This window comes from Crinia signifera, chromosome 2, assembly GCF_055691185.1.
Source record: "Crinia signifera chromosome 2, ASM5569118v1, whole genome shotgun sequence".
NCBI lineage: Eukaryota > Metazoa > Chordata > Amphibia > Anura > Myobatrachidae > Crinia > Crinia signifera.
The window spans coordinates 243,361,899-243,650,256 of NC_139218.1; the positions used below are offsets into that span (position 1 = coordinate 243,361,899).

The 288,358-nt window shown below is 44.1% G+C and overlaps 1 protein-coding gene across 2 annotated transcripts; it reads left to right on the top strand.

Annotated features, from left to right (window-relative positions):
- The first annotated feature begins 87,043 nt into the window (after positions 1-87,043).
- On the top strand, positions 87,044-215,800 carry ATP2A3 (ATPase sarcoplasmic/endoplasmic reticulum Ca2+ transporting 3). Of its 2 annotated transcripts, none has more exons than XM_083174137.1 (22): positions 87,044-87,695; positions 136,427-136,444; positions 138,535-138,617; positions 147,766-147,870; positions 150,672-150,810; positions 154,003-154,083; positions 156,642-156,727; positions 158,742-159,206; positions 182,118-182,206; positions 185,748-185,850; positions 187,374-187,505; positions 188,762-188,887; positions 190,559-190,777; positions 190,865-191,200; positions 191,289-191,509; positions 200,092-200,294; positions 200,861-200,946; positions 202,184-202,317; positions 207,981-208,098; positions 208,944-209,061; positions 212,238-212,313; positions 215,624-215,800. In XM_083174137.1, the coding sequence occupies exons 1-22, from the start codon at positions 87,578-87,580 to the stop codon at positions 215,667-215,669; spliced, it is 3,102 nt and encodes a 1,033-aa protein (XP_083030263.1). In that variant the 5' UTR covers positions 87,044-87,577; the 3' UTR covers positions 215,670-215,800. The 2 variants fall into 2 exon arrangements, with proteins under 2 accessions (XP_083030263.1, XP_083030264.1); XM_083174138.1 differs by lacking the exon at positions 87,044-87,695 and adding an exon at positions 87,939-87,972.
- Positions 215,801-288,358: the final 72,558 nt, after the last annotated feature.

Here is a 288,358-nt window from a genome sequence, read left to right on the forward strand (position 1 = left end):
AAAAGAATGCACCCATTCCAAAAAAAGTGTGTGGCTTCGCCCATTCCAAAAAAAGTGTGTGGCTTCGCTTCAAGGAGTAATACTCCTTACAAATTATGCGACACACCGCAAAGCCCCTCACACATTAATGCAGCACACCACAAAGCTCATTAGCCGACACACCGCAATGCCCATTACACATTATGGGACACACCGCAATGCCCATTACACATTATGGGACACACCGCAATGCCCTTTACACATTATGTGACACACCGCAAAGCCCATTACACATTATGTGACAGACCGCAAAGCCCATTACACATTATGCGACACACCGCAAAGCCCATTACACATTATGCAACACACCGCAATGCCCATTACACATTATCCGACACACCACAATGCCCTTTACACATTATGCAGCACACCGCATTGCCCATTACACATTATCCGACACACCACAATGCCTATTACACATTATGGTACACACCGCAATGCCCATTACACATTATTCGACACACCGCAAAACCCATTACACATTATCCAACACACCGCAATGCCCATTACATATTATTCGACACACCACAAAACCCATTACACATTATCCGACACACCGCAATGCCCGTTACACATTATTCGACACACCACAAAGCCCATTACACTTTATCCGACACACCGAAATGCCCATTACACATTATCCGACACATCGCAATGTCCGTTACACATTATGCGGCACACCGCATTGCCCATTACACATTATCCGACACACCGCAATGCCCATTACACATTATGAGGCACACCGCATTGCACATTACACATTATGCGGCACACCGAATTGCACATTACACATTATGCGGCACACCGCAATGCCCACTACACATTATGCGGCACACCGCATTGCACATTACACATTATGCGGCACACCGCAATGCCCATTACACATTATGCGGCACACCGCAATGCCCATTACACATTATGCTGCACACCGCAATGCCCATTACACATTATGCGGCACACCGCATTGCACATTACATATTATGCGGCACACTGCAATGCCCACAGGTCAGTCACACAAATCAGTGGATCTTTTATATTGATATTGCTATATAATAGAAATAATGTAAATGTAATCCAGGAGGGACAAAATGCTCTATTCCTGTACTTTCCTCTTCATTTATAATTGCCATCACCTGTTTAGAACAGGTTAATTGATCAGAAAGCTGTCTCAGCACAGGTGATGGCAGTCATAAATGAAGAGGCAAGTCCATGAACAGAGCATTATGTCCCTCCTGGAGAGGGACATGTTGGGAGGTATGTGCAGACATACAGAAATGTATTTTGCTGAGCTGAACTCACCAGAAATTAGAAGGAGCTGCAGGAGTCCTCCCTCAGCTGCCCTCACTGCCTGTCCCACTGCCAAAGCCAGTCCCTCTTAGCAGCATTCGTCCGGTCCGATTCAGGTGGGTGGGGCTGCCTGGACTTCCAGAGTCTCTCTTCACGGGCGGGCCCAGCACAACGCGGCGCGACCCCCACTCCATCCATACTGTCCAGCTCTGTCCTTACACTACCGCAAGCAGGGAGCAAACCTCCGACGCTCCCCACCCGGCTACTTTCTCTTCCCTGAACACAGCGCACGGCGCAGCCCCCCTCCCCTCTGCCTGGCTCCTTACTGTGACGCGTGCATAGCGCACAGCGCAGACCCCCTCCCCTCTGCCTGGCTCCTTACTGTAACGCGCGCACGGCGCAACCCCCCCATCCCCTACGCCAGGCTCCTTCCTTATTTTACCCTTCCTTAGAGCAGCTCAGGCAGGTAGCGGCTCTCTGAAAAAAATAATAAAAACGGTGCAGGGGAGTGCTTGCTGTCTCTCGGGCCCCCCCAGCCGCCGGGCCCCATAGCAGCTGCACCCCCTGCACCCTCGGTAGTTCCGCCACTGGGTGGGGGGGATTGTGCAATTTGGAGTCTCGTTATACAGCTAACAAGGATTAGTTAATGCTTTCAATATTTAATGCATAGGATCTTCATTACCTAAAAGAACTGCACAAAGACTTTCTGTAGAACTGTCCAATTTTGTCATGAGTCCTGGGGATGTTCAGCGCTGCACTTATTGGTTCTGATGTCTCCTTTGCATGTCATACATGCTGCACTGCCATTAGTTCCGTCCCTGCTTGAAACTATGGGGCAGATTTATTAAACCTGGTGAAATGATAAAGTGGCCGGTGATAACGTACCAGCTATGCAGCTCCTAACTGTCATCTTTCAAACCCAGCCTGTAACTTGACTGTTAGGATCTGATTGTCTGCTGTGTTATCATCGTCTATTTTATCACTTCACCAGGCCTTAATAAATCTACCGCTCTGTTCTCTGTCATGAGTTAAATTAAAAGGGATGCATATGGGAGATGGGTGGTTAGGATGTGGGTGAGAAGACCATGAATAACATCCCGATGATTAGAATCCAGACAGACTGATTGAGTGTACTCACTCTCTCCTGATAACCCCAACCATCCAAGTTAGTGCCTAACCTTAACCCTCACTCCTCACAGCCTAGCCTAACCCAGCAATCCCACCCCCCAACCTTAACCCCTGCCTAGTGCCTAAACCTAAGCCGGAATCCTGATCGTCAGCATGCTGTCAGCATCACATATAAAACAGAGGCTAAACTAAGCATTAAAGTAGAAGAGTGGAAACTTCAAATCAATTTAAGTTGTAGATCGATTACATAGGCAAACACAGGGGGGAAGGGGGGGTGGGGGGTTTCTGGTTGTCCGGATACCGGATACCCCCCTCCTCTTGGCCTCTAAATTCTGACAAAATAACACTGGAATATAATATGATCAATAGAGCTGCCACCACATCATGCAGTTTAAGGGACAGAGCAGAGCTACTGCAAATGCCCAGTGTACCAGCTTCTTCTACCACATTTACTGTATGTGTGGATCTGAGCCCACGAACATCACAATCGACCAGAGAGTAGCTGCCAGAAGTAAGAGACAGGAGCCTTACCATGAAGTGGGAGATTGTGAGTTTAGAAAGTGCAGTACTGGTTCTATTATGTTTGTGTATTTATTTATTATGATATGTTTAACCTTTTCCTGACCACTTATCCTATTTAAATATTCGAAACAGCCCATCTGTAATGTTGAATATTAATTCTGTATTCCATACAGTATCCAATGTATAAAAAGACCAATAATATTCAGGGCTGTTACTCTCTCCCAGACTCCCCTACTTACTCCAATGCACTGTAGAGTGCAAGATTTTGGATTACATTTGGAAACCTCCCTCGAAAAATCCTGCGTTTGCCACTAGATTATAAGGGTAATCATTTCTTGTAGGTGACATTTTAAGTTTTCAGACCAAATTTATGCTGTGCAAAGGAATGACAGCATCATTTGGGATACCCCAATACATTCACTCTGCATAACATTTGGGCACATCCACATTTCCCCCTCCTTAATGGCCTCTTGTAATACTTCCATGAAAGATAGGCTCAGTTGTAGAATATGGGTGGCTCATTAAAACAAACTGAGGGTTGTTCATCAACACTGCAAGATAATTCTGAATTGCAAATAATAGTAATCCAGTTATGTGTCCGTGAAACAAAGAGTTTTTGTAGTTATATTTCCTTATAATAAAGTATTATACAGACAAGAAATGTGGAGCCTTTTGGTTCATGCAAAAAAATTGTTCCAAAGACTCTGTGCAGCTCTTTTAAAATGATCCCAAGAATGACCTTTTGGTACTAACAGAGAGGGAAAAAAATCCTGGCTACGTCAATATTATAAAAATACTCTTTCCAGAGTAGGAGTTTGAATATAACTCACAATAGAGCAAATCTGGCAGTTCCAGCTGCTATTGTACAGCAACATTTTATTAGAAACACTCTCATAGAACTTCCTATCATCTGATCTTATCAAGACTCAACATGGACTTGGCACTTGTGAATGGCAAACTCGATTCAGAAAAACTGCTGCCCACAAGTAATATTTTCCAACAAATGTAGATTCATATCATAAAGTTACAGCTATTTTATTCCATACATCATTGCGAAAAACACTTATGTATTGTAAGTGAATGGAACATAAGGGAGGACAGTAATCTCTTAGATTTTGCACTGATATCCCAAACTGGCTTTAACAGAAAAGGGAGAGGGGATGTCTGTAAATAAACACAAGATTTGCACAGACTTCCCGGCTCCTGAAGAGCTCAGCTGCAGCCTAATGTCCTGCGTGCTGGGCCTGCATATGGCATAATGTTGCATGTGGTGGGGATCTCCTGAAACTGATCACAAGATGTATGACTTTAATGCAATATCGATCCCAAGCCCACACACCAACCTCCATATTACTTTGCCTACAAACAGAATCAATTCAAATGCAAAAACATGCCCCTTGACCTCCATACTGGAACACGCAAGAAAGGAAATGACAATCTTTCTGTAGATCACATTATATTATTGTACACACCTAGGGATACACACCCTGCAGTTTACTGAGATTTTATATGTGTATTTCAGTTGTTTTATTGTGTTATTCCTCAATGAATCGGAACACAGGGCACGTGTCATGATGTTGTGACATTCAGTTGTGTAGTGGAATCACATACTGTACATGCACTGTGATTATAGGTATCAATGCTAAAGTGTTCCTTTTTATTGTGGTGTCTTATACCACGTTTACACTGCTTCAGGGTTGCCTACCCTTCCGGAAGGGCCGGGAGGGTCCCGGAAATCGGGTCCCCCTCCCGGCCCCCCGGAAAGGGGGGCAACCCTCCCGCATTAACCCCAAATCCCCTGCGATCCGCCCCTCGGCGGGGGGGTCCGTGAGTAAAATGATGCTATCGTGTCATTTTAACCCCGCCCCGCGCCGTGCAATGCCTGAAATACCGGCATTGCACGGCGGGGGGCTTGGCTAAAATGGCGCGATCACTGTAGGCACGCCCCCAACAGGAAAGCCCGTCTGTGGTTCCGCCCCCAATCTCCCTCTTTTCGCTCCCGGCGATAGCCCCGCCCCCCTGTATAACAGAGCTGGCTGCCCTCTCCCGGAAGGCAGCCAGCAAAAGTCGGCAAGTATGCACTGCTTTGCTGGGTTGCACCTGGGATTTTGTACCCAGCATCAACACTGTGTCAAGACTGGGAGTTTGTGGACTCAGTTATGACCTCGATGGTCCGGTGGAAGATCACGTGATGTAACCAATGTAACTGGAGCGGATGGCACGGAGTCACAGGAGAAGTTGCTGCGGAGTAACAGGACTGGATGGCAAGGAGTCGCTGGACCGGATGAGTAAAAGGAGTAGTTGGTACAGCGTAACCGGACTGGATGGCACAAAGTACCATGAACTAAACACGTCTACTTGGCTGATTAAACCAGAGCTATGTACAGAAGAAGCAGGAGACTTGATCTGTAGGATTTACCAAGCTGACTGGACCAGGTGGTGTGGACTGAGGAAATAGGGGACTTGAACAGGGTGATTTACCAGGCTGACTGGACTGACTCGGAGTTGTGAGGCACTACAGAAATACTTTATCTGGAGAATAATCAGGGAACGGTAACAGAGCTGAAGAGCTGAAGAAATACTTTATCCAGTGGATAACCAGAAAACTGGAATGGATAGTGGCTAGGTCAGATGGTATTAGCTGGGTTCAGATCAGGAGCCAGGAAACAGAATGTGGAAGGTGACAAATACTGGATCAATAGGAAGGATATTGTTACAGTCAGGGTACAAAACTGGTCCAGGGAAACAGTTTCTTATATAGCGCACACATATTCCACAGCGCTTTACAGAGTATAGTTTAACATTCACATCAGTCCCTGCCCCAGTGGAGCTTACAATCTATATTCCCTACCACATGTACACACACACACAGACATTTTAGGGTTCATTTTTGTTGGAAGCCAATTAGTATATTTTTGGATTGTGGAAGGAAACCGGAGTATCCGGAGTAGACCCACGCAAGCACGGGGAGAATATACAAACTCCACACAGTTAGGGCCATGGTGGGTATTAAACCCATGACCTCAGCGTTTTGAGGCAGTAATGCTAACAATTACACCATCCGTGATGCCCATAAACATCCATTTGCAGTCTAGCGTGCGGGAACAAAATCATTCGATGGTCACCAACCATCGAATGATTTCCACACAGCTCACAAATCTAAATCAGTCTTGGTGGGTATGCCCAGGAATCGCCTCCATCACCCCCCCCCCCCCCATGCGAGTGCCACAGAGACTATACTTTTCCAAAAAATAGACCCACTAATTAATGGTAACTGTTGGAATATGTACAACATCTGGGCTCTTTGGTGGTCAATCCAATTATCTGTAATAAAGGGGGAAATTTACTAAAGGACAGTTGTAAAAAATAGGTGTATTTGTATCCAGAAATACACTTAATTTTGACATTTACTATCCCGAAAATACGACAATTCGTATTCGTATTGATAGCACATCAATACGAATACGAATTGCCGTATTTTTGGGATAGTAAATGTCAAAAATAAGTGTATTTCTGGATACAAATACACCTATTTTTTACAAATTTCCTTTAGTAAATTTCCCCCAATATAGCAGGGGCGAGCCATTGCCAAAGTGGATACGCTTTACGCCAGCCTGAACATACAGAAAGGCGCTCGCCACCTTAATTCTGTGCAAATAAAAATCGCCACATCGCACCCTTCACACTTAATTGGATTGACCCCTGAAACTGATACAAGAAACTTACAAGGTAGAGAGAGCAATAGAGTAAATTTTAAATCAAAGCTCCTATCATTTTTCTATTACCTTTCCTATTAAATACACTCTTCTATTATTCCCCTGAAATACTGCTTGGCTTAGCTTTATTTGTAGCTTCTATCATGATCATGTTATTCAATCTGTCACTTTTGTATTTGTTAAGTAAAGATAAAAGTTTCAAAACTGTTCCGTGAAATATTTGCCTTGTTCTTTCTTTGGCTGCAAAATTGTTCACATTCTGCCTGCAGAATTTGGCGTTGTTTTCTATTTGGAATTCCCCCTATAAATTTTGTACCACCGGGAATTCACCTTTAATTTTTGTTCCACAGGGACAAATCACTTTCTATGTCTTTTTTTTATTTATTTGTCTATTGTGGTCCAAATGAACACCCTCCCAGAATTAAAAAAAAACACAAAAAATCCCATAGGAAAAAACCCCCACATATAATCCATGGACCTTATTCAGGTCTATGTTTCAGGTTTCCATGCAAATTTGCACAGGAGCGCAATGTTTCCTAACTGCGCATATGCATGCACTGTGTGCGAGCAGCCACGGCAAACAGAGTGTTCGCCAGGCACTCGCACACATCAGTGCGGGCGGGGGGCATGGGGCAGCAAACCAGGGGATGCTCCCATGGGAACGCCCAGCGTTTCATGGTCGTTCCCCTGAAAATGTTGGGCATTCTCATGCTAATGGCCCAGTGATGCAGGGCAGCTGACATCACCTAATCAAAGTTGCCAGCCTTTAGCTGGTCATATACCAGACCAACTTTCCTTCAACCATTCACTTGTCCAACCATCTTACTTGTCTGACCAATGGAAATGCTGCCCCACACACTTAGGGCGGGATGTATTAAAATACATTGCCGCCCCTCGTTGCCAGACCGCGGTGATGCTAGTGCATATGTATTAACATATGCGGCTAGCATCGCAGTGCGCCTACTCCTCCCCTCATGCTGGGAAGCCTAAGCAGGCTGTCCCCGGTGCCTCCTCCTCCCCCGACAGCTGGAAGGACGTCCGGCTGCATTGCTAGGGGGAGGAGGAGTTTACCTTCCGGGTCCAGGAGAACCTGGAGGAAGGTAAGCCAGGGGGAGGGGAGTCGGTATCTGTGGTGGGGGTCTGCGGAGGCGGCGGGTTGTAGCGGGTGGCGATAGAAGCCCATGGGCTTCTATAGCGTATTGACACCCAAAGGTGGCAATACCCTGCCCGGCGAAAACGGGGCATTAACAATCTGTGAAATGTGGTGGTGGGCCTATTTTGCTGCATCTGTCTCAGGATGACTTCATTTGTACAGATGAATGTGGTAAAATTCCTCCAAGCCGATGCTCAGGACTAATTAACAAATACCGTAATCATTTAGATGCAGTTATTGCTGCACAAAGTGGTATGGCAGAGGCAGATACTAAAAGAAAAGGTTCACATACTTACACCCACTCACAAATAGACTACAGTATATGGACAAAAGTATTCAGACGCCTGACCATTTCACCAGCAGGGACTGTAATGACATTGTATTCGAATACATACAGTATACTTAAATAATGAGTTGGACCCTCTTTTGCAGCTAGACTAGCTATCATTCTTCTTGGAAGGCTTTCCACAATATTTGGAAGTGTTTCTGTGGAAATTTGTGCCCATTCATTCTGTAGAGCATTTATGAGGTCAGGCACTGATGTTGGACAAGAAGTCTCTCAATCTACATTCTATTTCATTCCATTCTTGATGGGTTGAAGTCAAGGGCTCTGTGCAGGCCAGTCAAGTTGTTCCACACCAATCTCATCAATCAATTATTTAGCATTACTGGAGCACAGTCATGTTGGAATAGAAAAGAGCTGAAGCATTAGAATTGCCCTTCACTGGAGATAAGGGTCATAGCCCAAACCCTGAAAAACAGCCCCACACCATTATCCCTCCTCTACCAAAATTCACAGTTGACATAATGCAAAAGCAAACTCCTTCTTTATTGGACAAAACCATGTGCATTGCAGGTAGAGCTGATGTTACCTGTGCAGAGAGAATTACATTTGGGTGGGGTATGTTCAACCTGAAATCTAAATTGCAGTATAAAAACAAAGCAGCCAGTATTTACCCTGCACAGAAACAAAATAACCCACCCAAATCTAACATCTGCCCCACCTGCAGTGCACATGGTTTTTCCCATTTTGATAACAAACTTGTACTGCGATCAGATCTGAATAAGGGCCAAGATGCCACCTTTGCCATAAGACATTTTGAATAAGGGCCCTTATCACAGTACCACGCTTGAAGTTCCTGAGCTCTTCAGAACTACCCATTTTGTATTGCAAATGTTTGCAAATGGAAACCTAATATCTAGGTACTTTTGTTTTAACACACCTGTGGCAACGGGTCTGACTGAAACACTTGAATACAATAATTAATAGGTTTGGCCAGATAATATAGGTGTGGCCACTACTCTTTATCTACTTTTAGGACTTGTATGAAAAGCTGAGGTAGTTTTAGGCCAAATTTCAGCTGAGATATAGGAAATTCGGTACTCTTTACCTAGAATGCACTAAAAAAATCGGGTGCGATGCGACCGACGCGATGCCCACGATTTCCCATAGGGAACAATGTTAAATGACCCAATTGACCCGATTTTCCTGTTCATTGTCTCAATTGACCAGATTTTTCCATAGGAAATGGGCCACAGAGGCCAAATAGGCACCCTGAAGTGTGAAATGGCCCCCACAATTGTTAATGCCACCCCACGATCAATGTGAACCCGAAGCGTAGCGAGCGCAAGGGGCGGCGGTACGCGTCCTATGACCTTTTCATACCCCCACTATCCACGTCGGCGTGGAGTTGAGAATAGAAAGTGTGGCGAGCGCAGCGAGCCACCGAGCACGAAGCGTGGCGAGCGCAGCGAGCCCCGCGAGGGAACGCGGATACCTTCACAGGTATCCGCGTCCCCTCGCGGGCTTCACAGCTGTCCGCATCCCCTCGCGGGTAGTGGGGGTATGAAAAGGTCGTAGGACGCTTACCGCCGCCCCTCGCGCTCGCCACGCTTCGGGTTCACGTTGATCGTGGGGTGGCGTTAACAATTGTGGGGCCATTTCACACTTCAGGGTGCCTATTTGGCCTCTGTGGGCCATTTAACATTGTTTCCTATGGAAAAATCGGGTCAATTGAGATATTGAACAGGAAAATCGGGTCAATTGGGACATTTAACATTGTTCCCTATGGGAAATCGCGGGCATCGCGTCGGTCGCATCGCACCCGATTTTTTAGTGCATTCAATGCCCGCGATGGCCGCGATTTTTTACTAACGATGCCCACGATCAAAATCCTGGGCGCCCTTCTAGGTAAAGAGTACCGAAAATTCTGAAGGGGTTCACAAACTTTCAAGCACTACTGTATGTTCTAACTGTCATGATGCAGGCCATGTTCGTTTGTTACTAAGGAGTCTATGTACAAAGCCTTGGAGAAAGATGACCTAGCTGGAGATAACGTACCAAACAACCAGCTCTTATTTTTTTAAATCTCCACTTTATCTTTATATCTCTCCAAAGGGACCACACACACTGGGAGATTTGCTGAGCTTTCTGAGCAATGCTAGATTGTTGTGTGCTGAGCTATCTGTAAGGACCAGTGTTCTCCGCACATCACTATTACTATGGTCCCTACACATGGAGCGATGTACTGTAGAGGCAATTTTGTTAGATCGCTTAGAAAATGCCCTGAAATTGCCCTGTGTGTAGGCCCCACAAGGCTTAGTACATACCCGTATGACTGCTATCCCTCCTAAGATATCATTCTGACAGTGTCAGTCTTAAAATGTTAAACATAATATAAAAGCATCATGTTCCAAGTTCTAAAGCTGAAATGATTGTAATGCTTTCAAAAGCTGTGTTAAACATAAGTGACCAAAATGTCAAAATCATAACTGTATCCCTTTGCTTGTAGTGTCTGCTAATAATCTTACTGTCTAACTGTCTAACTGTCTTACTGTCTAACTTTGAATATGCCTTGAACCAATTTACTCCTATTGTTGTCATTTACCAAATGGCAGAAACAAGCTTAGAGATCATTGGAAATATTTCTAAAATAATAAGTCAACGTCATGCTACTTTTGTTATTCCCTTATCATTTCCTTATCCTGTTACTCCCTATTTATTGCAGTTTAGTCCCTTAACACAGGCGTAGGAGGTGGGGGACCTGAATACATGTGCCTTACATATTTCATTACTATGTTATAGTTGACTAGTTATCATTGTTATCTAAACAGGGTCTGTTCACGGAGGAAGAAAATTGTGTAACAATACTATACTTAGAACTATGCAAGCAGTGCATAAATTTTAGCTAAAGTACAGTATATATATAACTAATGCATTGTATTCTGCGGCCCTCTCCTAAACCATATTTTCAGCTTTCTACTCCTCCAGGTTGTCCTGAAGATTTGTTGATAGCTCTCTCCTAGGGGTAAATTTATTAAATTGGGAGTTCTATTAAAAATAGGATGTTGCCCATAGCAACCAATTAGATTATATCAATTATCTTTAGAAGGTGCTACATAAATAAGATGTAGAATCTGATTGGTTGCTATGGCAAAATGGTTAAATACAATTGAAACATTATCTAAAGTATGTCATTGGCGTGAATTACTTGCCATTGCGTGTTGGAGATTCTAGATACCTGTAAATGGTTGGTATATATTAGGCAGAAAGTGAACACTTATTCTTAAAGTTTAAGATTGGGAAATTGCTGAATTCAGTGTGGAGAGTGCTGAATTCAGTGTGGAGAGTGCTAAATTCAGTGTGGGGAGGTATCCAGGGGTTACCCAGCTGCTCGGGAGCGCTTGGCACTCCTGCCGGATTGACCCAAATGGGGGTCTCGGGGTCTACTCAAGGCCCCGTCCCATCCAACTGCTGTCTCACCTCTATTTTGCTGCGACCACGCCTCTGACGCGGCAAGTCCTGCTCATGGGGATTTAAAAGTTGTGAGGTATGCAATTGTCAAATGTTTTTATTATGACTCATGGTTAATATCTGAATGTTGCATATTCCAGATACACAACAATTAATGTTTGTAATGATAACACGTATGGAGAGGTTTATTCCCATTATAGAATTAGCTCTGTGATTAATAGTTGCCAGTAACATTGCCTCGGTACAGCCACAATATGTGTCATGTTAGAGAACTACTGTACGCCTCATTGTATCAATGAATATGTCAGAACACAAGCAGTGTAACAATAAAATAAAACACACAAATGCTAAGCCTAAAGACTAAACTGCTTAGGCCGGTTGACTGACATGAGCAAGGCCAGAACCTATTTATCACAAAATGAAATGTTTTGGGATGAACTGAACTGTTTTTTTAAGCTATTACATTCCAAATTAGTAGTGGTATCAGGGGTATTACTCTTCACTTGCTAGCTTATAGAGTCACTTTAAAGCAGGGGTGATCAACACCGTCCTCACATTCTACCAACAGTTCATGTTCCCAGGCAACCTGTGGATCTGTAGAATGTGTCTGGAATTAATGAACCCTGTGTTGGAAAATGTGAGCTAGTAATGACTACACCAGAGCACCAGTTAGATGGTCTGAAAAATGTTGGTAGATCTTGAGGACCAGTTTGGACAGCCCTAATCTAAAGGGTCATTACCAATCTGTAAAGGCAGCTATACACTAGTACGATTTGACACTTTTCTACCGTATTGCGACATACTGTATGCAATCTAGCTGCTGGGCAATCCGGTGGCCCCTGGTCTATGCAACCATTACAACGATATTAAATATTATCCTAAACATATAATCACATGCACATATAAACAAAAAAAGGTACTCTTTACCTAGAAGGGCGCCCGCGATTGGAATTGCGGGCGTCGGGGGTAAAAAATCGCGGCCATCGCGGGTAAATCGCGGGTACATTAAAAACGGGTGCCCGCGATGACCGCGATTTTCCCATAGGGATCAATGTTAAAAACGGTGATTGACCGCGATTTTAATGTTAAATGCCTCAATGCCCGCGATTTGGCCATAGGAATCAATGTTAAATGGGCCACAGAGCCCTAATAGTCACCGTGAACTCTGAAATGGCCCCCACAATTGTTAACGCCACCCCACGATCAATGTGAACCCGAAGCGTGGCGAGCGCAGCGAGCCCGCGAGGGGCGGCGGTACGCGTCCTCCGACCTTTTCATGCCCTACTATCCACGTCGGCGTGGAGTTGAGAATAGAATAGTGTGGCGAGCGCAGCGAGCCACCGAGGCCCGAAGCGTGGCGAGCGTAGCGAGCCCCGCGAGGGGACGCGGATACCTTCACAGGTAAACGCGTCCCCTCACGGGCTTCACAGGTGTTCGCTTTTTGCCACGGACACCTGTGAAGAAAGAGCTCTCGCGCTCTCAGTCAGACGCTCATGCTGAGCATGCTGTGTGCTGCCCAGGAGGGATGGAGGGGGGGTCGGACCAGGGTTCCCGCCGGGCCCCTCCAGCAAGCCCGGGTAATTAGTACCCACCTCCTCCCTCTCGGCGGCCTTGGGGATTCTATTCCCATCTGCCCCTTTGCTAAACTGGCCCTGGTCATATAAACAACCAGCCTCACTTAATATAAATATGAGGACTGAGATTCCTAAGCATTTGTTGAACATGAGGCTGAAAGATGCTCTGAGTTGCAAACATATTGTTTCCCTCATTTTAAGAAGTCACTGCTCATTGATAGACATGGCAATCCATAAGAATTAGGGCCCCCTTCAAATTTTGATCCTGGGCCCCCCTCATAAGAGATACGGGGCCAGATTCTCTAAGCTTCAAAAGTGATAAAATGGAGAGTGATAAAAAGCCAGCCAATCAGCTCCTACCTGCCATGTTGCAGACTGTGTTTGAAAAATGTCAGACAGGAGCTGATTGGCTGGCTGTTTATCACTCTGCATTTTATCACTTTTGAAGCTTAGAGAATCTGGCCCACAGTATGTTTGAAAATGTTGCACCAAACAATCTAACTTTACATTGATATGCAGTGAAAAATGTGGTTATTGAATAAATAGTAATTAGGTCTACATGAGTGGCCTTCTGGTCCCCCAGACATGTGTGTCCACTGTCCCCCTGCCAACCCCATGGATAAGGTCTGTATTCCAGCTATTGCTGATGATCTCTGTGGCCTTTTGACAGCTATTGCTAATGATGTCTTTCTCCTGGCTGTCAGAGCATTATAGAAGATGCACAGTACTCCAGTAAAGGCTTAGACACAGTGAAAGAAACTGTATACCATTCATCTTAAATTGTCAAACAATTTATTTATAGTCTAAGCCAAGCCTCCAAGTCATACAGTGTAACCCGGATACTTCTGTTTGGTTAAGGTGAGGTACAACAAAGTTTAACAAATAAGTGTACATAAATGCATAGTTGCAAATACCAATGGCTTACTCTGAAATTACCCACAAACAAATACTGACAATATAATAGAATAAACTCTTACCCAGTCTGATGCTATGTACAGTATATAGAAGTTAGCAATCCACACAGTTACTACATTGATTACTTCCACACCCCACATTGCTGAGGCCTGTTATAAACAGAGTAAATTACACTATGCGGACTGCCGAATGTTAAACTCTGAATTAACTCCTAAAAGAATAGATACAACACACACACACACACACACACACACACACACACACACACACATACACATGTATATATACTGCTGACAATATACTAAATATTGAAACATTGATGAACTAACCTTAAGCTCCCGCCTGCTTCACTTCACATTTACTGTAGCCTTAAGTGCTGCACCTCAGACGAGTTTGGTAAAACTGGTGTAATCAAATATTGGAGTGATAAAGTACCAACTATCAGCTTCTGTCATATTTCTAGCACAGCCTGTAATAAGCTGATTAGGTGGTACTTATCTCTCTCCACTTATCACTTACCAAGATTTGTCTCCCTAAAGTCAGAGCTATAAGAATTAGCAGAATTGTGGAGGTGGAAGTGTTAAGGTGCGTACACACTAGACAATATACAGTATTAAACGATATGCACTATAATGACTATTGTTAACGATATTTTTGTATACATTGTTTAGAGTGTACGCACTATATTGTTAATGATGCACATTTCCATGGGTCGTTATTGATCTCCATCGTCTGGAGATGCTACCCCCATGCCGTCACTTGTTGATCATGGGTGGGAGGTTTGCTATCACTCGCACTGGATACACATTGTCTATTGTGTACCCAGCTTTAAAGACTTAAGAATTAGTGCACCCACAGGCAACTATGGTCTGGTCATAACAAACATCATTATCCTCTTACTCGTGAATGGTACTAACCATCATTATCCTCTACAGGTATAATAATACCTCTTACTATCTTCATTCACAGTACTGGTTCTATCCCCCATTACTGGATGTCCTATTGGGACTAATTCATATTTTGCAAGGCCCATTTTCTCTCAAATGGACAAAACCATGTTGCACTGCAGATGGGGCAAATGAAACATGTGCAGAGAGAGATTTGGGTGGGTTTCTGTGCACGGTAAATACTGGCTGCTTTATTTTTACACTACAATCTAGATTTCAGTTTGAACACTCCCCACACAAATCTAACTCTTTCTGCACATTTTTTCACGCAGGTCAAGGTTTGTGGATCTGGATCTGGCTCTGGCTCTGGCTTAGAACCAGGTGATGCATTAATGGTAGTTGAATGGAAAGTAGCTGTTGTATATACTGCCTACTCATAAATTGAGCTACAGTAATGTCTGTAGTTGGCAAGGATCCTGGAACAGGGAGGCAGATTCTAACTCGCAAGCAGTTTTCCCCCACCGTCCCCCACAAGGAGGTTTAGATTTTGCGGCATCTGGCAAGCAGGTCACGGCCCCCTGTTTGGGACACCCTTGACTAGCAGGGAATATGATGACACAGATTAGAACTGAATTTACTGAAGAAAATTGTGGAACGAGAACTTGTACCAGGGATGCTGGTAACTAACTAAAGACTCGATTTGGGTATCTCGGGAACAGCAAAGGACTTAACCTGGATACTCTGGTGACTAACTGAGGAATAGAGCCTGATATTCCAGAAGTAACTAAGAGCTTGATCCGGGAACTCCAGTGAATAGCAAAGAGCATGAACCAGGTACTCCAGGGAGTAACTGAGGATGTGATCCACGGATTCCTGAAAGAATTAAGGCTTGATCGGGAACTAGGCGGAATAACGAAGAGATTTAACCAGGGAATTACTGAGTAGTTGATCTGGGAACTCCGGAAAAAACTGAGGCTTGATCTGGGTATTCCGGTAAATAATGAAGAGCTTGAACCAGGGAGTAACTGATGACTTGATCTGGGGTTTCTAGAAAGAACTACGGCTTGATCCAGGAACTCTGGTGAATAACAATAACTTGTCCAGAAGCTTCAATGAGTACCTGTAGACTTATTCTGGGAATACTGTCTGCAACGTAACCAAAGCTTGTTCTGGTGAAAAAGAAAGATCTAAACTGTGAACTCCATTGAATTACAAAGGGAAAAAGCAAGGAACTCCAGTAAATGTCAAAGGACTTTTCAAGGGATGCAGATGAACAACAAAGGACTATTCCGAGGATTCTGGAACTAACTAAAGGCTAGAGCTGGGAATTTCACTGAGGAATGCCGATCTAAAGGTGATGCAACACCACTTAGAAAGTTTTCGGTTCTTGTGTAGTTTCACGGCGCCAGCATGGCTCCGTGCTACTTCCGGGTTGTACGCTCGCCAAACTATCTAAAATAAAGTAACTTAACTCCATGCCAACGTGGATAGTTCATGCCCCCACTATCCACGTTGGCATGGAGTTGATTTTAGATAGCCCGAAGCGTGGGCGAGCGAAGCAAGCCCCGCAAGGGGACTCAGACGCACGGCGCCATGCTGGCGCCGTGAAACTACACAAGTACTAAGTTTTCAAACTGTAAAGGAAGTTGTTCCAGCAGCAAGCAAATCCGGCAGTTCACTTTTAAACCTAAGGGGAAGCAGCCATTGGCTGAAGGAGTCAGATGAGTCAGTGTGGATCCAATTAGATGCCAGCTGGTCAGGTGACTGAAGCAAGACTGCAGCGTTCATCTCCATTGCCCCACTGAGAGAGGGACAGTCTTCAATTAGTGGAGACTGTCTCCAATTAGTGTGTGATAACTGGAACATTATTGGTTCTGCGCCCAACAGTATTTAAAAGCACAATGAAGACTCAAAGAGTTACATGATGCAGAGGTATCCATTCCTATTAAAGAATTGCAATAGTACTGTATTACTGATAGTATGAGTAGAGTATAGTAAATACCATAGCTATAAAGTATGTATTATATTAACTCCCAATATAACACATTCCTATAAAAGAAAGAAAAAAGAAAAAATGCAAATAGGAGATGATAATGTGAAAAAGTTCTAGTTGCATGTATTTAAAGGACTGGATTTTTTTTTTATTATCAAGAGTTACTTATTATTGCTATCTTATCTATCACTTGTAGATGTCACTTTGTATAACCGTTTGCATAGGATGTTTCCATGTACACATTTTTTTTTGCAACACTAGATGACCTTTAAATGACATTTTTTGCTGATATCTTCCCAAACAACCATCAGAAATAAGACCATACCCAGTTTTAAGTTGCAATAGGCACCAGTTACAAATAAAATAAGAAAAACTATAGAATTAAAGAACCTGTAAAAACATTAAGTAAATAGTGAAAAACAGAAGATAATGTGTAATTAATCACAATCATGTATTGTATTATAAAATTTATCAGTAAAATATAAAAGAATATGGAATATACAAAAAATGTAAGAAAAAAACAAAAAACATATTTAACTTAACATTTATGATCAGATATTGTGTGTCACTTTTCTGCACAAGTTGTCCACATGTCTACAAAGTTTGATACTTGACACAGACTCAAACTGTACAATATTGCTACCTGAGAAAAACGGTCATACCCCTTTTACACATGCCCTAATTACCCGGGTTTTTGCATAGGAGCATGCAAATCCCCAGGTTTGTAGGCAGTGTTAACGTCTCACCTGGGTCGTAAGACCTGAAATTTCAACACAGGCTCAACACGGATGGTGCAGTGTAAATGGGTAAACCCAGGTCGATGTGACCCAAGACCCATTCCTTGCAATGGAAAAGCCATCGCTGGGAGATGCTCACATCTCTCAGCACCGGCTCAGGCCCCGTCTTCAGTGACGTCACCCACCCGGCATTGTGGTGATGTGGGTGTAAGAGGGGGTCAAAAGCCGTGTCCCACCGGGTTTGGAACTGGGTCCAAAAACCTGGATGCGACTCTGCTTTTAGGTGTTAAAGGGGTATTATTTAGACCAGGGGTGGGGAACCTCAGGCCCTGGGGCCATATGCGGCCCCCGTAGCCGGTGTGAGTGGCCCTTCCACCCATTGCCAGGAGTCAAGTACAGGGGAATTCTCGCAAGAAGTAGGTAGTTCTTGCGAGATTCCTCTTAATTAACAGCAGCCGGAGACTGTCAGTCCTATTCAGTGGCAGCCGCCAGAGCGTCAAATGGCTGCAGCAGGACAATTTGTAAGAGAAATTTTTACATATGGCCCCCAAAGGATTTTTTCCCCATACAAACGGCCCTTGGCACAAAAAAGGTTCCTCACCCCTGATTTAGACCCTCCTACCCCACCTGGCACTGCAGATTTACTAACTGGTGTATTTAAAACCAGCCATGACCAATTTGGTGAACTAGGACAGATATTATCTGGTCATATCCCTATTTGTATGAGTGGCCTCATTGTGTTGTGCTCCCCACCCATGAAGCCTCAGCCCCTTTGTGTTTCTCCAGACCACAAAAGTGTCTCTCCAGCCTCAGCTCCACAAAACTGTAAAAATAATGCACACTAATATATATATAAATATTTCAAACAACATGAATAAATCCCTGCAGACTCCAGTCCCAACCCATACAAGTGTCTCTCCAGCCACCCCACCTATTTTCTTTGATTTTGATCTTCTGGAAGCCAGAAGCCAGTGGCGAGTGACCAGGAGATTAATTTATTGGTCCATTAAAGGTGCATGTATTTGAACAAATAAACAGGTTTTCCAAGTACACTGCAAATAGGCAAGCAAAAGAGAAATACATCCTATAATAATGGTTTCCAAACTGTGTGCCGTGGCTCCCTGGGGTGCCTCGGGACACATGCAGGGGTGCCCTGGGTTGGTGGTTAAGGACCAACTCAAATTATTTATGGTTAATTATTTATGAGCTAAACCAGTGCTGGTGGCTGCCAATCATAAAATGTGTACAAACAGAAGCAAATCCTGCCCTTTACCACATAGCTGACCCTAAGAATCACATATAAACCCAATTTAATTCATTTTTGGGGGGCCTAGGGGTGCCGTGAAAAAATTCTGATACTCTAGGGTGCCGTGATTCAAAAAAGATTGGGAACCCCTGTCCTATATGATAATAGTAATGCAGAGATCAGCAGCCACTAAAAACAACAAACATGAACAAATTTAGTCGTCCATTGTTCATTTATCATATCTACGTATGGGTCATAAACAGGGTAAAAAAAAGGAGTTGATATATTGTATTCTTGGGGGGAAATTTACTAAGATGGGATACTATCTATTATTTTCTAGAAGGTGCTAAATAAATAAGAAGTAGATTGGTTGCCCATAGCAACATCTCATGTGAAATAGATCTCCCATCTTAGTAAATAACTTGCTTGGTATTGATCGGCTAATAATTTTAGATAATTAAAACATATGTATTTGTCAGAGTAATCTAACCTGAAATGTAAGGTGACATTTAGGGCCTTATTCTGGTTGGTGCGGCCGGGCCGTACGCGTACGTTCCGGGGTTTTTCATGATCTGCGCATGCGTACAATCGCCAATGCGCAGGCGCGAACACTCCACAACGCTTACGGACGGGTCTCTACGTGCAAAAAAACCTGTACGCGAGAGTACGGGCATTGGGGGCGGCATAGGGGCGTGTTGAGGGGAGCGGCGGAAATAATGAGGGAAAATGGGCGTAAATATGGGCGTACACTGGGGTGTGCACCAAAAATGAACGGTGCTACTACCGCACGATCGCCTAAAGCACCGTTCATTTCGGACACAAAACAAGCGGCCGCCAACCGCCACCTCAGACCACCCCTACAGATACCGCATGCCAGCGTGCGCCTGGGTTTGCTCATTTACGCTGATTACTACTCAAACACATACACCTGAATGTAATAAGCAATGCTGCAGTCTAATAAGTCAAAACCATGATTTCACTACCTGCAAGCCACACACAGCACTCAAACACATTGGAAGCTTATCTTTCTATACTTCTCTACATTTAAAGGTTTGTTTAATTTAAGGTAAGAATCTTTTTAAGACCTGCTTATATATGCTAAGGTAGGTATTTGTTAAACAGTTATACACATTCACTACGTGCTTTCATAGACTTTACACAGTAGCACACTCAATCTACACAAGTCGACATGTGTCAACGTGTTCACTCTAATACAAACATAGGTTTTGTATTTATGATACAATAACATAAACCACATCTAACACCTACAAAGTATGTTTCAGCAATGTTTTAAGCCCATGCCCACTATTTTGCACACAATCTTTGTATAGTACCCAAAATACAGAACTGTACCACTATCTGATCTGCTATGAATTGGATTTTACTACACTCTGGATGTAAGATGCCACCAATCACATTATTGCACTCACATCTCTCTAACAAAGGATTCCTACATCTGCTTATGACACTGTAAAATCATATATATTTAAAAAGTTATACATGTTTGTTCACAAGCAATTTTCTCATGTTTGGCCGATTCACACATCTTTTTTTAGGGAGGACACATATGCATTCCTACACAAATGTACCTTTTGACCCTTGTTTGTCTGCCTCACCCACTCCATGAGGAAAGCATTGTTCTGGACCTGCTTTTACCTACTACTGTAGGAGCTACCTCACCTGCACACAAACTGCTTTCTCACCTATTAAGTTGCTCTGCACATGTGCTGACACAAACTAATTAGCAGGGAAAAGTTGGATAGGAACATGGGAATGGCCATGGAGAGGGTTACACATGGGAAACTTCTACCACACTTCAACAAATGTTCAAAAATACCCTGGTCAGTAAGTACACATAAATGTAGTATTTGTTTCACACAAGAAATTACACATACAACAATTTTGTTTTAATTGGTAAAATAAATTTATTTGCTGTTCAGCATCACAGCTTATTTGACACTTTAATGTCATAAATCAAATAAACAAATAAAATAGACACAAAAATAAAAAAAGAGCCAGAACAAGAGGTTGCATATCTCCAAACATGTGTTACCCTGCAAATGCAATGGTGAAAGAAATGGGGACACCAGAATACGTACTGCAACAACCAGGGTGAATACTAAGCAAGATACACACCACCAAAAATTTATCCTGCGTTTGTAGAGGTCAAAATAAGAACTTTAATGCCCATGGCACGAAAATGGATCGATGGCCAACTCAGGAAGTGGATGTCCAGTGCAATTTAAACATTTGGGGTCCAACCACAGAGGAAGTGAACCAGGTCTCATTATTTGGGCCCTTTTTTCCCCTTTTTAGATGGGGCCTTGGGGACAGGGGCCTTTGGCTCAGATGGCTTGCGGCGTCTTCCCCTAGTGGACACAGGAGGGTCAGCAGAGGTGGAAGGTTGGGGAGCAGCTTGGGGTGGGCCAGCAGATGGGGGATTGTCCCTTAGGGACCTGGCGGTGGTCAGCAGCTCCGCAAGAATTTCATTCTGGCGGCTGAGGTGTTGGCCAATGCTTTGCATGCCAGCCGCCAGAGTGTCATTCATGCGGTTGAAGGCCTCACACTGCTGCCTGTTTGTGGCCTTCCAATCCGCCAGAAATTCCCCAACCTGCTGCTGACGGACCGCAGCATCCACCCCTTGCTTCTCGATCCTCTCCAGCATCACCATCACGCTGGCATCCCATGTCTCCTGTGGCTGGGGGTGTCGTCTTGGTGGAGGCTGGACCACTTGCTCCACCTGTGGCTCTGCAGAGGAAGATGCTGCCGGTTCATCCTGGGTTTCTGCTTCTTCTAGGATAATAATTGAAAACAATGTCACCATCACATACGCACAAAAAAATATCTTTCAAAATACAATGCATTACTGTGACTTACCATCAAAAGCAGCAGCAAAGACCTCCGCCGGGAGCTCACTATCCATATTGGATATCCCCCTGACCTCGGCCACATCAATGACATCCAAGGCGTCCTGCTCCAGGGGGGTATACTCCAAATTATCTGGCATAGGCCCCCTCCCGGTGGACATGCTGTGGTTGTACCGGTCAGTCATCTTCCTCTTCAGTGTCGTTTTGAAGTCTGTCCACCTACAAGTTTAAAAATACAAATATCACCATGAGATATGTGCACCACTGTGCTAGTGAACATCATGACTACGTTACATTTCCTAGTGTGGGTGATCTTATGTTTTTTTAGCCATATGTGTCCCACACACACATTAATGTCTCCATTAGGAGGCATTTCAGTGTCTCATCTCATTCATTAGGCCACTAAATGCACATACATAGATCACTATGCAGAAATGACATCATCCATGGCCAAATTATGCATCTCCACCTGTTGTGAAACTACACATTCCACCATAGTGTCATGCGACCCCTAGGTGCCAGGCCTGGCTCCGTCTACTCACCCGGTCGTGTCCTCCGGTCTTGGCGTCACGGTGGCGCCGGGCCGCGTGCGTCTGACGGGCAGGTAGGCGCAGGTGCGTCCAGGACGCCGGCGGGTTCGGCAGCGTCTCGCTCGCCGACTCACGGCGCTCGGCGCGCTGGTGCAGGGCTCCGGGGGGTCCACGGGCAGGTGGGCGCAAGTGCGTCTAGGACACAGGCGGGTCCGGTGGGGTCATTCACACCGGCTCCCGGCGTTCGGCGCCGCCATCTTGGTCGGGTCACATGACCGGCTGGGCCACCTCCTATTTGTGCCTTCTCCTAAGGAAGGGGCTGACCTTTGCACCGGGTAAGGTATAAGACCCAGCAGCTCCTTCAGTTCAGTGCTGGTACAACGTCAGTGGCAACAACAGCCTCCAGTGTTACTTCCATGGTACTGCGGTTCCTGCTTTCCTCAGATCCATCTCTCCTGTTCCTGATTCTCGTCCCTCCTCGCTCCCGAGTCCTTGTGTGTCCATCGTTCAGTCCGGGTCCTTTCGTCCATCCAGCTCGCCAAGTCGGCTATTTCTGTTACAGTTGTTATCCTCTGCAAATTGCCAGTTTCTTCAGTTTTGCCAAGTCGGCAGGTTTTCGTTTAAGTTATTTCTTCGCCAAGTGAGCTATCTTCAGTTACAGTTATTATCCTGGGCTATTCGTCATCTGCATCCGTCAGCTTCCTCCGGTTATCTGTCATCCAGTATCCAGGTTATCCTCTTCATCTCCGGTCCCCGTCCTGTCTGGTTATTCCCTCTGTTATCCTGTGTTCTGCCATCCCGGATCCTGTGGGTACTTCGGGTGAGGGGCCGCGACCTGCTGTCCAGACGCAGCGAAAACCAAATCCCCTTGCGGGGGTCCCTGGAGAAGACCGCTGGGCAGTTAGACTCCGCGCCTTCATTCGAAGTCTCAGCCAAACCCGCTAGTCCGGCTATATGCGCAAGACCTATATTCAACCGGCCAAGTTTCAAGGACATATTGCCCAGCCTCCTCTGACCTCTGAAACTGAGGTGGGTTCTCCTAGTCCGGCCGCGGTGACAGTTTGTACCAGACACATGGATGCCACCTCAGCGCCTGGTATTGGAGTTGACTTACTCCAACAGATCGCGGCTCGGATGGAGAGTCTTGAAGAGACCCAAAGACAATTGGCGCAGGGGTTACGGGATATCGCTCATCGTCAGGATCTCCTTCAGACCTCTTTTCCAAAGGCTCTGATTCCTGCTCAAGCTCCCACAGAACCGATTCGTCCACCCGTACCTTCTCCTGCATCCGGTCATCTACATCTGCCTCCTCCAAGCAAGTTTGACGGCAACCCCAAGGTATGTCGCGGGTTCTTGAACCAATGCGACGTACATTTTACTTTACAGCCTGGTCTCTTCCCGTCTGACAAGACTCGTGTGGCATATATCGTGTCTCTGCTCTCCGGTACCGCTCTGGATTGGGTGTCCCCACTGTGGGAGAGAGATGATCCACTCCTGTCCAACTACCATGACTTCATCACCCAGTTCCGCAGAATCTTTGACGAACCGGGTCGCTCATCTTCTTCTGGCATGGAGATTCTGCGGTTACGTCAGGGAAATCGCACTGTGGCGCAGTACGTGGTCCAATTCCAAACCTTGGCATCCGAAGTAAGTTGGAACAACGAAGCCCTCTTCTCCGCCTTCTGGAACGGGCTTTCTGAGCGCATTAAAGATGACCTGGCGACTCGAGACCTGCCCGACACCTTAGAGGAACTGATCTCGTTATGCAACAAAGTTGATCTTCGTTATCGAGAAAGGCAAGTCGAGAGATCTAGAGGAGATCGCTCCCGCACTCTTCCAATTCCTCGCACACCCTCGACGCCAGCCCTACCACCCGAAGAACCTATGCAAGTGAATCGGGCCCAGTTAACCCCAGAGGAGAGGCAACGTCGGCGTCGTGAGAACCTTTGCCTTTACTGTGGTGAGGCTGGCCACCTGATTGCCCGATGCCCCAAGCGTTCGGGAAACTCTCGGTCCTAATGAGCTCTGGAGAGGCTCGATTAGGACAGATAAAGACATCTCCAACCAGCCCTGAATCTCTACTCCCTGTTCATCTCCTGCTAGCTCAAACTGTAGAGGTCTCCGCGTTATTGGATTCCGGTGCCGCCGCGAACCTCATTTCCTTAGAGTTCGTTCAGCAACAACACATTCACTCGAGAGACCTAGAGGTGCCAGTACGTCTGACGGCAGTGGATGGCAGTCCTATTCCGCATGGCCTAATCACTCAAGTGACAGCGCCATTGGAGCTCGGCGTAGGGGCGCTTCATCGTGAATATATAGAATTCTTGATTATTCCACGAGCCTCCTTCGTGATGATACTGGGCCTCCCTTGGTTGCATTTACATAGTCCGCATATCGAATGGACGACTATGCGGATTCTCTCCTGGGGTCCTCGCTGCTCCAGCTCCTGTCTGTCCAAAGTCGTGCCGGTGCGAAGCTCTGATGCCAAGCTATCTGTCCCCGTTCCGTATCAGGCCTTCGAGGATGTCTTCTGCAAAAAGGCAGCAAACTCTCTGCCGCCCCATCGGAGTTGGGACTGTCCTATTGAATTAGTCCCAGATTCCAACCCTCCCCGGGGTCGTATATACCCGCTTTCACTGGTTGAGACTCAAGCCATGTCCGAATACATTTCAGAAAATTTGAAAAAAGGGTTTATCCGTCCTTCCTCCTCTCCAGCTGGGGCGGGTTTTTTCTTCGTGAAAAAGAAGGACGGTACTCTCCGCCCCTGCATCGACTACCGAGGGCTCAACGAAATTACCGTCAAGAATCGCTATCCTCTCCCGCTCATTCCCGAGTTGTTTGATAGGATCAAGGGTGCCACAATCTTCTCGAAATTAGACCTCCGAGGCGCCTATAACCTCATTCGAATCCGAGCCGGAGACGAGTGGAAGACGGCATTCAACACCAGGGACGGCCACTACGAATATCTAGTTATGCCTTTTGGCCTCTGCAACGCCCCGGCCGTCTTCCAAGACTTCGTTAATGAAATCTTTCGGGACCTGCTTTATCACTCAGTAGTCGTCTACCTCGACGATATTCTCATTTTTTCCCGTGACCTGAACTCCCATCGCAACCAAGTCAGAGAGGTACTACGGCGACTCCGACAAAATCAATTATATTGTAAATTAGAGAAGTGCATCTTTGAGAAAACCGCAGTTCCCTTTCTCGGGTACATTGTCTCTGACCAGGGATTGCAAATGGATCCTGAGAAGGTTTCTGCTATCTTGAATTGGTCTCAACCCACGACGCTCCGGGCTATCCAGCGATTCCTGGGGTTTGCGAACTACTATCGCAAATTCATTCAGGGGTTCTCCACAATTGTAGCCCCCATCACAGCCCTTACCCGTAAAGGAGCCAACCCTTCCCGATGGTCACCTGACGCCAACGAAGCATTTCTCACCCTTAAACGTGCCTTCACCTCCGCTCCAGTACTTCGGCAACCAGACGTTACCAAAACCTTTTCCCTCGAGGTGGACGCTTCTTCCGAGGCAGTCGGGGCAGTCCTCTCTCAATACGGTGAAGATGGGAAACTCCATCCATGTAGTTTCTTCTCCAAGAAGTTTTCTCCGGCAGAACGCAACTACCCCATTGGAGAACAAGAGATTCTCGCCATCAAACTAGCGCTAGAGGAGTGGAGATACCTTCTGGAAGGGGCGCAACATCCTTTTATCGTGTACACAGACCACAAGAACCTACTCTATCTTCAGTCAGCCCAGTGTCTAAACCCTCGCCTGGCCCGCTGGTCTCTCTTCTTTACTCGGTTTCAGTTTAAATTATCTTTTCGTCCAGGATCTAAAAATACCAAAGCTGATGCCCTATCTAGATCCTTTTCTCCCTCAGAAGTGGATACCCCGATGTCCCCCGTACTAGACTCCAAGGTCTTTGCCGCTACTCAGGTCATTACCCTCCCAGCGGGAAAAACTTTCGTCCCCTCCGAGTTACGTCAGAAGATAATGCAGTGGGCCCTTCAATCTCGATTTGCCGGCCACACCGGCTCCCAGAAGACCTTGGAGTTTCTGCAGCGATCATATTGGTGGCCATCCATTCGAAAAGACGTTTTGGCCTTTACTTCTTCCTGTCCCACATGTGCTCAGCACAAGACCCCTCGACAGAGACCTGTAGGGAAATTGCTTCCACTATCCATTCCCTCTCGTCCTTGGTCCCATCTCACGATGGACTTCGTCACAGACTTGCCATCTTCCGGAGGATTCACCACCATCTGGGTCATTATTGACCGTTTCTCCAAAATGGCTCATTTTGTACCTCTCAAAGGATTACCTAGCGCTCCTTCTCTGGCCAACCTCTTTATCACCCATGTCTTCCGTCTCCACGGCCTTCCCGAGGAGATCATCTCCGACCGGGGGGTACAATTCGTAGCCAGGTTCTGGAGGGCGCTTTGTGCTGCGTTCCGCATCCAGCTCAAGTTTTCCACGGCATACCATCCCCAAACCAACGGGCAAACGGAGCGTGTAAATCAGGACCTCGAAACTTTCCTCCGTTTGTACCTTTCCTCTTCCCAGGATAATTGGGCTGAGCTCTTACCCTGGGCCGAGTTCGCCCACAACAATGCTTATCACAGTTCCAGTCTGGCCACGCCCTTTTCCATAGTCTACGGCACACACCCTCGGGTACCAGAGTTCTCTCCCTTGCCCGCAGCCGAAGTCCCAGCAGTAAGAACCTCCCTTCGCTTCTTCCTCAATGTTTGGAACAATGTTCACGCTGCTCTCCGGAGGGCTTCCATTAGGTACAAGAAGTTCGCAGATCGCCGACGGTCTGCCACTCCCATTTATCACATCGGAGATCGGGTATGGTTGTCTACCAGAAATCTCAGACTTCGGGTTCCAACCATGAAAATGGCCCCACGATATATAGGCCCATACGCTATCACCCATGTGATCAACCCAGTAGCGGTTCGGTTGAAGCTCCCGTCTTCCCTTAAAGTCTCCAACACGTTTCACGTTTCCCTACTCAAACCACTCGTTCTGAATCGGTTTCGGAGGTTGTCACCCAAGGCAACACCTGTGAAGACCCAGGGAGGGATTGAATTCGAGGTTAAGAAAATCCTGGATACTCGCCGAGTTAGAGGAGGGTTACAGTTTCTGGTAGACTGGAAGGGCTACGGTCCTGAGGAGAGATCGTGGATACCAGCAGAGGATGTCCATGCTCCAACTCTGGTAAAAAAATTCTTCCTCCAAAACCCAGCAAAGTGTCCAGCGGCCACTCCTAAAAGGGGGGGTACTGTCATGCGACCCCTAGGTGCCAGGCCTGGCTCCGTCTACTCACCCGGTCGTGTCCTCCGGTCTTGGCGTCATGGTGGCGCCGGGCCACGTGCGTCTGACGGGCAGGTAGGCGCAGGTGCGTCCAGGACGCCGGCGGGTTCGGCAGCGTCTCGCTCGCCGACTCACGGCGCTCGGCGCGCTGGTGCAGGGCTCCGGGGGGTCCACGGGCAGGTGGGCGCAAGTGCGTCTAGGACACAGGCGGGTCCGGTGGGGTCATTCACACCGGCTCCCGGCGTTCGGCGCCGCCATCTTGGTCGGGTCACATGACCGGCTGGGCCACCTCCTATTTGTGCCTTCTCCTAAGGAAGGGGCTGACCTTTGCACCGGGTAAGGTATAAGACCCAGCAGCTCCTTCAGTTCAGTGCTGGTACAACGTCAGTGGCAACAACAGCCTCCAGTGTTACTTCCATGGTACTGCAGTTCCTGCTTTCCTCAGATCCAGCTCTCCTGTTCCTGATTCTCGTCCCTCCTCACTCCCGAGTCCTTGTGTGTCCATCGTTCAGTCCGGGTCCTTTCGTCCATCCAGCTCGCCAAGTCGGCTATTTCTGTTACAGTTGTTATCCTCTGCAAATTGCCAGTTTCTTCAGTTTTGCCAAGTCGGCAGGTTTTCGTTTAAGTTATTTCTTCGCCAAGTGAGCTATCTTCAGTTACAGTTATTATCCTGGGCTATTCGTCATCTGCATCCGTCAGCTTCCTCCGGTTATCTGTCATCCAGTATCCAGGTTATCCTCTTCATCTCCGGTCCCCGTCCTGTCTGGTTATTCCCTCTGTTATCCTGTGTTCTGCCATCCCGGATCCTGTGGGTACTTCGGGTGAGGGGCCGCGACCTGCTGTCCAGACGCAGCGAAAACCAAATCCCCTTGCGGGGGTCCCTGGAGAAGACCGCTGGGCAGTTAGACTCCGCGCCTTCATTCGAAGTCTCAGCCAAACCCGCTAGTCCGGCTATATGCGCAAGACCTATATTCAACCGGCCAAGTTTCAAGGACATATTGCCCAGCCTCCTCTGACCTCTGAAACTGAGGTGGGTTCTCCTAGTCCGGCCGCGGTGACACATAGCTTGACAGTGTGGTTATTATGGAGTAATTTAACTATGGGATGGCATACTGGGATGTGTAGTTTCTCACCAGCTACATGTGCACAGTTTGGTCATTCTTGTTTCAGTAGCATCATATGGAACATGTTACAACAACTCTTTCAAAAACACACTTTCTCTTGTCCCATCACATACTTCACATACTTCACATTAACAGAACTGTGCCCATAACCTCACATCACACCAATGGTGCATGTTTCATATATCAATGTGGGTTATTAGACATGGTTGTGTTCACATGTGACATTGAAGTGTAGCACTATCTACAAACACACCTTTCTATTATTCTCAAAACATACATGTAACATATGTACACACATATGACATTATCAGGGGGACAAACACACTTGCCTTTTCTTCACCGCTTGCCAATCTCTGACCACTGGTGACACCTGGTTCACTTCCTCTGTGATCTTGTCCCAAAGGTTTCTCCTTGCAATGGCACCCGGCTTCATGGTTGGCAATTCGATCCATTCGCGTGCTCTGGGCACTAAAATTCTTAATTCTGCCTCTACAAATGCAGGGTTTCTCTTTTTGGTGGTGGTATCCTGCTCAGTCCTCACCCTAGATGTTGCAGCTCGTTTTCTGGTGGCCCCAGTTCTCTCACCATGCACCTGCTGGGTCACACCTGTTTGGAGAGATGCAACCTCTTGTTCTGGCTGGTTGCTTGGCCCTTGTGGAGCTGGTGGAGGTTGAACAGGGCCTGTTAGTGAGGGGCCCGCTTGGTCTTGCAGGCTACTTCTCTCTTGGGCCCTCCTTCTCCGCTCCTGTTCCCTCTTCTGCAAAGCTTCAAGCAGGGATTCTGCTGTAGCTCTCTGTAGAGCGTCCTCAGCTGCGGAATCGTCTGAGCTAGACATGTTTGCAGCAATTCTGGCCTGCATCTGACTGAATATTTATATGGTAATCTCCCGCCATGAACAAGGGGGCGTATATTTTTCCCCGCAATGTAGTTGCTAATTTACGCCGATATTTCCCGCCGATAATTCCCGCTTAAATTATGCAGGTCTCAACGCACCTGATCAATCACCTGTATATGCACATACACAGGTTGTGGAGCTTTGTGTGCTACATGGTGAAATGTGTGCACCTGTCATTCCAATGATGAGTGTTGTCAGCTGGTATCTGTTGGAGTTCGTGTATGCTTTCTGAGTCACATTTCAAAACATCACGTTATAATGCTTTCCTTACATATGTAATGAGTATGAAATTGTCATACACCAACATGTTGCATTGTGCCTTTTTTATCAGCGTATTTATTATTAGACGGTTGCGTGTATTATTTTCAGCACACTGTATATACAGTACGTCTCTCCATGAAAATCGGTGTATTGTGCCCTTTTATCAGCGTATTTATTAGTAGACGGTTGCGTGTATTATTTTCCGCACACTGTATATACAGTTCGTCTCTCTATACATTGAAAGCATGCTGTTGGTTATGGTGTGTGTATATCGGAACGGTCCGCGTAAGTTTCTATTCGCATCCAGTTTGTTAATGTAAGAAGGATTAATAAAGTTAATACTAAACAAACAATTTTTTAGACTAATCAGCAAGCACCAAAAGTGATATATGTACCTGCAATTAATAACTGCGCCATTGCCAAGATGACTTCAACCAGGGCTAGCGCGTTTTCTACCCAGGAGCTGGTAGCCTTGGTTGAGGTCATGGACCGGCGCCTGGGGCCCAGGGGCCCATATGTGTCCAACATGGACAAGCGGCGGGCATATAATGCTGCCTGCCGCCTAATCTACGCCCGGACTGGCGTCCGCAGAAACCTGGCACAGGTTGAGCGCCGCTGGTCTGACCTGCGCCGGCGGCAGCCAGTAATGCTTTCTTCAATTCGCCGCCATATTGCCCGATGTAAGTTTTTATTTACTAGTATGTCTGCGTTTTTTTGCAATGTTTTCTGTACTTTTTATAAATATGTTCATGAGTATGTGGGTGTATATGGGGTGTATAGGGGGTGTATAGGGGGTGTATAGGGGGTGTATAAGGGGTGTATATGGGTGTATAGGGGGTGTATATGGGTGTATAGGGGGTGTATATGGGTGTATAGGGGGTGTATATGGGGTGTATAGGGGGTGTATAGGGGGTGTATAGGGGGTGTATAGGGGGTGTATATGGGTGTATAGGGGGAGCATAGGGGGTGTATAAGGGGTGTATAGGGGGTGTATATGGGTGTATAGGGGGTGTATAAGGGGTGTATAGGGGGTGTATATGGGGTGTATATGGGGTGTATGGGGGTTTATATGGGTGTATAGGGGGTGTATAGGGGGGTTTAAGTAGTTGCTCAGTTTTTGGGTGTAGCATATCAATTAGTTCGCATGATAAATGTCTGAAATATAACAGCAATGATAATTTGTAAGGTTATGAGCATGACTAATGTGAATTTTTCTTTCCCCCATTTTTATGAAACCCAACCTTCGATTTCGATGCCATCAACATGAACATTTCAGCACGGGCAATGGCACGCATAGAAGCCCGGGAGCAGGCAGCCCGGGAGCAGGCAGCCCAGGAGCAGGCAGCCCAGGAGCAGCCAGACGAGGAGGAGGAAGAGGAGGAGGAAGAGGAGGAGGAAGAGGAGGAGACAATGGGTCCAGCTGGGGACCACCAAATATCCACATCCCCTTCCACCAGCCACTCCCCTACCCCCACCCACACCCCTACCCCCACCCCCTCCCCAACCCCCACCCCCTCCCCAACCCACACCCCTACCCCCTCCCCAACCCCCACCCCCTCCCCAACCCCCACCCACACCCCTACCCCCACCCCCTTCCCCAAAACAAAACTACCAATTGGGATACAGAAAACATTCATCCAAGAAGGAGTAATTTAATTAATGTTATTTACTATGTACAGTATGTGTGTAGTTTTTAGTACTGTGTTTACATCAGACCCATCTTCAATGTAGTTAAAAAAATTATGTGGCCTTCACACTTAACTCACAACTTCTTATTATGTACAAATACAACAAACATTTGTGTATATGATATATTAAATATAATGTTTTTTTTCCCTTCACTACAGACACTGAACAGCACCAGGAGGAGGTGGCCCATATACTCCAAGAAATGTTCCTGACCATCCTGTACCTGCATATTCTTTTCGCCCAACTGCAGGCCCTTGTTTAATTTTTTATAATATTTAAATTTTATATTATTAATAAAAAAAGTTGATGCTCAGTTAGAAGTTGCCTGTGATTTTCATCATAAATATGCGAGAGGGTTTGTAAGGGCAGTTACATACAGATGTGTAATGTAAGTTATATTTGTAATTTGAGGTGAGGGGTAACGATTGCTGTGTGAATGTGTTTGTTTTTGAGTTAAATAACACATAGTGAAAATGCATGAATGTTTAATGTTGTTCGATTAAAACATCACACATAACATCAGGGTAGGTATACATGTTACACATTTTGGACAAACTAATTATGGACATAATTTAGTACATACACACAAACACCAACATAAATTTATGCACAAGTAAAAGCAATGTGGGGACACATAGATAGTGATTAAAATGCCACATTAGAACATAACAAATATACATGTAATGAGGGTTAAAATGTTGTTTTATTAGGGTCTTTATTAAGGTAGACAATTGAGTTAATAGAAAACAATAATTGAATAACAATTAGAATAATTAATTAATTGTCAGAATTGTAGTTGAAAGGCAAGATTTGCAGGTCCATATATGTGAAGGGTATGCCAGCGTGCACGGACGTACGCTCACTCTCACGAGCGGTGACATAAGCTGAGTTTTCTATTGAAAACAATAGGGACCCGTCCGTGCAAGCTGGCGTACGCTCAGATAGCCGCAAGAAGTCGGTGGGAAGACGGACGAGAGACGTCCGTAAACGGTGGCGTACGCTCTGTTGTACGCCAGTTGTCGGAGTGTAAGGGCTGGTCCGTCCGTGTACGTTGGCGTACGCTCAATTGTACGCCACTCCCCTTCGACGTTGTTTCTGGCCGTACGTATGCGGCTGTTTTGTGGGTGGACTTAACCCCAACGGCCGCGTACGGAGAGCGTACGTTAATAGTGAACGTACGCACGTTTGGCCGCTCCGATCAGAATAACCTCCTTAATGAGATGCGAAAATGTGATTTGTGCGATTTTTTTCATCAAAAATGGCCGAAATCGCACGTTTTTCTGAAATCGCATTTTTTAATGAGATGGCAAAAATCGTGGATTTTGCAGCGAAATCGCACATTCTGAAGGTGCGATTTTTAGTAACGCCAAACACAAACTTTTAATGAGTTGCGAAAACGGGAAAACGTTGCTAAAAATCGGCACACATGCAGACCAGGTTCTGACAGATGAATTTGCCAGAACCATGCACAGATCATTTAGATTTGTGCATGGTCCTGTTTTAAAAATTGTGTAAAAGTAGGGGTCCCCATATTTCTGAAACCAGCCCCGGACTCTTGGACCGGTCCTGGTTCCAAAAATACAGGGGATAAAAAATTTGGGTATCCCCCGTATTTTGAAACCAGCGCTGGGCTCCAACAGCCCGCTTTGTCATGCCACAGCTGGGGGACACTTTTTACATAGGGTCCCCCGGCTGTACCATGAGCACCGTGGCTGGTCAGCCTTGGTCAGCCTTGGACGGGGTACCTGGGGGAGTGGGAACCCCCCCCCAATAAAGGGGTCCCTGGACGGGTGAAGCCTGGGGCTGTCACCGGCATCCCTGGCCATTGGACGCCAGCCTGATAGGGTTAGCTCATTCATACATCACATTGCTTTATACAGGTTAACTACAAGTGCCAGCAGGCCTCCCCGCATGCTGGGACTTGGCGAACCACAAGTCCCAGCATGCGGGGCATTAAAAAGAAAAGTAAAAAGAATATTACAATAAAACACACACACAGAAAGGTAGAACTTTATTACACAGTCACACACACCTCAATTTTACACCAATATACTTACCAACCCAGGGTCCAGCACTGCCCTACCTCCTCCAGAGCCAGCTCACCCCACACTGACAGCGGGGTGAGCCGGCTTCCTCTGGCGCTGATCACAGCTTCTATAGAGCTGTCCCAGCGCTATAGAGGCTGCTAGCGTCCTTGGCTCTATGCTTCTCTATGGAGACGCATTGACCACCCACGCTAGCAGTTCACCTGTATAAAGCAATGTGATGTATGAATGAGTTAATCCTATCAAGCCAGCATCCAATGGCCAGGGACGCCGGTGACAGCCTCGTGCTTCAGCCCTGGATGGGTGAAGCCTGGGGGACACACACACTCCCCCAGGTACCCCGTCCAAGGCTGATCAGCCACGGTGCTCATGGTATGGCCGGGACCCCACCCCGACCTGAACCCCACCAAGACAGTTGCAATGGTGGTAGACTTCAGAAGGAAACTGAACATCGTGGCCCCACTAGTCATCTCCAACAGTGAGGTACCACAAGTCAAGACCTTCAAGTTCCTAGGAACAAAAATATCCTGCAAGCTGAAATGGGGCCCCAACGTAAACACTACCGTCAAGAAGGCCCAGCAGCGGCTATTAATCCTGAGACAACCCACAAGGGCAAATGTGCATCTTCTACACGGCAATCGTGGAATCAGTCCTTTGCTCCTCGATCACAATTTGGTACGGAGGGGCCCACGAGTCCAACAAACGCAGACTGAAAAGGGTGGTGAGGACGGCAGAGAAGATCATTGGGGCTTGCCTCCCCCCCGTACAGGAACTGCACTCATCTAGGGTAAAGAAGCGTGCGGTGAAGATCGCGACAGACAAACTTCACCCTGGCCACAACCTATTTGACATGCTCCCATCGGGCAGACCCTTCAGGTTGATCCCTGCCAAATCAGCAAGAAGCTTCTTTCCGACAGCTATCCGCCAATTAAACAATCTATGACAACCTAATGCAAATAGTAATGTTCAACTGTGCTTGCCTTCCACTGAAATTTAAAAGTCACTGTATGTATGCGAAAAAGTTAAAATGTCTTGTATGTCCCATCCCCCTCTTGTGTTCCCCTTGCTTGTAGCTGCACCGCAATCCGAAAAAAATCCTAGTATAAGCGAGTATACATGGCCAACAAAAGTTGATTTGATTTCATTGATTGACTAATGTGGTATACACACGATTATATTTAAGCTATTTTACTCTTCCATTTTGCTTATACTGTAGAAGCAAAATCAAATCGAAAAGAAATTGAACGCATTAAATTTCAATGCGATCCCAATGCATGGCCCTGCGGCATTGAAATCTAATAGAAAAATAGACTGTGCAGGCAAGACTATATAGTACAGATCTGTACTATGTAGTCTAAATTAGTGGTCAGGGAACAGGGGTAAATTACCCAAAATGAGGTAAAAATTTAATACCTGGGTGTAATGGACGGTCGTGCTGCCGAGACACAGTTGGACATGCACAGGGCTGTAACTAGGGGAGCCGCCTGATGTCACGCAGACCCGGAGCCGCAGAGTGTCTTCTCCAGTTCAGATATTATATATATATTATATATATAAAGAGTATTTTACCCATTTTTAAAACCCAGGGACTCCTTTTAATTTTATGGTGACTGGGACACACTACGCCAGGATTGACATGCCCGCCCTTTAATTATGTACCAGGGGATCTGTGTGGCCACAGTACCCCACAGTTATGCTGCTGCAGAGGAGTCTGAGGAGCGGCACAATGGAGTCCCATCACATCTCTTTCTGGGCACCGGGGTGGACTGATGACGTGCAAAGGAGGTCGAAGGACACGGACTGTGGACACTAACGCTAACTAATGCTAACCAGAAACTTCAAATTGCCTATATTAGTCATGGAGGTGTACAAGGGGTTCTAAAGAAAGTCCTGACATATTTAACTTAGAATAGGGATTTTCACTGACATTGCACGTTAGCCATGTTATTTCCTATTGAACGATTAAAGCCCTCCCCCAGCAACTGAATAGGATAAACGTTGTAGCTGAGGGAAAAACCCTTCATCGCAGGTGAATATGCTCCATTCTATTACATTAATCCCAAACGCTTTGTTGAAGGTTTCACATGCACCTCCTGAATATATATTGTCAATGTCTTATTTCTCTTTCTGTTACCTATAGAAATGTCGTACCTCACCGGTCTTTGCAGATATTTATAGGTTTTTCACATGTGAGCCTCATTATTTAATTTGGTTATATAGCATAGAAACTTTCCACTATATGAACATGTGATGGTTTTCCCAAGATAGGATTGATAATATGATGAGGTTTAGTACATTATACTCTGCCATTAACACTCAACAAAAAAAAATCTTCCAGGTCAGTGAATGTAACCCATTTAAATTATCAGGCAAAGCTAGGCACATTCGGTGTACAGAAAAGCTGGGTCCATGTTGCTTGGGATATCAGGAGGACCCTGACATGGTAAATTGTCATGGTCCAGCAACATCGTCTATTACTGCAATATGCACCAATGTTAAAAAGACCCTACAGACACTGGAGGGAGGTAGTCGGGAGCAGGGAACCCCCTGGATGGAGGTGAGTGGCTGCTTCTCACTCCCCCCTACCCCCAGCAACCTCGATCCAGGAACCCCCCTGGATGCAGGTGAGCGGCTTTCCCCAGCAACCTCGGTAGCTGCCGCCGCATTGCCTCCCCCCCCCCCCCAAGGAATGACTTGGTGCCAGTGGCATCGGCAACACCCCTGCCCACCACCCCCGATGTGGAGAGACACAGAGGCCGCTTCCCACACGGCAACCCAACCCACCACCACCCCTGTGGAGCAACCGCGGCGACCGCATCATCATCCCCCACCCCTGTAGATGCTAGGCGGCCGCATCCCAAAGGCCCCCCCCCCCCCCCGGTGAAGCCCCGCCTGGGACGCTCCGGTGCCTACCACCGGCCCTGCCAACAGAGAATGAACTTTTAATGTCACTAAGATGTTAAACACACCCTAATAGCTTTCATGGTGAGTGTTAAAACACAGTGAAATACCTTTACAAAACCTGAATACAGAAGATATTAAATTTTACTGTTTGCCTCATGGAAAGTAAACTATTGCAAACAACATCTATTATGTGCACACTGTAATGCGGCATACACATGGATGATTACAGCCTCATTTCTAAGCAATCTGACTGGATCACTTAGAAATGTAACACTGATCGTTCTGTGTGTATGTCCCCCAGCGATGCATGGTCCCGCGCAGAGCTATCGTCTGACTAGGTTTATACGCATACAGTATAAATCTAGTCACCCCCCAGTGTTCTCTCAAATGAGAACACAGGCCATGACAGATCGCTCAGCACACATCGCAGGTGCAGAGTTGTGTGCTGAGCGATCTGTGCTGAGCGATCTGAGCGATACTAGATTGATCAGCACAGAGGCTCAGCTCACTCCATGGGTACAGATCATAACTTGAGAAATGCTCTGTAGTTATTTTGATACTTCTTTATAAGCAAAATAAGTGTTTATCATATGCAGCAAAATGGTACATTTTTAAATAAGATTTAATTACAAGTGAGAGCACAGAGGAGAATGTCCAACATTATCACTAGGTAGGTGTAAACATCTCCAGTAGGTTAGCACAAAAACGAATAGTCTCACTTGCGTTGAAAGTAATGTCCCAATAAAATATTGATCCACGTGATTTCCACCTTTCTCTCCAATTCAGATGTTTGAATATGTGGGAAAAAAACCAAAGAATATACAATAGTGTAGTATTGTAGGGATATCAAAGAGTCCTCTTTTTGAGTGCTGGGATTCTATGGAAAAATGTGCTCCCAAAGTTCCCAAACGATCCAGGTGTAATAAAGGGTCACCAGTACCAGTCTTATATCTACTACCGAAGATTTTAAGACATTGAAAAGCCATCAGGTAGGCCGATAGTGGCAGCTACCAATTCGATTGCGGCCAATCTGTCGGCCTACATTGATCATCAATTACAACCTTTGGTGACTTTGGAGAGATCACATCTCAAGGATACCAAGGACATCCTTATACAATGGGGACAGAATTTCTTTATTGTAACTGCGGATGTATCATCCCTTTACACTATTATTTTACATCATCTAGGGATAGAGGCTATCAAAAAAACCTACTAATGAGTAACATTGAGGAGAATATGTGTGGTCTCATTGTAGAACGTATCACATTTATTTTAGAATATAATTATTTAAATTTTGATGGGTATTTTTTATAAACAACTAGTTGGTACCACCATGGGCACCAGGTTCACGCCCAGTTATGCTAATTTGTTCATGTCCAGGTGGGAGGAGTCTCACGTATGGACAGGGCATGGCTGGAGGGGCATGGCTGGAGCGCAGACCTGGTGCACTGGTGGCGGTATATCAATGATATTATTTTAATTTGGCGGGGAAGTGAAGACGACCTCCAAAAGTTTTGCACCTATCTTAACAATAATGATGCCAACATTGTTTTGAGCCAAAGGGCAGTACATTTTGGGGATTTTGTCTGATAGAAATCCAAATTCAGAGAAAAAGCTAAATAATTATACTATTGCTTTTAATACTGTATAATACTGTAAAAAGGCTTAAACAAGTGGAGGGGGTGTTCAGAAAATATTGGAACATCCTCCTTAAAGATGAAATACTTAAAAAGGCATTGCCTGAAAAACCTGTTTTCATATATAGGAGAGCACCTACTATTAAAGATCGTCTGGTGTCAAGTGCTCTACATATGGATGGAAAAAGGTTTTTACCCAGAAATAAAGATTTCTATCATTGTGGAGAGTGCAGTATGTGTAGATCTTGCAAAAGTCCAGTTACCAAATTTGTCAAGTTTGATATAAATGGAACTTCTATTGAAATTAGGGATTTTATCACATGCCACACTAGCTATGTTATATATGTTATAGTTTGCACTTGTGATCTTGCCTATATAGGCAAAACAAAACATCAAGTTAAGGTTAGGTGGGCCGAGCATGTACGTAACATCATCAGTGGTAACCCTAGCCATCCCTTTTCCATGCATTTCAAAGAAAAACATCTATGCAAAACGGAAGGGATCAAAATGTTTTGGGCTATTGCATGGGTACGGGACAACTGGCAAACCAAAAATAGGGATATACCTTTACTTCAAACTGATACACTTGCCCCTGCTGGGTTAAATTGTGATTTTGTGTTGAGATGGTTTTTGTGATATTATTTTCTAATCATCATGCCTATTTTTATTGCTTTTGGTGTCTTCCCTGTTTTTTATATTCTTGCATTTTTTATATTCTTGCATTTATATTTTTTTTATATGTATTGTTTATATGTATTATGTATTTTTGATGTTTAGATTATGTCTATAGATTGTGCTAGGTGTTACCTGGGTATTAGTTTTGTTAATACACATCTATATAGAATTAGATGCTGGAGGCACATTTAAAATTCTTAAAAAGATCCCAAAAGTTATGGCCAATTCCATAATTATTAACAGTACCATTTTTAGATGGTTTAGCATATCGTATTAAGAATTGGGCATGTTTACCCATAAGTAAGATGGCCGCCTCAACAACCTTTAGATGAGCATAGGAGATCCGTTTTGCTGGATTCCCTGGTGCACGTGGAGGGAGCTGTACATGTCAATCCCCCATGCTGTGTGATACCAAGTATCCTGTTTAGGTAAGCACTAGTGTACTTTATGTATATATACATGAAATAAAATGTTTTATGCATTTAACATTGGATGATTATTTGGATTACATGGAGTATTTTTATTCTTGTTATATTATAGACACACTTCTTGAAAAAGGCATCGCAGTATGCCGAAACGCGTTGAATGAATTAAGTGTCTTTTTAACAAAATCGGCAGTGATTTGATCAGATTTCTTACAGCAGTGTGTGGCCATTACTGATACCCGGGTTACAACTAGTGTGGTATATATACTGTCGGATGTTCTGGTCTTATACTGTCTTTTATCACAATAAAATCATTTTGGATTGAATGGTGAGATTATTTATTGAAAGATACCTTTATATGAGGTTCCACAGCCGTCGCATGTAAGCATACATGTAAGTGTCGTATGTTTGCACAAGTGAGGTGACCCTTTATTACTCCTGGATTGTTTGGGAACTTTGGGAGCACCTTTTTCTATAGAATCCCAGCACTCAAAAAGAGGACTCTTTGATATTGAATTGACACTATTGTATATTCTTTTGTATTTTTTCCACATATTCAAACATCTGAATTGGAGAGAAAGGTGGAAATCACGTGGATCAATATTTTATTGGGGCATTACTTTCAGCGCAAGTGAGACTATTCCTTTTTGTGCTATTGTGTTTGATTGTGGTCCGGTGATCACATATATAGTCTACTGCAGCTTTAGTATTTGCAGCGCCAGAGGTGAATTATTTTTTGTATATCTCCAGTAGGTTACCTGGATGTTTATAACCTGAACTGCATTTGGCTATGATGCTGAACATGGACTAGCTGCCATTATATACTGTCATCATTAGGGGAAAAAATTGTAACTTTAACTATTATTCCTATATATGGAACAACACAGTATAATGCATTCTGCAAATATCTACTTTCTGCTGAAGGGACTCTGTATAGTCTTCTTTCTCTGGGGTTATCTGGGAATCTTAATCTTGGCCAGCGTGTAGACTACGCAATGATCTATGTAATCAGAACTGGCAGCATTCCTAGCCCATGATGTAATGGAAAATTGGGATAACCGCCTCTCTGCTAAAAGTAGTAAAATATAAATTCAGGAATGGATAAGAATACACCATTTTGAAGATAGAATGATGTACTCAGAGTGGATTAGGCACATTTTGGAAAATCCCTGCAGTATGAATTGTAATGCTTTAGGAAGATTAATACTATTAGATGTTTTAATTCTATCAGCATCAGCACACCTATAAATGCTGATTAAGGGAAACATCTGTTTAAAAAAAGTAACAATAGTAATAAAATACACTATCTTCCATGTATCAGATATGAATAAAGTGCAGGTGAAATTTTGACATGTCCTTTACTTGGTAAACACTGTACAGCAGCCCCCCTGCGCCCAATCCTCCTTTCTCCTCCTCATGTTACTGTATAGAAAGCATTTTTACGGGTATATTATCTGAGCCAGATGAAAATTCAATAAAGAACTGTGGGGTAGATGTATGAAGCAGTGATAAGGGAGAAGAAGTGATAATGTGCCTGGTACTTTATCACCTGGCCAATCAGCTCCTAACTGTCCCTTTTTAAACCCAGCCTATAACTTAACAGTCAGGAGTTGATTGGCTGGTGATAACATACCAGGCACTTTATCAATGCTTCATACATCTGCCCCTCTGTTACTACCATGTCCTGCCACTCGCCAATTTGCTGGGTTCTTGAAGATTTCATGTTTCATTTCTAAACTAGGGTGGGTACCTCAATAATAAATAATTTTATGGTAAAAATGTTCCATTATATACTAGTTAAATTAATGTATTCCAATTTGCAGTACATCTAAAAATGATATTGCTAGTGCACACAGCATGATAAATCCATGTCGACAATTGCATTTGGAAGGAATATCCTGTATTAATTTAAATATAATGGGGAAAATTTACTAAAATACGATTGGCTGTATTCGTAGCCATTCGTAACCGTATACGGCCGTAAGTTTGTATTTCAGAATTTACAAAGGCCAGTATACGGGTACTCATATTCTTTTTCCCAGGCGTATTCATAATCGGGAATGCAAATGCATATTCGAAAGAATACGACCATGAATCACCATTCGTTCAAATGGTGTTTCCAAATTTATGTAAAATACGGCCGGTACTTGATCCGTAAATACTCGTGGAAAATACTTCTCATTTTCCAGGCATATTTGGCTGAAGCAAGCACGGATCAGTCAGATCCATGCAGGCTTCTCTGTGTAAAAATAAAAAATAAATAATTAAAAAAAAATCCGAGTGAGTATGAAGTGAGGAGAATACAAGGTGACACCACTGTATTGGTTTCTTAGTACTGGGATTGGACTGTGGCCCCCTTAGGGCTCTGGACTCTCAACTGCATTTATGACTGAATGAGATCGTCAATTAAGGTTCACACCATGTACAAATGTTACTTTCCATACTGTATTTTATTTTTATTCTGTTTACGGCTATGATTACAAACTTATATCTTGAATGTACAGTATACAAATCTCTTGTTCCTTCTGTAATTCATGCCTGATAACATTGTACATCTTTATTTTAATGTACCGAACAAACAATTGTGACTGTAACTTTGCAATGTGATGCAAAGTCCCCTCCCCTCCCCCCCCCCCCCCCCCATATAACCAGCCATGGGCTCAAAGAGCCGGGATTTGTAAATTAGTAAATTTGCCTATTCCCGTATTTATATTTTCCATGGAATAAGGCCAATGCCGGTCGTATCACTTTGTACCCAGGACTGGCCATATCCCAGGACATTACATTTCCCCCAATGAATTACTTATATAGATAACAATAAAAACTTCAAAAAAGAATTGCATTAGATCCCATGAGAGAAAATAAAGAAAGGACCAAAAAGGTCCTGAATTTGTATATTTCAATGTGTATCTATTAGAATAAATGGCTAATGCTGCTCCTCACCTCCGTGGAGTGTATACTAGATCCTGCCCGGCAGACCAAATTACTCATTAGGGTGCTGCAAGTCCATCATGTTGACGGGCACTAGTGCTTTTATAACACTTTTATTGAATAAACAAAACATAATATTGTGACATCTAAAATAACATCCGTGAAAGTACACCATATAAGACGTGTCTACAATTAAAAAAAAAAAAAAAAGAAAGAACTTATTGGTATTTCAGGGCCATGGTATAAAGTCACAATTGAACAACTGCATAAACGTCCAAAGACCCTCAATGTCTTGTCTATAACCATCTGTCCATTATATCTTATGTAGTCTTATTCTTGTGCCTACCCTGCATATGGGATGTGTAGTGCAACTGCAGCTGCCAGAGGTTGCCTACTCCTGACCTATAGAATCCCTCTTTGTAGAGTTAAGTGGTCATTGCCATCAGGACATATGCACATTTTAGTAGGAAAGGTAATTTTCATGAACCTCACTTAAGCACTTCATCGTCATGGTCGCATGGACTTTTGCTGATGCAGTCAGATCCCTGCATATGTTGCCATATCTCCCGGCAATTAGTTTGGCACCTGTGACCATCGACTGCCTATTTCGCAATCCTGGATGCAATGCAAACGGGAATCTGGGATGCATGCATGGAATATTAAAAGTGCATAGAGAGGATTTTAGTCCCAGCTTGATAATAAATATAAGCACTGTGGGTCAGTATGGATCACAATCAGTCATAGAGCAGGAGCAACAACCAATTGCTGCTGCCAGTCACAAAGAGCATGATATTAGTATGTAGTACTTTAACGTCAACTAAAGCTTTGCTCAAAAGCACAGGGATTTAAAAAAGGGAACCTGAAATCAAACCTATACTTGCTAAAGAAATAAAAAAAATCACATCTAAGAAAGGGAAAGTTTACTGCTGAAAAATATAAAAATTGCCAAATACTAGAATCCACCATTACAACAATCTCTGCACTTTAAAGATGCGGGGGTGACTAGCGCTCTGGCTTTAACCTGTAATAAGGAGTGATGTGGTTTGTGTGAGGCTGGGTTTATAATGATTATAATCTCTGCACTTTGGTGCATTGGGTGGCAGATTTCTTCCTCACAGAATTTGTAGTTTATTTTTATGAGTCTTTTTCCACATTTTATTAGTTGCTACTTTAAATGATTTCAATAACTTGCATAAAATGGAGCATTCTCCGGTGTTCTGGATTAAGATATATTCCCCCCTCCTCTTCCTATGTTGTAATTTCCTGTGCACTTTTTGATGGCTTGTTTGTGTTTTCTATATGCTGAAGCATATAAGTGGTGCAATTCCACCTGGCCTCTAGCTCTTGCTTCAATTGGTAGCATTGCAAATAGAACGATTCTTGCAGCTGCTGCAATCTTATACACATGGTTGTAGAAATAATAATGAAAATATAATTTTGGGGGGCAACAGGCAACATTTCCTGCTGAATTCAAAATAAAATTCAGAACTACCAAGTTTAATGTATAGGCAACAGGGCCGGCGCCACCACTAGGCAGCTTTAGGCATTTGCCTAGGGCGCCGGCCACTTGAGGGCGGAACTGAGCCGCCGAGGAGAGTAGGCCCCGAGTAGAGCCGTACGCCCCCACCCCAGCCTGGATCCCGCCCGTGGATCTGGATTAAACCCGCTGCCCCCCCCTACCTGTGCTGGTCGTCTGCATCAGCAGAAATCTTTGGCGGGGACCCCCCCCCCCCTGGAGCCCGCCCATTGAGCTAGTGGAAATCTTCGCGGATGCCCCCCCCCTAAAGTGCGGTAATCCACAGGTTGCGCCCGCTGCCCCCCCATGTGGAACGTGTAGGAGCTGGTGAGCTAAGGGGAGAGGGGGGGTCGCTGACAGGGCTTGCACCTGCCCTGGATGCTACATTGCTGCTATTGGGGACCATCTCTACGAGCGATTACCGCAGCCGCCAGTCGGTCCCGCTGTTATGACAGTGAGGACCCGGGAGCTAGAGCGTCTGAGGTGGGGGCATGATGCTGGGCGCAGGGCAGAGCCAGGTGTGCTGCTGAGAGTCCGGGAACAGCCCAGGGAGGGAGAGCTGCTGCTGCCGGGGCTTCTATGAGTGCCTGTGTGGGGAACTGCATCATGCCCGTGTGACTGCGTGTGGTGACTAAGAGACAGCCGGAGCCATGTCCCGGGACCCCGAATCCGTGGCCAAGATCACTGAGAAAACCTACAAGGTGAGGTGGACGCTGGGCGGGCACACGGTCGCTGTATATGGGGACAGTCCCAGGAGATGCTTGTGGCTTGGCTGGTCAACCTGTGGCTCCCAAGAGGCTGGTGGGACTATAGTTGCCAGCATGTCCTGCCACATCATGTCTGTGTTTGTATTTCCATGGTCTCACATGTTGGTGGACGGGGGGGGGGGGGGGGTCGCCTGGGGCGCCGACAGGGCTTGCACCGGCCCTGATAGGCAAAACTATGCCCATTCTCTCCCATAAATATTCTTAGTCAAACAAAAAAATGAAATACTTTAACTAATTGATCCTTCTCTCTTTCTTTTACAGCAAGTGAGCCCTTTTATTCACTTTTCTGTGGGGTAGTTTATTAAACTGCCATTCTGTCTGCCACTGTTTCCTAGATGTGCCATAATCAAAGTTGAACTGCCACGCATTTGTGCCATCCACTGTTGTCGCTTAGTTTCTTCAGCCAGTTAACTCACTGCAATCATATGCCCTAATCTGGATGAAAACAATATTGGGGGTATTGAATATTTAAACTTTATTTATTAATAAAGGTGATGCACATGGGTGTTCTATATAATAGTTACTTTTCTGACACTAATGCCTTCTTTTAAAAAACGGTTTTCAATGAAACTCGAAAAGGAAAATGTTTCCATGGTAACTGACACAAGATTGTAGTTATGTTTAGAAATGTGCGGGTGTTTAAATAGTTGCTAACCTCTTCTAACTGGATTTTTTCCAAAAAAACTCAGGTGGTTGTTTAACCCCTGTAGTGTCTAGAAGGATGCTTACTTGGGGACACAGCAGTAATACATGCCATACTTACATACTTCTGTCACTGATTTATTTATTTATTTACAGTTTCTTATATAGCGCAGCAGATTCCTTTGCGCTTTACAATAGTAGACAGTGATAAAACAAACTGGGTAACAACAGACAGACTTGGAGGTAGGAGAGCCCTGCTGCAAGCTTACAATCAATAGGGATATAGGGGGGAAACACAAGGACAGGCACCAGTAATAGCATAGCAGTCCCACCAAGTTACAAATCCAGAAAGGAAGCTATATAATACATAAGTGCCTCAGAGGGTCCTGCATGTAGAACTTAAATATGATAGGCTTGCCTGAAGAGGTGAGTTTTCAGGGAACGCTTGAAAGTTTGGAGGCTAGTGGAGAGTCTTATTGTGCGTGGAAGGGCATTCCATAGGATGGGAGCAGCCCAATGAAAGTCCTGTAATAGTGAATGGGAGGTAGTGATCCGTACAGAAGAGAGACGCAAATCTTGTGCAGAGCGGAGTGGTCGAGATGGGAAATATTTTGTGATAAGTAGAGAGATATATGCTGGTGCAGTATGGTTAATAGCTTTATATACGAGTAGAAGTGTTTTATATTGAATACGGTAAGATACAGGCAACTGGCAGTGCGGATCAGCAGACGATGAGCGTCTTGCAAGGAAGATCAGCCTAGCAGCAGCATTTAAAATGGATTGTAGTGGTGAGAGTCTGTTCTTGGGAAGACCAGTTAGGAGACTATTGCAATAATCAATGTGGGATATAATGAGTGCATGGATAAGAGATTTAGTAGTGTCTTGTGTGAGATACGGTCATATTCTGGATATGTTTTTTAGATGCATGTAACATGATTTGGAGACAGATTGAATGTGGGGAAGAAATGACAAGTCAGAGTCAAGGATGACCCCTAAGCAACGAGCTTGTGGGGTAGGGTAGATTGTCGAGTTGTCAACAGTGATGGAGATATCGGGATGGTAACTTTTCTTAGTTGGCGGGAATATAAGTAATTCTGTTTTGGAAATATTGAGTTTGAGTTGGCGAGAAGACATCCAAAATGAGATGGCAGAGAGACATTTAGAGACTCGGCCCAAAACCACTGGTGACAACTCTGGGGTTGATAGATAGATTTAAGTATCATCTGCATATAAGTGATACTGAAATCCGAAAGAGCTGATTAGTTTGCCAAGCGAGGAGGTATAGATTGAGAAAAGCAGAGGACCTAAGACTAAGCCTTGCGGAACTTCGACTGACAGAGGTAGTGAAGAGGAAGTAGAGTCAGAGAAGCGAACAGTGAAAGAGCGATCAGATAGGTAAGATGAGAACCAGGAAATGGCTGTATCATTAAGACCTAGGGAGTGTAGTATTTGTAAGAGGAGAGTGTGATCCACAGTGTCAAATGCAGCAGAAAGATCTAGAAGAATAAGCAGTGAGTAGTGGCCTTTAGGCTTAGCAGTTACCAGATCATTCACCACTTTAGTCAGTGCTGTCTCAGTGGAGTGTTGAGAGTGAAAGCCTGACTGAAGCGGGTCTAATAGGGTGTTAGAGGCTGATTGAAGAATCATGCACTGACTAACTGCAGGAAAACTATTTCCCAAGTCTATTGGTCCGCATTCATACTTTCCACCATTCATACTGCCCGAATGTAATGTAGTGATATATATTTGGGAGAACATTATAGTTTCATAGGCCTATATTTCAAAGCATATTTGTATGACATTTTTGGGAAGAACCACCTGATTGTATCTATGGCAGACCACAGCATGCTACAATCACAAACTTTTTATATTAATTTAAAAATGGAAGCACTCCGGAGTATGGCCCTGGAAGCTAATGCACTATTCAGGTGGCATTAACTGTTGTAGCCTCTAGGCCAGGGGTGGCCAAACCTGGCAAGTATCATTGTGTGGTGTAATGTGAATTGGTACTATTATGTGACTACATCCTTTCCCCATGCCCCTACATTTTTACACATGCCTCAGGGCTCCAAAATGACTAGTTATGGTACTAGTCCTGTTTAACCTGATGACAGAATTCAGGACTGGAGAGAGACTCCAGCCTGTTACATGCCAGAACATTGTGAGCCCTATATCAACATTTTGAAGAGATTGCTGTCATAATGCTTCTGGAGATACACATCTACACAGCAAATGATAATGGTATGACCTACAATAGTGCCCTAGCTCATTTTCTGAACATTATTAGTACTCTAGTTAATGTTATGCCTCATACTAGTATCCAAATTTATTTTTTATTAACCATAGTTGAGCCTTAGTTCACATTACAGTATATCATATTTTATTCCACAAAGTAACCCCAATTCACATTATGATATACAGGGTTCCCATTTAATATTGTGCTTGATTACAGTGACTACTGCCCATATTATTACACACTGTAGTTGTCTGACTTATGAGAAACACTGTCTTACTATCTAGGTGTTCTTTAAGCTTGCTCTGTGATGGGAATCCAAGAAATCCCAGCGTGGTTTGCATCCAGCGGGTGTCCTGGCACATGGCCTGCGCGGCCCGCAGTCATCCTGCAGTGCTCATCCCAACATGCTGATGCATACCACTCAGCTTGCGGCAGCATCCGCTAACACAGCTTCACAAAGATGGGACTCTGTGAAAAATCAGGACAGACCCACCCAGGGCAGTCAGTGTCCAGCAGTGGGGGAGGGACAGTTGGGAGTTTCCTGTCAGTGCAGTTAATTCAGGAAGTCAGAGGGGACAGGGGCCAGGCCAGCAACTTTCACAGGGGAAACGGGGCAGTGCTGGGCTGTAGAGGAGGCAGAGGTCCAGTGGCTATGGCAGGCTCCAGTGCAGTAGTGATGAAAGCAGTGGATTCCTGGCCTGGAGAAACCTGTGTCCAGGAGGATACATGTTCCTCCAAAGAGACTGTGGGTTTTTGAATAGTGGGCTCATCAAGAGCCAATTAGGGCTTGCGGCTGGGCGTCAAATCAGGAGATGCCTCGGCAAGCCACTCAGGCTCATACCCAGGCCTCACACAGGCCTGTGCCTTCATTTAGTAATGGGGATAATTTGCACAAACCCCCATAACGTCCTGAAACCAGGAACAATGGGCTTTTAAGGCAGCTCTTCCTGGGTCAAGGTCAGTTGGATAAAAGGAAATGGCTGGTTCCTCATTGAGCTCACCCCTGTGGATTCCTGGGCTGTGTCCACCCCACATGCCCACACCAACTTCTCTCACTGGCATAGATGGCTGGGTACTTGTGTATTAGCCGGGCGCCCAATTAGCATACGTACACAGACATAGGGTAAGCTACGCTGTTTGCGTAGTCCAACGGCTGCCTAGCGTAGTTAGCGTAGAGTACAATTCAGTTTGTTTCTGAGTGCCGGTCTGGTGGTTCTCACAAGGACGTTTGAGAACATCATTAAATACACCTCCATGCGTGAGTGCGAATAGGTGACAATTGGGTGGCTGAGGCTTTGAGCCTGTGATGACTTTCACCTAACCTAGTCTACAGCTACCTACGAGTGGCAAGGGTACTCAGCCATCCATTAGCGCAAAGGCAGTCTACGGTTTACAATTTGCATTTCCTTCCCTATGGTCGCGATTCTCCGCTCTGTTGTAGTCTTCCAAAAAAGGGGATTAGGCCTCATCATTTCAGCTCACGCGGACCGGTGAGTACCGCCCAAGAGTGTAATATTTCTTACACACCTTTTACACCCCCACAGCCGCGAAATGGGGCATGGCCTCTTTCCAGGAGCACGTAGCTAGGCCACGTTCAGGTGTCCTGAACCCAGCCCTCCAAAAGTTGGGAGGTATGCCCTGAGTCTGAATCAGATGCATCTGTGTATGAGTATTTTGCAGGTTGCAAGTCTTGGATTTCATGTAATTGCAGCTACAAAACCCATCCCTAGTATAAGCCATGCATACGAATGTGCAAGGACTGAGACATGCAATTTCAGCGTCCATGTATGCTGACTTACAGCTTGGTGCATCTTTAGACATGCCATCTGTCGCACCATGAACACTGGCACCTACTTGAAAGCAGATGTAATATCTCCTTCTGAGTATGGCCTTCTATGTGAGAGACTGAGCATGTGTGTATGCTACTGATTTCATTGACTTGCTCACAACTCTGTTATAACACCCAAAACACATACTCCATGTGTCCACTAAGCCTCCTCCATGACACCACCATGAAGCATCCATACATTTTCAAAGCATTTTCAATGCATTTAGGGCCCAATTCAGACCTAAATGCTGGACTCTGAGATTTCGGAACCAAACGAATAGGTAAACGCCGCCCCGCCGCCGCAGTATACGCATTTCCCCTGCCCACGTGCAGGGCTGCAAATGCATTTTGAGGGGAAAACCATTCAAAATTACTTACCATCAAATGGTTTTCTCCTCTTGGCTGGGGAATGCCTGCATTTTCCAGAATACTCCCGGAAAACACTGTGTTACCACCCCCGACGCACAATGGGCTTGTGCATTTGTACTGAGTGACATATCCATGCCCGGTTGCTCGATAATCACCCATGCTGCGAAAATGCAGATGAGTAATCGGGTCTGCATGGCACCTTAGTCTCCTGTGCACCTCAATGGGGCAGTACGGATGGTATAATGGTTAGCATTACTGCCTCACAGCACTGAGGTCATGGGTTCTATTACCACCATGGCCCTATGTGCGTAGTTTGTATATTCTCCCCGTACTTACGTGGGTTTCCTCCGGGTACTCCTGTTTCCTCCAACAATCCAAAAATAACCCTAGAATGTCTGTCTGTGTGTGTGTGTGTGTGTGTGTGTGTGTGTACATGTGGTAGGGAATATAGATTGTAAGCTCCACTGGGGCAGGGACTGATGTGAATGTTCAAAATATACTCTGTAAAAGCGCTGCAGAATATGTGTGCGCTATATAAGAAACTGTTAATTTTAATATAATACACAGTATCTGGATGCATGCACAGTGTGACAGACACATGTGCAGAAGACAAATATCACTCTACTACATCTGACACACATACAGGTGTGTGTACAGAATAGTGTTAAATGTTATAATTACTTTGGGAGTAAATACATAGAAATACAGCAGTCCTTCATTTGCCCCTGGTAAAGGTGTGATTACACATTGTGAGACAATTAGACGTGGTTGCTTAAACAGATACGCCTGTCAGGAAGCGTATTGTTTGTGGCTATTTAGGGCTTTTCCAGATTTAAGAATCTGTAACAGTGATTAGGCACTATTAAGCCACTTCTGATTGATTGTTTGCACACTGAACTGATACTTAAATCATTAGCATTATTGATATATTATCACATTAAATTAATTAACATCAGTGTATTAGTTATACTTTGCTCTCATTTAAATGCAAACTGCAACAGAAAAGACAAAAAACACTTAATTTTTAAGGGTATATATATATATATATATATATATAGAGAGAGAGAGAGAGAGAGAGAGAGAGAGAGAGAGAGAGAGAGAGAGAGAGAGAGAGAGAGAGATCACAAGAATCCGCGTCACTCCAAGGGTCTTTTCAATTTGTAGAAAGTTTTATTGCATTACAGCAATATAAGTGTAATCAAAATACATGCAGTAAATGGCCAGACTGGGCGGCATTATATTGCTGTAATGTGATCTCTACCTAACTCACTGAAGGCACCCAGGATTAACAGAAAGTTTGAGTGACGATTCTACTCTGCATCTATATATATAGATCCGCACACACATCCAGGGGTGAATTCAATAGTGGGGTGCACCATTAGAGAATATATTAGGGATATCCAAATTTAGTAGCAAAGTCCAGTATTCAAGAGAAACACTGAGGAGGGCACTCACCAATCAATGCAAAAGATGATTTATTCAAATAGAATCCATATCACGTGGTCTCTATAGACTCAAAGCAACTAGCCCCGGTGCCCAAATGTAAGTATACACACAGTCCAGAAATGAATGGCACTCGAGAGGCAAAATACAACGTGATAATCAAGAGGTTTGTATTGAGTTGGGGTATGACCCCCGTCTTCAGGACAAAACCTACAGCCTGTACCATATATAAATATATATATATAGGTAAATATGGATTTTCCTTTAGCAATAGGACATTATTTTCTTTTATATACTGTATCTGACTACATTACCCTATTTGTACACAAAATAATAATCAATTACAACTGATTTTGTTGCATTAATAGGCTGTGTAATGTCCATTTACCATAATGCCACTTCTGCACTGTGTGTACTTACGTATATTTGTAATACTTGCATATACGTGCTTCTACCAGGCGTACATATAAAATGGTATTGCCCTTTATTGTTTTTTTTTTTTTTATCACAAGGTGTTTATGATTCAACATATAGATGCGCTGTCACAAAATGCTGAACCACTGCTCTCTCTTTCCAGGGCCAGCTAGTCTCAACTTGTAGCCAGGTACATTGGCTCTCTCTTCTGGGTTCTGGGCAGCAATGGTCACTGTGGCCTCTCACCTTGACAGGGCCAGTTTATCAGTTTGCTGGCCAATCACTGCTCTTAGTCAGCAGAGTGTTTCTGTCTACTGACATTATCATATTATAAGCACTTATTTGGAGGGCTATACTAACTATATCTAGGCACTTCCTCGTTGTCTGATATTTCAGCTGTTCCTGGTCATCCTTTTGGTAATCTTCTAACATAATTTTACCTTTGTTTATTTGTTCTCTATTGCATTCTGATTTACTGCCAGATCAAAGCAGGTAGACCACTGCTTTCCCTCAAGACCATTAGACTGCGCATATATATCAGTCATTGGGGAAAATTTACTAAGATGGGAGTTCTGTTTCACATGGGATGTTGCTATGGGTAACCAATCAAAATGCACTTCTTATTTATTTAGCACCTTCTAGAAGATAGGTATCTGATTAAGTGCCCATAGCAACATCCCATGTGAAACTCCCATCTTAGTAAATTTCCCCCATACTGTCCCATCAGTTTTAAGATAGAGGGGCTGATGGAAACATGGTCAAACATTAAGTGTGCTCAGATTTCTGCATCTAAAGGGCATAGAAGAAGCTGAAATTCATCATCAACTTGGCAACGACAATGCTTCTGTCCTCCTGAAACAAACCTTCAATAGGACACAAATTGTCAACTGTGGTGGACGTGCTTGGCCAGCCAGAAACCTCGACAAGTAAGTGATGAATTGCAGATGCTGACGTGACCTTTAAATGCAGAAATCTGATCAGTCTATGAACCCTTTTTGCTTGACCATGTTTCCACTGGGCATACCACCGAAGTGGTTATAGGAAAATGTTCCAGACATAAAAACAAAGTATTTAAACAAATGTAAAGTGACTATTTTTCTAACTCAATACCAATCTCTTTTAATTCTCCAATAACCAGACCATGCAAAAATGTAGTTAAGATTCAATTTAGCAAACTTACTAGGTAAAAGATCAGAAGTATCTGAGACACACCAGAAGTTGACCATACTCCCTTTTCTAGGGATGATTTTTATTGAATGGCCCAATTACAATTACATTAAATGCCCTAATATTAGAAAATATATACAAAGCCAACTACAAGAAAGCAAGCAGGAATCAAGACATAGAAAAAAGAGAGGCCTAACTCTAATAATTAAAATATATTTAATTTATTACAGTATACATTGATAGAGTCTGAATAATGTTTTTTTTTAAATAAAGTTTTCTAACATCATAGCCTGGTTAAATCATTCATTATTCATTTAGTACAGTTTTAGAAATTTGACATCAAATCAAAGAGACTTTTTTTTTAATAATTTTTATTAGTATGCAAAGTTAAAATATATTTTACATATTGTGCATAGACAAGGTAATAACATATTATACATATACATAGTAATACCAATAAATAATATATAAATTCATATATTCAAATAATATTTCATTAATAGTGTACAGTGTGTCTTCTTGTGCCTATTTTTGTCCTCAAGCTTTTTTTTTTCCTTTACTACAAAGAATTACAGTTCTTTTATGTAATAGATATATTCTAAAATGGTGTAGTTCCACTAATATGAAGTTCATTATTATACCATGTAGTTCTTCCTACAGTTTTACGTATTTGATCTTTAGTTGCTGTCTGCAGCGTTTTTATATATGGCAACCATATTGCAAAAACTTTCTAGCTCTGGTTTCCATATCTAGAATACATTCTACCCAGTCCATCTGATAGAGGAATTGAAGTCTAGATAACATCAGTGTTATGGGTATTGGGTCACCGTGGATCCATTGGGACATTTTTAAGAATAAAATAAAATAGGAGTAATTGTGATACCCTACTTATACATCAAGATTAAACAAAAGAGTGCACATTAAAACAAATTTTGAAACATTGCTCTATGGAATCCAAGGCTAATCATATGTATAGTATTATGACCTAGTAAATAAGCAATTATCTATCTTAATTCACAAATAATTCAAATATGTAACCCTATGATAAATTAGTCTGAATAGAGGTACAACATAACAGTCATCCAAAATGCTGACAAAGGATTACTGTTTTTTATGTTCCTTATAGTGGCTGTATTTTGCAAAATACTTTACATCTGTCCATAAGCTTATTTTAGTGCTGACTGATATGTTTGCCATTTTACCTTCAGGGGATTTAGGGGGGTATTCAATCTTCGGGTCACGGCAGTCGAGCTTGCTCGCCCCCGCCGTGACCCAGTCCCGTTCTCGGTCAGCTCGACCGAGAACATGCAGGCGGGATTCAATGTCCCGCCTGCAGCGGGACGAGAAGGGGGCGTGGCCGCGAGTTGCGGCCGGGAAGTGACGAGATGCAGCCGGCAGCTCGTCACTTCCCGGCTGTTCTCGGCAGAACGAGCCCGACAGCTAGAGATGTCGGGCTCGTTCTGCCAGGAAACCCTGTTCAATGCTGTCGGGGAAGACAGCATTGAATAGGGCCCGTCGAGCATCTCCCCCACGGGAGATGCTTGACGGCGATTGAATATCCCCCTTAGTATCTGAAGAAATATAGTTAATAAGTTATTAAATGTTCTTTTATTTACAATTGTGTTTGTGAAACATTGTAATTTTTGTGTGCGATATGTGTAGTTCTATAATAAAAATATTTTGAAAATAAAATGTTATTTTGGATTTTTTTCCTCTTACAGTTGAACTCTTTATTTAATGTAAAGTAATTCTCCACTTGTAGAACCTTCATATTTTTCCTGTCAATAATTATCCTTTCAATTTGATCTATTTCCTTATAGTACATTCCATAAACATATGCTCTTGCAGTCTGTCAATTTGTATCCAGATTATATCCCATATTTGATTAATTTTGACTTACTCAGTAATTTGTAATACTTATTTAAAAAGGTACAAAATAATTTAGTTTGTTTTCACCACTCTATTTAATCATTTTCTTTATTATATTATAGGAAGATAGTTTAAAATCAAAGGTTTTCTTTTCTATTAATGTTCTTTCTTTTAGTAGTATAAGTTTCCAGTTGCTTTCTGATATCCACATTAGTACTTGAGCCTGATCTATGAAATTTATAATATATTCCGTACCATATAGATGACCTTTCACCGAAAGAAAGCGCTGAACTATTTGGAGATTTTGAGACTTTTTTTTCATGATAATGCTTTTAAACTTGATATCACATTGAAAATTTATTTATTTTTGATTATACAAAAGCTTTTAAGACATGATGTGGTAGACTCCAACAGCTTTTACATTAATGCAGTTGTCCATCTTGAGAAATGGTAAAATAATAATCCTTTATCCAGTTGACAAATTTTAAAGGACATTTTAGTTGAATAAATAGATAGATAGGTAGATAGATAGATAGATAGATAGATAGATAGATAGATAGATAGATAGATAGATCGATAGATAGATAGATAGATAGAAGTGGCATTTGTTTTAGAACTCCTTATTGAAAAAGTTTTTATTCAGACAAATACATAGAAAGAAAAAATTACACATTTTGATGGTTTAGTTTGCCACAAAAAGTTGATAAAACATATCATTCACATCAGTCCCTGCCCCAGTGGAGTTTACAATCTATATTCCCTACAAAATATATATGCACACAGCCATTCTAGAGTTCATTTTGTTGGACGCCAATCGACCTACAGTACTAGTATATTTTTGGGGATTGTAGGAGGAAACCGGAGTACACAGAGAAAACCCACGCAAACACGGATAGAATATACAATGTATAAGGAGATATTATAAGAGGTTCTGTTCAAATCCTATTTGATTTTTAAAAAGACTCAAATAACTTAATTTGTTTTTAAATATTAACATCTAATACTAGAAACTGGCTAGAATATACAGTACATCTAATATGTGTACTTATCATTGCATTGCACTTACATTTTGCAGTATTTATTGTGGTTATTTATTTATTGCAATGCCCATATGACCTTACAGTACATACATTGAAAAAAAGAAAACAATAATTATATATACACTTTCATCAATTCATTTAAAAAAATTGGTACTCTAATAGTGTGTACAGACGGTAAGAGTTGGCTTCTGATGTTCCCGATATAGGTAACATCGGAAGCCATATCGCATGCAAATCGCATGCTTTTTTAGGGCTTGCGAGCCCGATGCACTGCCGATGCGCTCTCCCGCGTGAGCGCATATCGGCAGCCAGATAGAGAGGGCAGGCAAGACTATATAGTGCAGATCTGCACTATATAGTGTAAATTGGGACCCTCTAGCATGCCGTGAGATGCAAGTCCCGATGCGATCTGATCGCTTTGGGACTCGCATCTCAGGGCAGGATCTGCCATGTGTACACACCATTAGGTTGATTTGAAGTTGCTTACAAGTCAATTATACAGTATAGACAGATCTTGCAACTTTTGGTAATGCTCATGATCTATAGCAGTGATGGCTAACCTTGAAACTCCAGCTGTTGTTGAACTACACATCCCAGCATGCCCTGCTACAGTTTTACTATTTGGCCATGCTGAAACTAATGCAGGGTATGCTAGGATGTGTAGTTCAACAACAGCTGGAGTGTCAAGGTTAGCCATCACTGATCTATAGCCAAGTGTATCAATCTACAGGTGATTCCCATTTACACATGTCTCGTTTGTGACTAAATGAGTATAAACAAGTCTAATAAACATGACTAAATGTGTGTAAACAAGTGGTATGGGGGCATTTGCATAAACAGGATAAGGTTTCATGATAGAATATCAATGTTGTGTAGGTGGAACTGGAGGCTGAGTTCAGGGCAACAGAAATCTTGGAACCCCATACACTGATATCACTGAGGGACCCCACCCTCTTAAACGCTACAAACTCCCTCCCATGCTTGAACCTAAACTGGATGAGCTCCCTTACCCTGCGGCCTCTCTCTATCACACGGATGCCCACCCTCACACCGCAAACTGGACTCTATCACATTGACACACTCCCTCACCCTGTGACCAGTGCTCTATTACACTGATGCACTCCCTCACCCTGCAGCTTGTGCTCTATCACACTGACGCACTCCTCACCCTGCAGCCTGTGCTCTATCACACTGACTCCCTCCTTCACCCTGCGGCCTGTGCTCTATCACACTGATGCTCTCCCTTACCCTGAAACCTGCACTCTATCACACTGACACAATCCCTCACCCTGTGGCATGCAGTCTATCACACTGAAACAATCCCTCACCCTGCGGCATGCGTTCTATCACACTGACACAATCCCTCACACTGCAACCTGCTCTCTATCACACTGACACAATCCCTCACCCTGCAGCCTGCACTATGTCACACTAACGCAATCCCTCACCCTGCGGCATGCGCTCTATCACACTGATGCAATCCCTTACCCTGCAACCTGCGCTCTATCACACTGACACAATCCATCACCCTGCAGCCTGCATTATGTCACACTAACGCAATCCCTCACCCTGCGGCATGCGCTCTATCACACTGATGCAATCCCTTACCCTGCAACCTGCACTCTATCACACTGACGTAATTCCTCACCCTGTGCATGCGCTCTATCACACTGACACAATCCATTACCCAGCAATTCTGCACTCTATCACACTGACACAATCCCTCACCCTGCAGCCTGCATTATCTCACACTGACGCAATCCCTCACCCTGCGGCATGTGCTCTATCACACTGATGCATTCCCTCCCCCTGCAGCCTGTGCTCTAATACACTGACGTCCTCCCTCACAATGCAGCCTGTGATCTATCACAATAATGGGCTCGCTTACCCTGCCACCTGCACTCTATCACACTGCCGTGATGCCTCACCCTACGCTCTATCACACTGATGCACTCCTGTACCCTGAGGCCTGTCCTCTATCACACTGACACACTCCCTCACCATGTGGCCTGCGCTCTATCACGCTGACGTGATCCCTCAGCCTGCGGCCTGCATTATGTCACATTGACACACTCCCTCATCCTATGGCCAGCACTCTATCACAATGATGTGCTCCCTTATCCTGTACTGCCCTCTATCATCCGGACGTGTTCCACCCACTCCCCCCCCCCAAGCTAATACTGACACTCCCGGTCCCTGGTAGTGCTTAACCCTCACACCCTGCGGCCTAATGCCCCCCCCCCCCATCAGCCTAACACCCCACATATATACAAATATGCTACTCACTCTTACCTTTAAACCAACTACAGAGTGCAGTCTCACTGCCTGTATGGACCTGGATGGAACTCCAGCAGCCTCTCCTCTGTGTCCCCTCCCTAGAAAATTCAATAGCAGGGAGCACTGAACTGAAGCAGGGGCTACAGTAGCTCCACCCAGCCCCAGCTCCATGTAGCTCCACCCAGCCCAGCTCCATGGATGCCGGACGTCTGAGGGTGAGAATCCTTGGACACGTGACAGCCTCCTGTCCTGCTGCTGCTCCTGGAGGCTGTCACATATTCTCACCCCACACAATGCTGACACAGTGAGTCTCCTCGGGAGCAGCAATATCCGGGTACAGTATGTCTCATGACCCAGCCCGCCACTGATGGGGGGCCTCTGAGATCGTCGGGCCCGGGTCGGCTGTCCCCCTTGACCCTCCCTGTTGCCGGGCTTGGCTGAGTTGCATAGAATTTAACAGCTTGGTAAATGATCTATTCATTCAACTGTAGCTTCATGGACTTTCTAAATAAGAAGAGACCCTGGTCTCTAATATAAATACCTTGCAAAAACTATAAATATTGGATCCTGAAACCCTCCCAAAACTCGGCTGGTAACTTTCTACTGCTCAGAATACTAAGGGATAACATGCTGTAATAAAGTAGTATCTGTGTTTGGCGTTCCTCCTAAAGCCGGTGATGCATGGTCGCGGAAGTGCACACCTAATTACACATATAGCAGGTCCTGTATATAGCATTGGCCTCTCAAGCTTCAAAAATCACAGAAAATACACTAGATTACATTTATTTAATCCAAAAAGTATTTCCAAAGCTTAATTATCATACACTTAATAAAAATGACATACAGGTTTATAATAATATCATTTAAGAAATAAAGTAAAAAAAAGGAATGACTTTCAGAAATCCAGAACCCGAGAAACTTCTGTTGTAGAGGGACTCACGAGGATAAAAGGAATAGTGCATTCCCAACACATAGTTCGCGCATTGATAAACAGGTAGAAAAAGTTATACATCTAGAACATTACAATTTGGTTACATACTTTAGTCTATATGTGTGGAAATACCATGAAATGATGATGGACAGCCAAACTATTGCTACATGTTGACAAAAACTGACGAATTCTCCCACCTGTCTCCATTACCTGTAATTAATGTGTCATCAAACAAAAATAAGTGTGTCAAAATAAAAGAAAAAACATCACCGTTAAATCATTTCTGTCTTATTAATTTCCATTATCATGGAGAACTTTCTTATAGCCTCCAGGCCTAATTTTTAAGGAATGCTTGTATAAAGGGACTCCACCTCGAGAGCCAGAAAGCCATTATTATCTTTCAACTGTATATGCTGCATAAGATTGAATAACTGTATGGAGAGTTTGATATCAGATTTCAGTGAGATAATTAAGGGATGAAAAAAGACTGAACATAAATAGATAACTGTGAGGCAAGAAAACTAATAACATACAATATAAATCACCCGCACAGCTTATAAATAGGAATTATGTGAAATAAAACAAAAGGAAACTTCATCTCTATCCTGGAAATAACACCATTGGCCATGACCCCTTCTAAGAGATCTTTAAATCGTATATGCTGTAGAAAAACTCTTTTCAGGACAATTGTTATTTTGAGATAAAGAAAGAAACAAAGAAGCATCAGCACTACCCAAACTTCAAATATTCTGGAGTTGTCAGGCACCAGGCCCGGTGCATGCGTAGTATAGATACACATATCTACCATGCCTCATTACATCCCATTCATGAAACCTAAACCATCTCTAGCTGTCGGGCTCGTTCTGCCGAGAACGGCTGGGAAGGGACGAGCTGCCGGCTGCAGCTCGCCTCTTCCGGGCCGCAACTCGCGGCCACGCCCCCTTCTCATTCCCCGGCAGGCGGGACATTGAATCCTGCCTGCATGTTCATGGTCGAGCTGACCGAGAACGGGACTGGGTTACGGCGTTCGAGCAAGCTCGACTGCCGTGACCCTCAGATTGAATACCCCCTTAAAGATAGAATATTCTATTAATCACATGGTAATATATATATATATATATATATATATATATATATATATATATATATATATATAGGGCGTAGAGAGGAAACGCACACTCAAAGTAGGGATACCAATCTGGGTGCAGGGACAATCATCCAATGCTACTGCCACAGATATGCTGAGTATAATGAATTCTTATACATTGCTTCATTAAACCGTTTTTATTGCATGATACATGCTATGGTGTGCTGGACCTGTCTGTCCCAGGATTGGATATTATCTGTCTGGGGACTAATATATATATATATATATATATATATATATACACAACACTGATCCCATCAACTATAAGCATCCAGGAATGAGAGACCAGCACACCACCAGTTAAATTTCATCCAATTGTATTGAAAAAGAGTTAGAATTCAATCCATTAACCAAAGCATTTCAATGCAAAAACAGAAGAGACATTGCTGTACTTATCATTCTCTTCAAACAAGGGGCAGCCCTGTAGTAATGAGCCCCATTCGGCCCGACAGCTGTTTCGGTGTGGGTACACCTTCCTCATGGGCACATGAGGAAGGTGTACCCACACCGAAACAGCTGTCGGGCCGAATGGGGCTCATTACTACAGGGCTGCCCCTTGTTTGAAGAGAATGATAAGTACAGCAATGTCTCTTCTGTTTTTGCATTGAAATGCTTTGGTTACTGGATTGAATTCTAACTCTTTTTCAATACAATTGGATGAAATTTAACTGGTGGTGTGCTGGTCTCTCATTCCTGGATGCTTATAGTTGATGGGATCAGTGTTGTATTACTTTGTGTATGGGACACAGCACCCATAAATTGACTTGTCCTGAAAGTGTGCGGCTCTTCTGGAAATGAACATATATATATATATATATATATATATATATATATATATATATATATATGGTTTCCTAGGCCCCAACAGTTGTGATGCTTAACCCTTTCAGTGCCAACATGCTGTGAGAGATCCTCAAAATATCCGCAAAAAATTAAAAATTCCAGCGTCGCTCACAGTGACTGTTCTTTTAGTATAAATAAAAATAAATACAGACAAGTCAATGAATTTAGGTTTAGTTAAATATTGCACCCACAAAAAGATCAGTTGCTGTGAGCGACACTGGCATTTTTAGCGGCTATTTTGAGGACCTCTCACAGCAATGTTGGCACTCAAAGGGTAAAACCGTATCTGTACATTGTATTTTTCAGTACTGTAGGGAGTAGCGGGGGAAATGGGGAAATGTATGCACCTCCACTCATTCAGACCTGTTCACTAGGCTCTGTATAATTGCAGCCTAGTCAACACAAACACTCACCACCCCCCCCCCCCCCCCACGCGCCCTAATGTACGCAAACACATCCCTTTGCATGTGGCCGAACGGGAGAGAAATCATTTGATGGTCGCTGATTTTTCTCCCTTTCCCTTTCCATAAAATGCTGGGCCTCCGCTGCTGTCACCCCTGCCGCCCCCTTACCTCCCCTTACAGCAGGCATGTCCAAACTGTGGCCCTCCAGCTGTTGTGAAACTACACATCCCAGCATGCCTTGCCATAGTTCTAACATTCTCTATTAGCAAAACTGTGGCAAGGCATGATGGGATTTGTAGTTTCACAACAGCTGGAGGGCCACAGTTTCGACATGCCTGCCTTACAGTGAATGTGATACTTGCTGAAGGCATTCGCACAGGGGTTTGCACATAATCAAAACCAAAATTACATTCTCCAAGTCAAACAAGATAACACAGCTCCTTCTTTTCTGTTGCTATTGTTATTATATTTTATTTTGGCAACACATAAAGCTACAGTGGTATACAATGGGGAGAAGTGCACATATAACATTTATCACTTAAACACAGGGTGAGATTTTGGCTATGTAATTTCCCTTCAACTCCCCAGAGCCCAGAAACCACTGATATTGACTATACACATGGACCTTATTCTAGTCCACACGCAACGATTTTGCAGCATTGTGTGTAGATTAAACGCCATCAGACACTCACACACCCGCCCCCCCTCGCTTGGCAAGTTCCTCGCACTGCTGCGTAATTTTTATTATTAATGGTTTATTTATCATTTAAAATTGAAAGATTGGAAAACCACAAGCAACCAGATAAGATTGGATGGGCATTGTAGTAACAAATGTACATCTAGAGCAGGGGTGTCAAACTCAAATTCATCGGGGGCCGCATCAGCAGTTTGGTCACCCTCAAAGGGCCGGTTGTATCTGTAGGTCCCCCTGTATAATTATAATGCCATGACACCACAGGCTGCTCCCCCTGTATAATATAAAATGAATGCCATGACACCACAGGCTGCTCCCCCTGTATAATTATAATGCCATGACACCACAGGCTGCTCCCCCTGTATAATATAAAATGAATGCCATGACACCACAGGCTGCTCCCCCTGTATAATATAATAAAAGTAATGCCATGACACATAAATGATTATACAGGAGGAGCAGCCTGTGGTGTCATGGCATTATTATTATTATACACGGGGACACCTCAGGAAACAGCAGATATATATATATTTTTTATTGTGAGTTTGATCCTCATCCTCACTTACTGTTTCTCCGTCTGTCCTGCAGCTGCTGCGGCTTCCAGCTTTTCTTCACTGCTTGCTGCGGCCACACTGTCCCCGACTCCCAGTCCAGCTTCCCTGCCTGCTCCTACTTCTCTACAGACGCATGGGCGGGCGGCGTCATCGTCATGACGTCCCCACCCAGTGTCTGTCACTGCCGGGCATCAGAGGGAACAGGCGGCCGGGCCCTCCTCCACGTAGCCGTGGAGGCCGGCGGCTATGTTTCTGTAGCCGCATACATATGTGCCTACAGGAACATGGCCGCTGACAGTGGAGGAACAGGTAAGGCGGCCCGCAGCTCTCCTGTTTTAGACACACTGCCCCTGCGTGCTATCTCCTCGTGCGGGTCACATCACGAGGTCTGGTGGGCCGGATTTGGCCCGCGGGCCTTGTGTTTGACACCCGTGATCTAGAGCATTCAAAGGCAACAGGGTCAAAGTTTTGAGAGCTTGCCACCTAACATAATATATAATTGTATCCAAAAGCTGTTGTTAGAATTAGTTACAATGAGGACATGCTATCTACTACTTTGTTGATCTGCACATTTACCACTAATGTAGACAATTAGCATTTAATTACATTTTGGAGATTTTAAATATTCCTTCACAATACCATGTGCCTGTATTTACCTTGTTCACTGTTCCTATTGCATCCAACTGAGAATGCCTTACAGTACTCCTTCATATTTTCCTTTATTAAGCAATAATACACATGGCATATTTGCTTGTCACCATCAAACATGCATTGCCAATTTGTATTGGCTGAGACAGGTCACCTGTTTTAGACCAGTCCCTGAAAAGAGAGGTATCCATCTGTCACCAATTCCAATCTTGTGGGATCCAGGTGAGGACTCTGAAAAAGAGAAAATAATTGTGTATGGATATTTTATATATTCCTGAATTTCTATCTCAAATATTAGCTTTTGAGACTGACCCATCTCCATATGTGACATTGTTTCATGTTTCAGTGACAGACAGAAGAACCATAACAGATGACCATGTTGTATAATTATAGCAGAAGGAAACATTTTACATTTTGAAAACAATGAAGATAATTAACATGAATTTGGTCTAACTAGTCCGGCAGGTTTGAAACCTGTTTTTCTGTATTTTTGTCTTTTTCTGACAGCTGGAGATAAATGACCCTGCATCCATTCTTTTGGGTAGGAATAATGGTAACATTGACTAGATATCATTTTAAAGTCTACATCCCAGGAGGCATGTATATTTAATTAATGCTTAAATTCTATGTGAACTTGCTTGGAATACCTTTAGCCTGCAAGGCTTTTTCATAATGTTGTAGTTTATAGGAAACTTTGGAGAAAGCCGTCTATGGGAATGACAGAAGATATGTACTCTGAAGTGCGGGTAATACAAAAAGGAAGGAAATATGATTTAGACTCCAAGGCTTTAAGGAAAGTTGGCTGAACAAGACATGTTTTAACACAATTCTAAATGAGCTGGAAAATGTTAAGCTATTGGCATGGAGGCTGGTAGAGCAGAGGTATATGTAAATCATGGCATTAAGTGTAATGCCATATGACTGATTAAAATACTGACAGCATGGTACTTAATACATAAATCATACAGCAAAGAATGGAGCGTCTGAACCAGCATTTGTACACTATGGAAGTGGTTGTAACCTGGTAGCTTTCGTGGGTTGTGCTTGTGGCCATATAACCTTCAATACAGTCACATATACAGAAATAAATTGAAACAAGGAAACACACCAATCCAAAATAACATAATTTTATATACATAAGTGTTACAAGTAGGGCCTGATGAAAAGTTCCAGCTCTAGACTAATACACATGTAGCACCCCTTGTAATGCTGCTAAACACATGGATATGGGTGCTCAGGGACTTGCCAGTCATTTGCTCATGTTCATATAACGAAGGTTATACAGGTGGCATGTAGGATCTAATGCTTGTGGTGTGTGAAGGAGACTGGATTTAGGCTGCCCGGCTGTAGTGCATTGCACATAAAGTAATGGTTCTGTCAGTGAATTACATTTGCACAGCCATCTGCCAGTCACCTTAACAACTTTAACTCCCACGGTACATTAGGAATGGTGACAAGCTTAAATGTATTCCTTGGCTGTCACCTGCAAGGTGCTATCCCCTCCTCCTCCTCCTGAAGTTATCCCCCCCCCCCCCCTATAGTTTAAAATATACATTTTAAACTATAGTTTCTTTGATCTTCACATTCCAATCTTTCTTACAATAATAATTTTGGAGACATTTATAGAAATAAAGATTAAATTAGTTGTTCCCTTGAAATGCTGTTTACTTAACATTTTAATAATATTATTTTGCTAACCTTTCTGGTACTGTGCATGCAAGTTTACATTTCATTCAGACCTTATTGAGTAACTTTTAACTGTTCAAGGAATGTTCCAGACTCGTGAGCAGTGTAATAAGCCTAACAATGATCCAGCAGTTGCTTAGAAATGATTGTACATACTGTTAGCTCTGAATTACACAGATCAATGGCATACAGCAGCTGCGAATCACTTTTGCGCTGATCCAGAATTGCACATAAGTCCATTTTGAGGAAACATCTTAAGATTGTTCTAATTGTGCATGGATGTGTCTTAGTCAAGCATGCACAACTATGAGCAACTACAGGAGAATCTCCATTTATAGCAGAATGGGTGTAATGCAATGTGGCCAATTCACGTGCAAATTAGAATACGTTGATTTTTATTTCAAAAGCTGTAAATTGACAAAATAATCATAATTAGGATAAAATAGACCTTACCACAACTTTCCCCCTAGTTACTTTTAAGCAGAGCCAGGAATGTACCCCAACATACAGTATTATATGCTAGTTCTCTCAGGGTACAGAGGCATTTAAATATGCGTACTTTATGCAGAGCTAGACATAGCCATTATTGCTATAAAGAAAAGTTTTTATAGTTTAAACATCATCACAGAAATGCACTCACTGTAGCAATGCACCTAGAAGTAATGGTTGGCTCATGCTAGTTGTCATACATTAGAACCCTACCTATGAATTGGCCTACCTATGATCTCACCCATGATTTCAGAAAATGAACACAGAAAACCTGTAATAAATCATCTCACTTTTTTCCATAAAAAGGGTTTGTTATGTCGCATACCTTCTAATGATCCACTAAACCGTTCAACCAAACCGACCAATGTGGGTTGGTAGAAGAAGCATTGTATTTTACCACAGCTAGTACAACTATTAAGAGCTTGGCCATATACAGTAACTAGTACAGCTAATATAACTCAGGTTAAACAATGGCCCACAAGAGAGGAGGTTAATTAACAGGTTGAACTTGGTGGACATACATCTTTATTCAACCTTACTTACTTTGTTACTATGTGAATTGGCCTTATATAAATTATCAAGTGACTTAAATGGTCACTGAGTCCTTCCACCACATAAAAGTAATGTAGTCAAAGAAGATCCTTAGCTGATTTTGGTATATGTAGAGGCAGGACTTCCAATTTGTCATGGTTGACCTTATAGACTGATTGTTGTCCATGAAGGGGCAAGTCTCAGAAGATGGTTTGGAGGTGATCAGTGATTTGGTCAAAGTAAGGAGGGCATAGTTGGCAAAAAGAAAAATGAGTGGTGAGAGTGTTCACACTTGCTAGATTCCATTTGAGTTAGAGAGGAAGCTTCCTGACAGGTGGAGGGATTATAACAGAGGGCCCTAATGGCCTGTACACTGTAGCAATTTACAGTTGAGGATGGTGTTGAACATGATTGGCCATGGTACTCTTTCAAAGTTTTTTCTGCATCTAAGAGTAGAAAAATGGAGGAAAGTTTGAGTACATTAACATTAACATCAGGCCAATATTAAGCCGACGTTGAATGTGAAAGTGACAACAATCAACAACCCAGTGTTCTACACATGTTTGAGCAATGGCCTCATAAAAAGAGCATGAAAGCCCCTCTTAACTTAGATACATTCAATTGCCCAACATATGTGGTTACAAGCTGTATGTGGACCCTGGATCATTGGCACCCTTAGGTTGTAAAATTCTGCTTTAATGCACTACAGGCGTCTGCAGTAGGGCTGGATTATAGAGGGTAGTGAGGGGGGGGCGCAGCCAAAAGCATTAAGCTGGGTACACAATAGACAAAATTGTGAATGATTTTTCCGATTCCAACTTGTCGGGACAAAAAGATGTTCGTATTATCAAGTGTGTATGTCCTGTTGCTGACAATTCCCACTCCCTTGCATAATCAGCTGCATACCCTGACATCTGTACAGATCACGTCACAAACAAGGCGCATGCTGCAGAATGCAGCATGACCCACGCTCCATCACTGCCTGTATGCACTTGCTTATGTTGGCTCCCTCAAGGTTTCACTGCAATGTCGCTGAATACATACATTGCGTATCCAAATTCAATCCGGCCCTAATTGGCAGTGCAAATCTAAACATAATGCTAAGTATTGCCAACACACAGAAAATGCATTAACATGTGAAACTGGTCATCCTAATGATGCCAGGGTTCCGGTTGTTTGTAAAGACCAATGTAAAACATTTTTGTCCTCAATTTTAAAACATAAAGTTTGGTGCAAAAACAAACCTACGTTAGCACAAATGCTTGTCTTTTTGTAAAAGTGTGCGTGGAAATAAGAAACAGGCAGGGGATTTTGTTTACAGTGTATTGGTAATTATTTACACGAAAATACAAGCTTAAATAAAGTGTTTAGTTTATCAGCATGTCAAAACATGTCAGTTTAATCCACAAGGAGACTGACCAAAGGTAACGTCGCCTTGCTGGCCATGACTAATGAGAACTGGTATATTTACCATGCTGTTGATCATTAGGAGTTCATGAGTTTTCATACTGTACTTGAAATTGCTATATTGTCCAAAGTGAATAATCTATCCACTAAAACATGACATCATTGATATCATTTATAATATTGACATACTTACATTATACAATTAACCTTTTGCAGTCCAACTTTTTTTTTGCAATTCAGTCTGGTTTAAATGTTTAAATTGTCATTGTTTTTGTTATTAAAAAATGGTCTACATTGAATGTTGTACAATATTAATGTTCTTATTTTAAAGTGACCCATCATTGGATCTGCTACTAGCACTAGGGCTGTTGAGCATACCTCCCAATTGTCCCGCTACATACTTCCCAACTGTCGCGTGTCCCACCCGCGGCCGGCAGTGTCCTGCTGCGGGGGGGGGGGGGGGGGTTACGAGTCCCCCCTATCTGACAGAATAGAAGCTGTGCAGCGTCTATTCGCAACCGAAAATGGGGTGTGACATAATTAGCATAAGTCACACCCTAATTTACATATGCCACACCCCTATTCTGGCATTGATAAAGTTGGGAGGTATGGTTGAGCTTGACTAGAGGTTGGACTGCAAAGTGTTAGCAAAAAGAAAAAAAGCTCTTTTTCAAACCACAAAAAACTCCTAATGTGAACTACACCCATAAAAACAAGGAGCTAGACCATTTTGTTTTTGTAAGTGCAAACGTCACCAAAAATACAACTGTCCCAAACGAATGACCCTGTAGGGACCTCCCTGGCATTCTGTCATATGTTTAAACTTTTTTTCCCATTTGCATACTGTTCTGTATAATTATTTAATTTAAATAATATTGAGGACGGTAAGTCATTGGTACCCTACTAATTACATGAAGGCTTGCATTAAAGGGACTGGTCTACACTTGGACAGACATTGAGAATATGTTGCTTCTGAACTGTGTCCACATAAAAAAAGAAACAAAAATACAAAATGTATAAAATTTGTGGTGCTATGCCCGTAATTAGACATTTGTTTGTATCTGTTAGGTAAAGCTGATTGGGATAATCACACACAAGTAACATTTATATATGTATGGGGGGGGGGGGGGGGGCGCAACAAAGCATCGTATTGCTAATTACCCTTGGAGTGGTGGGAATTTTTTTTGTGTCTTTGTAGTCTAGAACTCAAAGGACAGATTTTGTGTTAAAAGCTGTCCTTTGTGATGTGGCTACAACTCTGGTCTTCAGGTAGGGATTCCCGGATTTCCAGGATCCTGGGATTGGCTACGCTAAAAAAAAAAAATGCCCTGGGCGCACCGCATATTTACTCACCATATGCCAGTGCGGCTGGGAGCCGGGCGGGTGTGGTAGCTGAGCGGGTGGGAGCCAGGGGGTCGGTGCGGAGGGCGAGCAGTGCAGGCAGTACAGGCAGTGCAGCTGGGAGCCAGGTGGGCGGGGCATCTGAGCATGTGCAGTCTAATCCCAAAATCCCGGGATTGGAAACGCCAATCCCGGGATTGAAATCCCAGCGTTTTTGTGGCCACCCTACATTCTGGGTTTGAGACCCGGAAGTCCCTCTGTGCATGCACAGTGTGACGGCACTGGGAGGGTTCCTTGATGGATTCCTCACACAGAGCTGTGAAGAGAAGTCCATAGAGTTCTATATGGTACTGACCATACCCCCCGCAGTGTGCAGATTTTAGTGCATTCGAAAATGCCATAAAAACTTGTTTCGCTTTAGTGCAGCCCTCCACAAAGTCTTTTACAATAAAATAAAAGCTCTTACTGCATATCGGTAACATCCGTTCCCTCCATTCTTAAAAATGAATAACTCAAATCTAGCATGTTCTTCTCCTTAACACATTCTGACCCCAGTTCTACCTCTGTATCTCTCTTTAAAAAATGTACCCCAATATGCAAACATAGGAAATTATGGCCATCATTCTGGTTGACTCAGTAAGTTGTGAAGATCGCAGCTTACCGAGTCCCAGAGGGCCTACCCCGCCAAATTGCTGCCCTTCTCTTGCAGTCATATCCCCTTGCAACCATGTCTCTGCTGCATGGGAATCATTTGACCATCAAATAATTTCTCTAGGGCTTGCAAATATAAGTCAGTGGAGACTTATATTTGCGGGCGTCCAGCTGAAGACAGGGCAGATAGCTGATGTCATGTGACCCCCAGTGGCGTAACTACAAAAATAGCACCCCCCCTGATGGGAATTTTTGGCTGCTGCATCTGTAACTGGGACCCACAGATCCAACCATCGGCCCACCTTGCGAATGCACGGGACCGAATTGATTGGAATGAGAGCCTATGCTTCATAATCCCTTGTCTCTTAGAACTGCCTGCCTGCATGTGAAAACAGCCCTGCATTTTGATTGGTAGATAGTGAGATCCATCCACCAAACAGCATTGTGTAGCCTTTAACGCACTAACTGCCTCTGCATGCATACAATCCATGTACCTTAGGGGCCTGAAAATGGAAATTTCCAAGGGCCTATTATGAGAAGTTGAGGATGTGATTCCAATGCCATGTACACACTATAAGCCCCAATATCTGCCTAAATGTATAAAAGTACAACAATTGCATAATTTTGTGTGGAAAATGATGTGGCCAGCTGGTGATCATCATGATGTCATGATGATGGGCCTATTTTTATGTGGAGGTCAAGAGCTGCAGCTCCATCGCCCTTTTGTTAAACTGGCCCTGCACGTACCTGACTGTCAGCCAGGCGAGTGGGAGACACAGACAGACAGTGGCTCCATCAGGTTACTCTGTGACAGTGAATACTGGTCCAAGAGTGTACAAAAGGGGAACAACCTGGACGACAGGCTCAGGAGTCCCCAGGTACAGTTTTATAGAAACCATTATACCAGAGGTTCCTAATCGCGGTCCTCAAGGCACCCCAACGGTCCAGGTATTAAGTATATCCATGCTTGGCCACAGGTGACTTAATTAGTAACTCAGTCAGTCTGATTTAACCATCTGTGCTGAGCCATGGATATACCTAAAACCTGGACCATTGGGGTGCCTTGAGGACCGCGTTTGGGAACCTCTGGATTACACAGAACATCAAGAGACATAATAGAGTATTCTATGGCTAAGTAAAAATATAAGTGAGATAACATAAAATGTACTTCTAAAAATTTCAAACCTGTTCAGCCGTTTACAGTTTCAAGCAAATCAAACTAAATTTTAATCTGTGTGACTGGAGCGTTACACCTGTCAAACTGTAACACATGTATCCTAAGGCAAACTCAGGGAGGACAGAACCCTTATGTGAAACAGAAGGACAGAAACACTGCAGGCTTTCACATGTAGCACAGAATCACTGAACAGCTTAGTATATACAGAACTACACAAAGCCTTCTGGTTTGGGAAGGGATGCACCCTCTCCTACTGTAATTCTACATCTGTCTATAGATTTTATATTTGCTCCTCTGCAGTTCAACATGGTTTTGACAAGGTGCAATTTCAGCTGGATAATGGGGCGCATTTATCATTCATGTGCGATGCCGGCGTGGTGACATCGCCGGGCATCGCATTGCGGTTGCTTTTAATACCTCCGGGATGTATCATTATGGGGACGCAGGGACAGGGCTCCGAAAGGAGCCCGTCGCTGCGATACCCAGAGCCGGAAGCCGGGGGGTCTGCACATGCGCGGTTATGCGCTGACCCCCGCCGACCCCTGTGACCGCACTGCCCCGCTCGGCAGTGCGATCCCGCAGCCATAGGCTGCAATGGGCTATCGCCATATCAGAATGGCGATAGCCCAGACATGCGAAGCCGGGCTGCCCGATGTTAATACATTGGGCAGCTTCGCATCCCCCATAGAAACCTATGGGGGATGCGGCCGGCGGTGGTACAGGGGGTATCGCAGCAGGGATCAGAGATCCCTGCTGCGGTCCCCCTTTGATACATTTAGGAGATACTTAATATTTGCAGCCAAACCCCGAAAACGGGTGTTTTCGGGGATTTAGCCGCAAATATGGTTTGATAAATGGGCCCCTTAATCTTAACCACAAATGAGGTCCTATAGGTATACATTATATCAGTGAAACTATAGTTAAAATAAGTAATCTATTTACTTAATCTGTTTGCTGCTTAGCTAAATAATAAAATGACTCGTATATTCTCTGTGTTGAGTGAAAATTTATGTCTTATTCACTTTCAGGAACAATGGGTGAAATTTAATAGAATGAGAGATTCAGAAACAGAGATTTGGTAAGAAATCTCTAATTTTTTTAAAGCGGCAATCATTTACACTTCAAAGGCAAACTGGTTTTGCTGTGTAAATGATTGCTGCTTTTTTAAAAAAACTGGAGATTTCTTACCAAAACTCTCACTTTCTGAATCTCTCATCCTATTACATTTCACCAGTGGCGGAACTACCGAGGGTGCAGGGGGTGCAGCTGCTATGGGGCCTGGCGGCTGGGGGGGCCCGAGAGGCAGCAAGCACTCCCCTGCACCGTTTTTAGTTTTTTTTTTTCAGAGACCCACCACCTGTCTGAGCTGCTCGAGGGAGAGTAGTATAAGGAGCCTGGCAGGGAGGGGGGGGGGGGGGTTTGCGCCATGCACTGTGGTCGCGTCACAGTAAGGAGCCGGGCAGAGTTGAGGGGGGCTGCGCCGTTCGCTGTGCTCATGGAAGAGAATGGAGCCAGGTGGGGAGGTTCGGAGGTATGCACCCTGCTTGCGGGAGTGTGAGGACGGAGCTGGACAGGAGGGATGGATGGAGGGCGGGTCGTGCCGCGATGTGCCGGGCCCGCCCATGAGTTCTGAAGAGAGACTCTGGAAGTACAGGAAGCCCTACTCACCTGCCACGAGGGACAGGCTTTCACTGTGGGACAGGCAGTGAGGGCAGCTGAGGGAGGACTCCTGCAGCTGCTTCTAATTTCTGGTGAGCTAAGCTCAGCAAAATACATTACTGTACTGTATGTCTGTATGTCTGTGTTACATTTACATTATTTCTCCTACAGGATATAGCAATATCAATATAAAAGATCCACTGATTTGTGTGACTGACCTGTGGGCATTGCAGCGTGCCGCATATTATGTAATGGGCAATGCGGTGTGCTGCATAATGTGTAATGGGCATTGCGGTGTGCCGCATAATGTGTAATGGGCATTGCGGTGTGCCGCATAATGTATAATGGGCATTGTGTTGTGCCGCATAACGTGTAATGGGCATTGCGGTGTGCCGCATAATGTGTAATGGGCATTGCGGTGTGCCGCATAATGTATAATGGGCATTGTGGTGTGCTGCATAATGTGTAATGGGCATTGCGGTGTGTTGCATAATGTGTAATGGGCATTGCGGTGTGTTCCATCATGTGTAATGGGCATTGCGGTGTGTTCCATAATGTGTAATGGGCATTGCGGTGTGTTGCATAATGTGTAATGGGCATTGCGGTGTGCCGCATAATGTGTAATGGGCTTTGCGGTGTGTCCCATAATGTGTAATGGGCATTGCGGTGTGTTGCATAATGTGTAATGGGCATTGCGATGTGCTGCATAATGTTTAATGGGCATTGCGGTGTGCCGCATAATATATAATGGGCATTGTGGTGTGTCACATAATGTGTAATGGGCATTGCGGTGTGTTGCATAATGTGTAATGGGCATTGCGGTGTGTTGCATAATGTGAAATGGGCATTGCGGTGTGCCGCATAATGTGTAATGGGCTTTGCGGTGTGTCACATAATGTGTAATAGGCATTGCGGTGTGTTGCATAATGTGTAATGGGCATTGCGGTGTGTTGCCTAATGTGTAATGGGCATTGCAGTGTGTTGCATAATGTTTAATGGGCATTGCAGTGTGTTGCATAATGTGTAATGGGCATTGCGGTGTGTCGGATAATGTGCAACAGGCTTTGCGGTGTGTCATGTAATGGGCTTTGTGGTGTTCTGCATTAATGTGTGAGGGGCTTTGCTGTGTGTCGCATAATTTGTAAGGGGTATTACTCCTTGAAGCAAAGCCACACACTTCTTTTAGAATGGGTGCATTCTGTTTTTAAAAAATATCTATCGGAGGGGCACATTTTTACTGTTAACACTAATGGCGGTCACACATGTTGCGATGCGCTCTGGTAGAGACCTGAATGTTGGGGGGGCCCATTATAAATTTTGCTATGGGGCCCTCAAAGTTCTAGCTACGCCTCTGCATTTCACCCAATGTCTCTAATGGGGAGATCAGACCACCAGGTGGTCAGTCTTATAGTCAGTTACAGGGGTGCGGCTAGTGAAGGTCGGATCCCTCACACAGCGCTGCGGTAAGAATCCCATAGGCTTCTGCAGGGAATAACCAGCTTTTGCTGGCGATTCCCTCCGCAGCAGTGACACTGTGGAGGGGGGACAGAACAACTGGGTTTTTACCACATTTCTGTGTTGGAGAATCGTCCCCCCAGCCTGTAACATGGCAGTTAGGAGCTCATTGGCTGCTGCGTTATCCCTTTCAATTTTATCTCTTCTCCAGGCTCATTATATCTGTCCAATTATAGAAAGAAATCATTCACAGATTGGAAAAAGAAATGTGGGGCAGATGTATGACTGGGCGTTATGGGGGAGAAGGGGTATCAGCGCATGTTATGTGCACTGATACCACTTCTCCCCCATGTATGTTGGAGCCAGCGTGCGGTAAAGGACAGGGGCATCGCTGACCATTCCGCCCCCTGCTGATTTTGGATTCGCCAGCATCAGGCTGGTGACGCCAGATCTAAACAGCAGGGACAGCGCTGTCCCTGCTGTTAGCTCTGGGCTGCGCTGGGGATCTCGGGTGAGTAGTGAGATCCCGCCCTTGCCCAGTCCAGCCGGCTGGGGGAAAGGAGACAGCGCATCAGTGTAAACTGATGAGCTATCTCCAGGAGGGGACATCGCCAGAGGGGGGAGTTAGCGTTCCCCCGCTTTGGCAGACAAGATGTTAATACATCTTGTCGATGTCCCTTCCTGCTTCGCCTCGCTAATGAGGCGAAGCAGGAAGTATTATAGTTCCGCTATAATACATAATACATCTGCCCCTATGTATGATAAGAATACAGGCCTAGCCAACAGTTTTGGGGGAAGCTGTGTCCAGAACAGTCTGTTAAAAAAAAAAAAAAAGTTCTCCCATAGCTAAATAAAATAAATACTATAAAAAATGTATATAGTGTACTTTATACAAGCAGTAAATTATATACTTGTATCCTGCAATGTTGTGTTTAGATTTTCTTTACACCAAAAAGAAAAGAGTTCAGAGGAATTATAACTCTTGCATTCCATAATGGTCTTATAATGTTTGATTGCTAGTGACAATCGCTGGATAGTGTAAGTTGTATGTAAATAAATGACACAGTGAAATTGTAAAAAAAAAATACCATGCATGAGCCTAATCCCTAATAAAGTCAACCACGCTGGACCATTTAATATATTTAAGGTTCTATCAGTGGCGTAAGTTCTTTCCAGATGCCTGGAGGCAAGATATATATTGGTCCCCCCCCCCCCCCCCCACCCCAACACACACACACACACACACACACACACACACACACAACCCTATATAACCTTATATGAAATATATTTTTATGTTCAGAAAGATAGATAGATAGAGAACACATACAGTATATATTTCAGAACTCAGCCACAGACCAATATCCTTGGCTTTTAAAAAACTGATTTAAGCTTCCAGGGGAGGATGGGTGCCCCCATGGGAGCAGGAGCCCGGCGGCAGATGACTCCATTGCCTCCCAAAATTCTGCCTCTGGGTTCTATCTATTTGTGTTGGCTGGCTTGCAATTATTTTTGTCTCATTAGATTGGATTCTTTGTGCACAAGATATAATTAATTGATAAGTGAAAAAAAAATATATATATATATATATATATATATATTTAAGAAAGGCAGTATACAGGCATTATTTACAGTTTCTTATATAGCGCAGCAGATTCCGTTGCGCTTTACAATAGTAAATAAGGATTGACCACTGTAACGAGATTTCTGGAATGGGAAAAATGTAGACAAGCCAGAAAAAAGAAATAGAGTGGGAGAACGGCTTGTTAGATTGTTGTGGACCTACAGATTTCTGATGGTGGCAAAATATATTATGTGTCACAGGTTAACCTTGCCTATGCTGCTTGGAGCAAATTATAAAAAATAGTGTCTCTTTCAAATCTGCAGACCTCACCTTTCTCCCCACTCACCCTATGGCAATTAGCTACTAAAAAAATAAATAAAAAGAAGACTTCTGTAATATACATCGAGGCATTGTGCACAATTTTTAACATTATGTCATGCATGAGCCACCAGTAATTCATACAAGCAGGTCTGCAATGCCATCACCCTGTCTGCTCCAGGGCATCCATACAGTAAATGATGGCAAGGCAAATGACTACTACAGGTTGAGTATCCCAAATCCCAAATGCTCGGGACCAGAAGCAATTGCATAACCCTTGCACCAGAGTACAATGTCTGCGGTCCGACCCAGCAGAAAGGGAGATAGGTAGAGACAGACACACAGATGTGCCCGACTGAATTGCACACAAACGTAATGCCTGTATGTGGCCACGGGCCTAGTTCCCAACTAAATTCCACATGGGCCTAATGCTTGGCTAATCGTGCCCACGGGCCTAGCGCCATCTAATAATCCCCAAGGGCCTAGCACCTGCTTATGGAGCCCTCGGGCTTAATGCCTGGGTAAGAGGACCTCGGGCCTAACACCCACATAAGGGCCTCTGGCCTAGTGCACAGCAAAAGGGGCAATGGGCCAAGAGGGCTTGACTTCTGTGGAGGGCCCGATTATGACCACAGGCCAAGAGGGACGATTAAATACTATGGCACGAGGGGGGCTGACTACTGTGCCCCACACCAAGAGGCCTGACTTGCCCAACAGCTTAATGCCTGATTACCTGTTGGTCTAGAAAGGGGGTAGGTAATAGGTGCCCCTCACAGAGGGAGAGGCTGCGGGGGGAGAGATTTGTTAGCTCTTTTGCATGCCACCCCCGTAATCCTCATGAAGTCACTTGTTCTCCTCCACCAGCTGGCACTATGGATATTCTTTGTGGATCCCGGTATCTTCAGGCCTCTTTGGCTTTTCTCTCGACCACTGTCTTCCAGAGCTGCTGCTGACACCCTCAGCATCTTCTCTGCTCTTCTAGAGATATTCAAAGCTTTGCCATCGCACCTTCTTCAGCGCATTCCTGGCATGAGTACAGCATTTTTGTTTGCCCGCCAGTTGATTGGCTCTCGAATGGCACCAGTTAGAAAATGTTAGAAATGCCACTGGCGGCATTTCTTATTGGCGGCCGTATGGCACCAAGTTTGGAATGCCGCCCCGTATATTGCAGCTGCGTCGTTGCCCGCCACCACCTACTCGCCACCACACTTCCAGCGCTGGGATTGGACATTTGATCCCAGCTCTGACTAAAGCTGGGTCCTGCTGGGGACACATCTCCTTTCCCTACTGCTGCTTCTATGCTGGGAGCAGAGAAGCTGTCCCAGCATCCGGGCACACTCCTATAGCAGCATTCGTTACTTGCCTCCCAGCCTTCAGCCAGTCAGTGAAAGGTTGTCAGCATGTTGATTGGTGGATGGCTGGAGTAATACACCAATCAGAGTTCAGAATTCTCTACCTGCCTCCTATCCTTAAGCCAGAAAGTGAAAGGCTGTCAACAACTGCTTGGTGGATGGCTGGAACTATACATCAATCAGAGTGGCCCTGCTCCTTGTCTGTGTCTGACCAAGTCTAGATGCCAAGTATAAACCTGGGTCACCTTGTCTGCTCCATGTCAGAATTTTGTACTTCTTATAAATACATAACATGTGTCAGGGCCACCAAGGTGGCTGCCTACTATTGGTGATGCACAGGAAAGGTGGTGCAGTACAGGAAACAAGTTGTGGTCTCTTTCCAGACCACAGTTTCTTCAACTACCATATGCTTTATTTAGAAAAGATTTTAGTATCAGCATATTGTCAACATCACGCATCTTTGGAGACACCAATCTGTATTATAGCATGCATGGCATTCAGCTGATGCATAAGGAAACAGAACATTAGCACAGGAGTTTGTAGTCATATTTGTCTTTGTGAATCGGGTCCTATATTGTCCCTCATGACAAATGAGGGATTAAAGGGGTTAACCGGGAGGACACAAGATCTCGGGTATTAATTTTGAATGGCCACACCTGTATCCAATTTGGTTAAATTCAAGCTTATCTAGATCATGCAGGCACCACACACATATAGATTGTAGTTTTTTCTTTCTAAAATTATAAATTACATAACTACAACATATACAATATAACACAGTTTTTTTTTGTAGAGAGCCTGATTCAGTAAAGATCGCATATGCTAAGCTGCATGCAGCATTTTAGCATATGCGATTGTCAGAAATGCAAATATAGTACATGCATACCACCTTCTGCCAGAACTTATTATCGCATTAAACTGCAATGCCATTGCAGTTTGAGAGGAACATTGCAACCGCCTCTCTGCGACTGCAAACTGAGTTACTCCAAACTTATTTGGGCTGCCTGCCACACTGTGACTTACGACGGCAAGATAACTATGACTCGTGGGCAGTCCTTGGTCTGGCCATTCCTAGAAAATGATGGCGACATGCCCTCATATCCAGAAACACCAGCTGCATCCACCCCTACTCCTCCCAAACTCATTTGCCTGTCAATCAGGAAAAGTCGATCGTATTTTTGATATGCAATACCATGACCCGTCTTGCATATACACGGGACGTGTCCGGGATGAGGTGGTGGTGCGGCTGGGAGTCAAGGAGGCCAGGAATGCATCTGGAGTTGGCAGTACCCCATAATGTTTATCTGCCACGGATGACTGCTTCAAGGACCCTCGCTGTTTACAGTATTTCCTCATAAAGTGATATGAAGTGCTGACATGCATATATCCCCTTACTAATAATAGTACCGTGATTGATGAGATGCTGCAATTGGACAGCTAGTAGATATATGCCATTGGGTGCTATTTTGGCCAAATCACATTATTGTATAACAGTAAATGGTTACACCATAACATATATAATATTTAGCATAATTTATTCATGCATTTATCAAAATAATAATGAATACAGAAGTGTGTAGCACTTGCTAACAGGGCCATATGTAGGCGTCCAGGTGTCTCTGGCACAGTGAAGGACTTGACTCCCCCTTTGCCCCATCCATTTAATATTTACTGCTTATAACTTTATTGTTTGTACTCTATAGCACTTCAGCATAGGCTGAAAGCTTTACCCGTAAAACTTAAAATGTAGAAGAAGGGTAAAGTCCTTTCGGGGAGTTCGGACAATGGGCCCTATAAAGACCTGATTGCACAGGTGTGAATTCGCATAGCCAGCATTAATTTACCTTGCCACCCCGCTAGAGTAAAAAAACTCATCTTGCAAATGATTGTGATCGCTGTGTGAATGGTTGTGTATGGATAAACATCCATTCGCAGTCATGTGAAATGTCCAAAACCCATATTAACAGGCTCACCATAGACTTACTTGGTAGTATGATGGAAAAGGGCATATCCAGCCTGGAGCTGACATCACACACCCTCCCCTCAAACGCTCAGGCACGTCTTGTGTTTCCCCGGACACTCCCAGCATTTCTTTCTGGCACAATTGCATTTTTCTTAGCATTCCCACTAAACGGCTGGTTTCCACCCTCAGACACCTACTTAATACTTATACCCCATTCACACCAGCCTAAATTCCCGGGTTGAGTCCGGGAACGGGATGCGGTCAATTTGCCGGCGGTCGGGATCCCAGCGTTCAGAATCCCGACACTGGAATCCCGACCGCCGAAATCCCGAAACTTTCTCCCTCCATGGGTGTCCACGACACCCATAGAGGGAGAATAAAATAGCGTGGCGAGCGCAGCAAGCCCGCAAGGGGGGCGATCCACGTCCCCCCCCATGTCGGGATTTCGGCGGTCAGGATTCCAGTGTCGGGATTCCGACCGCCGGGATCCCGACCGCCGGGATTACGTATCGGATCCCCGGGAACAACCCGGTACTAGCGCTGGTGTGAAAGGTTCCCGGGACAAAATCCCAGGCAAATTTCAACCCGGCTAGGTACCAGGGTTGTTCCTGGGTTCAACCCGGGGACCTGGCTGGTGTGAAAGGTACAGGGTATACTTACCCGGGTTGCCGTGTCCTCCGTGTCCTGTCCGACGGGAATTAATGCAGGCAGCGGGCGCAAATGATGGGACAGCCGGTGGATGATGATGACGCAGCTCTCCGGCGGCAGTGAGGACGCAGCCTGTTCCGTCATTTGCGCCGCCGCCTGTGTGGATCCCTGGCCTGCACGGAGGACCAGCAACCGGGGTGAGTATTCTCCCCACCTCCACCGCCATCCCACCTCCCGCCTGCCCGCCTCCTCCCCACCTCCTGCCGGCCTCCTTCCAGCCCCCTTCTCACACCAGAAAATGCAGGGACATTTCTGGTGTGAATGGGTCCAAACCCGGGAATGTCCCTGCTTGTCCCGGGAACTGAATTACCGGGTTTGTCCCTGCATTTCTGGTGTGAATGGGGTATTACTGTCAAGCATTATTAAAATGGCGTGCAAAAAGAAAACATAGCAGGATTTCATCACAGCATAGCCTAATGCAGCTGTATTTAAAACCGTGCACATGCGCAGTGTATCGATAATCGGCCACCGTGCAAATACGCAGCCGTGTGATCAGGTCTGAATTGGGCCCAAAGAACATAGTGGTCCTTAGGGGAAACTATGGAAGATGAGACTATGCAGTAACAGTGGAAGAGGTGTAGTAGTGTTGGATAGGATATATGGGAAAGAGGGGGACAGGAGAGGTGAAGTAAGATAGGGAGGGAGAAGTGAGGGGGTACAAGATGTGAGGCATTGTAGGATATATGCAAACACTGGGCAAATCACCTTCAAGCATCATGAAGGCAGTGCAGCACCAACCAGTCCTATGCTCAGTACTGCTTTGGAGGGATAAGGAATCTTCTCAAATTCTATTAAAGATAAACGTTTCACTAATCCTCCCCAGATGTCGACATAGACAGCAAAACGAGAAAAACCTGTATCGACCATTTCCATGTCAGATTATTGTTTGCGTCAACATTTTCCACATCGCCCTAGTGCATGTCGACCACTCGACCTAACGTATGTCAAACTAGACACTGTTGACCTACTAATGCACAGCCCCTGACAGATCCCACCAGAGAGTAGTGGGGATAGGCTGTGGGAGGGGTGTGTTAGAGTTATGGATAAAGGTATTTTTGTAAGAACTTACCGTTCGAATCCCTTTCTCTGATATGGTCCTGGTGACACAGCTCAACACTGGGATGTAGGAGGGTCCGAAGGAGCCAGGCACCTATCCTAAAGCTTTTAGAGGGTAGGCTCCTCCCCTACTGCATCCCGGACTCTTCAGTTCAATCTTTCAAAGCCACTGGAATACATTAACTCAGTACAAACGCCTGCACATATTATATGAACATTTTTTAACAATAACTGTTAACTTTAACCATTTTAACATGAACATCATGAACTCTGGCATACTTACTGAGCGTAAGGGAGGGATCGCTGTGTCACCAGGACCATATCAGAGAAAGGGATTTGAACGGTAAGTTCTTACAAAAATCCCTTTTTCTCTTTCAATGGTCCTTGTGACACAGCTCAACACTGGGACGTTCCAGAGCCGGTCCTTTGGGTGGGTACGCTCAGGTCTGCAGCTCTCAGCACTGCTCGCCCGAATGATGCGTCCTCCGACGCGAACTCATGGAATCTATAAAATTTGGCAAATGTATGAACAGATGACCAAGTGGCAGCCCTGCAAACCTGCTCAGCTGTTGCCCCATGTCGAACCGCCCAAGAGGTGGCAACTGACCTGGTGGTATGCGCATTTATTCTGGCCGGTACAGGCCTTCCCACTTTGGTGTAAGCAAAAGCTATCACAGACCGCAACCACCTAGCAATAGTCTGCTTAGATGCAGGCCAACCAATTTTGTGTATGTCATACAACACCAACAAGGTGTCAGTCTTTCTGACACTCTTGACTCTGTCCACATAAATGCGTAAAGCACGCACAACATCCAAATTCCTCAATTTGTCCCTTTTTCTAGAACCCTCTGGGGGTTGAAACACAGGTAGAATTATCTCCTGATTTAGATGGAAGGCAGAGACTACCTTCGGTAAAAACTGAGGCACTGTCCGAAGAACTGCCCTATCGTCATGAAAAATTTAAAAAAAGGAGATTTACATGACAAAGCTCCTAACTCTGACACCCTCTTAGCTGATGCCACTGCCAACAAGAACACCAACTTCCAAGTGAGAAACTTAAGGTCTGCCGACCTCAAAGGTTCAAAAGGTGCCTTCTGAAGGCATTCCAAAACCAGTGACAAATCCCAAGGAGCTACTGGTTGTTTGTATGGAGGTTTCAACCTAGATACCCCTTGTAAAAAAGTCTGAATTTCCGGTAAAATAGCTATCCTCTTCTGGAAATAGATGGACAAGGCCGAGATCTGCACCTTCAATGACTGAAGGCTTAGGCCCGATGAAAACCCATCTTGCAAAAATTCCATCATTTTTGATAACTTAAAACGAGATGTGTGTGATTTCCATCTCTCACACCACCGAATGTAAGTTTTCCAGACTCTATAATAATTTGCCGAGGATACAGACTTCCTGGCTTTAATCATAGTGTGAACCACTGCGTCAGAAAAACCTTTACTTCTCAAAATGGCGGTCTCAATAGCCAGGCCGTCAAAATTAATCGAGCTGAATCCAGGTGATTGAATGGGCCTTGTCTTAGAAGGTCTGGCCTCAGAGGTAGACGCCATGATTCCACAGACAACCTCTGAAGCCTCGAGTACCAGGACCTCCTTGGCCAATCTGGGGCCACTAAGATCACCGGAACCGCCTGCGCCTGTATTTTCTTTAGAAGTCTCGCCAGCATTGGTACTGGTGGAAAGGCATAAAGGAGATTCCCCTCCCAGGGGATAGTCATGGCATCCACCGCCTCCGCTAGTGGATCCCTCGTTCTGGCATAGAACCTGGGTACTTGATGGTTGAACCTGGATGCCATCAGGTCCACATCCGGAGTTCCCCACTTCAAGGTGATCTACTGAAACACCTGAGAGTTTAAGCTCCATTCCCCTTCCTTGAGCTCTTTCCTGCTCAGAAAGTCGGCCTCTATATTCTCCACTCCTGGTATGAATATAGCTGATACAGCTGGAACATTCTGTTCCGCCCACAGGAAGATTCTGGACACCTCCCACATGGCCAATTTGCTGCGTGTGCCCCCCTGGTGATTCAGATACACCACAGCTGTGGCATTGTCGGTCTGAATCCTTAAAGGGAGGTTCTGTAGCCTGTCTCCCGCCAAGGAAATCACTTTCCAGACAGCCCTCAGCTCCAAGATGTTGATCGGTAGAGCCGACTCCTCTGCAGTCCACAAGCCCTGCAGCCTGAGGTCTAAGACTACTGCCCCCCAGCCCCTGAGGCTGGCGTCGGTAGTTACTACCAGCCAGTTCCAGGTCTGCAATGACCGACCCCACTGAAGGGAATCCACTTCTGTCCACCATTTTAAGGAGTCTCGAGTGTCCGAAGACAGCACTATCAACTCCGACTTCATGGTCTGTGTGTTTCCTGACCAAGCCGTCAAGATGTTCCATTGGAACACCCGAGAGTGGAAACTGGCAAATTGCAGCGTCTCGAACTACGCCACCATTTTCCCCAGCAGCTTGAGGCACCTCCATACTGAAATGCTCCGAGCGCTGAGAATCTCCTGGACTAAGGCGACCAGATCCCTGGCCTTTGCCTCTGGGAGAAATACCCAATGGAGATGGGTATCCAGAATGACTCCCAAGAATTGGAGCCTCTGTGATGGTACCAACTGAGACTTTTGTAAGTTTAAAATCCAGTCGTGAGCCTGCAAAAAACTGATGGCTTCTGCCAAATGACTCTGAAGCATGGCCGCTGACTCTGCCTTGAACAGCAGGTCGTCCAAATAAGGTATCACTGTGATTCCCCTGAGCCTCAGCACAGCCGCCATCACTGACATTATTTTTGTGAATACCCTTGGCACGGTGGCCAGACCAAAGGGCAACGCCTGGAACTGTAAATGCAGGTCTCCTATTGCAAACCTCAACAAGGCCTGATGTTCCGGGTGTATAGGAACATGCAGATATGCGTCCTGGACATCCATGGACGCCAAAAATTCTCCCTGGTCTAGGCTCAGGAGCACTGACCGTAGAGACTCCATTTTGAAATGGTCTACCCATAAATGGACATTTAGAGACTTCAAATTTAGTATTGGTCTGAAAGACCCGTCTGGTTTGGGCACCAGAAACAGAGTGGAATAAAAGCCTTTCTTCCACTCTGCCCTGGGGACCAGAGTAACCACCCCCTTCTCTAACAGAGAGTGAGCTGCTCTCACAAGAGCCGTACGAAGCCGCGCTTCCCTTGGCAAAGATGTGGGGATAAATCTTTTCGAGGGGGAACCTCTGAAAGGAATTTTGTAGCCCTGGGCTATAATGTCTAACACCCAGGCATCCTGGTCTAGAGAAGCCCATGCGTCCCTGAAAAATGAGAGACGCCCCCCCACCTTTATCACTGCCGGGCAAATCCCCTGACAGTCATGCGGAGGGTTTGTCCTCTCCTTTGGTGGCAGGCTTCTTGTGAAAGGAGCCAAACTTGGACTTCGGGACCTTGCCCCTAGAAAACGCACCACCTCTAGGGGAGGGCCGAAAGGACGGCCTAAAGGCAGAAAATCTGGTTTTCTGCTTAGCCGTGAGGGCCGGCAGAAAAGTACTTTTGCCGCCCGTGGCTTGTTTAATGATTTCCTCTAACTCTGATCCAAATAATAACTTTCCTTTGAAAGCTAAAGTTTCTAAGGCCTTCTTAGACTCATTGTCTGCTTCCCAGGCCTTAAGCCAGAGCACTCTCCTGGCATTAATAGACACTGTGGACACTCTGGTTGCCATTTTGAGTGCTTCCTCCTCTGCTTCCATCACATACTCTGCAGCCGCCTTAAGCTTCTCCGCCAGCAGCAATGCACCAGGGTCAGCCTGTAGCATGGTGCATAACTCATTAGCCCACTCAATCATGGCCTTAGAGACCCAGGCTGAAGCAATAAGAGGACGTAGGGTGAATCCCACCCCCTCAAATATAGCCTTGAGGTTTCCCTCCAGCTTTTTGTCCACCGGATCTTTGAAAGCTGCACCGCCTTGTACTGGTAATACAGTAGCCTTGGACAAACGTGCCACTGAGGCATCCACCACTGGCACTTTTTCCCAGAGCTCCGCATGAGACTCTGGCATGGGGTATAGACTAAGGAATCTCTTAGGCATCTGCAGCCTCTTATCAGGGGTTTTCCAAGCCCCTTCCAATAATTCCTGTAAACCTTCATCCGAAGGGAAAGTAACAGCCTCCTTACGCTGTCGCTTAAACACACCTTTAGCAGGAGTCTTATCCTCCACTGACAGTTTCAAAGCTTGTTTCACAGCTACAATAAGATCCTCTACCCCTGCAGAAGAGGTATCTTCCAAATCATCACCCTGATCCCAGGGGATGTCAGTATACGCTCCCTCCTCCTCATCTACCAATGCAGGCATAGCATAAGACCTTTTAGGGGTCCCTGCGACATCAACATCCATCTTGTCTAGTATCTCACTAAACCTGTTGATCCCCCTTGCAGTATCCTGCATTACCTGAATAAAGGCAGGATCTGCCTGGGTAAGAGGCAAGGAGCCAGAGGACTGCTGAGATGATGGCATAGGTCTCTGAGATTCTACCAAGACATCACTCTGTCTGTCCAGTAGCTGCACCAAAGCGTTCACTGACCTGCCCAGGGCACTAGCCCACGCGGGTTCAATCTGCTCTGCCCTCTGAGGTTCACTCCCCATGGGTCTCACAGCAGCGCAAGCAATACATAAGCCCCCCTTGGCCATCTGCTCAGGGACAAATTTCTGTGTACACACATTACAAGTGCTCAGTGCAATAAGGGCTCCCTCCCCCAAAACCACAGCATGTTGCTCAGACATGATGACAAGTGAACTACACAGTGCATACAATGTACTAGCGATTATACAGGTTTAATGCACTCAGTCACTTAGCTGTCTGTCGGTTTCAGATGCGGGGAAACGATGCCCAGGAAATCCAAACACTCTGCCAGGATCTGTAAGCCAGCTCAGCTCCGCTGCAAGCGTTCTGAAAGGCGCCAAACACAGAGTGAGGGAAGAGACCAAAGTCCCTGCTGCTGCGGGGTCCGTGACTTTTGGCGCCAACCACCCCCAGTCAGCCGCTCCCTTGGTAGGATTTCCTAGTTCCAGTATCTCCCCCTCGGCTGGGGACCACTTGGAACATGCCTGTAACAACACTGCTGTCCTCTCATATAGGAGCTCAGTGTGTAAGCTCCGCAGAAAATGGCCGCCGCCATCACGGAGCGCCTGTCCCCCATGATCCCCACCTAAACGTGAAGCCGGTTTCAGGACGCTCCGGAGCCCAGGCAGCTTCTTAAAAGAAGCTGTAAGCGCTGCACAGGGAGGCCAGACAGCGTCTCCCTTGTGCACAGTGAGCTGACAGGACGCGCTTCTGTCAGCTCCTGCTGCGCTAGCAGTGTGAGGATTCACTATGAGAATCCTCACACTGTGCCTACCTAGCTAGAGTAACCTTAATAAAATAATAAAATTCCCCTAACTACTCTAATTCTTCAGCTGCTCCTGCAGCCCTTTAGAATAGCACCCACTCCAGTGGGCACCTAACACGAACTGAAGAGTCTGGGATGCAGTAGCGGAGGAGCCTACCCTCTAAAAGCTTTAGGATTGGTGCCTGGCTCCTTCGGACCCTCCTACATCCCAGTGTTGAGCTGTGTCACCAGGACCATTAAAAGAGAAAAAATACTTAGGGGGTCATTCTGATTGACTCGCGAAGCAGTGAAAATTAGCAGCTTAGCAAGCCTTGTAATGTTGCCCACCGGGCGTGCATCCCACTGCGCTCTGAACATCCCGGTCGCTTTGAGAACAGATGTTTTGCATAAACGTCCATTTGCAGGAGAGCGTACGGGGGTCAAATCATTCCATGGTCGCTGACTTGCGGAGTCTGGGTCCGAGAACGGTGCGGGTGACTGACGTGCTGTGACATCAGTCGCCCACCCCTGGAAGGCAGGTGCCCATCTGCGTTCGCATGGGGATGTGCAGAGTTTTCCTGGGCCACCCATGTCTCCATCCTGCCCCACTGTGTGAGCGCCACGGCGACTATGCAAGTCACCGAAGGCGTCCGCACAGCAGCCCTGCTCATGCAAATGCGCAGTGCAAAAACATTGGTACCGGGGGAAACAGAATAAATCAGAATGACCCCTTTAATTAGATGTGTTGGGATTCTGTCCTTCGGGATTCTGACTGTCGGAATTCCAACTGCTGTGATATCATACCCAACCCACACTATATTTGTGATTCCACATTTCCTCCGGTGATCAGAACAAATAAGGAATAATGTATTAATTAAATAATAAAAAGGTTTATAATGGTTCAGCTGTTTAGCAGACTGGCACCAAAACGACTGGCAGAATGAGCCCGCGGTGCCCCTTCTCGACCAGCTCCAGTTGAGTGCCATGCTGGCTAACCTAGTTAGGCCCCTGCTTAGTAGCCCAATAAAGAGCCCTGATTTTAATTAGGACTGCCTACATCTAACGATCACAGCAGGAGATCATAGTGTATCTGCCTAGTACACACACACACACTATATGGTGACAGTGCTCTCACATGTAAATATGTGCAATTGCAATGAGGTATTTTCCATAGCAGCACAGCTGTCAGTGTCTTATCTCCCCATCACTGTTGATTTGTATAGTAACTCCTTCCTGACTGCATCGCGCCTCCTGGCCATAGTTTGCATTTAGCAAGTGCTCAGCCGCATAAGAGGAAGTAAGATGCGAGCAGGGAGGGAGGGGTGCTCTGCTCATATCTATACGGCGCTAAGAACATTTTCCACAGTAACATTACCCAGGGCTAAATCTTTAAAATGCTAATTTCAGCTTAGCGAGGACCAATGGGCAGAGGCACGGAGGGTGACGGGGGCAGGAACTGTTTGGGTGCCGCAGCCAACCAATCAGGAAGCCTCAGGTAGCGCAGGATAAGCAGTAAGTTTTGTAGCTAGCAGCAACTTTAGGTCCCACACTCCAGCCGGAGAGACCCCCGTCACCAGCACCACTAGCAGCAGCAGGAGGGAGCGCCTGTCACCGGCATGGCACAGACATGAGCAGCACGGGCGGGAGGAGAGAGCAGCAGTCCCTGTGCAGGAGGCTCACCTCTCACTAGGGGGGAACTAGGTGCAGCGCCAGAGGGACACACGGCGGCTTCCCCGACCGAGCTCCGTAGATCTCTGGGGAGGAGAGCAGCAGCAGCAGTAGTGACCCGCCGCAGGAACCCCCATACCGCAGCCTAAGGAGAGGAGGGGAGCACAGCCAGCATGGACAGCGCGCACGCCAAGTCCGTGTCCGAGGTGCTCCGGCACTTCGAGGTGAATGAGAGCTGCGGGCTGAGCGCTGAGCAGGTCCGGAGGAGCAGAGAGCAGTACGGACCGAACGGTGAGTGGCAGAGCGGGCAGCACCTCTCCCTTATACATGTGGCCCCGGGTCTCTCCATACAGTCCTTACTCCGGAGTGTCACTTCTGTGTTTGTGTCTGTGGGTGTGTAGGCCTGTCACGGATGTCTAGTTACACCCTACTACATGTTCCTCTCCTCTGCTTGTAGGGATTGCATGGATTTATAGTTCCCCTGCAGCTGAGTAGCCGCACGTTGCCTCACTGGCTTTAACCTGCTCATCACTTGTGACCCATGCAGCAATGCATCACAGAGAGAAAGGTGGGCACTGGGTTCTTCGGTTACAGTATAGATGATAGACAATGTCTAGGTTGACCACTAATGGTCAACAGTGACAAGCTTATGGTTGACAGGCAAGATCGACAGTCAAAAGGTCGACATGTTTTTTTTGTTGTCTATGTAATTGGACGTTGACATGGACACTGTATATATGTAATGCGTCCCTTGTCGTGGCTCACTTCGCTCATCATGCTTCAGGCACAGGGCCTCGCTGCAGTTGGAACACATATTCCCACTCTATGCCAACTTGGATAGTAAGATATGAAAAACCACCTTTAAAAAAAATAAAATAATGAAAAACGTATGTCAACCTTTCTTGTGTTGACCTTTTGGCAGTGTCGATCTTAGGTATGTCGACCCTTTTCTAGAAATCAACCTCTTCACTCAACCTACACATTGTCTATCCACTGACTGACTGTGTACCAGGCGCTTCATGGTCTAGGTGACATTATTGAAACCTTTCACCCCCGTGACCTTTTATGCTGTTAGAGCTGTGTCATCAGTGCATCTTTTGTGCCGGCTTACTGTATGTCACTGCAAGTCTGAGCAGTTGTATTGCCATTGTTACGCACCGCAGAGAAAGGTGTGAATACATGGTGTGTTCTAGCTTAGCTTTCCATTGGTGACAACACATTGCTTTTGCAGTTTCAACACAGAAATTAACTTTAGATGTGTTTTTTTTTATTTGTCAACAAAAAATAATTTAATGGTGCCCATACACGGTGCGATTGCCATTTGCGATGTGTGCTCCTGTGGACATCCCATCGCACAGTTCAAAAAGTACATGCTGCACATACTTTTTGAACTAGCTTCGCAAATAGCATGCAATTATTGCAGCGTGTATGGGCACCTTTTTTTCAGTAATAAGTATTGGCCATCTGACATCTTGCACTTTCACATGAGCTGTAGGTTTCTTTATCCCTGTTTTATTTTATTTTATTTGAAATGCCACACGCATGGTATTGTAGCTTAGCAAAAACGTCAGTAAAATACCTGACATTCTTTGGTAAGCAATGTTGGATTTTAGTAATACACAGGTACACATGTTCAACGATTTGAAGCTATGCTTTTTTTTTTTTTTTAATAGAATGAATGAAGACATGGAATAATTGCATATATAATTTTCATCCAACAAGATTGTTTGCGTCATCTTATATTTAAGCTTAGCTGCCGTATACAGCTATGATAGGTTTAATTGCACTGGAATTGGTTTGTTATGCAAAAAGATCTAACCATAGCTCTTATGCTGTCATAATAACAGGTGCTGTAATGAATAAATTGAATTTACAGTTCTAAGTTCTACGTCTATAGTATAATTATTCTTGTATATGTTCAGAACCTTAAGCTAATATTGCAAAAAATATAATGTATGTAGGAGTGCTGCTCACTTCAAGCACTTGTTCTAGCACTAATTACTGTAAAGGTGCCCATACATGCACAGATTTTACTGTACTATGCGTTTTTGACTGTACAATGGTTCTATACAATTTTCCTGCCAGAATGCGATGTGTATTTTGAACCGTGCAATGCGATTTTAACCCATTTTTGCACTGTTAATTTTCTGAACTTTATTCTGTTAAATGTCACCCACCCCTTCAAAAAAAACCTGCCCCCCGCCGGACAGCAGCCCACACCCCCCTTCCCCGTGGCCATGAATGCTATCTAGACCCCCCCTTCCGCGCCCATGCATTTACACCCACCCCCCCCCCCCCCACCCGCCGGCGACAATGATCAGCACCCCCCCTCCCTGCTAGCGGGGTCCAGCACTCCTGGCAGTGTTGGCAAAAACATCCAGAGGACACCTGAAAAAGAAAAATTAGGAGAACTTAACAATACGCAGAGTGGACACGCAGCTCCGTCACTCTGGTCTCCGTGCAGGCATCGCATCGTATGCAGTACAAAAGTACATACAATGTAGTCCAAAAAGTACGTGCTGCACATACTTTTTGGGCCATACAATATCGGACTCCCGGGAACGCACATCGCATCGCTTCCGCCCATAAACACGCTGCGATTATTGTACATGCCATGCGTTTTGTACTTTAAAAGTACAAAGCGCATTCGATAATCAGTGCATGTATGGGGCACCTTAACACCTTCTAGCAAGTGTTGCTTAGAGGTGATGTAAAACAGAATTACAACTGGTAGCATTTCATAACTAAGAAAGTGTGTATTGTATGGGCTGTGGTCATTCTTATAATTAAAGGTGCAAAAATATGTTGCATATACAGTATGTGGCTGAAAACTGAGGTCATGTGCTGTTGAAGGGGGGGGGGGTGTTATGTTCTCATACTGTATTTGCTGGGTCAGTGATGCAGAACCAGTTAAATCCACAGGAATAACACTACACAGTTGCATACATTACACTCATACTGTGTCTGTTTTGGAAAATGGATCTCATTAAGAAAAATTTGGAAGTACATAATAAGAAACTTCTAAGTCAGTGGTTCCCAAACACTATCCCCAAAGCACACTAAAAGCTGGGTACACACCAGCTGAAAGATATAAATATATATCTGCAGCTCAATCTATGTGCAGATATATCACTAGACTGATAGGGCAGTGTTACAGTACATGCGCCTACCCAGTTGCGCTGTCACTAACCGCTGGCTTGTGCAGCTTGTGTATGGGAGGTTGGCGAATCGCTTGTACACATAGCACAATGCGCCAATATATCTTTATATATGTGGCGGATCAGCAATTGAATTGTCGTATATTGGCCAGTATGAAACAGTCCAGGTTTTAAGGATGGCCATACTTAAGCACACGTGACTTAGATAGTACCTCAGTTATTTTGTTATAACTATCTATGCTCATGCATGGATATCACTAAAACCTGGACAGTTAGGAGTTTATTTACAAAGATGGGAGTTCTATTTAAGATTTTGTTGCTATGGGCAACCAATCAGATTATATTATCTTCTAGAAGGCTCTAAATAAATAAGTAGTAGATTCTGATTGGTTGCTATGGGCAATTGTCCATCTTCAATAGAACTCTCATTCTAGTAAATAAACCACTTCGTGTTTGCCTTGAGGTCAGGTCCGAGGTTAGGAAACACTGTTCTAAATGATGATTTTCCTGAATACACGCAGCATTCTTGACTGCTGGTTGGCATATAGCTGTAGCTTTCTAAAATTATTCTGAGTGTGGCCTGAATACAGTAGGTTAATTTTTCACTGGTGCATTACTATTAATACATACAGTTCTGCCCTTTTCATTACATTTGATATTGCTCTCCATATGTCTTATGCAAATTTGTATTTTCTCTGAGAATGTTCCACCAGGTGTTTTCTTGTCAGTCTCTCAGTCTTCTGGCAAAATGCTCATACATCTCTGCCACCTTGTGTTTACCCTATATTCTCAGCCCCCCATTTCTATTAATACAAAGGGATTGAATGCACTTTTATTGCACATTTTTTTTGATAACCTATTACAAGGAATAATTCATAAAGCAAGGTACTAGTGCCCACCGGTCCTAATTTACACCCCCTGAAAGGGGTGATAATTTTAACCAAATTTGGTGGAGAATTGCAGATTGATGGGTGGGGAAGCGGGGGTACTTGTTGCATTCTGCAGCATGGCTCTCGCTAGCAATAACCTCCCTCGCCCTGTATGTACATAAGACAGAGGACATCACTAACAAGCTGCTGGAGTGTGCCTCATTTACAATACAGCTCTGACATCTGTCTTTGGCCAATGCGTCTTATCCACATCACTATGTGAATACACTGTAACGCACCGTTTCATATGCAGATAGGGCTGCAGTCACACAGAGTATAGGCATTGTGCATATCCTTTTAATCAGCAAGGTCTGCTTGTGTGTCTTAAGTTGTGTACACACTGTGGGATATTGGCTAATGGAAGATTTTGGCTAAGTGCACTAAGTGATTTTGATGGTGATTTTGACTTCATAGCCCATCCGAACATCAATAAACCATGCATGCGGATGATACACTGTGCGCATGTGCGGGGCCCCCTTGCACATGGATTGTGCAGAGGGTAGCCTTTGCTGCCCGTACACCAGGAGACTGACAGGTACGGGGCATTTTGGGGGGGATCCCCAGTGTTTCATGGGCTTGCCCACAAAAATGGTGGGCGCACCAATAGAAACGCTGGACGGGCCCCAGCGAATGTGGGTGTACCCCTGCCTGTTTAGGGCAGGTGCATGACGTTGACACCCACCCTGAAATCTCCATATGAACAGCTGCCTCCCGGGTCAAGTGGCGGCTGCGAGCGATGGGCAGAGGAGGAGAATTCCTTTGATGGTTAGTAACTATCGAAGCATTGCTCCTCTGTGCGGATGTGTACACATCTGTTTGCAGCCTTGCAATCTGCATTATGGTGATCAGCTTTTTCAATGCATTTACTATGTTTCTTACTTTTACTCACACGTTTAAAACAAGTAACTTGTACTTGAAATGAACTATGTTGCAATGCAAGGAGTGCAAGTAAACTTCTCTTTACATGCTGAATAAATACTGGCTGCTTTGCATGTAGGCCACAAATCCTGGGCAGCTTTATTTTTATACTGCAACCTATATCGGATTTTTGTACATACCTACTCCCATCTAAATCTGACTGCCCTGTAGGTGGGGCAGATTTGCCCCACCTACAGTGAAACAAGTGCAGAGTTATTTATTTTTCTTTGCTTTCATCTCTGGATCAGCCCCTTAAGCTGTGTACACACGGTACACTTATCGCTTGCAATATGGTCGCTGAACGACCATATTAACAGCGATTTTGGAGTGTGCACCAGCGATAAATCGCCAGGTCGCGCTCCCGTTTTCAGTCCCTGAATGGTTGCTGGTCGGTGGAGCATGCTTCTCCTGTCCAGCGACTTCCACTGCCTCTTCTCCCGGCAGTGTGACATTTTCATCAGTGAATGAAAATGGGACACTGATCAATATATTGCTAGCGATCATATTGCCCCGTGTGTACGCACCTTAAGTCTATTATCCATCATCCTTATTAGGGTGCACTTGTGCACCCTGATAAGGATGGAAAAGATGCAACAGATGCTCCTGGAAATATGAGTATCTACACGTCAGTTCTGCTCTGCGTAGTCCACCTATGTGTTGACGTGCCCTCGCAGCCCATTATGCCCAAATCTAGATGAGACTGAAGGGTTTGTTGTATTATGCTTACATAATGATACACAATAAAATGCATGGAAGTCTAAATCACCATTAAGGTCCATACACACTGGACGATTATGCCCAGCGTGTATGTTCAGTGTTGACCGCTGTCATCACTGGGGGGAAAGCCGCTGGTGATGTCAGCAGGGGGGTTCGGGCGGCGTTGCATAGCGCAGTGCTATTCAAAGCTGCTCATCTGCTGGTATTACCAGCAGACGAGCGGCTTTCCCGGCGATGTTGCGGGAGCACGCAGCAGCACACACCGCTCATCGCTGGGCCATACACACTGGGAGGCTGTGAGCTGAAAGCCACTCAAACCTCCTGTTTTGAGCGACTTTCAGCTCAGTCACCTAGTGTGTTATGGGCCTTTAGTTGTGCGCACTTCAGACCTGCTCACTAGGCTGCATTTATTTGGAGCCTAATGAGCAGGGTAACGCCTCTCTATGCTGCGAGAGGATGTGTATGCATACACATCTGCTGGCAAACACCTGCACCCAGGAAGAATCCTTCGATGGATGATTACCATCAAAATACTTATTTCCTCAGCCAAAAGGACTTACTTTTCGGCTGTATGGTCTTCTGAGAACTGGGGGCGCCCACCCTGAGCAGGCAGGGTAACGCCTGCATTCCCTGGGGCCCCCGCAGAGTTTCTGGAGTATAACCAGAGTATCACCGAAGGCGCTCACTGCAGGGGGCTGCACATGCGCATTAGTGCCAGGTGCGCAGGCCCCCACCATCAACAGAGGGGCTGAATTCACTGCTTTACCAGCCGGTTTGAATCAGCCCCTTGGTTATGCAGCATACACCGTACAAGAGTATGCATGAAATATTCAGTCCCGGTATGTTCTAGCGTTTAAGGTTTTTCCGATTATCACTGTAATACATACAGTATGTGGGAAGTTACTGTAGAATAGTGAGTTCTAAATGGCTGCAGCATAGTGTAATAAAAGGGCTCTTGATGAAGTAGACAATTATGTGTGTGTCTCTCCTACCTACACCTTCTATGTGGGCAGGTTCGGTGACTGTCTGCCAAGGTAATTTAGCAACAATGAAGCTACTACAAAAGCACTATAGATGAAATGATACAGTATTACAATAAGATTGTATCGCGTCTAGTAATTACTCGTGTTCTTAGGCAACCAATGCAATTGCATATAAAATATTTTTTCTTGATGAAGTACAGCTAGTGTTGTATAAGTTGAAGTTTAGGAGTGATCGGTCTTAGAGAATGTGTGTGTGTGTGTGTGTGTGTGTGGGGGGGGGGGAGTTAGTGTTGCTTTGGCAGTTTGAAAGAAGCCATGGGATTGACCAATAATGTTGTGCCTGGCACAATAATGTTTTGCCCCGTCAAAATATTTGCACCCATGACATGAATTGGGAACATCTTATATTGGGACCATAGTTTTAATTAAAAAATGATAGTTGATATTGTACAAGCAACTCTATAAATGTTGTTGCATTAAATTGTAAGTATTAAAATGCTGGATAAAAACGGGAACTTGACTTTCTCTGCATATCTATTTATTTGTGTGTGTGTGTGTGTGTGTGTGTAACGTGTGACCTAATCACTGGTCAGCAAATTCACATCCTGGGTGATCGACTGCGCATGTTTATGGTTCATAGTGAAAATACGCAAGACACCAGCCTCCTTCTTCCTTTTTTTTTTTATTTTTATTTTTTATCTTCATAAGCCATGTGCAAGCTGACTGAACAGGTATCATAATCATAATTTGGGGAGACCATTGGATATCTATTGCATCACTGGTAACCATCGATGGACACTTCTGTATCACCATTAATGACAACCACACTGATGGCCATCCTAGCACTGTCCCGTCTCAACTCCAGTCAAGTGTAAAATACAGGAATTTCCTGAAAAGGTGTTAAAGTCCAGGGTCTGACCCAGCTTGGAACATCGTACAATGTTCCAAATCCAAGGTCCGAAATGGGACTTTTGTGTTAAAGTGGCAAAAGTGTATGTATGTACTGTGTATTTGATCGTGTTGGTAAGATCTAGTAGGCTGAAGTGTTTCTGTTGTATTTAAGGCTTCTAAATACAGGTTATACCAGACTATTGCTATACATTTTTTTATTTAGTTTCCAAGGATCCTTGAATTTTGATTCCCCCCCCCCCCTTTTTTTTTTTTTTTTGCAGTTTGAAGTCTGCACCCTAATCTAAATGTGTACTGGTTTGCATGTGCTAATTTCCTTATAAGCAAAAAATACATTATATTTGGCTTCAAAGTTATGCCTTTATTTGCATTGCAAATAATTCTTGGAATGTGTATTAACCATTCCACTCTGTGCACTATATATGTGTATGCCACATAGTGTTTGGAAGCCAAGTAATTTTCAAATTTGTAGAACTTAAATGGACAGAAAACGTTTTATAACATAACTATACTGTAATATTGGTACATTGTGAAATAACTGAATGCCTTATAGAAATACAATTGCCAATTTATATAGATCATATTTGCAAGTGTTTACCTGTCGCCCTACCCGGTAGATGCCAATGTTAGATTGCAGTGTGAAATACATCCTTCGGCCCTGCTGCACATTTCCACAATGGCATGATTGGCTGGAAATTGCATTGTTGCACCTCCTACAGTCACCTGCTCTGGGCAACAGAGCAGATCTGGGAGCCAGTCCTACTCTCTCGTGAGTCTACGAGACCTCCCCAAATTTTGTAGGGTGTAACCAAATGTTTAATTGTGCCCGATCTTCTGTCTGTCCGATATTCAATTGATAGTTTTTATTGTGCTCATTATTATTTGGGTTTTGCCGTGCCTATCTGCTAAACCCAACCAAACTCATGGGAGTGACGCTTAAAGTCCTGTCTGAGTACTCTCATGGGTGACTTCACACATTTCAGCTCTCACCGCTGGGGATAGTGATCTGAAATGTTGTGCTCTTGTGCAGTATGTAAAATGCTGTTAATGTGTAAATGTGCACACACAGAAGGCTGTCTTCTTTATTTACTACTCTGAAGGGAAATTCTTTAAAATGACAGGAATAGGGAAAGCATTCTCCTGACTCATCTGTTGCCCACACCATACACCTCCAAGCCCACACTAGATACGATCTCTGATTCAGAGATGTGGATGCCAGCCTCTGGTACAGGTTTCTGTAGGGAATTTCTTAATTGAAGCCACGGCAGCAGGATTTGTTTGCATCATCCTGCAATTCAATAGACACTGCCCCACCAGAGTGTAATCCTGTCCTGCAAAATGGTGCGAATATCTTGTGAAAGTATTGATCTTCACACAGCTGCAACTCGCTCGTTCTCCATCAAATGATTTTCCCACTGTGTGCTGTCTGTGCATAACGCTGACTCTTCCCCAACAGGTACCGGCTAATCGAGGCCAGCACAAGAAAACAAATTGATATTGAGCGCTGATTGAATTATCCTGCACTGGAGCCGTACCGTATAAGGGGGATTACCAAAACCCCTTTAGATGTAACCAGCAGAATAAAGAGCTGTGCTGAATATTATATTCAAATTTATTAAATATTGAACAATATTGTGGCCAACAATGGACAAACAAGACTTACAACATATACTAAAATTAGTTTATCCCCATCTCTGTAATCATGCATGCAAGGACTGAGATTTTTCCTGTTAAGGTGGTGGGGCTTGGCTTGCAGGTACCTCTGATTTCCTCCGACCGCTGGTACAGTCCTACCATGCGGTCATATCCAAGAATGTATAGTGTAGTGTATGTATTAGTGTCCAATAATAGCCAGGGTATCCCCTTGTCCTCTATGCGTTTCTCCGCCTTAAATATTTCTCAGCGGATTCCTCAGGAGGTGTAATCGAGGCCAGATCTGACTTCACATACCCATACCTCCCAACTGTCACGATTACAGCGGGACAGTCCCGATTTTCGGGTCCTGTCCCGCTGTCCCACCCGCGGCAGGCATTGTCCCGCTGCGGGGGGTGGCAGTTGGGAGACCCCCCCAATCTAAGCGCACAGCGTCTATTCTCGTATGATAATGAGGTTGCGGCTAATTAGCATAAGCCGAGCCCTCATTTGCATACACCCGCCCCCTTTTTCGGGCGCTCGCTATTTCCCCAACACAGAAGTTGGGAGGTATGCACACCCTCCCTGAAAAAGCCTGGGCACGCCTGCGGTTTTCCTGAAATGTCCAGTTTACCACCCAAAAACGGCAACTTCCTGTCAAACTGCTGCTGGGTTGTGAATAGTCTCTGATTTTGTCAGTATGCCGACACGCATGTACAGTTGGAGCCCCTGTCAACTTTGTTCCTTAGGTCGTTGCTCACCATGGCTATCCTATTGTTCTGAGCAGCAATATGATACATAGAACAATACAGTAGGGGATTAGCATAGTAATCCACTTAATCTAATTAACAGGCTAAATGAGGAGGGCTCCATCTGTATGCTGCGACCCAGACATGTGCAGTCATTTGATAAATGGTTGATGTGGGAATTCGCACAGCAGAAATCTGGTCTGAATAACCCCCAGTATGTTTTATACAGTTCAATGGAAGACTGAGGGGGGAAAAAATAGCTATTTAAGTCGGCAGTATAATTTGAACAGACTGGCAAATGGTGTACTGCAGGTGGGGTTTGATATGTGCAGAGATTTAGATCTTGGCTGGGCATATCCAAAATTAAATCTAAATCGCAGTGTTGGAATAAAGCTGGGCACGTGCTCCCTTGTCATTTTAGTAGATTATTATTATTATTATTTTTTTTTTTACGTTTTAGCTGCCCTGGACACTGTAAATAATTGCTGGGCTGGCTGTCAGTCAGCCTGTAATCCCTCCCTTGTTGGATGTGATCTGTCAGGATTGGCTCCCCTGCACATGTGATCTGTGCACAGGAGCCAACATGCGGATATCTCCTTCCTGCCTGGCCCACCTTCCTGTGGTGGTCCACAATGATGTCGCCCACCCCTGAATAGCGCAGCCTGCGGTCGGAGCCCGGGAGTTAGAGAATCACTGCCAGTGGGATGCTGATGCATGCCGGCTGGACTGTGACATGTGGGGAGCGGCTGAGGTGCCGGCGCAGGAGCCCAGTCTGGGAGATTAACTTCCTGGTGGTCTTCCTGTACTGGTCTGGTGGCTTGTGAGTTATGAGTAGTAGCTCAGCCTCAGGCTGTTCAGCTGCACATGATAGTGCTACTGCTGTATGGGGAGAGGGGCTGGAGCTGTCATGGCTGGAGCCCCCCATGGGATCAAGCATGCAGCCCCTGTGCCAACAAGCACAAAACTCCTGGCATCAGGCGTGCATGTAGCTCCTGTCAACTAGCATGTACGTAAGCGGCACTTATGTGACATAATATGTAATGGGGATTATGGCATGTGGTATAATAAGTAATGAGCATCAGTGTGGGGAATAATGTGTTATGGGCATTATGGCCTGTGGTATAATGTGGCCATGCCCGTATTGTCATGTAGCCACTCCTAGTTTCACATGACCATGCCCCCTCACAACACATGGCCACACCTACTTTTGACACGCACTTCTAGTACCACTAAGAAATTATTTCTACTTACGCCACTGGGTACAGCATCCTTTTTGAGGCCACCCTTTTCTAGAAACCTGCTCACACAATGGCACACTCCCTTTATTATCAGTCCATGGTTCTGTCCGATTAGTATTGCAAGCATCAATATGTAAACTTTACCTAATATTCAATGTGGGTGAGTAGTCAAGTTTTGGGTACATGTTAACCCTTTCAGGTCCAGCGACTAGTCAAGCTCAACAGCCCTAGTAGCAGATCCAATGGTGAGCCACTTTAAAATAAGAACATTAACATCGTTCAACATTCAATGTAGGCCATTTTTTTTAATAAAAAAACAAACAAAAATAAATTACAATTAATTTAAACATTTAAACCAGACACTTATTTTGAATTGCACAAAAATAAAAGTGGACAACAAAGGGTTAAAGGTCTTCTGTTCTATTTATACTACAGGTTGAGTATCCCTTATCCAAAATGCTCGAGACCAGAAGAATTTTGGGTACTTGTGTAGTTTCACGGCGCCACTAGATCGCATGCTCCAGTTCATTATTCCACTATCCACTAGGGCGTGGAGTTGATTTTATATAGTGCAGCGAGCCACCGAGCCCGAAGCGTGGCCTGCGGACATGGAATTGCATGCAAATGGCATGCGATATCGTGAGTCGCTGTGAATACATTCCGTGTCCCCTTGCAGGGCTTGCCAAGCTTCGGGTCTCGGTGGCTTGCTGCGCTCACCGCACTATATAAAATCAACTCCACACCCTAGTGGATAGTGGGGTAATGAACTGGATAGTAAATCACATGCGATATCGCATGTCAAATCGCATGCGATCTAGTGGCGCCGTGAAACTACACAAGTACAGAATTTTGGATAACTGATTATTCCGTATTTCAGAATATTTTAATATTTCAATGATGTATTTTGAAGTATCTTGCATTTATGCTGTATAAACACATCAACCACATGAAATACACACAAATATATCTTATTTGTTCACAAAATAAGGCTTTAAAACATGAAACAAAGTTTGTGTACCATGCACTGACTTTGAATGCTAAGCAATCATTTTCTTGCACATATTGAGGGCAGGATGCTGTAAAATCCACGCCCCTGGTCCGCCACACATCGCCGGCTACTGCGGAGATAATTATCGCATATGCTGTAAAAAGGTGCAATTTTTTAAAAAGTTTTATAATTAAAGAGAAAGGGTTTTACTTTATTGTTCTCCTTTTTTGTAGCTTTTTGTTGGGGGAGGGGGGGGGGTTGTGAGGTATGCATTTTTCTAGTAGAACAAATATGAAAATGTTTATAGCATATCATATGGTGAGGTTTTTTTTACACAATCATGTAGATTGAATCCATTTAATTGTGCCTAGTTATTACTAATAATTTTGAGAATTTCGCTCATGGTGTTTTTGATCAGTGTGGCTTTTCATAATTTTTTTTTTTTTTTTTTTTTATACTTTCAATTGACGTTTTTTTTTAATGCTCCTTTCAGAATACTGTAATACAAACCATTGTTTTCCATATCATGAAAAGTACTATGACAGTTACATCCAGATAAGTGGTATCTTATTACCCAGCATATACGCTTGAGAAATTACAAGTCTACTAAACATTGTACATTGACCTGGTTTATCGCCATCTGTCTTCCCATGCTTTATAATCCTTCTGTTTGTTAACATTATAACATGAACCGCTGCATGCTCAGTTTGACAGATGTCCTAATGTACTCTACACATGCATTATTCTACTACTTGTAAGACCATTTACTGAGGTGATCCGTGATGACTAAAACTGGTTAGTGTTTTTCCCAAAACCATATAGTTATTCAGTTCAGTGCTGTCCAAGTTTTTTTGTCCAACTTTTTTTTTTTTTTAAAGGCTAATAATTGGTGTAGTATACAGTGGTAGATTTTACCTATGGACTGAAGCCCCCCAGTAAAATCTGCCACCATACACCGCATTATTGAAGCCAGATGCAGTCTAATGAAACTGCACTGGCTTCTCTGACTGGCAGTGGCTCACTACCTGCCACTACTCTCATGTAAAGGCAGTCCTATTCGAAAATGTTTCCTCCCTCCTGGACTGCCAGTCTAGGCTGTGATTAAGCAAAGAGCCTTAGGATGCCACTCCTGCCTTGCCGTGCAGCTCTAGCCGGCTTGTATGGGCTGCAACCGTTAAAGGCTTTTGTGCATGTGCAGTATAGTCACTGGGACTGCGCATGCGCTGGGTACCCTGTCAACTGCATTATATAGGTGCTGGGACCTTGGACAGCGGAGTCCCGGCAACTCAGCCACTGGTTATATGTATTTGTACACACTTGCCTGCTTCTTGGACCTAGTCCAAAGGGCAAATACAGGGGACATGATGACACACATGGTGTTCACGGCACGCATCTGTGACCGCGCCTCTTACCCGTGTGCTGGTGCATCCTGCAACACAAGTCCCTGTTCAGGGCTGTTCCCAGTCATTCTCAGTGGCAAGGTGTGCATGACGATACCCTGGGGCCTAGTCGGCGTCCCACGCTGATCCCAAGCTAGTCCCACGCTACATGGGCGCCTCCATGACACTTGCAGTCACATGTAGGTTTACTCCAATGATTTCCCTGTGACCTTGTTACTCTGACTTGTGCACTTGATCATGTGATCATGGTGTGTGTGCAGGTACTTCCTGGGGTTGATTAATGCTGCGACTTGCAGCCAATCACAGACAGGCACTTCCTCATTGCCTTGAACAACTTGTCTGATCCCTGAGTACTCCCCAGAAGTCAGTGTTCTAGGCTCCAGGTTCCCTGTCCCTTAGTTACCTGTGAAGTGCAGGTACCCCTCGCTGCCCCGAGAGCCCCCCTAACCCAGCGTCCCAGTTCAGTGTAGGTATATGTGCTTACATATCCAGTGTTTACAAATTTATGTCTTATTGATATACAGTAATGTGGTTTTAGAGATTTATATGTGTTTTTTTGTGCTGCTTGTTTGTTTTTAATAAATTGTTATTCGTCTTGTTCACCTTTAAACGCCCCACGTTTTTCTTTCTTATTCTTGTGGTTTGTAGAGGTTGGCAATCGTCTTACGTGGTGGCTGCAGGGTGGCAAGTTACACCCCTCTAGTCTCTAGCGCCAAAGACAATTTTTGGTATTAGAATTAAAGGGTGTCAAAAAGCTATATATATAGAAGCTCAGCAGCACTCAAGGATTATAGTAAATAACGAATAAAGGCAGGTAATGCAGCAACGTTTCGATTCATTACAAATCGTCGTCAGGCTTAACATGCAAACACTCACCTTATATCCCCCATCCAAAGTGAACGCTGGCTCACGTTTCCCGCGACTGTCGGGTCCCGTCACGCACGCACGTCATGTCCGCGCCCAGTACCATGGTCACCACAGACGCAGCGTCAGCTGGAGCACCATGGCAACCGCCGCATGAACATGACGCCGCAATGCGCGGCGAATCAGACAGCGCAGTATACGTAAAGACTGGCAACTTTAAAAATAAAGGTGGATACACAGACTCGTATAGTACTGTACAGCAATACATACTGTAATGAATAAATATCAAGTACAGGTAATGTGACCTAAACATAGAAAAAAACTTTTTTTAAACAGATCAATATGACAGTATATAAGAATATGCGAACCCTGCAATTGCTGCAAAGTACCCATCTACAATAGAGCTAAAAGACAATACATTATAACCCCAGATGCTCGTTGAGGCCGTGTGGAGACATTGTCCTAAGACGGTGAATCCACCGTGCCTCACACTGCAGAAGAGCCAATGAACGATTACCACCGCGTAGTCTTAAAGGAACATGATCAATGATCAGGTACTGTAAATTGGCCTTTCTGTGACCAGCCTGTGCAACATGCCTTGCAACAGGCTGGTCACTAGTGCCCGCTAGTAATGCCGCACGAATGGCCGACCGATGTCCTGCCATCCTTTCACGGAGCGTCCGCTCCGGGGTCTACAGCTGGCACCGGGACAGTATTCTCTTATCGGGAGTGCCTGGCCGACTGGAAAGTGTATATGTATATGTGTGTGTGTGTATATATATATATATATATATATATATATATATATATATATATATATATATATATATATATATATATATATATATATATACACAAAGGTTAAAATTTCAGCAAAGTACTCTACGTGAAACAGGGTGTCGGGACAACAGGGACTGTTCAGAACTTCATTGTAATTGGTTTTAATGTTCCTTGGTGTACTGAATCCATTTTTACACCAGCCCTGCAAACCTGGATTTTTGCATGGGAGCGCGCAAAATCCCAGGTTTGTAGATTATTACAATTTGTAAATCTAGCATTTTTATTTTGTGTAAAACAAATCCAGGTGCAGAATTAAAATAGAATTATACATTTTGTAAGTCTTCGAATATTACCATAATCCTCACTTTCAACAAATCCAAAAGGACCACTTGCTAGCCGGGCCAAAAACAAATTTGAAAAGCATTCTTACTGCAAAGCAAGGATGCTTTTAGAAGTGGAAGTGTTAATAGTTTAGCAATTAACAAAATGCAAAGTGAATGAAGAGAAACCTAAATCAAATCCATACTTGGTGTGACCCTACTTTGCCTTCAAAACAGCATAAATTGTTCTAGGTACACTTGCACACAGTTTTTGAGAGAACTCAGCAGGGAAGTTGTTCCAAACATGCTGGAGAACTAACCACAGATCTTATGTGGATATAAACTTGCTCAAATACTTCTATCTCCTCTTGTAATGTCAGAAAGCGAAAAAATGGGGCTACATTTCAGCAAGAAAATCAGAGAGTCACCGCCGTGCTTCACTTTTGCCTGCAGACATTATTGTACCCCTTTCCAGCACTTTGGCGAACAAAATGCCTTCTGTTGCAGGTAAATATTTCAAATTTTTACTGTTTAGTCAATCCGTGCTTTTTTCTGTTCCTATGTTTTTGTGCATAGTTGAGTCGCTTGGCCTTGTTTCCACGTCAAGGGTTTGGCTTTTTGGACACAATTCTTCCATAAAGACCACTTCTGGACAGACTTCTAACATAGTGGTTCTAAACCTTGGTCCCCAGGACCCCCACACAGTTCATGTTTTCCAGGTCGTGCATTTTTATAATGTGACAGTTGGTGATACAGAGGGCAGCTGCTGGTGACCTGGAAACGTGCATTGTGTGGGGGTCCTGAGAACCGAGGTTGAGAACCACTGTCCTAATAGTAGGTGGGGGAACCTAGGTCCTTTTGGTGTCTGCTAGTTTTGAACTGATTTAACTGCTGGATATCTTCTGATTTGAAAGAGTAGTAAGCATGATGATTAATTTGATGCACTATGTTTCAATGAACAACCACTGCGTCAGCAGTCTTCAACATTGCATGTTTCTTTCTGCTACTTCAATAGAGCTTGAAAGGCACCTGCATAAAATTCCAGTTTTTGACATTTTTGCCTTGGAGGGACCTTCCTAAATCAGTATAACTACCCTGTGTCTTGTTGCTGTGCTTAATCCTGCCATGGTGTATCCTGTGATACAAAATGGTCTTCCACATCCTTACCTTTTGTATCCGAGTTTGGCTGCTCCTCACCTAGTTTTAAGCCTCCTACTTTACACCACTACTTCTGTTTCAGTTAGTGACTGTTTCAACCTTAATATGAAAATGATTTATCATTTCTCACCTGTTGATGAGAATTATTATCATTTCTCTCCCCCCCCCCCCCCTCCCCCCAATGGCATTTTGGTAAGACAAAAAATGAAAAAATATACATACATATAGGCTCTCCTCTCCTTCACTAACAAAACCCCAGCAGCGCCCACACCCCTTCCTCACTAACAGTGAGTATTGCATACACCTGTGCTGCTGTTCTGTGATGGGAGCTGTGTCAGTGAGTAATGTAGACACCTGTGTTATGTGGCCTTGTACACTCACCCTTTCCTTCCCCTCATGTCCTGGTATATCGGTTTCCTGGAGGTTGCCTCCATTCCCGTCCTGCAGGTCTGGCTGCACCGTGATGATGTAGTCAGTATGTGGTCTTCCTCCGGGGCCTGGAGAGCAGCAGTCTCATCCCTGGGATAGTTTCAGGCCTTGCCCAGGAATAGACTCCACAGGCCTTCTCTACACAGCTGGCTATCCACCACTCCTCTAGCCCTCAGACGACGAGTCCTTGCGTTTCTCCATGGAGCAGCATCGGGATGCCGCCGAATGTGCAAAAGAGATGATGTGTGAGCCCCAACTTTAAGCAGCATTGTGGCCCCGGGAAGCCAAAGCTTCCATGTTTAGCATTGTGGCCCTGCTTCTACTCCCTGCTGCAGTATGGTCCCCTCTATTAAGGGAGGCAGACATCGGGGATGGCTGGATCCAGGCCCAGCACGTGTGGCTGCTGAGTGGAGCAGCTCTGTCATAAGCCGGCTGCTAGGCACCGAGCTATGTGACCATCAGCGCACGGAGGGGTATTTAGTCCGGCCCCTTACCTGTCCCTATCTCCTCCTCAGTCCTGGATGCAGCCAATATTTTGTCACTGCAGCCAGTGTGGAAGTCAGTGGCATCACTATATTGCCATTTGCCAGGAGCCGGGAAAGGGGGGCTGGCGGAGGCGCCTCCTTAATGAACTGACGGAATGCCCATTCCGTCCCACTTTAACCCACCTGTCAGCTTAGTCAGCCTGCCAAATGTGTGGGCTCCGGCACCCCCCACAGACCCCGCTTGTTTCTGCCGCATGGTAGCTACGCCACTGGCTATGGTCCAGTGTATAATTAACCAATAATACCAGTCTCCCTTGCTTTTGTGCAGGTGTACCTAGAATAATTGCTGTTTTTGAAGGCAAAGTGTGGTCACACCAAATTTTATTTGTAATTGGGCTTCTTGTCTGTTCATTCACTTTGCATTATGTTCATTGGTAAAAAAAAAAAAAAATTAACTTAACAATTTTATTTTTAAAAGCATTCTGTACAGCATTGTTTCTACACCTGCCTAAAACGCTTGCACAGTATTTTATATTGTACCAGAAAGGTGGTGTTTATTCATCCTAAAAAAAAAAAAAAAAAAAAGTCACAAACACTACTATCAGCTGTCATTGCCAATGATATAGTCCAAAATGGGTGTTATATGATCTCATGTGAGTAATGGTCAGACACTTTTCAGGTAATTAGTGTCCAAATTGGTATGCAAATTCCAATACATATTGGTTAATCTTTCCTGATTATTTCCTATAGCCCACACTTAACACACAGTATATTGAGCAAGTCAGATGGGCTCTGTAGAGGATAAATGAGCATTTAAGGATAAAGTCACGCATCTATATGTGTTTGCACAATGAAAACGTGACCCTTTACCATGGGTTTTGTTTGTCTTGCCTCTGGGCAGGTGAAGCAAAATCATCCAATAATTCTAGCTACCTGCATCAATTGAATTACTCCCTCAGGGACCAATTGGCGATGCGACAAATAGAATAGACTGTGCTGCTGTATTTAAGTTGTGCGTTAAAGTATGTAAATGTGTATATAATATACTGTATGTGTGTATTCTACTCAAACACTGACACTGAACTGTGGAGACCTAATTCTTACACTGAAACTAATTCCACATTGTTAATAATACCACATTCTCATCCGGTACAGGAAGACATTGCATAAATAGAACACTAAAATGGGAAAAGCAAAGAGTGACCGTTCAAAGAACAATTCATTTTAAGCAAAACACGCAGGTCCTCATTCAGGTTAGTTGCAGTGCTGGCCCCATATTATTATAAGTCATGGAAATAGGGCACCACCAGGGTTTGTCATATGAAAGCACTAGCGAGTGTCTCATGGTTGTAGTTGTGTGCACAGCGTGGGGGCCCATGAGCACTGCATAGACTGAATACATGGCTTCAAGCCACTTGGTATCTACCTTTTTTTTTCTGCCATTTACCGTACAGTCTAGAAGTTGTTGTGTGTTTTGTTTTTTTTTTATATTATAATGGCACAAGACCGACGCGATCCTCACGATTTCAATGTTAAAAAATATTTTAACATTGAAGCCTATGGGGAAATCGGGGGCATCGCGTCGGTCGCGTCGGGACCAATGTTAATGGTCCCGACCGACGCGATGCCCCCGATTTTGTACCTTTGCCGGCAAAATGGACCTGATTTCAAAGGAAATCGGGTCCATCGTGTGGATCGTGTACCTTAACTTAAAGGTACACGATCCATAAGATTGTGGCCGTGCTAGGAAACAAGTACCAAATTCTGTTTCTGGAATATGTTTATTATATTACTGCAAGTTGAGGATTTTTTTATGTTATTTACTGAAATCAAGTTTATACTACTACAAGGTCTAAACCGAAAATACCTTTCTGTGTATAGGAGGACATAAGTGTGACTGTAAATCGTTTTTACAAAGCCTTCCTGAGTTTCAGAATGGGAAGACCTTAAGAATGTTTGAAGTCTTTGTTTTTGTAAACTGGAAAGTATGGGGCAGCACATCAATTTATTTTTATAGAGTTTACTTTTTTTGTTTGCTTTTGATATTTTACATCCCAAACCTCCACTTTTTGTAACTATTTTAGTCCCCCCCCCCCCCGAATTACTGGAAATCCTTCAAGGGAAAACAAAGCTTTCCTTCACTCTTTTTTTTTTTCTTTTGCTCCTTCAGTAAAGGATAGTTTTCTGATACCACAATAAGCTTGAGAAGGCTTTGCATTTTTCCACTCCTTACTGCCAAACCAATTGTTGAAAGATGAATAAACACTTATGCTGTCAGAATTTTGGCTTTCCAAGGGAAAAAGGGAACCTGGGCCAGACAACAATGTTTCCTGTAGAAGCTGCCAGCCAATCGGGCAGCCTACGCCTGCGTCATATATGTGAGTGGCCTGCCTCGCTGAACATGTTGTAGTGTACATTCTCTCGGGAGGTGTAATCTGGCTGCCTCGGAATGTGGCTGCACAGGCCATGCCTGCAGTCTGGGGAATCCCTTTGTCTGCCACTGAAGGAAATCTCTGGCTGCGTCAGGTTGTTTCTCCTTCCTCTTTTCAGACTTGCCTAAAGAAAGGGGGGTAAAAAAGTGGGGGAATCCTCAGGAAATTCTATGACCTTTTTAAGTGGAGCAACAGTTCAGTACTGCACACATATATATGTAGACTTATTCTTGCAAAATCAGGTTATTTATAGATTAGCTAATTGACTTTTGGATTAACAATAAAACACTTTTTTTTTTTATTGTGTAGGCTTCCCAAAATCACCTTGCTAGTAATGGTATAGATTTTAGTGTTGCCATTGTAGGGTATGAAATGCCCACTTGCTGCCATTTTTGAGCTTTTTTTTTAATTTAGCTGCAGATCAGTGTTTAAAAAAAAAAAAAAAAGGTCTCTTTAATGGGATGAGTAAATTTTGCTGTATGTTAACTTACAAGATTTTTAAAATTGGAAGGTGCAAAAACGACATATTTAAGAGCATACCTTATGTTGCGGGGTGTGGATCGTATTGTTGACCCAACTTAGGTCGACACCGTTGGGTTGACAGGCAGCGAGGTCGACATGGGTGATGGTTAACAGGTGTTTAGGTCGACATGGGACAAGGTCGACATTGGTTTAGGTCGACAAATGTGTTAGGTCGCAAGATCGACATGGGTTTTTTCACTGTTTTTTTTACCCGAATGTCGACATGGACACAGTTGGAAGTTAACCGCAGCCCCTCGCTGTGCTCGGCACACTATTTTATTCTCCCACCATGCCCTAGTGCTGGGGTAGCCAACTCCAGTCCTCGAGAGCTACCAACAGTTAATGTTTTCCAGATCTCTTCACAGAATCACAAGTGAAGTAATTAGCTTCACCTGTGGATCTTTTAAAATGTTTCAGCTAGTAATGAGTGCACCTGTGCAGCAGCTAAGTTGTCTGGAAAATGTGAACTGTTGGTAGCTCTCGAGGACCGTAGTTGGCTACCACTGCTCTAGTGGATGGTAGGGCATGAAATACCGCCTGACGGCACATGTCGGCTCAAACAGTGAAAAAAACCCATGTCAACCTAAAACCACGTCGACCTAGACACCTGTCAACCTAAGTTGGGTCGACAATACAACCGTGTCCCATGTTACTTAACTTCTATGAACTTTTTAAATCCTACTTTCCTATGTTACTGGCCAGGAGGCTCCAGGAAATTGGATACCCCTTCCCTTTTCCCAGTTCAGCTGCTCACCCCGGTCTCCATCCACCGAGATGGAAGGTGTGGGGGCATTGCACAATTCACGCTAAGTCGTGTCATCGGAGCTCTGTCCCCCACTTTACAATGCTGGTATCTTCAAATAAAATTATTACATGCAGGGCCCTCCCTCCTCTTATTTTATCCCTCCCCTTGTCTCATCCCCTCCCTGTTGGTCATTGTAAAATGATGTTCTATATACAGAAATTATTCCGTTTTATATGTAATAATATTATAGCTGCCGGACCGCGGCTATTTTAAAATAGCCACGGACCTGCTCTGAGGCTGAATGCAGTCGTGCAGGGCACCGCTGCCTGTGCTGCCACTGGCCTACCAGGATGGGGAGACGGGGCTCTGGCACCACTGCCTGCTCTGCATCTACCAACGACCAAATTTGTCTTCCTCTAGTCACCATGGCAACCTGGCCCCAGTGATTTGTCGAGCCCTGACATAGAGATGCATCCTTATTCATCCAGCCTTAAGCACACCACACAATGTGAGATGCCTGGTGTGAGTGAGCAACCTGGTCCTATGCAAATCCTGCTCATTCACAACATAATGACTGCAGGTTTAGATTGATATGACACTTGTATATTTTATGTGACGAGTCTGTATACAGAGTAGAACAGATATTGCATTGGGTAAAAAACTACGGCTGCTGCATTATAGCACTTCGTTCACTAATTCAGAGATTTGGGGCGGGATGCATTAAAGGAAAAATGCGGTTAAAGACCCTGTTATCTGGGTTTTTAACACCTTTTGATATGCAGGAAAACCCGCACACCGGCATTTTGCTGCGGGGGGGTATTGCCAGCAAAAGCATAGAAGCCTATGGGTTTCATACCGCGTCCCATGCCGCCCCGTACCGACCACATGGACCTCTGCCGCTCCCCCCTCACCATATATGTTAAGAGCAGTGGTCTCGAACCCGTCGCTCACGAGCTATCGGTAGCTCGCAGCAGCGATTCGGGTGGCTGGACCACTGCTGCCCACCTGCCCGTCTCTCCCTCCCTCGATTCCCGGCACTAGTTCCGAGGGGAGGAGAGCACATCGCGCGTCTCTCCTTCCCCTCAGTGTGTATGCCTGTGACTGGGTCCCCATCAGCCAATCAGGAGCCGGCGCGCAAGCTTTGATTTGCTGAAGGCCCAGACCCAGTCACAGGGAAGTGACAACTAGTGAGAGATGCGCAATGTGTGCCTAAGAAGGGGAGATGCAGCGGCGAGACCCACGTGTGTTACCCAGCATGGGGCGGACAGGGAGCCAGGTGATGAGAGGGCGCCCGTGAAGAGATGCGTATCTACACACCGGGTGCTCCGGCGGTGACTGACTGTCAGGAGGACGGCGGCAGATCAAAGGAGGACGCCACAACGGGAGAGAGTGACGGGCCGGAGCCTGCATCTGGGTCAGTTCTGAGGTACCATCCCCTGGTCATCCCATCCACCCATCCACCCCTTACCCACCAACGCTTACCGATCACAGACTTAGAGGTGCCTCACCTGAAACCCCAGCAGGGCTCATAGAGACACTGTGTATGGCACTATTGTGGGCATATCTGGCACTATTGTGGGCATTGCTGGCACTGTGGGGGTATACCTGTCACTGTGGGGCATGCTTGTTCCTTGCACTGTGGAGGCATTGCAGGCACTGTACGGGCATTGCGGGCACTGCAAGGCATTGCAGTCACTGTGGGGGCATTGCTGGCACTGTGGGGGTATACCTGTCACTGTGGGGCATATTTGTTCCTTGCACTGTGGAGGCATTGCTGGCACTGTGGGGGCATACTTGTTTCTGGCACTGTAGGGGCATACCTGTTTCTGGGACTGTGGTGGCATACCTGGCACCGTGGTCGTATTCCTGTTTCTGTCTCTGTGGGGGCATACCTGGCACCGTGGGAGCATATGTGTATCTGGCACTATTGGGGGCATATGTTTATCACACCCCCATTTTCATTGGATGCACCCATGTGGCTACACCCATTTTTTGGCACACGCACATAGTACAATATGTGGCATAATGTGTCAGGGGCATTACAGTGTGTGTGGTATAATGTGTAAAGGGCATTATTTGGTTATTAGGAAGATTTTTTTCTTTTCAATTTTAGTAGCTCTTCGGGTGGTCTATTTAGCTTACACCCCAAAAAAGGTTGGAGACCACTGTGTTAGAGCATATTCAAGTAGTATCGCTGTGGTGAGGGGCGGTAAGGGGCTGCGGATGGTAGTGCATCCCACCCAAACAGATATGCAAGTCTCATATATAAAATTAATTGACATTGTATGAATGTGTGTCTTAATTGCATTAGGTTACTAAAAGATACATTTCCAGGGGGGAAAGAAGCAAATGTATGGTCGCTGCCTGGTGTGCCTTGAGGGTCTGTTCTGTATGACTGCAGCAAAGCTGTATGAGGACACATCTGTATAGTAACTGCAGCATTAGAAGTGTATTTTTTCCATTCACAAACAATGCACATTTGAGTCACTGTTAAAATCAATCAAAAGAGTTTGGAGACCACAAAATGTGCTTGGTTTCCTGTTAATTTTTTCTTAGGGCTTAACTTAATTAGCAATTGTTAATTACCACAGGCTAATTGATCTGCTGAGGCTCAAACATAAATCTGCATTAACTGCAAGACTGTTATCCTGGATTCTATGAGTTCTAATTTGGCAGCGGGTAATTTACCATGCAAGGAAAAGGGGCTGTAATTGAATAGCTTAGGGCAGTAGTTCCCAAACTGTGTGCCATGGCACTCTGGGGTGCCTCGAGACCCTTACAAAGGGTGCCTTGGATTGGTAGTCCAGGACCAATTCAAATTAATTACAATCAACGTAATAGGACCAATGCGTGTGACTGCCAATCATAAAATATATGTACGGAATAGAAACAAATCTTGTCCCCACTACATAATGAAACCTTAAGATGATATATACACACAATTTATTTAATTTTTCATCATCAAACTTTTGGCCTAAAGGTGCCATGGATAAAATTCTGAAATTCTAGGGTGCTGTGATTCTAAAAGTTTGGGAACCCCTGGCTTAGGGCATTACAGCCTGAGGCAACCACCCTTTTCCCGGAGCAATTACCACATATAATTGGATCTGACTCAAACTATTTCCAATTTTCGGAAATAAGGGGATTTCCTATACAATCCTGGCCATGTTTGCTAACGCGAATCCTTGCCGTTTTCTTGGCAGATCTGGCTCTCATTTGAGAAGCTGATTCTGCATTTGTGGAAATGGACGCTAAGGCCCTTATTCTGGTTCACTCACAAAGGCAAATTCCTTCTCAAATGGACAAAACCATGTGCACTGCAGGGGGGACAGATGTAACATGTGCAGAGAGATTTAGATTTCGGTGGGTTATTTTGTTTCAGTGCAGGGAAAATACTGGCTGTTTTATTCTTACGCTGCAATATAGATCTCAATTCAAAGTAAAACACACCCAAATCTAATTCTCTGCACAAGTTCCATCTGCCCCCCCTGCAGTACACATGGTTTTGTCCATTTGAGAAAGAATTTGCCTTTGCGAGGGAACCAGAATAAGGACCTTAAATCGCAAAGTAGAAGGTATTTGTGTGAATAAAGACGTGGATTTGTGGATCCATGCCTTTTCCAATTTTTGGATTGCTTTCGGGGGAAAAAAATGGAGAACTTTGAATAGACTGAATTCGCATTCAGTCTATTCTCCATGAAAACTGCAAAAAAAAAAAGGCAGCTATTTTGACATTTTGCCTCGGATCAGGTGATTGAATAACCCGCTTAATCTTCATATATTAAGGGTTGTTGTGTTTTTTTTTTACTTTATGCAGCCTAATTATGAAGCCTCTCCTAACACCAACACACAGACCATTCTAAGCACTATATTGGTCACACCAAAACTCTAGAGCTCAAAGGAGCGAAGAAATCTTTAGCGCTGTATAATCCAGTGGGTTGTTTTTGGTTTTCTTCCTGATTGTGCTGAACAATAGCAGTCCCTTTTTTATTTCCCTTTGGGCTTAATGTTGTCATAACTAGCAGAAAGAGGTGAAATCAATTCATAAATAATAATAAAATAAGTGTCTGACGACTTGTCCTGCTCAACCTGTAACCTTATGGTGGCCACACGTCAGACCAACTTTCCTCCAACCATCCAACTAGTTGGTTGGATCGAATAAAAACCTGGTACTGGATAGGAGCAAATGTAATTTGTAATTAAGTCATTTGTTTCCCAAATTGTAAAATGGACAACAACTGTCACTCAGACATTGTACTGTAGTTGGACCTATTTGATTTAAACAATTTCACTGAAAGTTCTTGTCCATTCTCCTGAGTTTGAGAGCAAATAGCTTATTGGCATTTGCCCCTATACAGTACCAGATTTTCAGTCCAACCAACCAACTAGTTGGATGGTTGGAGGAAAGTTGGTCTGATGTGTGGTCAGCATTAGCCAAGTTGCATCACCTTTTTTCATAGACTAAAATCACAGCATATTCTATCCTGAGCTCAATTAGAATCCCTTTTACATGAATCGAAAGAACAGTCAATCTCAAAGTTCACTGTCCAAATTGCATGTTATATGCATAGTTGTAAAGTGTAAAGTTTCATGTTTACCTCCTCACCTATTCTGACAGCTGAGGTCATCTTGTGTATAATTACCCTAAGTATTATTGTCCTCCTATCCTGGCACCCATCTGCTATAAATACAGCACAATGCTATCGGGAGAAGAGCATAGTATTGCCTGAAACAGGTGCAGCTATTTTTGTTCCTCAGATTGTGGTGTAGATTATTAAAATGTATCTCACCAATGGTGTTTAGCCTTGAAAAGTAAATTGAATGCAGAGTGATAAACCACCAACCAATCATATCCGATCTATAATTTTTGAAGCACAGCCTGTGATATGGCTGTTGGGGGCTGATTGGCTGATACTTTATAACTCTCCATTTTATAATTTTTCATATTTGGTAAATTTTTTCTAGAAGGTTTACATATTTTAAAATTCTTTGTCTAAAATGCCTGTTCCATACTACTTTTAGAGTTCCAATCTTGTTGGTTCTTTTCCAAAGCACAGACTTTTAAAAGTGGTCATGCTTCACTGGAGATTGGGGTTGAGTTTGGGCAGGACGACTTGTTCTCCTGCACGTCTCCGTGTTGTGAGGCAAGCCGTTTTGGCACACTGTAAGGCTGATTTTGTTTTGGGAGCAAAACAAAAAAAGCAAGTAACCTCATACCTACGTAAATCCGTGCTGCACAGCAGGTGGTACAGATGTAACCTGTGCAGAGGGATTTAGATTTGGGAAGGATATGTCCAAACTTCAAATCTGAAAATACAGCTTTCTCGCATTGGCAGGATATATCAAAAGCAAACAAGATCATGCGTTAAAGAAATATAAAACTGCATTTGCACCCCTTGCATTGTCACATGGTTTGTTACTTGCTTTTTTAAAATATTTGCTCCCACTTCAGACTCGGCACCAGTGTGTGTGTGTGCGTGCGCACGAGCAAGCGCGTATTTAGCCAATACTTGGGGGCAGGGTTGACATGTCATTAGGCTTCACCACCCCCCCAAAACCGAGAAAACTGCGATGATTTGCTGGTAGGGCACTGGGCTAAATGCAGCAATTTACGACACATAGCTAAGGCCTTTCTTCACGCCACCACAATTTCTTCCTATCCTGCCCACTTAATGGGTGGAAAGGTGGAGATTTGCCTAATTTTTCATGGGTATGGGGGACTTCTCTAAAAATCAGCAATTTCCTGGAGAATAGGCATGCATGATTCACACAGATCTTTATTTCTATAGCTATATTTAAACTTGTGCAAAAGCTAGCATTAGGGTACTTATGTATTATCTGGGCTCCCATGTTAAATGCACCCCATTTTTTCATACCCCTACTATCCAACTACGCATGGAGTTGATTTTATATAGTGTGGCGAGCGCAGCGAGCCACCGTGCCCGAAGCGTGGCGAGCGGACGCGGTCTCATAAGAAAAACGGGAGCCCAGATATTACATAAGTACCAGCATTGTAATGGGGCTCACACACACACACGACGATTTAAGCAATCTGACTAGATAGCTTAGAAATTAAGCACAAATCGCTGTTTGTGTATGCCTTTGTGGGGTTGTATAGCAGATAAATCATGGCCGTAAGGGACTCGAAGGAATTCAGGGGTTGGGACAATCAAGACCAATGAAGAGAGGCCAAAAAATGGCACAGGTGTGTGTGTGTGTATGTGTGTGTGTGTTTCATAATTTTAATAGGCTTTTTTGTTAAAATTAAACCTGACGAGTGGAATCCTAATGGAGAGATTGCTTTTTTAAAACTTGACCTACAGTAAATTAGAATGAACTGAAAATACAGATTGAGAATGAATTGTTTTAGTAGGAAGGTGCAAATACAGTCAACAAAACCATTCTGGCCATTGAACAAATTTTGTACAGCTTGAGACATTTTCTACTCTGCTTTATTGTTTTGTCAATACATTTAGCAGGAGAAAAACATTTTCCTTAGTTTGTTTAGGGACAGCATACTTACCAAACCTGTTTAACATACATGATGGAAAGAAAGACACGGAAGCTAGCTGGAGAACATTACTGGCAATTTTATAGTGAGATGGTTTGGGATATTGCACTAAAACAGTGATTTTCAAAGGAACCAGAACTCATTGCTGCCCGTTGGAAATGCATGCCTTCCAACTTTCCTGCTTAAACTGGTCATTTAGGATATAATATGTACTGATTTAATTTATAAATGCATGGATATGTTTTGTTTTTCAAGATGTGTACTGTTGCTCATTTTACAAATGTATTTAATTGTTTTAGGGAGAAATTCAATTGGTTATGAGGTTTTGGGCGCAAAAAACTCAAGAACCTCATAGCCCAGCTTTGGATTTCAGCAGATACTGTACAGTATGCGTGCTCGCAGTACCCGTGGCAGCCGTTTTCGACAATCCACAGCCTTTCTGAGTGTCTAATGGTTCCGATTGCAATGGTTGTCTAATGGTTGCAAACGTTCTGCCAGTCTGACTCAAGATTGAACACACCCTTCTATCTATTAACAAGTTAACAAATCTGTATGGCTTAACTCATCATCCTCATAGGGATGATAATCGATTGTCTGCAGTTTGTTTCCTACTGTATGCTTGCCAACTTTCCTCCAACCATCCAACTAGTTGGTTGGACTGAAAATCTGGTACTGGATGGGAGCAAAGGAAATTAAGCCATTTGCTCACAAACCCAGGAGAATGGACAAAAACATTCAGTGAAATTATTTACATCAAACAGATACAACTACAGTACGTTGTCTGAGTGACAGGTGTTGTCCATTTTCCGATTTGGCAAACAAATGACTTAATTACAAATCACATGTGTTCCCATCCAGTACCAGATTTTTATTCCATCCAACCAACTAGTTGGATGGTTGGAGGAAAGTTGGTCTGATGTGTGGCCAGCATTACTGAGCACCCACTATAGTTAGTACGCTCATACCCCCACTATACATGTTGGCATGGAGTTGATTTTATATAGTGTGACGAGCCCGAAGCATGGCGAGCGGACGCGGAATACTAAGCAAATAGCTTAGTGGGCACCCAACTAACCTATAAGTACCAGTTAGTCTCAATGGACTTGCCAACTGCCCGGGAAGTGCGCAACTTGCCGTGGCCGTTTGCAGTCTGGGTTTGCCCATGCACAGAATTCCTCTGTGTGATATTTTCATGAAGCAGGCATCCAATTCCTGTGAGGTGCTATGAGAAATGTGAAGTCCTGACTATTGTGCATGTATTCTGCTGTATTCTGCTGTATGTGACCTATATTAAGTATCATTACCATATTTTCCTCTGTAGAAACCTCCCTAAATACATTTTAATTCGCTCCCTGTGTCCTGCTAATTAAAATAAGCATTTTTCCCTACTTGTCACCTAGTTTAGAGCTGAAAACTAAACCTCTTAGTAAACATCAGTTGTGTGAAAATATGTAAAAGCCACAGGAGGCCCATTGCCAGCTTCTGTGATCTGCTGAAGCATTGCAACATCAGTTGTGTGTCCATCGAACATCAGAGTAAAAGGGCAGATTTATTAAACTTGATGAAGTGATAAAGTGTCTGGTTTTTATCACCGGCCAATCAGCTCCAACCTGTCATTTATCAAACCAAGCCTGTAGCTTCACAGTTAGGAGCTGATTGGCTGGTGATAAAAAACAGAAAATTTATCACTTCACCTAGCTTAATAAATCTACCCCTGAATCTTATTGGCTTCACCTGCACATGCATATATAAAAAGTCATCAGAGATCTGCTTTAAACCCTTCGGTGGTATGTTTTTTTTTTTTTTTAGGGAGCACTCCCCACAGGGAAAGGTTTTTTATTTTTTTGCGAGTGCGCCCTAAAAAAACCCCACCACTGAGTGTCCCGGGGCTGTACCGTGCTGCTGTGCTCTAGATCAGCCGCTGCCCGGCCCTGTTCCCGGAAACCCTGCTGTGTGCGGCTTGACATTAGCAAGGTCACGCCGGACACAGCCAGGAGGAAGAAGGCAGGGCAGTCACAGCCGGACAGCAACTGAAGCTAAACTCATCGCTCAGCTCGGCAGCGCTGCCCGGCGCACGGAGGGGGGAGACAGTGGCAATCCTGTCAATTTTCCGGGAATGCCAGTGTTTGCACTGGCGCAGTGTCTGAAAAATTTCCAGGTTTACCAGTGAAGCGGTTAACATTGACTTTATTAAGCTACATCTCTGAATGAGGCCCTTAAAATCCATGTTTGGTATCAGGATGGCTCACAGTGCACGTCGACCTAGACATATTGTCTATGTCGACATTGACAAAAGGTTGGCGTGAGTTTTTCACATTGTGTTGGGCTTTTTCATGCTTTACCATCCACTTGGCCTATGACTGAGAATGGTAAAGTGTGCCAATTTGCAGCAAGGCACTTGGTGAGCCAAGCAAGGGTATGCGGTACAGAAATTGGGGATTCTAGTGAAATCAACATAAACACCAAATGTGCATGTCACCACACCATTTTTTTTCTTCTTCAATGTTGACCTAGTGCATGTCTAACTTTTTTGTTAGAGTTTTTTGTAGATATTTCTCAAATGCGTGGCTTATTAAAACCCAGCAGTATTTTTAAGGTACTGGTGTGGCACTACAGGCAACTGGGTCTTGAACAACAGATCCAAGACTTTGGTCGAATATGTGATAACTCCACAGTAGTTTTAGAAAGGCAGTAGTTCTCATCAATGTATGATTTATTTCACACATACATGTACCTCTAGACACACTCATATAGGGCGGGATGTATTAAAATACATCGCCGCCCTTCGCGCCCCCCCCCCGCCGCGATGCCGCCGCATATGTACTAACATATGCGGCTGGCATCGCGATGCGGTGACGGAGGCCCCCCGCGATACCTGTACTGTGGTGTGCGGGGGGTCTCCGTCACCTCCCAGCCGGCTTCTGCAGCATCCACGCCGGGGACAGCTAAGCAAGCTGTCCCCGGCGCTTCCTCCTCCCCCTGCAGCCGGAAGGACGTCCGGCTGCGTTGCTAGGGGGAGGAAGGGCTTACCTTCCGGGGTCCAGGAGGACCTGCAAGAAGGTAAGCCCAAGGGAGGGGGGAAAGGGGGGGTCGGCGAGGCGGCGGGTTGCGGCGACGCGGCGGGCGGCGAAAAGAAGCCCATAGGCTTCTATAGGGTATCGCCACCCAAAGGTGGCGATACCCTGCCCTGCGAAACCGCTGCGAACGGGTTTTAGTACATAGGAAAATGCGGTAAAACGGGGGTTTTACCGCATTTTCCCTTTAGTACATCTCGCCCATTAACTGCTACTGCAGAGGACTGAATCCTGACATTTGATGCAGAAGACTCCGCTTAGGTAGTCAGCAGTTACTCACCTTCCAAAGTTAATTGAAAACTTTCAATAGCTTAATTACTGTAGTCCTCTGGGTCAGCCACCAGGGTGCTAGAGCAAGCCCTGGGGACCTTTCCTAAAATCTGCAATGCCGGCAGTTGACTCCCCCCAGCAAGCATATTGTAAATGGCTAAACAGAGACATTGGGCGGTATTCAATGAGCCTGATTCGCCATGTTTTTATGGCGAATTTGTGCTGTTTGGCGAATTTCTGACTAAAACGGTGAATCACCCTATTCAATGACCACATGGCGAATACATTTGAAGGTTTTTTTCGCCATGATTCACCGAGTAGGAATCGCTATCTTTTTATGGAGAAGTGGAATGTGAACTTTTAAAATAAAGTGTTTTGTTTTTTACATTTGGTGTAAAAAAATCTGGAATTTTATTCTGAGGAGGGGCATGCTACTTTTATTCATGTGCTGTAAGCACATGAATATATATTTAATTTAAAAAAAAATATATATATATATTTTTTTTTTTTTACACAGCAGGGGGCGCCGGAGCCGAGCCGCTCATTACATATTCATATATTCACTGCACCCGATGTTACGATCGGGTATAGTGAATATACACTCCCCTGCTGGCACCCCCGGGGGGCAGCCTGTGCTGCCTGGCACCCGGGGAGCCCACCTGCCCCCCACAAACGTTCTGGGCCAGGCAGAGAGACTTCCATCTCTCTGCCTGGCACCGTCCTCAGGCTCCCTGCGGCATTCGCCGCAGGAGCTCATATTCGCCAGTCAGGGGCAGCGAGCCCCTGACACGTTGAATACCGGAGCCCGCTGGCTCCGGAACGTGGCGAATGTGCAGCGAATCCTAAAAAGGATTTGCTGCACCTCGCAGGTATTCACATTGAATACCGCCCATTGTCTGATACCAGAATACCCTTATATGACACATGCAATTTGGCTGCTTTTCATCCGATTTCATCGCCTGATCTGTCGGAATCAGATGAACAGTGGCCAAATCACACTAATGTATGGCCAATTTAAGAGCGAGATTAGATAAAAAAAAAAAAAAACATTAAGGAAACTTTTGTATGTCTTTGCAAAAATGTTTCAATTCCTCTGTATTCGCCCATACTACCTCTGTTGGAAGGATGTTCCACCTACAGTACCAGACTAATTATTGATCTTTGAATTTTGCATAAACTTACTACTCTTACTACTCAGTTTTTTTTTTTTGCATACATAATCTTTATTTCCTTTTTTTTTAATACATTTAACAAATTTTCCACTTTGATACATATATATAAAACCTTTACTACATTGCATTACATTCAAATCATATATCATATATTTAATACATTTCCCCCCCACCCCTAGCTGGTTGACCGGTCCACCTCGCCTTTTCTCTCTTTTACCTACATCTGTCCTATAGTATCCCTTTTGGGTATCCTCTTCAACTATGTACTGCTTTGCCTATTTCTTACCCAGTTTATCTTACATGTTTTTCATTTCCAGTGTTTAAGTGAAGTGTCCTGTTTTTTCTTTTCAATCATATTTTAAGTGCGTAGTGCCTTTTTACTAGGCATTCGTGATATTTTTTAACTCATTCGTAAGTGCTAACGATTACTTTTTTAACAATTATTTAAAGTGCAATACGCAAATATATTGCCTCAGTAAATAGGCCTATAAGCCTAAGTGCAAAAAATACATTGTACAGGTGTATTATACCCTTTCATTAGTTTACACGGGGAAAGTGTTGTTTTTTTTTTTTTTTTTAATAATAATTAAATAGTTGAATTTAACTTAAGTTAATTTATTAAAAAGTGTTGTTTCCCTATCTAAATTACCTATCTACCATTTACTTCATGTTATGTGTTTACTATCCACTGGGATAGAGCTCGGACCATCGATGCCATATTTTATGGTATTTATGCATCGTATTCCTACTAGTATAAAGATATTTTTCATGCTTGAGTGTATAGGTCACCAGTGCTTTCCAGCATTCTGGACTCGGGCCATTACTTGCCATCCAATTTCTGGCAATGATTACTTTGGCAAGAGCACATAGATTTGTTATATACTGCCTGTCACCGGGCTTTAGCTGCCGCAAATCGACTATATTAAGTAGACAGCCTCTTGAAGACGGTACTGCTCTTGGTATTCCTGAATCCACAAGAGTCTGAATTACTTCAGCTCACAATGCAGCCACCAATTGGCACTGCCATAAAAGATGAAAAAAGGTGCCTTCATACTGTTTACACTTAGGGCACAGTGTGGATGTGCGTCCGTTGAATTTGGCCATACGAGTTGCTGACATATAGACTCTATGCATTATAAAATATTGCACTTGTTGTACCCTCAGGGCATTCGTGGCCTGAGCAATATTAGAGACCGCAAATCGCCAGTCTGTCTCCTCAATTAGCCCCACCTCCTGTGCCCATTTATGCCTCAAGGCTTCCATTCCATCCTGACCCTTATCCTGGTTAAGTCTCTTGTATAATCTACTAACTAATTTTTCCCCCCCTGTCTAACCCAATTATTGTTTTTATTGGGGATTCAACTAGGGTTGGCAGGCCTTCACGAAATTGTGCCCCCATTAACGCCTTCAACTGCAAATACCGGTATAGATATGATTTAGGGAGACCAAATTCCGTTTTTAATTCCGCAAAGGTTTTTAACCGACCCGAACAAACTATTTGGCCCAAGGTTGTAATAGAGTAACGATGCCAGACTTCTTTAACTTGTATTTTTGTTAATTCTTTAAACATAACCGGATCGTCTATTGGATGCAGGGGATCTATATTTTGTATATCCAAGATTCTATTTACTTCCTGCCAAGTTTTTATAGCTTGTTTCACTATTGGTGGGTCCCTTAGTTGAATGCTAGTTTGTCTTACTACTCAGTTTTAGTGAACATTCAGTAAACCACATCAGGGAAGAGGACCCTGCTCGTGAGAGCTTACATTCTTATTTGTTTATTTATGTATGTATCCACAGAAATAACAAGCTTTTGAAAACAAGTAAAGATAAAAGTTGACTCTCTTCCTCTGGTAACATTACAGATAAAAAAAAAATATGTCTATGCCTTTGTCCACTCCGGCTTATGCCCCTTTCAGACCGCACAAATTAAACGGTATATTGCCGTTTCTTTACTGTTTCAAAACGGTAATATGTGCGATCTGAAAGGTCCAGATTGAATTTACAGTTTTAAAATAACCAGTATTTTAAAACGGTAAAAAAACAGGGTCCTACACGTTTCAGACCCGTTTTTTTTTTTTTTTTGCTGTCTGAAACGGTACCCAGACAACAGTGAGCACTATTGGTCCCCAGTGCCTGCATATTTAATGAGCTGGCCGCTCATTACATATGCGCATATGTAATGCTCGGCCGGCTCGTTAAATATGCACTGCGCTGGCTCAGAGGGACCAGCGCAGAGGGGACCTGACTCAGAGGGGACCCCCCCCACCCAATGTGTTTAAGGAAGCCCCCCGTGCAGCCGGTACCTCGTGCCTTACGATCCCGGCTGTCTGCTCCTGCTGCTTATAAAAGAAAGTGACTTTCGAAAAATGGCTGCCCCATAGGAAAGTCTGTTTGAAAAAACTGTCTTTGGTATGGGGGCAGCCATTTTCCGAAAGTCACTTTTTTTATAACCAGCGGGAGTCTGCACAGCCGGGATCAGCAAGGCATGAGGTACCGGCTGCACGGGGGGCTTTCTTAAGCACATTGGGGGGCGGGGTGTTAGCCCTATTGGATGGAGGGGGGGTGTGTGTTAAAACTGTAACACGCTGCCACACAGCATGTTTCGGGGGGGGGGGGGGGGGGGGGCATTGGGTTTGCTCAAGACCGCACTGGCTTTGATCCTGTATTTGGAAAGTTTCCAAAAACGGGTCTGCCAGTGTCAAAAAACGGCACTTAAACGGTAATATCCCGTTTAAGAGGTGCGGTGTGAAAGGGGTTTTACCTGGCAAACCCTTTTTAGAAACGTTTCAAAATACCTGGTCAAAGCCAGTTTTGCGGTCTGAAAGCAGCATTACTGATCATATTTTTGGACCACACTGTAGTTGCTTATTGGGTCTTCCTTCACTGCCTTGAGGGTTTAGATTGCACTTACAGATTTTGGGGGGTATTCAATCTGTGCCAATATTTCCCAACAGGGAAACTATCGGCACTCACCTATTCAATGCTGCCATTAACGACAGCATTGAAGCTGTCAGATCCGACTTTTTCAAAAGTCAGATATGTGTTGTCAGAAATGACTATGGATTGTCTAATTCACTGCCGTTTTTCGACAATCCGTGGCAGTTTTTTGCCGATCCACAAACTTTGACACAGGACAGGCGGAACAGTGAATTTCGTCTGAGTTACTGTCTGACCGTACGAGAACAGCCTGGGGTTTTCCACAGTCAGAATCCCGGATTGAGTACCCCCCTTTCTCCAGCATGCCATAGGGGACACTGAAGTCTCTACGCTGGGGTTTGTGTACATGCTGTGAGGAGTCGTCACTTTAAGAACTTTGTTAGTAGCATGGCTCCTCCCCCCCTACCTCTCCTCTGACCCCAGTCTTACTAAAGTGCCCAGAGGAGTCGGTTCCCTGGGTCTCCTTCCTATAAGGGGGCTCAGGTATTTATTTTTTACGTTTTTTATTTAAATAAGTAGCAGACACAGGCAGTCAGGATCCCCGCTGACTGCCTGCGCCGTGGGAAGCCTCCGGGTGGGTGCAGGACTCTGCCTGCTGCGGTGTGCGTCACTGCCCCCGGCCACCAGCGCATCGGCACTGGGGACCCGCCGCAGCTGCACGCGGCTAGCGTCCGGGTCCGTGGCTAAGTCGCCCGGCGGGGGCACCAGGGGCATCTTTCATTGGACGGCTGCTGAACCAGATTTGTGCACTGGTCCAGCGTTTTGGGAGGCGGCATTACAGGCTCAGCGTTTGGAAACTCTTTTGAAAAATATCTTCTCTACTGCCGGGGTGCTTCAGCTTTGCAATTTATAATATATAATATATATATTTTATACAGACAAAGCCATTGGAATGTCATACTATAAATTCCATGTTCTCAAATAAATTCAATAGACTTAAGATGAAATTGGCAAAAATAGAATGTACAACAATTGGTTGCAGCATTTTCCATTCGTTAGCATTATGCCGGGTTATCTGTTAGATGCACTGCACAGCGGCTTCCTCAAACATTTCTACATAAGTTGTTCAATTTCTTTTATCTTTGCTTCTGCCTTTACAAGCTTTAAAGTCTCTGTCGAGATAGAAATGAAGAGGAAACCTTCTATTTCACACGTGTGTGAGTTACCACACAGTTTCTGTTGGGAGCATGCCCTTGTTTCCTGTTGCAGTCGTTGCCTTGGTTCCTGTTTATAATATTTACCATTTGGACAGCTTCTATATATATACTTTCAATGCACATGGCATAACTTACAGTCATCTACTGGTTTGTAAGTATGGTGTACATAGAATCTTGTCACCGTGGTGAAGTAATTCAGGTGCTTTTATTAAAAAAAAATTTTCTTCTTGCTGATCTTTTTTTCAAATTTGTATTTTGTGTGTTCCTCCTGAACTAAATATAAAACAAGTGAACACTCTATGTACACAACTCGTACCAAGTTACTCGTCTGGAGTGGACTGGCTACCACTAGATTCAAAACATTTCCACTGGCAAAACCGTAAACACACTATCTCTGTCACCGCTACAGTGTGGTTGAACTCACGGGACCTTCTGCTGACAGGCTCGGGGAACGCCGGCGTCTCCGGCTGCTGCAGGTTAGCGTCACGTTGGCCACGCCCCTACGCGTTTCGTTAGAGACTTAGTCAGTGGAAGTCTCTGACGAAATGAGTAGGGGCGTGGCCAACGTGACATGACCCAAGCCCCTGGTATCCAGCACATGCTATCAGCCTAACAACGCTAACCTGCAGCGGCCCGATACGCTGGCGTTTCCCGAACCTGTCAGCAGAAGGTCCCGTGAGTTCAACCACACTGTAGCGGTGACAGAGATACTGTGTTTGCTGTTTTGCCAGTGGAAATGTTTTGAATCTAGTGGTAGCCAGTCCACTCCAGACGAGTAACACGGTACGAGTTGTGTACATAGAGTGTTCACTTGTTTTATATTTATGTTTTAAAGTAAAAACGATATTGCACTATTGGGCTCCCCCTTCCTGTCCTTTTCTCTCTTCCTAGAAATTTCCTGGTGCCTTATTGATCAGTGATAAAAACCAGACACTTTATCACTTCACCGAGCTTAATAAAACCTACCCCCCAATGCAACACTAGCAGAGCCCAGTGGTGTTGGAGTGCAGCAGCTTTCAATTTTGGGGAGGGTATGTAATTACTTGATCTGCTATATAGTACATCTCCCCACTATAACAACACGACCACTCTTCCCCTGTAACAATACGTTCCCTTGTATATTTCTGACATGAAACAAAGCTCTGCACTGGGAGTCTGGCAGCAAATTGAAGAGAAGCTTATTCATTCAGAACTTCTGTTCCTGGAATCCTGGGTCTCCCCTCATTTGTTCAGTTTCCAGCACGCCTCCGACAAATTTAATGTTGTACTACTGATTTCATAAATGTCTGTAAACATATTTTATTTACTAAAAATAATTGCTAATTTTGTTACACGAAACGTCAAAATACAATCAAATATATTCCTATTTATTATTTTATTCTTTTTTGGCTTGGCCTCTTCCATTCATTATTTTAGCCACTTTTTGTTGTATGTGTGTACACTGCCTCACATGGTATTGTACCCTGACTGCTTGACGTTTCAAGTACTTTGCAAGTATTAATTTTGTGAGAGTTAAACAGAAAGTTCACATAACCAAGTACTGCTAAATCCATATCCTTTTGTGACATCGCATTGTTTGAAGAAACTTTCCTAAGATAATACAATGGCTTTGCTGGAAGGTGTCCAGGAAAAATACCTGTCTAGTGAATCGGCGGATGTACGAATAAACAGCAGTAATGTGTGACAAACATGCCAAATGCTCTGTTCTGATGTTAGTAAAATGGCTTGTATGTATACCTTTTACAAATATTGTAACACTCACTATTCTGCCCATGTAGCACCCAGGTAAGTTATGCTTATAGTTAAGTTAAGTTTACCAAATGGAGATAAGCCTGCTAATTGTTTTATTTTTTTATTAAGTGATTTACATAGAATACAGAGAATATTTAGGGGGAGATTCTCTAAAGCAGAAATGTGGTAAAAACCCCGTTATCTGGGTTTTTACCGCATTTCTGTATGCTCTATTGCCCCTCCGCAGTGGCAGCGCTGCAGAGAGAATTGCCAGCAAAAGCTGGCGATTACCTGTTGAAGCCTATGGGCTTCTTACCACAGCGCTATTGTAAGGGATCAGTCACGGGTCCCTCCCAGCATGCCCTCCGGCATCCCCGTCACTCTGCGCATGCGCAGACGGACTCAAGGGTCTCTGACCCGGACGTCCAGTGCCGGCACCGCAACGCAAGGGACAGCTCTTATCGCAAGAGCTGTCCCTTGCGTTAATAATTGCATATGTGCTTATTAAGAATGCGGTGGCCGGCGAAGGGGGGGGGGGGGGATGGGCAGCAGATGTTAGAACATCCCGCCCTTAGTCCTTCACATTAGTCCTTGCTCCATTGGAGCTTACAAACTATGGGGAAGGTGTAAAACAAAAAAGACGAAATAGTCCCAAGGCACAGCACAAATGGGAGGACCACAGATCGCCCTCACTAGCATGAACTCCTGAACAAAAATGGTATTAATGGCGCTGGATTCTGTTGTCATGGAATATATGCGATATAGATCGTGCAAATGTGTTAAATCACTTGCCGTGTTCAGCACATAAAATATGGAAGAATAAATGCACAATATGTATAGAACATAACAAGAAACAGGGGTTAGCATGATGATCTGCTTAGACCAAGAAAGGTGCACCCGACTCACTCTAGAATGAGTAAAGATGTGCCTATAAAGGTTTGTTTTTGATTGTCTTAGTGGTCAACCATGGTATCGGATAGGTATCCGATCACAATATGTACCAAGGGAAATGTTTTCCACTGAATCAGAAGCATTCCGTACTTACTCAAATAAAAGGTGTGGTAAGACGGTTTCTTTAGGAACTCCTCCACTCCACATTCCCATATAACCCGTCCTCACAGGTGGAATGATATTCATGAAAGGAGAGGAAGTGGTCTCAATAAAATTCAATATGCAGGTATATACAATCAGTTTAAAATCGAATAGGTCACCTGAGAAGCAGCCTTGGTGTTTTCAAGCTTGAAAACTGTCATTAAGGACAGAAACGTTAAGATTTATTGAAAACTTGATCGAAGTGGATTCATACAAAAAAATACAAAAAAGTACAGTAACAATAATTGTAATTATTTACAAAGCAATCAAAGAAACCATTTTGATTCAAGCTAGTGGTTCAAGCCATGCGGAGATAATTAATTGAAATAAAAAATCCATCATATTTCTATTTTTAGGTAAAAGGGTATATCTATTGTTGTATCGCCAATTAGGTTTAACCTGTTTTTGTCCCCAAAACCCAGTAAGGGACTTGGTGGAAAAATCGTGGAATTCTTTGAAATATAGCAAAAATGGATGATCAGCAAAACCTTTTTTAATGTTCCTGATGTGTTCAGGAGTTTATGGGGAAAATGTGTTCTAGTGCAGAGATTGTGCTGCTATAACACTTTCTGCTTTGCCTCTTTACCGAAAAATCCCAAGCAGGAACCAAAAATGAAATGTATTAAAATTTAGTTTGCCGGAGTGGGGAAGTGAAGACTTACCACTTCGGTAATCCCCACTAGAGAGCACATTGCATCAGTCTAATTCGTGCTAATGCTCTGTGTCTCACTACATGGCCGCCTTAATGTGGGTATGTGAGAGTTTCATACTGTCACCAGATATCATGTGCAGTGCTGCAGCCAGGAACAGAACTGTCCTTGCTGTGGTGATTGGGTAATGACAGCTGAAGAAATTGATTGCTGTAGGCATCAGAAAAGTTAATAATGCAACCCTTGGGTGTCACGTCGGCGTGCTATCTTACAGATGGCAGCGCCGGTAATGACAGGAACACATAGTGCTCCTGTCATTTAACACAGATCCCCACTTTAATAGATGTGGAGAAACTGTTTCAGCGCACAGAACGCTTTTGCCCAATAATGCTTTTTCCTACATCGACCCCTATATTCCCTGTCACATGTATACACACACACACACACATACACTACTACTGTTTGAGACAATGCTCCTAAGCTAAACAATTGATGATTACACAGCACTCTGAGGGTTAACCCTTAGCAGCCTGCACTGAGGGGGTCAGTCCTGATTCCCCTAGAAATAGCAGAAAAACAAAAGGGTAAGTGCTGGCGCTCTGGGGTTACATCCGTCAATGTAATAGTGTCTATCAGTTTCAAATGAAACTGGGCTAAGAGTAATGTTACAGGGAGCAATAACTGGGCTGGGTGTTGTAGATGATGTCCAATGTCAATAGTTGTCAATAATGGAGGGTGAAACTGTCCAATGGAGAGGTGGCACTCAGATCTGGCTGACTTGAGGCTGGGAGTTCGGCATAGATGTCCCTTACATCAGGAACGGGCTGGTGTCTTAGATGGATGATCTTACCATATGGTGCTGGTAAATCTGCATACACAACTTGTTGGTTGGTGATCCCTGCAGTGGAAGTGAGTGGGCATGAAGAGGATATTAAGTAAAGAGGGCTGGGGACTAGCTTGTCAGTAAAAAGTGTGGTTTTATTACAGAGCTAACTGTTAGATAAAGATTAATATCAGAGAAAACACTGGATGAAGAGCAATAAACATTACCAGTGTGTAGGGTTGGTGGCTGTCCCAAACGGGTTTCATCCCAATCAGGGACTTTCGCAATGTCTCCTAAGCTGCATAACTTAAATTATGAGAGATAAACATGTATCTGGACTTTGAATGTTTGAATACCTAGTATTCTGATGATTGCTAATTGGCTGTATAGAATTAGATTTTTAAGACTGCCATAGCATCTCATTTACTTTGGCTTTCTTTTTAATGCTATATTAAAAGATTAATTATGTTCTGTTCCATACAAAATGTTGTCATGCTGATTTTTTTTTTTTCCCATGCTCACTATCCAGCAGGTGTGTCTTATCTCTGGAACAACTTGTGTTTGACAAGGTTAGTGACTGGACCTGGATTTAATAAAGCTCAGGAGCTCTTTCCAATAAACAGTAGCTACATAATGCTCTAATTTTGAAAGTAGTGGTCGCCTTTTTATAAGCATTATTTAAGTCTAAAAGTCTTTTTATTGAAGGGCTTTAAAAAAAAAAGTATAAAAATATTCTGAAATACGGAATAATCCATATTTCAGAATATGTTTATACTTCAATGATGTATCTTGAGTATCTTGCATTTATGTTGTAGAAACACATGCAATACACACAAATATATTTTATTATAAACATGAAACAAAGTTTGTGTGCTATCTCAGATACTGAATTTGAATATAAGGTAAAGATGAGCACTAATGTAATTAAAAGAAAGAGGAGAGAAGTAAAGAAGATAAAGAAAGGAAAAAAAACACCTTGAGAAAAAAAATGTGTGATAAAGTCTGGGGGGGGGGGGGGCGGGGCGGGGGGCTGTGCTTTCCCTGTCTCCACTGACCGGAGTGTTGGCTGCAGACTTGGGACTCTGTGCGGCGGTTGTTTGAATATGCTGTTCCGGTCCTCTACTGGTTTGTCCATGCTGATGATGTCACTCGGTGAGCGGCGTGTGCAGTTTCAGCTCCAATGGACCGGAGCGTTCCTGCTGAGGTGGGGAAACACACAGGGGATCCACGGACAAGCCTCTTCAACGCGTTTTGTGCTCAAATGCACTTTTTCAAGAAAGGCTATTCAGGATTTGGTGCTGTTTTTTTATTTGGAAAAACTCTATTGATTTGCCGGATATGTGATAAAAAAGCGGTGGGAACTGCATAGTAAAACTCCATTTTAGGTAGTGGGCAATTGTATATACTGAATTTGAATGGCAAGCATCATTTTCTTGCATAGTGCTTTTAGCTTTTTTTTTTTTCACTTTCTGGAATGTATGGTTTTCAGAATAATTTGGATAAGGGATACTCCACCTGTATTTCCAGCAGAAACCTAGTAAGGGAGGCATTGCATGAACATTTCCTGCAAGATATATTGTTCCTGCCTCACCTTTGCGTAAGTGCCTGATAAAAGGGGCCATATGTAATATACAGCCTTGGACTCCTTCAGCAATCAGTTTGTCAAGAAAAACAGGTTCTAGAAAACTGGGCCCTTTCTTGACCACTGAGGCCTAGGCTTTGCTTATCGTTACAAAAAAAAATGTCTCCTGGAATGAGGTGGTATAACCGTACATAGGGGGGGGCATTCTGTCATTACGTTTTGGTTGCATGGTTTCCCAGTACCATGCACCCCAAAAAAACACCTTGCACATAAACTGTATACAGGATGCCACCCATATCACACCAATTTGACAATTTTATCTTCTCATTTGTTTCTTAGAATGTCTGAGTTTGTTTACAGCAAATAATATTTTTCAAGTCCATACTCCTTATCCTCACTCTACAGAGGTGTCCACATACCTCTAGCCTCAACAAGCTATGCAGCACCATATGGCTGGCATGAGTGAGCCAACCGCTCACAGATATAGAAGTGTCATATATCAGATTAATCGGCGCATTGTAGTGGTGTGTTCTAGCAGTGCAACAAAGATGTATTTTCCAGTGAAAAAATATATACCTGGATAATAGTCTCACGGGACCTGGTGTGCAGAAAGGGTGCCGGACGGCTCCCCAACAGTCGGGATTCCGACAGTCATTCCTCCGACGTCGGAATCCCGACTTCTCCCTCGTGGGGGTCCACGACCCCCATAGAGGGAGAATAAAATAGGTGGCAAGCGCAGCTTGCCACCGTACCCGCAGCGTGGCGAGCGCAGCGAGCCCGCAAGGGGCTTCATTGCGCTTACCACGCTGTGCAGTCGGGATTCCGACGTCTGACTAATGACTGTCAGAAAGTGGTGTAAATGCAGCATCAATGCATGAGGACACGTCTGTTCCTCTCCTTTGTTGTGGTTATATTCACAATAAAATCTCATAACTAATTGATTGCAGTGTTTCAGAGGAAATAATGTACATCTTATTGTGTATATATGTATAATATGTATGCAAATTTTGGAGACCCGTTGTAAATTTAGGGGCATTTTTACCAGTCAATCAGCTCTTGACTAACTTTCTCAAATGCAGCATGTAAAATATCAGCAGCTAATTTGCTAAGTTGTAATCTCTCGCCACTTAGTTTTAGATCTTTATGTATCAAGTAACTGAACATTTCTTCATTCAGTATCAGAGTTGAGAACACATTGACTGTTCATACTGTACTGTATGAAATACCACTTCTGCTATGTGCTTTCAAGTTTTGCCGTTAAAGAGCATATATGTCTACTGTATTTAACTTGTTCTAGTGCAAGGGTGGCCAAACCTTTCCTCAAGATCTACCAACGGTGCATGTTTTCCAAGCAACCTGTGGATCTATACTAGAAATGAATGCAGCATGTTTTTAAATGTGACAGTTAGTAATGACTACAGCTGTGCACCAGCTAGGTAACATGGAAAATGTGGACCGTTGGTAGATCTCGAGGACCAGTTTGGCCACCTCTGTTCTAGTGTATTTTTGTTTGGAGAACACCAGATAATCCCGTTGGTGTCCCGTAGCGAAAGTAGATGTGACCATCTAAAAAGACATTAAACACTTCTTATTTTTAGGAATAATACTACATGTTCAGTGGGTTTGTTCTTAATTATTTTATTTATTGCCTTAGATTATTCGTTACTGTAGCTTTGTATGCCATAATTGATGACATTTGACCATTAATATTTACTTGTATATAACCAGGTGCCAGGGTACTGTATTTTGTGGTAAATGCAAATTTAAAGTGCTTTGAGTGTGGGTTTTTTCAGACTATAGATAGTGTTTACGTCCCGACCATATGGTAGATGTAAATTAGGTTGACAATTCTTAAGGTACAAAAAGTCAACTGCTTGAAAACCTAGGTTACATTTTTCTTTAAACAATGCAGCTGGTTATTTTCTGTAAGACATTTGAATAGAGATGATTTTTTTCTTTGTTTTCATATTATTATTTTCTTATTATATATTGTGTGATAAGGGAACTGTAATGATGGACAGATTGTCATACATGACACGATAACTTAAAGCTCTGGAAATCCAGTATTCTATTTGACCAGCTCACTTCTACTGCAAGTTTCCACTTCTAGTAGATATTCCGTGTCTGTGACATATGTATAAGTGCTGCATATACTGTAGGTTCTACCCTGGTGAATTTCATCACGAGTATTGACAGATATAGTAGTTACAATCAAATTTTACAGCTGAAATAAAATAAATATTTGTTATTTTTAGCATTGTACTAACAAGTTTATGGAGAAGTGTCAGAATTGAAAGTGTCATGAATCATTTCTGTGAATAAGTTGAGCAGAAGAATGTAGTCATTCCTGTATGAGATCTTTCAGTTGTAATCAGGATATTGTGGGAATGCTGGAATTATAGCTTGTAGAATGTACACGGCTTGTCATGAAAACTATTTTATTATGTATAGCAGCGGTTCTCAAACTGTGGGTCCTGACCTTCTCAGCATGGGGTCACGACTCCTTGTTGCTGACCATCAGGCTGATGACTTTTCTAATCTCAGTCAGCGATTCAAGGAGTCTGAAAACTTGCTGGGGTCCTGTAATTATTTTTTTCTTGTCTGATGGGGTTTCCAGAGCAAAATTGTTTGAGGACCCCTGATATATATAGTTTTTATTTTTTCTCCCTTCCTCGTGTGTGACCAGATAGAAGTACAAACACTTTATTTCCATATTTTTTGTGCCTTTATCCCCAATCTATTTTTAAAAAGTAGTAGCAACCCACCTATGCTTCGTACGGGTACATAGTTGCCTCAAGGTATGTGTAAGGGCACCTGCAGTCCAGTGTGTTCCCCTGGAGCGCTCTAAGGCTCTGTCTGGTGTCATGCAGTTTTGTGAGCATCAGGCCCAGCGGGGGTCCTGCAGTGTTGTGAGGGTGTCCATGTTCTGGAGTCTTGAGAGAATTGTGTTGGTTCCCACACCCATTCAGAGCTTTTGTCCAGTCACTTGGAGCGTGTGGTGCAGCCCCTGGGCATTTTCCTGTCAGTGGTGGCCCTCAATACGTTCGCCTATTGTTTGTATAGGGAGGAGGTAAGGTAGGCCAAAATAATGCGGCAATGTATGACATCGTGGAGATGGCGTATATTAAAGCGTGTTACAGAGCTTAGGGAAGTGTACCTGTGGGGAATCTGAATGCAGGAATAACTTAATTTGTAATGCCATCAGTAAGCCTACAGTGGAACTTACACAGTAAGCGGGGCATGGCAACATAGAGTTGTTCCTTACAAAATGCTCATCATGCTTACCGATTTATATATGGATTAGGTCAATAGTCAATTAGGCCGTCTGCTGAAAAGTGCATAACAATTCGTCCAGTGGTTTGCAAGAATACCTTGTTCAGACAGACGTGACTGGGGGGGACATGCTCAACATGTACAAGTATATCAAGGGCCAATATAAGGAACTGTCACACACCCTATTTTCTACTAGAAAGGAATCTAGGACGCGAGGGCATGAGTATAGATTAGAAGAAAAAAGATTTCATTCAGCTAGTAGAAAGAATTTCTTTACGGTCAGAACAGTCAAACTCTGGAACTCTCTTCCCAGAGAGGTGGTAACGGCTGGCTCATTAAATGCGTTCAAGGCAAAGTTGGACAAACATTTACTGGAGAAAAACATCCATGGGTACAAATAAGAAATATAATTTGTCTGTAAAATACCAGAACCAACCAAATCAGCAATGGATATCTATACCAGGTTGAACTAGATGGACGCAAGTCTTTTTTCAGCCTTACCTACTATGTTATACTATGTAAGGATATTAAAATGAGGATAAAATGTTGCATATGATGATTTTAATTAATTTGTTTTTTCTTTCTATAGATCTTAATTTAAACCAAAATTATAATAACCACTTTTGCTAACTACATATTTTACTAAGCTTAAATTGCTTAGTCCAAAATTAACCCATTTTTAACTTGGTAAACTTTCTTATTTTATTTCTATGTGTAATTCCAGTGGTGTGGTATAGTTGTAATGCGGCAAAACTACAGACATCAGAGACCATAAACATGAACCAGTCACTGTAGATCAGATGGTGACATCAAACCATTTCTCCATTTACGTTATCTGAATATCCTTCCCCTGCTTGTCTAGAAAACATTTTTGGGTTTAGGGGGTTTTCGATGTGTGGCTCTAACTGTGCAGAGTTTGTATATTCTCCCCGTGCTTGCGTGGGTTTGCTCCGGGTACTCCGGTTTCCTCCCACAATCCAAAAATATACTGGTAGGCTAATTGGCTCCCAAAAAATTAACCCGAGAATGTCTGTGTGTGTACATGTAATAGGGAATATAGACTGTAAGCTCCAATGGGGCAGGGACTGATGTGAATGTTCAACTATACTCTGTAAAGCGTTGCGGAATATGTGTGCGCTATATAAGAAATTGTTAATTAATAAAATGTGTGCTGATATTTACAACATTTGGAAATCTCATCCCTTTTAGACAAAAAGAGTTTTGGGTCTTTCAATCTATCTGACTCTCAGAAATTTTTGGACGGTCGGATCCACAATGACCATGACATAGTATATGATGTCCAATATATTTATGCATCCTTAGAAAGTAATTCTGGCTAGCCTTACTAGTATGACATACTGCATAGGGGGTATTCAATGTGGGATTCTGGCTATCGAAAATTTCCGACAGTCGGAATCCTGGGCCGTCCAGCTCGCCTGCAACTCGATAGGCAGGTATCAATGTTCTGCCTGTCGAGTGGCGAAAACGACTGTGGATTGTCAAGAAACAGCTGTGAATTCAACCATTCTTGGCCGTTTCCGACAAAACAGATCTGACTGGTTTCAAAGTCTGATCTGTTTTGTCGAAATCCTCCTTCAATGCTGTTGGAAATGGCAGCATTGAATAGGTGACTGGCACTATTTCCCCTGTCGGACATTGAATACCCCCCATAATCTGTCTTATAAAGAACTTCTGACAACATTTGTGTTCACTGGAAAGAGCCAATTCATCTTATGTTTCAATAAATAGAGCATTGTTTAAATGAAAATTGAGTAACTAAAAGTGAACATTTGTACACTGTAAATTCTAAACAGACATTGCAATAGGGGATAGTAGTTAGTCAACTGTCAAATTGTTGACAAGATTATGTAGATGAGGCAATGCTGACACAGTTGTAATGTCATAAGAAGCCTTTTTTTTTACCATGTCAGCATTATTACTTTAAACATGGTCATTAAGTATCAATGTTTAAAGTTAGAGGCTTTAAAGTACATTCGGTACTTGTTTAGTTTCACGGCGGCAGCACGAGACGCTCTGGCAAGCTGCCAATATTTAAAGCTAGACTGCCTTAAGCTACGCTTGTAGCGTAGCGACTGTTTGAATTCTAGCAGCTTGCCAGCTGCCTAGCCGCCTTACATTATCAGGCTCCTTAAATAGTTTCAGGGCGGCATCGCATGCCGCCATACACGGACTTCTCCGTGGCAGCTCAGCGCTGCTACCCCTAACCTCCTGTCAAGTGAGCGCCTCTCACACAGCGCTGTGCCCGCATGATATCCTCTCTCCTGTGGAGAGGGGATCATGAGGGCGCCGGCGGAGAGGCGCTCCATCTTTGTGTTACGTAGGAGCGTCTCAGACGCTCCAGCAGCAGCAGCAGCTCCATGTGTGTGATACGTAGGAGCACCTCAGATGCTCAAGCAATGAGACTCTCCTGCATCTGATGCGCAATGATAGAGCCATTTGCCAGTGCTCCATGTTACATACTGGCAAATGCCTCCATTTCATACCCCCACCATCCACGCCATCCCAAGCGTGGCATCCTCAGCGGTGCGCGTCCTACCAATCTTTTCATACCCCCACAAGCGCTGTAAGAGGCGCTCACTTGACAGGAGGTTAGGAGTAGCAGCGCTGGCCTGCCACGGAGAAGTCAGCGTAAGGCGCCACGCGATGCCGCCCTGAAACTAACCAAGTAGCCTGATAAAGTAAGGTGGCTAGGCAGCTGGCAAGCTGCCAGAATTCAAACCGTCGCTACGCTGCTAGCGTAGCTTAAGGCAGTCTGGCAAGCTGCCAATATTCAAGCTAGAGCGTATCGTGCTGCCGCCGTGAAACTAAACATGTACTGTACATTCCAACTGAGTCTTATCTAGTCAAATCCAAATTATGACAGTTGACCGCATGACTGATGAATATTTTTTCTCCTGCAATGGCAGCATATGTATAGAGTTTGTAAAGCCGGGTACACACTGCTCGGACAAATCAGACCACCACATCACATTCATCGCTCAGTGTGTGTGCACGATATGTGTGCTACTGCAGTCACTTGCTACTACGTGGTTTGATGTGGTGCAATCTAGACCTAGTGTATTGCTAGTGACACCATGCATGTTAATGGAGGACGGAACTGTGATCATTCAGTCCTTCATTCACATCGCTCCAGTGTGCACGGGCTGACTGGGATGTTGGAACGAATCCCTGTTACTCCAAATTTAGGATTATCAGGTAAAGTTTACTGTAAGTTCTATATTTCTTGCACTTCCAGCACTGGTTATATCATTCAATAAAAAAATATATATATATATATATATTTTATATCATACCCCTAACTTACAGTTTATTTTTTTCTCCCCTCTGTTTCTTCTTTTTCATGTCGAATCAATGGATTGGGTGATTAACAGAACTACCAGCGGAAGAAGGTGAGTGCAGGAATGTATTATTCCCTAATATAGCATTTAGTTCATTTTATGTTGCAGTGCAGTTCAAACAATAAATTTTTTAATTTTACTTTTTTGACTGGCATGCAAAGCTTGTCTATATTATACTCCTTACATAACCACTAAACTCCAAATCTGAAATTTCAAGATATGAAACAAGAAGGTAATAAAAGTTCTTCAATATTAACTACACTATCTATTGCAAACTATCTATTGCAAATAAAGTATGTTTAAAAACAAAAAAAAAAAAAACATTCCTTTACCTATTACAAGCAGCTAAAGCTTCTCCTGCAACTTTTTGGACAAGGAGGCAAATGTGGAACCACAGGACTTACCGCAGGGATTTAGCACTCAGGTTAAGTGTCAGGAACTACTCAGTTATTTCCCACAGCTAATGCGTGTTAGCCATAGCTCTTTAGTTATGTACCCTTAGTACTCACCTACCATCTATACCTGCATGTCTTCTCACCTGTGTTTTATTTACTGTACCTATACCTGCCCATGATAGCATGCGGGCAACTCCCCTACATCTTCGCTGTATTGTATACCCTGTATTGTTCTAATGTGTGTTATATGTACTGCTCTGCAAATGACTTGTGGTGCCTTATTAAAAAAAAAGTACTACCCGGAGCTATGAAATCGCAGCGCTTCAACTAGCGCTGGAAGTAATAGTTAATACATATTTCTGCTTGCATCTCAGAAGGGTGCAGGCAGAAATCCAGCCTTAAGTGTGCCTCTCAGGCCTATTTACAGGCTTACCGTGGGCCATAGATGAATAGATCTGGGCACTTAGTGGGTTATTTAAAACAACTGTTTGAAAGCTCTCACAATACAGAGCTTTCACAATGGGTCTTGAAAATGAAACCTAGCATCATACTCAGGTGGTGCTGTGTTCTACTGGGCAAGTGACATAAAGATCTGCTTTTTATTGGTTAGTAACTACTGTACCTATTAGGCTTCCTCACCAAAGATGCCCATAAAGGTCAGAAGTGCTTCTGCAGAAATCTTTTTTCTTCATAGTCTGTATTGTAATTTTGACAATTTGTCAGTGAAAACAAAGAATAAAGGTTTTATCTGCCCCTCAAATCCATAATTTGCAGAATTTTTACATGGCAAACACATCTGAAAAATCCACAATATTAAATGTAAAACCAGGCTAGGGCATGGCAGTGGCTTATTGTAGTCATGTCTGTATAATAGTGAACATTTACAAAGAAAAAATAGATCTTCAGTCATGGGGAGTTCATCCCAGCCTTACTTCCCTCCTCCAAAATCGGGATGAATGTCTTGATCTTGCTAGAAATACCCCTCAAATAAGACTGTCCCAAATACCCCTCAAATAAGACTGTCCCACCCAAATTGGAAAAGGTAGGGAGGTACTTTTTGATATTTGTGGTGTGTGTGTGTGTGTGTATATATATATATATATATTCTGGAAAAGGTGCAGGAGAGTTCAGTTGTGCTCACCAAATTCTGGTACACTCCTCCCCCTTTTTTCAAGCGCCCTATTCTGCCAAAAGGGCCCTTATTGAAGGCCTGTCTACATTGGAATTTTACAAAGTCCTTTCCGAACTCTGTTTGATTCTTACAAAGAATTTTTAAAGATTGTTTTTACAACATACCGCATTCTACCGTGTACCCCTGAGGAAGTCTCTTCGGAGACGAAACGCGTCGGGTCGTTTCCTTGCGGTTCACAAGAATATGAATTTGTTAATGTCATACATTTGTATTTTTAATAAATGTGATTGAATTATTACTCTACCTATCTGCTTGAAACTTGAGCACACAATAAGGTGGTGGGAATTCCTACAGCGCCCTCTACATCTTTTTCTCGTGTCTTGTCCCTCATCTCCCACTAACAGGGGGGATTTTGTAGAGGTTGGCCGCTATCTAGTATTGGAAGCGCATTCAGGGTCAAACCCCCACGTATATATATATATATATATATATATATATATATATATATATATATATATATATATATATATATATATATATATATATATATATTATAATAACTTTTCTTATCCCTGAATGTAATATAAAAAAAAAAATGTTTTCCTGTTTTCCAGGTAAATCACTGTGGGAACTAGTGGTGGAACAGTTTGAAGATCTTTTAGTTCGGATCCTTCTTCTAGCTGCATTTGTTTCATTTGTAAGTATGGGGAAATTTATTTTTCTAACTTTGCGCTAGAATCCTGAATTTTCTTTTAGCTAATGATCACCCCCTACAGCAAGGGAATGCAACCTTTTTGCTGGCTGAACCAATATACCACAAGAATGCAGCCTATAAAGTTTCTAGTATTTAAGTATATATTAAGATATTCTGTAAAAATTGCTAGATTTGTATTGTTCTGGGAAGATATTGTTAAAAAAAAAAAAATCCACTATAAAGCCAAAAATGTAATTGAGGTGTAGATAGGACATTCCAGATATAGCCATTATCTATCTCCATGCTTATGAAACTTAAATATAAGAAATTGTATGAATAGATTAATACTGATCTAGTCACACATGCCTTGCACAAGGATGCACATTCTTAAGGCCCCCATACACTTGCCTGATTTGTCCTTAGGACAAGTCGGACCAGTTTGCCCAGAGCCCCCCGGCAGTTCCCTGGGAGGCTCACATGCGATCTGGCACTTGATGTGCCATTTTTACATGCAATAAATCGCATGTAAAAACCCCGCTGCCCGTCGCTACTATGCGCTGCCTGCCCCCTGCCACCACCACCAGCTGGCTGGACCCCACTGCCCACGCCCCACTGCATGGGAAGTAGGTTGCAGATCGGGTGGTCAGACGGCCAGCAGATCCGACCACTTGCTCGGGTCCGATGCGCAGGGGACCGCGCATCGGACCTGAGGGGACATCAAGCTGGGCCGATTTCACAGCCCGATTCGTCGCAATTAGCCAAAATCATCCCAAATCAGCTTGGTGTATGGGCACCTTTAGTAATGTCTTTGGAATAATTAGTGTGCTTGAATTTGATTTTGTGTGACTCAAAGTAGAATGCAGAAATAACAAATCTAAATAGAATGAAGTAATCCAGCAGCGTAACTTCATCCCAGTTGCCTGGAGGCAAGATAGAGGTCAGTGCACTCTTAGGTGCTGGGCGAGGGGGTAAAGGTAAGCTGTTTTACGTTATGACTTAATTAAGAAATTGAAACATTAAGATAACATGCCATTGTCCAGCCTTCTTTATCTCTAAGAGCTGTGGCCAGTAATGTGATATAGATAATATGCTAGTAAGCCTGCTCGCAAATGCTTCGAAAGCTAGTCTGCTACCTTGTGATTGCCACTGTGTTTGTGCATGTGTGAGCGACCGATATGTAGTTTCACTCACGGCCAACAGATGGCAGTGTTTCGGGGGCTTATATAGATATATTATTACAAGATTTGTTAACACTATACGCTGTGTTTTGTATTCTGTCCTTTATAAAGGCCTAAAGCCATGAGGTCATATGTACATTCAATAGTGGGGGGAAAAAATCTCAAAGGACAGGTTTTACAAGTCAGTAGGAGAAAGGTCATTTTAAGTAGACTTGTAACATAAAACTGTTCCAATGTAATGGCACTTGTTTAGAGCTTTGCAGATAGATATATAATGTATGGGGTTATTCACTACGATGGGTGTTCTATTGAAGATAAGATGTTGCCCATACAGTAGCATAGATTCTACTTCTTATTTATTTATTTAGTACCATCTAGAAGATAATAGAATCTGGTTGCCCATAGCAATATCCAATCTTCAATAGAACTCCCATCTTTTTAATTAAACTCCATAGAGAGCGCTACAATATACATGTATAGTATAGAGTGAGGTAGATAAACTTTCTTTCTGGTGAAGACGGCACACAAAGAATATAAGCAGCTTTGGTGTCCTCTGTCTTGTAAATGCATCCAGAGAAAGAAGCAACGGCATCCAAAAGTTGATTGTCATTGGGCCGTATTCAACGGTGGGGATCGCCAAAAACAAGCGACCCTCTCCGTTTAACCCCCGCACCAGCCACTCACCTATTCCACATTCCGGGGGAATCCTCACTGTCAGATGACAGCGAGGATTCCCACCAATGGGGGGTATATTCAATGTTTTTTTGCGAGCTGTGATAGTGAGCAATGCTGACTGCACAGACCCTCTGCACACGCAGTTTCCACATTGCTAGGTTTTTGCAGCAATGGGGAAACGGCGTCTGCGGCCGCTAAACACAGAGGCTTGTGGCTAAATGCAGAGGGCTCACTGCATTAGCTGCGAGCCTCACTACTTGGGGGAATCCTCACTGTCATCTGACAGCGAGGATTTCCCCGGAATGTAGAATAGGGTGAGCAGCTGGCCCGGGGGTTAAACGGCGAGAGTCACTTGTTTTCGGTGATCCTCGTCGGCCACATTGAATGCTGCCCAAAGTGTTAAAGAAACATGTACAGCAATATTGATGTTTCTTAGCTACTGTACCTAAATGTTTTTATTGAAGACCTAAATGTCCTACATACGAAAAGAGTAAAGAGACCATTGTTACCTTTAATAGGTGTAGCAGTCCCCCTTGCAGGCTGCAGGCTAGGTCAGCGCAGCGTGACACACCAGATGGATCTTCCGGGTGTGCTGTTCATCACATCAGCTGGGGACAGGTTACCAAGGCAACCTGGGTGGCATCTGACGTCAGCCTCCCAATGGCCCACAGACTGAAAGGGGTAGAAATGATGTTGGCAATGCAGACAAATGTACCAACATAACATATATTATACACACAAATACATACACAAAACACTTATGTATTACTGTGTATTTATCTTTCTTAAAGAACTCTCACTGGGCTAGATGCGCTTCAAAAGTGATCAAATGGAGATTGATAAACAGCCAGCCATTCATCTTCTACTGTACCTGCCATGTCACAGACTGTTTTTTTTAAAAAAATGTAAGGCAGGAGCTGATTGGTTGGTTGTTTATCACTCCATTTTATTACTTTTAAAGCTTAGTGAATCTGGCCCACTCTCACTAAATATATTGTAAGTGCTATCACTCAGTTATCAGTTGATGAGGTATATAGAATACAGTCCCGTACACTTCTCTTTCTCACTTATGCCCCTTTCCCACTGCAGCCTTAAAACGGTATATTGCAGATTTTTGAGGGCAAAATACCGTTTAAGGCTGCAGTGGGAAAGCACCAGAGTTGAAATACCGTTTAAAGTTAAACGGTATTTCAACCCGTTTTCAAAGCAGAGTCCTACACGGTTAAATAACGTTTAAGAGGCAGTGGGAATGCCTCTTAAACGTTATTTAGCCTCCAGGCAGTCCCAGTGCCTGATGAAACCTAATAGTTTGCACTTTGTGCATGTGTAATGTTTGCACGTGCATACTAATGAGCCGCTAATTACATATGCGCATATGTAATGAGCGGCTCATTAGTATGCACGTGCACTCATTACATATGCGAAAAGTGAGAACTACTAGGTCTCATCAGGCACTGGGACTGCCTGTACCCTGCATGGACCCTGCAATGACCCCTGCTGCCTCCCCACTGCCCACAGGTAAGTACAAGGGGAGGGGAGGTGGGGGCACAGTTCAGGTACGGGGGTTAGGCACTATTTACACTGGGGGGGGGGGGGGGGGGATTAGGCACTCTTTACACTGGGGGAAGGGGGGGGTTAGGCACTCTACATTATACACGGTTCACTGCAATGGGAATGGTACTTAAATGGTATTTAAAACGGTAATCTGCTGCAGTGGGAATGCTAATACCGTTTTAAATACCATTTAAGATTACCAGTACTTTAAACTGGTCTGCAGTGGGAAAGCAGCATTATAGTCACTGTTTAATAATGTCTGCAACCACCAGAGCACCTCGTTCAGGTCACTGAAGAACACTGTCTCTGTTGATGATCAGCTATTCACTTGGCTCAGCAGTAATAACACTGAGCATAGCAGCAGGGAGGATACAGAGTGGGGAAGCTGGGACATGGAATGGACAATAGAGGAGGTGCCTCTTCAGGGGTGGAGCATGGCAGCAGCTGTCTTCATTGTCTCCAGCAGTTCTGCCCCTGAACTAACACTTCATAGTATTGGGGACTTGTAACTATCAATGAAAAAAAAAAAAAAACCCATAGCATTCCTTTTGATATGTACCATCATTTATACTTGTTATAGAAAAATGTGTTTGCTGGCATTATAGTCCTAAAGATAAGTTCAAATGAGATGTTAGAATCACAAATTGTGAGGGCTTATCAATTTTATAGGCAGTGCCGTATATGAATCTCTGGATATATATTAAGACTGGGGTAGCCAACCCTAGTCCTCGAGAGCTACCAACAGTGCATGTTTTGCAGGTCTCCTCACAGAACCACAAGTGAGCTAATTGGCTCCATCTGTGTATCTTTTAAAATGTGTCAGTGATTAATGATTGCAGCTGTGCAGCAGCTAGGTTGTCTGGAAAATGTGAACTGTTGGTAGCTCTCGAGGGCTAGGGTTGGCTACCACTGGAATAAGAGGACTTCTCTTCCATTAATGTATGCTGCATCTTGCAAACGAAGTGTAAGGAATTGTATTATAATAACAATAGTTCTATATTACTGAATGAATCCTAAACACAGATATGGATAGCATGTAGCTGTATTAATGCTTCAAGCTATAAAGTGTCTCCTAAAAGGCAATATGTAGGTGGTGTAGTAATTAATAAAAACATTCCTTTATACAGTATGTTACTTTGAAAGTTTCTGCAGGGTAACTTTCTAGATGTTTGGTGTGTAGGAGTGAGATTTTTTGCTGCTGTTAATGACATGTGAGTCAGATGCGTAGATTGAATCCACGAGGATGAGTAAGGTTATGGCACTTTTAAGCTGAAACCTTACAGATAGGATTTTGTTATATACTCAAAGTTTAGTGTTGGGTGTTTGTATTAAAAAGTTATAATTCAGTTGAATTGTCCATCTGAATCTGTGTGCTATATACACCTCACTTTACAGCAGTTTGATCTTGCACAAAAGTCTTCGCTACACTATAGGTTATCAAGTGCTTTTGTGCGGAATCATTGGGCGAGGGGTGCGAGTCAGGGGGTTGTTGCTGACATGTAAACCTCTTGGCACAGCAATTAGCATCCAAGTGAGTTATAACATGTGTTGATTGCACCATTAATCTTTGTACACACCCATCTACCATTCAAATACAAGGATGGAGTGGTGCTCTACTGCTGCACAATCTGGTGTGTTGATCACTGTTTGGGGAATGTGTATCTAGTGTAAAATACATTTAAAGGGTTAAGGCTAGTCTGTCTGAGGGGTGGATTAATGTTTGGCTGCAGATCTGCTTAATTACAGTACAGGAGCAAATAGCTCTATCAGTACAGTATCTGCCTCCAGTGAGACGGGTAACGCGTTCTATTCCTGGGTATGACTACTAAGAAATGTATCTGCTTAAAAATTAATGAACATGGGAATAAATGTTATGCAATGTAGACTTTATAGATTTTTTCTGGATTGTTCATTTATTTATATTATTCTAAAAAGGTGGCGTGTGTGTGTTTTGGCGGTCTCGCATATCTTTATCTCTCCTTCGGCACAACTGGGACTAACTTACACCACTGCTGCCTTTTGAATCAAGGTGCCAATCTTGTGCTTCTTCCGCCGTGGTACTGTAGCCACATATTCTTTTGTAATTTAGGTGTCCAACTGATTGATACATCCTCATGTTTGATATTTGCCCTTGGCTAAGTCTGTGTTTCCTGGTACACTCTCAGTGAGTGGGAAACAACCTTTTGCTTTCTGCAGTCGCTGCCATAAGCTTCTAGGTAAAAGTTGGCTTCTCTGCTAGATTGGCACTACTTAGCAGGCATTATCAGCTAGCTGGTCAGCACTTTTATTGTACCATCAATCACCATTTGGTACCCCCTTGTGCCATTATGGTCTTTTACCTTGCAATGTGCTTTCCCACATAAATCATATCACAAGGTACAAAAAGTATGGGCAGCACGTACTTTGTGGACTAGATCGCACCGCATCTAGTTCAAAACACATGCTGCTTTAGCATATCGCATGCGCTCTGAACTAGAGGCAGTCTAGTCCAAAACGCACAGTGCTTATGGGCAGCATAAAGTCTGGGCAGGTTACTTACTGCTGCAGCTTTAGTTTGAAAAATATATTTAACAGCTTTGCATTCATTTTGGGAGAATTCATTATGGGATTCCTAATGTTGGAGCATCCCAACAGTCAGAATCCCGGGCGGTTTTCATCCAGTCTGACTATATCAACAGTCGGAATTCAATATTCTGGCAAGTGTCAGAAAGTCAGTGGAACGGTGAAAACTGCAGCGGATTGTCGAAGAACAACTGTGAATATGACAATCTGCTGCTGCTGCCGTTACCAACTAAACAGATCCAACTTTAAAAGAAGTCTGATCTGACAGCCTTCAATGCTGTTGTTAATGGCAGCATTGAATAGAAGAGTGCCGATATATCCCAATATTTTATTGTTATTCAGATAAAGCAGTAGTGGCTCTTACAGAAGGGTTCCCAAACGTACAAATGATGTCTCGAACAGTTTTTCCTGGTACTGGTGTTTCCGCAGAGGGGTTCTGGCTGTAGTTGGATCAAGTATTAATTCCACTCCAGGATCCTCTATCATTGTATAAAACAATGCAGTAAACCTGTTGCCAAACATGAGGCTTTTCTTTATTTTCCATTGTCAGGGTTTAATGTTCCGTAATCTGCTTTCCATGATTGTAGTACTGCTAGATCCATATATAGATGACTGATGTGTAGTGCTGCTCCAGTATGATAAATTAATAAAAGGGCTGTGTGTGTGTGTGTGTGTCTTAACTACATCTTAACTGTGCAAAATACATTTACACATCCCGTGAATTGATTTGAAGGCTAGTGGAATTACCTGATAAGGGCATGCAGTGACATGAATGCCACATGTGTTCCAACATTTACCATCTGCCTCACTGATCATGGTCTTGTGTGCACATATGGGTGTAGGTAATGTATCCTCCCAAAAGATCAATATAGGAGTAGGGAAGTAACAGTCCTACTTTTGGCAGTGAAGTGGAGACTTAAGGAGAGATAACAGGAACTACAAATGACAATCAATACCACTTACAGCTTTAGTCTGTTTGATAACTTGCACAGAAATACACAAAACATTTACTGTATAGGGCGGTACTCCTTTTATATTAAGATGCCTATGTACGGTATAGGGATGCAAATATTGGAATAATTAATAAATCCTTTTAAGTGCTTTTAAAGTGAAGGCAAACAACAATCATGCAATATACCATAAACTGTTGTAGAAAAGGTGTAATGTAAACTATATCATCATGGAAGGTGTATAAAAAGTTTATTGGGCCATGCGATGCCCCCTCTAGTGTGGGGTAACATGAAGATGCGTGCTTGGAAATAACGTGTACGTTCCCTCATGTGATTTTGTTTATCAACAAGTGCATATTTGCACTTGTCAGTTATTAGGTGCCGTAGAAACCGTATTTATGCAAGCTTCCATCTCTGGATCAGCCCGCAGTGTGTTCATGTGGACATTATGGATAAGAACAGATGAAGATCAAACGAACATGTACTTTTTCCACTGCAGTCTGTTTGATCATAAATGATGCATACACACTATACGATACGCTTCACAAGTGTTATCGTGAACTACTTCTGCAGAACTCCCAGCCAGTGTAACCCCTTTTATAAACTACTGCAAATAAATGTTTTTATTTTTTTACATAGAATCGCTTTGTCGTTCCTGTACATTTACCGTAAAAGCATTGCACATTCTCATGATAAATGTGTAGTAGAGGTTGAGTCTTTCATATCCGAAATCCTTGGGACCAGAAGTACTTTTGAACAATTGCCTACCATAGTGCGATAATGTACTTTGGGTATTATTTATTTATTAACAGTTTCTTATATAGCGCATACATAGTCTGCAGCGTTTTACAGAGTATAGCTGAACATTCACATCAGTCCCTGCCCCAGTGGAGCTTACAATCTATATTCCCTACCTCATGTACACGCACACACAGACATTCTAGGGTTAATTTTGTTGGAAGCCAATTTACCTACCTGTGTATTTTAGGATTGTGGGAGGAAAGTGGAGGAAACCCATGCAAGCACGGAGGGAATATACAAACTCTGCACAGTTAGGGTTGTGGTGGGAATTGAACCCATGACCTCAGTGCTGTGAGGCGGTAATGCTAACCATTACACCGTCCGTATTATAATCATTATATGTTTGGGGGCTACAGTCTATATATGCAGCAACCAGCATGAAACCAACATAAATTATGCAAGCTTGGTATGCGTACAAAATGAAATCTTATAGCGTAACATAGCGTATGCAGGTACAGCTGCTTTCTGGCACAGGATATATAGGTATTTTTTTGTATATATTCCTATCATATTTCCCAACAATCTATAGGAAAAGATGATTAGCATTGGTCCCTGTAACATTGGAGCTTACATTGAGTTTATTTTTGCCAACAGCCAATTAACAAACCTGCACATTTTTGAACTGAGAGGAAACCAGAGCATCTAGTGTAGGGGCTGTCTTCAACATCATATGGACTATTTGGCTGTTGCCATGACAGGTCAGGGTTTAGTGGGGGTCATAACAGCAATGTTTTGGAACCAAAAAAATGTCAATGTTATCCACAACCTGAGTAACCGTATATAAAACATTTTTTCTCAAATTAAGAATGAATTAAGTGTTTTAATCCTGGGATTGCAGAGGGAGACTTATTGGAAAATCATGTTTTCCTTGGACAGCAGCGGCATATTTTGTTACTGTATTTTCAACCTGTGTAGCAGTTACGGTACCTTATCAATGTTGCTATGTCCTAAACATGTTTTATGAGACCATATACTGCCCTCGCCCTTTTCTTTGCTTACTTGGCTTATGGCCGCCGCTGTGGCCTAAAAAGCAAAGGTACTGTGACACTGCAGTCTGGGGTTGGGCGGATGTCTGACAGTAGAGCGGTAGCAGTGATACGGGTGGGAGCTGGTGGGTATGCTAGATAGGAGTTGCCAGGATCATGGATAAGATGGGGTAACAGAGCAGAGAGGTGAAGGGGCTGAGTGCAGCATAGATGAGACTGTCTGTCTTGAGTAATAAGCATTGTGTCTTCTCTGTGGCCTACCAAGAAAAAATGGGAGAACACACAACCTACAAACATGGAGCATACTGCGTATCAATCACTTGACCTCTACAGAACTGTCTTTGGTATCTTCAAACAAAGATATGCATATTGCTTACACAGTTTGCAACTTTGTCATTCCATTGGTATATATAGTGCTAATACGAAGTTGTGTAATATCTTTCAGATACTGGCCTGGTTTGAAGAAGGAGAGGAAACGACAACTGCCTTTGTGGAGCCTATAGTTATTATTATGATACTTATTGTCAATGCATTTGTTGGGGTATGGCAGGTATGTCCTTTTAATAACTTGTTATAAATTAGTTTAGTCCAATAACTCCATTCAGTGACAGATGTGCAAAACATCCGCTAAAAATGCCAGGGCCGTAGTCCAGGAAAATGAAGCACTTATTGCCAGCAAATATTCTGAAGTCCATTAATTGAAGTTTAGTTGAATACTGTATCACGCCCAAATGTGTGTGAGCGAGGTTGGCATTTTTAGCTGTTTTTTGTACATATCTTACAGCAACATTGGCACTGAAAGGATTAACAGGTTTGTTTATTTTTAGGCCCCCTCCCTCTCAATCATGCCATCCTAATGTACAGTAGCAATCACAGAGACTGCTCATTTTGGAAAATAGGAAATAATGGGTTGGGATCGTTTGGTCGAATGTCATTACATCGAATCCATTAGGTCGAATTGCTAAAAGGTCGACATGATTCTAGGTCGACATGGGAAAAGGTCGAAATGATTCTAGGTCGAAAGGTCATTAGTTTGACAGGTCATAAGGTCGACAAGGTCATTAGTTCGACATTGTCTAGGTCGACATTCACAAAGTCGACATGGGGTTTTTCACTGTTTTTTTACCTGAATGTCAACACAGTCGACATGGACACAGTTTAAAGTGCACTGCATCCCCTCGCATCGCTCGCTGCGCTCGCTATGCGTCGGGCACGGTGCCTCGCTACGCTCGGCACACTATTTTATTCTCCCACCACGCCCTAGTGGATGGTAGGGCATGAAATACCACCTGTCAGCACATGTCGGCTCAAAAAACAGTGAAAAACCCCATGTCGAGTTTGTGAATGTCGACCTAGACAATGTCGAACTAATGACCTTGTCGACCTAATGACCTGTCGAACTAATGACCTTTCGACCTAGAATCATTTCGACCTTTTCCCATGTCGACCTAGAATCATGTCGACCTTTTAGCAATTCGACCTAATGGATTCAATGTAATGACATTCGATCATAATGCATTCGACCAAATGACCGCATCCCGAAATAATGGGGCAGATGTATTAAGCCTGGAGAAGACATAAAATGGAGATAAAGTGAAAGGAGACAAAGCACCAGCCAATCGACTCCCAACTGTCATTTTCAAACACGGTGCTTTAGCTCCTTTCAATGTATCTCTACTTTTTCTCCAGAGTATCTCTTCTCCAGGCTTAAAACATCTACCCCAATTTTTCAACTGGTCACAAGTCTTCCTGAAATATCTGCTTTTCCAATTGGCTGGTATGCTTGTTAGCAGTAGCTCAGTAGTAATAAAGATTATAGTTTAGTGATTTTTTGAGAATGTCATAGTTCCTATCTGATAAGTGATGAGTTATGGAAACCACCATCTCTTTGGCTATGCTAATTCAAGAAATAAATGACATCCTTTGCAAACTGTGTGGTTTGATCAGTTTTTTTTTTTTGTTCTTCTATAGTGCAAAGAGATATTTTTGTTACTGTCATCCACATGTGTTGGAGACATTCTGGGTGGTTTGCTGAATTTAGCCAGGGGGGATCTCTGATGAAATACATTGGAAAGTTCTTGCTGGCACACCGCAGTCATGCAGGATGCTGACAGCTGGAAAGGCGAATGGCTTTCTCAGCTAGATGCCAAAATGGGCAAAAGCACTGAATTGCTCTACAATTCACTTTTTGAAAGCACTTGTAACAGTGTGGAAAACATAAGAGATTAGCACTGCAGGGAGAACACTTGCAATAACATCTATAATTGAAAGTTGTCATCTCATGTTAATGTCTTTATTCCTAGCTGGTGTCTGTAAAACGTATTTCCCAAATTCAAAAATCCCACTTGTTCTGCCAGGAAAAGAGTGACATTTCTAGACCTTATTAAAGGGCTCCTGTGGCACAAAAAATAAAGCTGTTTTATACGTTTTATCTCCTAAATTGGTAGCTGGCAAAAATAGTGTGATTTGTGATCTAGCTCCTTATATAAACTCTTTTATTTACATATTTATCTTATGATTTTTTTAAGACAAAATTATCTTTTCAAATTATATTTTCCTCCTATAGGACTCGCGGTTCTTGCCACATACAAATTCCCATTGCATTTTATCAGAACGTCCATTAACCTCACATAGAGCGTAGATCACTAGTGGAATAGCCTCCTATTAGAGGTGGTAGAGGCTAAGACAGCAGAGCAGTTAAAAAATGCATGGGATAGACATATCCTTGCAAATAAATAACGATCAAATAGCGTTTGAGGTAATAATATGGTCAAAAAAAGGGGCAGAGTAGATGGCCCAAATGGTTCTTATCTGCCATCAAATTCTATGTGTTGGTTCTAAATGCAATTGTATGCATTATATTACTTTTCCCAGGCCAACCATCCTGATAGTCCATATGTAGCTTTAACTTTTTCACAGCTCAAAAAGTATGTGCTGCACATAATTTTTGTACAAGATCTCATGTCATCTCATCTCATTGCAAAACCTATGCAATGCGATGAGATGAGAAATTGTATACAATAATTGTACAGTGTATGGGCACATTCAGTGTGATTAAACACAAAACAATAGTGAAGACTATTTCCACTTCAAACATTAATTGTTGTTTGACTTTTTTTTTTACTAGTTGTTGTGGCCCAGGGACAAAAATAATGTGCAGTTTTTTTTTTTAAAGTGGGGGAAAAAGTTTCCTTAAAGGACAATACACAAATAGAAGCATTATGTTTTGACTTGACAATAACAAATTTGAGCATTTCCCTTACCTGTTTCTACCAGACATTGATTAGTAACATTAGTATTGATATTAATTTTAACAAAGTAACCGCAGTCTCTTTCACGCCCTTATTGCAGGAGAGAAATGCTGAGAGCGCCATTGAAGCTCTTAAGGAGTACGAGCCAGAGATGGGAAAAGTAATCCGTGCGGACAGAAATGGTGTACAGCGGATTAGAGCCAGAGACATTGTTCCTGGAGACATTGTGGAAGTGGCAGGTACTGTGTCTATTAATATTAAGCTAGTAGTGTTAGAATTAGGAGTAGCGCTGTTTTCTGAGTGGGCAATATTGATTCATAGGAATGAATCAGGGTACTAAATTAAATAAAAATGTTTTCAGAAATGTATTTTTGAAAAATATCAAAAGCCTAAGGTTCATCTGAGGCAGATAACTTCTAAACTATCTTAGATGTAAACAATGTAACCATACTTGCCTTTCTGCACGTGTGTGTATGTGTGTGTGTGTGTGTGTGTGTATGTGTGTGGGTAGGTGATGCTTTTCCTTTCATTGTGGTCTGTGGAACACTGTGCAATGATAACTTGATTTGCATCTCGTGTACACTTTACAAAGGGCTGGTTTTCACATATATTTGGTATGCAGGTGTGAGGAGCGCTGCATGAAGGAGGGTTCTCTGGCTTAGCTGCACCAGCAACATACATAAAACCACCTGCCTGTATAGTCACAGTGCATGCGTAAGGACCGCCGTGTCATGTCCAGTACTGCACTACATAACTGCAGAAACTAAAAACAGTACAATGCATGCAAAATAAAGTACTGCTCCCAGAAGTCCTTGCTGCCAGGGGTGCCACAGCACACCGTTTGGGAACCATTGACCTATGCATGTTGTGATTCAGTTGTACAGTTTGCAGATCGTAAACCAAAAGTCCTTCCGTCCCTGATTTTAAGTTTCTCAATTGTGTTCATTAAACTTAGAGCAAAACTGAACTTTTTATAGCACCATAAAATGAATAACGAGCACCATAAAACCAGAGCTAAAAAAGAAATGATAAGCATTCCATTACAAATCATACCTACAATTTTTAGCAGGAAATAGCTAAATAAAATCTTTTTTTTTTTTTTTTTTACATTTTATTTTAATGCAGGAGGTAAATAGAACCACTATAAAATTAGCCATATTTAACTTAAAGCTAACCAGACAGGGAGATGTTTTGTGTCCTTTATAAACAGCAGTTATGCATATTAATGATTATGTATAAAACAATGTAGATAGTTTGAGCAACATATTAGGAGCACATTTATTATCTCCATTCACACAGAAGTGCCAAGGTTCCTGTCTCCAGATGCAGTAGTTCTCCCTTTACTATACAGCATTGTGAATAAAGCTGCTGCTGCTGCTGAGCTTGGTCCTCTCACCTCTGGAAAATTGTAGACTACTTTCTCACTGTAGTTTTCCTTCAGCAAAAACCATGGCACTTTCCATATATAATTTTGCCAGTAGTACTCCTTAGAGTAATCTGACCACACAAATAGAAAATACAGAAAGAGAGCTTTGTTGGAAATGAAAATAAACTGTATTATTTAAAATAAAATAAAACCTTTTCATTTTGGAAATGAACCAAAATCAATGTGTGTATGTATGTATGTATGTGTATATATATATATGTGTATATATATATATATATATATATATATATATATATATATATATATATATATATATATATATATATAGTCCAGTACGGAGCAGCACTTCCTCAACAGATTCAAATACCTGCGGTGCCTTCCAATAATCCCAAACAGGGACCACACACATCACCCAGACGGCGGCACTCGACAAAGAAGACTCAGGATAACTGCAGATTTGCCAACGTTTCGAACCTCTTTAATGGGTTCTTCCTCAGGACATCAAAAACATTATGACAATAACATACATTTATACATACCATCAGGTGCTCCCCATATATATATAATTGTGTTAAAATAGGGTTTTAAAAATAGGGTTTTAATAAAAGGAAGTATAAAACACATCCAGGTGAGGCAAACAATGTATCCGTACCAAATGCATGTCGACTTAATAGTGTTGACCCAATGATTGTAGATCTAGTGACCATGTTCCCTATTATGAGGCCATGCCCTTAATTTTTTACATGCAGTTGCGGTGCGCACTGTCCCTATTGAGTGCGTCCCAATGCGATCTAAATTAACCATGTATGGGCACCCTTAGTTTGTCTGGCTCCTACACTTTCATCCTGGATCCTAGGTTTAAAAATGTATTTAAGTGTGAAGCTTTCCCATTTGCATGACTTGTATAGATCCTTAATAGGCATATATGCATGCCTATTACGGATCGAAACAAGTCACTCCCTGGTTACTAAAGAAGTGTTTGGACTTCTTTTCCAATAAACCCATTTTTCTCCTTACCATATATTTCGATATTTCTTTCACCCCCTGTCTCCCCTCCAATGTTACTTAATATTTTGGGGATAGGGGATTAAATCCTGTGCCATTTGCGGAGACTTTTTGGCTAACTGATTTGCGGGTAAAATTACTCTTCAGGCAATCTTTAAATTCAGTATTTCCAAACCCCTAGACCAATTTTCACAACAAAATTATCTTTTTTTGTTGTTGTCACAATTCAGCCCTCAACCCCCCAGGCACCCACCTAAAAAAAGGAAAGCTAAATACATTGGGACCTCTGGCCATGAATAACTGGGCATTAAGCAGCATTTAAAGTAGACAAAACGGCCAATACTGGCATGACCATTTTGAGGTGAATTTATCTAAAATGATCAAAAATGGGCTATATTATGTGGGACCGGTATATGGGGGTGTTGCTGTTGTTGTTGTTGTTGTTGTTGTTGTTGTTATTATTATTATTATTGTTGTTACTATATACAATGTTGTTTTTATAGTTGACAACAGTTTGCAATCTTGTCTTAAAACACTGAAAACTGACATTAAAAGCAATTTTTCTTTACCCCAAAATGCTGTAGACTTGAAATTTGCTGCCTACTATTTTCTACTATTATTATAAAAAAAAAAGTAAATACCAACCTTTTGATACCTTTTAAGACTATAAAATACTTTGTTCTCAAGATGCTGATTATAGAAATAATGCCCATTATTGCTGTGTAATTCCTGGGAATGGTCATGTACAATTGTATTGCACAAGGTGTGGGAGCATGCTTCATGAAAACTAGTTGAATAGAATCACCCCATGGGATTAAAATGAATGAGAAGTTGGAGTTGTTGCTTACCATTTGCTTTCAGTATAAGGCTTGTGGAATTGGAAGGAACATTGGGTAAATATGTAAATACTGTAACTAGAGAAAACCAAACATTTCTGCTTGTTTTTGAACAGAAGCCATTTTGTTAGGGATATTTATTTAAAGTGAGAATACTTCAACTTTCACTGTGCAGTTACTATGAAGTTCTTTTTGTATTTTAGTTGGTGACAAAGTCCCTGCTGATATCCGTATAATTGAGATCCGTTCTACAACACTACGTGTTGATCAGTCCATTCTCACAGGTGAGCACTTGAACTTATCTCTAAATAAAAACGTATCCTTTGATAATATTGTGACCGTCTATTTGAAGTGTCCCATATTTTTAGTACTAGTGGGTTATTTATGACTGGATTGTACATCTGGAGCTAGCATGATTTTATTTTGTGCCTTCGGCTAGATCTGCACAGATCATACATCATACATCATTATGGTTTTGCTTCTCAAAACACGGTGACTGTAATCGGTGCACAATTGAAGTTTGTTTTTTTTATATATATATTACCTTTTATTGTACTATCATTAAAATACTGGGTAATGGCACTTCAGATCACAAAAATATATTACACAATCAATTTTTTATTTTTTGTGATCTGAAGTTTTTGTTTAAGTTTATAACCTACAAAGAAGCTTCAACCTACCATTTTTTTCTAATATAGACCGAATGAGTCGGGAATTCTTTGTATCCTGCTTGAATATCTACTGGTGAATTTAGAATCCTTTCCTAATTTTCTATTTTCTGTTCAAAATTCTCAACTGTGCAGCAGTTATAGACACCTCCCCCTCTTTTTCCTACTCTTTAGACTTTCTTTATTGTTACTTAGGATTATATATATAACCCATATTAATAGACTTTGGAACACTCCTAAAGGGTTATAAATTCCGATGCATTGTAATTCACCCTAAAAATGCAGTGAGGGTACCTTCTTCTTGCTTTACTTGCAGAATAATGAAATTGTACTGTATGTCTGCTCAGGCCATTCCTGTAGTGCTCCACTTCAAGGAATGAGCTAATTAAGCAGTGTGCAATATCAACTTTTATCATATAGATAGATAGATAGATAGATAGATAGATAGATAGATAGATAGATAGATATATCTAGCTAGTATCCATGGGTCTTCAAACATGGCCATCTGCTGGCAGAGAGTGAAACTACATCGTTGTCACACGTGCACAAACACAGATGGTAGCACACCAGCTTTCAAAGCTTTTGCTTCGAGCGGGCTTACTAGTGACATATTTGTAAAGAAAAAGATGTTGCAGCCCTACCAAAAAATGTAAGACACTGAGGGAAGAAGTAATAAGCCTCGGAGAGAAACATACTAACCAATCAGCTCCTAACAAATTTATTACAGACTGTGTTAAAAATAATGGAAGGAGCTGGTTGGTTGGTAGTTTATCTCTCAACACTTAATTACTCTCCAAAGCTTTGTAGCTTCTGTGCATTATACTGTTAATAAGTTATAGTGTAATGCTGTGATGCCGCCATATTGTTTTGTTAAATATTTATCATATTTGTTTTTGTTGCTCTATACCCGGCATGTCCAAACTGTGGCCCTTCAGCTGTTGTGAAACTACACATCCCAGCATGCCTTGCCATAGTTTTAGCATTCCCTAGTAGCAAAACTGTGACAGGGCATGATGGGACTTGTAGTTTCACAACAGCTGGAGAGCCACAGTTTGGATGTGCCTGCTCTATAGTTTTTCCATTTGGATTATTCTTTGATTTCCAACACTGGTGCTGTATCCTAGATATATGCTCATGCATTTGTAGCTGTAATCCTTATGCTGGGATTGCCTGAAAATGTATTGAGACTCCGACCGTTCCCAGCAACTACACACAAACAAGCAGCGGAGGTTCCATGACCTTCTATAATTTTACTCCCTGGTGCCATGTCTCCTGTGTATGGGATCATAGTTGTGACGCTCCCTGAAACCAGTTGTGAAAGGCCTGCTGTTTTGCCATCCCTCCCTATTACCTCCATGAAGCGATCTCTAGCTATCAATTGCTTTGTGAATATGACTTCATTGCTAGCAACGTTGTAAATATCGGCATATTGTATGATTCTATGAATCTGGCTCCTTGTTTCATCTGGCACATTTAACTAGCATATCGTAAACTATGACTATTACACCAATGTAAGTGAAGTTCGGTGCCTGGAAGAATGCCTATAGACCAGATTTACTTAAGCCCCATAAGCACGGGTCGATTTCAACTTGGCATGTATGCTAAGCAATGTAGTGTAGACAATTTCCCTTGTGCCTCCCTGTTGGATAGATCTCCCGTACACACCTAGCGATGTGTTCTGTGCTAACCAGTGTGTTTTGCCTACATGTACCATGCACATGTAGGCAATCTGTCTAGGCCTTGACCGCATGGGCTGAAGATCTAAGCAGGTGATGGCGATGCACAGACTGCGCATTGCCATCACTATGGGGCATACACACAAATAAGGGAAATTCACCCCGTGTGTCTCTGACCCTTACTCAGACCTTAAGAAACGCTATTGTGTTTGATCTAATGTCAAGCTATGATTTTTTTTAAAGGCTTTTTATTATACAGCAGATTGTGGACTGTGTATAAATGTTGCTATACATAAATTATGTAATCTATGCAGAACATGTAAATATATAGATTTGTTTCTGAAAGGTATCATGGAATCTCCTGCATTAGTTCTTTTATTGCAATAACATTGTTTGAACTAGGCGGTGTATGATGGAAATGGTTTGATTTAGTTCTATTTTAATTGCACCAAAGATGAGTAAGTACCTCACTAATGAAATATGCTGCTTTTCCTGCAGGAGAGTCTGTTTCAATCATAAAACATACAGATCCTATCCCAGACCCCAGGGCTGTCAATCAGGATAAGAAGAACATGCTGTTCTCTGTAAGTAAAGCTAGCGCTTGTTACTTTGCCATAGGTACAAACTTGGGGCCGGATGTATTAAACTCAGCGTTAGGCGGCCTTGTGGAATGCCGGCCAAACTTGGACATTTTCTTTTAAAGGGGCCATCATTTACAAGGCAAAATCATGCCTTGTAAATAATTGCCCCTTTAAAAAATAAAAATAAAAAAAGTCCAACTACAGTACATGGCTGTTGAACTCGGACTTTGTTACATCTGGCCCTTGTATTCACTTGGTGTTTCATTTAATTTAGTAAAACGAGAATACAAAATAATCAATTTTGAATTAATCTGTATTTCTGTCCTATTTAACATGAATTTTCTTTTTTTAATTCAATGATTTTTATTGAGTTTTTTGTGATCTAATAAACAAAACCCCCGATATAAACATGGAGTGTAAGAGGCACGAACCCCAGATTCATCACATATACTCAGACAACAGATGTAGGGTAACTATACAGTGAAAAATAATCAGAATATTATTGACAGTAAAATATTATACGCATAAAAGAAAATAAATTAGGTGTGAACATTTCAGGCAAACGTGTTTCATTACAGGATATGTACTCTTCCCGGACCCAAAGGCGCCATTTGGGCCATATAGAAGAGCGGATATATAATGCACATATATTCAAGTTATTGTGTCGCATTAAAATACGACAAGGCTGCAGCAAGTAGAGAAATATAGTCTGTCAACATAATACCCACTAAAAACAGAAAATGAAAAAGTGAAACATTATGCTGGGTGAAAAGATCGTTACACATACAGGTGTCCGGCCAAGAAGGAAATTGAAGACATAAAACTGAGTAGTCCCCCCCCCCCCCCCCCCAAAAAAAAAAAAAAAAGCCCAACACAAACCACCTCTATAACCCCTCACCCTGTACAACCCACCCCCAACTAAGGCGTACTTGGATCCCAAACCACAGCCCCTCTATCCTAACTTCTACTAATCTAGTTAACCCCCCCTCTAGTTACTGAATATTATCAGCAGGATATGACAGGGGGTAGTGGACTTGGACCAAAGCGCAAAACTCCTCCATCATCATATTCAACAGTAATGCATTCGCCTTACAGAATGCATGATATAAAATAGCAGAATATGCATTGAAGACACCTCTGACTGGAGCAAAAACAGGATGTATGTATATGTAAAAAACAGTGTAACTAAAGAAAGGTAATATTATTACTAAAGATAAATAGGTAGGAACAGTGGAAGAGATACATCAGGAGACAATATAGGTTTCTAACGTCAGTCCGGCCAGTCCTCAAGACCGTGTGTTATAGGAGAAATGACAATAGGAAATTTAGTCCCAGGTCCTCGTGAATAATCCAGGCAGCATATCCGTGATCCCATCACGGCCATTAATAGCAGAAAAGGAGATTAAGAAGAAGTAACGACACAATCATTGCTTGTGGGTGTTTTGCAACCAATATTCTTAATTTGGGAAAAGTCAGCAAGGGCATATCCATCCGGAAAGGAATCTGTCAGAGAAACAGATGGGACCATCATATCGCCAGGCACAGATGCATCTCCCTCAACAACTGCATCACATTGTTCAGGGTTGCTGTAGAGGATAGGGTACCCACTCGAGTCTCATCCAAATGTAGAAGCAGTCTGGTAGAAGAAGCGTATATCGCATGCAGAATAAGATGTACCTGAGATTCCATTCTCATATATGGGAGAATAGGTGAAACAGTATTATCAGTATAGTTGGCACGGAGTAGGTTGGTGGCGGCTAGTACACCACCATCAGCATAAGGAGCAGCAGACTGTTGGTGGGGAATCTGGAGTGCCAGTATAGGGCAGAAACTAGTAGTTACAGCAAGTCCCAGCTGTGTAGATTTAACATGAATTTTTAGCCTATGTATTTAGAAATGAAATAGGTATTTTTTTCTGGTAATTTAAAGACCTGAAAATCGCTACAGCACTAAGCTCTAAAGGAAATGTGTTAATAGTAATTTGTTTTAACTGCTATAATGTTTCAATTTTTTCAAGGGAACCAATATTGCTGCCGGTAAAGCTGTTGGAATCGTAATTGCAACTGGCGTTTACACCGAGATTGGAAAGATCAGGAACCAAATGGTTGAAACCGAACCAGAAAGAACTCCATTGCAGCAGAAGCTGGACGAATTTGGGCAGCAACTATCTAAAGTCATCTCTCTCGTCTGTGTGGCTGTTTGGGTCATCAACATTGGCCATTTCAATGACCCTGTGCATGGAGGCTCTTGGTTTCGTGGAGCTATTTATTACTTTAAGATAGCCGTGGCTCTGGCTGTAGCTGCTATTCCAGAGGGCCTCCCAGCTGTGATTACTACCTGCCTGGCCCTAGGCACACGTCGAATGGCTAAAAAGAATGCTATTGTGAGAAGCCTTCCGTCTGTGGAGACTCTAGGCTGTACATCAGTCATTTGTTCAGACAAAACTGGCACCTTGACCACCAATCAGATGTCCGTGTCACGGGTAAGTTTGTCTTTCCTCCAACATACACAATACATTATATTTTTGCTGCACTGTAAAGGATAGCAAATTAGAACACTTCTGTTTTATTTAGTTTTGTTTGTTTTTAATGTCTTGAAATAATTATACTGCAGTCAATGATTTCTTAGATGCCTAAGCTGAATGTTATTCTACCAGGAAGACTTATGCCAGAATTGGGTAAATACAGCAGGCACATCTGGTTACTGTCACATTGCAGCGATCCTTGCGGCCAGTTACATAATGTGTTTTTGTACAGCTGGCATTGGAAAGGGCTGCAAAATGATGATGGTCCAACATGTGGGTCTGCCAGCTCTTATTTGGAAACATTGGAACATTGCTAATATGTGTAATTCTATATTGTACAAACAGGGTTTCTGCATATAGGAGTAAAAGGGTCCTTACTCACTGATACTGCATTTGTGTCAAAGCCGTTGTACGTTTGTGAATGCATTGGGGTACATTTACTAAGTTGGGAGTTACATTTCACGTGGGATGTTGCTATGGGCAACCAATCAGAATCTACTTCTTTAAAATGCACCTTCTAGAAGATGATATCTGATTGGTTGCCCATAGCAACATCCCATGTGAAATAGAACTCCCATCTTAGTAAATGTCCCCCATTGAACTGGTTAGGATATGCAACAGACTTGTTTGCGGTTCACAGCTCTTCAAAGAATTTAGGGCCTTATTTTGGTTCATTCTTTCTGACAAAATCCTTCTTAGATGGACAAAACCATGTGCACTGAAGGGGGGGCAGATGTAACATGTGCAGAGAGAATTAGATTTGGGTGAGTGATTTTGTTTCTGTGCAGGGAAAATACTGACTGCTTTATTTTTACACTGCAATATAGATCTCACTTTGAAGTAAAACCCCACCCAAATCTAATTCTCTCTGCACAAGTAGCACCTGCCCCACCTGCAGTGCACATGGTTTTGCCCATCTAAGAAGGATTTTGTCAGAAAGAATGAACCAAAATAAGGCCCTTAATGAGGTTCTATAGTTAGAATCTCTAATGAAATGTATAGAGGCATGTCACTGAAATATATACAAATTCAGTGTGCTGTTACTCCTTAAAAGCCCCCTGTCAATTCCCAGTGCTAGATGCCCATGACTTGGTTCTACTTCCAGGCTGGACAGTGTGTGAATCTTTAGGGTTAAAGTACACAAAAATGGCACCATACCAGAGACTTCCAATGATTAAGCCATTAAAAATTCTCTTCTTGTAGAATTCTAATTCACAGGAAATCATCTTGTAGTCCCCAGAAAATTGGGAAAAGCAATCCTCTTACAACTCATGGGAAATTTTTATCCAAGGAAGTCGTCATCTAGTAGTACATGGGAAAAACAAATAACAGAGGATTCAAACTGTTTGCTAGCAGTCTGTCTCAAAATAGCTATTCACTGAGCAGATAAACAGTGAAAATACATTAAAGTGAATTTCCGATCCACATGAATTGGGTTTCTATATGTGTCGCATTACTCCACTTAGGTAAGCAGGCCATTTAAAGCTATGTAAAGTGGACATCAATGTGAAAAACGCATCACAACTTCTAGTGAATAGGTACATAAGATATTTCCATAAACATGAATGGACTAAGCCAGGGGAGACCAATCAATCAGACAAAGAGCCAAACCAATATATTAAATGGTGCCCCTAAGCCAACATCAAGCATGTGCCAAAAATGGGACATGGCCTTGTGTCCACTAGGCCGTGCACCTGGTATAAAATAGTTTTAAAAAGCCGTCCAGGCCAACCTTATGTGTCATTCCAGCAGCCCCCTTATGTGTCACTCCAGCTTCCCCTCGTGCCACTACAGCAGCCCCTAATATTATCATTGCAGCCCTTTCTGTGTCACTGTTCCCTTTTGTAATAAGCTTAGTATGTCGGGGTCCATTTGTTCATCCTTCAGCCAGAATTCACTGCAATGGTAAAAGTCTTAGGACCCCCAGTAGCCTCTTGAAAACAGCACTTGTGACAGTGACCAACTTATTACCTGCTCCAGCTGGCAGGCAGCAAAGCGTGATGAATGGAAATGGCTGCATGCCGTGTACTGCTGATTCTTATGGCTGCTATCATTATCACACAATGGAGGATGGGGCACACTGTTCTGTTGCACTGCTGACACAGTCTAGGGGTCATTCTGGTTGGCTCGCTAAGCAACGGTAGTTCGCTGCTTAGCGGCTCTTCCTACGCCACCCGCAGGGCGTGCAAAGACATCCATTCAGAGTAGCGTGCGGGCCCAAATCATTTGACGGTCGCAAATCTCATTCTCGGCTGACTTAGACTTGTGCCGTCTGGGTCCAAGAACTGGATTTGCGGCTGACCTGTGACGAACACGCCAGGGTCCAAGTCAACTAAAACCAAGCCCACTATCCCGTACACTGCTCACAAGGTCAGATACTCGAAGTCTGTCAGTGTCAGAGCCGCATGTGTATAAAGAAAGAGCCACATGCGGCTCAAGAGCCACAGGTTGGCCACCACTGGATTAAGCTTTGAACACTGAATTAGAGCAAGCAGTGTCCAGAAAATCATGCAGCATATTTGAACATCTTCCCAGTGTGTACCGGAGGCTTCCGGAAAGGTAGGCAAGCCTTCCACAGAGGAGAAAACAAACATAGGCAGATACACCTTAGATAGCAAGCGAGTTCCTACACACTAGAGCTATTTTTTTGATTACATTTGTGTTTTAAATACTTCAGTTTTAATTGTTGCTATCTTTAGTTGTAGAATTACATGTTGATTAATTTATTTATTAAGTTTCTTATATAGCACATACCTATTCCGCAGCGCTTTACAGAGTATAGTTGAACATTCACATCAGTCCCTGTCCCAGTAGAGCTTACAATCTACATTCCTTACCTCATGTACACGCACACACATTCACTCTTGGGTTAATTTTGTTGGAAGACAATTAAACTACCAATATATTTTGGGGGAAACCAGAACACCCGGAAGACACCTACGCAAGTACGGGAGAATATACAGACTCCGCACAGATAGGGCCATGATGGGAATTAAACCCATGACCTAAGTGCTATGAGGCAGTAATGCTAACATATATCATTTTATTTGTTTGTTATAGTGTACTGAATATAATTGCTTTGCAGCATAGTACATTTGAGTTCAGTTCACTTATTTGCCAAACTAGTGGAATGCAGCTGAACATGGCTCAGTATAGAAAAAAAAAAACAATTTGGGATACGTAAGGCTTTAGGGGAGATTATGTAAAGCAATTATGTGGTAAAGACCTCTTAACGCAAGAGCTGTCCTTTGCCATAATTATCGCATATGTTACAGCATACTGTATGCGATAATTAGGTGTGTGGTAGCCGGCGATGTGCGGCGGTAAGGGGGCACGGATGATACAGCATCCCGCCCCTTATCTGATGCTTCTGTCATCGTTGCTATTGTATGTTTGGAACAATTTTTTTTTTTTTTTTTATAATCTGATGGTTACATTGTATTCCCTTGTGGTTCTCTAGTGTAACTTGTTTCTGCACTTCTTTCTAAAGTCTGTGTGACCATATTGTAACTAAAGCATTTTAGTCCAGTGGAGTCTTAATATGGGTGGGATGTACTAAACGGAAAATGCAGTAAAAACCCCATTATCAGGGTTTTTACAGCATTTTCAGATGCACTAAAAAAAACTTTGCAATACTAATCGCATACGTTAGTATCTTTGCGATGTGTTGCTGTATGTACTGCAGTTGCGTGGTACATCCCACCCTTTATGTATTGCTGATTATATATGTAAAGTCTGATTTGTGGCAATTAGAAGCATACTGTACAAACATTATTTACTGCGATTAATTTATGTGTAGATGTAAACTAGAAGACATTAGACGGCCATGGCTAACTGTAACATTTCCATCTATTAACTCTAGCTACAGCTGCTAATTCCTCGCAGACGTCAGTAGAAAAGTGACCTTCTGAGCCTCAAGGTTAAGCTTGGGTGTTAAAAACCACAGTAATCCTTGTTGTAAATCATGTAAAAGGCCTGAAAGCCTGGGAGATAATTATGAAATAGTTTCCATTTTTGCTCCTACTATTCAATTCATCATTTGCATTTACAGAAGAGGAAAGTAGTGTATCAGAAAAAAGTTATGTATATCAGAGCTGCCAAAATCCTTTTTTGTACCCCTAAAGTACAAAACTTTTTGGCATAATTTACTGAAAACTATCTATCTGTAGAAGCATTGAAAATAAACTGTGTAGCAAGCCGGAGAAGACCTACTTATTCATTATGGTACACAAGTCAATATATGAAGTGCATATGGAACAGCTAAAAAGTGGAATACAGTAAGATAGGACAGGAATAATTCCCTCAGCATCAATAACATCCCCCACTGTTTAACATGTGAAGCCCTATATATAACATATGATGTACCCTTGTGTTGCTGCACGGGGCTCTGTGCCAAGTCAGAGCATTAAATGTATTAGCCTCCAGCCTGCACGGTTACTGGTTGTGTTGGTTTGGTTGTTTTCATAAAATGAACTGTTTGTTTTCCCTATGTAAGTGAAGTTTTTATAGCGCTGTAAGCAAAACGCTTGAGTTTCCATGTTGACGTGGGAAGTATAAGTTTTTATTTCTTTATAGTGAGGTTGTTTACAATGAAGTGGGCTTCTTGGGTGATTGCCTTGTATGGTAATTCTATTGTTAATTGTTAAGATTATTTTTTTTCTGATCATCTGAGCTGCCACCAGGTACACATTAAAGGGCTGGTGGTGTTGAGGTGCATACACCCTGGGCGTTTTTGCCCAGCGTGCATGCACAGCAATGATGGGGAAAATCACTGGGTGGAAAATCGCTCCATGCATACACACTGAGCAATTTTCACCAGCGATTTTCACATGGGGTGGATGGCTTATCATAGCGGCATGCTATGGATAGCTGTCCACCCTGACGTTCATATGCTGGTAATACAGCAAATGGGCGGTGGGCGGTGATTATGCATGAGTGCGCATGAGCGCTCATCGTCTGGGCATACACACTGGGCTGCTTTTGTGCTGAAAGCAGCTGAAATGGTAAAAGTGAGCTGCTTTCAGCTCACAATCACCCATTGTGAATAGGCCTTTAGTGTAAAATTCCCAAGCGGTTGCTAACGCCTGCTACTGCTAGGTGGGGGTTTCCTGCTGTGCTGACCAATCAGCAGTTAGCAGCACAGCAGATACATGGGGAGTATGTAGGGAAGCAGGGGGCTGGTAGGACCCTCCTGAGAGCAGTAGCTGCGGGAAGATTCTTTTCAGCTGCTCATGCTGTGTTTCTAACTAGTCGCAACTAGTTCATTGAATGCCTGGTGTGGAAGCAACCAATGCAACCACATCAGAAATGTCGTTCTCTATCTTTTTTCCAAGTTGTATTGAGCTATATTACAAAGAAATGAATATCATTTAAAAATAAAATGCATATTTTTATCTAGCTATGTTATTCATAGCACATAATGAATTTAATGGTAGCAATGATGATGTAGCTGCTCCTTACACAAGGCAGTTGTACATACAAAAAAAAAAGTTGTATACGTAGTCTTATTGAATAAAATGATTTTATACATTTCAAATGCAATGTCACAAAAAAGATCATCTCGAAAATAGGTAAAATGCTGGCTATTCATAAGGTGCCATGGCATCTATACTGCTTCTGCTGCCACTGAACTAACTTGGTTGCTTTGTGAGAATCTCATTGCCATTGAACAATGTAAATCAAATACATAGTGCAAGAGCTGCCAATGTCGTGCTTTGGAGAGTCTGATAATAAGTTTTTACATGGATCATATTAGATAGTCTATGTCAGGGGTTCCCAATCTTTTTTGAATCACGGCACCCTGGGCCCCCAAAAAATTAATTAGATTGGGTTTATATTGCGATTCTTAGGGTCAGTTATGTGGTAAAGGGCAGGATTTGCATCTGTACACATATTTCATGATTGGCAGCCACCAACACTGGTTTTGCCCATAAAAGATGAACCATAAATAATTTGAATTGGTCCTGGGGCACCCCTGCAAGTGTCCTGAGGCACCCCAGGGAGCCACGGCACACAGTTTGGGAACCTCTGGTCTATGTCATTGACGTACAGCCTGATGCATTTAAAGGTGCATTTACAGCAATCAGGCTTTCAAAAGTGGTCTTGAGTACCCTGAATCTCCATAATCAGTCACTTTGCTTTCTATCATAAGGATAACCTGCCAGTAATTTCCAAAATGGCTGTGGCGCTTGAATAACCTACAAGAATGAGCAGCAGCATCATTTCAGCTATCATGATGGGAAAACTTTTTTCTTCATATGGCTCCCATAGCAGCACAACTTGCCCACTACATCTGTGGTGCCATTTCAAATTTGGATTTGTTACGGAGTGCGTTTCGGGTGTTAAAAGTGCAAAGAGAACGAGTCCGACAATAGAGCCAAATCACAATGCAAGACCTGCTCAGGAATCAGGCTTTTCTGCTGGATCCCGGACTGAGAACAGAGACTAGGTGGCAGTGAAGGTGGAGAACCGCAGGAGTCTACAGTATCTGGCAGTAGAGAATAACCAGGAGCTATCACAGCAGAAACCTAACAGGAGTATAGGAGACAGCCTGGAGCCTTGGGAGAACTTTCTGGAACAAACACAGGAAGTACAAGTTGTTCAAGGTGCGAGATGGTTCTGGGAGGCCTGCTTATATCTTCCTTGATGCTTGCTGATTGGCTGCTGTGTGCAGCAGCGAATTGGAGAGAAACAGGAATCGCTTGCACCTGTGTCAAATGATCGTACCTGGACTCATGGATAGGTGAGTGTAGGTCACCTGATCGGAGGTGTCATGGTGGTGCCCATATTTTTGATAGTTTGGAGAAGACGCCGGGCACCATGCCACCATGTGGAATTCCGGGACAGGGATATCACGCCAGCCTGATGTATCGGCCGCTCTGCAGTTCAACATGCACCTGCAGGCCAGTAAGTGACGTGCACAGACCCTGTGCTTACCGTGCAGACCGCGATTCCTGACTATATCCATCGTAGTGGATTAGTGCAAATATTGACCCTATATAAGGACCACAGTTGTAGTGGCCCAATATAGATATACAGCAGTAGGCAGAAGGTAACGGCTAGCATGCCACCCAGCTCACCTCTTCCTCAAATATATCTACAATTTGCGGGTCGGAGATAAACACAGTGAGAACAAAAATAAAGGCAATTTATAGCATCCAGATCCCAGTTAAGAAGCACAGTTTCCTCCCTCACCACAGCAAGCAGTACGTCTGCTCACATGTTCACAAAATGGATGCGGAGTATAGCCAGCACCCCAGGCAGATCTGAAGAAGCTTCAAGCAGTCGCCGGAGCTTCATGCACCAACACACAAGCTGCCAGAACACTCAGGCTGCTCAAATCCGCAAGGCAGGAGAGATTGAACATCCTCAGTCTGTAAAGCAGGGTAGATATTTGCCCCCGGAGCACTGCACTGCAAGGCTGGGCCGCGGATACAACTGGGCGATATATGTGATACCGGATGTATAGCGCACATAGTGCTTAAGGACAAGGTATGCCGCTACAGTCTCTTGAAATAGTACTGTAGGTCTAAAACACAATGGTTAAACAGGATAAAAGCGGGAGAGCTAGCAGACAAGTCCTACCCCAAGCTACTCTAGGCCACGCCCCCCAATTGGGCTGCTGGTTTGAATTTGAGGTGTCACTAGATGGATTAAATAGCATAAATATGCTACTTTTAGCAAGGTCGCACCAATTTTTGGCATGGTATCTTTGTCTTGCCATAACATATTTTGGGGCTCATTGCTTCTGATTGGTTGACCACTACTTCTTTACACCATAATCAAATAATTGTTTTGTATTATCCCCCATCAAAGTCACATGGTTTTGAAATGCTTCACTGGCCATCAATCTGTAGGATATGTATTATTACACATCAACAGGCTTCACAGTAGAGAGGAGAGCTCTGTTAATGTTTAACTGGTAGGAGTTCCCTGGATAAATATAGGTGAAAGCTAATGGCAGGATTATAGATATTATTCATGGCTTTCCAGACCTGTTTAATTGTTAAATATTTACTTACTAGCAGTAGCATGGGTTCATTGAGCAAATTTATACTGTTAGTTCACAGCATAAACAAGCTATCTGTATCACAGTGTGAGCTGGATAATAATATGATGAAGTGCTTAGGATTTTTGGAGCAATTCAATATTATACTTTTATAATTTGCAGGAAACTGCAAGTATACAATAATGCAAGGAAATTCCATGCAGATATATGGATGTACGCCGATCAGCCATACACTTAAGACTTCCTGCTTAATATAGTGTGGGTCCCCCTCATGGAGCTAAAACGGCTCTGACTAGTCTCAGCATGAACGCTAAAGACCTATGAAAGTGACTTTGAGCACCCCACAAGCAATGGTATTTCACATTTCGGGGAGAGTCTCCCTTTCATTACCAGGATACAGTAAGGTGTGCAAAAAGGACTTAAAATAGTGTCTTACCAAATTGTGACCTCATCATCTAAGCCAGTGGTTCCCAACCCTGGTCCTCAAGTACCCCCAACAGTGCACGTTTTCCAGGTCTCCACACAGAATCGCAGGCAAAATAATTAGCTCCACCTGTGGATCTTTTAAAATGTGACTGAATAATGAGTGCACCTGCCGGGTGACCTGGAAAACGTGCACCGTTGGGGGTACTTGAGGACCAGGTTGGGAACCACTGATCTAAGCCACGGCAGCGCCGCCCGTGTCCATCGCCGGCTCCATGCTCCTGGCAAAACTGCCGTCCGCGTGCCCGGTCACGTTGCCATGGATACACTGTATACATAACATGCAAAACATAAACAAAAGTCTATATTGTGAATGTGTGTGTGTGTGTGTGTGTGTGTGTGTGTGTGTGTGTGTGTGTGTGTATAGATAGAGATATATATTGATATTTGTCTATATTGTGAAATATTAAAATAAACTGTTATGCCTATGGTCAAACGTAAATTTTCTTGGGATACTGGCTTCATTCCAAGTAGAAAGGCCTCTGCAGAAACTTGCTGCAGTGTTTACCTTATAAGGGCGGAGGGCACATTCTAACTCACTGTAAAACAAAGAAGGGAACTCTGTTGGCAGAAGACCAACCTCCCATACAGTTCTTGCTCATTAACACTGTTAACCCATTCTGCTAGCTAAAAGCATATTTAGAAGTGTCAAATAATGATGATTTATTAAGCTCGTGAAGTGATAAAGTTTCTGGTTTTTATCATCGGCCAATCAGCTCCTACCTGTCATTTTTCAAACCAAGGCTGTAACTTTACAGTTAGGAGCTGATTGGCCGTTGATAAAAACCAGACACTTTGGGGGAAATTTACTAAAGGAAATTTTAAAAAAATAGGTGTATTTGTATTTAGAAATACACTTATTTTTGACATTTACTATCCCAAAAATACGGCAATTCGTATTGATAGCACATCAATACGAATACGAATTGCCGTATTTTCGGGATAGTAAATGTCAAAAATAAGTGTATTTCTAAATACAAATACACCTATTTTTTTTACAAATTTCCTTTAGTAAATTTCCCCCTTTATCACTTCACTGAGCTTAATAAGTCTACCCCTCAGTCACTATTTGTTTAACTAATTTAAATTATTAATTACAAGTAGCATCAGTAACCAGGAAACGAATGCAGGAGCCACCAGACTGTCCTGCAGTGCTGAAAGTGGCGGCACCAAGGACATGTGTGGTCACTTACAAAGGGGTGGATAAGGTGAATCAGTCTGGCAGGAAGGGGTGAGAATATGTGTGAGGTGTAAACCAGGGCCGGATTAAGGTGTGTGGGGGCCCTGGACAAAAAGGTCTGTGGGGGCCCCTCCCCCCTCTGCCAGACGGAGGCATCATCTCCAACTCCCCCCCCCCCCTCTTCCCCATACCTGGGCAGCGTGAGGGTGGGTGACAGGCAGTCATCACAGCCAGGGTCGGGTAGCGCTGGTGGGCAGGGGGTCCCTGCGGCCTATGTGAAGTAAGCGGGGCTGGGGTCCCTGCAGCAGATGGGAAGTAGTTACTTCCCATCTGCTGCAGGGACCCCGCCGCTGACTTCACATAGGCCGCAGGGACCCCCTGCCCGCCAGCACTACCCACCCTGAACTGCCAGAACCCGCTGGAATCCTGTAGATGCTGAACCAGCCGGAATCCTGTGTAGATGCTGTCTGCTGCTGCCCACTGTACCTGGAAGGAGGGAGGCCGGGAGGGGGAGAAATAATGTCACACACAGTGACAGACACACACTGCCAGAACGGGTGCGTCGCTCAGCTCAGCTGACCCCGCCCATTCTATACACAGCAGCCAATAGGCTGTATGTATAGAATAGCCAATGGGCGCCAGGCAGCAGTGAGCCTAAGCAAGTGAGCGGCAGAGCCTCACGGACACGCTGTGGGCCACAGCATCTACAGTACATCTACAGCATCTGTATATCTATAAAAAGCTAATGCTGCTCCTCACCACTCAACATGACAGAGCCTCAACAGGAGTTTCAGTAAACTGGCATCTCCTGTGTAACTAATTAGAGATATATATAGATATCACACAGGGGCTCTGCACTAACTAAATTACCTAACAATAATAAACAGTTGAGATTTAGGTCATGCATTGATCAATGCATTTAAGCCTGCAGTCCCAGGCATGGGACCTCTCTTTTCTGCAGGTCCTAATCTATTGCTCAAAATAATTACCATAAACATAGCTATCACATTAGTGGTGTGGTCTATACACACTGGGCGATTATGCCCAGCGTGTATGGACAGCAATGACTGCTGTTATCGCTGCGGGGAAAGCCGCTCAGTGCGTACACACTGAGCGGCTTTACCGCTGCCCGGCGCCATCAGAGGGGGGTGGACGGCTTTGCACAGCGCAGCACTATGCAAAGCTGTCCTCCAAAACCGCTCATCTGCTGGTAATACCAGCAGATGAGAGGCTTTCCCGGGATGCAGGAGCACGCATTGCCGGGCCATACACATTGGGCAGCTTTGAGCTGTAAGACACTCAAACGTGCTGTTTTGAGCAACTTTCAGGTCAAAGTCGCCCAGTGTGTATGAGCCTTTAGACTTCAGGCCTATCTGGTCTAATGCTCACAGCAGCTATGCTTTTAAAGGTGATGCAATTACCAACACACCTGTTGCAAAGCACCTAGGGAAATAAATAATTTCAAACCGGGTGCATGAAAGAATGTGACCACAAAGAGACTAATTAAAGATTAATCTAATAAACAAAAAGCACTAATCATCGGCACTCCCCATTCCTAAATTTGGGTTGCCCTATGCTTTGTGACCACATTGTTTAAATAGAAATAACAGGGGCTCTGCAATCACTAAGTTAACTACAATAATTAACAGTGGAGATTTAGTTCATGTATTGATCAATGCATTTAAGTCTGCAGCCCCCAGCACGGGACCCCACTTTTCTGAATCCTGAGGATTAGTGCTTTATATTCATCTACAGCAGCAACATACAAAGATTCTGTCAGAGCAGTGTGTATAAAGCCAACTGCGCTGAGTGAATCTCTGTATGCTTGGTGCAGGGACATAACTCCCAGAGGCAGTGGAGTCTCCCTTTTCCAACTTGATGCCATAGGCAAGATGTTTGTTGCGCCCCCTAGCAGATGATACCACCACCAAACTTAGGCCCTTATTCAGATCTGATTGCAGTACAAATTTGTTTGGAAAATGGGCAAAACCATGTGCACTGCTGGTGGGGCAGATGTAACGTGCAGAGAGTTAAATTTGTGTGGTGTGTGTTGAAACTGAAATCTAAATTGCAGTGTGAAAATAATGCAGCCAGTATTTACCCTGCACAGAAACAAAATAACTCACACAAATCTAACTCTCTCTGCACATGTTACATCTGCCCCACCTGTAGTGCACATTGTTTTGTATATTTTCCAAACAAATTTGTACTGCAATCAGATTTGAATAAAGGCCTTAATGTTTAGACACCAAAAATAACATACTGTAGAAACACACAAATAACAAGTGGGGCTTAAAATACAAGCAAGCAACACAATATATATAAAATAAATTAAACAGCATTTCTAAACAATTGCTAGATGAAAACCTCTAAATAAACATATAATGGTATATTGCAATAATACATACAAATAAAAATAGAAATCCCACAATACAATATCACTGATTAAGGAGGTAATCAAGTTACTGTCACAGTATATAGAACTGAGAAGGGTGAAAGGAGAATTAAATATCCATACATTTAGGGCGACATGGATTGCAAATCATCACTGCACTGCACTGAGTTCAATAGTATACACCTGTAGATGTCAATAGCAATACCAGGGATCTCTGTCAGTGGTGAACCCCATGTTTTTGACTGCCTGTAGTCTACACTGAGCTTCATTTACATGTGAAGTTTGCACAACTGGTCAGGTAAGGAATGTGCCCTACTTGTGTAGTGTGTAGCAAGGAGCTCTCTGTTCACGGCTGGCGTTCACCGGGGAGGCAGTGTTAATTTGAGTGGCAGCACTGACAATCAGCTGCTGCTCCTAGGCATAGGAAAATTTTTAGCGAAAGTGGCGCTCAGCCTAGGTGCTGGCAGCTTGGTCGAGTTGTCCAGACTCAAATGTGCAGGTAAATATATAATGACCAGCGAACTAGCTCTATAAGTGTGTACCCAGTGTGTATGTCGGTTCCTTATGTAGGCGGTGAGTAATGATGATCTGAGAATAGCGTGTGAAGCAAAGCGAATGTATTGGTGTGAAACACAGTATCTGTTTAACAGACTTTTCTAACCAAAGGTCCAGAGATTATTCTGTAGATGCTTGTGCTGTGGGGAGAGAGAGGAAACACCACCGCTGCTCCCGGTGGTGTCTGCGGTCTCTCACCTCTCTCTTATCGACTGGGGAATTAGAGAGGGGTGGAATAGGTCTTCAAAGTATTGATTGGCACTGCGCTCACGTGTGGTTCAGTACACCAGACTGGGTGTTCTGGACTGATGAGTGCCTGTGTGCGGAGAGGGTGACCTTCCGGGGGTTGGTAGGGATGTAGTCACGGGGCGACGTTGGTGCTAAGTAGTGTCACCAGGGGCTGGCATCCCTGCACCACTGGTGGTGCACTAGCACATACCTTGTCATCTGCAATGTACAGATGCCAGGACTGTGATTTACCGTGACCGAAGCAGCCCAAAAAAGCTTGAGGTCCGTGTATGCGCAGTTCTGAGGACGATACTGCGATTGCGCTGGTCACGCAATTGCAGTGTAGGGGCAGCGGCAGTAGAGGGGGAAAGATTGGCACAGATTGAATACCCTCCTAAATCTCACAATAATAGTTTTTCTGGGCTCTGTGCTGCATCGTTCTGTGACCATTATTGATATTGTTATATTTTAATCTCATTACATGTTTATGGCATTTCTACTGTAGTAATTAGCCATTTTTTTTTTTACTACAGTAAAAATATTATGGGAAAAAATGCATACATGCAAGTACTATGAACAGAAGTGCTGGGTATATGGTTTATACTCCAACCAAAACCCTATTTGTGTGGAGTTTGTATGTCCTCTTTAAGTTTAGTTTACTTTCCTCCCATAGTCCAAGAAACATAATACTCTGTAGGTTATTGTTGTTACTTTCATAGAGAAACATAAGAACCCGTGTGTGTGTGTGTGTGTGTGTGTGTGTGTGTGTGTAGGGAAGAACTTAAGCTGACCATACACTACGCCAACTTCTCCTCTCAGAGAAGTCACCAGCTATACCCCTTTTGAGCATGCAATATATCGAATGCAATCCCATCCAAACCTACTCGACTCAAAAGCATTCCAAGAGATTGCTTGTGCAGCTGGTACAACTTGCAGGTTCCAGTGTGTTACGTACGGGACCGCACATTGCATCTGACCTACTGTCATTTCCATGAAATTTGGGCTCTTTTCATGGGATGGATTACCCCAATCGCAGGAAAAGATCCCAAATTGCATATGAATTGCGAAGTGTATGGGAGCCTTTGGGAGGTATGCAATGTGTCGCCGCTATTTCCGACATGGGAAATAGCGGCAGTTCCCTATTCAATGCTGTCATTAACGACAGCATTGATGCGGGATCACGGCGCAAACGGGCCAGGATCATCACTGTCGGCGGGGACCGACAGCCGTGATCCCAGATTGCATACTCCCCTTAACTGTAAGCACAAATGGTATAGTGGCTGATGTAATTAAATATTCTATGTACAGCATTGCATAAAAAGTAGGTGTTATTTGAATTTTATTTGAATGGCTTATTTGAGCCAGACGTTCATCGTCTGCAAAGCTACTCTGTCAGTCACTTCATTGGTTACCTGTATTCTACCGTATTCAATACAAAATTCTTTTACTTACACACAAAGCCATAAACCAAACTACACCAACATACATATCCTCTCTTATCTCAAAATATCATCCAACACGACCTCTACGCTCCTCCCAAGATCTGCGTCTCTCATCCACACTCATTACCCGCTCCCATTCCCGACTGCAGGACTTTCTTCGGGCTGCACCCACTCTGTGGAATGCCCTCCCAAGCACAATAAGACTCTCCTCTAGTCTCCAAACCTATAAGCGTTCCCTGAAGACTCATCTCTTCAGGCAAGCTTATCAAATTCCAGAACCAGTCATAGAACCTTGCGTTCTGGTGGAATCGATGCAATAAAGAATACAGTATCTATCCTTATGTATCAATGCCTATTTCCCTATAGATTGTAAGCTTGCGAGCAGGGCCCTCCTACATTTTGACTGTCTGTAAATACCCTGTTTTGTTGTTTCACTGTCTGCTATTGTAAAGCGCAACGGAATATGCTGCGCTATATAAGAAACTGTTAATAAATAAATAAATAAATAAATAACTGGTAATAAATCACAAAAAATACACAATGAGACTATAGTGTATTATGCTGATTTTACTCAATCTAAATCTCAAAAATTGGAATTCAATTGTGAGGCCAACACTCGGGCGATTTCAGGGCAATTTCTAAGCAATCTGACTCCATTTGTCTAGATCACTTGGAAAATGCTCCTACTTCGCTCCATGTGTATGGGCGATAGCGATGCACCGCTATATCCAGCCTGTTGGATAAATCTAGTTATAACGCACAGCGCTGAGCAATCTAACATCACTCAGCAAAATCTCTACATGTGTAGGCCCCTTTAGAACTGGCAATGTACCAGGTGTAAAAAAAAAAAAGTGGTATCCTCGGGGTTTAATGCCTGGGGCTATTCGTTTAGAGCCCTTTTGTTTTGCTTGGTAAATTATCATGTTATCAGGCTTTAACACATATAATACCAGAATCCGTTCCCAAACATATGTGTTAGCATGTTTTCCTGTGCTACAATTACTATGCTATCAGGGATTTATTTTTGGGTTCACTCAGACCTGAAATTAATTCTCCCATTAACTGCACCCATTGGGCTGAATTTGGGAATAAATGAATACAGTAGTCCTGCGGTTTCAATTAGCCAGCCGTGAATTCCCCCAGCTTATTGAATTATCCTTGTCATCATTGTAATGTGAGAAAAATAATGCATTGCATGTTCATTTCACCTTCCTCTTTCCACTTGTTCTTTGACATGTGGTCATTTCCCACACTGTTATTGTGCTGTTGTGCAAACCATCATTACTAGATTCATACAGCATGTTTATAAATTATCTCTAACATAAGCCAGGTTTGTCCACTGCTGACACATAGTCTATCCAGAAGGCAATTGAAAAAGGAAATACATTGAGTTATGTTAAGTATGACCAGATTCAAACAATGCAACAGCATGTGAAGGAGTGAAGTTTGTTTCCTGTCCTCAAAGGTGTTTAAAGGCTATTGCATAATGTGGAACCCAGATGAGGAATTCACATTAAATAATAAAGGTACTTGTTTAGTTTCACGGCGGCAGCATGGCCGCGAGCTACTTCCGGGTCTGTGTCCCCTTGCGGGGCTCGGTGACTGTCTACGCTCGCCACACTATCTAAAATCAAGGTACTTATATGTTAGTTGGGCGCCCACTAAGCTATTTGCTACGTTTTCTGCGGGGCTCGCTGCGCTCGCCACGCTTCGGGCTCGGTGGCTCGCCACACTATATAAAATAAGGTCCATGCCGACATGGATAGTGGGGGTATGAGCGTACCAACTATAGTGGGTGCCCAACTAACATATAAGTACCAAAATCAACTCCATGCCAATGTGGATAGTGTGGGTATGAACTATCCACGTTGGCATGGAGTTTCTTTTAAAGCCTGGGGAGCGCAACCCGGAAGCCGCACGCGACCATGCTGCCGCCGTGAAACTAAACAAGTACCTAATAAAAATACATGTTAAATATTTAAATAACAAGCTCAGAGGTGTATCATTAAGATTACAAAGTCTATTTATCAAGAGGACCCCAATCCTGGCAATAAGATTTATTTTCTTTTTATTTATTTGTTGATGTATTTTTTAATAAAAGAAAAAATAAGATTTTTCCTTCTACTGAAAGATGACTAGTTCTGAGTGCTCACTTTTGAATGTGTCACCACTGCTGTCACTGGGCCTGATTCAGACTCATTTGCAGTTTTGCTAAACTTTGCAAAACTGCAACTGCCAGGGCACGTTGCCTGCAAATGAGTGAATCGGGCCCAGTGACCATACCAGCAACACCCGAAACATGGCCATCTAATGCCTGGCTTTGCAGTAAAATTTTCACAGGGAGGGACCTGGTAAGTGGTGCGGCTTTACCTGCCCTGCTCGCCAGGTCCCTCCCTACAAAGGGAATTGTGCGGTCCCATCACTAAAGTGCGAGCACCACATAGCGAAGTGCGAGCACATTACTGACTGCAGATCTAGGAGCTTGGGGCCACATCTGCTGTGGTCCTCCTTCCAAGCTGTCCGGACACAAGCTGCTCCCACAAAACGCAGCATCCCATCCCCATAACATCGCTGCCCCTGGCCAGAACTGAAATGGCAAGCTCTTGTGATCGCAGTTTCAGGATTTGTGCATTTGCAGAAGTGTGAAAATCGTCCTATATCGATTTCTGTACTTCTATGGTCCACTCTGAATCAGCACCACTATTACATACAAGCCCATGGGGCGCACATTTCGGGATGCAGTTTAAATCCCGGCGGTCGGCATCCCGGTGTTCAAAATCCCGACGCCGGAATCCCGAATGCCAAAATCCCGACACTTTCTCCCCCCGTGGGTGTCCACGACACCCCCGGAGGGAGAATAAATTAGCGTGCCGAGCGTAGCGAGCGCAGAGTGCCCACAAGGGGGGGCGATCCACGTCCCCCGCTTGTCGAAATTTCGGCGTTCGGGATTCCGGTGTTGGGATTTTGAACGCCGGGATCCCGACCGCCAGCTTTTCATGCCGAATCCGCACATTTCACCCTGTTATGATATGCATTGAAACTGTAGGTTTCAAACTGATCTCCCAGCATTAATCCACCTATCGCAGGTGGACATATTGTCATATTGTCGCTGCGCATTATTAAGGTCTTCAGTCATACTCACAAACTACATGCACGCTGGGCAAAAACGGCCATTGTGTATGCACATTACGTTTACCTAGAACATTTGTAGTGTAATACTTAGAATTAGTATTATGGCACTGTTGAATCTCAGTCTATGGCGCAATAAATGGCTATTTTGATGCAATTTGAGGATCAGTTTATGTGGATACTATATGAATAAAAAATAAATGTAACAACTCACACATCTGCCTGATTTATGGGCATTCACAGACTATATCTTAGGTTACATCAGTTTCTGCACCTAGTCTGGCGGTTAGTCTGGCACCATTTTCAATCCCTTTTAATAAATCAAAATGCTATGGTTCTAACTACATGATCCCAATTTACTTACTTAATACTTTGTTTACATTTCCAAGAATTTAGTTGTGTTTAAGTGGAAATAAAACCGGTGGAATAGTTTTGAACCTTAAGACCCTTCCCGTTTTTGTGTTGCTGGTAATCCTTAACTCTTTGAGTGCCAACATTGCTGTGAGAGATCCTCAAAACAACCGCTAAAAATGCCAGCATTGCTCACAGCCACTGTTCTTTTAGGCCAGTATTCAATGGCCGGGCTGGCGGCTGGCAGCGAATCCTGTGTAGGATTCGCTGCACTTTCGCCACAATTCTCCCTTCAGAGAGATTCGCCCAGCAGCCTCCCGTCCTCCCTATTCAACGCGTCAGGGGCTCTCTGCCCCTGACGGCGATAATCACTCTCTGGGGCGAATAGTCCAGGGCTCTCTCCCCTGCTGCTGCTGCTACACTGCCACTGCAGGGGATTGAGCAGAGTCCCGGCGGGGGAGCGCGCTGATACTGCCAGGAGCCCCCGCACAGCATGAGGATGGGGACGGACGGCTCCAGCAGCAGTGGCAGACCTCCGGCTCCAGCAGTCCCAGCGCTGACATCTGCTATCACCGCGCTGGGGCTGCCTGAGCCGGAGGTCTGCTACTGCTGCTGGATCTGTCTCTACGTCAGCTGAGGCAGGTCTGTGGGGTCAGGGAACAGAGCGGGCGGGGTGTACTGATGAGCAGTATCTTCACCCCTTTCCCCTCCGCTGAGGTCCGCACATTTCTGAAGGGGGGTGGGGGGGATATCCGCCGCAGAGCCTGATGATGGACAGGCCCAGCAGCAGTAGCAGACCTCCGGCTCCAGCAGCCCCAGCGCTGACATCTGCGATCACCGCGCTGGGGCTGCCAGAGCCAGAGGTCTGTTGCTGCTGGAGCCGTCCCCGTTCTCTTGCCTGTCAGCTCATGTCCCCCGCATAGCCTCCCCCCCACCACCACAACCAGCGCAGCAACACACGTGTCCCACCTGTGGGGGTGTCCAGTCACTTTGTGGGGGTGAAGAAGGGGCTCGCAGGGTGCTGGCAGGGTGCTGGGATCGGAGCCGCTGCACTCACTGGTCCCGATCAGTGCAGTGAATATATGAATATTAATGAGCTGCTCCGGCTCCCGGCCCCCTGCTGGCGAATGTGTAGTAAAAAAAAAAAATATTGTTTAAAAAAAATAAATATATATTAAAAATATATTCATGTGCTGCAAGTATATGAATAAAAATAGCATGCCCTTTCATTGGAAAAATATTTTGATTTTTTAACACAAAAAAAAAAATTAAAAACGCTTTAATTTAAAAGATCACATTACAGTTCACCTAAAAAAGATGACGAATGCTAAACGGAGAATCATGGCGAAAATCAATGGAGAAAGCAGTTCTCCATTTGAGCATTGAATACACTGTCGGCGAATTCCACTAAAAACCCCATTGAAAATCACAGGCGAATTGTGGACAATCATTTACGGCGAATCGGCAGACATTCGCTGTTCATTTGTGGCGAATTGCCTCCATTGAATATGGCGAATTGTTTTTTGTGACAGAAAATTCGCCGTTAACCCAGCGAATTGCCAGATTCACTAAAAAAAAACGGCGAATCTGAGGCATTGAATACTGGCCTTAGTATAAATAAATACAAATAATGCCAAGTCAATTCAGTGAAGTTTAGTTATACCTGTATATTGCATTATTATATCTCTTACAGCAACGTTGGCACTCAAAGGCATATATTCAATGCCGTGGGCGAGCGGTGACTGCGAGCAGGACTTTTTGCTCGCAGTCACCGCTCACCCTGTCAGTATTCAACTGACCCCCCCCCCCCTCATACGCAAATTCCCCCTCACTCCGTTTTTTGAGTGAGGGGAAATTTGCGAATGTGCCTCCAAAAGCTGCGAGAATCGAGGCTAATTACAGCGAGTTTGCTGCACTAGCCGCGGCTCTCACAGTTTAGGGGAATCCTCGCAGTTCTGTGACGGCGAGGATTCCCCCGGAACATTGCATAGTGCGAGCGGCCGGCGCGGGGGTTAAACTGCGAGGATCACTGGTTTTCTGTGATCCTCGCAGTTTAACCCCCTCGCCGGCCGCTCGCACCGGCATTGAATACATGCCAAAGTGTTAACATCAGTTTACAGCCTCTCTTACAGCCACGTTGGCACTCAAAGTGTTAACATCAGTTTAGTGGATACAGACAGTGACTATCTGTATGTTAAACTAAATATAAATGTTAATCTTTAGTATAACAATGTACAGTATAGATCAAATCTTCATAAAACAGTACACAGCCGTATTTCATTGTGGGCTATAGAGAGAGGATATTATCTCCCTTTTAGTACAGTGTGATAGTAATAGCAAAATGATTGTAGTTCCATGATCACATTCAGGACCCCAATACAAAGTGCGCAGTGGCAGCATCTGTTTGGTATGCTTAGATCTTTAGCATACAGTATGCCTTGTGTTTTGTTTTTTACATTTTTCCTGATTGAAATTGTTTACTTGCTCTGCTTGATTCCACATAACACGACTAAGTGTAATCAATGGTTAATCAGATTTTTTACTAAAATTTTAATTTATAAGCAACTTAAACTGGTAAGTGATGGCGGGATGTGGTTAGCAACTCTGCAGTCAGGACACCGGCATCACGACTGCCATCAGAAGATAGGCACCGGATGTCCGAACAGGATCAGGATGCCAATGCCAGAATGCTAGCAGCCGGCATCCCGATCAGTAAGTGTGCGGCCCGCCCGGGGTATTGTGCAGTGTGGTAAGGGGGAGGGTTAGATTTAGCACTAGTGGGGGGATTGTGGGGAAGGAAAGGTTAGGGTTAGGCTGAAGATGTGTCTGGAGTAGTTTGTTTATAGATTTTTATGATGCTACATATGTGGGTATGAGCAACTTGAGTATAAAGAGAACCCTGTATGAATATACATAGTTTATAATCATTTGTATTGATTATAATGTAGTTATGTGGATTTGTTTGGATCAGATGTGTCATATGACTGAAGATGTGTTGTTATTAAATGTGTTACATTATCGGAATGACCAATACGTGATGTAGTATGAGATCAATTTGCATCAAGGAACTATCCAATCACATGACACTCCTGACCTATGAGGGAGCTGAAAGAAAAAAGTTTCTCCCAGACAACATACACCTATACAAAACAATGTCTTGGTCCCCACAGAGAGTGCAATGTTCACATTGAGTTTGCAAATGCAATCTACAATAAGGGTACTATTCACGTTATTGATATCTTTAATGTTTATTATATAGTTTTTTGATAAATTGATAGGACTGCCTCCTATCCTATTTTTAAGTCCAGAAGAGTTAATGATTTTCAGATGCTAATGAGAAGTCATTTTTAAGACAAAGCTATATGTAAGACCCATCAGGACATAACCCATTAGGGCACCTGAGACACAGAAACAGAAACTAGGCTAATATACAGCATGAAGCGAATGTAACATTTATTGCCATCGATTCATTTTTAGCAAAATACTCACCTTGGCAAGTCATGTAAAATATGGGTTTTGTCGTTATGGAAACCATAGTGTATACTCTGAGTACACCCAAAGCTAACCGTACGCTGAATGGACTTTGCAATACATGTGTACATTGTAATGTTCCTTACCACAGAGAAATGATTATAAAGTGTTTATCACTCATGGCCAACTTGTGTTATGCTGATTTGTACCTACTCTTGTGTTTCTTTCTTTTCCATCTGGTTCTGTCTACTACCTCCACAACCCTTTGCCTCCTGGCATCTTTCAATTCATACTATGTTATGGCACTTTCTCTCTGCCTCCCGGCCAGTGATTCTGGAGTGGAGTTGGTGGCTCTTAAACACCCCTCCACCTTGCACCCAAGATGGCACCACTGCCACAGTGCAGTCCTCACCTTTCAATTACTTTGCGCTGCCTTTCATGTGTAGAAAAATAAAACTGGGCCTGCTATGGCCTCAGTAGATCTCTGGTTAAGTGGTTGTGTATAAAGGCCCTATGCATCATTCATTATCTGTTCAATATGTTGCAATGCTGAAGAATGATTCAGGGTAAGCATTCAAAATCAACTAAATGGTATATGGTCATGTCTTGTGTGACATTTTGGGGTGTATTCAATGCGGCCGGCGAGGAGGTTTTTATGGCGAGGATGGCTTGTTTTCGGCGAGGATCACCAAAAACAATCCATCCTTGGCGTTTAACCCCCTTGCCGACAGCTCGCCCTATTTTATGTTACGGTAAATTCGAGCCTGCTGCATATAGCTATGAGCCTCGCCATTTTGACGGCCGCACTCACCGTTTTCACCTCGCTTTTTAGAAATAGCGATGTGGAAACATAACGTGCAGGGGGGTCAGTTGAATACTGAGGGCAGGCTATGACTGAGCAATAGTCACTGCTCCCTAGTCTGCATTGATTACACCCCTTTGTCTCTCTGGTTACAACAGTTGCACGCATTGTAGGTTTTTTTATAATCAATTGCACATTTATTAGGAATCCTATTGATCCCTACTTTTAAACCAACAGAGGTCTGAGAGGATTGATTCTGTGGGAAGTATACTGAGAAGTAAACCATGCTAAAGTGTAATATTTCAGTTATATATGGGAATATGTCTCAAGTGTACATTCTTTGGGTTTCAGATGTTTACAGCTAATAAAGAGTAGTTCCAAACACTGTTTGCAATTTTTATTTATTGCCTGTAATAACAAACTTTGCTTCTTTTGTTAAAGGTTTTATGTAAACGTTGCTTTTCTTATGGGCTACAAAAGGCAGCTTATTATTTTTTCCTATAGAAAAGATCAGGCTAGCTGCGGGGTGCTAAGAGACTTTATGCATGTTGTGTTTCTCTGGAGATGATAGGTCTCTATGCCAAGGTTAAACAGCACTTCAATTGTACTGTTATTGAGATTAATTAAATCAAATCCATTTCAGCAATCCAAGGGTAATCAAGTCGAACAAAAAATAAAATTGCATTGGGTTCTCTGCCAGTCTTTCAGCTGTTTTGAGTTGTATTACCTTGTTTGGACATTTTTGAATTGTAGCAAGAGTGTATGTGGATTCATGTATTATGGGCTAAGTTTTTTTTCTTTTTTCCCCCTTCTGCTTCTTTAAAGATGTTTGTGGTAGAGAAGATTGAAGGAGTAAATTGCAGTCTTTATGAATTCAGTATTACCGGCTCTACCTATGCTCCAGAGGGTCAAATGTGAGTATAATACAAGCAAGGTTTAAACTCATGAAGAAATGCAAAAGTGCTGTTTTATGCCCCTTTCCCACTGCAGGCTTTACACGGTAAAATGCCGTTTTTTTAGCCTTTTTAAACGGCTAGAGCTGCAGTGGGAAAGCTCCAGGTTGCTTTACACGGGTAACAAATACCGGTATTTGTTACCCGGGTAAAAAGCAGTGTTTTTACCGTGTAAGAGCCCTTTTTTGGCAATGGGAAAGGGTTTTAAACGGTATTTAGAAATAATAATAAAGGTTAAGAACATGATTGGTGCATGTGATGTTTTTAATGACAGGCAAGGTTTACTAGAGAGTTTAAACGTGTTGCTTTGTGGTTTACACGGGTAAGTGTGAATGGGACAAAAACTGCTTTTAAACGTTATTTTAACGTTTAAAAGCTGCAGTGGGAAAGGGTCTTTAATTGATTTTACTTGGAAACTGTGAAGGCTGTGAATAAGTTATTATTAGGGTGGTCAATCCTGAGTTTGGGCTTGGCGGGATACCGGATTTGGCCCTAAAATATCCGGGATTTAAATCATGGGATTGGAGTTTCCGATCCCGGGATTTCGGAATTAGACTGCTCCCGTCCTCGTCTTTGCGCATGGTCAGAGGTCCACCACCACTAATGCCAGAATGAGGGGGGGGGGGGGGCGCAGTAGGTGGCAGGGGAAATGAGTTTGGCCACCTTTTCAGGAACACTTTATGCCCCGCATACACTTATCATCAAATTTCACTGTATACTCTGTGATCCATCTGTGCAGAACATATGCAAAATATGCAAATTACACAGAAGTTTCAAATTTTACTGAGACTCTCACCGCTGCTTTGCAGAATCCAGCAACGACATATAAATAAAATTGATTTCCTGAGTAATCCTATGGTTGCCCTGAATGGCTGCGAGAATGGCACCATGTCTTTTTCGTACAGGATTGCAATTGTAAGCCGAGACATGTCCCGAAACGTTTGTGACATTCCTGCATTTTTTTCTTCCACTTCCTATTACCTCTCCCAAGCTTTGCAAATTAATCCTCCATGTGAGCAGCATCAATGCCTCCCTCTTTTCCCCACTAAAATGTAATAATCCATAGCCCTCACCATCCATGCTATGGAAGACACTTACTGTTGTACTCCTTCATTCATTTTACTCACCCATCTTTCTTTTATCTCCCCCCAGTCATCCTCATTCATCCTCCTGCATCCTCTTCTCTCCCTCTCTACTTCTTGCCAAACAGTATAGCTGGAGCAGTATACGCAGTGTAGGAATAGCAATGGACAATCGTTGGATAACAACCATCAATGGTTTGCCATAATGGTTTTGTCATCTATGATGGCAATCTGATGGTTCTCTGCTATTCCTCATAGCAGGGACCTCCATCAACACGTGGGAAAAGCCCAGCAACATATAAATGATTTGATTTAATTCTAGCAGTTCTAATCATGGGTAGTGAGCATGGAAGAATGAGCCACTGTGGACAATCCCTAATCCAGTTGTACCACCCAGGCACTAAGTAGCTACTTGTGTTGAGCTCTTACAATCTTTCCATTTGTGGCCCAGCATGCAAGCCCCTGATGCTCCACATCAATCATGTGACTGGTAGAGTTTGTACTGCGTACCAATTGGACCAGCTCTGTAAAAGCAGTTACTGAAGCTAGTGGTGTGCACTACATGTTCTGCCCCATCTTCCCTAGACTATGTTTAAGGAACATAGGGAGCACTATAAATAAGAGGGACATTTCCTGAGGAGGGGCAAGTTATCAACCTGACTTAACCTTCAATGTCAATTTAGTCAAGTGGTTAATCTGATCAGACCGTGTCCTTCTAAGAGTGTGTACATGGTCATGTATCATTTAACTTTTGCTACACATGCCTGTACATATACAGTATGGCAAAATGTGACAGAGATCTAGTTGCTTGGCAATGGTGCATAGCAGCCGTTTTGTCTATGAATGGGACATTGAGGCCAAATTTGAATCAAATAAAGCAAAGTAGCCTCCAGAATAGCAGCCTCCTTAGTAACATACAATGGTCAATTCATTGATTCTTACTAGAACGTCTAACTGAAGATCCTGTTTCATGCTGTATATACAGTAAAAACAAAGTTGTTCAAATGTCTTATTTGTGTTCCACAATATGCTATGTATTCTATTATTAACATATCAAATAAATGGGCAACATCTTGTTTGTATGGTTTTGTGTGCTACTGTATGAAGAAAAAAAAAACTAGCTTGAACTTTCAATGAAAACTACCCCTGCGTAGATTTTTATTATGAAGCCTTCATAAAATTACAGTATATTTAAATTGTAGTAAATTTGCCTGAACATGCATGGTTAAATAAAATTAAACCTATTTTATGTTTGCCAAATAGGACATCCACCAATGTGAAAAGGTCTAGTGGTTTTAAGACTTCTAGAATAGTAATATCTACCTCCTAAGAGCCCAGGTCAGAGGTGACCAGGTTGGATTAGTTCTCAAATACTTAATGGTTTGTGGTCTGAGTCTCACTGTACATGTGCCGCTATGGTCTTGTGACTGCTTTCGCAGTGTGGTTTTACAGGCTGCAACCAATGGGTGTGGTGGAAGGGTGACATGGGGAGGGGGTTAAAGCAGGCATTGCAGGGGGAATATCGCAGCTAGACCATGCGTCTTCAGGCATAGTTTCACTGACTGCAGCAGCTTATTTGCAAGGACATTTTGAGATTCCATAGGTTTGTTGCAGTCCCAGTGCTGAAAAGGTTTTTATCCACCTCTGCATCTGCCCTTAAGTACATTTAAAACTCAGGTGGAATTTTACTAAAGCTGCCCATACACGGTCCGTTTAACGGATCCATTTGGGACTTAAACAGCACACATCGTATCGCATCCCTAGTGCATGCAGTGTGCATGCACTGCGATCCGATACGATGTGTACCTAGTACAAAAAGTATGTGCAGCACATACTTTTTGTACCGTACTATGTGATGCGCAGGAGCGTGCATCGCACAGTACAGAACGGATGCCGGCGAACGGCTCCGTGTATGGGCAGCTAAAGATAGTTCTTTCACATAGGATGTTCAATCAGAATCCACATATTTATTAAGAACCTTCTAGTAGATAATAAATTGATTGGTTGCCCATAGCAACATCCCATGTGAAATAGAACTCCCATCTCGGTAAATTTCCCCCTGGATGTTGCAGAAAAACAAAATATCCTATATTTTAACTACGGTAGATCCTGTTGCATACTTTGGTTGGTGGTGTTCCCAAGCGTCATATATTGTGATACAGAAACCAAGAGAAAAAATACCTCCGAATGTTGATCATTCACTGAACATAATATTAACATAAAAATAGGTATTTCAAAATTATCCTATGCCAACATTTTTGCATCACATTTTGAAGCATGATAAGCAAATATTAAGTCCTCATATTATGGGGCATAACTTTAACCGTATATACCTGCTTATTAAGGAATCAAACCATGGTTGTTTGAGGGGCAAAGTAAACTTTCAGAGCTGTTTAGTTTCCTTTGTTTTCTTTAAACAGTTTAAAAGCTGATCAGCCCGTCCAGTGTGGGCAGTATGATGGTCTGGTGGAGCTGGCCACAATCTGCGCTCTCTGTAACGATTCATCTTTGGATTTTAATGAGGTCAGTATGCTTCTGTGCTAATTGACAATATTGTGTATTCTATAAAGTTTATTACTGTCCTAATCACTGAGCTTTAGTCCACTAAACACCTTTATCACATAATTGTTGAGATTCTTATAGCGGAATATAATATTTGACAATATTTTGTTTTGTGGCAAGATCAGGTAAACTTTCCTAGTATGTACAAAAGGTGAGCAGTACGCTTCCACAAAAGTACTATATTTACAAATAAATTGAATATTAAAATGTTTTTAAAGTATTTGCCAGAGTCTATGTACAGTATGCACTCAAACCACTTGTTTAAGCAATTGGTCCAGTCAGAAACCGGTATGGCTTTTACATGCTAAATGAAGGATGAAGGTCTGCAATGCAGCTTCAAGGTGACCGAAAACGAATTCCACACATTTTGGGCTCGGTTTGTGGGGGCACAAAAAAGTCGCAGGGGGCCAGGTCTGGATTGTACAGAGGATGACCAAACTACTGGATGCTCTAATGGTCCAGAAAATCCACCACATTCCTGGGCGTGTGGGCAGGTACACTGTCAAGGTGGAAAAGAGCACCTTGAATGTGAGATCTGGTCTTCCAGCATTTGCGCAGGCGTTGGTTGAGCTACCAGACCGAAATGACAGTTCACTGCACTGGTATGGTAGCTACATGAGAAGTCTTGGCCCAAAAACCGCCACCATCTGCTCGGTCACTCTGGACTTAAGTCAGTAGTTATATGGTGATGCACCTCCAACTGGGTCAATACATGTTTGGCCATCAGGAATCTTTATCACTGATAAACTCCCAGAAAGCTGAATAGGAGGCTGCTACTTCTCTTGAGTCAGTTGCACCCTGCATGCAGAAACCTTGCTCAGGACAATCTTTTCATGGAGGTTGGATCCCCATGACGTGCCACTTTCCTTTTCTAAATGGGCCACAGCAACCCTGGCATCCATCTAAAATATGTTCCGCATAGTGGCATGTTTTCCTCTGTGATAGCGAGTCAGCTGCAATGCTTGAAGAAAATCTCAAAGGAAAACTCTCCTGGTTCAAGTTGTCCTTTGCAATGAAGGACTTCTGGGTTTAGGACCTGGGGGAACTTTGCTCATGCATTGAGTGATGCACATGCCGTAGACCTGCTGAGAGGGCAATATTTAGAATCAGAATTACACAATTTTGGACCATGGTATCCGAACATACAGGGAAATATTGGAGTAGAGACACCAATGTACTAGTCTGGGATAAATGAGGGGTGTGTTTCTCCTGTTTGCCACTAGATGGAGGAACACCTATTTAAAGTTTGCAATTAATATATCCTTTTGACCATCCTGAAGTGTACAGTATGTTATATACAGTGAAATGTCACATTTTGTATACCTCAATGTGCGTAAACAAATATATGATGTGATTTAATCTACTGTAGGCAGCTATTTAAAATTAATTGAATGCAGTGTTTAAAATTCAATCATAATATTTAATGATTTGACAAAGTCAATTTAAGATGTTGAGATTTTTGAGTATATTGATAACTTTTGCAGTCCAAGGGAGTATATGAAAAGGTCGGCGAGGCAACAGAGACTGCTTTGACCTGCCTGGTGGAAAAGATGAATGTCTTTAATACGGATTTAAGTAAGCTCTCAAAGGTGGAACGAGCGAATGCCTGCAATTCTGTGAGTATGAATTCAAACTGAGAAAGACAATGGACTGTGAATTATTACATGTTGGCACTGATTTAACATTATTGTTTCAATTAGATTGTTTTTGTAGAGCTGAGCAAAAAGCCACTGTTCCAAATAAATATATAAAGGCGCTTTGGAGATGCATATGATAGATGGGGAGGAGATACCTATGATAGATGGGGACTTGCTGGGTACACACCTAAACACTTATCTTCCCAATCTAATTACTTATTGACAGTGATGATCTCATTGACACTTGTCCAAATAGTTTTATGAATATAGAAGTGTCTTCTACACAATTAAAATACATTTTAGCTAATAATTTCACTTATTGATAAGTAATTATGTGGGACTCTACATTGTACAGGTCCCTGCACTTTTCATATAGCTGGGATCTCTGCTAGCCATCTTCGGAGATGTTCTGCATTCTCCCTTGTAGAGCAGAGATGATGTACCATCACTGCTAGAAAATATTAGAGCAACTGTGTCAGAAATCACCTATGAGAGAACGTGAGTAGCACAGAAGATATCCAGCCAAGCCAGGGACCTACTATAGGGTATATTCAATGGTGCCGGCGAGCCTCTGATGGTGAGCTATACGGCGAGCATTGCCAATAGCTCACCATCAGAGTATTCAACGGCGTCCCCTTAACTTGCCGTTTTGACCTCGCTGGTTCTTTTTAGTAAAGTGGAAACTGTGAGTGCAGCCATGAAAACGGCGATGCTCGCCACAAAATGCAGTGGGCTTGCTGCATATGCGGTGAACCTTGCCATTCCAGGGAATCTTGCCATCCTCTGATGGTGAGAATTCTCCTGGAACATTGAATACAGCAAACGTGTTAGATGGCGAGGATGATCCTCACCCAAAATAATCCATCCTCGCCAGACAATCCCCCTAGTTCTTGTTGTGAAACCACCAAAGACCTTGTTAAGTGACATTTTTAAGGTTGATATTAAAGTGGAAAACACTAATTTACAATTTCCCACAGGACATCATAACCTGCAAACCTCTGAAACATCTTCAGTTTCTGGCAGATATATAGTAAAAGTGTGAAAGACCTGGAATTTTCCCCGGTCACCCCAGGTTTTAGCATTAAACTAATTAGGGCTGTTAAATAATTGTAATAGTCATTACACCGCAAATATTCTAGTCTGATACACTATTTCCATTCTATACTATAGTAGTGTGGCTGTGTATATCTTGATTTGAATGTTCTGCATGAGAAACTTTTTTTATATTGTACCAGGTAATAAAAAAGATTATGAAGAAAGACTGTACCTTGGAGTTTTCCCGAGATCGGAAATCCATGTCCGTGTATTGCACCCCTGTTGGTTCTAGTGCAGCAGCATCTGGCAGTAAGATGTTCATAAAGGTAACAAGTTTTGTCATATTCACTCTGTATATTAACATTTTCTTATGAAAGTTACCATTGCTTACAAATATTGTCATGTTTCTCAGTTTGCCAACATTTGCACCTTCTTGCCCATTTTTTTCATTCTATGTGACCTAAAAGATATTTATTGGTCAGTGACGCTATCTCCCAACCCGCTATAGGATTCTCTCCTGGGTGCCATATGTGTGTGTATATATATATATATATATGTGTGTGTGTGTGTGTGTGTGTGTGTGTGTGTGTGTGTGTATGTGTGTATATATATTATCATTTATTTTTATTTTTTTAATAAGGACTGAACATCTAGAACACAATCATTTTACAGGGAATCCGTTATATGCTCCTGGTATTAGTAAATATTAGGATATTGTTTTCCTATGTCTTGTACTTGAGACCTTCTCTACAGTATGTTTTGAGTTTCAGTGTTACTCAGATTTCAATGTGTACATGGTTCTCATTGGGTATACAAGAAGTGGTAAATCTAATTATGCTTGCGGGTTGTACATCATGGGTGCGTCTCAATGCTCTTTGTTTCTGTTTTGGCTTCTGTTCATGAGTGCTGGAGTTTTGCAATGATGTCATTAAAGCTAAAATAAATTCTGTGGTTGGACTGTGCATTGCAGATAATGTAGTCAGTCAGCACCATCTAGAGGAAAATTATGAGCGAAGCAGGTTAATGTTTTTGATACACTAGCTTGGCTGATTTGTCCCTTAGGCAGCCGAATGTACCAGCTTGTTCCAAACCGCTACCTCATGTGTTATAATAATTATCCAGCAATTTATTGGTTAATGTAAACCTACAACACATAAAGTGGCAATTACAATACTTTCCCTAACAGGGAATCACCCAGAGTGTTTCTCCTGCTGATGGATGCATGCTCTTTCACTCCTCAGCCAGCAAGCCCTATGTCTTCCTGCTTTTGTCAGAGAGTCCATTATGTCATGCAGCTGTGATCCACAGTTTCTCACAGGGTGACCCGACCTAATGTGTTGTAGTCATTGTCTGAATTAGAAGACTTGACCAAGAAGATATCCGGTTTCCTTGATATCTGAGAATCTAAAGTCATCCAGTTTTTTTACCTTTTCCTGATTTTAATTTAGCGCATTTAAAAAAAAAATGACACCTCCAATGCCAAATCATATCTGAGCCTCCCAGGAAGCTGCCGGGGAGCTCAACAGAAATCTGGTCCGAATTGTCTTTCGGACAAGTCAGCCTAGTGTGCTGTATGTGGGCCTTGACTGACCAAAGAGCATGAAAGTACATAATACATTTTTTATTAAAGGTATTACTACGCAGTATACTGTAGGTCACAGATCTCTAAAACCGAAGGTATGGTAACAAAGTGAAGTTCCTATAGTAAAATATGGGGTTGGAGGGGGTAGATCAAGGTGGAGAGTTTATAATGGATGAGCAAGATCTACAGGGAACATTAGCATGTGCTGGAAAGTGTAAAGAAAGACTTTTGAATTCTGCATGGATTTTGTGCTTGGAGGGTTCCTGGTAGTGCAAAATGAGTGATCGCGATGGCAAGCTTCAGCAGAGAGGTCTTGTTATATTAATCAGTAAAGGAATATCCTATATATAAGGATGTAGTTTGATTACATGAAATTGACACCATTTAGTAACCTTTAAGATTTTATTACTTGCAGGGTGCTCCTGAAAGTGTTATTGAGCGTTGCAATTATGTGCGTGTGGGTTCTACAAAGCTCCCTTTGACTCCATCAGCTAGAGAGAGGATCATGGCTAAGGTTCGGGACTGGGGTAGTGGCATGGACACCCTTCGATGTCTTGCTCTGGCTACAAGAGATGTACCAACAAAATTAGAAGACATGCAATTGGAAGATTCGAACAAGTTCATCAACTACGAGGTAAGCCTATCCTTTGCAAAAAGACATTTTACTCATAGTATTTTATTGCTTAAAAATGAAAAGTAATTGAATTCTTTCAACTTTTAGACAAATTTGACATTTGTTGGATGCGTTGGAATGTTAGATCCTCCCCGTAAAGAGGTGACTACCTCTATCCAGATGTGCAGAAAAGCTGGCATCAAGGTGATAATGATAACTGGTGACAACAAAGGTACGGCAGTAGCAATATGCAGGAAGATTGGCATATTTTCAGAATCCGAAGACATAACAGACAAGGCGTACACTGGAAGAGAGTTTGATGACCTCCCATTAGAGAGACAGCGGGATGCTTGTCGTAATGCTCGCTGCTTTGCCCGTGTGGAACCAGCACACAAGTCCAAAATTGTGGAGTATTTGCAGTCTCTCAATGAAATTACTGCTATGGTAAGAATTATCTTACTTAATATCCACATTAGATGGAAGCAAAATATTGAATGCTTGTGGAAATACTAGTATCTTTTTTATATCTTAGACAGGTGATGGAGTGAACGATGCCCCAGCCCTGAAGAAGGCTGAGATTGGCATTGCTATGGGGTCTGGCACCGCAGTCGCAAAGTCCGCAGCAGAAATGGTTCTCTCTGATGACAATTTCTCTACTATAGTGTCTGCTGTTGAAGAAGGCCGAGCAATTTATAACAACATGAAACAGTTTATTCGCTACCTTATCTCATCCAATGTTGGTGAGGTAGTCTGGTAAGAGATTTTTAATATCTCTGTATGGAACATGCCAGCAGGCTATTTAGGTATTTATTGAAAGCCTTGCTACACTGTTTACTGTATGGATTATGTATTATTTCTTTGAAGAAATATAGTTGACAAACGGTATTGGTGCCATTGGTTTGTAATAACCTAATTCCCCATAAGAGCAAGTTGCCGGGTTTCCAATAAGATGGTTTAAAGTGAGCCATAAATCCCATTGCATAAAAGTCACAGTATACACCTATACTTGCAAAGTGTCTCCATATAACTTCTGTAGGCACAAACTATTCTTATTGGTGATAGGGGAATTCCCTTTTAAAGATAAAATAAAAGATAGCATTGTGAAATATAGACCTAGGCTGATATCCAGTTAGGCAAAGGTATTGCCCACAAAAATGACACTGATCTCATGTTTTGGATAACTGGAAGTATCCAATTTTTAATTGGCTAAGCCCCGTATCTTGAGAAAATCCAGTGGAAGGAGATGATTGACCAATGGTGAGCGCAGGGTTTGGGATAGTGTATGCAGGGTGAGTTTTTTTTAAAAGGTGTATTCAATGTTGGGGCACGGCTGTCGGGTTGGCGCAACAGCCGTGACCCTCTCCCGTTCTAGTCTGCTCGACCGAGAATTTGCAGACGGGACCAGAAGGGGGCGTGGCCGCGAGCTGTTACCGGGAGCTCGTTAATTCCCAGCCGTTCTCGGTAGAACGAGCCCAACTGCGTGTGAAGTTGGGCTCGTTCTGCCGAGATCCCCTGTTCAATGCTGTCAGGGAAGACAACATTGAATAGTGCCCCGCAGCCATCTCTCTCGTCGGGAGTATTGAATATCCCACTTAGTGTGTTTTGGGGAGTAGGTGCATGGTTGTGGTAGTGAGGTACAAGGTTAGGAGTCCTGTGCCCAGCTAGCCCCTGGACTTTGCTGTCTGTGACACTACAGCGAAGAACCAGAGGAGCAGGCAGTAAATAAGGCTTATTGGAAATTTCCAATTGCTTTGTTAGTCATTTCAGGGTGGGGTTTGCACAGCAATTCCCATCCATTTTTACTGTGTGCAAACCTGGCTGTATTTGTATACAAAATGCTAAATTGCATTGTTTTTGTGTGCAACATGGCATTTGATATGCAGATGTGACCCGTTTGCACACAGAATATAGCCATTCCACATATTATTTTAATCAGTAGAAGCTGCTTGTGCATTGTATTCACATCACTTTTTGTATAAGATACACTTTTAACCCCTTCACGACATTTGACGTATATATACGTCATGGCCGGGAAGTACTTCCCGACACATGACGTATATATACGTCATGACTTTAAACTGTCACTGCGTCTCGAGACGCAGTGACAGAGGGACGATGTCTGCTGTCCCTGACAGCAGACATGTCCCTGCATGCCCAGGGGGGGCTGCGATGTCGCCCCCCCGTCGGCGATCGCTGTGATTGGCTGTTCAGTGTGAACAGCCATTCACAGCGTTTTCCTGTGTTACCAGCGAATCAGACGCTTGGTAACACAGGTGTCAATCACCGCCGGGCGTCAGGGGGCATGAGGGGGTCATCGGTGACGATGACACCTCACCCCACCCTCACCCCACCTGCCCCCAAGGCTGTGATTGGTCCGTGGGACCCACGGACCAATCACAGCCAAGGCGCGACATTTAAACTAACGGTGACTGCGCTGCAGACGCCATTCCGGTCTGGAATAGCGTGCAGAGCGGTCACCGTGCCTATCTGCCGTGATACTGACCTGATCCTTGCTAATACTTACCTGATCCTTGCAAATACCTTACCTGATCACTTGATCACTGCTTGTAGCGTGCTGGACGCTTCCTGGATCTGACTTCCTGAGACTTCCTGCTGCTGCTGCAGTGTGATAGAGAGATAGAGAGAGATAGAGAGATAGTGACAGAGAGAGCTATATTGTGTGTCTGCTACCCCCCCTTTTTGGGGGTGCAGGGGTTTTTTATATATAAATAACTGTCACTGCTGCTGCTGCAGTGTCATAGTGATAGATAGTGATAGATAGTGAGAGATAGTGAGAGATAGTGATAGATAGTGATAGATAGTGAGAGATAGAGAGATTTGTGTCTGCTACCCCCCCTTTTTGGGGGTGCAGGTTTTTTTTTTATATATATAACTGTCAGTGCTGCTGCTGCAGTGTCATAGTGATAGATAGTGATAGATAGTGAGAGATAGAGAGAGATAGTGACATAGAGTGATAGAGAGTGTATATTTTGTGTCTGCTACCCCCCCTTTTTGGGGGTGCAGTTTTTTTTTTATACATATAACTGTCAGTGCTGCTGCTGCAGTGTGATAGATAGTGATAGATAGTGATAGATAGTGATAGATAGTGATAGATAGTGAGAGATAGAGAGAGATAGTGACAGAGAGTGATAGAGAGTGTATATTTTGTGTCTGCTACCCCCGCCTTTTGTGCTGATCACTATATCTGAGGTGATCAGCAACTTTTTGGGGGCGCAGAGGTTTTTTTTTTTTATATATACCTGTCAGTTGCTACCAGTTGCACCAAAGGTTGTGCACCTGCTGCCCCTCACTGGTAATCAGTGTCGCATCACTGATCACCTTTTTTTTTTTTTTGTGGGTGCTGTGTGGTCTTTTTTTAATTTTTTTTTTACACACATTGTGATTTTGTGGGTGTCCTGTGGCCACTGTGCGCTGATCAGTGACGTACATCACTGATCAGCTTTTTCGGCACAGGGTTGATCTATTTTTTTTTTTTTTTTTATCAAATTCCTGTTGCCTTTGAGCGCTGTTCAGTGACGGACGTTACTGACCAACATCTGTGCTCAATTTTTGGCGCAGGACCTTTTTTTTTGTTTTTTTAACCCCTTCAATTTTTTTTTTTTTTTTTAACCCCTTCAATTTTTTTTTTTTTGTATAAAGTATTTTTTTTTTCTGCACTACATACACACTACACACTACATACCCCCCGGGTTGAAATAAAGTTTGTACCCCCCCCTACACTATACACGTGTTGAAACATTTCACTACCAGTAACACAAAAATAAAAATGTCATCCCAAATGTCATCCCAAATGTCATCCCAGTCATCCAGAAGAATGTATTCAGTGGAGGAGGCATATGCCATGCTTGCTTCTGATTCTGACACAGCCAGTGAGGCAAGCGGGGAATTTGAAGGATTCGTCTTAAGCTCCTCTTCCTCCTCTGGTGATGAGGGACCCCCTCAAAGACGCCCCCGTAGAGCAGCTGAGACCCCCCCCCCCCCCAATAATTGATCTCGTATGGACCCCACCACCAGACAATTTTGAGCCCCAGGTTCCTGAGTTTTTGGCCATCCCAGGAATCCAATTTGATTCCACAGGTCTCAGAGAAATTGACTTTTTCAAATTATTTTTCTCTGATGATTTTATAAATTTAATGGTGGACCAAACTAATTTATATGCCCAGCAGTTTATTGCTCAAAACCCCACGTCATCATTTGCTAGGTGGACCCCTGTAGATGCAGTAGAGATGATGACGTTTTGGGGTCTGGTGTTTCATATGGGCATAGTAAAAAAGCCACAAATTAGGCAATATTGGAGTACAGATGTTCTGTACAGCACCCCATTTTACCGTATGGCCATGACTCGGACTCGTTTTGAGGCAATCCATAAATTTATACATTACACCGATAATGCACAGTGCCCACCCAGAGATGATCCCACCTTTGACAGGCTTTTCAAAGTCAGGCCGGTCATTGATCATTTCAGTGCCAAATTTGCAGAGCTATACATCCCTGATAAATGTATTAGCATCGACGAGTCCCTTATACATTTTAAAGGAAGGGTTAAATTCCGCCAGTACCTTCCCAGTAAGAGGGCAAGGTATGGCATAAAAATGTATAAGCTGTGTGAAAGCACCACAGGGTACACCCACAAGTTTAGGGTATATGAAGGGAAGGATTCAAGAATTGAACCGCCAGAATGCCCCCCCTCCCTCGTAGGTGTTAGTGGAAAAATTGTCTGGGATTTAATGCACCCCTTCCTGGATAAGGGTTATCACCTCTATGTGGATAACTTTTACACCAGCATCCCCCTGTTTAAGGCCCTTGGTTCAAGAGGTACAGCAGCTTGCGGTACTGTGCGTAAGAACCAAAGAGGCCTCCCAAAAACGCACATTGCCCAAGTAATGAGAAGGGGTGAAAGCAGGGGAATATGCACCGAAAATATGTTGTTGGTCAAATATAAGGACAAGAGGGATGTCCTTATACTGACAACAATTCATGGAGACAGTACCACCTCCATCCCTGTACGAGGTACCAGTACCCACACCTCAAAACCAAATTGTATCCTAGATTACAATAAGTACATGGGCGGAGTGGATCTTTCAGATCAGGTACTGAAGCCGTACAGTGCCCTGCGGAAAACAAATATCTGGTACAAGAAGCTGGCCGTGTATATCATCCAGATGGCACTGTATAACGCTTACGTGCTATTCCGTTCTACCGGCCAGAGGGGGACATTTATGCACTTTCAAGAGGAAGTCATAAAGGGCCTAATATTTGGGAACCAGCAGGCAGAGGGCCCCAGTACTTCTAGTACTGGCCCCCGTATTGTACCAGGGCAGCATTTTCCCAACGAAATCCCCTCCACTGCAAGAAAGGGCAGGACACAAAAAAGGTGCAAAGTTTGCTATAAAAAGGGAATAAGAAAGGAAACTATTTTCCACTGTGAAACTTGCCCCGACAAACCCGGCCTATGTATAAAGGAGTGTTTCAAAATATACCACACATCTATGGATTATTAGGTTCATCATTTCACCGTGCTTCGGGGGTCTTGCTAATGCCACATAGCACCCACCATTCATTCCACCAGAATCTGAGCTGCAAAATCCAAAAATCACTCCTTCCCTTCTGAGTCCTGCCATGCGCCCAACTGGTATTTTTTGGTCACATGTGAGGCATTGCCGTACTCGGGAGAAATTGGGGCACATATTTTGGGGTGCTTTGTCTCCTTCATTCCTTGTGAAAATGAAAAATTTTGAGCCAGAACTGCATTTTTGTGTAAAAAAAATGTAATTTTTCATTTTCACTGCCCAGTTGTATCAAAATTGGTGAAACCCCTGGGGGGTTGAAAAGTACACTATACCCCTAGATGAATTCCCTGAGGAGTGTAGTTTGCAAAATGGGGTCACTTGTGGGGGGGTTCCACTGTATTGGTAATGCAACATAGCACCCACCATTCATTCCACCAAAATCTGTGCTCCAAAATCCAAAAATCACTCCTTCCCTTCTGAGTCCTGCCATGCACCCAACTGGTATTTTTTGGTCACATGTGAGGCATTGCCGTACTCTGGAGAAATGGGGGCACAGATTTTGGGGTGCTTTGTCTCCTTCATTCCTTGTGAAAATGAAAAATTTTGAGCCAGAAGTACATTTTTGTGTAAAAAAATGTAATTTTTCATTTTCACTGCCCAGTTGTATCAAAATTGGTGAAACCCCTGGGGGTTTGAAATGTACACTATACCCCTAGATGAATTCCCTGAGGAGTGTAGTTTGCAAAATGGGGTCACTTGTGGGGGGGTTCCACTGTATTGGTAATGCAACATAGCACCCACCATTCATTCCACCAAAATCTGTGCTCCAAAATCCAAAAATCACTCCTTCCCTTCTGAGTCCTGCCATGCACCCAACTGGTATTTTTTGGTCACATGTGAGGCATTGCCGTACTCTGGAGAAATGGGGGCACAGATTTTGGGGTGCTTTGTCTCCTTCATTCCTTGTGAAAATGAAAAATTTTGAGCCAGAAGTACATTTTTGTGTAAAAAAATTTAATTTTTCATTTTCACTGCCCAGTTGTATCAAAATTGGTGAAACCCCTGGGGGTTTGAAATGTACACTATACCCCTAGATGAATTCCCTGAGGGGTGTACTTTGCAAAATGGGGTGACTTGTGGGGGGGTTCCACTGTATTGGTGCTTTGGGAGTCTTGCTAATGCAACATGGCACCCACCATTCATTCCACCAAAATCTGTGCTGCCAAATCCAAAAATCACTCCTTCCCTTCTGAGTCCTGCCATGCGCCCAACTGGTATTTTTTGGTCACATGTGAGGCATTGCCATACTCGGGAGAAATTGGGGCACAGATTTTGGGGTGCTTTGTCTCCTTCATTCCTTGTGAAAATGAAAAATTTTGAGCCAGAACTGCATTTTTGTGTAAAAAAATGTAATTTTTCATTTTCACTGCCCAGTTGTATCAAAATTGGTGAAACCCCTGGGGGTTTGAAATGTACACTATACCCCTAGATGAATTCCCTGAGGGGTGTACTTTGCAAAATGGGGTGACTTGTGGGGGGGTTCCACTGTATTGGTGCTTTGGGAGTCTTGCTAATGCAACATGGCACCCACCATTCATTCCACCAAAATCTGTGCTGCCAAATCCAAAAATCACTCCTTCCCTTCTGAGTCCTGCCATGCGCCCAACTGGTATTTTTTGGTCACATGTGAGGCATTGCCGTACTCGGGAGAAATTGGGGCACAGATTTTGGGGTGCTTTGTCTCCTTCATTCCTTGTGAAAATGAAAAATTTTGAGCCAGAACTGCATTTTTGTGTAAAAAAATGTAATTTTTCATTTTCACTGCCCAGTTGTATCAAAATTGGTGAAACCCCTGGGGGTTTGAAATGTACACTATACCCCTAGATGAATTCCCTGAGGGGTGTACTTTGCAAAATGGGGTGACTTGTGGGGGGGTTCCACTGTATTGGTGCTTTGGGAGTCTTGCTAATGCAACATGGCACCCACCATTCATTCCACCAAAATCTGTGCTGCCAAATCCAAAAATCACTCCTTCCCTTCTGAGTCCTGCCATGCGCCCAACTGGTATTTTTTGGTCACATGTGAGGCATTGCCGTACTCGGGAGAAATTGGGGCACAGATTTTGGGGTGCTTTGTCTCCTTCATTCCTTGTGAAAATGAAAAATTTTGAGCCAGAACTGCATTTTTGTGTAAAAAAATGTAATTTTTCATTTTCACTGCCCAGTTGTATCAAAATTGGTGAAACCCCTGGGGGTTTGAAATGTACACTATACACCTAGATGAATTCCCTGAGGGGTGTACTTTGCAAAATGGGGTGACTTGTGGGGGGGTTCCACTGTATTGGTGCTTTGGGAGTCTTGCTAATGCAACATGGCACCCACCATTCATTCCACCAAAATCTGTGCTGCCAAATCCAAAAATCACTCCTTCCCTTCTGAGTCCTGCCATGCGCCCAACTGGTATTTTTTGGTCACATGTGAGGCATTGCCGTACTCGGGAGAAATTGGGGCACAGATTTTGGGGTGCTTTGTCTCCTTCATTCCTTGTGAAAATGAAAAATTTTGAGCCAGAACTGCATTTTTGTGTAAAAAAATGTAATTTTTCATTTTCACTGCCCAGTTGTACCAAAATTGGTGAAACCCCTGGGGGTTTGAAATGTACACTATACCCCTAGATGAATTCCCTGAGGGGTGTAGATTGCAAAATGGGGTGACTTGTGGGGGAGGTTCCTAACTTTTAGCACTTATGGTGCCTAGAAACCTACATGGTGCCTAAAAAAAAATCTCATAAAAAGGAGGCTCCAAAATCAAGTAGGTGCTCCTTCTATTATGAAGCCTGTGGTTTGGTCAACGTGCACACTAGGGCCACATATAGGATATTTTTGAAAACAAAAGAATTGGGGGAATCAATTTTTAGTCACATTTCTCTAGTAAAATCTACTGTATTCGTTAGAAAAATGTATTAAAATTGAAACTCTGCAAAAAAAAAGAAATTTTGAAATTTCACCTACACTTTGTTTTAATTCCTGTGAAACACCTAAAGGGTTAACAAACTTCCAAAATGCTGTTTTGAATACTGTGAGGGGTGCAGTTTTTGAAATGGCATCATTTATGGGGGTGTCTCACATACAAGTCCCTCAAAGTCACATCAGAACTGAACTGGTCCCTAAAAAAATCAGTGTTTGAAATTTTCTTGAAAATTTGAGAATTTGCTAGTCATATTTGAAGCCTCCTAGTGTCCAAAAAAATGAAAAGGAGGTTGAAATAATGATTGCAACATAAAGTAGACATATGGTCTTTGTTAGTTATTAACTATTTTGAGTGGTATGATTATTTGTCTCACAAGCAGAAAATGTGACATTTTGCATATTGCTAAATTTTCCATTTTTTCACGATATTTTGGTATTTTTCACAAAAAAACACAGACTGTATCGACCCAAATTTACCACTAACTTGAAGTACAATGTGTCACGAGAAAACAATCTCAAAATCACTGGGATAAGTAAAAGCAAAAAAAAGTTATCCCCACTTAAGTGAGACATGTCAGATTTGAAAAAAAGGGCTCTGTCATGAAGGCACAAACTGGCTCTGTCATGAAGGGGTTAACTAAAAAAGTTGCACACAGAAAGACTCAGCGCTAGAGTCATGGCATGGCGTGACTAGAAGGGCTGTTTAACGCACAAGGAGACTAGATGTATGTGGACACATCTGTAGGGGTTTTGTTTTTAAACTTGTTTACAAATATGTACATATTCCTGTAATGCCTTTAGACTATGTGAAGTTAAAAATAATTTCTTCCTTTCAGCATCTTTCTCACTGCGATCATTGGCTTACCAGAAGCCCTCATCCCTGTTCAGCTGCTCTGGGTTAATCTTGTGACAGATGGTTTACCTGCCACTGCTTTGGGATTTAACCCACCTGATCTTGACATCATGGACAAGCAACCTCGCAATCCCCGGGAACCACTCATTAGTGGCTGGTTATTTTTCAGATATCTTGCCATTGGAGGTATTATTACAAAAGCTATTTTGTTTAAGTATCCAATCATGATTACACAAAACCTGCAGTAAAGTAAATACACCTTTAAAAATAATTTTTCAATAATTATAAATAAAAAGTGAATCGTGCTGTAATGTTGTACCGTCAAAGATTATGCTGTAAATGTACATGGAGGACTTAAGCTGCCCATAAACGGAGCCGTTCGCCGGCATCCGTTCTGTTGTATGCGATGCGCGCTCCCGCGCATCACATAGTACGGTACAGAAAGTACCGTACTGCACATACTTTTTGTACTAGGTACACATCGTATCGGATCGCAGTGCATGCACACTGCATGCACTAGGGATGCAATCCGATCCGATGTGTGCTGTTTAAGTTCCAAATGGATTCGTTAAACGGACCGTGTATGGACAGCTTTACTCAAATCCTCAGTGCCAAATGTTTGAAACCAGCGATATGTTTGTTTTATTTGAACTATTGTCATAATTTTGTTTAAAATAAAATATTTAAACAAACAAAAAGTGACTCATGCAGTTCACCGCATGCGCTCAACTTCTTCTCTTCCCTTGTTGCAGTCTACGTAGGCCTTGCTACTGTTGGAGCTGCTACATGGTGGTTCTTATATGATGAAGATGGACCGGAGGTCACATTCTACCAGCTGGTAAGTGACATTATTCTGGCTTTGTAGAGTCACCAATAGAAAGACTAATCACAATATACAGCCTATACACACACATAAGCACACCTACTGTACATAGTCTATATTATCTAGCGACTCTGATCTGGCGTACTCCAAATCAGGGGATTGTCCTTTCTTTTGAGTATTTAAAATAGAAAAAAAAAAATTATGGTAGAAAAATTATTCAAACGTCCAATTCAAATCATTTTTGCTCAAACACTCCTCCTCTGTGTGTGTGTGTGTGTGTGTGTGTGTGTAACTTTTTTTATGGAACAGAAACTTCAATACACAATTTTAGTATCAACTGTGTACAAAATTCAGTTGTTTTCGTAAAAATAAAAAGCTTTTGCATTCTGTTCCCAATTATTGCACTAGTAGGTTTTGATATGTATACAGCTAGCCGCAGGGTTTTCCCCGCAGCTAAATGCTGTGTGGAGAAAAGCTTTTCAGTTCGCCTTTACCCCATGTGATCACTGTGTTAGCATGCACTAACCCATTGATCCTGTGTAAATTACTGCATCTACTCTGGAATGCCCTTTCACAAACAATACAGTTTCCTGTAGTCTGTAAAACTTCAAGCAATCCCTGACAAATCACCTCTTCAGACAAGCTTATCAGATGCCAGAACCATCCACATAACCTTCATAAGCTAACTTACACAATTACATCCCCTCTATGCGGTCCACACATTTCCTCACATTTTATCTTTATTCTTTTCTCTCATGTGCTGACACGCACTGTGCCTCTCTCTCTCACACACACACACACACACACTGATTTGATGCAAACTCTGTGCCTCTCACACACGTTGACGTGCACTCTGTGCCACTCACACACGCTGACGCGCACTGTGCCTCTCTCTCACACATGCTAATGCGCACTCTGTTTCTCTCTCTCACAGGCTCACGTGCACTCTGTGCCTCCCACTGACTGCCCCCCTCCCATTTCATGCCTGGGCCTACCAGGTAATTTATCTGGGCCCCCACCACACCAGTCCAACTCTGCCTTTAACAGAGATCACACACAACTTACCAATATTTCCATAGTGGGATATTAATATTTGCACACTCTGGTATGTGGTGCCTCAGCAGAGATGTAAGGTACTGTCAATAATTCACAGACTATCACCATGTTAGATTTTACACCATTGCAGACCAGAAATTTATCAACAGAGTGGTTTGTATGTACAGTACGAGACTAATTGTCATCTTCTCTATAGAGGCACTTCATGAAGTGTACATCCAACAACCCTTTGTTTGAAGGAATAGACTGTGAAGTGTTTGAGTCCCGTTATCCCACCACTATGGCCCTCTCCGTACTGGTAACGGTGGAGATGTGCAATGCCCTTAACAGGTAAGCAATGCTAAGCAATCAATGTGTGTTTCTAGATAAAGAAGCTGCTGATTGCTACCCAGTAGTTTTTGCACTTTTGTATGATTAATTCAGTGATTTATCATGTGCAGCTTGCTCTAGCATTCACCCACATACATTTATGTATCTACTGTATAATGCATGCATGGTGTGTGGTGCACATGGACCCCTGGGTCCGGAGGAATACACGCTGCACACCCTGAACCCAGGTTTAATGCTTACCTCTCCAGAGTCCTGCATCGATGCTGCAGCAGCAGAAATCACTAGGAAGATGGTGCAGCACCCGATTTCCTGGTGATTTCCCGGTCACTTTACCTGCTCACATACTGTATATTATTATTTTTACACTGCACATCCTAATATAGAATGCGGACTATGGCGCGGCTGGGATCCCGGGATTGAAATCCCGCCTTTTTTAGGCCAAAATCCCGGGATTGGCCTCCCTACCCCATATATGCACTAAGCAATATTTTAAACAATATTGCTCATTTTGGCCTTTCTGAGCGATACCATTTGTAATATTGCTTAGTGTGTATGCTCAATATCGATGCATACACTGATGGGTCGTTAACAATGTCCTCAGTCTTTTAATACTGTACATCTCAATTTGACTATATCGTCAGCAACTGCATGTACAGAGTAGGGACTCAATGACATCACTGAACAATATCGGTAATTATATAATTCAGTGTGTATGCACTATAACGTTCGCCAGGAGTTCAAGTGATATTGTCAGCGATATTATTTATGGATCGAATCGTCTAGTGCAGGCATCGGCAACCTGTGGCTCTCCAGCTGTTGTGAAACTAAAAGTCCCAACATGGCTTGCCACAGTTTTGCTATTAAGGAATGCTAAAACTCTGGCAGTGCATGCTGGGATGTGAAGTTTTTGGTCTAGCGTGTACCTGGCTTAAATTTTAGAAAAATGGAGTAAAAACTTTTAGGGCGGGATGTACGAAGGTAAAAATGCACTAAACCCCTCCCATTTCTAATGGGTTTACCACATTTTCAAATGTATAAAAACCCAGCTGCTGTATTTTCGTCAGCCAGGGTATCGCCACCTTGTGGTTACGATACCCTATAGAATCCTATGGGCTTCTTATCACTGCTTCTGCCGCAGATGCCTCCTCTTCCCCCTGGCTTACCTTCCTCCAGGAAGCCTGGACCCGTAAGGTAAACTCCTCCTCCCCCTAGCAACGCAGCTGGAGGTCCTTCCGGCTGCAGGGGCAAGGAGGAGGTGCTGAGGGCAGCCTGCTTAGGCTTCTGGCTGTGGGGGGAGGAGGAGGTGCCCAGGGAGGCGACTGAGACCCCCACGCACACCACATCACGGGACCTCCGTCACCGCATTACATGTTAGTACATATGTGAGAGCATCACTGTGGTGAAGCGGCCATGTATTTTAATACATCCCACCCTTAATGAGGGAACACTTCTTTTTTAGTTGACAAAAGTTTGGGCAAACATGGCCTTTCAAATTTTATTTTTTTGGCTACTGTTTTGGTCATTATTTATCAGCAAAAACTACTAAAGGGCACTTTGTGAAAAAGGAAACTCCCGTCTTTGTAATGTTGGTACCCTATTTTTTGGAAGCCAAATTAGGGGAGATGTTTCTGCATCACTGAGCTACAAGTTATGGATAATATGTTCTTAGCACACACATTTATTATGGTTCTGTAAACTATTAAAAGCCATAGCACAATTGTGATGTAGAAGGCAAATTCTATGTTTAAAATGTATAGTAATTAATTTGTATCCAATTTATTTGTAAACACAGTGTCTCAAATATTTAAAATTTTATTTTTTAACAAAAAATAAAACCCTATGTGACACCTTAAGGGCTGTTTCACACAGTACGGTTCCTGCCGCACGGTGAAATCCCGTACGGCCAGGGAGCCGTGCCGCACTCAGCAGTTGTGAATGGACACTATTGTGTCCATTCACACGGGACGGCCACGGCCCGGCCGCACGGCTGCAGCCGGATCCCCCCACTGGAAGGGACGGCTGCCGGGCTGTGGCCATCCCTGCCATTATAAAATTCTGAGTGCGGCGCGGCTCCCTGACCGTACGGGATTTCACCGTGCGGCAGGAACCGTACTGTGTGAAACAGCCCTTAGGCAGATTTTCCACTTGTTTAGAGAAAATACATAGTTTGCCACAAAGGGCAGTATTCAATGAGAAAAATTTGCCGTGTTTTATGGCGAGTTTGTGCTTTTCTCACGTTGGACGGAGACTTTTGCTCTCAAAAAGCGAGCAACCCTATTCAATGTGCACTTCTCGCCGTCTTTCTGAGTGATTTTCGCTGTGTCTCTCCGTGTAGCAATTCTCCATCTTTTCATGGAGAAGTGGAATGTGAACTATTAAAATAAAAGTTTTTTTGTTTTAATTTTGGTGTAAAAAAATCAGAAATTTTGTTCTGTGAAGGGTCATGCTATTTTTATTCATGTGCTTATAGCACATGAATATATATTTTAATTTAAAAAAAAAATTTTTTTTTTTTTTTACACAGAGCAGCCAGCAGGGGGCCGGGAGCTGAGCCGCTCATTAGATATTCATATATTCACTGCACCCGATCATTAAATATGCATGATCGGGAGCAGTGAATATACCCGGTCCCCTGCTGGCTCTGGGGGGGGGGGCAGCTTGTGCTGCCTGGGTCCCGGGGAGCCCACCTCCCCCCCACATACGTTCTGGGGCAGGCAGGGAGACTTCCATCTCCCTGCCTGCCACCGTCCCACGGCTCCCTGCAGCGGACGAGCGTCCGCTGCAGGGGTTAAGATTCGCCGCGAGGGGCAATTCGCCCCTCCGGCATTGAGTACAGGGAGAGCAAGTGGCAGACAGCCCTCCGGAGCACAGCGAGTGTGCAGCGAATCCTAAACAGGATTCGCTGCACACGGCTATATTTTACATTGAATACTGCCCAACTGTAACCGGTGCTTGCAGTCAGTTTAGGGCACATCATTGATCTGCATTCACTTGCAGTGAACATAATTTAGCTCCCTCTAGAAGACACTGCCATTGTACCAGACTACAAATGCCAATTGGGTTTAGAAGGTTCCTTCCCATTTACCTGCTTTACTGACAGTACATTTAACCATGGTAATAAACAAATTTGGGTGACTGGCCTTGAATCAACAGTGCTTTCATAGTAGATTACACTACATGAAAGACGAGGATTGTCACTTAGAACATCCACATGACTGAGCCCTCAGCAGCTGCATGTTGACTTGTCAAATAGCAAATTAAAATTTGAAATTGTTCATACAACAGACCAAATAAGGTAAGAGCGGTACAGTACTGCACATACTATAAACAGACAGGGAGTTCTGATTTTCTTTCTGATTTTCATTTCCCAATCTGTGATATTATCATTAAAAACAAAACAAGTTTATATTATGCTTTGAGATTGGAAAAGTATTTGTTGTTCTTTAAATAGCATTTGTTTTACCAAATTAGGTATTTGAAGTAGCTGCTGCCATTACTGTTTTGTTAATAAAAAGAAATCAACTAAAATGCACATTTCTTTTTCTATTAAATAGATTATAATCTTGTTTTAATTTTGGAAAATGAAGACTCTAGTCCTCATAGTGATACAACTAAATATGTTCTATATTAGCTGAATATAGGAACTCCAAGCCCATGGGGTAAATTATTCATAAAGGAAAATCCTCAAGCAAATATGATGAACTTATGTAAAATATGTCTGATGGTCTTAAGGGATCAAATGGACATTAGATGGCTGAGTGTTACAGCTTGATCTATATCCGGCATGGCCAAACTGTGGCCCTCCATCTATTGTGAAACAACACGTCCAAACATGCCTTGCCATAGTCTTAGCATTCCCTAAATAGCAAAACTGTGGCAAGGCATGATGGGACCTGTAGTTTCACAACAGCTGGAGGGCCCTAGGGCCTTATTCTGGTTCACTTTTAGAGGCAAATTCCTTGTCAAATGGACAAAACCATGTGCACTGCGGGTGGGGCAGATGTTACTTGTGCAGAGAGAATTAGATTTGGGTCGGGTTTTTCTTCAAAGTGAGATCTATATTGCAGTGTAGAAATAAAGCAGTCAGTATTTTCCCCGCACAGAAACAAAATAACTCACCCAAATCTAACTCTCTCTACACATGTTACATCTGCCCCCCTGCAGCGCACATGGTTTTGTCCATTTGAGAAGGAATTTGCCTCTAAGAGTGAACCAGAATGAGGCCCACAGTTTGGACATGCCTGATCTACTGTATATGAACCGGTTTAGTACTATTTATCACACAGTACTTCCTGCTGCTAACTTTGAAAGTTCAAAGTAGTTTTCTCTTTCATGACAACAACTTCACATCATTTTTTAGTTATTGCAATATATTACTTCTGAGCCCAATTGCTGCTTTTAGGATTTAGAGACTATTACTATCTGAAAAAAATATGAAGCAGGTATATACTAGGTTTTAGGTAACTTTTAGCTTTTAAATTCTGGATCCTGTTTTTGGTTAATATTTATTACTAGAGGTATAGTTCAAACCATGCTCTAAACTCACAAGCTGTCCTGGCCAACCATTATCAACAAATGTGGAACACATTTGTAATGGAAATGGAAGGGGTTTCTACCTGGTGGCTGGCCGTTCAGTTTTTCATGCCTTTCCTGCTGCCTCGATAAGACTTCCCTTTAGCTCCATGGAATCTCAGCCTGGTGCTGAGGTATGAAAAATGTTATGTTATGCGATTTAAAGTGCGGATTTTAGTCATAAAAATGTGCAAATTAATGCACCTGTGCGATTTGTTATACATGGTAATGTGCGGTTTTTGAAACCCCCTCCTGAGCATAACCAGCCCATGGAAATTCAGGGGACAAAAAACATACAAAATTAGTAGGGGGTCTCCTGTATTTTGGCAACCAGCACCGGGCCCTAACAGCAAACGGGGTAATGCCACATTTTTTTATTAAAATAGGCAATGGTGTATTTTTCACTAGGCAGGTGAGGCACATGTTTGGGGGGTGGCACAGCATGCTCACTTACATGAAAACCTGACTAGGCCTTATGTTCACTTTAGGCTGTTTTAGCAGTTCGCCGCGATCTGCCTGATTTTATCAAAGGGCAAAATGTGCCCTGCCCCTCTAGCAGTGCCCTACTAGAACAGGTGAAGGAGGGTGTGGAAATGGTCAGTAAATTGTGTTGGTAGAGGAGGGTGAGTTTGGTTTTGCTTTAGCACGCGTGAGGGGTTGAGGGGTAGTGACATTATATGGGGCTACCAATAATCTTGTGCTTATCTTGTGCTTATCCCATAAATTCTCCCCTGAAAAGAGGACTTGTGTCTGAAAACTGTAATTTTTTGTTGAAATCTGAGAAACTCTCTGTCTACCATCCTAGGGTTCAGTTGTATGTAGTGACCCCTGGAAGCACTGCTTGTTTCTAGGATTACAGATATCACTAACAGTCAGTTATACACGACCTACTTTCAAACAGCTGTGTGTTTCTTGCTTATGGATAAATGCTTTTCCTATCATTGCCTAACTTGCATTAGATCAGTGAGCTGTTTGCTATGAATTACTGCTTATGTGCATGTTTTTTTGTTAGTAAAGAACTGTTAAGCTGTTGCTATATACAATCTGCCCCATATTTAATGTACTACTGCATATCCGTTTAATCTTTTCAGTGTATCTGAGAATCAGTCGTTACTGCGGATGCCACCATGGCTTAACTTCTGGCTTCTTGGCGCAATTGTCATGTCAATGGCTCTACACTTCCTAGTCCTCTATGTTCAGCCAATGCCAGTAAGTACAATAGGGTAGTAATTGCATTAAGTGGACAAAATTAGATTTGGAGTATTCCTGCTTGTTCTTGTTTTTTTTTTTTTTTTTTTATCAAAATGGAAAGCAAGAGGTATTTTCGCAAAAGCAGCCACTTGACGGCGGTCATAGCACCAGGATTTAAAAAGGGAAATGATACCAAATGCAAAACCAGGAGTAATATTGCTCTTTTTAATCCCACAACCAGAGAGCTTAGTAAATATACTCTCTGATGCCAACCTGTATACATTGGGAGGAGTATGCATAAACTATGGGATTATTCCATTAAAACTTTCACTCCACAACATCTCCAACATATTTAAAACCATAAACATTCATTGTTGTTCTTATTTATTGCTATAACAGTCTCTGCTCTTCTGGGATGACTTTTTGAAACCTGGCAGCAAGTATTTAGCCACAAGAACATTAGTGAGCATTCAGCATTCCACTTCATTCAAAAGTTGTTTGAGGATGTTGAGACCACGCATTGTGCAGGCCAGCCTCACCAAACTTGACAAACCATTTTTTGATGGACCTTGCTTAGAGCAGGGGCCATTGTGCTGAAACAGGAGCATTCCCCGCACTTTTGCTACAAAGTTGTAGGTGTACAATTTTAAAATATATGTGTATGATAGGGGCCAGGCCACACCATGGAATCTGCTTAAGATTTGTTATTCCTTCTACATCAGTGGGCGATTAGATTTCTCCATTAAGCTCACAGTTCATGAATGCATTTCCACTGCTTCACAGCTCATTACTTTAAACCTTTTGACCATGTTGTGTATTGTGAGTGTCATTTATTGTATTAAACAATGTTTCCCAACTCACAGCTAATTTTTCAAGTAACTCCACTGAATTGGACACAATGGATGGTAGTTCTTAAGATTTCGTTTCCGGTTATCCTGCTTGATGAAGGTCTCAAATATATCTCAAGGCATCACTTGGAGGGTAAGTAGAACTGCATCTATATACCAGCCTACAATTTGCAGGTGTCTAACAGTATCCATTAGATTTAAAATGTATTTATTTATTAACAGTTTCTTATCTAGCGCACACATATTCTGCAGTGCTTTGCAATCTATATTCCCTACCACATGTACACAGGCATTCTAGGGTTAATTTTGTTAGGAGCCAAAAAACCTACCTGTATATTTTTGGATTTTATGAGGAAACCTGAGTTCCCCGGAGGAAACCCACGCAAGTACGGGGAGAATATACAAACTCCGCACAGCTTTAGGGCCATTTTGGGAATCAAACCCATGACCTCAGCGCTGTGAGGCAGTAATGCTAACCGTTACACCATCCGTACTGCCCCAAAATGGCAATTAGTTTAAAGGGAAAACCAAATGTGTCCACATACAGCCTTTTAGCACATTAAACAGCCCTTATAGTCAACCCATGCTATAGTGTGATTCAGTAGCACTGAGTGCGTTTTTGCTCAACTTTTTCCGTTAAAATGTGTTTTTTTGCAAAATGAAAATGCAAACACTGTAACGTAGCATTTCATATGCAGATATAGCCGCAGACGCACATGTAATATAGGCATGTCGAATAGCATTTTAATTAGCAGAATCTGCTTGCGATATATATATATATATATATATATATATATATATATATATATATATATATATATATATATATATATATAAAATAAGCAGAGTCTACTTCGAATCTAGGTACTTTTATAATCTTATTTTAAAATGCACCTGAGAGAAAAGATGACTACAGTATAACTTGCAAATGGCTCTGAGTTATTCTTTGCAGTGTCAGTTGTGTCTATTTGGTATCTGGACTGATCATAGATTGACTCTAGGTCCACAGTCATAAGGTCAACCACTATTGGTTGACAGACAATAGGTCGACAGCCCAAAGGTCGACATGAAAATGTTCGACATGCTTTTTTACAAAATTTTGAGCCGGCATGGTATTCCATGCCCTATCATCCACTACAGCGTGGAGGGAGAATATGCTGAGCGCAGCAGTACACTTAGACAGTGTCCATGTTGACATATACACCCCCAAAAAATGAAAACTCATGTCGACCCATTCCATATTAACCCATAAACCCTGTCGACCTATTTCGCTGTCAATTTATAAACCCGGTCGACCTTTGGGCACTGTCCCTGTCGACCATATGATTGTAGCCCTAGACACTGTAGATGTAATATACCATAACTGTCTATGTAAGATACAGGGCTCCTGCTGGTGTCACATGACTAATTGTCAGAGTGTTCTATGGTTAACTGTACAAAAACAGGAACACTAGAACTAACATTCAGGGTTATGGTTTCTAGGTCGACCACTAAAGGTCGATACATGAAATAGGTTGACATGACTTAGGTCAACTGGGCCAGAAGGTTGACACAAGCATCAGGCTGACAATGGGTAGGTTGACAGTCAAAAGGTCAGACAGGCAGGGTTACTCCTATCGGGGGGGGGGGGGGGGGTTGATGTGAGTGTGCCTTTCTGAGAGCAGCATTTAGGAAAAAGGGATAGTCACTCCCAATTTTAGACAAACAAATACAGGAAGGTGGATAACTGCACTAGATGTATGACAATGGGTACAGTATTAAAATAACTAATTTAATAATGCATAAATGATATTGACGTATTGACAAGGACAATACACATAAAAATCAATCGTAAAAAATGTATTTTAAAATGTCAATGGTGAAATAAATTGGTACAATGACCTTTACTTGGATAGTCACCCGTTTATCCACCAGTACTGGGGAAGTCCATCCAAGTTGTATGGATATGGAATAAAATTGCCAGTGTCCTTGCGGAATAGGGTTCCTCTCACTACTTTAGAATTGAAACCGGGTCCTTAGGAGGTGGCGTTCCTCCGAAAGATCTCTGAGCCACGGCGAGTGAATGAAGGAAGTTACCTCTGGTGCAATGTTGCTGAGGATGATAACCGCTGGATTGGAGTATTTCAATGCAGTGGGTGCTGTATCCAAGTGTTAAAATTGAAGGTGCAAGTGCCACTTGGTAACTAGGGTTACTCCTAGCACTATCACCAGTGCACGCCTTATGTGCCTGCCACTCCCGAGCAGTGACTGATATCCTGTGTTTCCTGCCACTTGCTTGGTACAGAATCACTTACTCCTAACCCCCCTACCAATAAGTAGCTTTTACCAGTGTATGTTTCCAACATAACTATATAGTATTGGCTACGGTCTATCCCAAATGCACTGTGGAGGCTGGCAGCTCATGCCCCCCACACCCTCCACCAATGGTTCCCACTACAGCACCAGAAGAGACCAGTGAGCTGGGAGGAGTATTTTTGGGTCAGGGTTTCTCTGACTGTTTTCTGCTCGTAAGCCATGAGGAGGTAAGCAGGGATACCCCTACCATAATTACCATTTCTATGTATAGTGTGAGCATATTGGATCTTACCCATAATATACAGATGTGTGCTCCTTCATTTAGCCTAAATACACCACACGGGGTGATGCGTGGTGCAAGTAAACTTAAGGGTACCGTGCAACTCTGCTAGTGTCTTTTTATAAAAAAAATTATGCCAAAATTGTGTCTTAGTCACAACATAGTGCTACTAGAGGATGGTGCTGATCTATTGGCTATTCAACACTTGAGTTGGTATATGATGCACAACGGAACTTGGCAGGGAAAAAGTCACAATCGCTGCATCGTAGCACTTGGCATGCAGATTCAGAGACGAGGGAGATTTATTATAACGGCTAATATAGTGCTGTTCTAGCATTTCCTGATTTGCCTCATTACTGAAGAACACTGGCCAGATGTATTTACATCTTGTCCGCCGCAGTGGGTGAGTGAAAACCCCCCACTCCGGTGATCCCTACTTGAGCACACCACGCATCAGGTTAGTGCTGATGTTCTGTGTCTTACTGCCTGGCCAGTTCCACTGGGCATGTGCAAGAACTCCTGTGCAACCAAGACCTGGCAGCTGCCACAGCCAGGGACAGTGCTGTCCTTGCTGTGGTGATAGGGCAACGACACCTGCAGCTTGTCGATCAATGTCTGCAGGTGTGTAAAAAAAATGCATATATTACCCTGAATAGCGGCAAACTATGTTTTAGATAGTGGTGTGTAGTATAGTTTACTGTATAAAACAGCATTTTATGTTTTTTGTTTTATAGGTTTACTGAAGACAGTAGAAGAGTCTTGGAACGGGACAGCTCAGGGGAAGTCCTCCCGAAGCCAAGATCAGACTGGGTTGGTTTTTCATTGGTTTGAGATATACTGTATGTATTGTGTGTGTATTTGTATAGTCACTTACGTTTGAGTCCATTTTAGTAGTATTCTGGCCTATGGAGGGCTGTCCTTTTTAGCCCTCTACTGCTTCCTATCATACTTGAGTACAGTGAGCCTGGAGCATCAATGGATGTAGTCGTTTTATGCACCAACATATTTCTGAGACTGCAGCAGACAATTTATTAGGAATCTTTTACATAATGGAGACGCTTGTGACCAATATTCATGAGAAACTATTTCCTAGTGATCCTATCACTAGTACAGACAGCAGACTGGGTGCCTCTATAGCAGGGCTGGGCAATTGCGGCCCTCCAGATGTTAGTGAACTACACATCCCAGCATGCCTTGCATCAGTTTCAGCATGGCCACATAGCAAAACTAATGCAAAGCATCCTGGGATGTGTAGTTCATCAACATCTGGAGGGCCACAATTGCCCTGCTCTATAGTGTATATCTAAGAGGTGCTCTTTTAATAACAAGCTCAATACATACAGTACTTATTTTTTTTTTTTTTTCTGAAGTTCATTGTGCTTTCATTAGAGTAAGAAAATAAATATTGTTTCCCTCAGCTCTCTGAATTAGTCTTGAACACTACATGATTAGGGTGGCCAGTCCCGGGATCCGGCCACTAAAATGCCGGGATTTCAATCCCGGGATTGGGATTTCCAATCCTGGGATTTCAGGATTAGGCTGCGCATGCGCAGTCTAATGCCAGGCAGGGTCTGAGCGGGTGCTCAGACCCTGCCAGGCTTCTCCTGTCCCTGGCAGTGTGGCTCTGCGCAGCGTGACAACGTCACAGGTCACGATGCGCAGCCCACACACAGTGGCCTCGTCCTAGGCGTGCTGCCCTCCCGCATTGGCTGTGTGATGATTCAACAGCGCACACCGCTTTCTCCATTGGGCCACCTGCCTGGCTCCATTGCCAACCCGAAAGCCCGCCTGGCTCATCGTCCGCCCGCCCGGTCAAACCGCACCACAAAGTAAGCAAATATGCGGGGTGCCCGGGTGGTTTTTGTATTAGGGATGCCAATTCCGGGAATCCCGGGATTGGGAATTTTTCAATCCCGAATTCCGGGATTGGCATCCCTATACATGATAACAGATATTTGTTACATATATTTGTGCAACTGTATGATTAAGCCCCCAAGCCATCCTCAAGGTTTCCCTGTATATTGGGGGTCCCTAGCCCTATATCTAGATGCACGGTGCAGCGCCATAAAACATATTTCACTGGTATGCTACCTTGGGGTTTCTGGCTTCTGCTGATTTTTTTTTTTTTTTTTTAAGTTCCGTACCCTGCACCTAGATAAAAGTGCTAGGGACACCCAATATACAGAGAAGCCTTGACTGCAGCTTGAGGGCTTATTCATACATTTGCGCAAATATATGTAACCAAGATCTATGAAGTCTATTATCATGTAGTGTTCAAGACTGGTTACTAATACCATTCAGTGAGCTAAAGGAAAACATGTATTATTTTTCCTACCCAGAATCACCCCTCCCTTTCATGCACCTGAGTGGTATTACTAAACTAATTGAGCATCTGCCAGTATATGTGTGTGTGTGTGTGTATATGTGTATATATATATATATATATATATATATATATATATATATATATATATATATATATATATATATATATATATATATATATATATATATATATAAATATACTTTTTCGATGGACACAGCACTCCAGACTTGTAGATATTCAAAAAACAGGTTTATTGAAGATGGCAACGGCTTTCATTAAGTGTAAGAAGTGTTTGTGTACAGTGCACATTTATCCTTTCTTGGGCTTATATGTAATTTCAAAATCACATGGTATTACAGTTTTGGCATAAAAATGTTTATATGCGACCAACACTACACTTGTACTGTGAAATCAGCAGAACTGCTTCCCAATATAATACATGTACAGTAATGCCAGTGACGGCATCCTCTACATCGCCTTGTCATAATTGTGTACTTTACTCTTTAGATGCAGTCTTATATTGCTCTTTTTTCTATGTAGTATTTTGTGCAACTACAATAGCAGGCTTCAGGGAGAGTTCTGGAAAGATAACATTGCTCACTAAAAAGAGGCCATGTACTCTATATACAGTAGTCCTATTGTTTATTTTGTGTTATCCTAAAATGGTAGTGAGTACCAACACAGCCATAAATACCCTGGAAGGATATATACAGTCCTGACAGGAAATGTTTCTGCTTGCCACTATCTTATTTACAGTTCTCTGAGAGACTTCAAAGGCAGATGCTGAGCCACCAAGTGTTACCACGTCACACGAAGCATAGTGTCACTTTATTGCATTGTCACTGTTGCTGTTTACATATTTTTATAAAAAAAAAAAAGGTAATACAGTTTTGAGTATCCCTTATCCGAAATGCTCGGGATCCACAAGGATTTTGGATAAGGGATTTTTTTGGACTTTGGAATATTTTTTCATACTTAACTGGCACCCTGGTGGGGCCCCGATGGTCCCCCGGTGTCCACAGCGGCCTCTGGTATCCTCTTCAGCAGCATCTCCCGCCCATAGGTGCATTCGCACAATGCACCCCTGGGAGCAGAGGCCGCCGTGGACATGGGGGACAAGGTAAGCATGAAAAAAAGGGGCTGGAGGGAAGGGGGGAACTAAATATTCAGAAAAAAACATGGTTTTCGAAATATATCGGTTTTCAGAATACACAGATAAGGGAGACCCGACCTGTAGTAATATTATTAATTTAATAAATAGTACTAGAAGTAGCAGGTTCATGTGGCAGCAAGTAACTTGCATTACTGTGCACAGATTTAAAATAGCAAACTTTAAAAACCATCTTGAGAACCCAGCAGGCGTAGGGCTATTTCACACGCTCCGGCTCCCGCCGGGCGGCGAAACCCCGCACGGCCAGGAACTCTGCCGCACACCATAGTTAATAATGGACACAAATGTGTCCATTCACACGGGGACGGCCACGGCCCAGCCGCCCGGTTGCTGCCTGATCCCACCACTTGAAGGGATGGCCATCCCCACCATTGTAAACTGCTGTGTGCGGCACGGCTTCCTGGCCGTGCGGGGTTTCGGAGCCGGCAGGAGCCGGAGTGTGTGAACTAGCCCATACACTCTGTTATCAGCCTTTTTGTGTTGTTTAAATTCTATCTATACACTGACCAAAACAACACTTTTGTTTTTGTATCATTTGTTCTAGAATTGTCACAAAAGGTGTGCTGTATTTTCTTAATATGAATTATCCTTACATTTCCCTTTTTATGTTTTTGTGTGTGCAGGAGAAAGCGACATCCTCAACACTCGGACAACAACATTACTAAATAAGGCATTCCATCGTCCTAACTCACACTGAAGAATCCTAGATGTCTGCAAGTCTTAAACGCATGGAAGGACTTTGCATGTTTCTACCTGCCTGGGTGAAATGTGCAAATAAGAAAAAGAAAAAAAAAGAGAAAAATGTTTGTTTTGTAGCTTTTTTTCTGTACATAAAGGTGCAATAACTGGACATCTTGCTTGGGGATAAAAAAAAAGTATAGAGTTTTGGCCATGCAGGAAAAGTCAGGGTTTGTTTGTTAGTGTTTTCTGTCTGTATCATTATACAATATGACCCCCATGTTATAATGGAGCTGAAATACCCCTGAAAGGCTGCAACATATACTGATTGGTGGGTAACAGCAGCAGCCCTTGTATGCAGGATGGGGCTGTCAGCTTGGGGAACTGACGTTTCCTGCTTAGAGTGCTTTGCGGTGAAATGTATAGAGTGAGCTCACAGACGCTGCTGTTTAACGTTTAATATTCTGCTGTTACGAAAGTATGTGCTGGGAGATGGAACACGAACGGTTGCCTACCACACATCTGTAATGGGTCAGATGTCCTTCTGCTATTACACTGAGAAGCTGTGACATTCACTGTGTGAAGTTTTAAATGATCTAACTTAAAAAGGAAAAAAAAAACACTCATTCTTTACTGTGTATCTGTCTGCAGGGCTGCGGCGTGTCCTTCATTCAGCACAATGACACAAATGCTATGCTATTAGGTTTGTCACTTTCCAGCAGAGACACACTGCAGTCTTGTGTAGATAAAATGAGCTTTGCCTTGTGTACAAAATCTTTTACCACAAGGCAACAGGGAACTATATATATATATAGTGTCAGTCACAAACCTAGATCGAACTCTTCCTAAACTGCACTGCACATTAATGATTGTGACATTCCTGGGACTGACTTTAGCATAACAAACTGTAAAAGTTGTTTAATTGCAGCATAAATATAATCCCTACAGTACATTGTTCCACGATTTCACTTTTGTAGTGTTTGTTGGTCTTTTAATACGGTCCAAAACAATCATGTTGTTAATGTACAGTGCTGCTTATGGAGTCGTTCAGCCGACCGTATATTAGAATATCTCTAGCTATGCATTATGTTACACCTCAGTCACCAGAACTTTCCTTTACGTTTAGGTTATTGTTTGTGATTACACATTAGCTACATATTGCCAGGTGGCTATTGATAGGTGGGGACCGATATGCCAGTCATGACGGCAACTTATAATTGCAATACTTCCCTTTTTTGTTTTTAAAAATCAACTACTTGTTTTTACTTGATAAATAGAAGTACGGTTTGTATTGTATGGCCATTGTTCTATATGGGCACCCCCCATACACAGCCATGCTTAAACTTGGGATGGGGAAATGGCTGCATCCGTGTTCCCTGCTGCATGTCCCTTCCCATACATCATGCCAAATGTGCAGATTGTGGACCCCCAAATCACTTTGGATGGATAGGCTGTAGTTCTCCCTCTGGGTTTAGTCCTCTTTCAACCATACCGTATACATGTAACCGAAACACCGTGGATGTAGCTATTCTCTGAGCTAAACCAAATGGCATTGTAAATCTGTGTTCATTCAGTATCCTGGGTTTCAGTTCATCTACATTCAGATGCATTACATTTCAGCTTGTGTACACAATGCGTGGCAGTGAAATAGACATTTTTGATACAGTATGTGCCGCCTCAGTCTAAAAATCCTTACACTCACAAAGGTAACAGTAAAATGTCAGTCTTCATATTCATGTTGTTCTGGCCGCTACTTCCACATACTGTTCTGCAATTCCAGGGATGTTTAATGACATATTGCCTGCAATACTTTGGGTATTTTGTTTCCTGTATAAAAAGTGATAAAAGTACCACACGACCTACTGTAAGGGTAAATCTACAGTCCATGTTTTATCAATGTCTAATTTATCTCATGATGCCACCTGGTGCATAGGAATGTATACACTTGTTATACTACTGAGCAGAATCATTGTACAGAAAAAAATGCAAGATATGTTACTGTAATTAATATATTCTATATTTAAAAAAAAAAAAAATTATTTTACAGAACACCTAGAATGAAGTTTGACCAAATATATTATGCAGTTTTTTTTTCTTGAAATGTATTCCAATTAAGAGTGGGTTCTGATTTTTAATAATATTTGTATATGAGTGGAATTTTTAAAGAATAAAAACTATTATATAAAACTTTGACAGGTTTACATTATTTTGTTATTACTTTTACATACATCACATAAGCCAGTATTGCTTTATTTGGTGCAGATATTTGTGGATTGTGGGTAATTTGGTAAGGGACACAATGGTTATCACAACACAGAGGCACCGACCATGTGAAGTCTGTGGTAATTGGTCATGTACGGTGTGCCATTCTAACAGCTCATAACAAAATGTCACCTGTTTCCTTCTGCTTTGACCATTTTGGTTTTGTCTTTTAATATAAAATAGTGAACTGTTTGCAATAAAAATCATATCACTGGATCTATAACCAGAATGTCTGGCTTTTGTACAACATAAACATGGAACGTCTGGGTCTCTGTAAAGGTCAATGAACAGAACAACCCAGATTTTGAAAAGCTTACAGTATAGTGGTAATTATAGTTTATCTGTAAAGGGCTATAACTTTGTCCATATGATTTATACTGATCAGGGGGTGTCCTGGTTTTCCAACCACGAATGTTGGCAGCAAATCCTGCAAAAAAATATATATATACTTTTGTAACATTATTGTGAAATTAAATATCAGTCCTAATTTATTTTATCTATAATGTCATATTTATCATAGCTTTGGCATTTACTATAGTACTGCAGTGCGCATAAGGGTTATTCTGATTCACTCGGAAAGGCACAATCACTCTATAATGGACAAAACCATGTGCACTGCAGGTGGTGCTGATGTAACATGCAGAGAGAGTTAGATTTGGGTGGGGGGTGTACTACAAACTGATATCTATATTGCAGTGTAAAAATAAATCAGCCAGTATTTACCCTGCACAGAAACAATAAAACACCCAAATCTAACTCTCTCTGCACATGTTACATCAGCCCCACCTGCAGTGCACATGGTTTTCTCCATTAGAGAGTGATTGTGCCTTTCCGAGTGAATCAGAATAATCCCCATAGTCCTCTACTGGGACAATTGCTGGGAGTTATTCAGCGTATCTTTTTAGTTTTGCCTATGGAGAAATACGAAGAGGCATAATCCAATCCTTCCCCAGGGTGACAGTAACTAAACTGGGAGAGGCTCGAGATATAGTGATTGAAGCCAAGTATTTTTAAACATCCATAATAAGCCATTAAAATCATTGTCTATACGGGCAACTTAAAGGGTATGTCAATCCAAAATGTATTTTTTACTGTTTAGTGTTCATGTGTGAGTGCAACAGTATGGTAAACAAATATATGTGCTTGCCTTCCAGGGCATAAATCAGTCACGGCAAACAGAAAATGAGTACAGACCTTAGTAATGTGACCGTAGTGGAATGGGACATGTCCTGGGAATCTATTCTGCAAAATGCTGCACAGGATTTTGAATGTTAATTTATTATGCAGGTGCTTCTACATAGTGGCCAAAAGGTTTGTCTGTGAAAGGCTCAATCTAACAAGAGCCGCATATTGCAGGAAAAATAAATTGGAAGTTACTGTAAGTGCATATTTAGTTACATAGCAGCCCACAGGCACTCTGAATCTAATATAAAGCTTGTGTGGAGAATTCAATACATAATGACTATATGTAATATTTGCTGTATGTGACTGTGTCATCATTCACCCAGTATTACTGGCCATATCGTACTCACACCGTATGTGGCCCGGATTGTATTGTGAGAGTAAAAACTGTTTAGCTATGTTAGTTGGTAATACTATCCAAAGGTCAACATTTATGTATGCACCGTCCATATGATGTAACACTAAGTTTTGTCAGTACTCCTTACCCTAATTTGCTAAACCCATTAAAGCACACTTTTGTGGTACATGTCTACTAGTTTATAACATTGTGAATTACAACGCTCATTGCATTTGATCTTCCACATTACATACATACATACATATATATATATATACACACACAGTTTCCAATGTGGCAGCACACCTTAAGTGTACGTTACTGGCTCCGGTGCCAGCCTATCAAAACCTCCAATGGAGAGGTCAGTGAAAATAGCGCAATAAGGCAGCACCCGGATAGAAAAAAGACAAGCACACAGACTGTTGTGCTTGTCTTTTTTCTATCTGGGTGCTGCCTTAAGGTTTTATTGCATCCAATAGTATAAGTTCAACATGAGGATAGGTTTTTAGCAATCCATATGTGCCCCGACGTTTCGGTCCATATACACAGGACCTTTCTCAAGGAGCTTGTTTACATCAGGATAACAGCAATCAACGATGTCAAAGGCAAAAACCCGTGGTCAGGGGAGCAGCTGCTCCCCTGACCACAGGTTTTTGCCTTTGACATCGTTGATTGCTGTTATCCTAATGTAAACAATCTCCTTGAGAAAGGTCCTGTGTATATGGACCGAAACGTCGGGGCACATATGGATTGCTAAAAACCTATCCTCATGTTGAACTTATACTATTGGATGCAATAAAACCTCAATTTTGGATTTTATAACAAAAGACTGTCTTTTTCTGTTATAAAAGGCGAGTGCCTGACATTCCCCACTATAGGTGGTGGATACACTCTGGACTATGATAGAAGTTATGCATTGAGCATGTACTTCTTGTCTGGCAACCCATGATGCTATTGATCTAAAGTGCGAGTGCAGTTCCACCTTGGAACTATATATATATATATTTTCATTCTCCTTATTCTGTGAAGGGGATATGTTTCACTCCCCCCTCCTTTATAATATCATATTCCTGCAGCAAATGTACTATTTTAGTCATTCACAACCATTTTCTAATGAATAACTTGTATACCTTTTAATAAGAAAACGTTATAATATATATTCTCATTGGTATATCCCTATCAAGAATGATTTATGCATTATGAGGAAAGTAAGAGTGGTACTTGTTTCCTAGCACGGCGCCCATCGCATCGCAGACCATAAGGCATACGATGGTATGCCATGGCAGCCAATGTTATACAATTTTAGGTACTTGTGAGTTATCCGGGCTGCCGATTTTTTGATTGTATGCCTTAAGTTAAGGCATACAATCAGATGCGATGCGATATCGCATCGCATGCGACCATCGGATGCGATGACCCGATTTTTCCATAGGAATCAATGTTAAAATGGACTGAGTCCATTTTAACATGGAATTCAATGGGAAAAAGGGGTCCTTTTCATACCCCTACTATCCAAGTGGGCATGGAGTTGGATATAAACCTGTGGCGAGCGTAGCGAGCCACCGAGCCCGAAGCGTGGCGAGCGAACGGTATTCTGTGTCCCCTCGCGGGGCTCGCTACGCTCGCCACGCTTCGGGCTCGGTGGCTCGCTACGCTCGCCACAGGTTTATATCCAACTCCATGCCCACTTGGATAGTAGGGGTATGAAAAGGACCCCTTTTTCCCATTGAATTCCATGTTAAAATGGACTCAGTCCATTTTAACATTGATTCCTATGGAAAAATCGGGGCATCGCATCGCATCCGATGGTCGCATGCGATGCGATGTGCCCGATCCGACCCGATTTAGAAATCGGCAGCCCGGATAACTCACAAGTACCCAATTTTAAATTGTATACCATCGCATTGTATGCCATATACAATGGTATACGATTTAAAATTGTATAAGCACCCTAATGGGTGTTTTCAATGTTAAATGTGCCCCTATAAGATAATTAATTGTATAAGCACCGTAATAGGTGCTTACTATGTTAAAAGCACCCCCAACGCCACCCCCACTATCAACGCCAACTCGAAGCGTGGCAAATGCAGCGAGCCCACGAGGGGTGGCGGTACACGTCCTCTGACCTTTTCATACCCCCACTATCCACGTCAGCGTGGAGTTGATTTTATATAGTGTGGCGAGCGCAGCGAGGGGACGCGGAATACATGTAAAGTTATACGCGTCCCCTCGCGGGGCTCGCTGCGCTCGACACGCTTCGGGCTCGGTGGCTCGCTGCGCTCGCCACGCTATATAGAATCAACTCCACGCCGACGTGGATAGTGGGGTTATGAAAATGTCGAGGACGCGTACCGCCGCCCCTCGTGGGCTTGCTGCGCTCGCAACGCTTCGGTGTGGGGGTGCGTTTAACATTGTAAGCACCCATTAGGGTGCTTATACAATTAAAAATCGCATGCGGGCATATGGCATGCGATGCGATGTCATACAACTTAATATCGTGGGTGCCGTGCTAGGAAACAAGTACCATAAGAGTGTATTCAAATAATTTACTCTACATAATATTTACACACGTTAAAACAGTATTAATCAAAACACAACATAATCATGAGAGAGAGATAAAGGGAAAATACAGAGCGATATAAGTTTAGAGAGAAGGTTACCTGGGTTACCTGAAGGGTAAAAAAAAAAGGGGGCAGACTATATGGGCCAAATGGTTCTTATCTGCCGTCAAATTCTGTGTTTCTATGTAGTATGGATGGGGTTGGGGTCCTCTTTGATGGAGCACATGGATAGCTGGACTCCATTTTAAAACTTCCAGAATGCACAGATGTAGTGCCCATTTTTGTTACAGTAAAGATTCCGCTATAGTATTCCAGAATTCAGGCAAATAAACCATAATATCATTCCACACCATTGCAACAATAACATGCTAAACTTACCCAGATAACCACAAATTCAAAATAAGCACATGGATATATTAACAAAGCAAGTCACTATAAACATGTTTCACGGCTTCCAGTTCTGGAGCGGGATGTGAGGCTGCTCTCTCCTTGAGCTCCGCTGCCGGACCGGCTCCCGGCACCGACTCCTGACCCACCAAGCAGCTGATGGACAGGATCCTGGCTGACATTCCCAGCACGAAGAATGGTAAAAGACGCGGGTCCTGCCACACCTAAGATGGCGCTGACCACACAAACAGCACGTTCAGTGCGACAGGCAGCCCCTCTTCCCCAGTGAGTGAGAAACTCTCCATCCCACACACAAAGTGCCTCAGAAGAGGACTCACAGCCTGCCTCTCCCCTAAGCCTGGAAACAGTGATTACTGACATGTCTGCCCCTGTCACCTATGGGGACATGGTGGGGGGGCAATACGTGCAGCCATAGCACCTTTATTCAAGGAGCAAACTGAGAATATAAATAAACAATTGGCCCAACTCCAAAAAAAGAGTTCTGGAAACAGAGTGTAGGCTGGGAGAATCCTTCCAAGATATGGCCGAAATTAAACCAATAGTGGAGCAGCAATCATAAGATCTGCTCCTCATGCATAATAAGATCCAGGATTTGGAGAACAGATCCAGGCGGAATAATATCCGCCTGGTGGGTTTGCCTGAGTCGGTAAAAGGCCCAGATCTATTCCACTTTATCAGAACCACCTTGCCAGACCTTCTAGAAATCAAGGACCGCTGCACTGACCTGGTAATAGAATGTGCACACAGATTTGGACCCCAGCGTCCTTCCAAGGACCCTAGACCTGGAACGGTTATTTTCAAAACGCTTATTTTCCTTCACAAAGAGCTCTTCTGGGTGGCATCCCGTAAACATAGGAATATAAACTGAGAGGGTAATACCATACTAATCTTTCAAGATTACTTGGCAGAACTCACCAAGCAACGCAAGGAGTTCTCCCCACTATGCTCCAAGCTCATTACAATGGAACGCAAATTTGCGTTACTATACCCAGCAAAGCTGAGGATCTATGACGGAGCGTCGTACAAAGATTTCATGTCTGCTGCAGATGCGGAGGTCTACCTAAGTGAAGAAGACCGTCCCTCTCTGACCCATAGCCAGATGTCCGACTGTGAAGAACTTTCTTTCATTTATGCTAATGGTTGCACCTGACTGCGCTGTTTCCCCTATTGTGTGATACATTTATCCTCACATTTAACCGGAGACTCTGATGCAGTTGGAATTGTTCGACACGACGTGCAGCACCTGGAATCTGACGGACACCTTTGCTACCACCCTCACTAAACGATCCACTTGCTTCCGGATTTCTTTATGCTCCCTGCGAGATATGCCTTTTGCCAAGGTTAACTACATAATCTGTGATGCAATGGACTCTCCAGCCCCCCCTCCCCTACTAGAGGATCTTGAAGCCGCCACTAACTGCACAAGTTGATGACTTTGACTTTGGCGTTTGTTATATACATTATCCATGTTGAGCCGGTTAGGCTTGGGAGCTATCCTGTGATCGATTGGAGACTGCATAAGGAACTCTTTCCCACAGGATACGGAAGCTTCCAATTATGGTTCAAGTATTGTTATGTTGTTATAATTTTTCTCCCTATGTGTTTCCCTCCCCCCATCCTTCCATTTCCTATACAGATATGTTCTTTATCCATTACTCAAAGGTTGAGGTCATCTCAAGGTTGGAGTTTCAGTGAACTTAAAGGGGACATCTATGTCTCCCTCAATACACTTAGATAGTTAGGTATGGCATTGCATGTCGGCTCCTGGAATGTCGGCGGTATTAATTCCCCGATCAAAAGAAAGAGGATACTCATATATTTGAATAAACTAAACTTAGACTTGGTATTCATACAGGAATCCCACCTGATTCCAACCGAAGCACTCAAACTAAACATGCTTAAGTGGAAATTATTAGCTTCCGCATCTTATAATCCGAAGGCCAGAGGGGTGCTTATCCTGGCCAAGGCCCACCTGGATATTGAAATAGCTAAAGTAATAGTGGACCCTAATGGTAGATATGTGCTGTGTCATTTGAAATTTGAGCAACAAGATATGGTCTGTTTGAACATTTATGCTCCCAACCAATACTTGGCCCCTTTTATGAGATCTATAATTTTACTTTTAACCCCTTTTATCCATTTACCCATCATTATGTGTGGTGACTTTAATTTGGTGTCTTCTTTAACTTTAGACAGACAGGCACCTCCGAAACATCAACGTAAGCTACCAAAACTGGGCATCCCTGAATTATGCACAAAACTTAATTTATTGGACATGTGGAGGGTGTTTCACCCAACCGAACGGGACTATACGTGCCTCTCGGCAGCCACAGGCCTAATGTCACGTATTGATTACATTCTGCTATCTCATTACCTTCTCCCTAGGATAACTTCCATAGAAATAGCCCCGATCGTGATCTCGGATCACGCAGTGATTCATACCAAAATACAGGTATCTAACCTTCAAACCACATCAAAGATATGGAGATGCCCCTCTGCCTTGCTATCCTCAGTCAGACTTAGAACTGCAGTAGAAACAGCATGGGATAATTATGCTAGTGACAATTCAGAAACCAGATTGGAGGACCCTCTTCTATATTGGCAGGCATCCAAGGCCACAATAAGAGGAGAAATAATATCCCATATGTGTAATATTAAAAAGAAACTTAAGACAGACTATGTTTTAACACAGTCTTCTCTAACGCAGGCTTTCCAGACCTATAAAACAAACCCCTCTGCCCAGAATAAAGAGTTGTATCTAGAGGCAAAAGCGTTATATGAGAATATAATTGAAAAATCAGAAACCTTTTATTCCTTTACGAAAGCCTCCCGATTTCATGCACACGGCAATGAATCGAGCAAACTTTTATCCTCACTGCTGCAGGGGCAGAGGCCGCCAACAACTATTAGACCCCTTTGCATCCCCCAGGGACAACTAACAACTTCCAATGAGCATACAGCCCAATTACTTTGCGACTATTACGCCAAATTGTATTTGCAGCCCACCTCTGATTTGGCGAGGGCAGGTCAGTTTTGGGAATCCCTTGAAACCCCCAAGATGTCCCAGGGAGACTCAGAAATATTGTCCGGAGACATTATGAGGAGGAAGTATCAAAAAGCAATTTTAGGTTTAAAGACAGGCCAGGCCCCCGTTCCAGACGGTCTTACCCCAGATTTCTACAAACTATTAGCCCCCAAACTTGTCCCCATATTTTCTTATATTCTTTAATGTTATTCTGAACAAGAAAACAATTCCACTGTATTTTAACTCAGCAAATATCCGGGTCATTCCTAAATCTGGCAGAGATCTTACAGCTCCTGGTTCCTTCAGACTTATATCGTTGTTAAATATCGATTACAAACTGATGACTAAAATAATGGCGGAGAGACTTAAATCATTTCTCCCTTCTCTTGTGCATGTCGATCAAACCGGTTTTGTATAGGGAAGGAACTCAGCTATTAATATCAGAAGAGTGTTGTCTGCAATATATGCGTCCCAGTGCGCTGTGTCGGACGACCCGAAAGCCATTCTGTCCCTAGATGCGGAGAAGGCGTTCGACATGGTGCACTGGGACCATCTTCACTACACCCTGAGACGATTTGCTTTTCCAGACAAATTCATAGATTTTCTCTCTACCATATATAATAACTCCACTTCATCGATAATAACTAATGGTCTCTTATCACCCCCATTCCCTATACTGAGAGGTACAAGACAGGGTTGCCCCCTGTTATTTGTGCTAGCACTGGAACCCCTTGCCATTACCCTAAGGGGCTCCCCGCTGTTCCAGGGCATCCGGATTCGCCAGATTGACCTCAGAGTGTCGTTATTTGCTGACGACATGTTACTGTTCATGTCCCATCCACAACATGCCATCCCAATAGTCTTTCAGATTCTGAAGGACTTTGGAAGTTTCTCGGGATACAGGGTCAATGCGGACAAGTCGGAGCTACTGGCTATCCGGGGACCTCCTCCTTGCTTTCCGGCGGGGCACGAGTTAGACTCGATAAAAATCCAACCAAGTCAGATAAAATACTTAGGAGTTCAAATTCCTAATAAACTAACAAAACTAAGCAATACAAATTATCTACCCATCATAAACAAAATTGTAAAAACACTGCAAGACTGGAGGGGCCTCCCGCTTTCATTGCTAGGTAGGTTAGAAGTAGTAAAGACAGTGGTTCTACCGAGATTGTTATACCCCTTACAGATGCTTCCTATTAACCCCAAGCCCAAAGATATTGCTACCCTTGTGCAGGCCTGCTCCAAATTTATTTGGAATCATAAAAAACCCAAGATTTCAATACACAAATTGCGACTTCCCAAAGAAGGAGGAGGGCTGGGATTGACTGATATACAACACTACTCGAGCGCTCTCCTCGCGCGCTTTGCACTGGGGTGGCTCATGGAGAATGATTCATTCTCTATCTATAATTTGGATTGTGCCCTCTTCTTCCTCTACTCCCCGAGCGCCCTTCTACACGTTACTGCCAAAGATGTACCCAGGTCAATATATGATAATCCTCTTTTCAGAGACATATATTCTGCTTGGCGACAAACATGTACCAAGCTGAATCTCAACCCGAATCACACAGAATGGATGCCAATATGTGGAAATCCATTGTTCCCCCCTGCCATAAATAACCCAATTTTTAACCGAATGAGGAGTAAAGGTCTACAGATTGTTTCCCAAGTGTTTGACCCAGGGGGAAAAATTCTTACTTTTCCAGTGTTAAAAGAGAAATTCGGCTTACCCCACGCTAGTCTATTCCCTATTATGCAGCTGCACCACTTTGTTCTCTCGCTGTCCCCCACAGAACTAATAAATGACCCTCACTCTCTACTCCATGTATGGACAAACAGACTTAAAAAAGGTATTTTCAAATCAAAATTGATATATACTGAATTACAACTCCTCTCTTCTGATGCAATACGAAATAAAACAGCTTCAGCTTGGGTGAGGGACTTTCCTTTATTGAAACCATCTGACATATTTCAACACTTCGAATCCACTATGAAAATATTACAATCTTCCACATTGCAAGAAGTACACTTTAAACTGGTACACGGAGCCTACATATCACAAAAGCAACGCAGTTACTTTGATCCCGAAGAAACAGGTAGATGCCTCAAATGCGGATTTCTTTCAGCTTCCCTCACACACAATTTCTGGGCCTGTGGACACATTAAAAAAAATTTGGTACAAGATTATAAACTATGTCAATAAGGCTTTTTCTCTTAATGTGCAACTCCATCCAGCCCCGCTACTGTTTCTAAATTTTGACGAATGGAATCTAGACATGTTACAGAGGAATCTCATACCCTTCTTCACCATTCTGTTTACAGCAGCGAAAAAGGTTATTTTAGCATCATGGATAGATAAACATATACCCACAATTGTGGATCTAGAGGGTTTACTGTTGAAATACATGTCATACGACAGATACAACTCTCTATACTACACTCGACTACTGTCATCTGGTTTCATGAGAAGATGGGGTCCTTTCATACACCTGAGATCACCCGAATCACAATCTCGAATTTCTAACGCACTACAGCTGAGATTGTAAAAACCAAGAACATGGACATTGATTGGGGAGGGTGATGGCTTGAAGTAATATGGAATACCAACTAAAAATGTTTTGCCACATATACCTTGTTTTATCTCAATTATGCCTTACCACTAGGAATATCCTTATGAAATGTGCCTCTTTAAATTGTATGTTTCTTGAATTGTAAACTGTGACATACCACTGAATAGATCTCAATGTCTCATGTTAGGAATGTTTCCTCTCTACTGCCATTACACATTGATAAAACTTTTCGACTAGAAACAGGTGACCTTTAGTTCTCTATGGGACATACGTCCAGCATCCTGCTATCCAGGGCTGATCTTGGAAACTCCTTGTATGCGGTTTGCTTATCATAGAAAGCTCCTTGATAAAGGTCCAATGTAAAGGACCGAAACATTGGGGCATGATGATATGCATTTGATGACCAAATGACTTGTTGAAATAAATACACCTTGGATTTTATAAAAAAAGCGACTTTTATTTGTTATATGGAGATTGCTCTACTTCTCACACTATAAAGAGGGAATCCATGGACTACAGTGTGTGTGTGTGTGTGTGTGTGTGTGTATGTATGTATGTATGTGTATATATATATATATATGTATGTTTGTATATATATATATATGTATGTTTTTGTGATCATTCCCTATTTAGACGACCTGCTATTCAAAGCGGAGTCGGAGAACAAGTTGGTGGAAAACCTGTCCATAGCAACACAGTTTTTGCAGGACATGGGATGGGTTTTAAACATGTCCAAATCCCATTAAATTCCATCTCAGAAATTACTTTTTCTGGGAGTAATACTGGACACCTATTTACACAGGGTTTTCCTTTCAGAATCCAAAGCAAAGGACATCCGTCAGTTAGTCCAACTGTTGCTGCAGGTTCACAGGCCTACAGTTTGGCAAGGGGTGAGGCTCCTGGGCAAGATGGTGGCGACTTTCGAGACGCTTCAATTTGCCAGGTTTCTTTACAGTGGAACATTCTGTCTTGTTGGTCGAGAAACGCAAAGACCATGAAACAGGAAAGTTTGCTTCTCTCTCAAGAGACAAAGGAGTCTTTACTTTGGTCGACATACACAGAGACATTGCAGCTAGGGCGGTCCCTGCGCTCTTGGGACTGGGTGGTAATAACGACCGACGCCAGTCTCAGGGGTTGGGGGACAGTTGCCCTTCACCATCAGTTGCAGGGTCTTTGGTCCAAGCAGGAATCCAGACTTCCGATAAATATATTGGAGCTTTGTGCAGTTTGGAAGACTCTTCAACAGGCCGAGGAGAGTTTGAAAGGCCTTCCTATCCAAGTGCAGCCGGACAATGCCATGGCGGTGGCTTACCTGAATCATCAGGGCGGGACTCGCAACAGGATGGCAATGCTGGAAGTCTCACAGATCCTTACCTGGGCAGAAATCAACATTCCGGTTCTGTCTGCTGTCTTCATTACGGGGATCCGAAATGTAGAGGCGGATTTCCTCAGCGAGGAAGGTTCTGCTTTAGGGGGAATGGTGCTTGCATCCGGAGGTATTCTAGGAACTTTGGAAGCCCCCAGAGATTCACGAGGTGGACTTAATGACATCCAGGAACAACTGTCAGGTTCCAAAGTTCTGTTCCAGGACCAGGGACCCAACCGCCTGGGCGGTGGATGCCATGACGGTTCCGTGGCAGTTTCATCTGGTATATCTGTTCCCAATAATACAGAGGGTGTTGAAGCGGGATGCAGTCAAAATCCCGACTGGGTCAAAATCCCGAATGGGTCGTAATACCGATAAGGACAAAATCCCGACATTTAAAATACCGACAAGGACAAAATCCCGACATTTAAAATCCCAACAAGGTAAAAATACCGACATATAGAATGTACAGGTGAAACTGTCAACATGACTTTGGGTCAACAGGTCGCGGGGTCGACATGTTTTTTTTTTCCACTGTTTTTTGACCCGACATGTGCCGACAGGCGGTATTTCATGCCCTACCATCCACTAGGGCGTGGTGGGAGATCAAAATAGTTGCCGAGCGCAGTGAGGCACCGTGCCCGAAGCATTGCGAGCGACCCGAATGCAGAGAAAAATGTCGCCCCAAAGTCATGTTGACAGTTTCACCTGTACATTCTATATGTCGGTATTTTGACCTTGTCGGGATTTTAAGTGTTGGGATTTTGTCCTTGTCGGTATTTTAAATGTCGGGATTTTGTCCTTGTCTGTATTATGACCCATTCGGGATTTTGACCCTGTCTGGATTTTAACCGTAGGGATTTCATACCGAATCCGTTGAAGCAAGTGAGGTCTTAGCAGGTGCAGACCATTCTGATAGCGCCGAACTGGCCCAAGAGGTCGTGGTACTCGGAAATTCTGAGGTTATCAGTGGAGTCTTGGCCTTTTCCTCCTCGTCAAGACCTGCTAAGACAAGGACCATTTCGTCACCAGGACCTTGCTCGGCTCAGTTTAACGGCCTGGCTTATGAGACCGCCTTATTAAAAAAGAAATCTCTCTGATGCAGTGATCCAGACTATGCTTAGGGCTCGTAAGCCAGTCTCAGCTGCAAATTATCACCAAATATGGAAGATTTACATCAGTTGGTGTGAGCGCCAGAAGGTACACACCTCCAGATTCAGTATCCAGACTATTGGAGTTCTTACAGAATGGTTTCTCATCCGGGCTGAGTTTTCAGTCTTTGACAGTACAGCTTTCCGCTTTATCTTTCTTTTTCCAGAAAAGGATAGCTTTTCTGCCTGAGGTTCAGACCTTTTTACATTGTGTTACCAGACTTAAACCACCGTATAGACAACCGGTGGCGCCATGGGACTTATCTTTAGTTCTGTCTGTACTTCAGAGTCCTCCTTTTAAACCATTAAGGTCCGCTGACCTTAAGTATGTGTCTTGGAAATTGGTGTTTTTGTTAGCCATTGCTTCGGCAAGGCGTGTTTCGGAGTTAGGAGCATTGTCCTGTAAATCTCCGCATTTAGATTTTCATGAGGATAGGGCTGTGCTTCGAACAGTTTCCTCCTTTCATTTGAACCAGGAGATTGTGCTCCCGGTATTCTCCCCTCCTGAAGGGGCCAAACATAGGGACAAATTAAGAAAGTTGGACGTAGTTCGCGCTTTGAGAATTGACGTGGACAGGGTAAAGGATTTCCGCAAAACAGATCTTTTGTTGGTTCTTTATGATGTGCATAAGAGAGGTTGGCCTGCTTCTAAGCAGACCATTGCCAGGTGGCTTAGGTCAGTGATTGCCTTTGCTTATTCCAAGGTGGGTAGACCTGTTCCTTCTCGGATTAATGCACATACCACCAGGTCAGTAGCTTCCTCTTGGGCTGTGCGTCATGGAGCTACAGCGGAGCAGTTGTGCAGGGCTGCCACTTGGTCCTCTGTTCACACCTTTACCAAATTTTACAGGTTCCACGAGTTTGCGTAGGAGGACGCTTCATTCGGACGGGCAGTGATGAGAACTGGCAGTCTGAGCGTACCCTCCCATAATACCGGCTCGTGAACGTCCCAAGGTTAGCTGTGTCACCAGACTGGACGAAAGAAATAAGGAGATTTTTGTAAGAACTTACTGTTCGAACCCCTTTCTCTGAGTCCAGTCCGGTGACACAGCGATCCCTCCCCTACGCTCAGTAAGTGATGCCGTGCATGTGGGTCATGTTATGGTAAGATGATTGTGCATATAAGATGTCGGGCATTGTGCAGAGTTGTTTATCCTTGTGGGCTTTTTAAGACTGAACTGGAGCATGCTGGGGATGCAGAAGGGGAGGAGCCTACAACCAGAGGAAAAGTTTCAGCTATAGGTGCCTTGGCTCCTGCGGACCGTCCTACATCCCAAGGTTAGCTGTGTCACCGGACTGGACTCAGAGAAAGGGGTTTGAACGGTAAGTTCTTACAAAAATCCCCTTTTTTTAGCCCACTGCTTAGCCTCGCCCCAAGCCTCGCCCTCCGCTTCATCGCCTTGCAATTGTTAGTGGGAGGCATGCTTATCGGTGCTTCTCAAACTCTAAATTACTGCAAAAATAATATAAAGATAATACTTATGACACAGAATATGTGTCATAGCATAGGTATATTCTTTGTATTATTTTGAACAGAATCACAGGGGAATCACTGCCTCCCCTGACTTCATGTCCCTGATATATATTAACCTAGCTAGTTATGTGCATTTTTATCATAAGGGGCTTGATTCAGATATCAAAGGCATACCACAAAGTATGTAACAATGTTCATTGCGATGGCATGAGCAGAACTGCAACTGACATTTATTAGAGGTCTAAGCAGATGGCCAGGGCCGAACTAATTCTTTCAAATAGCCGATGGGCCAGCCTGTGATTCAATGGGCCAGACAGCCCTTAACATCTGGTACTGCTCACTATTACTAATGCATACTTCGATGGTGGCAAGCGATCTCCAGTAAAACTGTTTGAGTGTCAACCTTGTCCATGTCGACAATAAGGTTGTCTCAACCTTCCGTCAATGCCAACCTATGGTATGTAGACCACTTCCATGAGTCAACCTAGTGACTGTCGACCCAGGACCGTATATCGTTTGTAAAATCATACACAGTGGTTACCAAGATGACTATGGAGAAACGGTTCTAAACGTTCCTATAAACAATTCACGGTACTTGTGAGTTATCCGGACGCCCGATTTCTAAATCGGGTCGGATCGGGCACATCGCATCGCATCGCATGCGACCATCGGATGCGATGCGATGAGCCGATTTTTCCATAGGAATCAATGTTAAAATGGACTGAGTCCATTTTAACATGGAATTCAATGGGAAAAAGGGGTCCTTTTCATACCCCTACTATCCAAGTGGGCATGGAGTTGGATATAAACCTGTGGCGAGCGTAGCGAGCCACCGAGCCCGAAGCGTGGCGAGCGTAGCGAGCCCCGCGAGGGGACACGGAATACCGTCCCCTCGCGGGGCTCGCTTCGCTCGCCACGCTTCGGGCTCGGTGGCTCGCTACGCTCGCCACAGGTTTATATCCAACTCCATGCCCACTTGGATAGTAGGGGTATGAAAAGGACCCCTTTTTCCATAGGAATCATTTTAACATTGATTCCTATGGAAAAATCGGGTCATCGCATCCGATGGTCGCATGCGATGCGATGCGATATCGCATCGCATCGCATCTGATTGTATGCCTTAACTTAAGGCATACAATCAAAAAATCGGGCGTCCAGATAACTCACAAGTACCCAATTCACTGTTTAAAACATGTTGGTATATGAGTATTCATTATATACATGGCAATATTTCTGCTGTATTTACTGAAAAGAAATGTAATAATGACAATCTAACTGCACATAGATGATATAATACAATAATAGTCCTTTACAATGATAGCTAAGAGCAAATTCTATTTCTTTCTTCAACTGTTATGTGACCATTATTGTTATTTTGTAATATTGCTTGTTGTTCTTGCATTCTACCAGTAGAGGCAGTACATTCCTGCAACTGGTGTCTGTATACTGACACTGCCTTACATCATCCTGGTTATCTACCACTTGACTTTACTTTATGAAGTGATAATTTATAATCTTCCTGTCCTGCCATTTCCTTGTACTCAGAGATAATGGAATGTGAGCAATTCTGCCTGGGGCTCCTTTTTTACAGCTAGGCTACACATTGCAGCAGTTGCCTTCTATGGTGATACATTAGGCTAGCAACTTGCCTTAATGTTACAATTTTATTCACATAATAATAAATACTATAGTCAATTCATCTATAGAAGAAAAATAATGAATAATATGAAGAACACAGTTGCTGTGAAACAAGGATATATTTACTATATATATATATATATATATATATATATATATATATATATATATATATATATATATATATATATAATGGAAAAAGGAGAGCTATAGAAGTGCGCTCTTAAACTTTCACCAGAAAAAGTACACAATAGTAAAGTCAAATGTGTTTGTTCTGAACATCAGTACAAAAAGTTTTTTTCTTCAGATTGGTGATTCTCATTACATTTTGATCCAACACCTGACTTAAATCAGCAGAAATGGCCCTATGCGTTTTGTCCGATAAGGACTTCTTCAGGGGTGATCAGGATCTAAATGGTGAAATATTGTGCCGTAGATGAGTATAATCATAAAAATAGATATCTTATTAAATACCTTAATTTACATAAAAAAGGGATAATCTGGGAGGAAACATGATGATGATGAAGAAGAAGGGGTGAAAAGTGTCTATTAATAGGGACACCATGTCATATACACCACTGTGTTCCACTATATACAAAGAAAATAGCATTCTTTTCTCTCTACATACCAAATAAGATACTTATTTTTATGATTATACTCATCTACGGCACAATGTTTCACCATGTAGATCCTGATTTTTTTTTGTACTGATGTTCATAATAAACACATTTGATTTTACAATTGTGTACTTTTTCTGGTGAAAGTTTAAGAGCACACTATGGTGGACACTTAATTACTGGAGCAATTCAGTATTGCTTGGGTGTGAGCAGTATTGTCCCATGATCCCCTACCACTGGTTACGGTTGATAGATCTACAGTGTCTAGATAGAGGGCAGTATTCAATGAGGCCAATTCGCCATGTTTCATGGCGAATTTGTGTTTTTTTCACTTTGGAAGGTGATTTTTTTTGTGTCGGAAAGTGAATCACCCTATTCAACGTGTACTTTTTGCCGACGGTGAACAGTGAATGAGGGACAATTCACCGTCTGATACTCTCCGCAACTCGCTCGCAATGGGTTTTTCAATGTGATTCGCCATGAGTGTATTCAATGAGAAGATGGCAAATTGCTTTCTAAGTGATTTTCGCAGTGTGTCACCATGTAGCAATCGCCATCTTTTCATGGTGAAGTGGAATGTGAACTTTTAAAATTTTCCATCTCCCTGCCTGCCGCCGTCCTCAGGCTCCGGTTCACATTCGCCGTCAGGGGTAGCGAGCCCCTGCCTCATTAAATAGTGTGTCAGTGAGGGCTGGCAGCGAGGGCTCCAGCCCTCCGGAACACGGCGACTGTGCAGCGAATCCTAAACAGGATTCGCTACACAGCGCGATTTGGGTCATTGAATACTGCCCAGAGAGTTAATAGGACACCAAAAAGGTTGACATGCACTAGGTTGACATGGTCAAAAGGTCGACATGAAAAAAAGTTCACATGTGAAAAAGTCAACATCATTTTTTCACAATGTTTTATATTTTTGCCAACTTTTTCATTACCATCCATGTGGACTGCAATTGAGGCCTGAAGCATGGCAGGTGAAACTCATGTTGACATTTTCATGTGCCGACCAGCCAGTGGCGTTACTTTGGGGGTGCAGTCCTTACCCGTGTGTCACATGCTGAGTGGTAACACTAAAATGCCATCTCCTGCTAAGTGACAGGAGCTGGTGCTGCATTTAAACATTACATGCCTCACTCAGCTCCTATAACAGTGTAGGAGCCAGCACCACAGATAACATAGTCACTTGGTCAGCCCACATGTCCTGGACCCCCGAAGTGATGGAAATCGGTGTCAGAACATGAAGCCATGCCCACTCAGTGAAGCCACAAACTCTATGGTGCACACTAGGGCCTGGCTAGGATTTGAGATGCTCAATGGATGAAGCTGCTCTACTACTGTTTCCACTTTTGTTATATTATTCTGTGGCCTGACTTTTTTTTTTTTAAATACATGGTAAACTAAAAATTAAAACAGATGTAGCTTATTTATTCTAAAAAAAATGTAGTCTATAAATGGGTAGAGAAAGAGGTGAACGATGTAGAGCAGTGGTTCTCAACCTCGGTCATCAAGGACCCCCAACAGTTCACGTTTTCCAGGTCTCCACACAGAATCACAAGTGAAGTAATTAGCTCCACCTGTGAATCTTTTAAAATGTAACCGTGAATAATGAGTACACCTGTGCACATGCAGAATAACCTGGAAAACGTGAACTGTTGGGGGTCCCTGAGGTTTGAGGTTGGGAACCACTGATGTAGAGTACATTAACAAATAAATACAATAATACAATTTTTAAATACAAACTAAACTTGAAGATCTCTTCTCAATCTCTCTATATTAGCTACAATACACACCAACCCCTATACCAAATTGATTCAGTAATAAGATGTGTAAACATTTAATGACAGAATGTATTGTATTTGGGACTGTGTGTACTTTTATTAGTGGTACATCAGCCTGATAACTACACGTTCTATCTGGTCCTTTACTTAATTCCATGGATAATGGAATTAGGTTATTGCCTTTGTGACTCAATACCCCACTAGCTAGTAATTACATAGTTCCTGTGCACATGCCACGTTGCCCTTTACCCTCTGACCCATAACACAGCCCCATATAAAATGGATTGCCAACTAAAATGATATGGACAGTTTTACAAACATGAGAGATCTTGGCATATAAATATTTTAAAGATTCCCAAAAGTCAAATGGAACATTTCATGGATTAGGAAAAAAATAGACTTTAATATTTAACAACCTCTTCCTGTACCATTGTGCCTATCCATACAATACCGTGCATGTGATGCAGACAGTCCATCGCTACTTCATTTGCAAATTTTGAAGACAAGTCTACCAAAGATTCCTCTATAGAGGAGAAGGATTGTCAACCTAAACCTAAAAACCTGAACCTAAAAGGTCTGTGTCCCTATTGTCAGATCATATTAACTCTCAGTATAATAGTTTTGTATGTCAATGGATGCTGTTTTAATTACAACTTAACAAAAAAGAAATAATGCTGGGTCGTCGCGTTATCCAGAGAACAAATGCATAAAATATTATTAAATTATTATAAAATTATTATTAAATATTAATATTAAATATTATTAAATAAGTAACACAATAATGTACACTTTAACATTTATTAATAACTAAAACCTTTAACCTAATGCACATACGGCAATATCTTATGAGGGGAGGGTGCTGTGTATCTGGGTGCTGGATAGTGCTCCGACAGTCTGTATTTCGCGGCGAGCTCAATGAGTCACCGAGCCCGCAGGGTGAAAATCGCAGTGAGCCTGCAAGGGGCTTCGTAGCGCTCCCCCCTGTCAGAGTCCCAGCATTCTGGATTCCGCAGTCAGACTAATGACCATTGGAATCCCAACTGTCTGAGCGTCATATCACACCCATCTATCTAATTTGTGTAGGTTTTCTATATTACCACACATACATTTCTGGCCTGCAACAGTATAAAAAAAAATCAGAATCTCACACACACACACACACACACACGTCTCCCCTTCGCACTGTGTTGGGGAGCGAAATCCCTGCCCGTCTCCGCTTCAGGGAGACTGGCAGACTTTTTAAAGTCTGTATTGCTAGTAATAACCACCCCTTGGTCTTCTGTCTCTTATGCCAGTTTCTGGCATAGAGTACATGCATGACATGATGGCAGCCCATTCATATCTTTAGCACAGTACCGAATCCTGTCTACTGACCCTGACAAATTTCCATAAAAGGTTTTCCTAATTGATTGTGTCAGAGGATGCAGAATCTTGATCGGCTTCTCAGAACGCCAGACGCTTTGTTTAGTGTTTCCTTTTCTTTCCCTGCACACTGTTTATACTTGGAGCATTATCTAATGGTGTGGCAAATCCTTAGGAATTCTGAACAAACAGATTGTCAATGTACTATCAAATGCTTTCCAGCCATAATAATAGCTTTAATGGTACACCCATTTAAATGCAAGTTTGACTAATTATCTTAATGTATTATATATGTTTATAAAAATACAATTATGTTTATCGGTACACAATTTATTCATTGCTTAGCGCATCCCGTCACCGTTACTGTGGCTAAAATGACAGATGCTGTGGGCTGGAGGGAGCTTGGTTAGCAGATGTGCAAAGTACAAATATTTATTTCATACACTCACATTTGTAGAACACTGCAACTCTAGTCAAAAATCCTACTCACTGACCTAATTAATACTAAATAATTACAATAACATTTGTAACTATATGAAGCTATTTGTACTTTGTAAAAAAAAAAAGTCACATTCTGGAAAATGCCACCTCAGTCTGAGTGACGGCCGAGGATGGCAAAGTGTTGTTGGGAGGGCTCGGATCGGACAACAGAGACGTGTCCAGACCATTTTCAGAGAGGTTCCCGGTGGCTGTGTGACATCACACACAGCCGATATGATGTGGAAAATGGTGGCCCAGCGCCTAACTTCGCAGCTAGGCTACCCTAGCTATGCGAGCATTTTGCAGTTCTATTTGCCCCATTGTTGATGCAGCCCTGTTTGGAGCCTCTTCCTATGTGGTATTGAAATAGAATCATACATGGTGATAGCTTAATACCTCCCTACACAGCCACAAATAAGGTGGCGAGTTCTCACAACTGCTGAGTACTGATTGTTTGTAAAAGGGAACAAAATATTTGTTTTGGTAAAACAAAAAATGGATGAAGCGTCCTGGGTATGGACTGTGTCAATATTGCTATACAGATGTGTTGAAAAAATGTGTTGTATTTTCAGATGATGAGCAAGGTTAGTACATAAATGAAACTAGGTGATTCATCGCGCCCTACGGGCGCTCTTCACACCGGCGTAAGGGGCTACGCCCCTTAATTTGTGAACATTTGTATTGTGAGAAATATGGTTAGAATTGTATGAAAGATGCCCTGTATTGCAACTTCTGGCAGTGGGTGAGGGTCCAGCGTGGCAGCACAGGAGTACCGGACGGTGGCCCTGAGTCAGTGTCTCCTCCTACTGGGTGGGAGTTAGGGTGCATGAGAGCAGGAGGCTGGGATATGAGGCATGATAGGGGTATGTGGGCAACACAGCGTCAGCGATTACCCAGTGGTGGAAGTTACGGTTCAGGAGAGCAGGAAGCTGGGTAGTGATAGGGGTGTGTGGGCATACGGGGGACTAAAGAGGGTGGTGGACACTGTGCAGCTTCTGCCAGTGGGTGAGGGTCCAGCGTGGCATCACAGAAATACAGGAGTCAGTGTCTCCTCCGACTGGGTGGGTGGGAGTTAGGGTGCATGAGAGCAGGAGGCTGGGCGGTAAAGCATGATAGGGGAATGTGGGCAACACAGGGTGAGCGGGTCTCCACTGGCGGAAGTTACGGGGCAGGAGAACAGGAGGCAGGGCAGTGTCCTCCCACATTGATGGCAAAAGTATTCAACATCGGCCATAAACCATCGATTATTTGAAAATCATTGATGGTCGATGGGCATCCCTAGAACTGGAGGAGGGTGGGGGACAGTATGCAGCTCCCGGCAGTGGGTGAGCGTCTCCTCCCACTGGGAGGGAGTGAGCGTGCATGAGAGCAGGAGGCTGTGTAATAGTGGTATGTGGGCAAGACATTGATAAAAGTTGTGGCGCTGGTGCAGAGGGCAGTGGGGAAACCTGCAGTGCGGCAGCCAGGGCCGGATTTCCCACCTAGGGGCGGTACCTGCTTGTGGTGGTACAGGATCCCCCATTGTCACGGGGGTACGTGAAATGCGGGAGCGGGGGCCGCGGTGGTCCGCTGGGGGGTGGAATTGCCGGAAGGGGGTCTGGGGGGTCTGCAAATTGCGGGAGGGTGGGTGGTGTGTGGGGATCCGCGGTTAGCGGGAGGGGGCGGGAGTCCGCAAATCGTGGGCGGGGGCGCGGGGGGGCTTGAATCGTGGGAAGGGGGGTCCGCAAATTGCGGGAGGGGGGTTGTCGGGGTTAGTGAATTGCGGGAGGGGGGGTTGCGGAGGTCCGTGAATTGCGGGAGGGGCGCGTGGGGTGCCGTGAGTCAAGGGGGGGTGGTGCGGGGGTCCGTGAATCACGGGAGGGGTCATGAATAGCAGGAGACGGGGGTCGTGGGGGGGCTGCAAATCGCAGGAGGGGGGGTGTGGGGGGTTGCCGTGAATTGCATGAGGGGGGCGTGAATCAAGGGAGGGTGGGCGCAGGGGGGTGGTGCGGGGGTCCGTGAATCGCGGGAGGGGGCATGAATCGCGGGAGGGGGGGTCGTGGGGGGTTCCGAATCGCAGGAAGGGGGGTATGGGGGGTGCCGTGAATTGCGTGAGGGGGGCATGAATCGCGGGAGGGGGGGTCCCCGAATGTGTGAATTACGGGGCGGTCGCAAATCGCGAGAGGTGCCGAGGGGGCCCGCAAATCGCGGGAGGGGGGCGCTACGGGGGGTTTCGTGAATCGCGGGAGGGGGGGTCGTGGGGGGTTGCGAATCGCAGGAAGGGGGGTGTGGGGGGTGCCGTGAATTGCGTGAGGGGGGCATGAATCGCGGGAGGTGGGGTCCCCGAATGTGTGAATTAGGGGGCGGTCGCAAATCGTGAGAAGTGCCGAGGGGGCCCGCAAATCGCGGGAGGGGGGCGCTACGGGGGGTTTCGTGAATCGCGGGAGGGGGCGGCGCGAATTGCGGGAGGGGGGTCGCAAATCACAGTAGGGGGGGGGTGCCGTGAATCGCGGGAGGGGGGGTCGCGGGGGGCCCTTTTAATGCCGGGAGGGGGGGTCGCAGGGGTCCCGCGAATCGCAGGAGGGGAGGATGCAGGGGTCCTGCGAATCGCGGGAGGGGGCTCGCGGGAGGGAGGGGTCGCTGGGGTCCCGCGATTTGCGGGAGGGTCGCGGGGGTCCCGCGTTTCGCGGGAGGGGGTGGTCGCGGAGGTCCAGCGAATCGCGGGAGGGGGTGGTCGGGTCTGGGACGGATATTAGACAGCACTTACATCGACAGCCATTACATCAACACCATTCGTTCGACAGCTCAATAGGTCGACATGGTTTTAGGTCGACATGTCATTATGTCGACAGCTCATTAGGTCGACAGCTCATTAGGTCGACAGCTCATTAGGTCGACATGTTTTTAGGTCGACACTGCCATTAGGTCGACAGAGTCTATGTCGACAGTAAAAAGGTCGACATGGGTTTTTTCACTGTTTTTTGGCCGAAATGTCGACACAGTCGACATGGACACAGTTTGAAGTGTACCGCAGCCGCTCGCTATGCTTCGGGCACACTATTTTATTCTCCCACCACGCCCTAGTGGATAGTAGGGCATGAAATACCGCCTGTCGGCACATGTCGGCTCAATAAACAGTGAAAAAACCCATGTCGACCTTTTGACTGTCGACATAGACACTGTCGACCTAATGGCAGTGTCGACCTAAAAACATGTCGACCTAATGAGCTGTCGACCTAATGACATGTCGACCTAATGGTATGTCGACCTAAAACCATGTCGACCTATTGAGGTGTCGAACTAATGGTGTCGATGTAATGGCTGTCGATGTAAGTGCTGTCTAACAATTGTCCGGATACCGGGGTGGTCGCGGGGGTCCCGCGAATCGCGGGAGGGGGTTCGCGGGGGTCCCGCGACTCGCGGGAGGGTGGAAAGCGGGGGTCCTGGGTCCCGCGAATGGCGGGAGGGGGGGTCACGGGGGTTCCGCAAATCGCGGGAGGGGGGGTCGCGGGGGTCCCGCGAATCGCGGGAGGGGGGGTCGCGGGGGTCCCGCGAATCGCGGGAGGGGGGTCGCGGGGGTCCCGCAATTCGCGGGAGGGGGGGTCGCGGGGGTCCCGCGATTCGCGGGAGGGGGGGTCACGGGGGGTCCCGCGAATCGCGGGAGGGGGGGTCGCGGGGGGGTCCCGCAAATCGTGGGAGGGGGGGGTCGCAGGGGGTCCCGCGAATCGCGGGAGGGGGGTCGCGGGGGTCCTGGCAGAGGGTAGGGATGTGCAGGAGTAATGGTGGATGGTGGCTGTGGAGTAATGGTGGATGGTGGGCGTGTACTGTAGCCCTGGCTGGGCGGGGGGAGGTGATGTCAAGGGGGTGGAACGTCAGACACATGAAAGTGAAACTATTCTACACAGGAACGTTCTCCACAGGGGTTGAGTGACAGATCTGGCTAAATATATAAGAGATTGTTTTTGTCGTTTGCAAAGCTACATTTCAACAAAAGGTGGGTAATCCAATAATAATTTAATCTAGCTAGCATGTAATACACAAATAAAAAGATTACATAGTACACCCCCTTTCCGAGAGCACAAGTTGGGTATGTGTTCATACATATTGTCGTTCACTTCACAGCATCACAGTGTTGCTGCACTTGAGGGGCTTCTGATATTCTATATTATGCTGTACATCTGTGAAATAGGTGGTACACAGAGGAGCATTGAGTACATTTTCATGTACCAGTTGAGCCCATCTTTTTGATGGAAATGCTCTGTATGTGTTTATGGGGCAGAGGTGTAATAAGAACAGGGCCGAAACTAGGGGGGGGCTGGGGGGTCACGCGCACCGGGCGCTGGAGGCGGGGGGCGCTAGTGAGCAGTGGCAGCAGAGGAGAGCTATCGCCGCAGACATAGATCTATGTCTGCGGCGCCGCGGCCACATCAAAGATGGCCGCCGCCATGAAACAGACAGACACTAGAGGTGCGCTTGACCTCTAGTGTCTGTGATGAACAAAGTGCGCCCAGCGATACGCGCTGGGGCTGGAGTCTGGACCTGCCCTGCCTGTATCCTCAGCCCTGCCTGTCTCCTCAACTGACCTGCCCTGCCTGTCTCCTCAACTACATCTCCCTCCTCCTGCAGTAGGCACCCCCTTCGCCCTGTCCCTGGATCCACTGGCTACCTGGATACCCTGCAGCTCCCCCAACAAATTGGTGAGTGCCCAGGGATTGACCCCCCTGTACTCCCTTCCCCCATGTGTGAATCCTTGTCCCCTGTAACCCCCTTCCTCTGTGTCTGTGACCCTATCTTCCCCAATTTCCCTGGTGTCTGATCCCCTCTTCCCCTTATGTGTGTGTGTGACACCTTTTACCCAAATAAAAATGTGTAATGGGCATTACGGTGTGTGCTATAAATTGTAATGGGCATTACGGCATGTGATATTATGTGTAGTGGGCATTACGGTCAGTGGCATTATGTGTAATGGGCATTACAGCATGTAATATTATGTATAAGGGGCATTACAGTGTGTAATATTATGCGAAATGGGCATTAGCGTGTGTGGCATATGTAATGAGCATTACGGTGTGTCATTATGTATAATGGGCATCACAGTGTTTGGTATAATGCAGGGCTGGGCAATTGTGGCCCTCCAGATGTTGAGGAACTACACATCCCAGGATGCCTTGCATCAGTTTCAACATGGCCACATAGCAAAACTAATGCAAAGCATCCTGGGATGTGTAGTTCCTTCAACATCTGGAGGGCCGCAATTGCCCAGCCCTGGTATAATGTGTACTGGGCATTATGGTTTGTGGTGTAATGTGCTTTGGGCATTACGGTTTGTGGTGTAATGTGCTCTGGGCATTATGGTTTGTGGTGTAATGTGCTCTGGGCATTACGGTTTGTGGTGTAATGTGCTCTGGGCATTACGGTTTGTGGTGTAATGTACTCTGGGCATTACGGTTTGTGGTGTAATGTGCTCTGGGCATTACGGTTTGTGGTGTAATGTGTACTGGGCATTACGGTGTGTTCTATAATGTGAATTGATACTACTTCGGCGCGCACTGTCCCTGCTTGATGTCCCCCTTTTGCTGTCTATAAGCACACATAAATGGCTTCTGATTAATGTGTACTGGGCATTACGGTGTGTTCTATAATGTGAATTGATACTACTATGTGACCACACCACTCCCCCCCCCAAAAAAAATGCCCTAAATTTTTAGCGGCCGCCTTCGGCGCGCACTGTCCCTGTTTGATGTCCCCCTTCTGCTGTCTATAAGCACACATAAATGGCTTCTGATTAATGTTTTTCTTTCTGTGCAAAACCAAATGCCAAATGTGTGCCTGCTTCTGAAAAAAAAAAAAAAAAAAATTATATATATATATATATATATATATATATATATATATATATATATATATATATATATATATATATATAAATATATATATATATATAAAAAATTTTTTGGGGGGGGGGGCACTAAATGTATGTCTTGCCCCGGGCACCAGAAACCCTAGTTTCGGCCCTGATAAGAAAGACAAGTTATATGCATATACATTAGGTGTGATTAGACCATGATCATGAGAACGGGTGCTGGATGACGGACCAACAGTCGGGATCCCAGTGGTCAGTATACCGACATCGGAATCCCGACTGTTCAAATGCCCGACAGTCAGGATCCCGACTGACAGGGGCTATTCTCCCTCTACTCCATTAATCTGCAATTATTGACACAGCTCAAGTCAACATGAAACCGATGGATGGTATTGGTAATTATGTGGTAATACACATCTAACCTTTCATAACAGACGTGTTCACCAGGAGACATCACAGTATATAGTATTATTGTATACACAGAAAACAAATTCCATATATTCACCCTTATGCCAAATTGTATGTATCTAGCTATGCCCCCACCCTCTATGTGTATCCTACCATTGGTTTGCTATTACTGTAGTTATCATCATCAGTTCAAACTTACACCAGCCCTATATACTAGGTGCATACTGTAGATATGCTGAAACATGAGAAATTATGCTTACTTATGTCCAATTGCAGCCGTGTCAGCGCACACTTACTGCAAACCTCCTCACTGTGGATGCTAGTAACTAGGGAGGCTAATCAGAGGATTGGCTGGATCCTTAATTTTGGCCCAAAAAGGCTTGATTTAAGGTGGGAGCATCCAATCCCAGGATTCACAATAATATCTTGCGCATGCGCATTTCAAATAGTTAATTGGAGCTGGTGGACCGACAGCTCTGACATCAGGGAAGCAGCCGAAGTAGCATCGATTGGAGGGGGCTTAACATAGCAGCAAAACCCAGTTATTGTCATTATTGGGGTTGTACCCAGAACTCGCTGAGAAGTTGGGAAGTCCTAACCGACAACTCCCAGCACTGTTAGATGCCAGCAGTGATCACTGGATACTTTGCAAACCAGAAGTAATCACAGGCTCTCCCAACTCACTGCGGCCCTTGGGTGGGATAGCGGGACAGTGTTTAAATAGCGAAACTGGCCTGTTGTAATTGGGATAGTTGGGAGGTATGTTACAGAGCTTTGGCTCTGTGAGAGAGCCAGGGGCGGTGCTGGGCACTGGAGCGCCCCAGGCGGGGGAAGGGAGGCACCCCGGAGCTCAATCGCTCAACAGGGGGGTCGACCCTGCACTCACCTGTGTTGCTCCACATGGGAGGGGGGATAGTGCCTTGCAATGCGGCGCCAGCTGCTGCGACGCTCCCCAGGGGGGTTTGCCGGGTGAAGTGATGCGGCACCGTGATGCTCCGGGGGGCAGGCTTGCCGGTTCATGTGGCGGGGGTCGACACAACGCTCCCCAGGAGAGGGGGGGGGGAGTTGTGGACGCAACCTCCATCCGGGGGGGGGGTCACCCTAGGCAAATGCCTAAGGCTGCCTAGTGGTGGCGCCGGCCCTGGAGAGAGCACAGTTACATCTCTTCAGTCATACAGTAAGGGGGTTATTCTGCTTGGTACGGTGGGACCGTATACAGGCGGATCGGGTTTATTTTTTTCATCTGCGCATGCGTAGCTTTCCCAATGCGCATGTGCGGCGACCTCACACCGCTCACGGACGGGTCTCTCCGTGCGAAAAAACCTGTCCGCAAGAGCACGGTCATTGTGGGCGAAAAGTGGGCGTTTTTAGGGGAGCGGCCGGCATAATGAGGAAAACTGGGCGTAAACATGGGCATACATGGGGGTGTGCACACAAAATGCACGGTGCCACAACCGCCTCGATCAAAAACAGGCGGATGCCAAAGATAGCTGCAGACCACCCCTAGAGATACCGTATGAGAGCGGATGCCTGGGTCTGCTAATTAACGCTGATTACTACACCTGAATGTAATAATCAATGCTGCAGGCTATTAAGTGAAAACCATTATTTCACTACCTGCAAGCCTCACACAGCCCTCAAACACATTGGAACCTTATCTTCCTACACTTCTCAACATGTAAAGGTTGGTTTAATTTTAGGTAATATTCATTCTAAGACCTGCTTATATATGTCAAGGTAGTTATTTTATATCCATTTACACCCAATCAGAAAGTGTTTTTGTATACTTTAAAAAGCAGGACACTCAATTCACAGAAGTCGACATGTGTCAACTTTTTCACTGTAACACAAACATACCAGTTTTTTCTTAGGAAAAATGCACATAAACCACTTCTAAGAGCAACAATGTTTTTGGACTCAATTTCTACTTGCACTGTGGCGTACGCTCAGATATACGGAAGGTGTCGGTGTGAAAACGGACGAGATCCGTCCGTGCACTTTGACGTACGCTCTGATGTACACCAGGTATCGGTGGCTAAGAGGGAGATCCGTCTGAGCGCGGTGGCGTACGCTCAAGTGTACGCCACTCCCAATTGTCGGTGTTTGTGACCGTCCGTGTGCGGCTGTTCTGTGGGCGGACTTTCGCTCACAGCGAGCCTATGGGAAACGTACCTAACCAGAATAAGGCCCTAAGTGTAGATGTGCGTATACTAAGTCCCATGCGTAGTACAGGAACATCCAAGATTTTCTCCACCAACAGGCATACATTCAGATCTTCATCCACTCCATATTCTCTAATTACTTATTCATACCAAAAAATCATTCAGTCTTCAATATTCTTACATATATTATATGTTAGTATTCCTATTCTATTCCTTATTGAAGTGTACCTTGTATTATGAGCATAGTAATTGTTCTCTAGTAAGGGGTGAACATACCTCATATTTTGTGTTATGTTTGGAAAGCTCAGATAGTTATCTGAGCTTATAATTGTTTGCATTACAAAAAAAGTCAATTATTGACTCAGTTTAAATCAACATAGAACAGATAAATTATATCAATAAATATCACAGAACCCTGTCATATCACACATCTAGTTGCTCATAGAAGGGTTTTTCTGTAACATGGTTTCAAAATTAATTTGCAATGCACGGTGAAGAGAACGTGGAGAGTGGTAAAGTACCAGCAAGCAGCTCCTAACTATCATTTTTTAAACTTAGGAGCAGATTTAACAACTAGTGATATTCTTGTTATCACTTTTTAAAAATGTTAAATGGTGCTCCAGCCAATCAGCTCCTGTCATTTCCAAACAAATGATAGGGACTGATTAATCCCCGTGGCCCTAAGCCAAATGTTTCTTACTGAGAAGTTTAGGGAAAAAATATTAAATGAACTAAATTGTGTCCTGGACTACCATCCCAAGGCACCTCTGCAAGTGCGCCAAAGCGCCCCTGGGTGCCGCGGCATCAGGCCTGATGTTTATTGCATGAATACATGGAACTTGAATTGTGAGGGACACTCACTGCCTACAGACAGCCTGTTTTATTAGTATGAGGATATGTAAAATGTATGTTATTATGGGGACAGTGGTCAAATAAAATACATAAAACGGATGGTGGTACAGCATAGGTGTAGGTGTGAGATTAGTGATAGTGGTGAAATTACCATTATTGTAACATTACTTTATTACAACAATAATAATTGTGGCCGCAAACAACAGACCACATTATTTGGCTCACTGATCCCCTCACCTGTACCCCCTGCTTCAATGTTTCCCTTCATATATTATAAAGCCTGATCAGATCAATTTCTGCACTGTAATTTCCTTCTGTGCGAGAGGAGCAGTACACAAACAGAGAAATAGATATTTAGCCTTATGCTACAGCAGTCACTTCAATTACACGAGTCAGAGGTAAAGCAAACTTGAAATTGCTGAGGATGAGGAGGTATATATTTTAACAATATATATACAATACAGTTAATCACTCAACACACTAATTGGAGTATATTCATAATATATTCAGGGTAAACAATAACACTAATAAGTGTATCGGACTTTTATAAGTACAATATAAATCAATGAGTCACTGATAAACAATTCTGTATAAATATACACACATAATTCAGCTTTAGCTACAGGCCCAGAAAGCGAAAGGGCTAATTATAAATAAAGTAGCAAACTGTATACATAGTGTGCAACAGAGTTCATTTTCCTTGCATGGTCTAATAAATTGCATCATTGTAAATTCCCTGACAATGCATATAATATGCTGTGAAACGATTTGAAATATTCCAAAGAAGTAAACTAAAAAGACACAAGGGGCCAGATGCACTAAGCATCAAAAGTGATCAAATGGAGAGTGATAAACAACCAACCAATCAGCTCCTGCCTGACATTTTTCAAACACAGTCTGTGATATGGCAGGTAGAAGCTGATTGGGTGGTTGTTTATCACTTTTGAAGCTTAAGGACACCAGAGATTATTTTTTAAATGTAAAGGTTTATTCATTTGTTTATTAAACAAAGATATTTCACATATCTGACAGTTTTTAATTGGAATTCAATAAAATATTGTAATTTTAACATACACATCCAATTCTTTAACTTACCTCTGTGCGCCAAGAAAAAAGACATTCTTCTCTATCCATTCTATAAAGTGTTTTTGACTGCACCCCCCTATGAGATTTACAGATCTAGATTGTTTCGCCTGGGGTTAAATAAGTGCTGTAGCACTTTCCTGTGCGGATATATCCCCCTACCCTCCCCCCCCCCCCCCCCCCCCCCAAAAAAAACGAATCTGTCTTACAGATACCTGTACATTATTATTATGCCATATCTATGTTGCTCTATGTTATCTATGTTACTCTAGAGCACAGCAGGTACAGGATTGCACAGTCATTTAATTGTCTAGGGCTTAACAATAATACCGTATACTTCAGTTGTCTCCTGGTAAACACATGTCACAGAGAACGCCTATTATAAAAGGTTACATGCGTGTCATTGCATAATGCTGTGATAGGATTAGCACTGCCACTTATCAGTTACGTGTTGACTTGAGCTGTGTCAATAATTGCAGATGAGCTGAATGGAGATATTAATCTGAGATATGTCCATGTTGTGATCCCGGAGAACATATCAATGCTTGGACATGGTATTTTATCTGTATGACTCAGTCATTGTTCTCAGGATCATGGTCTAATCACACCCATATGCTTAGCACTTGTCTTTCTTGCTATTCCTTTACTGCCAGTATAATTACATATAACACATTTACATGGATAACATGAACGTAACTGGGACATACAATAAGAGAATATGTCCTTAATGCTTCTCTGTGTAAAACATACTTCACACTAATGCCCGGTACACACCAGGACACGCCGCGAAAATGCGGCTGATGTGATCGCGATCCGATCACGACCCCCACCCTCTGCAATGGTCGGTTTTGAGATCCTACCTGCAGCAGGAAGGATCTCAGAAAAGACCGACCGACCCACGGGGCCGCGCATCGTATCGGGATCGCATCAAAAGGACACTGAAATGGCCCAAAACATGGCCAATTTACAAACAATTGGTCGAGATTGTATCTAAATTGACTCGTTTTGGGCAATATCGTCCTGGTGTGTACCCCACATTATAGCATTGTATGAAAAATTACTACCCATGGAAAGCAACCTGGTTTTGCCTTAAGCAAACTGACATTTAAAATCTAGCAGTTTTTGCACTGAAATAGTGATCGTACCCACAAATTTCAGGCTAGCACATGTGGGTCTAGGGGGCCTATGTACTAAGCCTCGTAGAAAGATAAAGTGGAGAGAAACAAAGTAGCACCAACTACAGTAGCTCAGGCAGTGGCCTAAGTTCATCCCAGTTGCCCAGAGGCAATTCTCATTCGCTCAGCCAACCTGAGAACTTTTTCCTCAAACACGACTATAGTTTTCCTTGATATTACAAGTTTCTACTTTCATTTCAATGTTTTAGCTCCTCTTGCAATTTCAACTAGGCTTCCCCTGACACATTAGCGTTCTGCCCCCAATCTGCTATTTCACCATCATACACCATCCCAATGGCTTTACTCTGAAACAAAGGGGCTCAAAAAACACACATTCTGCAGATTCCAGTCCTGGTTTTGTATCGCTCACATGTAGACTGTGCAATTGACACACCTGTGTGACATATTTCAGCTTTCGAATTCCTATGTATTTCTGAAGACAGCAACATATGCACAGACCATCTCTGTGGTTTTTGCCTGGCTTAAACTTCAGCAAACTTCCAACATAACATACCGCTTTACTGATAGCATATGTGGAACTACTATAACCAGCACTTTTTGCTGACAGTACTTTAGTTTGTCTGTACCACACACCATTGGAGAAATAAAAACATGTTATAAATAATATAGTACAGATTGGTTCTTGTTTCTACATTTATTTAGGACATTGTTTACTTTTGGTGAGAATATTCAATGGTTGTATATCGTGATTATAGGTTCGTACACACTAGAGGATTCATTGCTAACAATATGCACAATAACCATATTGTTTAACGTTATATCATTTATATCTTCTAGTGCAGGGCAGTGGCGTCACTAGGCAGGTGCGGGGGGTGCGGTCCGCACCGGGTGTCACCAGTTAGTGGGGTGACACCCAGTGCTGCAGGTTAGGCGGTACGGGGTGTGCCGATACCCCGTACCGCCATATCAAAGTTCCCCGAATCAAAGCGGCGGGGGGCGTGCCCTGTACAGGTCCGCCGCCCCCAGCCACAGCAGATTCCCTATGGAGGGGAGGGGCGGGGAGCGCAACGCCGTGTCTCTCCTTCCTCTCCCTCCCCTCCCTCAGCAGCAGCGGTGCGCCGTGGGAGGCGGCAGCAGCAGCGCGCGGTGGGAGGCAGCAGCGGCTGGAGGGGGAGAGACTACAGGACTCGAGTCAGAGACAACTTGAGCAGGCCAGCCAGCACTGCACGGTGAGTTGCGCAGTGCTGCCGCTGGCACTGTGGGTGGCATACCTGGCACTGTGGGGGGCATACCTGGCACTGTGGTGCATGTGTGGCACTGGGGGGCATATGGCTGGCACTGGGGGGCATATGTATTGCACTGTGTGTGCATATCTGGCACTGGGGGCATATCTGGTTCTGTGTGGGCATGTGTGGCACTGTGGGGCATATGTGTTTCTGGCACTGTGGGGGCATATCTGGAACTGTGGGGGCATATGTGTATTTGGCACTGTGGGGGAAAATCTGGCACTGTGGGGGCTTATGTGTCTCTGGCACTGCGGGGGCATATGTGTATCTGGCACTGTGGGGGCTTATGTGTCTCTGGCACTGCGGGGGCATATATGTATCTGGCACTGTGGGGGCTTATGTGTCTCTGGCACTGTGGGGGCATATGTGTATCTGGCACTGTGGGGGCTTATGTGTCTCTGGCACTGCGGGGGCATATATGTATCTGGCACTGTGGGGGCATATGTGTATCTGGCACTGTGGGGACATATGTGTATCTGGCACTGTGGGGGCATATGTTTAATGGACATCACATTGTGCAGTGTAATGGGCATCATTGTATGGGGCGTCATGGGCATTACGGTGTATGGAGCATTGGGTAATTGCCATCACAGTTTGGGGTGTAATGGGTATCAAGGTGTGTGGCATGATGTGTAATTTGCATCACAGAGTGCGGTGTATCGTGTAATTAGCATTGCGGTGTGGGGCGTAATGTGTAACTGACATCACGTGTGCGGCATTATGTGTAATTGGCATTACGTCATGTGTAATGGGTATAGTTCCCTAAAATGTGCAATCTGCAGGTACACAATACATTCATGGTACAGACCACGCCCCCTTCTGATAGGCCACACCCACAATTTTTCTGCGCGCCTCCGGCGCGCACAAGCTTCCACTCTCCGTCTTCCACAAAGTTGCCGGGGCGGGGGGGGGAGGAGAGGGGTGACACCATGAGTTCCTACACCGGGTGACACCAACCCTAGTGACGCCACTGGTGCAGGGACCGGCAACTGGCGGACCATGGTCCATCTCCAGACCGCAAATGATAGAAAAGCGGACCATCTAAACTCCTGAAACTAGCAGTGCAGCGCTGCTAGATTCAGGTGTTTAGACGGTCAGCTTTTCTATCTGCCTGCAGCGGTCCCAGTGATGCATTGCAGCTGGTGTGCAGTGATGTCACCGCGCACCCGTGCGCAGCTAGTGAGATCAGTCGGCGCCATGTGTTGAGGCTGCGCAGCGCTGCTTAAAGACTGCAGCAGCAGGAAGGCAGGATTGAGCATGGACGGTATGAGGACCCGTCAGGAGCAGCTGTGGCAGCGGAGATCGGGACAGCTGACAAAGTCCTGTGACGAAACGCGTAGGGGCGTGGCTTGTATGACGCTACTCTGCTGCTGGAGACGCTGCTGGTGGTCCGAGCTGCTTGCCGGGTGTGTGTGCTGAGCGCAAAGTCGCAGCCAGCCGGGAGAGCCTGTGGAGATCTTGAGGGTCCTGTCAGTCCATCATTGCGAGCTATCTTGCCAGTGGTTTATTGTGAAATCTTGTGGTAGCCAGCCCACACCAGAGGGAGACCTTGGTACGGGCACTACTTTCTGCAAAATTGCTTTTATATTGTTTGCACACGTTTTTGATTAAAAACGATATTACACTATCAGGCACCCCCTCTATTATTGTAGATGGAGATGTTGTAAGAGACCCCGTGGGAATCGGGATCACAGGAGGGGAGCTGCAGTCCAATAATTATACCAGGACTAGTGTGTGCTTTTAAGGACACTGATTTACAGACTGCAGGTGTCAGCGCACCTATATCTTCTATATATATATATATATATATATATATATATATATATATATATATGTGTGTGTGTGTATATACAAATGGAGCCCCTGCCAGCGCCGGCGGGCTAAGCAAATTAAGCTAAGCAAATTATCATTTATCTATTGATCTCTCGGTGTTGAGGTCTCTCTGGTATATACACAGAGAAGACACCCCTCAATAGTAAGACCTGTCATAGCTACTTTTTGACTGTGATTCAATACACACAGCTCCCCATTATATCAAGGTGTCAGTGTCTTTTTCACCATCAGTGATTAGACATTCTGGGCCAGATGCACTAAGCTTCACAAAGTGAAGAAGTGTAGAGTGATAAACAACCAGCTAATCAGCTCTTACTGTACCTGACATTTTTCAAAACCAGCCTGTAACATGGCAGTTAGGATCTGATTGGCTGGCTGTTTATCACTCTCCATTTTATCACTTTTTGAAGCTTGATACATCTGGTGCTCTGTCACGCTCTGCTGGAGCTTTTAGATACTTAGAGCAACTAGAGGTTTGCTGACACAGTCCCTCATGGCACCCGATATAAGGTTCTGTTAGCAGGGACTGATTTGATCTCATGTAGATCATGATCCACTGCACAGACCTGGGTAGCCACACACTGTATAATCACTACACGTGAATAATAAACTACTGTCTAGCAACATCTGCCTGCCACCTTTGTTTTAATGTGTGCAACCCCACCTTTGTATGTTCAATGTTATTGTCTTTTTAATATTTTCGCAGCCTTTTAGAATATATCAATAAAGGTTACATTTTATTTATTTCTTCTAAGGTGCACCTACATAAGGCATTCCTTTCCTTTCTCTTTTCCTGTACTCCTACCAGAGAAGCCTGAGAGAGCTAGGCATGGGAAACACTCTGCCTGTGTCCCCTATCCCCCCTTTAATCCAGCTCTGGTTGCTTACCTACTGTAATTTAAAGTATGTCGAGAACTGCTCTCACCTGTGCCAGATTTTATTCAATAAAGATAGCAGCATATTGCACATACTGTATGGTGTGACAATGTGTAATAAATAAAAGGTATCAGTCCTTGCACCATCTGTGCCTGGAATGTAACAGCAATTACATATTCTGTTTATCTTTATTGAGTCTTTACTAAGGGCGGGATTCTCTCAAATCCGTGGCCGCACATCGCCGGCTACTGTAGACATAATTATCACATATGCACTAACATATGTGATAATTATGGCAAAGGACAGCTCTTGTGTCAAGGAGGGGTTTCTGATATATTACTAAACTCTCCCTCTGTGAGGGATCTTCAGTAAATAAATAATTGTACAATATTTATACATTTCTGGAGTGTCAAAGTTGGAGCATCTCAAGCAGTGTACACACGGCAGTGATATCCTCTGAAATCGCTGGCAATATGGTCACTGGCGACCATATTGCCAGTGATGGGAGTGTGCGCTGGCGATAAATTGCCGGGTGCGCGCTCCTGTTTTCAGCACCGTTCTAATCGCTGGTCGCAGGAGCTTGTTTCTTTTCATCAGCGACCATCTCTGGTCGCCGATGAAAAGGTGACACTGAGTGATATATCACTAGGCAAAAGATCGCTCCGTGTGTATGCACCTTCAGAAACTCATGATCTTATTGTGTGTACACATGGGCAGATATGGCTTCCGATTTTGCCGATATAGTGAACATTGGAAGTCATATCGCATGCAGATCGCATGCTTTTTTAGGGCTTGCGAGCCGATGCTCTGCCGATGCGAGCCCCCATGTTATTGTGCGTAGCCAAGACTATATAGTGCAGATCTGCACTATATAGTCTAAATTGTGCAATTGCATGCATGCCGTGCTATGTGAATCTCGACACGATCTGATCGTATCGGGACTCGCATAGCACAGCATATCTGACCGTGTGTACACACCATCACACAGCAGTGTTTAGAGTTTACAGAGAATCGCCATGAAACAAACAAGCAAAAGAAAAGGAAAAAGAACACAGTATGTGGCAGTTCTATAGGTGCCCATGCACTGTGCAAGGGTGCCGTGCGATGAGATGCGCGCTTCCACGGGCATCCCACCGCACAACACATAAAGACCCTTATTCAGATCTGATATCAGTACAAATTTGTTCTCAATATGGGCAAAATCCTGTGCACTGCAGGTGGGGCAGATGTAACATGTGCAGAGAGTTAAATTTGGGTGGGATGTGTTGAAACTGAAATCTAAATTGTGTAAAACAGTGTAAAATAATGCAGCCAGTATTGACCCTGCACAGACACAAAATAACTCACACAAATCTATACATATTACATTTGCCTCTCCTGCAGTGCACATGGTTTTGCCAATTTTGAGAACAAATTTGTACTGCGATCAGATCTGAATAAGTGCCTAAGTCTGTGCCCGCCGTGCTTTTTAAACTTGCTTTGGATCACATCGCACGCAAATCGCATGCAATGCGATCTAGTTCAAAGCGCAGGGAAATATTGTACCAGGTACAGGCAACTGATGGGCAAATATTTCATCTTAATGAGAAGTCAGAGGAAAATAAACAGACTGGCTCATGTTAGCAGGAAGGCAATAGTAACATAGCCATGCATTACAACAGTGGTTTGCAGTGGAGTATCTCCACACAGTTGGCCTTTGAAGTGGATGGGCTACAGCAGCAGAAGAACCCACTTTTTAGCAGCGGGATCTCTTGTATTCTCGGCTGTGACCAGAGTGGACCAGTGGAGGGCGCTGGGAACCCGAAGGAGGGTTGCTTAATGTATGGTGAGGACATTCACAGGGAACAGCCGGACCATATTGTTGGTGGAGACCAGAAACAGGGGCATGGAATCTAACTCGCCGGTGGTTTTCACCAGGGAGACCCGCAAGGAGCTTTGTACTTAGCTGCACCTGACGAGCAAGTCGCGGCCCCCTGCCCTGGTCCTCTGGTACTGAGCTGCCTGGCAGAGAGGATTCTGGACAGGACTTTGGAAACAGGTACTCTTGAGATGACTTGTATTTGACGGCCTCAGAGCTGGACGTATCAACGGCCTGAGAGCCGGGGATGACAGTTGACGGCCTGGGAGCCGGTAATTATAGTCGACGCCTGGGAGCCTGTAATTATAGTCGACAGCCTAAGAGACGGTGAGGATAGTTGACAGCCTGAGAGCCGGTGAGGATAATCGATGGCCTGAGAGACTGTAGGAGATGTCAATGGCCTGGGAGCCGGTAGGAGATATTGGAAGCCTGGGAGCCATTAGGAGATGGAGACGACCTGATAGCCATTAGGAGAGAGGACTTTGATGGCACAGTAGCTGATGGTCAACCTGGATGTCGATGGTGACTGTCTACGGTCAGGACACGGATGGTGTTAGTCACTGACATGGTGTAATATCAGGTGATTGGCCTGGGAGCCAATATGGGAGTCTAGTCTGGGATCTAGCAAGGGATAGCTAGCCAGGGCCAGCGGTGATCTCTGCTTGGGATGGTTGGAAACACTTAACCGCGAAGATGGAATAAGCAGGAGTAACTGGCAGATGATGGAAACCAGAGCCCTGACTAATATCCCTTGGTTAAGGACACAGGTGTACAGGTCAGCAGATTGGCTCAACCTGGCAGCTGACCGCAGGTGTCATGGGGGTGCCCATGCGGCGTGGGCCCAGCGTGCAGGGCCGATGCTAGGGTGTCTGGCGCCCTCCCGCAAACTACATTTTTGCGCCCTTTCCATAGTCCATAAAGGGACAATTTGTGCTACAAAAAATGTTATGTTAGAGTACCTCTTCCCGTTTAATTTTTTATTTGTTAGACTACCCTTCCCCAGGATTGTAATGGATGACAAATGTTTGTGTAAGGACAGGAAGGCTGAAACGCATTGGTAGCACACCTACATTAACACCTGTTTACAAAGTACACATCCATCAAGTCTCCTCTCTGAATGAGAGTTGAGCGCATGTAGCTCTGGGGCCAGCACACTCTAGGAGGTGAAGTCTTGCCACAACACCTACCCTGAAGTGTTGCTGAGCAATGTTGAGCATTGTGGTATAGCAGCCGGCGAGTCTGCGGTGCACTCAGATCCCGGTAGAAGATACAGTGGCGGGGAATGGAACGCACATCGGGGGACCAGACTATAGCGTGCACCACACAGCAAGGTACCTAACAGCAGTGGTGCACTGTAGGAGGGTAGGAAACCTCTCTCCCCATTCACGTGCTGGTGTGCAAATACATTTATTAATCTTTTCACTGTTAAATATGTTATTTTAGAATAAAGTTGCTATCATTACAAAATATTGGATCACTATTATATAACTGATAAATACACCAATAGAGGTCTCATCATTTAGCATCACCCATACACATCTAGAAGGTGAGAGTGGAGCATATATCTTTGTATACATTTGACCCCTGGTGTGGAGAGTGGACTACTTCAGCTTGGCAGCCCCTTCAGATCATACAGTATTTAAGCGCAGGTACTCATTTTAGGGGTTATTCTGGTTGATTCGGTTCTGTCCACGTTCAGACAGAACGCAGGTTTTTTCTTCTGCGCTTGCGTACCATTTGCAATGCGCATGTGCGACGACAGCACACCGCTCGCGAACGGACCTCGTCGATCAAAAAAGTCCTGTCCGCTCACAGACGGACAAAGTGGGCGTAATGGGGGGCGTTTTTAGGGGAGAGGCCAGAAAAGAGGGCAAAACTGGGCGTGTACCTGGGCGTACACGGGGGTGTGCTCTAAAACTGCACGGAGGTGCATCCGCCTCGGTCGGAGAGTGTTCGGGACGCTTCTGGGCCAAAACCCTCCATACCACTCTTAAGCTGGGTACACATATGTACAATTTCATTTTTCTTGCGACCGTTCGTTCGACCGAATACACGTTCGACCGTCCAAAACATACGACCGTTCTGCGCGTACACATATGTACAATTTTACTTGCGATGTCCGATGTACTCCCGTCCAAACAATCGCAAGAAGAAGTATATGAGAGACCCTGTAACCCTTTGCCTGCTGTTTTAACCAATGTGTGTTTAATGCCTCACTGCCCAACACTTTAGAGGCATCACTTTAAGACATTAATCAATGTTGAAGTTTTAATAGTGTGTTATGGTGCCCTGCAAAGAGCTTCCAGCACACTCTATTAAAACTTCAACATTGATTAATGTCTTAAAGTGATGCCTCTAAAGTGTTGGGCAGTGAGGCATTAAACACACATTAGTTAAAACAGCAGGCAAAGGGTTACAGGGTCTCTCATAATGCAGCATACCACCGTGCTTTGTCAAACTGTCAAGCATATCGATCGAACATGCGTACACACTTCACTTTTGTTCCGATATGGAGCCGTCCTTTCGGATGAAATATTAAGCAGCAAAGAACCTTCGACCGACCGACCGACCGTGGACGGTCAAGAGCGTTTTTGGCCGTTTATCGATCGCACAGCAGCAATTGGGACAGCATACACACCTATACAATCGAACGGCCGTTTGCCCCCAGATTGGAAGAACGGCCCGACGATTGTATATATGTGTACCTAGCCTTAGACCATTCGCCTGAGTCCGGCCGCACTCGGTCGGCTAATTATCGCGAAACACAACTAAAATACTGACACCTGAACGCAATATTAAGCAATGCTGCAGGCAATTTAGTGAAATAGCTAATTTAAGTACCTGCAAGCCATACACAGCTCTGAAACACATTGGAAGGTTCACTTTCTACATTTGTCACCAAGGTAGTATTATTTGTATTGTTTGTTAGGCCAAATACACATGTTGGAATATGTGGAATTAGGTCTCTTTTAAACATCTACACCCTTAATGCAAGTGTGCCTGTCATGTTAGGACAACAGGATAAACAATTCACAGGAGTCGACATGTGTCAACTGTGTCACAATGCAACACAAACATACACTTCACATCATTAAATTAAACACGTCTCTCAAGCAGGGACGGATTTAGGGGTCAGGCCTCCACTAGGCACAAACTTTTGGGCCGCCCCCTGGATCCGGAGGGAGGACCCTTTTTTAATTTTTAAAATAGGTCAGAGTGGAGAGGGCTGCTCCCTGGGGTTACCTCTTCCACTTGTCCAGGACACCGCGCTCCTCCTCCTCCGCAGCTGCAGCAGTCACCAGCGGGAAGGGAGAGGACTGAGACACCCAGGTGGCAGCAGCGGCGGCAATAGCAGTGGTGGCAGGCACCGGTAGCCTGGACACCGCACTCCTCCTCCACAGCAGTCACCAGCAGGCAGGGAGAGGGCAGAAATATCCGGGCGGCAGCAGTGGCAATAGCGGTGGTATTGGGCACCAGCAGACCGGACACCGCGCTCCTCCTCCGCAGCAGTCATCTGCGGCCAGGGAGAGGGCTGAGACATCCTGGCGGTGGCAGCAGCGGCAGCAATATTGAGAGCTAAGATCCACTTAACATACCCTAACAGGGGTGAGGGAAGACGCTGCAGCCCAGGCCGACACTCGGGGAGCACTGCAACCCGCTGACGCCGAGGTGTCTTAGACTGTCGGGATGATGCTGCTGTGGGATGATGAGCCATGCGGCTCGTCCCCTGTAAAAACTTCCCTGCTGGCTGCCGCCCTTAATATGTGCCGCCCCTAGGCCCGTGTTGTTAGACTTGAGAGCAGGGCCGGGTTTCTCACAGAGCCTCTGGGTCATGCCCCCATAGCGGCAAAATGTGGGCGTGGCCTCATGAGAGCTGCGAGTATCGACCACGCCCCAAAATTTTCAATACGCCTACGGCGCACAGCACTGTACCCTTCCTTGGTCTTCTGACAAGTTGGGAGGTATGCTCATGCACACAATATGGGAAACAACCTTACAAATTGTTAACTTGGACACTGATATGTAAGCAGCCAATCTGCTGGGACACCTGCAGTCCCTTATTTAATTTTTTATTTTTTTTTTCATATTTTGTTTTGGATTATTTCAAATAAAAGTTTCTAAATAGTTAGAAGTTGTCTGTGGTTTTTATAGTAATACGTTAGAGTGTTTTTGAGGGCAGGTGAACATAGGTACATGTAACATGTGTTATGTAACTTATATATGCCCTTTAAAGTGAAGGGTAACGAATGAATGTTGTGTGAATGTGTGGGTTGTAGGGTTAAAAAACACATAATTTAAAGGCATGAATGTTAGTTGTTGGTGGAAAAAAACATCACCCATATCATTAGGGTAGCGAGACAGGTAAATAAATAGGAACATAACAATTATCCCCATTATTTACAGCATGCACACAAACACCCACATCCCTTTAATATAAGCAAAAACCATTGGGGGTGGACATAGATATTGAGGAAAGTGGCACATTAGAACAGAAGAAATATACATGTAATGAGGGGTAAATTGAAGATTAATTAAGGTAGAGAAATGAGGTAATAGGAAGCAATCAATAAATCACACTTAGGATAATTGGGTAATTGTCAGAAGTTATCTTGAAAGGGAATATTTGCATGAGCATATAGGTGAAGCATATTACACTGGATGGATGATTCCTCTAACTATCGGGGAAACACGCTCAGTCTCTGTGCGAAAAGGCAGAGATCCGTCCAAGCACGGTGGCGTATGCTCATATGCACGCCACTCCCCATTGTCGGGTTATCACACCGTCCGTGTGCGGATGTTCTGTGTAGAGCGTCCTCTGGTGGCTGCCGCCTCCCTGCTTTGCATCCCTCGCTGAACGTGGAATCAGCATGGGACACTGCACAAGGCCCAAGGGGGCACAGTGGACATAGCACCATTGTCCACGGCCGGAAGAGACACAGGCGGCCGGCCTGCGATGCAGAGCGGACCAGCGTTAAGGTAGCGGGCACGGCCATAGGCACGACCGCTCACCGAGATTTGTGACACCATTCTAGTCAGCTAAGGACAGGAAACTGGGGCTACAGTGGGAATAGGCTCACCAAAACTAGAGTTTAGGATTGGAAATTGGATTTGTACTGCAACATGCAAACCATGGGTGTAAATGACGTAAATACATGAATCTCTAACACAATTGTGGTGTAAAGCTATGAGAGATGTACTCTAACCCTCTAAAAAGGACAAATCGGAAGAGCTTGTCGCTAATATTTATGATGTCAATTCTATAAAATGATAGCTAGAATCTGATTGGTTTCTATTGGTAACTTATCCTATGTTATCTTTAGAAAATGGTTATAAATTTTGCTTCATAATACTAATTAAGAAAGCTAAAAGTATTGTTGCTGACCATGTACAACCCTTTATGGCCAAAGTTTCCCATCTTTTAATGTCTACTTCCAGCAGGAATGACACGCTATGTCACAGAGCAATTGTTATCTCAAGCTGTTTTCAGGAATATGACAATGAGTTCCAGGCAATGGAATAGACACCACAGTCACCAATCCATTTCAGCACTTTTGGGATGTGACATTTACAAAAATGTGCAGCTGACACATCTGCAGGAACTGAGTGATGCTGTCATGGACTAGTCTCCAAGGAATGTTTCCAGCATGTTGCTGACACTATGACATAAAGACTTCAAACTGTTACAGGGACGGGATGCGGTCATTTGGTCTACTGCATTATGGTCGACAGTCATTAGGTCGAATCCATTAGGTCGACATGCTAAAAGGTCGACATGACTCTAGGTCGACATGGGAAAAGGTCGACATGATTCTAGTTCGAAAGGTCATTAGTTCGACAGGTCATTAGTTCGACAAGGTCATTAGTTCGACATTGTCTATGTCGACATTCACAAGGTCGACATGGAGTTTTTCACTGTTTTTTGAGCCAACATGTGCCGACAGGCGGTATTTCATGCCCTACCATCCACTAGGGCGTGGTGGGAGAATAAAATAGTGTGCCGAGCGTAGCGAGGCACCGTGCCCGACGCATTGCGAGCGCAGCGAGCGATGCGAGGGGATGCAGTGCACTTTAAACTGTGTCCATGTCGACTGTGTTGACATTCAGGTAAAAAAACAGTGAAAAACCCCATGTCGACCTTGTGAATGTCGACATAGACAATGTCGAACTAATGACCTTGTCAAACTAATGACCTGTCGAACTAATGACCTGTCGACCTAGAATCATGTCGACCTTTTCCCATGTTGACCTAGAATCATGTCGACCTTTTAGCATGTCGACCTAATGGATTCGACCTAATGACTTTCTACCATAATGCAATAGACCAAATGATCCCAACCCACAGGGACATACGGGGTCCTAATAACAAGTGCTTGAACAGTGTGCCTAATAAAGAGGCCATGCAGTGCACATGCTAAGGCACTCCAGATACCTCCTACATAGTTTTTAAAGAGGCTCATATAGGGTGATGTGACTAGAGGTGGATTTAGACCTCATGGGACCCTAGGCAAGATACTGGTTGGGGCCTTCGCCAAACAATCCATACCACTGTATTTTTGCGGCTGATTGCCATCGGCAGCAATAGAGTACCTTAGAGCGTGCACAGTCTACCGATAAATGCTCAGCTGCATCAATATCGGCATTGTGTACAAATCAGGATCTAGGGGCGAAATGTAATAGGGTGCGTATTTTTGGTAAGAAAAAAATCGCACCAAATCTCACCCTAAAAAAAAAAAATCTCATTTTTTGCAGAGAATTCACATATGTAATGAGACTTTGCGGCAAAAAAGTGCGATAGGGTGCGATTGCGGGAGATTTTTAGTCATGAAAATGTGGACATTTTAAAAAATGTGATTTTGTGTAAAAAAAAATTGGGAAAAAATTGGCGTGGGGTCCCCCCTCCTGTGCATAACCAGCCCTGGGCTCAAGGGCCAGTCCTGGTTCCCAAAATATGGGGGACAAAATGACTAGGGGTCCCCCGTATTTCAAGAACCAGCACCGGGCCTAGCCAGCCAGCAGGGTATTGTTACAGCCAGGGGAAGACTTTTTATACAAGTCCCCCCGGCCAAAGAAGGGGTCCCCCCTCCAGAACTTACCTGCCCATGCTGAAGCCTGGGGCTGTCCTCGATGTCCCTTGGCAGTGGGCATCGAGCTGATACTTGTGTAAAAAAAAATAGAAAAAACTATTGTGTTTTGCTGTGGCACTACAAGGCCCAGCAAGCAAGCACCACATGCAGGGACTTGGAGAACCGCAAGTCCCAGCATGTGGGGCAATAAAGGGCCCACTGGGACTAGTAGTGCCCCAGCAGTACAAATAGTAAAAAAAAAACACACACACACACACTTACAGTATAACTTTATTTCACACGGAACCCATTCATCCATACATACCTATGTTGATAGAAGATCGATCCCCTTCTCCTGCAGAATCCATAGTGGGGTACCTGTGGAAAGAAAACATACTCACCTCGCTGATCTTCGGGGCTTCTCCAGACCCTATGCAATGCAGTATGGTGTCTGGGTTTGTTTACATTCGGAGCTCCGCCCCCAGACCGCTGTGACCGCTGTTAAGAATGGCCACAGCGAACCCTACACTGCATCTGTTGATCTGTTGAAAAGGATGGCTGTTACCTGCAGATTCTAAGGTTTCAATTAAATTAAGTCCACCCCAACTCCAGTGCAACCAGGTCTTATGATAGGACAAGGTATCGGAGATTCTTTAGGTGAAACTGACTAACAGGGGCCTGACTGGGAAAAACACTAACTAATGGCTCCTGAGCCAATTCCATGGAAATAAGTAACAAAACATATATGCAACCCCATCGCACACCAAGGATGACCGCGTCGTAAGCATGCAAAAAGGACGCCACACATAAACACAGTATAACACCACATAACAAGAAACACAATGCAAACCACACTAACACAGCAAATGACACAACAATGATGGTATAAACAATACCCCAGAAGTCACCCTGCATGGATAAGAAATAAACAAAAGTGTAGCGCAGACCTGTGACAATCCTCTGGTAATCCCAGAGGGAAGGTACCGACTTGGACCGAACAGAATAACCTTTGAGTCCACAAGGTAACTGGTAATCAAACAATGAAAGAGTAAAAACCAGGGCTCCAGGTAGAACACTTACGGTGTCCCAGTACTGGACTGGAAGCAAGCAGAAATCTCCAGGAGCAAATGAGACCAGAAGCCTCTGCAGGAAACTGGAACAAACAGGAAGGTAAGAGAATACCACCAAGGTGGAACTAGACTGCTGGAAGCAGTGAGCAAGAAGCTGGGAACAAGTCACAGGAGCTGGATCTGAAGCTATAACCGGCATCAGGCTTGTACAATGTCACAATGTATGCAATATAATTGTATTAAAAAGCTACCTGTATTTACTGTAATGTGCACTGGCCCATTCTCAGGCTTTGGTACATTACTTGTACTTGAACTGTACTGTCACACGTAGCCGCGACGGAGCGCGGCGGGTACAGTACTCACCCGTCCGCGCCCGCCGCCGGCTAGCGTGTGCAGGCTCCGGTCTGCGGTGTGCGGGTAGCGGCAGCTCTGGGTAGGGATGGCAGCAGTAGTGGTGCCGGGAGGCCGGCGTCGCCATCTTGGTTGAGGGCAGGAGACAGATTGGCCCAGAGTGGAGGTTCCCTCCTCATCCTGTGCTGACAGCCAATGGCAGCCATCCCCTGGGGATATAGGGGATCTGCCTAGGCTGTTCAGTGTCAGTGCAATGAGTCTTTGGAGTCATTCACAACTCCTAGCTGATTCCCGGATCCTGGCTCTTTCTCTCCTGACTCTGGTGCCTTGCTCCCTGCATCTTGCTACAAGGAAGTTTTCTCCTGACACCAATGCTGCAAGTCCTACCTAGTGCTTGTTCCTGCTTGTGTCCCAGAATTACCCTGCACAGCTTTCCGCTGTCCTCCTTCATACAACTCATTCATTCCATCATCTTTCAGTCATCCGGATCCATTTCTTCTGTCATCAAATCAACCTCCTTCCGGATCCTCATCTATGTACTCTGGCTCACCAAGTATACGTTTCCAGATTTCCCTGCCCGTTATTAGTATTGTGCTGGACTCTATTTAATTTATTCCAACTGTCACTTAAAGAAGTATTTGAGTGAAGTTTATCATTTATGAAATCAGTTATTAAACCTGCACGTTTCAATCCTACTCCTCCTGGTCCGTCTCCGGTTCCTGTGCACCACACGACTCCATCCAGCCCTTTAGCCGTGACAGTTTGCACTGACCCGATGGAATCGGGTGAAGCACAGGCCTCCATGACGGATGTTCTTCAAGGCATCATGGCTCGATTGGAACAAGTAGAGACTACCCAGCGTCAAGTGGCTCAATTTCTCCAGACCTTGTCATCACCTCAGGTGGCTCCCTCAGTTTCAGCAGCACCCACCTCCGGAGCTTCGGCCTCTGCTGCTCCCCCTGGGCCAGCTGCTCCTCACCATCTACACCTGTCAACCCCCAGTAAATATGACGGGTCCCCGAGGGGGTGTCGAGGATTCCTGAATCAATGTGACGTCCATTTTACCCTCCAGCCTTCCAATTTCCCCTCTCCCAAGACTCGGGTGGCTTACATCGTGTCCCTACTGGCGGGTCCAGCCCTGGAGTGGGTGTCCCCCCTTTGGGAGCGTGCGGATCCCATCCTCAATAACTATGAAGAATTTGTGGCCTCCTTCCGTCGCATCTTCGACGAGCCTGGCAGAGTGTCCTCCGCAGCCACGGAGATCCTAAGGATTCGTCAGGGCAGTCGCCCAGTGGGACAATATGTCGTACAATTTCAAACCCTGGCTTCCGAACTCAGATGGAACGAAGAGGCTCTCGTTTCTGCCTTCTGGAACGGCCTAGCCGGGCGCATCAAGGACGAGTTAGCAACTCGCGATTCTCCTTCCACCCTGGCTGAACTCATTTCATTATGTAACAAAGTCGATCTGCGACTCCAAGAACGCCAACTTGAGAGGAATCGCTCTGATCGCCTCCGCCCTCGATTTCCTTCCAATGTCGCACCAGCCTCCAAACCAACCCCGCCTCCTGCGGTGTCAACAGATGAGCCCATGCAAATCAACCGCTCCCGTCTCTCTCTCGAAGAGAAGTCCCGAAGACGGCGAGAGAATCTATGCATGTACTGTGGCTCCTCAGCTCACTTATTGGCTTCCTGCCCGCTGCGGCCGGGAAACGACCGCTCCTAATCTCCCCGAGGGAGGTCCGATTAGGAGTCTTGCTTCCATCTCCCTCTTCTTCCGATTCCACCATTCCGGTTACCCTTGTGTGTCCCCAAGGGAGAAAAAGAGTTCAGGCCCTATTGGACTCTGGAGCAGCGGGAAACTTCCTTTCTTCTTCTTTTGTCACCCAACATGCCCTGCCTGTGCAACCCCTGGATCACTCGCTGGTCCTCACTGCAGTGGATGGGAGTCGAATTCGTAGTGGACAAATCACCCATCAGACCACCCCTGTGACACTGCTCATAGGAGCTCTACATCAAGAGACCCTCGAATTCTTCATTCTTCCACAGTCCTCACACCAAATGGTCCTGGGCCTTCCCTGGCTCTCCAAACATAACCCACACATCGATTGGACCAATATGGAGGTCAAGGCCTGGGGAACAGATTGCCAGTCTACTTGCATTCCTCAGATCCTTCCGGTCTACCAGACCCATCCACAACGTGAGGGTAACTATCCTTCATCCTCTTCAGCTCCACCCTTGTCGATACCCGCACCATATCGTTCATTTACAGATGTATTCAGTAAAGGTGGTGCCGACACCCTGCCTCCTCACCGTCCTTGGGACTGCCCGATAGAGCTGGTGGCCGGGAAATTCCCTCCTCGTGGCCGCATCTATCCCCTGTCGCTACCTGAGACTGAGGCCATGTCCTCGTACATTCAAGAGAACTTAAACAAAGGTTTCATTCGACCATCTACTTCTCCGGCCGGGGCCGGGTTTTTCTTTGTGAAAAAGAAGGATGGCGGTCTTCGGCCATGTATCGACTATAGGGGCCTGAACGACATCACCATTAAAAACCGCTATCCCTTACCCCTTATCGCAGAACTATTCGACAAGATCAGAGGGGCAGCAATATTTACTAAATTGGACCTGCGAGGGGCCTACAATTTGATCCGGATCCGTCCAGGTGACGAGTGGAAGACGGCTTTTAACACGCGCGACGGCCACTATGAATACCTGGTGATGCCCTTCGGCCTTTGTAATGCCCCCGCCGTCTTCCAACAGTTTGTAAATGATATCTTTCGGGACTTGCTGTACCACTCCATCGTAGTCTATCTAGACGACATACTCATCTTCTCTCCAAATCTTCAACTTCACAGACAGACAGTGTCCGAAGTCCTACGACGTCTTCGCCAAAATCAACTGTTCTGCAAGTTGGAGAAGTGCGTTTTTGAGGTCACGTCCATTCCATTCTTGGGTCACATTCTCTCCGCCACTGGGATAGAAATGGACCCAGAGAAGGTGAGAGCCATCCAAGACTGGGCAGCCCCCACAACACTCAAAGGAATTCAGAGATTCCTAGGGTTCTCAAACTATTACCGGCGATTTATCCGGAACTTCTCTACAATCGCTGCTCCCCTCACTGCTCTCACTTGCAAGGGAGCTGATCCAAGCCGATGGTCGCCAGAAGCATCCTCTGCCTTCCAGCAGTTAAAGAGAGCATTCATAACGGCACCAATCCTCCTCCAACCAGACCTCGACAGGCCCTTCATTCTCGAGGTGGACGCATCCTCGGAAGGGATCGGGGCCATCTTGTCACAAAAAGGTGAGGATCAAGAATTACACCCTTGTGCCTTCCTCTCCAAAAAATTCCTCCCAGCAGAGAAGAATTACCCCATCGGGGAACAGGAGTTGCTTGCAGTCAAAACTGCGTTAGAGGAGTGGCGATACCTTCTGGAGGGGGCACGGCATAAGATCACCGTGTATTCAGACCACAAAAATCTGTCCTTTCTTAAACAGGCTCAGTGCCTTACTGCCCGCCAAGCCCGTTGGGCCATGTTTTTTGAACGCTTTGACTTCCAAATTAAATTCCGACCTGGAACCACGAATACTAAGGCAGACGCTCTATCCCGCTCCTTTGAGACGACCTCTGACCTAGAGACACCTCCTCGTCCAATCCTCGATCCGCTGGTCTTCGCCCAAGTAACCGTACAGCCATCTCCTCCTCCAGGTAAAACGTTCGTTCCCCCCGAACTCCGCAAGAAAATATTGTCATGGGCACATTCTTCCCGCTTCGCAGGGCACGCAGGAGCACAAAAGACCTTGATGTTCCTGTCACGTTCTTATTGGTGGCCAACCATCCGCCACGACGTAACCAACTTCGTCGCCTCTTGTGTAAGATGTGCTCAGCATAAGGTGCCCAGAACAACTCCCGCTGGTCCTCTCCGCCCTCTAACCATTCCCACAGAACCATGGACCCATCTGTCAATGGACTTCATTTGCGAACTACCTCCCTCAAAAGGTCATACCGCAATCTGGGTAGTGGTCGACCGATTCTCGAAAATGGTCCATTTTTTCCCACTAAAAGGTCTCCCCTCTGCTCCAGTACTGGCTCAGCTATTTATCTCAACCATTTTTAAACTTCACGGACTGCCCAAAGAGATTGTATCCGACCGCGGAGTACAGTTCGTTGCAAAGTTCTGGAGAGCTCTCTGTGCCGCGGTACAGGTCAAACTCAAGTTTTCCACTGCCTTTCATCCCCAGACCAATGGCCAGACAGAACGGGTGAATCAAGACTTGGAGGCCTTTATCCGACTGTTTGTCTCGTCGTCCCAAGATGACTGGGTGGATCTTCTCCCGTGGGCAGAATATATGCATAACAACTCCTATCACTCTTCCTCCGGAACCACCCCCTTCTTTACAGTATTCGGCAAACATCCACGATCTCCGGATTTCTCAGAATTATCCTCTTCCGAAGTTCCTGCAGCAACCACTTCATTACAACGCTTTGCTAAAATCTGGTCGGATGTCCACACCGCTCTTCTTAAATCTTCCGCCCGATACAAGAGGATGGCAGACAGGAAAAGAAGGGCAGCGCCCAGATTGAAAGTCGGAGACCGGGTATGGCTGTCTACCCGCCATATACGCCTCCGTCTGCCCTCTATGAAGCTGGCTCCCCGGTTCATTGGGCCATACCCTATCATCCAAGTCATTAATCCTGTCGCTTATAGACTTCAACTTCCTCCTTCCCTAAGGATTTCGAATTCCTTCCATGTGTCCCTCCTCAAGCCTTTAAGGTTGAACTCTTATCAAAAGAAGATTCCCAAACCGCCCAAGATTAACTCCGAAAGTGGGTCTGAATTCGAGGTAAGACGCATTATAGACTCTCGTTGCCGCAATTCTCGTACCCAGTATCTGGTGGAATGGGTTGGGTTTGGTCCCGAAGAGAACTCTTGGGTGGATTCCATTGATTTGCACGCTCCAAAACTGGTAAAGCAATTTCTCCAGAGAAATCCGCACAAGGCCCATAGGCGCCCTGGGGTCACCCTGAAAAGGGGGGGTACTGTCACACGTAGCCGCGACGGAGCGCGGCGGGTACAGTACTCACCCGTCCGCGCCCGCCGCCGGCTAGCGTGTGCAGGCTCCGGTCTGCGGTGTGCGGGTAGCGGCAGCTCTGGGTAGGGATGGCAGCAGTAGTGGTGCCGGGAGGCCGGCGTCGCCATCTTGGTTGAGGGCAGGAGACAGATTGGCCCAGAGTGGAGGTTCCCTCCTCATCCTGTGCTGACAGCCAATGGCAGCCATCCCCTGGGGATATAGGGGATCTGCCTAGGCTGTTCAGTGTCAGTGCAATGAGTCTTTGGAGTCATTCACAACTCCTAGCTGATTCCCGGATCCTGGCTCTTTCTCTCCTGACTCTGGTGCCTTGCTCCCTGCATCTTGCTACAAGGAAGTTTTCTCCTGACACCAATGCTGCAAGTCCTACCTAGTGCTTGTTCCTGCTTGTGTCCCAGAATTACCCTGCACAGCTTTCCGCTGTCCTCCTTCATACAACTCATTCATTCCATCATCTTTCAGTCATCCGGATCCATTTCTTCTGTCATCAAATCAACCTCCTTCCGGATCCTCATCTATGTACTCTGGCTCACCAAGTATACGTTTCCAGATTTCCCTGCCCGTTATTAGTATTGTGCTGGACTCTATTTAATTTATTCCAACTGTCACTTAAAGAAGTATTTGAGTGAAGTTTATCATTTATGAAATCAGTTATTAAACCTGCACGTTTCAATCCTACTCCTCCTGGTCCGTCTCCGGTTCCTGTGCACCACACGACTCCATCCAGCCCTTTAGCCGTGACATGTACATTGTATTCTGTAGTACCATGTCCACCTGTGGCTACTCAGCACTGTACTGTACTTTTCTCTTGTGGAGTAATCAGCACACAGTGGTGAATCAGTGTAATTACATGCTTTGGATCCTTTTACACGTACTATGCTGGGTACACACTGGTTGATATGGGTGTGGTATAGGGTTCAGACAGTCATTAGCCCGACGTCGGGATCCCGACTGGCCGGACTCAGACAGCATGGCGAGCACAACAAAGCTACGCTTGCCACCTATTCTATTCTCCCTCTATTGGGGTCTTAGACCCCCATGGGGGAGAATAGCCGGTGGCCGTCGGGGACCCGTCTGTCTGTGTTTTAACAGTCCGGATCACGACCTCCGGGACCCCGTCCGGCACCTGGTTGATATAGCATATTTCACTTGATGGTACTCTTTACTTAGAAGGGCGCCCATCTCGGCCATCTCGGACATTGAATGCACTAAAAAATCAGGTGCGATGCGACAGACGAGATGCCCGAGATTTCCCATAGGGAACAATGTTAAATGTCTCAATTGACCCGATTTTCCTGTTCAATGCCTCAATTGACCCAATTTTTCCATAGGAAACAATGTTAAATGGGCCACAGAGGCCAAATAGGCACCCTGAAGTGAATAATGGCCACCCGAATTGTTAACGCCACCCCACGATCAACGTCAACCCGAAGCGTGGCGAGCGCAGCGAGCCCGCGAGGGGCGTCGGTACGCGTCCTACGACCTTTTCATACCCCCACTATCCACGTCGGCGTGGAGTTGAGAATAGAAAGTGTGGCGAGCGCAGCGAGCCACCGAGCCCGAAGCGTGGCGAGCGGACGCGGATACCTTCACAGGTATCCGCGTCCCCTCGCGGGCTTCACAGCTGTCCGCGTACCCTCGCGGGGCTCGCTGCGCTCGCCACGCTTCGGGCTCGGTGGCTCGCTGCGCTCGCCACACTTTCTATTCTCAACTCCACGCCGACGTGGATAGTGGGGGTATGAAAAGGTCGTAGGACGCGTACCGCCGCCCCTCGCGGGCTCGCTGCGCTCGCCACGCATCGGGTTGACGTTGAGCGTGGGGTGGCGTTAACAATTCGGGTGGCCATTATACACTTCAGGGTGCCTATTTGGCCTCTGTGGCCCATTTAACATTGTTTCCTATGGAAAAATCGGGTCAATTGAGGCATTGAACAGGAAAATTGGGTCAATTGAGACATTTAACATTGTTCCCTATGGGAAATCTCGGGCATCTCGTCGGTTGATCGCACCCTATTTTTTAGTGCATTCAATGCCCGAGATGCCCGAGATTTTTTACTAACGATGCCCATGATCAAAATCGTGGGCGCCCTTCTAAGTAAAGAGTACCCACTTGATCTATATATCATGGGCACCTCGGCTAGTGTGTGCAAGTGATATGTTAGTGAATATATTCCTGTCATGCCAGCACATATGAGTTTTGAGTTTATAAAGTATATAGAAAATATACAAAGAATATGTTAAAATGTCTTATTTTTATTATTCTAATAATTTTTTAAAGTAAAAATTCTGGAGTAAAAAGTCTATAGCAGGTGAGGCAGTGCCTCACCCGGCTACCTATTCAGCACATCTTTAAAAACTCAGCAAATCTCCAGCAGTATATACAGTTGCACCTGTGTATAAGGACCAAATGTATCCCTGGGCTCATATATTGCATGCAAATCTGGCTCCAGTACTAGCCAGAGTCTCCTCAGCCATTTACCTCACCGCACGTCCCTGATTCACAGATATATTGCGTCAGCCCATAAGCACAGCCAATAGCCCATATTGCCACAACATGCTGCATGTACATTGCTGCGGAGGGCGATGTTACAGCTTGGTGGGCAATTTCAAATGCCTACCCAACTGCATAACAGGAACCAACATTTTGTCCCGTTTAGTTGGCGTAATGAAGGCCCCACCAACATATCTGTCAGATGTTGACAGAGCTTTAGGGGTGGGTTCAGGGTGGTGTCAGAGCGGCTTCAGGAAGGTGTCTGGGGGCATCAGCGAGGCTTCTGGAAGCTGTCCAGTGGCTTCTAATTGCTTAGAAGGCCCTGCTCATCAGCCCGCGCCACACATGTGGCAGATGTGCAGGACCTTCCGAGCGACTGTACGGAAATGATCCGATGAGACCGTTCTTAATCGCGGCCAGATTCAGACCAGCAGGGACACGCTTTTAAAATGCTGTGTGGTCACAGCGATATACACCCATTTTCTGAGTGATTTATTGAAATTATGTAAAAATTGGTCAGAAAGTGGCTCAATATCGCTGTGTGTAGGGTGCATAATTATCTTGCATTGTAACTCAGAATTTCAATATGAATTTAAAATAAGATAATGTCATACAAATATTAATCAGAATCTCCATCTTTCTGTTTTGTATTAAGAGAGCGGTCCAGTAACAGATAAAAGACAGGAACAGCATGTCATATGGATAGTCTTCACTTCCTGTGTCACATGCTAAGTGTGTATGTAACATTGTCCTCAGTTGATGTACTGGGGGAAATTTACTAAAGGAAATTTGTAAAAAAATAGGTGTATTTGTATCCAGAAATACACTTATTTTTGACATTTACTATCCCGAAAATACGGCAATTCGTAGTCGTATTGATGTGCTATCAATACGAATACCAATGGCCGTATTTTCGGGATAGTAAATGTCAAAAATAAGTGTATTTCTGGATACAAATACACCTATTTTTTACAAATTTCCTTTAGTAAATTTCCCCCACTATGTCTGATACGCTTAATGTACATTTACACTAATTTCCTGGATACAGGATGATTAAACCAATAACAATACAGCTGTTTTTGCAGAAAAGAATAGCAAGCGTACGCTTTCCACTACAGACATGTAACTCTGTCTTTGACTTTTGACTATGTCATCTATCTATCTATTTAAAAAATCTGCAAAGAAAGACATGTGGTGCAGATGCACACTCCATATTATTAATCAAAATCAATCAATAATAGAGGTTCTTGGTATATTCATTGGCCAAGAAATATTTGCCCACCAACCAGCTTCACGGTAACCTCATTTCTGGTGGGTCCCTAATACTAAGATAATAAGAATCTGGGGCGCGGAACCCCAAAAAGGCCAGCATAAGCCAGTCACCCCAGGCATACCTCCCAACTGTCCCGATTCCCGCGGGAACGTCCCGATATTCGGGGACGTTCCCGCGTCCCGCCCGGGGCCGCCATTGTCCCGCGGTGGGGGGGGACAGTTGGGAGCCCCCCAGCTTCCCGAGAATAGACGCTGTGCGCATGCGCACAGCGTCTATTCAGCGCCGACGAGCGGCGAAAACGGGGGCGTGGCCGAATTTCGCGTCACCCCGCGAGGCCACGCCCCCTTTCCGCGAGGCCGCGCCCCCTTTTCGGGAGCTGGGGGGCTCCCAACTTCGAAAGTTGGGAGGTATGACCCCAGGGCAGCACACAAGTGAAAAACTAAGCTATAAATGTGTGTTAATAAGAAAGAAGCAGGAGCTAGAGGTTAAAAAGTGTAGTGCTAGGAAGTATAATATTAGTGAAAATAAATAGTGCTAAATAAATGTTAGGGTGTGCCACCCCGAAAGCAACTCGGTTACACCAACCCAAGGGGAGCCGCGCCCCAAATCCATCTCCAAGACTAGCAATTAGTGTAAATTAATGTGATGTCCCATTGCATCTGATCGCATCTTACGGTGCCCAAGTGATTTTTTTTCAGCAACCGATGTCACATGCCACCTGCAATGCCTCATCGAGTGCTGGAAGAGGGCTGGAGGCGGAGCGGGCGGCAGGAGGGCTGGTGGGTGGCAGAATTTTTTTTTTAAAACACTGAACGGTCCTCTGTTTTTAATTACATACATGATCAATTTTTCATCCCTGCTGACATGTTTACCACACTCTCACCCACCTGTTCACTGTTCGCTGTAACACAAAGGTGGGTAGCAGAAGTGGGATGCAGCCCAGGACTGAAAAAAATGTCAGGCTCTTTTTCGGAGCCCTGTCCCTGCGCCCTGGCCGGTAATACAGTCAGGTGATATGATCGCATTTTACAATGCGATCCTGGGCGGTAATATTCTGTAAACGCGATCTTGATAAATGTGCCCCTATATCTGAGGGTGGTTTAATAAGGAGTACTGACTGCAGCAAAGCACATACCGTTGGATAGATACAGTAGCTTAATTTATTTCTGTTGAGAAGCATGCATTAGAAAAGCAAGCCCATTTGTTTCATGATACAACATTGCTGTTGTATCAGGGAAGTAGTAGTAGTAGTTTGTTTATTTATAAGGCGCCACAAAGTGTCCGCAGCGCCGTACATAGCAAACAAAAAAACAAATTACAGGGTAACGTACAGGGTGTGTTGATAAAATACAGCATAAATAGGGGTATAGCTGGAGAGCTAAAATCAGCACCAGTTCTGAAGTAGGTGTCGAAATTGTCGAGGAGACTGAAGATGCAGTTGAGGAAGAGAAGAAACAGGGCAGGAGCGCTGGTGAGGTAAAGAGGTAGGGTGAATACGTGAGGAAGGAGGACCCTACTCATAAGACTAAAAGGAGGTGGGTGGACAAACAAAAAACAATAGGATAAGTCGGAACCGATGGAGAGTTAGGGTAGGCAGAATAGGAGGAGCAAAAGAGGTTAGGAGGAGGAGGGATAGCCTAGTCGGAAGAAGTGGGTTTTGAGGGAGCGCTTGAAGGAGGTTAGGGAATCAGAAAGCCTGATGGGTGGCGGGAGGTTGTTCCAGTGTAGGGGGGCAGCGCAAGAGAAGTCTTGAGCACAGGAGTGGGAGGAGGTGATTAGGTGAGAGGTAAGGCGGCGGTCGGCAGTGGAGCGAAGAGGACAGGAGGGAGTGTGGATAGAGATCAGTGAAGAGAGGTAAGGAGCAGTGGAGGAGGAGAGAGCCTTGTAGGTGGTGGTGAGGAGTTTAAAGAGAATTCAGAAAGGAATGGGGAGCCAGTGAAGATATAGACAGAGGGGGGAGGCGGAGGTAGAGCGGCGGGAGAGGAAGATGAGCCTAGCAGCGGCGTTAAGAATGGATTGGAGAGGGGAGAGGCGGGTGAGAGGTAGCCCGGAGAGAAGTATGTTGCAGTAGTCAAGGCGGGAGATGACAAGAGAGTGAATGAGAATTTTGGTCGCATCATTGGAGAGGAATGGTCTGATGCATGAGATGTTGCGGAGGTGAAAGCGGCAAGACTGTGAGAGAGCACGAATGTGAGGGGTGAAAGAGAGGGAGGAGTCAATGATGACACCGAGGCAGCGTGTTTGGTCAGTGGAGGTGATCTCGGTTGCACCAATGCTGATGGAGATAGTGGGAGAAGAGGGGATGTTCGGGGGATGGAAGATTAGAAGTTCAGTTTTATCCATGTTTAGTTTCAGGAAGCGTTGTGTCATCCAGGCTGAGATAGCTGTGAGGCATTCGGAGAGCTTGGAGAGAAGTGATGGGGATAGGTCGGGGGAGGAGAGATAGATTATTGTATCATCAACCATACTACCATTAAGGTGGTAATCAAAGCCATAGGAGCTGATGAGGGTGCCCAGAGAGGTGGTGTAGAGGGAGAAGAGGAGAGGGCCAAGGACTGACCCTTGGGGAACACCGACTGGCTGTGGGGTAGTAGGACAGGAGGAGCTTGGAGTGGAGACAGAGAAGGAGCGATTGGAGAGGTATGAGGTGAACCAGGAGAAGACCGTGCCAGTGATGCCAAAGGAGCGGAGGGTGTTGAGCACGAGAGGGTGGTCAACAGTGTCAAATGCAGCCGACAGATAAAGCTGGATGAGAATGGAGAAGAGGCCTTTGGATTTAGCTGATAGTAGGTCGTTAGTGACTTTGGTCAGGGCAGTTTCAGTGGAATGTAGAGGGCGGAACCCAGATTGGAGGGGGTCTAGAATGGAGTTTGCAGTAAGGTGGCTTAGGAGACGATTATAGGCCAGACGTTCTACGAGCTTGGAGGCAAAAGGGAGGAGGGAGATGGGCCTGTAATTGGACGGAGAGTTGGGGTCCAGATTAGGTTTTTTTGAGAATTGGGGAGACAAGAGCATGTTTGAAGGAGGAGGGGAAGATCCCAAAGGATAGAGAAAGATTAAAGAGGTGAGCCAGGTGAGAGCAGACCGACAAACTGAGACGACGGATAATATTGGAGGGGATAGGATTGAGCGGGCAGGTGGAGGGAGAAGCGGATTGAAGGATAGAATGGACTTCAGCGGCAGTGGTGGGGTAAAATGAGGACAGGGGTGGGAAGGAGGGGAGTGGAGATTTTGGAGGGGAGGAGAGAGAGGGTGAGGTCATGGCAGCAGTGATGGCAGTCCTGAGAGAGGAGATTTTGGTTGAAAAGTAGGTAGCAAAATCAGCGGCTACGATGGAGGATGGAAGAGCTGGAGGAGGGGGGGAGAGCAAGGAGTTGAAGGTGGCGAAGAGCCTGCGGGGGTTGGATGATTGGGAAAGAATGAGGGACTTAAAGTAGGATTCCTTGGCCAGAGCAAGGGCAGAGCTGAAGGAGGAAAGAATGAATTTGAAATGGAGATAATCCGCGACGGAACGTGATTTCTTCCAGAAACGTTCAGCAGTGCGAGAGCACTTTTTAAGGAATCGGGTGATAGGCGAGTGCCACGGTTGGGGGTTGGAGCATCGAAGGGGGATAGAGGAGGGGGGACAGGCAGAGTCCAATGTCGAAGATAGGGTGTCATTATAGAGGGAGGGTCATTATCAAAGGTTATTATCATCAAATAGTAATAAAAAAAGTGTACAGTATTATCATTTATGCAAATACATCTCAGAAGTTCCTGGCTCCCTGAGGTGCTGTTTTTTTGCTGGGTTTGTCTGTTTCTGCTAGCTTGCTCGCCATAGATTTATATTCCACCTCCAGGTATACGTGGACCCAGGGCATGATGGGAAAATTGTCAAAACTGAAGGGGAACTAGACACTACCCTGCTAGCACCCATGTCTCCCCGGCCCTCTTGACTGCCGGGGTCCGGAACTTGAGTCCCCACAGACCCCCTAGCGGTGGCCCTGCTCACAGTACTGACTGAGGTCATGGTCCTAACTGTGCTTGCAGGGTTTCTTCTGGTTTCTATAGTTAACTCCCACACTCCAACAATTTACTGATAAGTGAATTGGCTCTTGACAAAAAAAATTGCCATAGTAGGCAGACTTAATGGGCCAAGTGGTTCTTGTCGGCCGTCAAATTCTACATTTATATAATGTAGGGGTTGATGGATGGAGAATAATGATTGAGAATGATAATGTGTCAGATACTGTATAAATGGGTTAAATAGATGTGTGTGTGCTTTGTGGGGAAGGGAATATGTAATATGGTCTGGGTGGAGTAGACTGTAAATTCAGTGATACAAATATAACCAATAACTGCCACGGTAGGTTTATGTCTGTGTTACAAAGTCCAAGAGTCGGCACATGGGAGGGGGGCACCAACATTTATCTTGTCTACGGGCAACTGAGTTGAAGCTACGCCACTGGAGTGTAGTATGTGTGTGAGTGGGTGTATGTGACCCCATTTGTGTGTGACTTACCCAGAAGGCAGCAGGAAACATGTCAATTCAGACCAGATTGCTCAGGTCCAAATTCCCCCCCCCCCCCCCGGACTCAGATGAGGGGGGGGGGGGGGGGGGTTGAGAATGGGCGCAACCCCAGGAGTGAATGCCTTTGGTGGGTTTCACACTTACTGGGGCGTTCGCTCCATGGTGGGGCGGACACAAGGGAGCCTCCCAGCGTTTTTACATTTTTATAGGCCTGCCTAAAAAACAGTGGACAAGCCCCTGGCACTGCTGGGCATACTCCTTCAAAAAAAGGCGTGGCAATGCATCCTCTGGCCTGGTGGCTGAAGTCACATGACTCCTGCACCCTCTCTTCATATTTGTCAGATAGCGGGCATCTGAAAAGTAATAGAGTTTTTGCCAGTGCTGGCTGAAAAGGTGTATATACACTGTTTCCTGAATAATTCATTATTTATTACCTAAAAATTAAACAATTTTAAAAATAATTATATATATATATATATATATATAGAGAGAGAGAGAGAGATCCTTTGGTGGCACTCCCCGTTGTTTGTAATCCAGCAGGAAAATGAGTCGTGCCCTCCTGCAGAGCACAGCAACAGCTGTGTATGTTGTATGCAGCGTGGGGGGTTGCGGCGGCACTCGAATGAAAACACAACAGCCGGTGATTACCAACGTTTCAAAGCTCCGTGGCTCCTTTATCAAGGTGTATATATATATATATATATATATATATATATATATGCAAAAAGATAATACCCAGCGCACTAAGTCCAAAGTCCTTGAATAAAGCAATGTCCAAAAAAAGTCCCACGATGTGTGCCTCTCCACTTTAGGACAACCGGGAATCCTCAGAAGTATGCTTGTGGAAGAGAATAAAATGAAGCGCACCATCAGTAATAAAATCAACACAACTTTACTTATATAATACTGACATACATTGGGGTATGAATGGTATAGCTTGCCATGGAGGAGTAGGGCAGCACTGCAGGAAGGAACCGATAGAACAGCCGTACACGCGGTGATCAGTTGCCGGCAGGACACACTCCAGCAGCGGCTCACTAGGAACTTCTCCTCCCTAGTGAGCGGCTGCTGGAGTGTGTCCTGCCGGCGACTGATCACGGTACGGCTGTTCTATCGGTTCCTTCCTGCAGTGCTGCCCTACTCCTCCATGGCAAGCTATACCATTCATACCCCAATGTATGTCAGTATTATATAAGTAAAGTTGTGTTGATTTTATTACTGATGGCGCGCTTCATTTTATTCTCTCCGCATATATATATATAAAATTATTAACAGTTATTTATATAGCGCACACATATATTCCGCAGCGCTTTACAGAGAATATGTAAATATTCCCATCAGGATACAGTCACTAAATCTACAAGCATTCAGTCCACACCACTAGGTCGACATGTATCAAGGTCGACATGGGGTTAGGTCGACAGGGTCATTAGGTCGACACAAGCATTCGATTGACATGGGGAAAGTCGACAGTCAATATGTCAACATGGGGGTCTTCCCTTTTTATAATTATTTCAAGAGCTAAATGCTTCTGAATGAGGTCTGGATCGTTGTGCCCCCCCCCCCCCTATCCTATCTGAAGAGTAAGTATTGACTTACTTTTAAGAGTGAAGGCTACAGAAATCATTCCGTGGTGAGCAACATTGGATGATTTCTCCTCCTTGCGGCCTGATGCGAGTAAATGATGTCTAAGCGTACCCATCCCCTTGCTTACTAGTGCAGGGATTAGATCAGATGGGGGGGGGGGGGAGCATTCAGTGGGGCAGCGTTTACCTGCTCTCTAGGCAGCAAATATACACAGCCCAGGGAGCAGGTCTGAATCAGGCTCTGAATGCACTGTGGGGATGATTCTGGATCACTCATAGTGATCCGAATTGGGCCCCTGCCCCAATGAGCACTTCTGCACATGTGCAAACCCCAGTTGTGAACAGTCACACTCGCTGGCAGTTCACAGAGGGGAGGGAGGGACTGGGCAGACAGGAACCACCCGATGTTTTAAAGGCGTCCCCATGAAAACACTGGGCGTACCCATTAGTAGGCAGGCGGGCCGATGCCTGCCAAGGGGGGTGTCTGACATCACCGCCCGCCCTGTCTTTGTCCCGGCAGCGGAATATATGACTAACTTATATTTGCATAGGCAGGAGAAATCACTGTATGGTTGCCAACTATCGAAAGATTTCTCCTGCAGCGGCGGCATGCAAGGGGATGCGCCTGGTTGCGAGGGGAAACTGCGGCGGGGGAGGGTTGGAGGGGAGGCGACACGGATGCTCGGTAAGATGCGAGCTTCGCAGATTACAGAGCAGATTAGAATCATCCTTATATTCCAACCCCCATAAATTCTTAAATCAGGCTTGCCTACCTGACCCTCTCCTTCAGGGAGAAAATGCCCTGTTTCTGGACTTCCCTGGTAATGTAGGATAGCCATCACCTGTGGGGAGATAGGTAATTGATAAGAAAGGTGTTTCACCACAGGTGATGGCAATCATACATTAACAGGGAAATCCAGGAACAGAGCATTTTCTCCCTCATGGAGAGGGTCAGGTAGGCAACCCTGTCTTAGATGCACAATAAAATACCTGAGAGCACCAGCTGAGCAGGCCCCCAAATCTGCCATGCCCTCCAACATGGGTCCCCATATGGCCTTGCTAATGGACTTTTGCCTTTCCACACCAGTATCCAGGCTCATTGCTACTGAATCCTAGCTTAGACAATATTTTCATTCACTGACCTCTGGCCAGACTCTCCTCTCACCTCTTTCAGCTTCTTTCTCTCAAAGAACACTTCTATAGCTTACTTATCTCCTCCCAATCACTATCATTCCCAGTGGTGGATTCAGGGGGGGGGGGAGGGGGGAGGGGGGGGGGCACCCGGGCACGTACCCCCCCTGTCACTTAATTTTTGTAGCTGAGGACCAGGGCTTTCCAACGAGCCCAGCCCAGTGTCTCTAGCCCCCCGGGAACCAGAGACATCGCCTGGCAAAGCTGTAACGTTTTTTCCACATAGGATAATATGGATCCTGTCAATTCCGACCTTCACCTGGTTCCGACGGCTGCCAGTTCCCCCTCTGGCATCGCAGAAGCTTGGCTAGCTTGACCAGGCTGGTCCATATCGGTCAATCGGTTCCAGAGATATTGCGTGTAAACCGATTTTTTTATTTTTGAAATGTAATGTCATGGCTGTTCATGTTTTTGAGGGCAGATTACTCTGGAACCAAACGTTCCAGTTTCACTGGACCAAAATCAATCAAAGCCCATTCAAAAGTTCTTCAATATGATACTTGTCTAATGTAAATGGGTCAGTTGGTTCTGAAGATATAGCCAGTTAAGTGAGAACTGGTTAAAGAGGGGGAGGGGTGGTTTTCTCTCCCTCACACCAGAAAATGCATGTGATTTATCACTTGTAAAAAAGGTACTTGTGAGTTATCCGGGCTGCCGATTTTGTCCTTAAGTTTGGTTAACTTAAGGACACCCGACCGACGCGATGCCCACGATTTAGCTCCAAATCGGGGGCATCGCGTCGGTCGTGGCCGTTATAAGGGGCCGCGACGCGATGCCCCCGATTTCCCATAGACAGTAATGTTAAAAGACACGATATCGGGGGCATCGCGTCGGTCGTGGCCGTTATAAGGGGCCGCGACGCGATGCCCACGATTTCTCATAGACAGTAATGTTAAAAGACACGATGGACCCGATTTCCCATAGACAGTAATGTTAAAAGACGCGATGGACCCGATTTCCCATAGACAGCAATGTTAAAATAAAATTACAATGTGAAATTGGGCAATATGTTTTTAAAAAAAATGTTTCATGGCCCCCCACCACCGTTAACGCCACCCCGCTATTGACGCCAACCCGAAGCGTGGCGAGCGCAGCGAGCCCGCGAGGGGCGGCGGTACGCGTCCTCCGACCTTTTCATGCCCTACTATCCACTAGGGCGTGGAGTGAGAATAGAATAGTGTGGCGAGCGCAGCGAGCCACCGAGCCCGAAGCGTGGCGAGCGCAGCGAGCCCCGCGAGGGGACGCGGACACCTGTGAAGCCTGCAAGGGCACGTGGATACCTGTGAAGGTGTCCGCGTCCCCTCGCGGGGCTCGCTGCGCTCGCCACGCTTCGGGCTCGGTGGCTCGCTGCGCTCCCCACACTATTCTATTCTCACTCCACGCCCTAGTGGATAGTAGGGCATGAAAAGGTCGGAGGACGCGTATCGCTGCCCCTCGCGGGCTCGCTGCGCTCGCCACGCTTCGGGTTGGCGTCAATAGCGGGGTGGCGTTAACGGTGGTGGGGGGCCATGAAACATTTTTTTTAAAAACATATTGGCCAATTTCACATTGTAATTTTATTTTAACATTGCTGTCTATGGGAAATCGGGTCCATCGCGTCTTTTAACATTACTGTCTATGGGAAATCGTGTCGGAAATTGGGTCCATCGTGTCTTTTAACATTACTGTCTATGGGAAATCGTGGGCATCGCGTCGCGGCTCCTTATAACGGCCACGACCGACGCGATGCCCACGATTTCGGGCGCGATGAAAAAATCGGCAGCCCGGATAACTCACAAGTACCGTAAAAAAAATAACAACGGGGAGCTGCAGGGCAGTGAGGAGCAGTGGGGACGGGCGGCGGCTCTCAAATGAGTGGCCGGCTGCGGAGGAAGCAGTGGGGCAGCAGCGTTAATCAGATCAGTCGGGGTGGGCGGCGGTGACCAGATCAGTGTCCACTGTCCAGCGCCACAGCGGCGGCAATTACAACTTTAAAATAACATGTCAAATGACTGTCCGGCTTTTGATTGGCTGAGATAGAGCACTCTCAGCCAATCAGCGGCCACGGAGGGAGGCCACTGATTGGCTGAGAGTGCTCTATCTCAGCCAATCATTAGCCGGGCAGTCATTTGACATGTTATTTTAAAGTTGTAATTGCCGCTGCTGCCCGCCCGCTCGCTCGCTACGGCGCTGGACAGTGGACTGGACACTGATGATCTGGTCACCGCCGCCCGCCCCAGCCCTGAACTGATTACGGCTGCGGCCGCACTTGCTTCCTCCCCAGCCGGCCACTTCCTCCCCAGCCGACTGGTCTTCACGGCACACACCCCGCCCCCCCCAGCCCACTGCAGGAGGTCGGACGTGATCGTACATGCTGACCATCCAACCTCCTGATCCGGTCCGATGCGCATGGGACCACGCATCGGATTGGATCAAATGTCAAACACATGCGATTTTGGGCCGATTTCACGCGATTTATCGGCCCAAGTGCTCAAATCGCGTGGAATCGGTCCAAAATCACATAATGTATGGGGGCCTTAACAGTTGCGAAAAAAGTTATCTTACGCAACTGGACCACCTCATCTCCTCCTTTCCTGCAAGAAGTCAAGACAGCATTGACACAGCTGCTGTATTTTGGTGGAGGAAGGGGTTAAAAATTCCATGCTAAATGGGAGTATACATAGGTTCCTTGGAGGAAGATGCGCGGAAACATGTTATGAAAATATTTGAGGGCACACCCTGGTACCTGCTTAGGTCATTGACTGATAATTAAGATACATCGAGTCTTAGTTGAGGGAGGGTGAGGGAGGGGGGGAGGGAATTGACAGTTTTGGGGATGTTGAATTGTTGCTAGGAATCAGTTTTAGTATGATGTAATAGTCAGGATATTTGGCGAATTTGATGTTCTATAAAGAACTTTAGGGCTTATACATACAGTATATCTTCAGACAAATGTTGTTAGAAATGAAGGGGGAAATAGACAGAGCAAAAATAGACGCAAAAACACCGTGATTTTTTTTGGGGATAGATATGTGTAGGTTTCCGGAAAATTAATGTAACTTAAGCCTGGTTTAATGTATTATCATGTTTTATTTGCCAATGTTCCAACATGACATGACATTGAATAATTCATGTGCATTTCTAACATGAAAAACTTTAATAAAAACATAAAAAAAAGAAAAAAAAAGAAAAGTGATAGCAATCCTAAAATAAGTAGGGATGGCCAACAATCATCGATGATTCATAGTCATTAATGGTTTCTGGCTGATGTTGAATAAAACATTTTTGCCATCAATGGGGGAAATCAGATGTTTGCCTTCATCAATGGTGCAACATAACACATGTGATGCCCTGGAACTGATTGGCCAATGAGCCAGTCTGTCACATAAAAGGGATGACCATTGGTTGCTGAAACCACAATTACATACTGTAGATGGTTACCATCGATGACTACATGCAATATCCCCATCGATGGCAACAACACCAATGGTCATCCCTAATTAAGAGAGAAGTCCATGAAAACTAGAAAAGAGCATTGTGTCCATTTTGGAGTAAGTCAAGTTGGAAGGTATGTCATACTATATATATATATATATATATATATAGCAGACAGGTGGGGTGTGCTGCAGCACAATAACGGAGACTGATCAACGAGGATGATAGTAAAAAGTTTTACTGAGTGACATCAAGCATCTCTGTGCCGACGTTTCGGGGTCCCGTGCGCCCCGTTTTCAAGGAGGAAAGAGACACCTGTATCTCTTTCCTCCTTGAAAATGGGGCGCACGGGACCCCGAAACGTCGGCACAGAGATGCTTGATGTCACTCAGTAAAACTTTTTACTATCATCCTCGTTGATCAGTCTCCGTTATTGTGCTGCAGCACACCCCACCTGTCTGCTATTTCGTTACTACGCTGCCAGCACCGGAGCACTTAAAATCCTGAAGCAGGAGTGCCGGACCACTGCCACAACTTATATATATATATATGTGTGTGGATGTTTCGGTGCTGCGAGCTGGCACTCTAGTCGATTAGGCAGACACCAGTTAAAGTTCTACAGACAGACTAGCTCATATGCCAATCAGTTCCTGCGACCACGGCACCCCTCAGGTGTAACCCCCAGTCCTCTGGGAGTAGAGGGGAATGTGGTGTGGCCTAGCGGTGAGCTTGGAGCCGCTGCAGGCGGGATATAGTCCTGGTGTGCAAAGTTCTGCGCGCTACAGGAGCCACTAGTAGGAATGGCCAATCGATTAGAAATCACTGATTGTTTATGGCCAATGTCGAATAGTTTTGCTATTGATGGGGGAGAACCAGATGGTTTCCCACCAACGATGTCAAGCTTAAACGAATAGTTTCGTTTTTGCTTTTTCACCAAGGTCCCGGCACCCACAAAGCCCAGCCCCCACATTTTGATTGGCCCACAGACCAATCAATCAAAGAAAATAGATGTCCATCGATATGTAAAAACATTGATGGTCATCCATTGAACATTTCTACACTATCGATTGCCAGTTGCAGTTTTGCCATCGATGGCAACCATCGATGGCAAAGGCAGCGATGGCCATCCCTAGGGAGCTGGCTGTGTGCTGCCGTGTGTCTGCCACCCCTGGCTTCCATTGTGCGGCGCCCAGGGGAGATTACAGAGGCGGCCCCGGTTCACATGAAGTGCCTGTAGCAAGGCGCAACCCCACCTGCACGTTGGAGAGAGGGGGGAGGGGCACCAGCCTGGGTTTCCGTACGCTGCAGCCCCGGATCATTGCCGGTGGCTGTAGCGAGGCAGCAGAAGTGTAGCCTTGGAGGCGCTCTATAACCTCTGGCCGCCGGGGAGCGGAGAAAGCTGTAAGCATCATAGCTCCCTGCCTGGGCTGCGGCAAGGCAGAGGGAGCAGAGCCGGCCACTGGGAGCCCAGAAGAGCTAGTTCCCAGTAGAGCAAGAGCGGCTGCATTAACCCCCTGCGCACTGAGCTGTGCAGAAATGTTGCCGGGAGATCTGCAGGGGGAGTGCGGCCATGGATGCTCCCGGGAGCTGGGAGGGGGTTGCAGGGGGACATGCTGGTGGGAGATCGCAAAGCTTCAGGGAGGATGGAGGCTGTCAGGTGGGCGATGATAAGGCAGATGAGCAGGGGCAATGCGAGCATCAGCAATGGCTGCTCAGGTTTATTTTCCTGAGTAGGGATTGGGGGGTTGGGATCATTTGGTCTACAGCATGATGGTCGACAGTCATTAGGTTGACATGGGAAAAGGTCGAAATGGGTCTAGGTCGACATGGGAAAAGGTCGACATGGTTCTAGGTCGAAAGGTCATTAGTTCGACAGGTCGTTAGTTTGACAGGTCATTAGTTCGACAATGTCTAGGTCGACACTCAAAAGGTCGACATGGGGTTTTCAGTGTTTTTTTACCTGAATTTCAACACAATCAACATGGACACAGTTTCAAGTGCACCGCATCCCCTCGCATAGCTCGCAATGTGTCAGGCACGGTGCCTCGGTGCGCTCGGCACACTGTTTTATTCTCCCACCATGCCCTAGTGGATGGTAGGGCATGAAATACCACCCGTCGGCACATGTTGGCTAAAAAAACTGTGAAAAAAACCCATGTTGACCTTTTAAATGTCGACCTAGACATTGTCGAACTAATGACCTGTCGAACTAATGACCTTTTGACCTAGAACCATGTCGACTTTTCCTATGTCGACCTAGACCCATGTCCACATTTTCCTATGTCGACCTAATGGTGTCGACCTAATGAATGTCAACCATAATGCTGTAGACCAAATGGCTGCATCCCGATATTGGGGAGGGGCGATCTGCACTAATAAGCTATTAGCCCGGGGCCAGTGTGTGTATAACGCTGAGAGGGGGGCGGAGGGTGTAACTCCACCCAGCATTATACACACACAGTGATTGACAGATCTGGTTAAATATATAGCAGATAATGGGGCAGATGTATTAAGCCTTAACAAGAGATAAATGCAAGGGTGATAAAGAGAGATAAACGTCCAGCCAATCACCTGCTAACTGCTATGTTACAGGCTGTGTTTGAAAAAAAGGGGAGGGGTGGGTTATGCAGGTAGGTGCGAGCACCGTACTGCACAATTAACTGGCGCTGTTAGAAACAATACGTATAGAGTATATATATAATATAATCAATCCACTGCTGCTTGCAGATGGTTTATATGAGTTGGCTAGAACTCATAAAGTACAAAGGAGTGTATGTTCTTAAACCACTTTGCGCTGCTAGATGGATTATAACGATTAAGTATACCACTGGACAGATGGACACTGGACACACTGTTATGTAATTTAGGAAAATATTTTATACATATGAAATAAAAATAATATACACAAGCATATAAAAATGACAATATTAAAACAGGCAACAAGTAATCATGTGGCTTAAATGGCCATCAAGAGAAATAAAGGGGTCACGTTTGCAAACTTTTAGTAGGAGCTCCTAGAAAGGGTTAATGGTTAGTAACAGTCATGTGAATGGTGATGATGAAGTTTATGGAATGAAATGGGGTATGGAATGGATGGAAGTAAACAGCCAATAGCACCGTCAGCCAATAGCACCGCCAGTTAGCTGGTTAGTATGGCAGTCAATTGCCGTGGATAAACGCTGGGTATAAGAAATAAGTTGAAATACTTCACCCTCCGTTGATAATAGAATAGGGGAGCTTCTGATGGAATGCAGGCTCACCCAGTTATAGATTGATACTGGGACGGGGAGCGGGTGGCAAGCTCAACCCGATTGCAGGGTCCTGGTGACGCGGGGAGCAAAGCTCTACCCGTGATGTTGTAGATGAAAGTGGGAAATGTGACATCCACTTAGTAGACGGCTTGTAGTAACACCGCACAGCGGGAGTGGGATCTCGACCGCTGACTCGAACTCAGTGGCTGCTGCCAGATGACGGTGGATCAGCGTGTTGTAGACCGCGGCAGACCAGCCCGGGTGGGAATCAATTGGAAGAGGAGGACCACGTGGGTTTGCAGACGTGACGTAACCTGTGTTTGAAAAAAGTCAGTATCTCTTGTTAAGGCTTAATACATCTGCCCCATAGTCACTAACACACTCACTGTTACTGTAGATCAAGTGAGGATGAGGTCAGGCGCAGACAGTTTGCATTGTAAAGGTCCCCATACACGTTCCATTTATCGGATCAGTTTTGTACTTATATAGCACGCATAGCATCGCATGCCTTGTACATGCATTGTGCATGCAATGCGATGAAAAGCAAGTACATACTTTTTGTTCTGTACGATGAGATACCGCGGGAGCGCGCATCTCAAAGTACAAAATGGACCCGCCGCAAACGGACCGTGTATGGGCACCTTTAGACTCCACCCATTCCTAGCATAATGCCACAATTCCAAGGTCTGTGTGAAAGGGTGGGGAAAAATGATGGTATTCTTTTGAATTATGTCATATTATACCCTTCCCCTCACCATAGACCCACTACTCATGAAATTATTCTGTGAGGGTCGGGGGGGGTTGAAGTTACTGTGTACCCCCCCCCCCCCTCCTTTTTGTGCGATAGTGCATACCCTCTGGCAGTCACTTTGTACTCTCCAGTGAGTGTTACACTAACAACGGTTATATGTTAGTGACACTATATGAAAATTAGTGAAAATACAGTAAAAACAGTGGCGTAACTATAAATTTTGCTCCCCCTTGACAAAAAGTGTGTGCCCCCCCCCAGGCTCCTCTCCAGCGTGTGACGTGACAATGGAGTAGCTGAAGCAGGAGAGAGGAAGAGAGACCAGCAGACACTGCTGCTTCCCTTGGCTCTGACGGATCTCAGGCGGCACTAGCACGCCCATCTGCCCGCCCCTCCTGTACACAGTAGGCAATAGTCGGCTCTGTGTATAGTCAATTGAATCAGTGGGGGAATTTGTCATCTCTGCCATGGCCCCACCCGCGCTGCAGCTGACTCCCATCTAGTGTTAAGTCAGTGGGCAGCGGTAGGCAGCAGCATGTCAGTGCGTCGAGCGGGTGCCGGCGCCCACACAGACCCTGCTGCTGCTTGCTCCCCCAAGCGGCTGCTGGGGCTGCCTTACAGTAGCCACTGAGTAAAAAAAAAAGCTGAGAGGATCTAATCTCCATCATTATACATTGCTATAATCTTATTATAACTGCTGACATCGGTAGTAATAGTTATAACAATGAATTATAAGTCACAATGGTGACGTTCCAGCTGATTCCACTGCCCTGATCTGTGCTATTGCTTCTATGGTAAAAAGTGACTGCACTGTTATGTAGAGTAATATAGTCACAGCTCATGGTGTCTCTTCCTCTGCTCCTTATAGACAGGCAAGTCCCCTAAGGTGAGGAGGATTATGGTCCAGCCCATTAGTGCTGTGAAGCCCCCCACCAGCCGCGGCACCACTCCTCTACATGTGGTGGGCAAACCTCTGGCGCAGAAGGACTTATACCTGCCCAGTGAGGGTAAGCTTCCCCTGTTGTTATATACAGGCTGGATGTAAGCTTCCCCAGGTGTTATGTACGGGCTGGATGTAAGCTTCCCCGGGTGTTATGTAC

Bases quoted from the DNA above. Each gene is read 5' to 3' on its own strand.
- ATP2A3 (XM_083174137.1), top strand. From the start codon at position 87,578: ATGGACAGCGCGCACGCCAAGTCCGTGTCCGAGGTGCTCCGGCACTTC. The intron at 182,207-185,747 runs GTGAGTATAATA...TTCTTTAAACAG, and splicing joins TATGCTCCAGAGGGTCAAAT to TTTAAAAGCTGATCAGCCCG. The intron at 202,318-207,980 runs GTAAGCAATGCT...TAATCTTTTCAG, and splicing joins ATGTGCAATGCCCTTAACAG to TGTATCTGAGAATCAGTCGT.